This window comes from Pan troglodytes, chromosome 1, assembly GCF_028858775.2.
Source record: "Pan troglodytes isolate AG18354 chromosome 1, NHGRI_mPanTro3-v2.0_pri, whole genome shotgun sequence".
Classification (NCBI taxonomy): Eukaryota; Metazoa; Chordata; class Mammalia; order Primates; family Hominidae; genus Pan; species Pan troglodytes.
Genome location: NC_072398.2, coordinates 58340074 through 58628431, shown reverse-complemented (window position 1 = coordinate 58628431; position 288358 = coordinate 58340074). Strand labels below are relative to the sequence as shown.

Below are 288358 nucleotides of genomic sequence, written 5' to 3'. Positions count from 1 at the left end.
AAGATAATGGGGGATCCTCTGTGGAAGTGATGCATATCCCTGTTGTCTGCATTTCCTTTAGTAAGAAACCAGTGACATGGCCTGATCAATGCAAAGGAAACTGAGAAATATAGTTATGTGCAGAATAGGAGGAGGAATTAAGTTTAGTGAGCAAATATATTATTTATACATATATTTAGAGAAGTTTGTCAGAATCTATCAAAATTTAATTTGTTTTCACACATTTACCCTAATATCCCATTTCTACAAATAAGTCTTACAGACACAAAATGAAACTCCATCTGAACACAATAAGTGATATCAAGAAAGTGACTTAACATAGTTAACATTCATAGCTATCAGGTTAGTTTTGGTGATCCAGATGCCCAATCCAAATCTCTCTAAATTCAACCTGTGATATGTTTTATGCGATCTGGTAAAAGTTGTGAATTCTGGATTAAGTATTGATGAGAACATTTCTGGGACCTGTGGTTGGCTGCTTCCAAAAGGTGGCAGTAATTGCAACAATCTCCTAAGTAGTTAATACACTTCTTACCAATCTATGCCACACAAGATATTTGAACCAGAGGAATTTTGGGAATGTATCCCAGTTCCAGATAAAATAATGATTGAAATCAATTTCCCAATCCCATTATATCCAAATTCACATTGTTCAGAAGAGCCTATTACAATAATTGTTGTCTACTCAAACATATGCGTCATATCATTGGTACAATAAATTTGTTACACTAATTACAATAAATATGGAAACAATGTGTATTTGCTTGCAAAATATTGCTACCATTCAGTATGTTGCTTATATAACATGGAATAAATATAGCAGTTAAAAAGAACAAACATGGATCTATAGGTGATGTTTTTAGAAAGGTGTCAATAGTATATGATTACATAAAAAGGTGCTGAATGAGTACCAGTGCATATGAAATATTAAATATTATTTGGAAAAAATATATATGTAGTCTTTCTTTTTTGTAGTTTTCCCTTTTGTTAATTTAACAAGATAATGTCATATAAACATCCCATATTTTCCCCTCATTATAAATCATTTTTTGTTGATGTTAATGTGCTTAGTGCTTTGAAAAAGTTAACTGTTTTATTTCCTTGGTATGTTATTTCTGACTCCCATTACACCTTTTCCCATGCATTCAATATGATCATTCTCTCATTAGGGGAAAGAGCATATGGCAGAATATAGAGAAAAAAGCTACCTGTATGTATGTGCTTATGATTTTCAAAATCCTAGTCTATTTTGGCAATAGAAAGAAATCTGGCCCAGATAAAATATCTAAGAAACTACATCAAGGGAACTGTAAAAACTTTTCATGCTCCTCTCCCAAAACTATCGATTCATAAACAGTGTCTCTGTGAAAAGAAGCTGTCTGCCCCTACCTAATCCCCAAACTGAAAATCCCAGGAATAAACAGCAGAATACCAAGAAGATTTTGAAAGCTGAGAATAGAGTTTTAAAACTTGCTGTGTATTTTATACTTATGACAAAGTTCAACTCTAATTAGGTATATTTCAAGTGCTCCACAGCCATATGCAGTGAATGGCTCCTTTACTGGACAATACAGTGCCAGGATGTTGCACAGCATTCCCACGGTCCAGCGTGGCAAGGGGCAACTGTGTGGCACCCATGTGTCCAGTGGGGTCATCAAACTGAAGGCAGAGAAATAGGTGGCCTAATGGGCCCAGTGGGAATTAGGAGTAGAGAATGTATCTTGCCAGAACTTTGACAGTGGGTAAAGAGACTCAGCCCAGAATATGGAACCGATTAAAAGTAAGGATTCACTAGCCTGGCAGAATTAGAATGTTACTCAGTTGTGGAAAAATAGCACACTTTATATTTTGTGGATTGAGATTTATACAGTACATAATTTAATTAAACGAAGAAAATAGAAAAGGGTAATGGTAACTATTGAATTAACTGGAGAAGTAGGTTGGACCAGGAGAGAACTTTTACCCTTTACTTTTGCTTTGTATTGTGTAAATGTGAAGAATTAAGAGAAAGTTGTGGTAAAATGCATCATTTTACATTATGCTGAGGAGAAAATAAAATTGTCATGTTTCTAATGGAAAAAGACTGAAATAATTCCACTTTTCTGCTTAGGACTCACTTGATGACTTTAAGAACAGTGCTGGCTAAGCAGAAATTTCACTTTTATATGAATTTAAAGTCAATTTCTACATTTTTAATATTCTATCAGCAATTGATCTTAAGCAGAATATTGACTATGTAGAGCACATCATCCTATTCAGAATGATTTTGTTACTTTTGGGTTTTTAAAATTAGTTTTTCTAGTAGCACATAAAGTAATAGAGTATTTATAACTTAGTTATTTGTAAGTCCTTTGAGCTATTGATTGTAGTAATTATAACTATTCATCCAGACTTCAAGTTACTTCTCAATAAGATAAAACTAGAGAAATTCAAAGTACTGACAAATTCAGATTCCATAGTTATGTTATGAACTATCATGTAAAAAGTTCTAGTAAAACAATCATGTGGAAGTTCACCCATCCCAATACGCAAATCAAAAGTAGGTCACTTAGCCTTTCTTTAAATAAATAGCCCCGGATATAAAAATGTATAATTTATTTTCTATCCTCATATTGGTAAAATAAACAATTGGTCTGACTGTTCACTTATAATTATCTGCTTAGTTGAACCTCTATGGACAAGTTATTTTGTTCTGCAGTTAGCACAAAGAATGTTTTGTAAAGGTAGAAAAACAGATGTAAAACTGTGAAAGAGTTTCAGAATGAGAATTATAATTGAACCCCATAAGATAATCTTGCCTATAGTGTATAAGTCTATAGCACCTAACCGTAAGTGGCTATTTAAATTTAATTAAATTTAAATAAAAGATGAAGGTTCTCAATTGCACTATCCAAATTTCTGGTGCTTAATATTCACATGCGGGTAACAGCTCCATATTGGACAGTGCAGATATAGAACACTGCCATCATCACAGAGAGTTTTATTGGACACCACTGATAGATCTGTAAGTTGACATTGCATTAAAATGTTTATCATTTTACAGGGCAAATACTAACTCTTTAATAAGTGGCTAGCAATTAATCATTTTATTTTCATAGATAATACTCAAATATGATATTTCATTAAATATATACAATATATTACCAATAATAAATGTAGGAGCATAGAATGTTTTTATATTAGTGAAACGGTAGAAACAATGAGAAGGAATCCCTGCCTGCCCCAACATTGCTCTAGGCATACCAATTTTGTTATAGTATTGCATAATTTTAATGCTATTTTAGTATAATTCTATGCCATTCAACTATATAGATGGATCATTATAATTTCTGGGGTCATTTATCTGGAAAAAGATGAGGGCTTTCATGTGAAAATGAGAAGTGGGTTACAATTGTAAATTGATGGGATAAAATTATATTTTCTCATCATTTAAACAATGGACAGATCAAGGGGTAAAGAAAGACACTCTGGAATAGAGCTGGTATTCATTACCAAGAGCTAAGCTGAAAATTAGAAAGTGAAGGACCATTACAGGGCTATCTACATGCTTGTTTTCCCCTGGGATGTCATGGGGAATGGACCAGAAAGCCTTAGAAACATTCTTCCCTGATTCAATCTGAACTCCGTTCTTTTACAAAGAACTTATGTTCTTTGTATTCTACTTTCATTCCAGTTATCCTGAAAAGATTTTTGAGATTCCTATCTGCCCCTGCTGTACTAAGAATATTAAAATTTGAACTTCATTTAGACTTGAGCAAGATTTGTAATGAAGTTTACCAATATTCAAGAATGGAAATAATCTGACCACACACTCATGAGTGTTACTAGTACACACGTGGAAATAATCTGACCACACACTCATGAGTGTTACTAGTACACACACACACACACACACATACACACACACACACACAATATTCCTTCTACTGATAAATTTTTTAGGTTTTATGTGCTTTACTATATAAAGAAAATTCATTTTAGAAATATAGCCTTAGAAATTAGGTGATTTACTTTTCTAATGGCTTTTTTGTATGCAACCATTATTCTATTAGACACAAATTCTATAAGAAAATGATTATGTAAATATAATTGAAGGAAAACTTCTATGATGATATCTTAGAAATAAAAAAAATTAATTCTATACACAAGTAGATTCCTGTTATTGCTCATATTAATTTCACTTAATGTCATCTTTCTTATTTCCAACAACCATAAACATGTAAGGGAGCCAATATGCTCTATATAATGTACTTTCTCATTTTAAGTCATGTTATTCCTTGAAATATCAGTTACCTCACAAAAAACTCAAGTCATGAATTTGTTTATAAGTTACTACTGCTATAGTCACCTTTGAAAGAGCTTCATATAGAAATACTGCATAGTGGTGGAAGTTATTAAAGCAGCACTCATTTAAGAATAGCTAATCATGAAACAAGTATTTTGCATCTTGAAAAGCTATTGTTTGTTACGCTACTGTTTCATTTTTTCTAAAAGGTTAATCATTAAATGTACAATTTTGTTTTATGTTGACAAATAAGTACCATTTACCATATTTATTCCATTAGCTGCATGATAATTTATTGTATTTCCTATTATTTTAATAAAAAGTCTAATTAATTAAGATGTAATCTAAAGTTAGCTGATAAAAACATTTCTAAAAACCCATTTCAGTAGCAGTAGCAATTACTGAAAGGCATTTACTAAGTTTCTTGATTTTCCTCTAATAGTTTTAATAAGAAAAGAAGAGTAGTGTCATTAAATGAAATGTTTAATACATAATTGGCCTTGTGGAGTTTTTACTTTACTTAAATAATTTAATTCTCAAATGATTTTACAACATAAGCATTATGCTTTCTGCTTAGATATCAATAAAACTGGATTTACAAACATTAAATAACATTCCTCAGTTAATAATGATGATTGAGCAAGATTTCAATTTGTCTATACTCTTTCTCCTCCTCCTGACAACAATGTGTAGGGGACTATCTGAAACGGTTGACTTCAAAATCCAAATATATATCGGTTGTGAATGTTGAAACATACAGAAGTCCCAGGAGCCTATTCTTCTTCCACAGCAATAATCCTAAAAATCAAATTAGATAGAGCAAAAGCCTCATCACCTATTTTAATTTTAAAACAACATATGATTTACTTATCAGGTTAATTAACTTTGTTTCTTAAAATCTTAAATTTTTATGAAACAATTGTTATGTAAAATGAGACATTGGTAATTTTCAATACAATCAAAGGATAATTGCACTGACAATAATAGGAAAGGAAGGCTTTATTCAAGACTATTGCAATGGGGGACAGTACAAACCCCCTGAAATAAAAGGCAGCACAGTTTTTGTTTGTTTGTTTATGTTACATATTATTTATTTATTTAATTTTAAGTTCAGGGGTACAAGTGCAGGTTTGTTACACAGGTAAACGTCTCATATGATTTTGTTGTACAGATTATTTCATCACTCGGTTATTAAGTCTAGTATCTAATTATTTATTTTGTCTGATCTTTTCCCTCCTCTCACCCTCCACCCTTAGAAAGTCCCCAGTGTGTGTTGTTCCCCTCCATGTGTCCGTGTGTTCTCATCATTTAACTCCCAGTTATGGAACAGAAAGCCAGCTGAGTTTTAAAGCACTGATGTGAGCTAGATGAAGAGTGCTGAAGTACTTTAGGGAAAAGCTAGTCAATGTGATTAGGCCATCTGTGTTTGTTAATTGTCCCTTTTGGAAGTTAGGCTTCTATCCTCCCACAGAGACTGAGAAACAGAGGCACTATTTCCTTTTATAATTATATTTCAAAGACATGGCTACCAGGTCCTTGAGAAAGACATTCTCAAGTTGTTAAACTGTTGTAAAACTGGCAGGAGGCTGGGAGATTTACATCTCAAAGAAGAAGAGCAAGAATTTACAATGAAAAGTTTTCTAAATTAAATGCACTAAGATTAGAGAGGCTAGGATCCTAAAGCTAAGAAGAATTCTTACTGAAGTTTAGTCAATCCGAGGAAATGTTGAGGCTGTTTTAATGAATACTTGACATGCACAGTTACAGTCTTTCTTTTATTTTTTCACTTTTTAGTTTGAAATAATTTTAGGTTTACCCCACATCCCACAATTTAATAAATAGTAGCATTCTCATAACCATTTACTCATCTCCTATTTTTATCACATTACGTATCATAGTATAGTTACAGAAATTATGAAAGTAACAATATAATGCTATTAACTACTTTACAAACTTTTTTTTTTGGCTCGGGTTTCCATTTAGTTATCACATATCTTTCAGTCTTTTTCACTCTGTGACAGCTTGTCAGTCTTTGTGTGTCTTTGATGACAGACTATTTTGAAGGGTACTAATCAGTTCTTTTGGCAAACTGTCTCTCAATTTGGGTTTTGTCTGATTTCACATGATTAGACTGAGGTTGTGCAGTTTGGGCAAGAATGTCAATAAAATTAGGTTATTCCCTTCTTAGTGCATTATATCTGGATGTGCATGATGTCAGTATACTTTATTACCGATGTTGATGAGTTTATCACTTGATAAAGGTGGTGCCTGCCAGGTTTCTTCACGTAATTACTATTTTTCCCTTAATACAAATTAGTATCTTGTGAGAAGATACTTTGAAACTATACAAATATCATTTTTCTCATCATGTTTTACCCACTAATTTTAGCAATCATTGATTGTTCTTGCTTGCAATAATTATTGCTGTGGTGTTAGTTAATAGTGATTTTCTATTTCAGTCATTCCTTCTACATTTTTAAATTAAAATTCTACCTAAAGGAAGGCTGGCTTCTTCTCCCAATTTCTTCTGTTTTCCTTCCTTATTTATTTATATCAGATAGGCTTTGATGTATAGTTATTATATATGTATACTCATGAATACTTATTTTATTTGTGAGTTAGAACCTAACACTATCATCATATATTTTATTGTTCACAATGCTCATTCTCTTGTAGTTATTCCAATTTGAAGACTTAGACCTTGGGGATTTGGGAGCAACAAAGTAAACTTTCTCCCTTGTGTTCATCTGGTATTAATTGAATGGCTTTACTGCTCTAACAGAGACTCCCTAAATATAGTGGCAAAAATATAGGTTTATTTCTGATGTTACTATTAGATTTAGGTATTCCATGGCGGATCAGTGTCTCTTCTTTAACATACGGCGCCTGTTTGAGGGTTCATAAAAGCATCTGCGATTTTTGCCATCTCATCTCTCAACCAGTAGAAAGAGGAAAAACACAAGAGCACATGTCAAATTACTTCAAGGCCTATTTCCTCTCAAATTTCATTGACTAGAACTAGTAATACATTTGCATCGATCTGTGAAGAAGGCTGGGAAAATGAGTCTAGCTAGGAAAGGAAACTCTAGCATATGTAGAGCTAAACCTCTGTTATGTTGAAAGAGACAAAAAATATATATATAAGGGAAGAACAGATTGTCTGACTTCAGACAGACATGAAACACAATAATATTCACCAGTGTAGTTTCTCCTGAACATAAATTTGAGGTGGCTTTTTGGGGTATATTGGTTTAATAGATTGTGGGATATTTTAATAAAGCATTTATTCCAAAATTTCTGAAATTTGAAAGAGAAAGATAAGCTATTCTAAATTTGAATAAAATTTGGTTCAATTTTGAGTAGATATTTATCCCAGTAAATTACATATTCCTACTTTATTACTATGCAAATTCCATCATATATTATGACAGGAACTCTTTCATTCTTTACTACTACTACTTTTTCAGATATGAAACAATTGTATAAGACACAAATTAGATGCTCAATAAATATTTGTTGCACAAATGATCAAATAATATGTGTGTAAGATTTCTATATAACTGTTAATCTGAGTGTATGTTCCATCAAATAATTAAATATATAATACATGACCCAAATAAGTAGAGAATAAATATGACTTAATATATAATATTTATAAACATTAATTATGTCGAATTTATAATTTCTGTTACGTAGTAAAATATCCAAAAATAGTTATAACCTATTAACTGCTTATACATGCCAGTTCTCAAGAAAACCCTACGGAGTTGAAATGTTATTATCATAATCTTTTGTATAAGAAAATAAAGATGCAAATTTTAAATTCCTTTTCAAGTCCAGGTATTTTAAAAGAGGAAAGGCCATGTCACTAAGATGTGGCAAACTACATATTGCACAATGGCAACAACAGCATATAACATCACACATGCTTTTCTCAGAGTGGGACTTTCAGATTCCTCACATTAAGAATATGGGTCTACCTTCACTCCTCTTAAACCTAGATAAGTTTGTGTCCATGGGAAAAGAGACTCTATATGATTTCCAAGATAAGGTAACAAAAGACTTTGTGGCATCTACTTCTCTCTTGGAATACTTGCCCTAGAGGCTTGACCCTCCATGTGGGCCATTGTGAGACTGCCATGCTCTAAATATCTCCAAATAGCAGATGCAGAAATCACATAGAAAAGCCTGTGACGACGTGAAGTGAGATGACATGTTCCTACCTAGCCACCATCTGATTGCAACTGTGTAAGAGACTTGAAGTCAAAACTGCCCAGCCGAGCCCTTCCCTAATTCCTTACTTACAGAAATTGAACTTAATACAATAATTGTTGCTTTAAGTCGTTAAGTTTTGTAGTGATAATCAACTTGTACCTTCTAACTGAGGCCTTCACTGATTACAATGGGTAAAACTGAAGCTTTTCTGCCCACCCCAATACTCCCTATTCTCCTTGACTTGCTTCTTACACCTCTAACACAATCTAACTTACTACATATTTTCATATTTTTTTCTTGTTTATCCTCACTAAAATGTAAACTCCTTTTTTATGTAAGCAATGATATTTGGCCATTCTATTTACTGTTGTAGCCCCAGTTTTTGGGAGCTGATCTGACACTCAGTCATCACTGATTAAGGATTTACTGAATGAATATCTGAATGTGACGAATAAGAGAGGGTTAAGAGAGGGAGAAAAATGGCCTTACTTCCCAAAGTAATTTATAGATTCAATGCTATCTCCATCAAGCTACCAATGAATTTCTTCACAGAATTGGAAAAAACTACTTTAACCTTCTTATGGAACCAAAAAAGAGCCCACAAAGCCAAGACAATCCTGGGCAAGAAGAACAAAGCTGGAGGCATCATGCTACCTGACTTCAAACTACACTATAAGGCTACAGTAACCAAAACAGCATGGTACTGGTACCAAAACAGATATATAAACCAATGGAGCAGAACAGAGGTCTCAGAAATAATGCCACACATCTACAACCATCTGATCTTTGACAAACCTGACACAAGCAATGAGGAAAAGATTCCCTATTTAATAAACAGTGTTGGGAAAACTGGCAAGCCATGTGCAGAAAACTGAAACTGGACCCCTTCCTTACATCTTATACAAAAATCAACTCAAGATGGATCAAAGACTTCAATGTGAGACCTAGGACCATAAAAATCCTAGAAGAAAACCTGGGCAATATCATTCCAGATGTAGGCATGGGCAAAGACTTCATGTCTAAAACACCAAAAGCAATGGCAACAAAAGCCAAAATTGACAAAAGGGATCTAATTAAACTAAAGAGCTTCTGCACAGCAAAATAAACTATCGTCACAGTGAACAGGCAACCTACAGAATGGGAGAAAATTTTTGCAATCTATCCATTTGACAAAGGGCTAATATCCAGAATTTACAAAGCGCTTTAACAAATTTACAAGAAAAAAACAAACCACCACATCAAAAAGTGGGCAAAGGATATGAACAGACACTTCTCAAAGGAAGATATTTATGCAACCAACAGACATATAAAAAATGCCCATCATCACTGGTCATTAGAGAAATGCAAATCAGAACCACAATGAGATACCATCTCACGCCTGTTAGAATGGTGATCATTAAAAAGTCAGGACACAAAAGATGCTGCACAGGATGTGGAGAAATAGGAAAGCTTTTACACTGTTGGTGGGAGTGTCAATTAGTTCAACCATTGTGGAAGGCAGTGTGGTGATTGCTCAAGGATCTAGAACTAGAAATACCATTTGATCCAGCAATCCCATTACTGAGTATATACCCAAAGGTTTATAAATCATACTACTATAAAGACCCAGACACACGTATGTTTATTGCGGCACTATTCCCAATAGCAAAGACTTGGAACCGACCCAAATGTCCATCAATAATAGACTGGATAAAGAAAATGTGGCACATATACTCCATGGAATACTATGCAGCCATAAAAAGATGAGTTTGTGTCCTTTGCAGGGACATGGATGAAGCTGGAAACCATCATTCTCAGCAAACTATCACAAGAACAGAAAACTGAACACCACATGTTCTCACTCGTAAGTGAGAGTTGAACAATGAGAACACATGGACATAGGGAGGGGAACATCACACACTGGGGCCTTTCTGGGGGTGGGGGTCTAAGGGAGGGATAACATTAGGAGAAATACCTGATGTAGGTGAGGGGTTGATGGGTGCAGCAAACCACCATGGCACGTGTATACCTATGTAACAAAACTGCAGGTTCTGCACATGTACACCAGAGCTTAAAGTATAATAACAAAAGAAAAAACAGATAGCTTTATATAAATAGATTAAATAAATAATGATGACGTTGAGGAATACATGGTATAGCTATTCACATCTGTCTGAAAATGCCTGATGTGATTTCTCTGAGCACATCCAAATCAGTCATATATTTTTAGAGCTTTTATTTTAGTTCATTTTATTTGTTATCAAAGAGATTCTAGGGAAGTTCTTGAGTGTATAAAATACCCTTTCCATGAGAACTAAAACAAAAACAGAGTAAGAAGACCCATGATGGTAAACAGAAAAATGATCATTGTATTTGATTTGCTTTCCTGGTTTCAGAATGGTGTGGTTTTTATTGTTGTTATGTTCCTCCAAACTACACAGGTATGACTTCTTTGCTTCTTTTTTTTGGTTTCAGTAATGTAGACAAGTGAAATGCTGGTGAATTTCCCCATGCTTAACAAAAGCAGAGTTATTGCTAGACATGGAGACTCTCCAAGATTTTAGCATGCTGTAGTACACTTTTTTTTCTCCATGAAGGTGTAAATCTTTAAACCGGCCACAGAGTGCATCTGTATTTGTATTATTTATTTCAAACCTATCAAACAATTTTTCTCTTTTTTTCTAAAACTTATGATCTTCTTATAAATGGTTGTCAGTCAATTGTATGCTTTCATCAGTAGAAACTGCCTTTATTTCTTTCTTCATAAATGTTACACACTGCCCAAAACAATTAAGAGTACAGGATAATTGCCAAAAGAAAGATCTGTTAAAGAGAATATCAAACATGATTTTTTAATTTTATCCTGTAATATTCTTACTTTATTCCTCCATAACTTGTTGAATTAGAAATCCTGAAGATATTTTAAAAAGTATTATTTTGTACGTAAGTGAAATGAAGTTCATAAAGACTGTACATTTTTGTCCATTTTAACATTAAATGAATAAATTAATAGTAGTATTTATTAGTCCCAGACTACTAATATCATGTGCATTTAGAATAAATTTAGATATAATCATATCGGTATCCACCCAATTTTCCACAATTTTAAAAATTTTTATTCCATGGGCTCAATCTTTTTAATTTGTTTATTTAACTGCATTTCATTTGTTGCTTTATGCTCCAGATGGCATTCCTGCCAAAATTGAATATATTCCAATCCCATTTATATTTTGTCCTTTGGATGACCATAGGGTAACCTTGTGTACAATGCAGACCAGTAACTAACTGCTTTGCTTAGGATTTAAAGGAACTTGTGAAACACCTTCCGTGTTAAATCTTTGTTATTAATCTTAGAATTTTGTATGATTAATCTATATTTGGACCGGTTCTAAAATTTTGTAGGTCATCTGTCCAATCTGTTTATATTTCTTGCATATGTTTGAAAAAAACTGTCCAATAAAGGAGTCCAACTTTTTATTAATGCAGACATAATTGAGTTAGTGATAAATCGAGTCTACTTCTGTGAATAAAAAGATTTTGTGCTAAAACATTTTTTTGTAAAATTTTTCCAAAATCTAAACTGCTAAATTAAAATAATAAAAGATACATTTTCACTCTTATCTCATTATAATATAAATATATAGACTTCTTTAATATCACTTCCTATGTACGATACAAAAGGTCAGATATGCAACTCAAGAACGGGATTAAGTTTGAAACAAAAAGAATCTTCTCAGAAAAGGAAAAGTATCAATTTATGGGAAAACCTACTCACCGAACATACTAAAAACTGACTGCATTTTCCCTATAAAATATGTTGAATAAATGTAGGTTTTGTGAGTCTTAATTTTTAAAGGGCTAACATGCTTTTGTTCCAAAATTATGATTTTTAAATTAATACACATGTGATCTAAGAAGTTAGTTCTCTGGATTTGGAGAAGAATTTATTAGTAAGATGCTATGGTATTAACATTACTTACCATTTTTAGTATGTCTGTGCTGTAGTTTGGATATTTGTCCTGCAAATCGCATGTTGAAATTTGATCCCCACTTTTGGAGTTAGAGCCTAGTGAGAGGTGTTTGGGTCATGGAGACTTGGCGCTGTCCTTGTGGCAATGAGTGAGTTCTCCCTCTATTATTACAGTTCTCAGGAGACAGCTAGGTGTTAAAAATGGCCTGGCACCTACCTCCTTCCCTCTCTCTCTTACTTCCTCACTAGCCATGTGATCTCTGCATGTTGGCCCCCTTAGGTATTTGCCATGAGTGAAAGCAGCTTGAGCCCCTCACCAGAAGCTAAGCAGATGCCCATGCCATGCTTCCTGAACAGTCTGGTGAACCATAAACCAAATAAAATTCTTTTCTTCATAAGTTATCCAAACTTAAGTATTCCTTTATGACAAAAATGGACTAAGACAGGCTGTATAAAAATTGGTGTTAATTTATGGTTGGATTCATGACATATTAAGACTATTCATTGCTTCTCACCCACAGAATGTGTACTACCCCTTTAGGATATATCTAATGAGGTACTGCTTTATTAATTTTGTTTGTATATCTTACCAATATCAAAGAAATATCAAAGTCATCCCCTTAAAATTATTCACCACGTATTTCCATGTATGTATGAGTTTCTTATTGCTGCTGTAAAAAATAACCCCCACTTGAGGCTTAAAATAATGGAATTTTTTAAATTTTATGTTTCTGGAGGGGTCAGAAATCATAAATGGGCCTCACTGGACTAAAATCAAGGTGTTAGCAGGGTTGCATTATTTTCTGGAATCCACTCTCTTGCCTTTTCCAGTTGGTAGCATCCTTTAGTTCCTAGCCATCTTCCTTCTCCAAAACCAACAATGGCAAGTAGAGTCTTTCCAAAGGCTGGTGGAGTCTTTCTGATAACATAGGCATCACTCTGACATCATGCTTCTGCTCCATCTTCCACATGTAAGGACCCCTGTGGTTAGATTGGAATGACCAGATAATCCAGGGTAATCTCCCTGTTTTAAAGTCACCTAATTAGCAATGTAATTCCATCTATTACCTTAATTCCTCTTGCCATAGAATTTAACTATTTCACAAGTTTCAGATATCAGGACATGAACACATTTGGTAGACCATTGTTTTGCCTTCAATAATATATTTTAATCAAAGTAGTAGATTAAAGCGTATATTTGTAGTAATTAGTTTGTTATTAAATGAAACTTTCAAACGTTCCAATTTAAAAAATTAGAATAGGCCAGGCACATTGGCTCATGCCTTTAATCCCAGCACTTTGAGAGGCCAAGGGGGCAGATCACAGGAATTTGAGATCAGCCTGGCCAACATGGTGGAACCCTGTCTCTACTAAAAATAAAAAAGAATTAGCTGGGCGTGGTGGGGCACACACCTGTAATTTCAACTACTCGGGTGGCTGAGGCAAGCAACTGAATCGCTTGAACCTGGGAGGCAGAGGTTGCAGTGAGCTGAGATCGCACCACTGCACTCCAGCCTGGGTGACAGAGAGACCCTCTCTAAAATTAAAAATAAATTAATTAATTAAATTTATACAAAGCCTCCTAAGGTGTCAGATTCTTTTCTGAGAATATTTTATTTTCTGAAATATATACAGTATAGTGGCTACTATATACTACCTAGAAAATACTGTATATATTACCTATAAAATAGTGAGATAACTTGTGGAATTTAACTTACATATATGTTTAATTTACTCGGTAAAACACAGAGAATAATTCAAAAGCTTTTCATTTACAACATATACAAATGACTTTAGATAATTTGAAAGCAGTATAAGAATGGAGCAAAATTGCTATTATTAAGCAATAAATTCTACATGTTTGTATACACAGTTTTAGTTTTAGTGAATACTCAGCAAAATTTGATGCTACATTACTGCCCACATACTTTTCTCTGTACAATATTTCTCCCAAGTCAGCAATCAATCTATTCTTTCAAATTAATGTTACTTCTAACAAGAGACCAAATCAAACTATGGCCAAGTTCCAGGGATCTTATTTCCTGTTCCTATATACTCTGTTGAAATTTATTTGCAGCACTAGCATGCTGATGGCAGTAAATCTGCTTATTTGGAGAGAATATAATGGATGTCATGTAAATAAAAAACACTTATGGGAAAGTGTTATGTGAATACAATTTCTGTTTTGATCTTCAAGATGAAATATTAATGGAAATACTTTTCTAATAATGTTGCTCATTGAAAAAGTAATTAGAATAAAATTCTAACACTCTGTCAAGTGTTTATAGTTGAGGGTTATGTTAGTGATGTCTAAGTTTCCAGTGTGCTAATTTTATATTGCTATTTATACAGCAGGAAAGATTAAAGACAACTCTTCTTTTTTTGATTGTACTCCATATATATCAAAAGAATCATCTGATTACTTACTTCAAAGAGACCCTATTGCCTGAATGTCCTCCTTATGAGTATGTTCATGGCAATATTTAATTCATCTCTTTAGATTTATTTGCCTATGACAAAATAGATGAGCTAAGCCAGATATTGTATTTAAATGTATCAAAAAGAAGGTCAAGTGATTATAATATGTTTTAAATTTACAATTTATTCTCTGAAAATGATTTTGTTTACTGTTCTGTCTATAGAAAACTTTATTCTATTGAAGATATACTTAGTTTTGTTTCAGTTTTTCTGAAACCAAACATTCAAATAAATGTGCAAAAATACAATACAAAAATAGAAAGGATTTTTATGCAAATATTAATAATAACAAAAGGAGAAGTGATCGATATTTTAACTTCAAAAAACAGAGGCCCTGTGACCTAAGACTTATATAAATCTATCCTGAAGAAACATCACATTATTTGCACAAATACATATGTACATGGCTGTTCAGTGCACCATCATTTACAGAGTTAAATAATAAAAAAGCTACTTGGAAGTTTCTAAATGCCCAGGACTATAGCTACCCTTCTTCCCTCTATTCTGGCCCTCCTACCATTCACACTGCACACAGAAACAGAATGATTTTAAAAATATGTAAATCAAATAATCTCTATGTCACTGATTTTGAGTTTTCCACTGAATTTAGCATAAAATCAAGTTCTGTAACATTGTTTGCAAAGCTCTGCAAGAGTGGACCCTTAACCAACTCTCTAGTACCTTCTGTTATAATTCATGCCTCCAATAACTTCTTTTTTAACTCTCAAAATAACATATCTCTTAAAGTCCTTTCACCTTTTGTTCGCTTTAATTTTTTCTCTTTCCCTAATTCTTTTGCTGACTGGCTTCTCTCATTTTACATGTCTGAACTCAAATATCAACTTCCTGGGGAGGCTTTCCTTAATCAAATATCCTAAAGTAATTGTTTCACCCCTTATTACTCATTATCATGTAAATATGCTTATTTCTTTTGTAGCACTTTTTCATTCGGAGTTTTTCTATTTGTTTATTTCTTTACTATTTTACCTGCCAGAATATGAGTGTTATGATGAAACAGATTGTGTCTGTGTTGCACCTGAGTTTCTAATGCCCATAGGATTAGAATCAGGATAATGGTATGGCACTTAATAAATAATTGTTTAAAGACTAATATAAATTATGGCTTGTAATCATGGAATCCCAAAGCAGTCTATAAAATATTATGTACATTTGTAGATGCTGGAATTTGAAGATCTCTGAAATATCTTATCAAGTATATAAAAATCTAATTCAATAGTATAAATTTATGCAGCAAATTTTATTGAATACTTCATGCAAGACTTGTAGTAAAACTTCCATTCTAAGATTATTAAAAAGAACAAAAATAAGCACAATATACACAAACCAGAAAAAGCAAACTTATCTTCTATTACGGGGTAAATTGATTTGTATGACAACTATAAACAATAGTTACATATAGATGAACACATTTATATTGCTCATATATGTGTGTTGCTGTAATGAGTAGAATGGCATATTCCAAATGACTAAGGTTATATTTTGGGAAATAAGCAGGTCTTTAGTGAGAGGTGAATTTAATACAGACTCCAGGTATTATTCTGTGCTTTGAAACACTGCTTACGTCATTTTTCTGTGAAATTATAACTATGAGTTAGTTGTGTCACAAAGTGAATAAAGAGAGGAAAAACATGGCAACTGTCCCACTATTAATGATAGAGGCAGGAGGCAGAGAAATTCTAGGCAGACAAGAGCAGGTTCCTCGTGGAATCCCCACCTTCAAGCCAAAAGCAGCCTGAAATCTGCAGCCCAATGTAAGAACTTTTGTTACTGTTTGCTTTCTCTCGATTAGTTCTTTCTGCATAATGTCTTTATATCAATCAAATGTTGCCTTTCCCAAAACTACCTACAGCAAGCCCCATCCCCCCATCTTGTGCCTGTAAAGACCCCAGACTTATCTGGTAGAGAGAAGTGGCTGGACATCAAGGAGAGGTGACTTGAATTCAGAGATGATGTCTGGACATTAGAGAGAGGCAACGTGACTTTGGAGGAGAGCCACCTGCCCTTCCTATCCCCTTTCTAGCTCCCCTCTCCACTGAGAGCCACTTTCATGGCTCAATATAATTCTCCACATTCATCATCCTTCAATTTGTCTATGTGACCTCATTCTTCTTGGGCACCAGACAAGAATTCAGGAACCACAAAGTGTGGGTACCCAAGAAGGTTGTCACATTGGCCCTTTGCCCTCGCTGGTGGAGGGCAGCCACCCATGAGATGAGGCAAAGGGCCCACTGACCTGATTAACACACTGCTATCCCCTGATGGTGGAACTAAGACGGCATTGTAACATGTCCTCTGGGGCCTTGGGGGCACAGGCACCCCCGGATGGATGCTGCCGCTGGTCCTGAATGGAGTTTCCGGTTTCTGCACTCTCTCATTGCTTTATCCCGGGAGGGGTGGAGCTCAGTAGACCTGAGTAAAGTGAGTTTGCTCCTGCCAGTGCTGAGGCAGCCAGCCTGCACTGGTTTGCTCACGTGCTCTCTCCCGCAAAGGGTTTAGTGCAGCAGGCTGAGTAAACAGGGCATCCCTGTTGTAAATCTTGCCAGGGGGTCAAGAAAATATCCTGCATCATCGATATCATAGTGAAAGTAGCTAAGATATGGAAACCTGTTGGTCCTGTTGTGAAAAAGTGCTCTATGCTCAGTCTCCTTGGCGTTTCAATATCTTATTTGTTTAACTTGTCTTCATTTGAATCAATAATAATCTCTTCCTTCACTTGTCAATGACTTTCTTAATATAGTATTCAAAATATGAAGTGATTACATTAATTTTTAATTTTGAAAAGTATTAATAAAGTGTGAATGGAAAAACTTTGTCCAAAGAAGTCTATTTCAAGCAATATTTATGAAGGTCTAATTATTATAAGCAAACTCAGTTTAAGTATCTATAAACAATTTTCTATGAAAGAGAAATATAAGATTTTTCCTAAAAGAAAATAAAGTGAGTCTCCGAAAATTTTACTGCAAAGATAACTTTGCAGATAACATTGTAAAATTGACCCTTGAACAATGTGATGGTTAGGGCCACCAATCCCCCGTGCAGTTAAAAGTTCAGAAATAAATTTTGAGTCCCTGAAAACTTAACTACCAATAGACTACTGTTGGCTGAAGCCTTCCAATAACATAAACAAGTAGATTAACACACGTTTGGTATGTTATATATATAATATATTGTGTTCTTATAATGAAATAAGGCACTAAGTTTTGGAGTGATTTGTTATTTAGAAATAAACAGAACATTCCTCTAAAACTGGTGAGTTATTAAGAAAATCATAAGAGAAAATACATTTACAGTACTATACTATATTTGACAATGATATTGTAAGTTTACATCCTGTGTTTACAAGATGAATCATCTGTTTGAAACAGTGGGCAATCACAGCAGCAGACCTCAAGTTATGGTACGGATCAAGCAATTCAACTTTTTCTTATAATGTCATTACTTTTCTCTACTTCTTTGGAGCACTTCTAGCATCACTGGCGGCATTTCATATGGGTTCCCAGGGTTTATTAGAGATTTACAATGTTGCACTAAACAGGCAGAAGAAGACTCGAGAATTGGGAGAGACCCTTTTTTTGCTGCAATACACAATTTACTGGAACTGCTCATGCCTAGATGATTAGTATGACATGGCATTTTAAGTAGCTACTCCAAACACTTGAACTCACCTCAATAGCAACAGGAGGGGCTATGAAATTATTACAGTAGCATAATATATAATACAGTTAATTTTATGCAGTTATGATTTATGATTTAATACTGCATTTTTACATGTGTTTACTTTCTGTCCACTGTGAATGGCACCATGTACGGTCTGTGTTTCTGTGCCTATGTTTTGATAAATTTTAACTTTTAATAATAGATTTGTGTATATATTATAGTAGCAAAGGATAAAATAGACTAGCATCTACATATATTTTATGCATTCATGACATACCAATTTTTTTTCTGGTTTTTATCTTTTTAAATATTTCCAGGCTATGTGGTTTGTCTGCAAGTTTTCATTTTAATTTCCAAAAAATTTTCTAATGTATTTATTGAGAAAATCTATAAATAAGTGGACCCATGCAGTTCAAACCCGTGTTGTTCAAGTATCAACGGTAGTACAGTTTCTAGGTCTGTGGATAATACTAAAGTGCAATAATCTCCCTGGGTTTTCAATTCCTAAATTCAAATGAACTTAACAATCTTGCAATAAGATTGGATAATGATTATAGGATATAAGAAGGATAATGATTCCTAAGTATCAATTCATGGTGAGTTTTAAAAAAGATACACAGCCCATGTATCACTTGGCAAATTAATTGCTCATTATCACTCAGTGGGAAAGAATTCAACTGTTTTGGGAGAATCACCTTTAAATTATGTCCACTTGTAAATTATCTTCAGTAGAATGTTATTTAATGATGATCAGTTTGTTTTTAATGACTGTTATCTCTCTGAATATGTATAGATATAATCTGGATTTTTTATTAAAATGCCATAATGAAGGAACCACAACTTCAAAAGAAATTATTGGGTACTGGGCTCAATTCCTAAGAGATGAAATAATCTATACAACAAACCCTCATGACGAGTTTACCTAGGTAATAAACCTTCACATATACCCCTGAACCTAAAATAAAAGTAAAAAAAAAAAGTAGGGACTATACCCCAATTCTATGCAAAATATCTACTCAGAAAGTATTTACTGAGTATTTATTTTACTGTTAAGATGTCAAAACAAATCAAAGTAACATTGGCACTTTTAACCTTTGGGAACGCCATGAATTGTGAGTATTAAAGTGCTGTAGTTCTGTTACGCATTTGGTTTTATAAAAGTATAAATCATTTAAATCTCTCAATCTGAACGACCTGGGGAGAGGTGGTAAAGCATTTAGAAGCAGAGACTAAGCGAGAATTATCAAAAAAGTTAGTATAACAAAGTTTTATGGTAAACTTGAAACACAATTTATAAAAAGGAAATTCTTGATTGGGGGCAAAACATGCACAGAAAGCATGTGTTTTTTTTTTTTTAATTACTTTGAATCTCTAGTATTACCCTCTTTTATATTTCCGGTGCAGCAAGCAACCTTCCAATATATGGTTATGTCCAATGAATACAGGTTAAAGAACTCCAACACAGTGAAACAATAGATAGATACAGTAAAATATATAGCTCTAGTATGAGGTAGAAGAAAAGACATTAGGCCTCTAGTGTGGATACTACCTCTGCGGTTTTTAATAAGATATGTCTACCAAGAAGTGCAGGGTGGCACCATTGATGGGACATCAGCTTGGCAAAACATGAATTGTAATAATTAAATGGAAGCTGGGCATGGCGATGCAAGCGTGCCTGTAGGCTGTAGGCCCGTCTACTCTGGAGGGTGAGCCTGGAGGATCACTTTGAGCCCAGGAGTTGAAGTCTGCAGTGAGCTCTGACACGCCACTGCAGTTCAGCATGGGCAACAGAGTAAGACTTCATCTCTCAAAAAAAAAGAAAATGGAATGGAGACTATCTCTGAGATTTCAAATTCTTGAATTCAATTTGTTAGTACTTTTCAAACTGAGAAAGTATTCAGGGAAAACTCACTTTAAAAAAATTATTATTTAAAATGATGGACTGGATAATTTAAAGATACCTGTGAAATAAAATCCAGCAGTTTGTTTCATAAATTGGTATTTAGAGCAAATAAATATAGATCTACAGATAGTATTAGACATTTCGTCAATACTATGGAAATACTTTTGAATTACCCTGTCATACAACAGTCTGTATTTTAGTGATCAGATTATACAGATGGACTCATTCAGTATCTTTTATTCTTACTTCAATTATGAAAAAAAAATCAAATTTTTAGGATGTGGCATGTTTTCATTTTTCTAGCCTACCAGTAGCTTCTGTTAAAATTGTCTTTCTGCAGACATAAATTGATACAATCAACTACTTAAAAATGTTTCCCCTCATATTCAATATGAACGGGAGAAATTTTGCCAACTTGGATACTTTCCAAGTTTTCTGGCGACTTTAACCATCTTCCACGTGGATTTCTTCTACAGATAGCTCAACCTTTGAAAGTACATGCGAGAAATTTGCTATAACCCTCTTTTTGCTGCCACATCATAGTTTTTCCCCCCAACTACCTCGGAATATTTCCATGGGCACAAAATAAGGTAATGCTTGTGAAAAAGTTTTAAAACTAAGCCAAACCTATAAATATAAGGCATATTCCAAACATGGCAAAAGTGGGAATTTTCTAGAAAAAATATATCCCCCCAAACCCAATTGTCTAGCATCTCTATTATGGAAGCACCTAAATATTGGGATAACTATATCCTTACATCCTACATGTGCTGATGCCAAGGAAGAACATTAATACAATCAGCCTCTGCTAAGGCGTAATAATTAATAATCACGGATCATTTTGATTCTACAAATCAATCTATGTTGAATCCTGCACCTCATCCTTCTAAGTTGGTTTTCAGTTTAGAAAATGCTTTCTTGTGACTTATTTTATTAGATTACACAAAATATCATGTGGAATATTTAAGATCATATTAACAAAACTACTACTAATAATAATGGTGCTCCTATAATTTTAATTTATCTTAAATTTACAGATATTTTAATGACAGCCAATATTGCAAAATTGATAAACAAAAAATAATTTTATTTCCTCAATCTGTATATTTTCACCACATAACGAATCTTTAACTTTGTATTAAAAAATCTCAAAATATATTATTTAAATAATGCAAATAATGTAGTAGTAATTTTAATTGGGGCTTATTAGTTGAAAAAGCACATAAGATAATTGTGTCTTCTATTTTGATTTTATTAATATCTATGTATCATCAATTGGTCATTCAATAAGTGTCACAAATCAAGACGACAGATTCAAAAAATACGTTCTGAAATAAAATGTGGGAAAAAACTAACTTGTAATTCCCGCTAGCCATTAAACTTTCAATGATAGTGTTGCAAGCATTTTTTCTTTCATTCTTTAGGAAATATTAAATGAAAAAATATTATACAAAGTGCTCCTTTTTCCTAGATAAAGGGGTGTGTGTGTGTGTGTGTGTGTTTGTGTACTTGGAGAGTTTTCTTCTGTCTATAATAAATAAATAAGACAAAATAGAAAATCAAAATGTAAGCATTTACTAAAAAGAGTATTGTCTCTAAGAAAACTTACTACTGTTTGAATATATTAAATATATACATATAAGGAAGTAATCTGTGTGTGAATTTGCTTTAGTGTTTCATTGGGTTTTTAAATTTGACTTTAATACCATTTTGTATTATATTAAATTCTGAGGAATAGTCAATACATTTGACTATGCTTGTGTGTAGTGGAAACAATATACAATAGAATCATTGCTAAATTAAATTTTGAAAAAGTCATCAATAATCATTTAATTCAAATGAATAAACTTTTTAAAAAACTGAGGAAAAGTAATATTACAGAGAGTTGGAAGATTCTAAATTACAACCTCTTTATTAACTAGTGATATATAGTTATTGTTAAGTCAAAATTTATAAACCCACATATTTCAAACAAGGGAGTTCTCATAATTGTTTTGTGTTCCAGAATGTGCTATGTTCCTAAGTTAATAATTTTGTTCTATCTGAATTCTGTTAACTTTTTTCCATTTATATTGCAATGATACAAACTGAAATGGTTGTTTACAATGCTGTAGTTCTGTTTTTAAAAAGGTGATTTTCACCTTTTTGCTTAATGCTATGGAAAAAGCATTTAATCACACCCACAGTGGGAAAATATCTGTTTTAAGTCAAAATAGTGACTTAAAATATTAACCTTCGGGATTAGATATTTACTATTTTTTTGTCTTTCAATGTGTTTTTTATATAAATCGTATTGTGTATATTAAAGGGATCAATATGATGTTATGTAATACATATATAGTAAAAGGACCACTATAGTGAAGCAAATTAACTTATCCATCATCTCACATAGTTACCAATTTTTTGTGTTTGGGTTGAGCAGCTAAAATCTACTCATTCAGCAGGAATCCCAAATAAAGAATGATTTTTTTAACTATAGGTTTCATTTACATTAGATCCTTAGACTTACTCATATTATGTATCTGCTGCTTTATAAACTGACTTACATCTCCCCATTCCAGCTCACCCCCAGCTCCTGGTTACCATTCTTTTCTTCTCCATCTCTGTGTATTTGATTTTTTTTGTTTTGTTTCATTTTATTTTATTTTATTATTTTCTGTTCAAGATTCTACATACGTGAGATCATGCAATATGTTTCTGCGTCTGGCTTATTTCACTCAGTATCATGTCCTCCAGTTTTATCTCTGTTGTGTAAATGGCAGAACCTTTTTTTTTAAGGCTGAATAATATTCCCATATATATATATATATATAGAGAGAGAGAGAGAGAGAGAGACTACTATGGTTTCTTTATTCATTTATTCGTTGAAGGAAATTTAGGGGTTTTTAAAATTTCCATATCTTGGCTAATGTGAATAAGGCTGCAATGAACATAGAAATGCAGTCATCTTTATGAGGAGGTGATTTCATTTCCTTTGGTACATATTCAGAAGAGGGATTGCTGGATCAAATGATAGCTTTATTTTTGGATTCTTTAGAAAATTACATACTGTTTTCTATGTTTACATCAATCTACATTCCAACCAATTGTGTACAACAATTTCCTTTTCACCACATTTTTACTAACATTTATTTCTTGACTCTTTGATAATAGCCATGTTAACAAGTGTGAGGCAATATGTCATTATTATTATACTTTATTGAGATGAGGTTCTCGTTTTGTTACCCGTGCCACTCAGTGTCATCATCACAGCTCACTGCAACCTTGACCTCCAAAGCATAAGTGATCCTCCCATGTCAGCCTCACAAGTAGCTCGGATCACAGGTGCATGCCACCACACCTAGCTAATTTTAAAATATTTTTGTAGAGATGGGGTCTCTCTTTGTTGCCCAGTCTAGTCTTGAACTCCTGGGATCAAGCAATTTGCCCACCTCGGCCTCCCAAAGTTTTGGGATTCCAGGGATGAGCCACCGAAACCATTCTGTTACCATGGTTTTAATGTACATTTCCTTGATACTTAATGATGTTGAGTTTCTGTCTTTTCATATACATGTTGGCCATGTTTCTGTCTTCTTTTTAAAAATGTCTATTCAGGATTTTTGGCCATTTTTTAATTATGTTACTTCCTTGTATACTATTGAATTGTATGTGTTCTTTATAAATTTGGCTTATTAACCCCTTATCAGATACAGGGTTTACAAATATCATTCCCAATTTATAGGTTGCCTTTTCATTTTATTGATGGTTTCCTGTGCTGTGCAGAGATACTTTAGTTTGATATAGTCCCTTTCTTTAGTTTGCTTTTGTAGCCTAAGCTTTCAACGTGATATATAAACAAACATCAAGGAGCTTTTCTCCTATATCTCTTCTAGAACTTTTATGGTTGAAGGTCTTAAGTTTAGTTTTTTGTCTATTTTTAGTTAATTTTTGTGAAAGTGCTGGCATTACAGGTGTGAGCCACTGCTCCCGGCCTGTAACGTAATTTTCAATTAGGAAGTATGATGCCTTCAACTTTCTCTTTCCCAGAATTACATTGGCTATTCGGAGTCTTTTGTGGTTTTGTGCAAATTTTAGGATAATTTTTTCTATTCCTGTGAAGAATGCCACTCAGATTTTAATAGGTATTGCATTGAACTTGTATATAGCTATGAATAGTATGGAAATTTTTAACACTTTTGATTCTTCTAATTCGTGAGCAAAAAATATATTTTTTTCATTATTGGTGTGTCTTCTTCAGTTTATTTCCATCAACATGTTGTAGTGTTAGTACAAATATTTTACCTCTTTCACTACATTTATTTTAAAGTATTTTATTGGTTTTGTTGGCATCATAAATGGGATTTAGTCCTTGATCTCATTTTTAGCTATGTTGTTGTTTGCGAATAAAGATACTGCTGACTGTTATATGTTGATTTTGTAACCTGCACTTTATTAAATTCATTTATTGGTTCTAACAGGGTTTTTTTGGTGGAAATTTTGAATCTTTCTCTAGGATCATGTCATCTGAAAATAGAGACAATTTTAATTATGTCAATCTGGTTCAGACATATTTTATTCTTCACTCTTTATTTGCTGATCTGTTCAGGCTTTCCATTTCTTCCTGATTTAATCAGGACAGGTTGTATTTTTATAGAAATCTATTCATTTCCTCTAGGTTATACAATTTGTTGACATGTAATTATTCACAGTATTCCTGCATAAACTTTTTTTATTTCTGAGATGCATGTTGTAGTGTCTCTGCTTTCTTATTTTTCTTATCTTTTTTTTTCAGTTAATCTAGATAAGAGTTTATCGATTTTATTTATTCTTGAAATGTGCTTTTTTCCCTAATAATTACACAATTTCAATAGGTTAGATGGAAAATAATAGTTGACAATATCCCAGTTATTCTTAATGCATTGATATTAAAACAAACTTTATCCACATTCCAGAAAAGTTGAAAAATTTGTACTGTAAACTCACAGGTATATGTTTAAAAACTTATGGACATTTACCAGATGGATATAAAACAATTAACTATTATGTTTACCCCTTTATTATCCATGATTATCTATGAGTAGTGAGATTATGTTTATTATTATACTTTACAGTATTTTGTATTCTATACTATACTTTCCATGGTGGTGATGTTTCTTTTATGCTTCAAAATAAAATTTTATTTTTAAATGTATACAAAACAAGTCAAAATGAGAGAATTTTTATTTTAAAAATATTTATTTTTGTGGTAAGAACACTTAACATGAGATCCACCCTCTTAAATTCTTTTAAAATGCGCAATACAGTATTTTAACTGTAGGGACAATGTTGCAGTGTATCTCCAGAATTTATTCATGTTGCGTAATTAAGATTTTATGTCCAATCTGCCTCATTCCACTTATCATAATGTCCTCAAAGTTCAGCCATATTGTCACATATCGCATGGTTTCTTTTTGTATTTAAGGCTGAATAATATTCCATAGTATGTTTATATCACTGTTTCTTTATCCATTTATCTGTTGGTGGATATTTACATTGTTTTCACAACTTGACTATTGTGAATAGTGCTGCAATGAACATGGGAATTCTAATACGTCTTCAAGACTCTGAATTCAATTATTTGGATAAGTACGCCAAAGTGGGATGACTGGATCATGTATAGCTCTTATATTAATTTGTTGAGGAACTCCCATATTGTTTCCAGTTACAGCTGCACCATTGGAATGTCCCACCAATAGTGCACAAATGTTCCAATATCTCCACACCTTAACCAACAATTGTCTTTTAAAAATAATAGACATTCTAATAGGTGTAAGGTGATAGCTCATTGCAGTTTTGATTTGCACTTCCTGCTGTTTAGTAATATGAGCACCTTTTCCTATACCTGTCGGCCATTTATATATCTTCTTTGGAGAAATGTCCATTCAAGTTTTAACACAATTTAAATTAATTTATTAGTTTTTTGCCACTGGTTTTCTTGAGTTGTTTTATATGCACTCATTTAAGCACTTGTCTCTTCCAAAAGTCACATAGATTCAATACTTGATTTGGTGATATTGAGAGATGAAAACTTTAAGATATATTTGAGTCGTAAGGTCTCTGTCTTCATGAATAATCTATTCATGGGTTAAGCTTAATTGGTTAATGGGTTAACACATTAATAAGTTATCATGAGTGGGACTGGTGGCTCCATAAGAAGAGGAAGGGAGACCTGAGCATGTTAGCATGGTCACCCCATTGCTATGTGATGTTCTGTACCTGCTCGATGTTCTGCACCTGCTCAGTGTTCTGCAGAGAGTTCTCACCAGTGATAATACTCTTACCAGCTGCAACCACTCGACCATGGACTTTGCAGGCTCCATAACTGTAACAAACAGATTTCTTTTTAAATTATCTAGTTTCAAAAATTCTATTTTAAACAACAGAAAATGGACTAATACATTATATATATGGGAAATTAACCCATTATCTGATTTATGGTTTGCAAATATTTTCTCTCATTCTGAAGGCTCATTTTTCAATTAAAGGCCGATTGTTTTCATTGCTGTGCAGAAGCTTTTCAGTTTTATGTCATCTTACTTGCCTGTTTTTTTTTTTTTTACTTTGGTTGCCTATGGTTTTGGTGTCCTATCCATGTAGTCCAACGATACAGAATAGAAAGTCCAAAAATGAATTCATGCATATGTAGTTAACTTATCTTCAAAAAGGGGTTTGAGAATACAAAATGAACAAAGAATAGTCTTTCAAAAAAATTGTGTTGAGAAAACTGGGTATCCTTATCTTACTTATACCATGCACAAAAGAAACCTCAAAATGAATTAAAAAGTTACACTTAAAACCTGAAACTGTAAAACTCAGAAAAGAAAACATAGGGATAAAGCTTCGTGACATTGGTCTTTGCAAAGAATAATTGTCTTAATGGTTCTCATGACCTTTGAACAATATAGCAAATATGCCTGTAGGGAATTCAAAATATAACATATATTTATTTTACAGCATTCTATAGCTCTGAAAAAACACCAATTTCAAATCTTTTTCTTTTCTGAAAGGAAACCACTTTCTGTCCTGCCCTTCAAAAATGTACTTCTTCAATATGGAGGTTGAGGACTGCTCCTACTGTGTAATGCCTTTGAGGGCAAAACATACATTTATTTAAAGGACAGAGGGAAAATGATCTATGAGTTTCCTCTTGAAAATTTCTAACGTAAGCTTATTAAGAATTGAAATGTTTTATATTTTATTAGGTATGTTTATTCTTTTCTCCAACTTTTTATTTTGCTCCCTTTATAATATTCCCAAGGAGTGCCACTGGAAAAACAGTCATGATGGAATTAAAATAAATACAGAGATCATTATTGTGTATCAATTTTAGTAGCAGTTTGCTAGGGCTGCTATAACAAAGTATCTTGAACTGAGTGGCTTAAGTAGAGTAAATGTATTTCCTCCAGTTGTCTTGGCTAAAAGTCCAAGAAGATAATCTTCAGGCTTGGTTCCTTCTGAAGGCTGTAAAGATGAATTCGTTCCACATTTCTCTTCTGGCTTTGGCCAGCTTATTGGCCATATTTAGCATTTCTTGCCTTTCAGAAGCATCGTCCCAATCTCTGCTTTCATCTTCACATTTTGCTTGTGTGTTTCTTTGTATGTGTTCTAATTTCTCCTTTTTATAAGGACACCAGTTATATTGGACTAGGAACCCAGCCCACCCTACTCTAATATAACCTCATCTTAACTAATTACATCTGCAAGACACTATTTCGAAATAAGGTCACCTTCTGAGATACTGGGTGTTAGGACTTCAACATGTGAATTTTTGGTGAACACGATTCAGCCATAACACATGCTTAACCATCAAATCTCAGTACACAATGGGAAGCATGACCATTTTTGGCGTGAGATGAACTTGAAGAACAGCCTGATGGGTGGCAGGTGAGGAGAGGCAGATGCAGGGAAATCAGAAAGTAACCTATTTTTGGCAGTCCAGGAAAAACCTGATAATAGGCCAGAATTAGCAGAGGGTTGGCAGTGGATATGATGAGAAATAGAATTGAGACAGATAATTACAATTATATACTGATGGATTAGATGCTGAGTATATGAGAGAGTTATGAGTCAATGATGTTTCCTGGTTTGAGGCCTAAGCAACTAGGTGGAGAATTGTACCAATTTCAGAGATAGAAAATCCTGAGGAAGAAGCAGACTTGTAGAGTAAACCTAGAGTTCCCTGTGCTCCTGTAATGAGAAAAGCATAAAATGTCTATTAGGCATGTAAGTAATAATGCCAAATGGTATGGGTATATATACTTCCAAATTTAATGACAGAGCCTTTACTGGTTAAATGAACCGATACTGAGCTCTGGGAGTGAACTGGGAAATGGAGATTGGCTTTAGAAACATTTCAATTTGCAACTTTTAAAAAACTTTTTTTTTTAATTTATGTATTTATTTATTTTATTATTATACTTTAAGTTTTAGGGTACATGTGCACATTGTGCATGTTAGTTACATACGTATACATGTGCCATGCTGGTGTGCTGCACCCACTAACTCGTCATCTAGCATTAGGTATATCTCCCAATGCTATCCCTTCCCCCTCCCCCCACCCCACAACAGTCCCCAGAGTGTGATGTTCCCCTTCCTGTGTCCATGTGATCTCATTGTTCAATTCCCACCTATGAGTGAGAATATGCGGTGTTTGGTTTTTTGTTCTTGCGATAGTTTACTGAGAATGATGGTTTCCAATTTCATCCATGTCCCTACAAAGCATCCCCATCAAGCTACCAATGCCTTTCTTCACAGAACTGGAAAAAACTACTTTAAAGTTCATATGGAACCAAAAAAGAGCCTGCATCACCAACTCAATCCTAAGCCAAAAGAACAAAGCTGGAGGCATCACACTAACTGACTTCAAACTATACTACAAGGCTACAGTAACCAAAACAGCATGGTACTGGTACCAAAACAGAGATATAGATCAATGGAACAGAACAGAGCCCTCAGAAATAACGCCGCATATCTACAAAAAACTTTAAATAGTATAATTTTGAAAATGTTTCTCATTAAATGGCCAAAGTCAGTTGATATGTGAACGTAATTGCAAATTCTCATGGGAAATTGAGTGTCAGCATTGAATAATTCTGTCTAGTCTTTTTATCTTAAATTCTATCAGTGAGGTTATAGTCTTCTATAATTCAATTCTCATCGCCCATTCCACTACTACCATGACAGCTCTCACTGGTCCACGTTCTCTGTCCTCCTTGTGGTTCTCTGAACATGTCAAGCATATTCTTTTGGCAGAGGCTGTGCACTTGATGGTACCTCTACCTGGAATTTCCTCTCCTGCCTTCAGTAGGTCTTTGTTTAAGTGTTGCCTCTTCTGAGATCCCTTCTTTGACTATCCTACATAGAAGAGCATGGTTTCCCTCTCACTTTCTCTCTCTTCCTCTGCTTTATTTTTCTTTATAGCATTTTTCCCATTGATATGTTACACATTTATTTAACTACTACTTGCCTCCCTAGAATATCAACTCCATCCTTACATATTTTTAAACCACGGTATCAGCAGAGCCTAAAAGAGCATTTGGCAGATACTAGATATCCTATTTTATGAGTATTGTTGAATATGTGTCACTTATTCATGGTGAGGTCATTGATAAACTTAACCATGCTTTGCAAATATAATTAAATTACAGCATGTTCATACTACACCCATCTTGATGAAACATTGCTATTAAAATAACATTTATTATCTCAAAATTGTGAGATAATCAACTTTGGAATTATCAAAATCAATCTTTCAATATTATGGGGATAGATTTAGCAAACAGAAAAACAAAAATCCTCCTTTGTGATAATAAGAGACACAGATGGTTTATATTCACATATAACTATGACTTCTATATAAATATTTGCTAATATTCTTTATAATCTAAACAAGTTTGATTTTAATTTAGGGTCTTGTATTTTCAAATACATATTTATAATTTCTCACTACTGAAGCTTATAGCCAGCTCTTTTATAGATTAAATTTTAATTAAAGTTGAGTTGAAATAGTTAATAGTTTGTTTATATACCACTGTTATAAAATCACATTGTATATACTCTGATACATGCAAAAATAAATGTTATTAAAGAAACTTCTCAAAAATAACATATAAGATTCTGTATCTATTTTATGATATATTATTATTGTCAAATTGTCTTTCTCTTTTCGCCTGTTTGAAATTAGATCCTTGCCTGCTAAGCAAATTAATCATTATTAAACTGTTCTTTCTATAGAAATAAAGCTTTCTATTTCCTTGTCAACCATCTCTCATTACAACATGTGTTAGAAGTAGCAATTTTATATTTATATTAAATTAAATTGATTTTTACTTCCTAATATTAGTTTCAGAAAAGGGAATTATAATATTGTCATGAAATGGCAAAATGCACATTATATAAATAATCACTCTCTTGTTAAAGTCTCTAGTGAGTTCATTGTTTTTCTCACATCTATGTAAAAACTTGCTTTTGTCTCAGTTACATGTTTACAAGATTATAAATGCTATGAGAATGCACTTTACCTTTATTAAGCTGAATGGGGGATGATATAAGCTAAATTAAATTATTGAAGTTATTGTTGCTCTTCATTGTGGAACCAGCTTAATTAAATTATTTCCAGCATTCATATAAATGTCTTGAACTTTTCAACTTTGTAAAAATGTTGGCAACCCCTTTTTTGGATTCAGAATCTAACATGGTGATTTCTGTGTTAAAGAATGACAAATGCATCTCAATTGTTACATTTCCTCTACATTGCCTACAATACATAAAAGGACAAAGAAACAAAATTGATTATTGCCTTAGTAGGGCACACTCACTCCTGCACAGTGAATTTCAGAAGAAATTTAAATATGTGGGTTCATTTTAAAGCTTGCATTATTGAAGTAGTAAAGAGATTCAAAATATGAAGCACACAAAGTGGAATATAATTTTTTTGTCTTTTATTTATTTTAAAGAAAGTGACCTATTTTGGAAATAAAGATATAAAAGAGTCCCACAAAGTTACATATGCAGTGCACTCCTGACTTTTAAAGAAAGTGGGACTATTGCATTGAAAGTGTCAAGTTCTTTAAGAAGCCACTATCATAACTTGATAAGCATCTTGAAAAGACATTTCATTTTTGCCGCCAATGCATGTCAAATCTCTCATCCACTAGTGACTCATTTGACACAATTTTTTTTCCTTAAAATACATGGGATAGGTATATTTTAGATAACTTTTCTGCTGCTGTATTAAATACCGTATATCTTAGAATCAGCTAAAACACTTTAGATTTTTGTGTTTTTTTTTTCTGGTGTTTTAAATTTCTATCAGCTACAATCTTTGAGTTTAAGTTTGTATACTTATAAAGTTATTTCCCTAAAATTGCATGTAAGACACTGTCAATCACATAAATATTTTCCTTGTTAATATTTTCATATAAAAATTGAAATGCAATTTCTTTCTAATTCTTCTCTAAATTTCTTGATAAACCTCAGTGAGATCATTTGTAGCCTAGCAGTTGCAAATCCCTTCATCTTTAGGGCATTTATAGACCTGCCGACTGGATTTGTGTGCTATTAAAATGCTTAAAACAAACCCTTTCCTTTAAAACATAAATTTTACCTGCTATCTGTATCTACATTTATATTTTCTATCACTTATCTAAGAATCATCTATCTATCTATCCATCTATCCGTCTATCTATCTATCATCTACTGGCTGAGAGAGACAGAGAGAACACACAGTGTTTGATCTTTAGTTTCTCATAATAAAGACAAAGTTTTCTAGTAATCTTCTGCAGAAAGAGTCTCTGAGAGGTCCTAATTGTCTTTATCTCTTACCCCTACAATGCTTTTTGATTGCCTTAGAATCACTTACAATTTTTGTAGATCAATGTTTGAGTTTTTCTGGTAGTTAATTCATTATAATTAAATAAGTTTTTATTAATGTCTCCATAGAATGATAAATTGATACATATTTTCAGTCTTATTATGTTTCCTTTAAATTTACTTACATATATTTACTAAATACATAATTATCCATAAATATCCATAATTACATCTCTTGGATAAAAGTGATAAACCCTCTTTTTCAGTATTTTACAAAATATTATTAGAAATAGGGTTTATAATCACATAATTAAGTGATATAGAAAGAAAATTTTCTGTCTATTCTGACAAATCTTCCCTCATGGCACTCATTTCCTGTGAGTGCTCATGGCATTGCGTGACTGCCTGTCACCTGAATACCCTCATTACAGGACCCTCACTGCTCAGTCCATCTGTTATTCATTAGAGTCCATAAAGTAATCACCACAACACACTGTACATTGACTACCCCTCTGTTGTTTGTGTGAAAAATTGGGCAGTTTTCGGGGTGGGCGATGGAGAGAGAAGTTACCACTTTTACCTTCTTTCCCTTAGTGCTTTGATTAACCCTTACCAAAATATAACTACTATAGAAATGCCTTTGTATGTTACACAATGTTCAAAATAGGAACAACTTGCTCTTTATGTCAGCAATTAATCTGGGGTCAGTTTCAAGATTTAAGATTTACATAAGGAATCTGACATTAAGATACACTGAGGAAAGATTTTTTAAAAACATTTCTTCAATGCATTCAAGAAACATTTCCTGATCTCCTGAAATGTGCCATGTACTATTTAAGATCACTGTGATCATCAGAGAATTCATATGACTTGATAAAGAGGGAAAAGAAAGAGACAAACAGGACTCGGATGCTTGAAATGTACTGGCAGACACAATGTTGGCACCCTTGAGGAAAACAGCTTGCTGCGGGGAGGGAGCCGAAGAAAACATGTTCAGCTTTGAGGTTTATTTTGAAATGGCAGAAAGACACAAATATAAAACTAGACCTCAAGTAAATCATCAGTGGTAGTTATATGTATTTGTCATTCATCACAGTAGCTTAGTGGAATTACTAATATTTACGGAATAATTTTCATATCCCAACTGCCATTCACAGATTCTTATCTCTGTTAACCATTTATATGTTCACCGCAATCATAAAGAATAGATGTAATTATAATCTCAATTTTTCATCTGCAATAATTGAGACAAATTGTGTCAGTTTCTCAAATCCTCATAGCTAATAAGTATTTGATGGATTTTAACTTAGAAATCTCAGCTTCATATCCTATTATTTTACCTAAACCTACACATCAACTGTTTTTATCATGAGCAAGTTGGCTTTACAATTCTATTCTTAACAGTTTAATCTTCCTAAAATAAACTACTGGAGTAGATGTTTTAAAAAATATATTTTATTAATGGAATTATTTTTTATTAAATATTTTTAAAGCCACCAAAAATTATACCTATGTCAGGAAAAAATACCTGGATTGCAAAATAATTTGGCTATATTGTTTGATTTTTAAAGGAAAGAATGCCTAGGTTACTTGCTCAGATGTGGCTGTTTTCTTTTAATTTCTGAATTCTGGTGAAATAGCCACCTAACTGCTGGACTTTTTACTGTACCAAGAATTCATGCTGATTACAGCAACCAAGCTATAGATGTGTGGAGTGAGAGAGAAAAGATCTGCTAAACTCAATCAGAATTGATTTGTGAAAAATACTCAACAGTAAGTGATAAAATTATTGAAACTACTTAGTTATAAGGTGTAGTGCCTAACTAGTGGATGGTTTACCCAGATACGTTTTTCCTTGCCCATTTCTTAGGGTGACCATCCCCTATTTCTAGATGTAATGCTACAGCAGTAGTTCTGGGAAGCCTAGATAGCAAAATACAGATCCAAGGGAGGCATAACAGGTCCAGAGACCAGGTTCTCATGTAAACTGTGCCAATTTGTGTCCTCTGCTTGGAATTTGTATGTTGGAATGTGAACATTTAGCCTCAGAATAGCTAGTTTCTTGAGTGGAAGAAATGTAAATTTGCAAGATGTTGGAGGCTACTTTTCAACATGTATTCTTGGAAACAGAGTTACCAGTTTGCAGCAAAACAAGGAATTATTGTTTTCAGTTTCATTTTCTATTGTTATCACAGTATCCACTGTGGTCTCTCTATGTCCTTGCCCTTGTATTATGCTTAAACACTTGTATAATTATAAAGCATTCCTTTTTTTGATCAAGCTGGAGTTGGTTTCTGTTAATTTAATCTATGATGCCAAACTCTTATATTAATACTGCAGCTTTCAGGGAACAACAAGCTGTTCATGATCAACTATATCAGAAATAAAATTGGAATGTGAATTTTAAAACTTTCAGAAAGATCAAACCCCTGTATTCTTTGGGATGTAAGGAATTAAGAAGAATTGTAATGATTAATGCTTATGCAAGGCATTTATAGGAACTGAAATTGTAAAAAAAATTAAAGTCTGTTCTGATAATAGGAAACACTGGTTTATCAAAATTACATTGTTCTTCCATGTGTGGAAAAGCCCCTGAAATTACATTCATACTCTGTATTAGGCAAATGAATAAGTAATGGATCCCATGAGAGAAGTCATGTTCTATCAAATATTAGGAAGAGTCGTACAAAGTGTAATGTACAGATTTTGAGAGATGTATCTTTATGTTATTTTGGATTCACCACTGAGATAAGCCTAAAAAGTCTTTGAAACTGAAAAGTAAAGAGGTTGATGGAAAACATCTGAAATTATGACCTTTATCTGATCACATCTGACACAATGGCATAATGTGAGATTGTCCTCAAATTGTCAAATGGACTAGTATCTGTGATTGATTTCACAGTAACATTGATTTTTAATTTTTGTGGGTACATAGTAAGTGGATATATTAATTGGTTACATGAGACATTTTGATACAGATATGCAATGCATGATAATCACAGAATAAATGGGGTATCCATCACTTCAAGCATTTATCTTTTGTGTTATGAAAAAATCCAATTATACTCTTATAGTTATTTAAAAATGTACAATTAAATCATTTTTGACTATAGTCATCCTGTTTTGCTGGCAAATACTAGGTCTTACTCATTCTTTATATTTTTTGTACACATTAACCAGTTCGATGAGTGAAACAATTTTGTAAAATTCTTGACCTTGTATTGAAAGGGAAAATATTGTTGCAAATATAACATCAAAAGTTATAATTAACTATAGAAAAGTAAAGGAAGTTTGAATGGATATATATATATATATATAGAGAGAGAGAGAGAGAGAGAGAGAGTCTATGTTAAGTGTGCATGCACATGTGTGTGTATGTCTGTGTGTCCGTGTGTGCTTAAGTATATATATACACACACACATATATATATGTGTGTGTTTGTGTGTGTGTGTGTGTCGCTTTGAACAATGGCTTGCAACAGTGTTCCAAAAGTAGTTGAAAGATCTACCAATTGAAAAGGGAACACTGTTGATTTGCAGGTGGAAGGTAATTGTGAGCAGAGTCCTGATATTTAGTAAAACAAAACTGATGATAAAATGCCAATTTTCTGGGCATGATGAGAAGCTGGATTTAATTAGTTCCAGATATGCCTGGTAGGATTGAGGAAAGGATTGGTGGTTGAATAATGAAATTCTTGTTCCCGTGACTAGGGTAATTTGGGGTGAGCACTCTCTCATCTTAAAATGAGCAGGTAGAACTGGAAAATCTGTGGAATATTAGCTTGGCCAAGCTCTAAAACTCCATCTGAATCAGGTTAAGAATTGGTGAAAGTCTAATACTCATACCCTGTAAGTCACAGAATAACTATGATAGGCAAAAAAGATTCACCAGAGAGTAAAAGAACCATATACATTTGCAGCCAGTCTGAGATTTGAATTTGGATTAAGACATTTGAATTAAAAGCCTATGTAAAAGATGTAAACATGATCACTTAATCTTACCTGAAACTAATTTTTGAAGTTGTTACTGTGAATTAAAAAAGGAATCTCATTTCTTAGTAACCAAAGAGTTTGTGAAGATTTTTCTTAACTCAATTGGACCTCATATTTCTCACACTGAACACTTCAGAGGTGAAATAAGACACTATGAGAGGGACTATTACCCAGAATGCAAGGGTGAGGACATTGCCCTCATAAACAGACCTATACACATTACTCTTGGCTTTCCAGAGAGAGCATAATTCATGTGTATTAATGTTGATTCCATTGTAGAAACCACTGTCTATAAGGGATCATCAGTGTGACAGACATAGCCAGATATTACAAGTAGATACTGTTTTGGAAACCATTTTTCTAACACTCATTTCAGAAAAATAATTTGTACATCATAATCTTTGCTAAGCCTGTAAAAATTTCACTAGGAGAAGAGAAAAGCAATATAGGAGAAAAAAATGCTTTTCCTAAACAGGAAAAGAAAACCTGCTATTGCATCTGTATCTGTACTGTTGTTGATTGGCAGATTTTTATCATAGGAGTATAACTACACTTTTGCTAGAATAATGTACATTAGGCAGTTAGATAAGAAAGTAAAAGTCCGGGAATAATTTGTGTATTAGTCAGGGCTTTCTAATGGGCAGGACCAATAGGATAGAGGTATATACGAAAGGGAGTTTATTAAGGAGTATTGATTCACATGATCATGCGGTGAAGTCCCACAATAGGCTGTATGCAAGCTGAGGAGCAAGGAAACCAGCTCCAGCCCCAAAACCTCAAAAGTAGAGAAGTCGGTGGTACAGCCTTCAGTCTATGGCTGAAGGCCTGAGAGCCCTGGCAAACCACTGGTAGAAGTCCAAGAGTCCAAAAGTTGAAGAACTTGGAGTCCGTTGTTCCAGGGTAGGAAGCATCCAGCACAGGAGAAAGATGAAGGCTGGAAAACTCAGCCAATCTAGTTTTTCCATGTTCTTCTGCCTGCTTTTATTCTAGCTGTGCTGGCAGCTAGATGCCCACCTAGATTGAGGGTGGATCTGCCTTTCCCAGTCTGGCAGCATCCTCACAGACACATCCAGAAACAATACTTTGCATCCTGCAATCCAATCAAATTGACATTCAATATTAACCATCACAGTTGGTATGTAATAAATACAAGGATAAAGAATTGTTCTATTAGAAATATAAAATGATAGTAATTGTAATTAGTTCAACCTTGGGATCCTACTGAAAAGACAGAGGAGGTTGAAAGCCAAGATCTTGGGGAAGAAAAGAGTTGCCTGGATGACACTCAAGAAGATAGCGTTGCAAAGGGCCTATGGTGAGAGAGCCAAAAGTATGAGTCTCAGGGCCTTGTATTGTATTAATATTCAGTACTACGCTTAATCATATTGACTAATCTTACCCTTAAGGGTGGAGCCTAATTATACATAGTTAATGAAACATATTCTGCTTTATATGCCACAGTGACCATTGTGAAGTTCTTTCAGTGATGCTGAAATAACTTGATCATCTATTAGTGTACACCAAAATGTCATGCTTGGATATTCTTTGATAATATAGAAAAAACTCTGAATGATAACATAAATGATGAATTAAGAAAGAATTTTATAATTTCTAATACTTAACTCATTTATGCATTTTGTCAACCAGTAAATAAATCAGTGATAAAAATAAACTTTATTTTCAATGTTAATCAACCTGATTTTAAATTCATAAGGACATAGATTATTCCATTAGTGTATATTATTTAATCAAAGATTTACAGTTTCACAAAAGTATCTAAGAATATTTAAAGATTATATAATAAGTGTCTGAGTAATCAAAATTCAGAAACTAATATGAGTTATATGGAAACTAATGTAAATGAAAAATGTAATATGAACTTGAGTCTACAAATGAATAAAATATGAAGAAAACAATTAACTATAACTTTTTAAAATGTGAGAGTCAAAAATCAAAATTAAAATATACTCAATAGAAATGTTGAGAAAGGGAAGTAATTTACATTGGGGAAGGAAGTTGAAAGCAGAATCATACACAATAGAATACTATTCAGCCATAAAAATGAAGAAAATTCTATCACTTTTCACAATGTGGATGAACCTGGAGGACATTATGGCAAGTGAAATAAGTCAGGCATGAAAGATAAATGTCACGTAATCTCACCTGTATGTGGAATCTTAAAAAGTTAAATATAAAGAAGTAGCAAATAGAATAGTGGTTACCATCGTCTAGGGGAATGCAGGATGGGAAGTTTTTGGTCAAAGGGTACAGAATTTCAGTTAGACGGAAGTAATAAGTTTTGAGATCTATTGCACAACATGGTGACTATATTTAAAAAGAAAGTATTATATATCTAAAAATAAAATAGTTATGCCTTACTACAAAAAATGATAATGAGGTAGTGAATATATTAATTTGCTTTAATCATTCCACATTGTATACATATATCAAATCATACATTGTACCCAATAAATATAATTATAATTTTTCAATTAAAATAATATTAATACATTTTTAAAAAGAAAAAGGAGAGATGGTAAAATGTATAAAACTAAAGATTATCATCTTATGTCTTCAAAACACTTTATTATTTAAAAAAAATTTTTGAGTTTCTTTAATAAATTTTTTTTTTTTTTTTTTTTTTTTTTTGAGACGGAGTCTCGCTCTGTCGCCCAGGCTGGAGTGCAGTGGCGCGATCTCGGCTCACTGCAAGCTCCGCCTCCCGGGTTCACGCCATTCTCCTGCCTCAGCCTCCCGAGTAGCTGGGACGACAGGCGCCCGCCACAGCGCCCGGCTAATATTTTTTTGTATTTTTTAGTAGAGACGGGGTTTCATCCTGTTAGCCATGATGGTCTCGATCTCCTGACCTCGTGATCCGCCCGCCTCGGCCTCCCAAAGTGTTGGGAGTACAATTCACATATTCATGGGGTATGTGTGATATTTTGTTACATGTCTAGAGTGTGTAATGATCAAGTCAGGGTATTTGGGAAATTAATCACCTCGAATATTATGTTCCATGTGTTAGAAACAATTCAAGTCCTCTCTTCTAGCAATTTGAAAACGTATAGTACATTGTTGTTAACTATAGTCACCCTACTCTGCTTTCAGACAGTACAGCGTATATCTTCTATCTAACTGTACATTTGTAATAATTAACAGTCTCTCTTTATCCCTCACTCCTACTCACACAGACTTCCCAGCCTTAAGTATCTATCCTTCTTTAACTTCACGAGATCAACTTTTTTAGTTCCTTCATATGAGTGAGAACATGCGGTATTTGTCATTCTGTGCCTGGTTTATTTCACTTAACATTATGACCTTCAGTTCTATCCATGTTGCTGCACATAACATAATTTCATTCATTTTATGGCTGAATATTATTCTATTGTGTATATGTAACACATTTTCTTCATTCATCTGTTGACGTATACTTAGGCTGATTCTATGTCTTTGCTATTGTGAACAGTGCTGCAATAAACATGTGAGTGCAGGTATCCTTTTGATATACTTATTGTTTTTTCCTTTGGGTAAATATCTAGTAGTGGGATTGCTGGGTCATAAGGTAGTTGTATTTTTAGTTTTTTGAGAAATACCATAGTGTTTTCTAGAATGGCTATACTAATTAGCATTCTCATCAACAGTATATAATAGTATTCTTTTCTCCTCATCCTTGCCAGCATCTGTTATGTATTTTTGTCTTTTTAACACAATCGGAAAAGAAACCAGAGTATTGTCTTTTTAATGTCATTATTATTATTATGGCTATTAGGTTGTGAATTGTTTAATTCATCCATACATATTTACCATATACTTTAATTGCAAGTTTTGAATAATAATTACAAAATGCAAAAAACCTGGGAATATAATCATCCTTCCTATTGTATTAAAGAAAAAAATATGAATACAGCACTAGAATGTCTTATCTTAGATTGACTTCTGCTTCTAAATAAAAATCTTATTCATAAGTGTTCCTTAATAAAATATGATTAAACTTCACATAATATTTGTTTGTATTAATCCTATTTGTGATTTCTTTCGAATTTGATTCTGAAATGCTCAACTTTTAATTCTAACACTGAGATTTGTCTTCTAGCCATCTAACATTTTCATATTTATGTGTGTTTTATTAAGGTAATTATAGTTGAAAAACAAAAGAGAGTAAAAAGGGGAAGACTTTCCATTCAGAAATTACTTTACATGTGGTTTGTGATAACTCTTTGTATAAAAAGATGAATAATAATAATAATAAACACATCAAATTCAGCTATGTGGGAGCAATTAAAAGACATAACCACTATAAAAATTTGTGCCTCTCTCTTCGGTATTATCTTCAGAAATGTTCTTATGAAAACTTACATATAATAGCTGAAGATAGACAATAACAGCATTATTTAAGTTAATTTAACTTTGAACTGAAATCTATAATTTCAGCAAACTTTAGTATATTCCAGGTGCTTTTCTGTACGCATATAGGATACAAATATGTAAATGAAAGTTTTGCCTTCTAAAAGCTCACTTTAAAAACTAGTAAACTGACGTAGAAATACTCATTAATACATTTAATTAAAAATAATATTAATACTAATACATATATTTGTGATACATTTGAACTAAAGCATTGAAAACAATATAGTTGAACATTTTCTTCTTGTTCCCATGCCCTATGTACATACAAGTGTCAGCTGTTATTGTAGAGATCACTCATTTTTTAAAGGGTATATTATTTTTGTGTAATAATTTATTTTAGAAAATTATCAGTTTGATTAACTTAATACAATTCATTTTCAGACATGAATAATTTATAATGATTTCACTGACTGGAGAGAGTTCATTAAATTATATTGATCCTGTGGCATAATTGTATATGGAATGATTAATGCATGAAGTTAAATTATCAGTTATTAAACAAAGGCTACTGACATCATGTCTTTCATAATTAAGAGAGTGCTCCAATACATAATGTGGGGGTAAATGATGACAATAACTAGATAATTGAAAGCTAACTATTATTAGGAACTGTACAGTAATTGGGAGATAATAATTCAATACACAATGGTTTCCAATTATGTTCTTATTTCTATTTTATTCATTCTCTTGGCCAGCTGATCTAAGTTAGTGTTAATTAATTGGAAAGAATCCTTTATTTTGAAATCGGTTTCATAAGGCATTGAAAGAAAAGAAACAAACCCTTAGTGGTTATTTATATGAATGAAAACAATATGATCACATATAACATCTAACATATGATAGCATTTAATGAGAAATACTTTTTTTCTTTGTTTCTGTTTCATTGTTATGGATTTGTGCTGCATGACATGAAAGAATAAGGAATTTGAAAATAAAGTATTTCCTATTACAAAAAATATATTGTTTATTACCATGAGGAAAATTTGATCAAGTAAAGCATTGCTAATATCTTTATGTTGCTCTTTCTGTAGTTGCACATTCTAACTATAAATTATTTGATATAAAACTACAAAGTCATATTTATCTTTGTAACTTCATAGCCTAAGAAAACGTGCTTTTAACAAAAGTAAGCAATAAATAAAAATTTGAATAAAATAATAAAATAGCAAGAGGAAGAATGTATAAATAAATGAATGACCTATGAAATATGTATTTTGGCTTAAGTGAATAAATTGTAATCATTTTAAATACACAAAATGATTTATTTCAAAAAGTAGTTTACTTTCAAATATAGATTGAATGTGAGAAAATTTAAGGATAAATTTATTTCAAACCTGGAGTAAAAATGGCATCAATAATAGCTCACGTTTTTTGAATGCTTGCCATGAACCAGTTACTCTTTTAAGAGCCTAATGCATAATCAGGTTTAATTCTGGATATGAATCTATAAGGAAAATGCAAATTTAATTTAGCTTTATGCTAATATTAAAATTTACAGATTCTTCATACACACATCTAAGCTTTGCTTACCTCCTTCATTCCTAGGATTATTTAGTTACTACGCCAATAAATTTCACTTTAGCTATCTAATACTCTACTTTTAGTTATTTTAGTAGATATTACAAAGATTTTAAAACAGATGGAACGGCAACAATCTACCAAATAAGTACACCAAATAAACATCTAATTTAAGTTGAGTGATTTGGGCATAGCAAATGTTTTGCTTTGTATATAAAATACCAGTAAGCTCTTTTATTATATTTATTATATTCATTCTTTTTTTTCTGTAAAGTCAGTACTTAAATGAAACCAAGATATAAATTTCAAGGTTTTGTACTCGAAAGACTTCCTAAATATTCTTGCATCTATTGGAACATTTGTATATTTGACCTGAAATCATTCACAGCAATTTATTTTATTTTATGGACATTTCATTAAGTTTGAGTAGAACATTCTGGTCTTTGCTTAGCAGATTGCTCTCCCAAGCCCTTCTTTGCCAAAGTATTCACATTGATTAATTCTGTTTTGTAAATGACATGCTAAAGTTCTTTTGTGATTATATAACCTGGGTTCAGCTTAAGAAAGGTAAAAACTAGTTTATTAGTCTGTGTTTTAGAAATTTCCTTTACAGAAAATTGCTTCATCTCTTCTCGACCTGCATTGAAAAGAAACTATATACCATGTCAGCTTTTACTGTTTAGAAAGTAAATATGTAATGGTGTAAAATTACAATGAAAAAGTTACGAGTTTGTACCAGACAGAATGATCTTTCATAGAAATACTGTATTTTCTGGTATTGCCAATCTTCCTTCCTAGGTAAGAAAATAGTTTAGCTAAAGAAAAATAAGCAATTCCATCTGCTTCAGATGAAATGGCTTAGGGGAATAATGCTGGAGAGAATGAAGCTTGCATGTGTTTGTGTATATAAGGAACAGGAGCTGAGGGAGACACTCTTAAGAATACTGATTACAATGCAATATATGGGGGTCACCATGTAATTTTGCTTGTTTAGTTGATGTTTTGAGACCCAACATAAAGTCCCACTGCACATCTCCAGTAATAATAAGCGGAAAAATGGACACCTGGAAAGAATAAATTCTAAGTACAAAAGGAGTCATGATTAATTTCTCCTTAGCTACACTCATGCTGATGAAGTTTTCATAGATTTTGAGACTCTTTTGCCTTGAAATAAGGGAATGGGTTTTGTTTCCATTTGTAAGTATCTTAAAAAAATGCTTTCTTCAATTGAACTATATTAATGGAAGAGTTAAAATTGAAATTGGCTGACATTATTTAAGTTAACCCAGAAACTACTCACAACTTCTATGTATGTATGCATCCATATGTATGTCCGCACGTGCATCTACAACCACTCCTATGCCTATATGTATACTGTTGTATGTATGTATTTATGTACACATGTATCTGTATTAGGCTATTCTCACATCGCTATAAAGGAATACCTGAGACTGGGTACTTTATTAAAAAAAGATGTTTAATTGGCTCACAGTTCAGAAAGCTTTACAGAAAACACCGTATCAATGTCTACTTGGCTTCTGGGTAGGCTTCAGGAAACTTACAGTCATGGCAAAAAGCAAAGCGGAGGGGGGCAGGCACATCACATGGCAAAATCAGGAGCAAGGAAGGGACATGGGGAGGTGTTACACACATTGAAATGACCAGATCTCAGGAGAACTCATTTTCATAATAATACCAAGAGGAACAGTGCTAAACATTCATGAGAAATCCATGATCCAGTCACCTCCCATCAGGCCCCACCTCCAACACTGGGGATTACATTTCAACATGAGACTTGGGTGAGAGATCCAAATCATATCATTATCTATCTCTCTGCTTATATATCTATCTAGCATCGTATTTTTTTTTGTATTGGGAAATGCAGTGTAAAATTTTTCAACTTTTCATTACTGTAATTAAACTAAGACTTTAGTTGCTCCGAAAGAGACTGAAAAACATGCATATACAAACAAATAAAATTTAAGCAGAGTGGAACTCATAATGCTTGGTTAGTCTGCTGAAATCATCAAATATCTCTTATATGACAATAGTGTGTTTTAATACTTTAGTGTTTTGATTATTTAATGTATTGCATGGGTCAACTAATCTACCAAAATGGCAGCTTACTGAGCTTGAGGAAGAAATATATCATCCTTCTGTTGATCCTTTGTCCCCTAGACAAATTGTCTTCTATTATGGTTTTGAGTACATCAAAGAGTGTTTTAAATATTATTCTTGGGATAAAATAAAGAAACAAAGCACTGGGTACAACATTGATCTTTCAGTATTCTCCAGCCTTTTTGGTCCTGGAATAAGACCATGTGGAAATGCAAGCCCAGTTTAATGCCTATGTGACATAGTTGAATTTCTACTGGGCTCTAACTTTGCTTATCTTTAAAAAACAGGAAGGCATGCAGACAGAACTTCCTCCTCAGGAGAACCAGGTAAAAACTGGTTAGAACCAAGATGGATGACTGAATGGCATCAAATTGACCTCAGATTTCATTATGTCCTAAATTTCATGCTAAATGACACTTCCTTTAATATCATCACAATTGATAATCACCATGATAAGGACTGGAGGAAACCATAAACGGGCAAAAGGAAGGCAGTACTCTGGTTCTGAGAAGTTTGCTGCCCATTCCCAGAAAGGACATGAATATTTCCCTTGTTTTTAATGCACAACCCTTTCATTAGAAGAAAAAAAAAAACTATGTTTTTTTAAACAGGCAATGACTAATGTGGAAATTCTGTTCTTACAATAAATAAAATGGAAGGGTAAAGAGAAGTGGAACAGTACCCTTTGGAGGAGGACAAAAACCAACTCCTGGATGCTATATGCTTTGGATTCTCAGCAGCCATTCCTATTTCCCCAGGGTGAGGGAACCTAAGGCAGGCAGTAAGTGGTGCACACAGCCCCCTCACCCTCAGGATGTCTATAGCCCTGAGGAGGGAATAAGAGTTTGAGTTCTCAGGAATGACCACCTGAGGCCAAGGAATCCTTTGTGAGGGCAAAACCAGCTGGTGACAGGCTCCAGTGGGCTTCAAGACAGATCAAGGGTTTGCAGATGTAATTTCTGAGCTCTACTTTTACCTCTGGTCCCACACACCTGCCAAATACAAGTCTCTGCACCTGGGACATTTTCCAGAAGCCTCTTTATTTGAGGACTTCTACTCTCAGTACCCTTCATCTTTGGCTTCCCCAGATAATCTCTTCCTGAAGACTCTACTGCTGACTCCTAATTCTTCTGAAGCTACCACATCTAGGTTGGTGATGGGCTCTAAACTTCCTTCCTCTTTTATGGAATCATAAATGGGCTTGGAGCCAGACCCCAACCCACCCCAGCCCCAGAAATCTCCCTCTCCAAGCTTGCATCTTCATGGAGATGGATAAGGGCATGACCAGGTTGCCAGGACTGCCCAGCTTGGGCAGGCCCTGGGTTCTGCATGCTTCCAGTGGGTTTTGCAAATTTCCTCGAACCAGAAGCCAGAGTCACTTGGGCCATGGGGCTCGGGGCCAGGTAGAGCCTAAGTGCCGTTACCAAGTGCCTGAGTTGGCACTAAATGGCACACGGTGGCCTAGAGGGGTCTCATAGGGAGACAGAGCTGCCTCACATCCACCAACACAGTTTCTTGGAATGTTGAAATTTGGGTTTTCCCATGCACATTCAAAAAGGCTCTACAAGTTCCTCCTGTTGCTCAAAAGACACTGCTCCCTCCTCCCAGGTCCTGCTGAAGCTGCATCTTTGTCTGGGGTAAATACCCAAGGTTCGTCGTCTCATGTCAAGGAAACCGAGTACATGGACACACAAGAAGTGGGTTTGGGAACAGATGTTTGATAGGCAAAAGAAAGAGAAAGGAGAATAGCTCTCTCTCTTTTGAGGGAGAGGGGTGCCCAAGTGGGACTTCTGGGTTCCGGGGGAATGCATCAGGTTTCATAGACTGGCTTGAGGAAGCGGCATCTAATTTACATAGCACCCAAACATTGGTTGGACCAGGTGTGATGTTTATATAGCATGCAAAGAAGCTGGTCATCCCACCCTAATCTTATTATTATGCAAATGGGTTTTCTACTTGGACGGTAACCATGTCCTGTGCTCCTTACTGTACACGTGGTTGGCAAGGAAAAGAGAAAATGGAGCCACCATGTTGAACATGCCTTGCCCCAGGTAGCCTTTTCCTATTGACTCAGCTGCGATCATTCACCCGTGCAAGCTTCTAGCTTGCCTTTATATGTCTGCAGTTCAATATAGGCTGCTCTTTGTTAGAAAAGAAAATGATTTGGGGGCTGTTTTTCATTGAAAGGAAAACCTTACTGAGGACTTCCTTACCCTGACTATCTGCCTAAATAATTTCTTTTAAACTCCCATATCACTACAAGTAAAAATCTTATATTTGAACCGCCTCACCTCTCACAGAACAAAAAGTTGGTTTGCGAACCACACTTCTATTCCTCCATCCTCTGGTCATTGAATAAAGCCGCAGTTCTTGCCCCTCATTTTCAGTTTTATGTGTTGGCTTCATGATACTGGACTGAAAAGAATCCCATCTTTGGGGAGAAAAACGACTCAGTCAGTAACATAACTGGCACCCTAGATGGGACTCTGCACTACATAGTCCACCTCCTTGTGTGGAAAGCCTCCTTACCTCTGTGGAGACTTGGCAGCTGGCATGTGACAGCATTAGCAAGCAAAGGACGCACATTCCTTTTTATTCTCAGTGTCAGCGATCAACTTTGTGAAAGGTAATCTCTTGTTCTTGTCAGAGCATAAGTACGCAGGCAAAGGATTGTGCTGGAAAGGACCCCTTGTGCTACGGATGGTGGGGATGCTTGCCAAAAATGACGATTTTGATGAGGATGCTTGGAAGGATCACAGTCTCTTCCTCAGTAAAGGACACCTACCTACAAGAGTGCTTGAAAGTGTGAGAGAGGGGACCAGCAGTTCTGTGCTGGGTAGAGCATCCATTGGAAGTCTTTGAAAGAGGGAGAAAGGAACCAAATGACTTACAGTCTGGACTGCAGGATCAGGAGACTCCCTACTGATAAATGTGTGCATGTATCCTTCCCTGTTTACTCCTCATAGTGTTTGTCTTCTTATGCCAGTAAAAAACTCCTCTGTGCCAATTTTCTGGCACCAGAGGAGCTTGAGTTTCTCTCTTCTCAAAAATAACCCCTCCTGCTTCTACCTCTGTTCCCTGCCAAAGATCAAAATGGCCTTGGCTGCTCTTCCAAGAAGATGATAATCCAGAGGCTGTGGGGATTAAGGAACCGCTTTTGTTTTGGGGGATTGGATGAAATCTCCATCATGAAGTTAAGGCATGTAGAGGAGACTGTCAGAGACAGGGTTCCAGGGACTCCTGGCTGGCTTTCAGGAAGGCATTGGGACATCTGGGTGTGACAATCAGTATTGGTTTTATGCACAGTAAGGACAATGCACAGTCCAAATGGTTAATTTGCTACTATAGAATTAAGTAGAGTTGTCTAAAGCTCTCTATTTTCCTCTTTTCTTCTCTGCCTGGTTTGAATCTGTTGTTACTAAGCTGCTGGTGCTGAGGTAAGACTGATTAGAATTATTATTTATGGTTTACCTGAAATGTAAACATTGGAAACCTGTTTGAAACTGAAGAAAAAGTAAAGAAACACTTTTAAAAATTGAACTATCATACTGACTGCTGTACCCAAACTTTGGTGAAAAGCCTTCCTTGGATTACCTGTTGGGGCAAAGTTTAACCATGTGAATAGGTTCCAGTTTTGTCAGAAAAATAATTTAGATCTACATATATTTTATAAAATGGTGAGTTTTATTGCTATATCATGTCTAAAATCAAAGATCAAAGTTACTGGATTATAGCTTGTGTGTGTATACATGTTTAGATGTATTTATGTGCATGTATTTGCATCATGCTATGTTGTGTCTAGCATGCTACCAAATTGGAGTATAAGTAAATGAGCACTCATAAGTTAAGCCCAAATGCTTTTCAAATTCATGTGAATTTAGTAACCTTTGGTAAATAAAATAGCTTTACAGTTATTGGTAAAATAAAACTAAAAATGTCTTCACAATTGTTAGCATACTTTTTTCTGGGCTTACTGATTATTTTATATTTGCCTTTGCTGGATATTTTAAGGTGTGAGGATTTGGCATGAAGATTATAAGATTCTAAACCAAGCCAAAAACAAAATAATCTTTAGGCTTTTTTTTTTTTGACAAATAAGACTAGTAATATTGCTGGTTCAATAAAAAACAACTTAGTCTTCTGGGTTAGTGGTAAAGATACCTAACTATTTAACTTTAAGGTCTTACTTAGGTTAACACTTGAGGTTCACAGGCTATAAGGAATAGTAAATAGAAAAATAACTTGAAATGATGACTAGCTTTGTGTAATATTTCAGTTTTCAGAAGTCATGTAGATAAACTGTTGAAAATAGAAGAATTGTATAAAGATAAATGGGAAAAATTCTTGCAGGTAATTTTTTGTGTAATTTAAAATCTTAAAATTATTTTGAATTAATTAATAGATCCTAGTTAGATTTCCAACTAAAAAGCAAATGTGGTATGGAAAACCATGTTTCTAAAAACTATAGAAGGATTTCATCTATAAAATGCTAATATGCAATAAATGGTTCAAGAATTTTTACTTCTGAGGTTTTCACTAAAATTTAAGGTTACTAAGAATAATAATTCTAGTGAATATATAATTCAGTAAGTTATGTTTTAATTAAAAAATTAAAAAATTATATGTAGTTTGCAGGTTATTTTAAAGTTATTTATAAAACAATGTAGAATAAACACTAAGTAGGAAAGAGAGAGAGAGAGACAAAGTTATGGATATAAAGATATACTTTGGGCGAGAAAAGTTATGAAGAAAAGAGACTAATTTTGCATGAGAAAGGATCTCATATGGTAAACTGTTGTTCTGAACCCAAATGACTAGTATTAAGAAAATAGGTAGTATAAGACCAGTTAAAAAGTTCAAATATGTTGTAAATAGTCTGTGTAAATTGTGATAAGTTTCAAGATAAATTTTGAGCCGGGCATGGTGGCTTATGCCTATAATCCCAGCACTTTGGGAGGCTGAGGTGGGTGGATCTCTTGAGGCCAGGAGTGTGAGACCAGCCTTGCCAGCACTGTGAAACCCCATCGCTACCAAAAAATACAAAAATTAGTTGGGTGTGGTGGCATGCTCCTGTAGACCCAGCTGCTCAGCAGGCTGCGGCAGAAGAATTGCTTGAACCTGGGAGGTGGAAGTTGCAGTGAATCGAGATCATGCCACTACATTGCAGCCTGGGTGACAGAGTGAGATCCTATTTCAAAAAAAAAAAAAGAAAGAAATTTTGTACATAATCAGGTTGGCCTGAAAGAAAATTATTTATAATAGTCTTTCTAAATTTTGTTCCTCTATGTTAGAACAATGTTTACATCAGATATTGATTTGCTCTTAACAAAATTATAAGAGGATTTCACCAATTTTTAAATTCTATAACCTTTTACATACAACTCCCTTATCTCCAATAGCCTCTGCCATCAACACACTCTCTCCCTGCCAATCACTCTCAGACTCCTCAGAGGAAATCAGTCTGGACAATACCTAGGGCACAATATCTTACCAGCCTTCCTCTATGATGCTCCACCAGTAGGTTCCCAATGGGGAAAGAGGAATGGTTACTGTACATGTTCCCTCTGCAACTTCAGATCTTTATAACTGGAAACCTCATTCTAAAGAACAGAAAGAGAACCTGAGGAGTTTCAAAACCTCATTCAGACCCAAGACCCCCACTGGGAAGACGTTCATTTCCATTTGAATATTTGAACATTCTCCTCCCTAGAACAGAAAGAAATCTCTGTTATGAGAAGGAATAGGGAAGAAGCAAACCAAGCCCATAGGTACAAGGGAAACAATCCTGCTAAGAGTGCAGGGAATGAGGCTGTGACAGACCTTGACTTCCTCTGGGACTCTAACATAGGGATGGGGAAGGCAAGACGCAGGCACTATCAACCGCTATTGTTAAAGAGAATAGAGGCCACAGGGAAAAGACCCACTAACTGGCATAAACTAAAAGAGACTAATTGAGGACCCCAGGAAAGACCATCTATTTTCCTAGTAAGATTGAGGAAAAATATGAGGATATATACTCCTCTTAGTCCTGATTCAGAAGACGAAGAGGCAATTCTAAAATCTGACTTTGTCTTTCAGAGCATATCAGATAACCCTGGATTTCTTCAGAATCATTCACTCTCCACCTCTTATTATTCTGGCTTATTCTAGACTCAATTTTCCATCTGCAGGATTAACACAAAACAATGCCTCTTCCTTCCTCTAGAAAACTCACCTGAAGTAAATCTCAAACAATACTTTCTGGAAACTGTTTAAGAGGCAAGATTTTATAAACAAAGGTTGATTTAAAGAAAATATAATTTTACAAATGTAAGCTAAAGCCTATCAAGATGAAAACCAAGCTCAGAGAAAGAGTCATTTTATAAGTTTACAATTGATAAAATTATCAGAAAAAAATTGAGGGGAGAAACTCAGACCTGAAATTATAATATGGTAGTAATCTGCAACTGCTTTGTCCTGGAGAAGATACAATGAAAACAAGAAGATTATTGACTTCTTAATGAGAAGGTTTAAATTCAAGTTTATGATTCCATATGAAGGAAATACACATGTTCTTTAAAACAGAGAGCTTTATATCTTCCCTGCTCCCTACCCACCAGCCAACAAGGAACCATCCATATGGATCCGTTATTGTTCTTTCTACTCCAAGAAGCAAATCTCCAGGAACTTCATCATACAGGATGTCCTGGCTTCTGGCTTTCAGTTTTCTTTGACTGATGTGAGGCACTGGCAATAGATGTGGATGTAGGAGATAGAAGTATGGCTTTGCATTTACCCTTCTTCCTTGATTGGTTGTGGGTCTGGCACGGCCTGTGTTCTACAGTCAAAACTCCTCTTGGGTAGTTCCTTGTCTACATTTTCAGCCTTCACTGGGTGCAGGTAGCAGCTAACTTGGGGCCCTCTACTTTCTCCTTTGGAACTGCGGTGATAACTGCTTTGCACTGTTGCTCATCCTCAGGTGCCTTTCCATCTTTCTTCATCAACCTTGCCTACATCTCTGAAAATAAGCATTTCTTTATAATCTTTTCAGTTAAACCCTTCGGAGCATACTTTCTGATTTTTTCTGGGAACTGAGCTGAAACAGCCATCAAGTGTCAGAGCCTGAATTCAAACCCAAGTTGTGTGGCTAGAGAGCTTGTTCTCTTAAGGATAGCTGTGTAAGCACAGGAGATGCCATTTTACTTTAACTTGAGGCCCAATAGACTCAGTCTCTAATGTGTGTGTTTGAATTTTTTTCTTCTCTTTAGTGTGTTTATCACTTGATTTCTCAGAGAACACTTTCTGCTTACAATATTTCTTAATGTAAGTGCCACTTGATGCTGCAATTCTCTATCTTTTTATCTCACCCATCTTACCCAAGAACTCTGGATATACGTTATCGCCAGAGCCAGCTTACTCTGGTGATGGGAATGTCATTTAAAATCTTTTGATTGTAAGAATAAATTTTCTTCCTGGAGTGTAAATAAGAATGGATTTCCCATTGTACACTGGATAATGTGCTTTCATATCCCCTGGAAGCAGCAGTTCTCAGTTTTTAACCAACAGGCTACAGGATCAGGAGAAGCGTTTACAGTCAGCTTTAAACAACATTTGTTCTTGATCTAACAGGTATATTTTTAGCTCTCTGCTCATAACTCAGGAAGAGGAGTTAAATTTCTGCTTTAAAATTGCTGGTAGTAAATTTAAGCACACTAAACTTTCCATGACACCTCTTATTTTTATGTCACCATTATCTTTATAGCCTGGCCTTTGAAGGGACTGATAACTCTAAGAGACTGCCCTCTTTTGCCAGAGCATATGCTTAAGGAGATATGAGGTGAGGTGTTTTAAAATAAAAATATAAACTCTATTACAATGTATATAGATATTTATGGTATAAACTATACTATAACTTAAAATTGTTAAATTCATCTTTTATAAACATACACATATGTATAAACAGGACTCTCTTCAAAATTGGGAAAATAATCAGCCAATATAATAAGGTTAAAGGATACACTTAGTATTTTGAAACTACTGTAAATGGGTTAAGTTTGAAGTTTGGGTGCTAGAGAATGCTGTTACTTCTATGCGACTGTGAATGCATGGATCATGTCTTAATGCTGACACCTACTACTGACACACAATTTAGATAATAATAGCAAAAAGAAGATAACTTTCAAATTCATTATGCCTGCTCAAATATTCTTGTCAGCTTTAGGTTTCAAGACTAATGATGGCCAGGCACGGTGGCTCACGCCTGTAATCCTAGCACTTTGGGAGGCCTAGGCGGGTGGATCGCCTGAGGTCAAGAGTTCAAGAACAGCGGCCAGCATGGTGAAACCCCCTCTGTTCTAAAAATAGAAAAATTAGCCGGGTTGTGGCAGGCACCTGTAATCCCAGCTACTTGGGAAGCTGAGGCAGGAGAATTGCTTGAACCCAGGAGGCGGAGGTTGCAGTGAGCAGAGAACGGGCCATTGCACTCCAGCCTGGGCAACAGAGCGAGACTCCAACTCCACCTCAAAAAAAAAAAAAATTAAAAAGACTAAGGATGGCCTTTTACTCTGTCCTCAGTGCTGCCCCAGACTGTTCATGTTTCCCTGCATTTTATAGATTGCCAATGTTGAGAGGGACGGTATGGCCTTGAGGAGGCCATACAACATAGCATTATAATTTTTCTTTTAGAACAAGTAATATCACTCAATTATAAATGCCACCCAATCAAAACGTAAGCTCTGACAATTCAGATTCTAACCTCTCCACCACTGGTGTAGATTTACTGAGTGGAAGGGAATATGCTAACAAAGAATTAGTTCCAGGTCTTCAAACAGAGAGAAACTGTTCTCTTAATACATTCATTTCGACTAGTTAACAACATAAAGAGCTGAATGTTCCACCACAAAACTTGGGTTGTTTTATGGGACTTCAATAGAAATGTTTCAGGAAGCATTTCTCTAGGGGGGAAAAAAAAGCAGTCTGGTTATTGTAGGGCTAGATTAAGAAACATGTAGTTTGTTATTTTATGTTTTTTGTAGTTTATATGTAAAATTTGTTTTCTTGACAATAAATTTGGAAAGCATCATGAATTATATAAATATATTACATAATATTACTGTCTGAAATTTGAAAATCAAAATCACTTCTAATTTTTATTTTAAAGTTAGACATATTAATCATAGCAACTATTTGTGTTTGCAGAATAATCCTTAACTATTATTGAATTGTGAGATGTATTTATAAGTTATGCCATTAAGCTGAATCTAAGCTGAAAGTTTTTTTCTGACACAGAGCAAGTAGTATGATAATATGTTTAAAATTGTGACTTGAGAAGGTGTGTGTGTGTGTGTAGTAGGGGGGAGAGAGAGAAGAAAGATAATTTTTACTAAAAAAATGATAAAAAATACTGTCAGATAGTAGAACAAACATGATTTGACAATGATATCAGAAGCTACAAGGGATATCAATAAAGAAAAAGAGAATGTCCATGATGAAGATACTATGAGTTGCCACTCTCCCCACTACTTCAATTTAGCACTTTTGAATAAAACTCATCTCCTTACCTGAGATTCATAAGAAATATTTTACCCAAACAAAAATTATATTTAATGGAAAATGTTTATGAGCATTAAAATACAAACTATTTATAGTATCAGAGATTATATTAAAATAATTACAATTATCAACCTTTATTATTTTAAGTAATTATGGATATGTTTTTTATTTTATATATACAATATTCAGTGTATTATTATTGTAATTTTAAAGATAGTCTGTTTATGTAATTACAAACTAGCATGCTATGCCAAATACTGTGAAATTAATTACTGAATGAAATATTTATAAACATCCCCAAATTATTAGTATATTTCAATAATTTACACTTCATGAAATTTTCCATATATTGCTTTGTACTTACCATAACAACTTTGTTAGCTATTCAAAACAGAAAGACAGTCTTTGGAAGGTTCATTGAGTTGTCCAATGTCTCACAGCTTGAGGAAGATTTGGCTAATATCCCAACCTCTGCCACCTACTTTAATGGCACATGATATTGCATCACACCATATGACAAAACATATATATTTGGTGATAGTATCACTAAGCACACATCGTTTAGGACACAAGAAAAGTGATGGTGCTTAATGATGCAATGCAAATTCAACAAATCCACATGAAAAAATAGCATCATTTCAGCCATCATTTTATTACCAGGATTTATTCATTCAGAAAATACTTATGAAGGAACTTACTACATGTTGGCCCCATTGCAGGTATTAGAAATGCCATAAAACAAATCAAATACACAAGTATCTGCCTTATAGAATGCATATTTTATTAGAAGAAAAAGGCACCAGAGGAAAGATAAGTCAATGTATTATACTGGATAGTTGTACGTGATAAGAATAAATCATAATAAAGCAGGGAACAGGAAGCTTAAATATAACAGAGTGACCAGGACCTTACTAAAAGGTTTGAGTGAACACTCGAAGGGATAACACCTGATGAGCTAATCAGTATTCAATTGGAGAAAAATAACCAGTAGGTGAAAAATATTGAGATACTTACTGCAAGATATTGGGTTATGAACTGTGAGGGCTGGCTAAGAAAACCTGGAATAAATAGAGCAGGCCATCAGGAAGAGCATTGCAGAACTCTTGGATATGAGAGCTAAACTTGTTATCCAAAGACCAAATTTATTTTTCTGGGAAGCCTCCATTCTGTTCTTAAAATGTTTCAACTTGTTAAATCAGACCACTTAGATTATTGAGGATAATCTCTCTTATTTGAAGTCAGCATGTTATGGGCTTTAATCACATTTAGAAAATATATTCACAGCAACTTTAGATTAGTGTTTGATTGGGTAACTGGGAACTGCAGTCTCACCACGTTGATGGACAATATTGACCATCGCACTGGGGGAAAAATTCTAGGCAGAGGAATGGGTTAGTGACAAAATTCTGAAGGAAGACGTCTAGCTTATTCCTGGAACAAGAGGGCCATGTGTTTTGGATGATGTTTTAGTAAGCCCATGCTGCTACAACAAAATATTATAGATTAGGTTCTTTATAAACGTTGTGAAAAATGAAATTTACTCCTCACAGTTCTGGAGGCTGGTTGGAGTCTGGTGAGAACCTATTTCCAAGTTGCAGACGGATGATTTCTTGTTGTACCCTCATGTGGCACAAAGAGAATGAGAGAGCTTTCTGGGGCCCCTTTTATAGGGGCACTAATCCCATTCTTGAGAGATCCACTCTCATGACCTAATCACCTCCCAAAGTTTCTACCTCCTAATACCATCACACTGTGGCTTGGATTTCAACATATGAATTTTGTGGAGACACAAACCTTCAGTACATTGCAGATCAAATGAGTGACATGGAGAATGGTGGGAAATTAAGTAAGAGGGAAAACTAAATGGCTCGATGAATGTAGGGTCTTGCGGGTTATAGTAAGAAGTTGGGTTTACACTCCCAGGTTAGACATTGCGGGGTGCTGAGAAGAACTGATATGATCTGAATTATACTTTATGTTATCACGCTGGCTTCGCTGTTCAGATTAGACAAGGACAAATGCATTGCGAGGCTAGAAAATAACTCATGATAGCAGTGGGAGTGATGTGGAGTTCAAATATTCAAATTGTATTTTGAAAGCAGAGCCATAAATATTTGCTGATGGGCTGCATAAGAAATATGAGAAAAGTGTAAAAATAAAAGTCATTCCAATATTTTGGCTACAGCAACCATTAGCAAAGAAGGGCAAGACTTTATGAACTTTATTTAGCAAAAGTCAGAAGCTCAGTTTTGCATTTGTAGCATGTCAGATGCCTATTAACTATCTAAATTAAGATGCTAGATTGGTGGTTGTATATATAGGTCTGGAGTTCAAAGACTGTATCCCAGTTGAGATTCATCAGCTTATAAATAGGGTTTAAAGTTGTCAGTGTGAATCAGAAAACGGTAAGAAAAGTAAGACATTAATGTATATATTTTAGATTTTTAACTTGTCCTATTTTTTAAATCTTTTATGGCTTCTGATTGATTTTCAAGGTATCATACATACATAGTAATTTGAAATGTTCTATATTGTATAAAATGACATAAAAATCACTCATCTCACCACTCAGGTCATGAATAATATTAAATTTTGACATGGTTTCTTACAAATTCTCTCTATACATTTTATTTCTTCAATGCCTTGAAATCATAGAACATGAATTTTTCTAATAATTATTTTGCTTAAAATTACATTTAAATATTACTTTAATAGCTGTATAATATTCTATTGTATGCAATAGTTAACTCTTCAATGTTTTTATTTACTTTTTTATTTCTTCTGTGAAATGAATATAATTGCAATGATTCATTCAGAGCTATAAAAGTTTAATTATAGTTATATAGTATAATGGATTGTTATATAAATTTAGTCACAATTTTCACCTACTCAGTAATTGACAGAAGAGTTTGATAGTATGTTTTACGGTCTTGTTAATCTGAAATTCTAGTTAATAAATGAAGATCAATATTTTAAAGGTGTGTTAAGTAGCAAAAGCACACACAAACCAGAAATGTGTGTGTTGTAAATGAAAAGAAATAATCTCTTTTCAGCAAAACTAGGCAATCGAAAGTGATTAGAATAGCCTGTTCACTGCAGCAGAATGATGGAAACTCTGTGTAATTTAGATGGCCTACTTCCTAGAAATAAATGAGAAAAGCTGCTTAAATATGTGTGTCACCTAAGATAGGGGAAATGATGTTTAGACACTTTTTTATCTTCCTATTTCATGAGTAGAAAAGTTCTCAAACATCCTCAAGCTTATTCTCACTAGACATGCATCTAAGGCCTAATTCTCAAAACACCAATTTCTGAGCTTTAACCTACCAAGGAATCTTCCATCCCTAGTGAGCAATTTCTACTTTTGCAAAATGGCAGAAAATGTCACATTTGACAACTACTTACAAAACTTAGTTTCACTCAAAAGAGGGCTATTTGTGAAAGAAATTCAAACACATACTGAGACCTGTTAAAGTCTAAAATGAGATTGAAACAAGTCTTTTTGAGCTGCTTGAGATCTTTTTACTCTATTGCCCTTTGGTTTCCTACATCATTATTGTTTTGGTTTTGCTGAATACCATTTCTTTCCTCATCTAACTTCTGGTTCCTGCCACTTTGATCCTTGCATAAAAGCATCCAGTCTATGATGAGTCAGTTTAATTTGGTACTTTATCCAGGAAATCTTTTTTTTCAAATTTCAAATTGTATTTTAGATTCTTACTTATATGATGGCATTGGTATTTTCTCATCAACTTGTGGGATTGTTTTAATGGGGCTGTTGCTGAATAAGTGGCAGGTGTGCAAATAATTGCTTCCAAAATAATTAATTTCCTATAATCTACCTATATGTAAGGGGTATGATATTTCCTTGATGATACCAACAGTTCTGAAAAACAACAAATGCAAAAAAATGTGAATATTATTAATATCTAATTGCAAATAATACACATCAAAACTAAAGCCTGGGAAGTCATTTTAATGTAAATATCAGTAAAGTCAAAAAATCAAGACTCATGGATTTAAATAAGAAATCAGTTTAAAGAGATATATATTCTCTAGCAAAATTTTCTTCAGGAGAAAATGAAATACTTATGTTAGATACCATACATGTTAGCTCTCTTATTAGTTTATCTACACTGTTAGCAATACAATCTGGTTTAAAATGAGAAAACTTCCAAATCTGTCATTTGGTAAAACCACCTCAATTTCAACTGAAATACTCTCAAAAAGCAAAAGTGAAAACCAGAAAAGACCAAAATAAGGCCAATTATCCCAGCAAACAAGGTAGGCACGCAGACTAATTTAAATTTTCATGGGCTTGGATGATAGTTGATTCATAATATTAGTATAATTTAATTCATCTAGTATAGTACAGTGCTACATAAGACTCATATTTTATGGGGAAAATGCTATGTTTTTTAAGAAAAATCTTTTTGTTTCAAAAATGAAAACTTTTTTTTTTTTATTAAAATAGGCTTGTCCCCTTTGAAGAGGCAAATCTTAACAGGAGAACCTACAGTTTATTGATAATATTATTAAAAGCAGAACAAGGAATGGTTCATGAAAGAGAAAGAGAGAAGCTAGCTGTAAGTAAAGAAATAGCACATTCAAGGGTCTGAATTTAGTTTATAAATTTGAATGAATTTCTTACATCAGCCGGTCAAATTTGTATTACTTTTAAATGAGGGAATTAGATTTGATAACTCCTAAGTCTTTACAGTTCTCAGGTTTAGTAATTCCATGAAAACTGGTAAATGTTTGATATGATTTGGATCTGTGTGCCTGCCCAAATCTCACTTCAAATTGCAATTCCCAGTGTTGGAGCTGGGGCATGGTAGGAGGTGATTGGATCATGGAGCCAGTTTCTCATGAATAGTTTAACACCACTCCCCTTTGTACCATTCTCCTGGTGGTGAATTAGTTCTCATAAGATCTGGTTGCTGAAAAGTATGTAGCCCACCCCCCACTCTATTCCTCTTGATCTGGCCCTGTGAAGTCCCTGCTTCCCCTTTGGCTTCTGCCATCATTATAAGTTCCTGAGGCCTCCCAGAAGCAGAAGCCCATATGCTTCCTATACAGCCTGCAGAACCATGAGCCAATTACACCTTTTTTCTCTTTAAATTACCCAGTCTCAGGTATGTCTTTATAGCAGTATGAGAACAGACCAATACAATCCTGTGTTATTCAAATATCCAATGAAGAGGGGGTGAGATAGAGATGATGATGGTGGGTATTAAAGAGCTGGGATGTAGGTCAAGGAGCAGTGTTCCTTTCATGGGATCTGCCTTACATATTCACAAGCCAATCTATTGCCAGTGTTCTGAATATTGTAACCCACTATGTAAATGGCAGTTATTAGCAGAGCATTTAGTCATCTTTGGAGTCTAAAATTATATATATGTATATATGTGTATATATATATGTGCATATATATGTGCATGTGTATATATATATATTTTTTTTTTGAGACGGAGTTTTGCTCTTGTTCCCCAACCTGGAGTGCAATGGTGCGATCTCAGCTCACTGCAACTGCTGCCTCCTGGGTTCAAGTGATTCTCCTGCCTCAGCCTCCCAAGTAGCTGGGATTACAGGTGCCCGCCACCTCGCTTAGCTATTTTTTTTGTCTTTTTAGTAGAGATGGGGTTTCACCATGTTGGCTAGGCTGGTTGCGAACTCCTGACCTCAGGTGATCCACCTGCCTCGGCCTCCCTAAGTGCTGGCATTACACATGTGAGCCACTGCGCCATGCTTAAAATTATATTTTTATTGCTTAAAAGTGCTTTGAAATTATTATTTCTGTGGTATTTAAACATCAAGGATTATAGCCATTGAGAAAGAAAGTTCAAACTAGAACCAAGCTAAGTACAGATAAACAAAAGAATTGAAGTTCAAATACTGGTTCTGACAATTAGTAAACATAAAATCTTCAGCAAATTACTTTCTCTTTGTAGACCTCATTATCCTCACCTATAAAACAGGAATAATAAGATTTGTATTAGAGAAGTACTGTGAAACTCACATGAGATATTTATGAAAACATTTTCACAAGTGCATATAGATGCATGCTTCTTAAATTCTCTTAAATTCTCAACTTTCCTCTGACCTTCACCATCTTATCCATTTGTCATAGATATGTTAAATCTACTTCACAAATATCTCTCACATCTCATCTTTTTCTTCGCCATAGTTTAGTTTGAGCCTTCATTACTTATTTTAAACTGAGAATGTAAACTAACAACATTATATACCCACTTCTGGGTATATATCCAAGAGAAATAAAATTACTATCTTGAGGAGATATTTGTACTTCCATATTCACTGCAGCATTATTTACAGTAGCCAAGATATGGAAACAACCAATGTTTCCATTGATGGATATATTTGTGTGTGTGTGGGTGGGTGGGTGTGTGTATTTATGCACATATGCATACATACATACATATAGATGCACATGCATACGACATAATTTCTTTATCCATTTTACATATTGTGGTACATATGTAATGGAATACTATTCAGTCTATAAGAAGAAAGAGATTCTGCTGTTTGCAACAACATAGAAGAACTGGTAGTACACTGTGCTAAGTGAAATAAGCCAGAATCAGAAAGGCAAACACTGTATGATTTTACTTATATGTAGAGTTTTTCAAAAAAGACTGGGTGTATTGGCTCATGCCTATAATCTCAACACTTTTGGAGAGTGAAACAGGAGGATCGCTTGAGTACAGGAGTTTGAGACCAGCCTAAACAACATCAGGAGACCTCCCCCCGACATTGAGACATACTTGTAGAATCTCTATGAAGTGAGTATCATTCTCACAGAAATTTGTGAAAAATTAAAGACATAAAAGTTATGTAAGTTGTCCATAGTCCTTTAGGTTAGAGAAAACAATGAAATTTAGAGCATGCATTTTGTTTTGCCTTTGAAAATATCTATCATCTTGTTTATCAATTTCAGTAGAACTTCAGTAAAGTTCACCATTAGTATGTGAGATCAAAATCTTACATGAAAAACAGCTTACTATTAAAATACTTTGGTTGTATTTAACATTAGAGATGGGGAAAAATCGAAGAAGCTACTGTATGCTTTTTTGCTTCCACTGGTTGCTCTTGAGTATTTGCCAGATTTTCAAAATGATCATCAAAAGTTAGCATTATTTTTTTTTAGAGTAAAACTTTTATTTAACTACTGACTACTGATTTTCAAGTTTCTGTTAGTTTCCATATAACTACATGCACAGTTGTCAGATGTTTAAAGCAATCGAACGTTAATTGATGAGACTTTAAAAGGATTTGAATATGCTGACTAGTGTGGTTATTTCATGTCAAAAAAAATAAGAAATAAATCTGCCCAATCTAGTTAAAGGAGAGAGAAAAGCAAATAGCAAGAAGATATTTTGATATTTCTCCAAAATAATGAGGGTGAAAATGAACACTTACTTCAAAACAAGAAGTATATTTTTAAATTAAACCTTATTGCTTCAGCACAACCATATTGGCTACTGACTTTAGAGCAAACAGTTTATTTATATATTAGAGCTGTAATGTAAAAAAGATAAGAATAAAAATCTGAAGACATAATAATCCTAGCTTCTGCATGCTCTAAAGAATTAGCCAGCCGGGCGTGGTGGCTCACGCCTGTAATCCCAGCACTTTGGGAGGCCGAGGCAGGTGGATCACAAGGTCAGGAGATCGAGACCATCCTGGTTAACACGGTGAAACCCCGTCTCTACAAAAAAATACAAAAAATTAGCTGGGCGTGGTGGCGGGCGCCTGTAGTCCCAGCTACTCGGGAGGCTGAGGCAGGAGAATGGCGTGATCGCCAAGATGGCACCACTGCACTCCAGCCTGGGTGACAGAGGGAGACTCAGTCTGAAAAAAAAAAAAAAAAGAATTAGCCAGTACCTAGTAGGACATGGAGATACTCACAAATATATTCTTTATTGTTAAATCATGAGAAAACTAAAACAAAATATTACCAAAAAGATTAAATTAAAATAAGCTTCTAGAAAATTCCTTAGATTATACATCTAATACAGTTTTACTTTACATAAACAAAGCTGAACTTATTTTTACATGTAAATATTATATTACTGTAACTCAGAAGATAAGTCATTAAACAAAGTTGTAATTTCTGATGAAATTCCAGTTGCAAACTCATCACTCAGGAAACTCTGAAGCATAAATTAGACCCCAGAGTGTCCTACCTAGAAGAAAAGGACCTGGGTTTTATAATCCCAAATCTGTCAGTAATTGTCTATAATCACTCTTGGAGAAATAAATACGGGTACAAGATTTTCTAAGCATTTTTGGGTTTTCATACATAGGCAGCTCCAGTGCTCAAAGGCATTCATGTAAAGAAATGTATAAGTGCAAGCCCTTAGCTTAAAGCACACAGAAGCTTGCAGAGGGGCCCTGAGCTGAGAAAGTGATCCAAGGGGAATGGGGGTGGAGGAAGAGGGCACAAAAAATGGTCACTGTAGAAAAGCTCCATTAAAACACTTTTTTCTGTAACAACCCTATTACTAATCATAGGTGACTAAAAGAGCATTTTTAAATATTGCATTGGAAGAAAACAGATATTTAAGCTACATAAGATATTTAACCTACATAAGATATTTAACCTACAGTTAAAATATCCTCCATAATCAAGGATTGAAATATACATTATTTACATACTTTAACTGCAAATTCTCTCAATGAAGTTCCTGGATACCGCATATAGATTGGCCTGAACAACTACTGGAAAATCATTGAAGACACAGTTAATGTGGACGGGAATCTATGTGGCACTTCGAACAAAGGCATTTAGAGTGTTCTTGAAGGCACTCTATGGAAAGTTGGCCATGATAAATTTGTGTTGTTATGGTTTTCAGAAATTAATCTAGTCAGCCAGGCACTGTGACTCACGCCTGTAATTCTAGCACTTTGGGAGGCCGAGGTGGGTGGATTACTTGAGGTCAGAAGTTTAAGACAAGCCTGGCCAACATGGTGAAACCTCATCTCTACTAAAAATATAAAACAATTAGGCAGATCTGGTGATGCATGCCTGTAATCCCAGCTACTTGGGAGGCTGCGGTGAAAGGATTACTTGAACCTGGGAGGAGGATGTTGGAGATCCAAGATCGTGCCAGTGCACTCCAGCCTGGGTGACAGAGTGAGACTCTGTTTAAAAAAAAAACAAATTTTTTTCTGGTCATCAGAAACATGGGCCTTGCTTGATTAGAAGGAAAAAAAAAATACATGATTTTAGTAACTTCATACAAACTGTTCTAATTATGGCTTTTCTGATAATGTAACATGAAAGCAATTTGAAGTACCAGTCCATGATTTTCATTACTAGCAGATGAACCATGATTATATTTTTCTTAGAGAAAGTATGAAATCATTTATTTATTCATCAAATAATTCATAAATGCAAAACATGTATTAAGCAATTTGCTAGGTCTGCAATTTCATGCTACTTTTTAGTTTTGCTAATTTTTTTGCTATGTGTAAGATTTTTAGTTTGATGTAGTTTACATTTATTTTAGATTCTGTTGCTTGTGCTTTTGCTATCAGATCCCAAGAAGTTATTGTCTGGACTTAGGGACTAATGTCAAAGAGATTTTCCCTATATTTTCTTTTATTTGAAGACTGGGCAGCAAACAGACACATGAAAAAATGCACATCATCACTGGCCATCACAGAAATGCAAATCAAAACCACAATGAGATGCCATCTCACACCAGTTAGAATGGCGATCATTAAAAAGTCAGGAAACAGGTGCTGGAGAGGATGTGGAGAAACAGGAACACTATTACACTGTTGGTGGGACTGTGAACTAGTTCAACCATTGTGGAAGACAGTGTGTCGATTCCTCAAGGATCTAGAACTAGAAATACCATTTGACCCAGTCATCCCATTACTGAGTATATACCCAAAGGTTTATAAATCATGCTGGTATAAAGACACATGCACATGTATGTTTATTGTGGCACTATTCACAATAGCAAAGACCTGGAACCAACCCAAATGTCCATCAATGATAGACTGGATTCAGAAAATGTGGCACATATATACCACGGAATACTATGCAGCCATAAAAAAGGATGATTTCATGTCCTTTATAGGGACATGGATGAAGCTGGAAACCATCATTCTGAGCAAACTATCGTGAAGACAGAAAACCAAACACCGCATGTCCTCACTCATAGGTGGGAATTGAACAATGAGAACACTTGGACACAGGGTGGGGAACATCACACACTGGGACCTGCCTTGGAGTGGGGGGAGCGGGGACGGATAGCATTAGGAGATATACCTAGCGTAAATGACGAGTTAATGGGTGCAGCACACCAACATGGCACATGTATACATATATAACAAACCTGCATGTTGTGCACAGGTACCCTAGAACTTAAAGTAGAATAATAATAATAATAATAATAATAATAATCATAACAAAACCAAAGTGTTTTTGTTTTTTTAAAGATGAAATTGAAAAGTCTTTGGTGAGGCTAACCATGAGACAAAAAAGAGAACTCCAATAAATAAAATGATAAATAAATAAAACAGGAGCCATTGTAAGAGATGCCACAGAAATATAAAGGATCATAAGAAACTATTATAAACAACTAAATGTCAACATATTGGACAACTTAGAAGAAATGAATAGATTCATTGAAATGTACAACCTACCAAGACTGACTGATGAAGAATCAGCACATTTTAACCAATGATGAGTAAAGTGATTGAATCTTAAATCAAATACCTCCCAACAATAAAAAGCCCAGCACCAGATGCCTTCATTGGTGAATTCTACCAACTGTTTAAAGAAGAATTAATGCCAATCCTTCTCAAAAACTTTCACAATCCTGAAGAGGAAAAAATGCTTCCAAACTCACCTCATGAAAGGTATTTACATCATGAAGCCTCCTCTCTCATGAATGGATTAATGCCCACTATTAAAAGGCTGGAGGCTTGCTCTCTCTCATGAGCTCTCTCATCAAGGAATGGCTTCTGCCACATTATGATGCAGCAAGAGGGTCCTCACCAGATGTGGCCCCTCAATCTTGGATGTCCCAGCCTCTGAAACTGTGAATCAAGTGAACTTCTACTGTTTTTATATTACACAATCTCTAGTTTTCTGGTACAGCCACAAAAAAAATGAATTAAGACACACATGTCTGTCAAAAACCCATGTCTCTGCTGCTGTCACTGCCACAGAAAGAAACTCATTTTACTTCTGCTTTCTAAAATCATCTAAGTACCTTTCATTGGCAGAATTTGAATAACACATAGAATCACAAAAGGTAACATGGAATGGAGTAAAATCAGATCACAAATAAACACTATACAGCAAAGGGGAAAGAAACTTTAGAGGAGTCAAGAAGTCGGAGGATTTGTCTAGGGATTTAGGATCTAAGCCACTGGTGACACTAGCCACAACAATTTCAGTGGATGGATGAGTGAAGAAATCAAATTTCAATGGTGAATTGAAGGTAATAACAGACTCACAGAGAATAGATGCTTATGTCAGGAGACTTTACCTTAATGAGAAATAGAAGAGATATTTAATAATTAGTATTACAAATGGGACATGAAATTGAGTGACGTGTGTTCCCCCACTTTATTCATTATTTCTCTCTCCCTTCCTTTCCCTCTTCTCTCTTTCTCTCTGTCACCCTCTCATAAGTTAGCAAGAACGTACAAAAATATTTATTAAGTAAAATAAATCATATCTAGTGGGAAAATGGGGAAGTTCAAGAGACTCTGGAAGAAAGGGATAAATGATAGAGCAATATCCCTGAACAATTTAGAAGATAAAAATTAACGGTGAAATTGGCCAGTAGAGAAAACTACCCTTGGCTTTTTTTTTTTCTTCCTTAGCAATGCTACTAATCTCTCCTACCTCACTCTACCTGTAAGCATTGTTTACTTTGTTGAATTCTGTTAGTGGAAAGAGTTCTGGCTCATTTTACATTTTAATACAGAAGTATTTTCAGATTGATTTTCTTCTGAAAAAAATCCTCACTATTCCGTAGAATTTAGTGTATTATATGGGAGTCCCGTGTTTAATTATTGATCATCCCACTTTTCCCCCATTTTAAAAATCACATGACTCTCTCTGATACTGAAAATGGTCTCTTTTTATGTTTGTTAATTGTTTTTCTATTTTGTTTCTACTATTTTGTAGACTAAAATAGTATACTAGTTCTATGCAACTGCTCTTATGAAGACTATATTTCAGAAATATAACTATTTATTTCAATCAATACCTAAATCCTAATCCCTTTAAAAAGGAATTTTCTGGTAGATTCCTGTCACCTACCAAAAATTTAGAAGTTTGGTTTTACAATTACATTAAAAAGAGTATTAATCCAGTCTTTCTCTTCACCTTATAGAAATACACTAGATAAATAGTAATGGTTATTGGCATGTATCTTCTTTTGTAATATGTATTCTTATGAACTTTATATTTTATTTCTACATAGGCTTTTTCAGTGTCATGATTCCAGAAATATTTATGTAGCTTTAATTTCTTAATGAAAATATAGTTTGGAGTATGAAAAGCCATCTGACTTAGTATGAGGAATCATAGTCCTTGATGCACCTATGACTACATCTATGACTTCAAACATATCGCTTTATTTCTATGGAATTCAGTTTTTCACTATTTAAATGATAATAATACTTACTTGATTTTTTCTTAAAAGTTGGTTATTTCTATGGACAGTAAATGAAATTTGTGATTGAGGACCCTAGCAAAACTCTCTGTTAATTCCACCCATGTAGAAGAAAATTAAACCAGCATCAGGTCATGGGCTGAATGAAACGTCTTTCTGGGTTACTGAAGAGATAGAGAAAGACATATTGTCTTGTGACCCAGGGACAGGCTTTACTTTCTCTCTGAATGAGAATGTAGCCTTGCTGATATTACATTGGTTTCAGAGAAAGGAAAGCCGGATATTTGAAAGTGCTTAAATGAAAATAACATATTTTCCCAACATTTCTTCTGATAAAGTGTTGTAAGCCCATATTTACATGAAATGACAGCGTGTAAAAAATATTATGTTGTTTTATCAACTCTGATAATTTCTCTCCATGGAGAAATCATCACATAGTTAGGGAAAATGGCTACCAGGAAGAAGGAACTTCAGTTATATCTTCTCCTCTATGTCATCACCATACTAGCTTTATTTATTTTTTAATCTGTGGCTTAGTAAGTTGGCTGTAACTGTATTTGTTTTCTTTCTGCCAAAGCTTAAATTGCTTGAAATGCTGCAGCCAGAAGTGATATAATAGAAATAGACTTTGAAAAATATAAAGTGTCTGGTACACATTCAAAGCAAAGCATATACTCTTAGGACTGGAAGATATTCAAGAAGATTCAAGAGTGAGGCGGGGGCATTGGGGAGATGTTGGTCAATGAACACACAATTTCAGTTGGGCAGGAGTAATAAGTTCAAGGTATCTGTTGTGCATCATGATGACCACAGTTAATAACAATACATTGTACACTTTAAAAATTGCTAAGTGGGTAGATTTGAAGTGTTCTCACCATGAAAAAATGATAAGTATGTAAGGTCATTTATATGTCAAGCAACTTAATTTAGCCATTTCACAATATCCGTATACCAAAACATCATGTTGTTCACCATGAATACATATAATATTTGTCAATTAAAAAAAATAAAAATAAAAAATTTGAGATATCAGTTTTTTAGTATTTTTGCATGGCATTGATATTTGGAAATTCATCTAGATACGTCATATTTTGAAAAACAGTACTTACTGTATCAGTAATGAAAACATAATATTGTAAAGAAAAATGTTTTTAGTTGAGATTTACATTCCAATTAAAAAATTCCCTTTATATAGAAAGGCAAATCAAGATGTGCATTTTAAACTGTTTTCTGGTAAGCCTCTGTTTCTCCTCTACAGATTAAACTCAATAAACACAATTGAGAATGTCACTCGTGGGTGTACATCTTGAGAATTAATGATGCAATGATGGGGCAGTGGATTGGATTTGCTCATATGCATTAAGAAAATCTAAGATTCAATCCTCAGCGGCCATTGGGATGGATCCATAGGGATGCAATGAATTACCGCCTGGTCTGAATATTTTTATTTTCTAATTCTCACTGGTGCTCTGGATTCCCAAAGATTTCACAGTCCTAGAAAAATCAGCATGTTCTACTAGCACCTCAAACTAGAGTCTCTGTAGAAAATCTAGGCATTGACACGCCATTCTGTAAATAGAAGGTACAGGTCCATTTGAAGAAGTTGCCAAAGCACTCATGTCAGGGATAAGAATAGGATTTGTCAGCAGAGATAAATTTGAAGCAGAACTTTTATTGCAGCTTTGGAGTATACTCTAGGAGAGTTAAGAATTTTGTGACAGATTTGAGAATATGGGAACTTCTAAATTCAAAATAGAATGTCGAACTGAAATTAGCTCCATATACTATTGAGTGTTAAAAATGCTTGTCACAGGAAATTGTTCAAGTTAATGTGATGATAGTTTAGACATGTCCATTAGCCTACCCACACCACTGGTTCAGCTATGATTTGAATTAAAATGCTCCTGTGTGAATACATACACAGAACATTTGAAAGCAATATTTCTCTACTTTTTCTTTACTTCTGCAAAAATTCTGAATATGATTTTAGAATGGCTGTGTTCCCTAAGGGTGTCAAAATGCAACAGAGTACTTTATGGCTTATGTTTATTTTTTTCTTTCCTTATGATAAATTATAGAATTACATTATTGAATTCATTAGCAAATTTGTCTAGATATAGAATATAAAGTGTGCTTTTGTCAACATTAAACCAATATATTATTGGCAGTAATATGCATTAATATTGCTGTGAACTTATGCAATTAGAATGAGTCATGTTACCCTACACATATTAACTATGTAGTATAAAGGTTCTATGCTACATCTGTTTTATTTTAATAGAGGCTGAACTCAATAAAAAAGATATTACATTAATTTCTAAGGGAAGAGCAAATTAATTCTTCTTCTTATTTTTTTTTTCACAGACAGAGTCTCACTCTCATGTAGGCTGGAGTGCAGTGTCCCCATCATAGTTAACCACAGCCTCAAACTCCTGGGCTCAAGTGGTCCTCCCGCCTTCGCTTCTAAAGTAGATAGGACTACAAGCCCATGCCACCACACTTGGCTAAGTTTAGGAATTATTTGCAGAGATGAAGTATCACTATGTTGCTCAGGCTGATCTTGAACACTTGGCCTCAAGTGGTCCTCCTGTCTCAGCCTCCCAAAGCACTAGGAATACAGGTGTGAGTCATGGCTCCTGGCCTGATTTTTGATTTGGAAATTAAACTGTTCTAGAACTTTTAGGAGTAGTCATTCTTGCTTTTTGAAAATACATATTTTTGAATTTTCTAAACACATTGTTATGTTAAATCAATTTTTATATTTGGCTTTATTTTAGAAGTACTTAAAAAATCAGACCATATTTACACACAAATTAATATTTACAAGAATGTATGCTCCATGAATGTGGAGTGTATAAGTTTAAATCAAATCTTTGACCCTGGACTTAAACTGTCACAGTTTTCTCCTCCTTAAAATGGGATTAATCACATATACACATAATATTTTTGTGAAGATTAATTTATATATTGGTCTGTTTTCATGCTGCTAATAAAGACATACCCAAGATGTGCCAATTTACAAAGAAAGAGGCTTAATTAGTCTTAAAGTTCCATGTGGCTGGGGAGGCCTCACAATCATGGCAGAAGGCAAGGAGGAGCAAGTCACATCTTATGTGGAAGGTGCCAGGGCCAAAAAAGAGAGCTTTTTCAGGGAAACTTCTTATAAAACCATCAGATCTCATAAGACTTATTCACTATTAGGATAACAGCATGGGAAAAACCTGCCCCCATGATTCAATTACTTCCCACTAGGTCCCTCCTACAACATGTGGGAATTCAAGATGATATTAGGGTGGGGACACAGACAAACTGTATCATTCCATCCCTGGCCCCTCCCAAATCCCATGTCCTTAACATTTTAAAACCAATCATGCCTTCCCAGAAGTCCCCCAAAAGTCTTAACTCATTTCAGCATTAACTCAAAAGTCCACAGTCCAAAGTCTTATCTGAGACAAAGGCAAGTCTCTTTTGCCTATGAGCCTGTAAAACCAAAACCAAGCTAGTTGCTTCTGAAATACAATGAGGGTACAGACATTGGGTAAATAGAGCCATTCCAAACTGGAGAAATTGACCAAAACAAAGGGAACGTAGGCCCCATGCAAGTCCGAATTCCAGCAGGGCAGTCGAATCTTACAGTTCCGAAATCATCCCCATTGACTCCACATCACACATCCATGTCATTCTGATACAAGAGGTAGGTTCCCATGGTCTTGGGCAGCTCTGCTTCTGTGGCTTTGCGGGGTACAGCCTCCCTCCTGACTGCCTTCACACGCTGCCCTTTAGTGTCTGCAGCGTTTCCAGGTGCATGGTGCAAGCTGTCAGTGCATCTACAATTCTGGGGTCTAGAGGGCAATGGCGCTCTTCTCACAGTGCCACTAGGTGGTGTCCAAGTTGCGACTCTGTGTGGGGGCTCCAGCCCCACATTTCCCTTCTGCACTGCCCTAGCAGAGATTGTCCATGAGGGCCCCACCCCTGCAACAAACTTTTGCCTTGGCATCTAGGCATTTCCATACATCTTCTGAAATCTAGGCAGATGGTCCCAAACCTCAATTCTTGACTTCTGTGCACCTGCAGGCTCAACAACACGTGGAAGCTGCCAAGGCTTTGGACTTCCACCATCTGAAGCAACAGCCTGAACTGTACCATTGTCACTTTTAGTCACAGCTGGAATGGCTGGGAGACAGAGCACCAAGTTCTTAGAATGCACACAGCACAGGGACCCAGGGCTTGGTTAATGAAACCATTTTCTCCTAGGCTTCTGGACCTGTGATGGGAGGGGCTGCCATGAAGACCTCTGACATGCCCATTTTCCCCATTGTCATGGGAAGTAACATTTGGCTCCTTCTTACTTATGCAAATTTCTGCAGCTGGCTTCAATTTCTTCTCAGAAAATGTTTTTTTTTTTTTTTTTTTTTTTCTCTACCACATTGTCAGGTTGCAAATATTCTGAACTTGTATGCTCTTCTTCCCTTATAAAACTGAATGCCTTTAACAGCTCTCAAGTCACCTCTTGAATGCCTTGTTGCTTAGAAATTTCTTCCTCCAGATATCCTAAATCATCTGTCCCAAGTTCAAAGTTCCACAGTTCTCTAGGGCAGGGGCAAAATGCTGCCAGTCTCTTTGCTAAAACATAGCAAGAGCCATCTTTGGTCCAGTTCCCAACAAGTTCCTCATTTCCATCCGAGACTACCTCAGCCTGGACCTTTGTTTTCAGGATGCTTATAAAGACATACCCAAGACTTGGCAATTTATAAAATAAAGAGGTTTAATTGGACTTACACTTCCACATGGCTGGGGAAGCCTCATAATCATGTCAGAAGGCAAGCAGGATTAAGTCACATCTTACATGGAAGGTGGCAGGCAAAAAAAAAAAGAGAGAGAGAGCTTGTGCAAGGAAACTCCTCTTTACAGAACCATCAGATCTCATGAGACTTATTCACGATCACAATAACAGCGCAGGAAAGACTTGCGTCCATGATTCAATTACCTCTTACCAGGTACCTCTCACCACATGTGGGATTCAAGATGAGATTTGGGTGGGGACGCAGAAAAACTATATCAATTTAGTTTCGAAAAAAAAAATGTTTACCCAGTACTTAGTATATAGTATGTGTTTTAAAAAGCTATTAATCTTAAAAACAGGAAGAGTGTATGGCATGTAATTTTTATTTAGTATTTATTTGTTGAGAAATATTTAGGTTGGTGCAAAAGTAATTGCAGATTTGGTTCCTGAATTTTACATCATTATCACTAGGCTGAGGCAAATCTTTATTAATCAAAATAGGAAATATTATAATCAACATATTTTTTGCCAGTGAGAAATAAATTTGTTTAATCCTTTAGCGTAAAATTCATGCTTTGGGATTCAACAAACCTTTGGAAAGCATTTTCTGCATCTTGCTGGTTGTGGAAGTGTTTTCCATGCAAAAAGTTGAGATGTTTGAAAAAGTGGTAGTTGGTTGGTGAACAGTCAGGTGAATATGGCAGATAAGGCGAAACTTCTTAGCTCAGTTCGTTCAACTTTTGAAGCACTGGTTGTGCAACGTGCAGTCAGGCGTTGTTGTGGAGAAGACTTAGGCCCTTTCTGTTGACCCGGCCTTGCAGTTTGCGGTGCATACCATCAATTTGCTGAGTGTACTTCTCAGATGGTTTCACCAGGATTCAGAAAACTGTAGTGGACCAGATCGGCAACAGACCACCAAACAGTGACCATGACCTTTTTTTTTTTAGTGCAAGTTTGTCTTTGGGAGGTGCTTTGCAGCTTCTTCTCAGTCCAACTATTAACCTGGTCATTGCTGGTTGTCATATAAAGTCCACTTTTTGTCATGTGTCGCAATTCGATCAAGCAATGGTTCATTGTTGTATAGAATAAGAGAAGATAACACTACAAAATGACATTTTTTCTTTTCTTTTTTCTTTTTTTTTTTTTTTTTACTCAGCTCACGAGGCATCCATTTATCAAGCTTTTTTACCTTTCCAATTTGCTTCAAATGCCAAATGACCGTAGAATGGCCTACATTTATTTCTTAGGCAACTTCGTGTAGTTGTAAGAGGATCAGCGTCAATTGGTCCTTGTCAACTTCCAATTGCCGGCCACTGCATTCCTCATCTTCAAGGCTCTTGTCTCCTTTGCAAAACTTCCTGAAGCACCACTGCACTGTAGGTTCCTTAGTAGTTCTTGGGCCAAATGTGATGTTGATGTTGTGAGGTGTCTCTGCTGCTTTACAACCCATTTTAAACTTGAATAAGAAAATCACTCAAATTTGCTTTTTGTCTAACGTTATTTCCTTAGTCTAAAATAAACATGAAGTAAACAGCAAGTTTTAGTAATGTCATTAGCAAAAAAACCACGAAGCAAGAAATGCACATTAAAATGATGTATAACATAATCACATTTATTTAAGAATGTATTCCAATATCAAATGGCAAATTCCAACAGAAAAACCGCAATTACTTTTGTACCAACCTAATAATAAACAAAATACCATTATATTAGATTTTTATCTATTTCAGAAATATCAAATCATAAATATTCTGTAGCACAAATGGTTAATAGAGTCTAATTATATCTGTTGAACTTACACTTCCTGATGAATTAAACTTTATTATTCTGTTTTAATGTTTTTATTAGGAATATATATATGCGTAATCAAACATTTTTCTTATAGATTGAATGACTGGCCCTGACTGCTCACCTGTCCTTGCATCTGTGTCTTTGCTATGGCCTCATAATGGATGTGTTTTCACCGCCCCTCTGACGTAGGGCTTGGTCATATGGCTTGCTTCGGCGATGGCATATGGGCAAAGTGAGAGGAGGCGTCAACTCTTAGGTGTTTCAGCTTTCCATGAAAAAACACAGCCTGTGCAGCCTGATGATTTAAGGATTAAGACAGGCATGTGAAGCAGAGCTGCCCCAGCCGCCCACTAATCTAGAAGATACAGTAGAAGACACAAGTCTGCATAGCCCAAATGTCCCCTGGGTCAGGCCTGCCCTAACTGAGCCCTGCTGCCTGCTGACCCGTACATTGATTAGAAGAAACTTTTTTTTTTTTAATATATCAAGCCTTGGGGAGGTTTTTTACTTGGTGAGGTGTCTTACTTGGTATTGATAAAAATGTTTTCTAAATCTTATGTTCATAGGATAAGCATGATTAAATTGTAGTCAATAAAACACATTTTGTTTTATTGGTATGAAAATACCTTCAAATGTCTGGCAAAATTTTTAAAGATGAAATAAACTGATTACACAAAATGATGTGTCATAAAAATCAATGCACACTTAGAAAATGAAGTACTTTGTAGTTTAAAATAGATTTATTTATCACAAATGCGTTATATTTTTTTCTAACCAACATTTAACAGATAAGAACCTTTAGGCCATCTTTATACATTAAATATCTAGATAGAATTAATATATTCATTGGAACATGAGCTCCTTTAAAATATACTGAAAGCTTAGGAACTCACAGAGACGCCTGTCAGAGTATCAAGTAGAAAATGCAGAACTTGAATAAGTTGAATAGAGATAAGCTTCACCAGGGAAAATACTGCATGTATTTGATGCTCAGATGCTGCTTCTTTATAAAGAGGATGAAAACAAATTATCTACCTTATCTTCTTTTTTAAATCTGAGAAGTTGGAAAGGATCTACCCTGTAGTCCATTTCTCTTCTGAACCTGAAAGAAGAAAGAAGTTTTCTTAATAACTGAAATAGATAAGGGTTTATACAAAAGCTAAATCTTGAATGTTACAAGTGTGTAGGATTCTTACAGTCATTTTTTAGCATCTGCATTTACATTCTTACATTCTTGGGTGGTAAAAAGGAAGCATGAAAGGCCACTGTCAGTTCATAAACTTGGCTTGAATGTTTACCCTGTCAATCTCAAAGGATTTTTGTGAGAATCAAAGATCATGTATGTAATTTTTAAAAAATATATTTAACTGAAGGAAGAAGAAATCTTCAATTGGACATTTATCATATTTTCATCAAAACACAAAAGTCGTGTTATTTTGAAAATAATTTCAGGTCTAAAATACCAATGTAATGTTTAGAGCCACCTTCATCAAAACCATTTATTGAACTATTTTAACTTAATGCATAACATGAAACACATATGCCTGATAAGATTGTGATTGTTAGGAAGATCTTTATATTTTCTCAATGCTCTAGAATATCTTAAATTATGTCAAAGCACTTACTAAAATTCAAAGAATGAAATAAACACGTTTATTTACCTAAAACGTAAAAGTTGTCTATAAAATGTCTCAGTAGGTAATGTGTGGAGGGCAGTGTGCAACAGAGAGAGGAGGCCTTGAGGTGAGCCTTGGGGCAGGGCACAGCTGGGATCCTGTTGCTGGTCTAGTGCTTGCTATCTCTGTGATACTGGCACAGTAGCTAAAGACTCATCTTTAATGAGAATAAAAATGTCATTACCTCACACAGATGTGAGGTCTAGGCGAGGTAATTGAATTTAAGCCTAGCATTGCTTAACAAGTGTTATTTGCATTTCTCAATAAAACAGTAAACGCCAATACAGTATTAAAATACTTGAAAATATCTGGAAATATAGGTAGTAGAAGCTCCTCAGGGCTTTTGCGCTTGGTGTTCTCCCGTCTACTGTAAAACCTTTTCCCCAGGTGGTCATATGGCTTCCTACTTTTCATCAGTGAAGTTTGTGTTTAAATATGACTGTTGATTAATAGAGTCCTTTCCTGAGCAACCTTCAAGATAACTGTTGGCTGGGCTCAGTGGCTCATGCCTGTAATCCCAACATTTTGGGAGGCTGAGGGAGGAGGATTCCCTGATACCAGCAAATGGAGATCAGCATTGCAACATGGTGAAACCATGGTGCAATTTAATGATGAAATCCAGTGTCTATCAAAAATTAAAAAAAAAAAAAACAAATTTAGCCAGGCATGGTGATCCGTGCCTGTGGCTCCAGCTATTCAGGAGGCTGAGGTTGGAGAATCTCTTGAACTTGAGGTCGAGGCTGCAGTAAGCCTTGTTCACTCCAGCCTAGGTGACACAGTGAGAACCTGTCACAAAAAACAAACAAAACAAAACAAAACAATGCAAAACAAAAAATCGTCCTCTTCTTAGAACCATTCTCTAGTTAACTATCACCTCTCACATTCCTCTTAGAATTAATCACCATGTGAATCAATTTCCTTGGTTAGCATTTATTGCAGTAAATATACTTAGCTGTATATATGTAATATATATATTATATATATAGCTACATTCTCGCTAAAATATCTTTTTAAGAAATTGTTTATGGATCACATTTGATAAAGAGGATCAAAATATTACATTAAATTGCTATTTTAACTTAAGGCAAAATATTTTCACGACCTTTTTTGTAAGATTGTCTTAGCTAGGGCTGCCATCACAAAATACCATAGACTGGGTGACTTAAACAGCAGAGATTTATTTCTCACAATTTTGGAGGCTGGAAGTCTAGTCAATGTGCCACCGGATTCAGCGCCTGGTGAAGGCTCTTCCTGGCTTGCAGATGTCCAACTTCTTGCTATGTCCTCACATTTCCTTTTCTCACTAGGTGCCCTGAGCAAGGGAAGGTCTTGGGGGAGAGGGGGCAGGGGAGAGAGAGAGAAAGAGAAAGAGAGATCTCTTCCACTTAGTAAACCACCAGTCCCATTATGCGGGTCCCACCCCCATGACCTCATCTAACTCTAACCACCTCCTAAAGCCCCCATCTCCAAACACCATCAAACTGGGGGTTAGGGGTTCAACATATGAATTTGAAGAAGACACAATCATTCAGTCCATAACAAAGATGAAAATATTTTCACAAGTTTATTGTGTGTGTGTGTGTGTGTGTATGTATAAAAGCAATATACCTTCAGAAGGTTTTTGTGTAAAACCTCAGTCACTAGTGCATTAAATACTACTTTAATTTCTACTGTTATATACTGCAATTTTCAATGCCTATGATTTTGCCAACTATTAATTCTACAGTTTTAATTGAAAGGACATTTAAAACATTAAAATAATTTAAATTTTATTTTTATTGCATTGGCATTTCCTGGATGGTAATAATTTTATGTTTTAAAAATTGGGAGAAACTATTTATTACAGAGCTGACAGTCCACAGGTGGACAATTCATAGGAATTATAAAAGACTCAACTATACACTTGATTTATTTTATTCTTAAACACTTAATCAGACTTTCGTAACTAGAATAAAGCGCTAAGGAAAATTAAACTCCATTAATTATTTCAAGGCCAATTTAGTGATCACTTCTACTAAAGAATTATCTCAAGAGCATACAAAAAATTCAGATCAGTGTAATTCAAATTTTTATAAAACTGATCTAGAGATCATCTTTCAAAATAAAAATAAACATGATTTATAATTTTGAATGCATAAAGTAAAATTCAATATATTAGCAATACTAATGTCATTTATTTGATGAAAAATTAAGACACTGGTTTTCACAATATTCTGTTTAATTGAAATTCTGTTTGTTCTTATAATCCCATATTTTCGCAAATTCTCATAAAACTTAAATTTCAATTTTACAAAATCAGACAATTGTAACGACAAAATTGTACAATAGAAAATATACGAAAATAATAGATTCTATGGGCCAGGCGCGGTGGCTAACACTTGCAATCCCAACATTTTGGGAGGCCAAGGTGGACAGATCACATGAGGCCATGAGTTCGAGACCAGCCTGGACAACATGGTGAAAACTCGTCTGTACTAAAAATACATGAAAATAGCCCGATGTGGTGGCAGGCGCCTGTAATCCCAGCTACTTGGGAGGCTGAGGCAGGAGAATCACTTGAGCCCATTAGGCAGATGTGTCAGTGAGCTGAGATCATGCCACTGCACTCCAGCCTGGGTTACAAGAGTGAAACTCTGTCTCAACATGCCCCAGTGTGTGATGTTCCCCTTCCTGTGTCCATGTGTTCTCCTTGTTGTGGGGGGTGAGGGAGGTGGGAGGGATAGCATTTGGAGATATACCTAATGTTAAATGACAAGTTGCTGGGTGCAGCCCACCAACATGGCACATGTATACATATGTAACTAACCTGCACGTTGTGCACATGTACCCTAAAACTTAAAGTATAATAAAAAATAAAAAAAACTCTGTCTCAAAATAAAATAAAATAATAGAGTCTATGACACATTCTATGTTAGACAAGTGACATCCATTACCATTTGTAAAAAATCTAAAAAAGGAATTTCAGCTTTTTAAAGATATAATTGAACAGAAAGTAAATTCTTAATATAACATCATTAGAGGCACAAAATCGTCACATATACAGAATTGTTGAATGAATGAGAGAAAAAGAGAATCCTGGTTTTATTTTCTCTTAGAAAGACTTGAGGTGTAATTAAAACACAGCAAAATTCAGATAAGGTATCTGAATTAATTAACAACATAGAGAATCAAGTAGGAAATAGATTGAATATAAGGTCAGGAGGGATCCAAAATCCTTATTTTTAAAATTCTTGAATAGTATAAATGAATTAAAATGTGGCTCTGGATCTATTTTCTCTTTTAGGATCACAGAGAAGAGCGTATTTCCTCATAATCCTATGTGTCTAAGAAAGCTTTTTTGCTTTTTTTTTTTTTTTTTTTTTTTTTTTTTTAGGCCGAATCTCACTCTGTCTCCCAGGCTGAAGTTCAACAGTGCAATCTCAGCTCACTGCAACCTCTGCCTCCCAGGTGCAAGTGATTCTCTTGCCTCAGCCTCCTTAATAGCTGGGATTTCAGGCACCTGCCACCATGCTTGGTTAATTTTGTACTTTTAGTAGAGATGGGTTTTCACCATGTTGGCCAGGCTGGTCTCAAACTTCTGGCCTCAAGTGATCCGCCTGCCTCGGCCTCCCAAAGTGCCGGGATTACAGACGTGAGCCACCACGCCTGACCTAAAGCATATTTTAAAAGGTTATTTGAAAATAATGTTTAATATACAAAAAATAGCAAAAATAAACAATGCAAAGAGCCCCTGTGTCCTCTTATTCAGATTTACCCAATGTTAACATTTGGACCAGTTGCTAAGTTAACATTTATGCTCTCTCACTCTTCTTTTCTATCCTAGTATGTGTCTCTTATTTCTCTTTATCCAAAATGAACCTTTAAGAATGAGTCGCAGGTAACATGTTTCTCTAAATATTTTCGTATGTATTTCCTAAGAATAAACACATTCAGCTGCATAATTACAGAATAGTTATCAACTTCAGTATGTTTACTATTGGTATAGTACTGTAATCTGCCATTACATTCTAATTTTGTTAGCTTGTCCATTAATAGCTTTTTCTCTCCTCCAGTGCAATGTCCAGTCTAGATTACATATGACATTAAGTTGTCATGTATCTCTAGTGTATTTTAACCTGAAGTATTTCCAAGGCCATTTTATAGACAATGACATTTTCAATTATAGTTCTCCCAATCCACCCCCCCCTTATTTAATAATAAAAACAAATCTTCAATTTGATTTTGTTTGATACAATCTCATGATTTAAACAAGTTTATATATTTTCAGCCAGAATACTATAAAAGATATGTTGTGTGATTTTCAGAACATCACTTCATGAGGCATGTGATGTCTGTCTGTTGCTCATCAGTGATATTAATTTCAGTTGCTTGTTTTTCTTTTGTAGTTACTGTTCCTTTCCTTGTAGTCTGTGGAAACACACTTTAAGTTCATGCAAATATCTCCCTCTCTCTCTTTTTCTTTTTGCTCAGAACTTCCCTCCTCAAGTTTTCATCCGTTGGTGACTATACTTCTCTCTTTCACCAGTCTTTAATTTGCAAAAAGGATTATTAATATCAAAACCTGCAATTACGTTTGCACCAACCTAATATTTAAACATCACTTAATCTGCATTTATCAAGAAGTACTCAGCATTTCAAGGTAAGAAATAGTATTCCTGTCTCATTTATGCATGTATGTATTTAGGATTGCTGAAGATTTAAGAATTCTTTTTTACTCAAATGTTTACAATTGATTGCTGTCTTTATTTTCTTGCTCAAATTGTCGCATATCTGTACTTTAGGACTAGCTATTATCCTTATGACAGGTAATATCATTTCTTTTAGTATTTTCTTACTTTTGGACATATTTCAAGTTTATTTTGTCTCTACTCTACTCTGACTGGAATCTACCATTCTTTGTGGAGCCCTGGTTTCTTTTTAAAAAATGATACTAAGGCTGGGCACAGTGGCTCATACCTGTAATCCCAGCACTTTGGGAGGCCGAGGCGGGCGATCGCCTGAGGTCAGGACTTCGAGGCCATCCTGGCCAACATGGTGAAACCCCGTCTCTACTAAAAATATAGAAATTAGGCTGTTGTGGTGCCACAAGCCTGTAGTCCCAGCCACTCAAGAGGCTTAAGCAGGAGAATTGCTTGAACACGGGAGCAGAGGTTTCAGTGAGCCGAGATTGCACCATTGCACTCTAGTCTGGGTAACAAGAGTAAGACTTCCTCTCAAAAAAAGAAAAAATAAAAAGAGATTAGAAAATAAGACCTGAGCATATGTTCCCATTGTTACTGGAGTGTCTTAGCACCTAGGCTTTTTACCAGATAGTGGAAGAAAATGTGTGCATATACTTTTATATATATGTACATAAACATACATACATATGTGCATAGAGACTCATAAATAACTATAAATGCATGTACACATATATATGAATATTTTAGAATCATGAGTTCACGCCTATCCCACCAATTTCAGTCTATCTCCATGGAGTTCTTGTTGCCTTTCTCTATTTCATGTGTATATATCTCTTCTTTCTCAGTGAAAACCCAACTTTAGACAAAATCAACACATTTACTTGTTAGATCAATTTGATAAGACATCTGAAATGTTTTCAGAGCTGTTTCATTCATATGAATACAAATATATATATATACACACACACACACACACACACACAAATTAGAGATTTGTCATCTCCTGATTACCTAAGACTGAAGGCATATAGTTAAATATTTTATTCATAAAGTACTTTTTCTTCTTTCCTTTTTCTTTTTTTTCGTTCTGTCTCTTACTTTTTTCAATGTAGCTATTTTTTTGAAATATAATTACAGTGCTTTGTTCCAGCTTATTTTTTCCCTTCTCATTCTAGCTGATTTAATTTTCCTTTAAAAATACATATGACATAATTTAAAAGTCAAAACATTGGAAAAGTTTAACCTCAAAAAATTGTTACTCTTTCTCATATATCGTTCACCCTTATTTTCAACCTTTGTAGGTATTCGACTTCATTGTTTTCTGGTTTTTCCTTCCTCTGTTTCCTTTTGTAATGGTCATAAAGGTATGTATGGATGGGTGTATGCACGTGTGTGTATATTTATGTAAGTGTGTGTGTATATGTGTGGATGTTTATCTTCATACATAACTGTATATTTCCCCCATTTTCTGACATAATATTTAGTACACTGTGCATGTCCTTTGCATTTTGGACTTAACAATATCTCCTAAAACTCACTCCAAATCATTCACGGAGATCTTCTTTCTTCTTTTTCATAGCCAGGCTGAACTCCACACTTAATACACTACAATAGATTCTAGTGATCTTCTATACCTGGACATTTAGATAGTTTCACATATTTTGTGATTACTTGTAAATGATGCTTCAGTGACTATCTTGTCCATATCTAATTTTCATTATTAAAGATGTTTTTCAGGGTAAATTATTGGAAGTGGCATAGTTGGGATGAAAAGTAGCTGTCTACCTCTTATGGGCTAAATTGTGACTCCCCAAAGTTTATATGCTGGAGCACAACCCCAAGCACCTCAGAATATGACTATATTAGGGCTTTCAAAGAGGTGATAAAGTTAACATGGGGCCCTTAGAGTAGAGCACAGAGTGACACAAAAAGTATACACACAGAGAGAAATGACCACTTGGGACACAGTGAGAAGATGCCCACCTTCTAGCCAAAAAAGAGAGGACTCAGAAAAACTAAATCGCTGACACCTGTATCTTGGACTTGTAGCTTACAGAACAGTAATAGAAGAATTTTTTGTTGATTAAGCTATCCACTCTGCGATATTTTGTTATGGTGTCCCAGCAGACTAATACATTACCTATGCAGATATATTAAGTAATATTAAATTGCCTTCCACAGGAGTTATACTATTTTGCATTTCCACAAAGTTTAAATGAGATTATTTCTTTTCCTTTGACTTCACTAAACAGTGGATTGTCAAGATTTTGACTTTTGCCAATCTAATGAGTAGGAAATAGTACTCTAGGCAGTGTTAATTTGCATTTATCTCATTAATAAAGTTGAAAGTCTTTTTATATGTTTGAGTCAGTCTTATATTATTTGTTAGAATTGTTTGTAACTTTTGTTGATATTGCCACATATTTATTCTTTTTACCCTTTGATGTTTAAAAATTCTTTTAATATTAATATTATGGATATTAGCCCTTACCTGTGCAAAAAGTCACAAATATTTTCTCGTAGTTTGTCATTTGCTTTGAAATCATTGTTGCTGTTTTTGCTTTGCAAAAGTTTTCTATTTATATAATCAAATATATCAATAGTTTATTTTATTACATCTGAATTTACCATCATAGTTAGAAGGTCTTTTCCAAGATTGTAGAAGAATTAGCCAATAATTATTTTTAGTATTTTTATAAACTTATTTTTCTTTTAAGATCTCTGATAAACACATTTGGAGTTTACTCCTTCATTTTTTTATGACATGTGGGATGAATCATATTTCATCTTTTTCCAGACATTTATGCACTTATCCAAATATCATTTATTAAGAAGACTATCTCTACTTTAGTAATTTGATATATCAGCTTTATAATGCACATAGATTTTTATATGTTGTTCTAGAATTTCTATTATATATATTTTTTATTTTACTTTTAATTTTTGTTAGTACATAGTAGGTATATATTTTATAGGGTACATGGGATATTTTGATACAGGCATACAATGTGTAATAATCATATTAGGGTAAACAGGGTACCGAATACCTCAAGCAATTATTCTTTATATTACTAACAATCTTATTGTACTTTTAGTTACTTAAAAGTATATGATAGTATTATTGACTATGTTCACTTTATTGTGCTATCAAATAGTAGATCTTATTCATTCTTTCGGTTTTTTTAGTACTCCTTACCCATGTCCACATCCCCTGACCCCATACTACACTTCCCAGCCATTGTAAACCACCATATTCCTCTCGTTGTCTGAGTTCAATTGTTTTCATTTTAGGTCCCTCAAATAAATGAGAACATGCATAGTTTGTGTTTCTGTGTCTGCTTTATTTTACCTAACATAATGACTTCCATTCCATCCATGTTGTTGCAAATGACAGGATTTCATTCTTTTTTATGGTGAGTAGTACTCCATTTTGTATATTTATCACATTTTCTTTATCCATTCATCTGTTGATGGAAACTTAGGTCACTTCTAAATTTTAGCTATTGTGAAGAGTGTTACCAGCATTTGTTACTGTCTGTTTTCTTGGATAAAAGACATTTTAACTGGAGTGAGATGCTATCTCATGGTAGTTTTGATTGGCGTTTCTCTGATGATAAACGATGATAAGCACCTTTTCATAAACCTGTTTGTCATTTGTATGTCATTTGAGAAGTGTCTATTCAGATATTTTGCCCAGTTTAAAAATCAGATTATTAGATTTTTTTCTAATAGAGTTGTTTGAGCTCTTCATATATTCTGGTTATTAATCTCTTGTCATATGGGTAGTTTGGAAATACTCCCATTCTGTGGGTTGTCTCTTCACTTCGTTGACTGTATCCTTTGCTGTGTAGAAGCTTTTTTAACTTGATGTGATTCAATTTGTCCATTTTTGCTTTGGCTGCCTGTGCATGTGGGATATTACTCAAGAAGTCCTTGCCCACTCCAATGTAATGAAGAATTTACTCAATGTTTTATTTCACATTCATAGTTTGAGATCTTAGATTAAGTCTTTAAACTATTTTAATTAGACTTTTGGATATGGTGAGAAACAGGAATTTAGTTTCATTCTTCTGCATATATATATCAATTTTTTTCCAGGGGCATTTATTGAAGACATCGTCGTTTTCCCATTGTATATTCCTGACACCATTGTCTAAAATGAGTTCACTGTAGATGTATGGATTTGTTTCTGGGTATTGTTTCCTGTTGCATTGCTCTATGTGTCTGTTTTTATGCCAGTACCATGGTGTTTTGGTTACTATAGCTCCGTAGTGTAATTTGAAGTCAGATAATGTGATTTCTCCAGTTCTGTTGCTTTTGCCCAGTATAACTTCGGTTATTCTGGGTCTTTTATGCTTCCACATAAATTTTACAATGTTATTTCTACTTTATTGAAGAATGTCATTGGTATTCTGATAGGGATTAAAGTGAATCTGTAGATTGCTTGGGTGGTATGGACATTTTTAACAATATTGATTCTTTCAATCCATGAACATAGAATACCTCTCCATTTTTTGTGTGTGTGTGTTCACTTTAACTTCTCTCGCCAATGTTTCAGTTTTCACTGTAGGAATCTTTAAGTTGTTTGATTAAGTTAATCTCTAGGTATTTAATTGTATTTTCAGATATTATAAATGCTATTACTTTCTTGATTTCCTTCTCAGATTGTTTTCTGTTGGCATATAGAAATGCTACTGACTTTACATGTTAATTTTGTATCCTTCAACCTTACTGAATTTGCTTATCAGTTCTAATAGTTTTTTCGTGGATTATTTAGGTTTTTCCAAGTATAAAATCATGTAATCTGAAAACAAGGATACTTTGATTTTTCCTTTTCAATTGGGATGCCCTTTATCTCTTTCTTTTATGTGATTGCTCTGTCTAGAACTTTCAGTGCTATGTTGAATAACAGTGATGAAAGTGGACATCGTTGTCATGTTTCAAATCTTAGAAGAAAGCCTTTCAGTTTTTCCTCATTCAGTATGATACTAGCTTTGGGTCTGTCAGGTATGGCTTTTATTATGCTGATGTATGTTCATTCTCTACCCAGGTTTTTTTACAGTTTTTTAAAATATATATTCTTATTATACTTTAAGTTCTAGAGTTTTTATCATGACAGGGTGTTGAATTTTATCAAATAATTTTTCAACATCAATTAAAATGATCATATTGTTTTCTGTCCTTTATTCTGTTGATATAATATATCACACTGATTGATACGCCTATGTCGAACCATCTTTGCATCCTTGGGATAATTCCAACTTGGTCATGATGAAGAATCTTTTAATATATTTTTGAATTTCCTTTGCTAGTATTTTGTTAAGGATTTTTGCATAAATGTTCAACAGAGATATTGGCCTGTAGTTTTTTGTTTTATGTGTCTTTGTCTAGTTTTGATATCAGGGTAATACTGGCCTCATAGAATGGGTTTGAAAGTATTCCTTCTGCCTCTATTTTTTGGAATAGTTTGTGTAGGATTGGCATATGTTATTTAAATATTTGATAAAATTCAGCAGTGAAACCACTCGGTCCTTGACTTTTATTTGCTGGAGTCATTTTATTATGGATTTGATCTCATTACTTGTCATTGGTTTGTTCAGGTTTGAATTTCTTCACAGTTCACTTGTATGTGTCGAGGAATTTATCCATTTCCTCTTTAGAGACTAATATGAGCAATGGTATGCTAATTTATTGGCATATAGTGTAGCCTCTAATGATCACTTGAAATGTTGCACTAACAGCACTAATGTCTCTGTTTTCATCTCTTATGTTATTTATTTGGGTCTTCTCTCTCTCTCTCTCTCTCATTTATTTTCTTTTTAAAAAAACGAGTTTTCAATTAGCCGACCTTTTGTATTTTTCTTTGTTTCAATGTTATTTATGTCCACTTTGTTCTTTATTATTTCTTTTCTTCAACTAGCTTGGCATTTCGTTTGCTCTTGCTTTTCTGGTTCTTTCAGATGAACATTAGGTTGGCTATTAGGTTTTTTCTTTTTTCTTTTTTTTTTTTTGATGTGGGCACTTATAAACTTCCCTCTTTCTACTGCTTTTGTGGTATCCCATGTATTTTGGTACATAGTGTTTTCATTATAATATTTTTTCAACATTTAAAAAAATTTTCTTCTTAATCTGTTCATTGACCCACTGGTCATTTAGGTTTATATCATTTAATTTTCTTGTGTTTTATAGTTTCCAAAATTTTTCTTGTTGTTAATTTCTAGTTTTATTCCATTGTGGTCAAAGAAAATACTTGATGTTATTTCAATATTTTTGAATATTTTAAGACTTGCTTTATGGTTGAACATATCACCTATCATTGAAAATTAGCCATGTGATGAGGAGAAGAATGTTTATTCTGTAGCCATTTGATGAAATATTCTGTAAATATCTACTAAGTCCATTTGGCCTACAGTGCACGTTAAGTCTGATGATTTTCTGTCCAGATGATCTGTCCGATACTGAAAGTGGGATGTTGAAGTCTCCAAATATTATTGTATTTGGGTCTTTCTCTCTCTTTAGCTCTAATGATATTTGCTTTGTATGCCTAGGTGTTCCAAGTGTTGGTTGCACATACATTTACAATTGTTATATCATCTTGTTGTATTGATCCCTTTATCATTATATAATAGCCTTCATAGTTTTTATCTTGAAATCTATATTGTTCATTATAAGCATAGCTATTCCTGCTCCTTTTGGGTTTCTAATTGCATAGAATATCTTTTTTTCCATCCCATTATTTTCAGTCTGTGTGTCCTTACAGGTGAAGTGTGTTTCTTGAGGCAACAGAAAAATGGTTCTTTTTTCGTTGTTGTGGTTCATTTTGCCACCCACTCTATGTCTTTTGATTGGAGGATTCAATCAATTTAAATTCAATGTTACTTTGGATAAGTAAGGACTTACTCCTTTTATTTTCTTCTTTGCTTTCTGGTTGTTTTCTGGTCTTCTTTCTCTCCCTTATTTTCTTCCTTCCTGTCTTCCTTTTAGTAAAGGTAATTTTTTTTCAGGTGTTATGTTTTAATTTATTTATATTATATTTTTGTATCCGTTGTATGTTTTTTTCTTTATTTGAGGTCACCATGAGGCTTGCAAATACTATTTTATAACCCATTATTCAAACTGATGACAAGTCAACACTGATTGCATAAATAAACAAACAAGCAAAATGAAAGCAAATAAAAACTCCATATTTTAAACTCATCTCCCCGCATTTTAGCATTTTGTTGTTTCTTTTTATGTCTTACTGTGCTGTCTTAAAAAGTTGTTGTATTAATAGTTAATGTTTTTGATTGGTTTATCTTTCATCTTCCTACTCAAGATATGAGTGATTTAAACACCACAATTACTGTATTATAATTTTCTGTATTTTTATCTGCACTTACTATTACCCATGACTTTTATACCTTTAAATAATTTCTTATTGCTCCATCTTGTCTTTCAGACTGAAGAACTCCCTTTAGCATTGTTTTGTAGGACAGGCCTGGTGTTTATGAAATCCCTCAGCTTTTGTTTGTCTGTGAAAGTCTTCATTTCTCCTTCATGTTTGAAGAATTTTTTTGCCAGATATTCTATTGTAAGGTAAATGGATTATTTTTTCCTTCAGCACTTTAAATGTGTCATGTCACTCTCTTCTGGCCTGTAAAGTTTCCACTGAAAAGTTTCCTGCCAGAAGTACTGGAGCTCCATTCTATGTTATTTGTTTTGTTTTGTTTTGTTTCCTTTTGTTGCTTTTAGGATCCTTTCTTTATCTTTGATTTTTGGGAGTTTGATTATTAAATGCCTTGACATAGTCTTCTTTGGGTTAAATCTGCTTGGTGTTCTATAATCTTCTCGTACTTCAATATTGATATTTTTCTCTAGTTTTGGGAAGTTTTATGTTATTATTCCTTTGACTAATCTTTCTACCACTGTTTCTTTCTCTACCTCCACTTTAAGGTCAATAACTACTACATTTGCCCTTTTAAGGCTAAGTTTTTAAATCCTGTCGGTGTACTTCATTGTTTCTTGTTCTTTTTTTTTTTTGTCTCCTTTGATTGTGTATGTTCATAGAGATTGTCTTTAAATTTACTAATTCTTTCTCCTGCTTGATCAATTCTCCTATTAAGAGACCCTGTATGTTCATCACATTTCTCAACTCCAGAATTTCCACTTGACTCTTTCTAATTATTTAAATCCCTTTGTTAAATTTATCAGATAAAATTCTCAATTCCTCCTCTGCGTTTTCTTGAATTTCTTTGCATTTCCTCAAAACAGCTATTTGAATTATCTGTCTGAAAGGTAACATATCTCTGCTTTCTGGGATTGGTCCGTTGTGCCTTATTTAATTCATTTGGTAAGATTATCTTTTTCTGGATGGTGTTCATGGTTGTGGATTTTTGCTGGTGGCTGGGTATTGAAGAGTTAGGCATTTACTGTAGTCTTCACAGTCTTGGCTTGTTTGTGCCCTTCCTTCTTAGGAAGGCTTTGCAGGTATTTGAAGGGACTTGGGTGTTGTGATCTAAGTTTTTGGTCACTGCAGCTGTATAGAGGTGTAGAGGGCACCTCAAGCCCATTAATTTTGTAGTTCTTACAGACTTGTAGAGGTACTACCTTGGTGGTCTTGGATACAATCTGGCAGAATTCTCTGGATAACCAGGCAGAGGCTCTTGTTCTATTTCCTTACTTTCTCCCCCAAAATGGAAACTCTCTCTGTGTGTGCCAACCTGCCTGGAGCTGGGTGTGGGGTGACAAAATTACCCCTGTGACCACCACCACTAGGACAGTGCTGGGTCAGACCTGAGGTCAGTAAAGCACTGAGTCTCGCCCAAAGCCCATTGTAACCACTGTTTGGCTACTAGCTGTGTTTGCTGAAGACCCTAGGGCTGTATGATCAGCTGGTAGTAAAAGCTATTCAGAAGTCTTTATGTCCTTCCCTCATGGCAGAAAGTGCTATGGACTTGGGGTCCTGGGCAAATCCAGAGATGCTCTCTGAGAGCCAGTACCTGAAGTCAGAAACCCCAAAAAAACACATGATGTGTTATTTCACTGCAGCTAAGCTGACATCAAAATCACAAGACAAAGTTCTTCCAACTCTTCTCTCCAATTTCCTCAGGCAGTGAAGTCTCCGCTTGTGTCTATCAGCACTTCAGGCCCATGTGGACTACTGCCAAGGTACTGCTGATGTTTGCTTAAGGCCCAAGGTCTCTTCAGTCAGGTTGTGGTGAATGTTGCTAGGCCTGCTATCACTGGGCAGAACTCAACCTGTGTTCACAGAGGAAGCATTTATGCCAGCCCTAACCAGCGAGGACTCACCTATCCCAGTGGTTGGAACTTAAGTTTTAGCAAACCTCATTTCCATGAGCTACAGTGCTCTGGGGTTCTAAATAAACTTGAAAGGCTATCTAGGCCACAAGGACTGCAACTCCTAGGCAAGTTCTAGTGCCGTATTGGGCTTGGAGCCAGTAAACTTGTGGGGCATGTGACCCAGTGACACATTCACTCTTCGGGGCAGTAGGCTAGTCTCTGGCCCAGAGTAGGTTCAGAAATGCTGTCCAAGAGCCAAGGCCTGGAATTGGAGGCCCCAGGAGCCCACTTAGTATTATTTCTCACTGTGGCCAAGCTGGCACCTAAACTGTAAGACAAAGTTCCCTTTATTCTTCCCTCTTATTTTCTCAAGAAGAAGGGGTCTTTCCTAACAGCCACCACAGCTGTGAATATGCTGGGTCACACTTGAAGCCTACACACCTCCGAGTCTCACCCAAGACCCGTGGTTTGTACTAACTAATTACAACTGCTGATTATTCAAGACCCAAGAGCTCTTCAGTCAGGTGATAAATCCCACCAAGACTGAGTCCTTCCTTTCAAGGCAGTTATGTCCCTTCTGGCTCAGAATGTATCTAGAAACATCATTTGGGAGCTAGAACATGAAATGGGGTCCTAACAACTCTTCCCAGTGCCCTATACTACTGTGGCTGAAGTAATATCCAAGTTGCAAAACAAAGTCCTCTTTACTCTACCTTCTCCTCTCCTCAAGCAGAAGGAAGGGCTGTATTTCAGAGCTGTGTTCTGATTTGCCGGGGTTGGGGGAGTAGTGGTGCAAGCCCTTTTTTAACTGTCACTGCTCACGTCTCACTGGGTCACATGCCCCACAAGTTCACCGGCTCCACGCCCAGTATGACACTATGACTTGTCTAGGAGTTGCAGTCCTTGTGGCCTAGACAGCCTTTCAAGCTTATTTAGAATCCCAGAGCACTGTAGCTCATGGCAACGAGGTTTGCCAAAACTTACGTTCCAGTTTCTTGGATAGGTTGATCCTCTCTGGTTAGAGCTGGCATAAATGCTCCCTCTGTGGGCTCCCTCCAAATTTTGCCCCATGATAATAGTACTGAGTTCCCGCAATTGCTGAACTCTTTGTTGCCTAAGTGCACAGATTCTGTCTGCATGCTACTGGGCCACTGCTAGAGGATGAGGAAGTTGTGATGTAAGTGCTTCAAGACTGTTTTTCCTACCCTCTTCAGTGCCATGTCCAGCAGTGTGAAGTTAAAACCAGGTATTCTGATTGCTCACCTGATTTTTGGTTCTTATGAAGGTGCTATTTTGTGTAGATAGCTGTCAAATTTGATGTTCCTATGGGGAAGACAATTGGTGGAGGCCTCTATTTGGCCACCTTTCTCCCTCCCCTCCGTCTCTATCATATTCTTTCAGTATCCGAAATGAAAATACTTGCTGATGTATAGTTAGAAGACACATTCTGTTTCTCTGCCAGTGTAAATGGTCTGCTTTATTTTCTAGTCCATCATTTGTAATTTTCTGAGACAGGAATTAGAATAATTTCCTTTGCATACACAGTCATAAATTAGAAATTATACAAATGATTTTCATTTATTTTACTTTTAAATATTCGTTTTACATGTGTTTAACAAGAGGAGAAAATGTTCTTATACACAGATGCATGGCAAGGCATATGTCAGAAGATCTAAAAATATTTTATTTTTATGGTTTAATACAAATATTTTAAAATGTCTTTGTTAGACATTTCATGTTTGAAAGAAATCCACTAGTTTTGCAGATCCCTTTTACTAACTATAAAATAATCAGAACAGAAAAGTAAACTTTTTTCTCAATATTTTATTTGAAATTTATAATAAATATGAAACTGCTCTTAGTAATTCTAATTAATGTATCTTTCTATTGGTTATATCATAAACCATATATTTGCAAACAATACCACTTCAAACTCAATTTAATCACAGTCCGTAATAATTACCACAGACAATAGTCATTTTAATATTCTACTAGAACTGTATTATCATTTGCACAACCTACTCACATAATAATTATTTGAAAGTAAATAACTATGAAATTCTAAAACATCTTCAATGACCTTAATTATTTTATTACAAGTTATAATCTTATGATACAAAGATCTAATGGTTTACCTTTGCCTTACTCATGAAAATAATGAAACAAACTATTTTTATTATACATATGAAAGTATTAATTTGATATTTAAAATAAAATCTAATGGTTTACCTTTGCCTTACTCATGAAAATAATGAAACAAACTATTTTGATTATACATATGAAAGTATTAATTTGATATTTAAAATACATCTAATATTAATATATTATGCAGTATGTCCATTTTTTTTAAATGCTACTATATGTGATATTTGCCTCAGAGGTAAAGAATAGAACATATTAAATTAATGTCTTGACCCATAATTTATCACAAACTCCATATGTCAAGTATATAGTGTACCTTATTTTTATTAAGTCAAAATTGATTTAATTGAATTATGTCTTTTTATTTGTAGCCAATTATCATTCAGTCAAATAATTTTGCTTAAAAATTACTAGTATAACTACTCGGGTATATAAGAATTAATTTTCTTTACATCAATAGTAAGGCTTGTCAATATGAGTTGGAAGCACGGATAGGCATCTTAATAATTTTTAACACAGATTCGAGTCAATTGACCAGTATAACACTTTCCTGTATTCAAACCTTTAGTTTACCTGTGGCATTTCTATACAAAAAAAGGTCTTACCAGGATTCTTAATGGCAAAACTTCATCCATTGTCTTATCAATTCATATGATCAAATTTGACCTTGCTTCTTTGTTTATTTCAGAATAGTATTTGTTCTTTACTTAAAATGACTTAATCTAAATTATATGTTAAGTGATTATAAAGGAAGAAATCTGATTCCATTTTGGGTTTCTTTCTTGTCCTGTCATCTACAGGCATAGTGAAAGTCTTACAAGCTTAATAACTTAAATATTCTCCACTAAATACCTTATTTCTCTCCAAATCATTAGTTCTCCTTTCTGTGGATGTGTAGTTCTCTTTTCAAGAAGAAAGCGTGAAATCTTCCTGAAGATAAACTTGTTTTGTAGTGTTTATAAAATTCTGGTCTAAGTGCCAGTACATTATGAAATCCAGATTTCTGATCTGTGTTTTTTTTTCAAAACAAATAATTGTTTTACTAAAATTCAGTCTGGTCTGAATATCAACTTCTACCTCATACATTTTTCAAATCTTTGCTAAATATGTTTTTATCTAGCAGTATTTTTTCATGTTGATATCTACTAAGCCAGTCAGTTGTTTTTTTCTTACCCTTTTATATCAAACCTCTCTTAAAAATTTAACTAGCAACCTGCTTGAAAATGGACTTACTAGAAAGCAGTTTCATGTAACATATCAATTCATATGACTAAAGTGTAAACTATAGTTCACTTCTGAATCAGTGGACTTTAATCATCATTCGTATTTGTTAGTCGATAGCAAAATATGTTAGAAGTTAGCGTTTTCATTTGAAAAATCAGGTTAATATAAACTATTATTATTGATTAAACTTAATGAATAAAAGTAAACAAAAAACTTTAACAACCATGTTTAATCGTATATCATGTTTGTTAATATTTATAATTTCATGATAAAATAATCCCATTATATACCCTAGTCATATTAACAGCATAGATTTTATAAATGTTATTTTTAAAAAGAGCTATTTTATGAATACAGGAATTTAAGATATTATGCTCATCTTTTTTTTCATAAAAAACAAATGTTCATATTTTCTAAGGGTCCTAAACAAAGAGTTATAGCATAGAAATACTTACTGCCCTAAAACTATCCTATTGTGAATTACATATGTAACAACAACAAAAAACATTTTAAAAGTTTTGATATAAACCTCTGGTCTCTTGCATTATTTATATTTATCCAAAGATGATTTCTAGAAACAATTTTAGTCAGCTTTATAAAATGTAATATATTGGTGTAAAGAGAGGCAAAGATATGAAGTAATGGACTATTAATACTCTCATGGTTGACTTTAACCAATACATTTCAAATAAGATATTTTATTTAGGTTTTACAAAAAAAATCATAATTTCAAATGACAATCTTACTATGACACATTATTTTAAAAATTCAGATAAGAGTAGGTTGACCAAGTAGAAAGAGAATAGGGCTATGGTGGCCTTTAAAAGAGCTTCACAGAATTCCAAGGACTACCAGGAGCACAGCTTGGAAACCAGCACTGAAGGCAATTATTACTTTGGATAAAATAGTTTCAAAGCTAAGCTTTTGTTAAACTAATTGGTTGTGCCAACTTTTTGCATAGCTAGGAAATAGTTTAAATTGTCATTTTCTTTATTGAAATGAGGTTTTTCATTTTGAAATAAAGTATTTATGGAAATAGAATAAATATAGCATATTTACCACATATATCATATTGCATATTTTCCATATAGCAATGCACTAGATAATGTCTTTTAATAAGAACTTTATACTAATATATGAATAAGAACTTTAAATTGAGCTTCAAAACCATGATATATTTACCAGATTCAACATGTCAAATAGTTGAGTAATAACTGTCATAGTCCAGTCTTACTGCAACGCAGTGTGGTGATTCCTCAAAAAACTTAAAACAGATTTGCTATTCCACGTATTAATCCCATTTTTTGGCTATATATCCAAAGGAATATAAATCATTCTACCATAAAGACACTTGCATGCATATGTTCATCACAGCACTATTCACAATAGTAAAGACATGGAGTCAACCTAAATACCCATCAATGGTAGGCTGGATAGAAAAAAAAAAATGTAGTATATATACACCATGGAATATTATATAGCCACAAAAAAGAACAAGATCTTGTTCTTTGCAGCCACATGGGTAGAGCTGAAGGCCATTATCCCAAGCAAAATAGTGCGGAAACAGAAAACCAAATACTACATGTTCTCACTTATAATTGGGAGTTAAATATTGAGTACACATTGACACATGTGCACTTGGAGGCTGAAGGGTGAGAGGAGGGAGAGGATCAAAAAACTACCTATCAGGTACTATGCTTATTACCTGGGAAAATAAATGACGTGTACACTGAACACCTGTGACACACAATCTACCCATCTAAAAAACCTGCACATGTACCACTGAACCTAAAGTAAAAGTTAAAAAAAGGAAAGATAACTGTAAAGTTTGTTTGCCACTCTTCCTTTTGGGGCGAGGAGGTGTAGGGAATAAATAAATGGACACAGATAAATGAGAGTTTATTCTTACTCTTCAGAATGATTCAGTGGTAAAAACCATTTCTTATGAGACTCTAGAAGGTTTTCTTTGAGGCTGTGGGATTCAATTTGCCTTTGAGTTTTAGAAGAATTTTAATAAATATATATGGCTAAGTAAATGTGCTACAGGGTAAAGGAAAGGTGGAATGAATAAAGGGACATAGGAAGAGTAAAGAAGAGGTTGAGGACAAATAAGTAGATAAATATAACTGGAATTAAAGGTCTGCTGGGGTAGTAGAACCTGTTGGCTAACATTTGAGAAAGGTAGGTGTCAGATGTGTATGAATTAAATGCCAGGTTGACTTTGAAATGTTGGAAATTAATGAAGAAAAAATCTAAATAATTTAGTTTAAGTCAGGAAATGATCAATGCTAAATTGTGTTTACATTATTTCTACAGCAGCTCATATAGGGGGTAGGAAAGAAAAGATATCAAGCTATGAAAATACAGTAAAAGTGTTACTGGAAGCAAACAAATACTATGTTGGAAATTCAGCTTCCATGAATTACACATTTCCTCTCTGACACCCAATAGAGCATTCCTGTGATACACTACTTAAAATTCTACTTTAAAATAGATCTGGTTTTAAATATGGGACAATATGGGAAAATTTGTAAATGACAAGACATTTGTATTCCACTGGTTATTTTTCATTTGATGTGTATTATTGATTTCCTTCCAGAATGTAAAAATTATACACCTTCGTTTCTGACTAAATATGTTCTCTGTCTTTGGTTTGTTTTCCTCATTAGTATTCTTAATACTAGTTATTATAAAAAATTCCTGCCACATGAAATAAATATTTAGAAGTAATTCAACTACCTTTATTTTGCTATTCCATATAGTTTTTCTTCTAAACCCGAGGCAAGAGTTTTTAATTTGAATTAGAAGCTATCACTGAAGACTCACTTATTAATATAAAGCCTAGAAATGTCTGAGGAATTAGCAATTGTTTTGATTAATCTATATTCTTGCAGATGAATGAATAAATAATTTTAGAGTCAATCAACCTACACAAAATACTGTTATAATAATACTTTAAAGTCACACATACCACCAATGATTTCTAGGAAAAAGTTTCATTCTCCACAAGAAAATTTCTTATTTTTTCTTACAATATCAATGAAATCTACTTTGAAACACTTTGTCATATTATATAATTCCTATCCTGAGATCACATAGTTTGACAATGTGTAATTAAATAAAAGGAATACATTGTGGTATTTTCCTTCAAAAATGAAGCAAGATACTTGCTGGAAATCTTTTTAGCAAGGCATTCACTAAATTAAAGCACTATGCAATAAAATGGTATTCATTATTTCAGAAATACCTGATTAAAATTTGATCTGTTATTCTTTTTACTATAAAGAAATGTATGTACTTGATAACACACCACTAAAGCCAATTAAAAATAACTAAGAATAAAAGTATGTGTTGATTATCAATTATTAGTATGAGTCAAATAGTGGAACAATAGCAAAAAAAACCACACTATGAATTAACATTTTGATTGAATTTAATTATGAGTCTTCTCAGTGTTTACTTCACTCTCTCAGCTATAAGTCTGACTGCGTGGTCAACTTTACCACTTAATTGTGCACAAAGGTTCTTACTCTATATTACTCATCATTCGTGCATAGTCTCATTTAATCCACGTGACACCATTCTGATGTAGTTATTAATATATCTGTTTTAAGGTTGAAAAGACTGAAGATTTTGATAGAATAACATTTTCTCCATGAACACAAGACTAGTAAATAGTAAAATTAATTCAAATTCGATCTATCTGACCCTAGGGACCATATCGTAGATCAATATTGGAGTATATGGGAGGTGCTTAAAATTTTATTTTAATGTAATTTCAGATAATGAAAGAAAAGAAAATGAATACATTTTATTTTATTTTATTATGGAGACTATTAACATGATTACAAAAAGCAATTTAAGTAAAATAAATTAATGTAGTTGAGGTTGTAGTTTTATTGAAATATTAATAACTAAAATAGTAAAAAACAAATTGGGAAACAGTATAGTCATACATTACCTAACAATGGAGATAGCCTCTGAGAAATGTGTTGTTAGGTAATTTTGTTGTTGTGTGAACATCGGAGAGGGCACTTACAGAATCCTAGATGCTATAGCCTGCTACACACGTATGCTATACGGTCTAGCCTATGGCTCTTAGGCTACAAACCTACACAGAATGTTACTGTACTGATGCTGTGGCCAAATAGAACACAATGGTAAGTATTTGTGTATCTTCTATATTTTTACTATAGAAAAGGCATAGTAGAAACATAGAATAAAAGATAAGAAATAGTACACATACATAAGACACTTACCAATTAATAGAGCTTGTGGAACTAGAACTTGCTCTGGGTGAGTCAGTGAGTAAGTAAGTGGTGAGGGAATATGAAGGCCTAGGACATTAGGCTTCATAAACACTGTACACTTAGGCTACACTACATTTATATAAAAATGTTCTTTCTTCAACAGTAAATTAACCTTAGTTTACTGAAAGATTTTTACTTTATATGCTCTTTAATTTTTAAAAATTGTTGGGCTCTTGTAATAACTTTTGGCTTAAAATACAAACACATTTTATAGCTGTACAAAAATGTTTTCTTTCTTTATACCTTTATTCTATAAGCTTTTTTCTACTATTAATTTTAATTTTTTTATTTTTTAAGCTTTTTGTTAAAAGTGAAGACACAAACACTCACATTAGGCTAGGCTTACAGAGGGTCAAGATAATCAGTATTACCACGGGAAGGTATCTTGTCCCACTGGAAGGTATTCAGGGGCAATAAGACACATAGAGCTGTCATTTCCCATGATAATAATGACTCCTTTGAGAATACCTCCTGAAGAACCTACCTGAGTCTGTTTTACAGTTGTATTTTTTTTTGTAAGTAGGAGTACACTCTAAGATAATGACAAAAAGTGTAGTTCAATATGTACATAAACCTGTACCATAGCCATTTATTATTATTATCAGTACTATGTAGTGTATATATTGTATGTACTACACTTCTATACAACTGACAGTGAGTGGGTTTGTTCACATGAGTATCACTACAAATGTGTGCATTGCACTAGGACATTATGACAGCTACAATGACACTAGGTGATGGAATATATTTAGCTTCATTGTAATCTTATATGCAGTATATCCTTGACCGAAATGTTATTATGGGTTGGATGATTGTATATTGTTTTATTGTAAGAAGCAGGAGTTTTTCAGTAGTAGATTTTATGTTTAGTTTATTTTTAATATAGAAATATAATTGTTAGGATTCCATCTGTTGAATCTCCCAAGTTTATGGAATTGGAAAAAAATTAAATGCAAATATCTGGTTTCTACTGAAATATCTCTCATGTCTGTGATGTTGTCTTGCTGAATCAAAAGTTTGCCGAGATTTCGTGAGCTCTGAGGCTGTAAAATCTACTCTACAAATCAGCACTTGAATCTTTCTGCAACATTCCAGATTTTTACTGCATAAACAACTTCATAGTTTTTTTTTAAAGGATTTTTCTCATAAGTCGTGTGCAATGTCTCAAGCTTGTAATTTCAGCAACTCAGGGAGGCTGAAGCATGAGGATTTCTTGAGCCCAGGATTCTGAGACTGCTGTGAGCTATGATTGTACCACTGTACTCCAGCCCAGGCAACAGAGCAGAACTTCAACTCTAAAATAAAATAAAATAAAATATTGTTCTCCTTTCGAAAATCTTTGTAGCCAAATTTTTGTGTGTAGTGCTTTGAAATAATCATGTAGTTTTTTTGTGTATTGTTCTTCATTTTGACCCCTGTGTCTTTGAAGTCTAGTCTTCCCTTTATATGATTTAATTTAATGTATCTGAAAGGTTTTATCATGTCTCTATAATATCTCATATTTACAGACCAATGCCTAAAGTTCCACTCCTTTTTTCATATAACACAGTCTATTCTCACCCATCAGTTACTTTCTTTCGATAGGCTATTTAATGTCATGCAAGATCCAACTATTATTTTTTATGGACTTACAAAATGTCAACAGAAATTCTGGTTCATTTCATATTCTAGGTCTTTTTTTTTTGTATCCAATCTCAATGGGAAAAACATTTTAGAATTTTTAACCAAGTCGCCCTTAAATATAACATCAAGAAAATTTGTGCTTATATTGGTAGTATCAAAATTTTTAAGAATTCCTTCATAACTTTATTTTTGGAAACTGGGAAATATGCTTTAAAACTTAGAAAACTAAACAACTAACACATGAATAAATTATCTACATTAAGATTTAGGTTTATTAAAATATCAATATATAATTTATTCATGTTATTAGAGACTGTCAGAAAAATTAATGTGTCATTTGGCTGCATAAAAAGGTGCGTCTTCTGAATGACAAGGGTGATTCCATCTCCTCGTTTTATACATTTCACAATAAACTCAACGTATTATGTACTTTTCTTGATATCATGTCTTAAGGAGTTCAGAGAAAGTCTGAGAGATAAATTTCAAGAGACTGCATGTCAGGAAGAATAAAATCTCCATTTAACTTCATAAAGTAAAAAATAAGTTGAAACACAAAATACATTTTTAATGATGTATATATTTGAAAAGTGTGTACATTTTACATTGTGCGTATGTGTGTGGATGGATCTATACACGTGCATTTGTGTGTGTCAAACCTAAAATATAAACAATAGTATCAGTGAAAGGTATTCTATAACTTAGCATCTGTGAAAGACAAACTCTTAAAAAGCCTGATAAATCTGTTATCATATGTCACAACACCAGAATAATATTTCCTTTAACAAGACTTAAAATTATTTAGGATTCCATTATTCTCAGACAATCTTCAACCTGATCTGTTCAATCAGAAAAACAAGTTATTTTGTCCAAAAGTCAATATTATTGCTTCAAAAAGCAACCGATAGAAATCTAGAATCTGCAATTTAGGATCATATTACTTAGTATAATGTACCTAAAGTCAATCAGACAGGAAATGTATTAGCCCAGTGATAGGGTTTGGCTGTGTCCTCACCCAAATCTCATCTTGAATGGTAGCTCCCATAATTCCCATGTGTCATGGGAGGGAAACTAATGGGACGTAACTGCATCTTGGGGGCAGATCTTTCCCTTGATATTCTGATAGTGAATAAGTCTCATGGTATCTGATGGTTTTATAAAAGGGAGTTTCCCTGCACAAGGTCTCTTCTCTTGTCTGCCACCACAGGATACGTGCCTTTCACCTTCCACCATGATTGTGAGGGCTACCCAACCACGTGGAACTGTGAGTCCATTAAATCTCTTTCTTTTGTAAATTTCCCAGTCTTGAGTATGTCTTTAACAGCAACATGAAAACAGACTAATAAACCCAGTTATTTTGTACATTACTGAAATTCTTTCTGTTCAAGGTCATAAAATTTGTTCTTACTAGTAGTCCCTACTGCTTTCCCTGAATGACAAGAATCTGGGAACTAATTATATCATTAACAGAAAGCTAGGTTCTTATTAAATTCATCAGCATTTTTAATTAAAAAAAGGTATTGGTAACTAAGAGTAATCAAATGTCACAAGTCAATGTTTGCCTCCATTTTTTACAGTTTCTAGTGAAATGTTTTAAAATAGTTTTAAAACAAGTTACTGTAATGCATTACATTGCCAGTTACCTTATGAAGCAAGAGGTCTCAGAAGTCAATTTAAATATGTTCGCAGTTGGCCACATGGTGACAAACCCTCTTTTAATGTCTAGTTTAATCAATTTTTTTCCCAAACTAGTAAAACGTTCTTTCTCAAAACAAGTATTTTCTATATGGTTAAGTGCTATATAGCCTGACATAAACGTTTTTCCAAATTGTATATGTCATATGACTTTTTTGAAAGGTGAGGAAAAAATTTCTGTGATCAAAGATATCTAAAAGAACCATATATATTTTCTTGGAAATTCACCTTTCTTATAAATATATAAATTAGCACAGAAATCATGAAACAAAAAATGTTTAACTTCATTTAATCTATTTATTCCAATTTTGTGTAATAATATGATTTTTTAAAAAAATTATGGTGCAAAAGCAGCATCCAGACAAGTCATATTTCAAAATATTAAAGTTAAAAAATACTTGCATAGTCAATAAAATGTTGAGATTATATTTTAAAATCAGACAAATCATATTTCAAAACATTCAGTTTTGAATGCTTACATAGTCAATATAAATTTGATATTATATTGAAAAACTATCATGGAAGTAAGTAGTTTTACCCTATTTACAGAAATTTTAAAAATAATTTATTAAAAAAGATTATTACTGGTGTCATAAAGAATACAAAATGCACTAAATTTTAGAGTTCTCAATTATTAAAATTTATTATTTGCTAATATTCCCAATTTAAGATATTTCATTTAGTGTTCTATTAATGTTGCCCATCTACTGTATACATTTAAAATCTTTGCATAAGTTCTCCAAAGTGAAAAAATTATAGCTTTCAAAATATACCAATAGTGTAAAATATCAATGTGAAAATAAAATGGAACAGAAATTTATAATTCTAAAGAAAACATAAGGATTTTCTCAAATATGTTTTTAAACTACCATTCTATATTGAGAATTACAACACAACTGTCAATTAATTTAAATAACTCAGTATGCAAACAGAAAATGTGTGTTCATAAAAAAAAACTGTAAAGTGTAATAAATTTGGATAGGTTTCCTCAAAATTCCCCTCCCTCCCTTCCTTCCTTTCTTCATTCCTTCCTTCTTTCTTTCCTTCCTTCCCTCCTCCCTTCTTTCTCTTTACTTCCTTCCCCTTTTCCTCTTGCCTTTCTTTTCTTTTTTTCTTTTCTTTCTCTTTTCTTTTTCTTTTTTCTTTCTCTCTCTCTTTCTTATTTCATCCTTTCCTTCTTTCCTCTGTCTCATCCTCTTTGTCTCTTCTCTCTCCCTTCCTTTTTTCTTCCTTCCTTTCTCCTTTCTTCTTTCCTTCATTTTTTCCTTCCTTACTTCTTTCCTCCCTTCTTTTTATTTTCTTGTTTCCTTTCTTTCTGTTTTTTAAATCAATGATGTACAGACAATTCTAAAACAGTGTTAACACACAACCATTGGGAAACTAATAAACTACTAAATTGACATCATTTCTGATATCTGATAAATTGTTATACATTGGAAAATGAGGTAGAAGCAGAAGTTTAAATGCTATTTAAATTCAGTAGTTTAGAAAAGACAAAAAAAATTGGATAATCACTTAACATACTGCTTAACCCTCTTACCAAAATATTAAAATTTTCTCCATTCAAAGAATTATCTATTATCAAGGCTCCTTTAAAAATTACTTTTATTTAGGCTATACAGATTAACAGCTTTAGTAACATTTCTAAATATAATAATTCTGGTTATACGATCTTTAAAAACAGTCTTTAAAATCCAATTTTTTAAACATTTCTAAAAAGAACAAAGCTGGAGTACTCACACTTCCTGATTTCAAGATTTACTTCAAAACTATAGTTTCAAGACAGTGTGGCACTGGTAAGAAAAATAGTTGCAAACTATATCTTTTTTTTTTTGAGACGGAGTCTCACTCTGTCACCCAGGCTGCAGTGCAGTGGCACGATTTCAGCTCACTGCAAGCTCTGCCTCTTGGGTTCACACCATTCTCCTGCCTCAGCCTCCCGAATAGCTGGGACTACAGGCGCCCACCACCATGCCCGGCTAATGTTTGTATTTTTAGTAGAAACAGGGTTTCACCGTGTTAGCCAGGATGGTCTCAATCTCCTGACCTCGTGATCCGCCCACCTCGGCCTCCCAAAGTACTGGGATTACAGGCGTGAGCCACCGCAAACTAAATCTTAATTTCCTCTCTCTTCCTCCTAAAATTCCTAAGAAACAAGAATACTACTTGATGCAAACAATCTTTGGAAAAACAGAGCTATAGAACAACTTCTCAAATGCAAAATAACTTCTAACGCTGTGGAAATAGAAGGTAGCTTCTTCAACTTGGTAGAGACCATCAACAAATACCCCTCAGCTAAGATCATACATAATGGCAAAATACTGAAAGCTTTCCCTCTAAGATCAGAAAGCAAACATGATGAATATTCTTGCCACTCCTGTTTAACATTGTACTGGAGGTCCTAGCCAGGGTAATTTGGAAATAAAAATAAACAAAATTAAAATGCACCTGTAATGGAACAGATGAAGTAAACTATCACTTTTTATGAATGACACAAACTTATATAGAGAAAATACTGGTGTCCACCAAAAAAAAAAAAAAAAAAAAGGAAAAGAAAAAGCAAAAGAAAAAGAAACTACAGAACTATGAGAGCTAATAAATAAGTTTAGAGAGGTTACAGGATACAAGATAGATAGACAAAAATCAACTATATTATACATGAACAATAAAAAGTTTAATAAAGAATTTAAGAAAACAATTCCACTCACAATAGTATAAAAAATTAAATACATAGGAGTAAAGTTAAATAAATTTCACAAACTATAACCTGTAAAATACAAAATATTTTTGAAATAAATGAAAGACTTAAATAAATAGACAAGTAATGCTTATGAATTGCAAGACTTAATGTTAAGATGGTGATTTCTCCAAATTTAACTACACGTTTAACACAATCTCTGTCAAAATTGGTGATAGCTTCTTTGCTCATATTGACAAGTTGATCCTAAAATTCATGTGGATATCAAAAGATCCAGAAAAAAATATATAGAATAAAAGAAACAAAGCATATTTATACTTCCTGCCATATAATATTACTTCAGAGCTACAGTGTCCACACAGTGTGATATTGGCAAAATGATAGGCATATAGATCAACAGAGTAAGTTTCTGATTCCGGAAATAAACCCATACATCAATGGTCAATTTATTTTCAACAGGGGTGCCATGACCATTCAATGAGGACAGAATTGTCTGTTCAACAAATGGTGCCAGGTCAAATGTATATCAACATGCAAACAAATTGGACCTCTACCTGATATCACATACAAAAGTTAACACGAAATAAATGTCATAAGCAAAAAGCTAAAGCTATAAAACTTTTAAAATATAACTTATGTATATATCCTTGTTACATTAAATTAGACAGTGGTTTATTTCCTATGGCACTTAAAGCATAAGAAGTCGAAGAAAACATAAATTGGAAAATTGGACCTCATCAAAATTAACTTTTGTGTTTCAAAGGATGTTGTCAAGAAAGTGAAAAGACAACCCATATCTTTGGTTGAACATTTGGAAAATATTTTCAGATTATCTAAAACCTCTTTGTACTGGCATAAAAACAGACATATGGACCAATGGAACAGAATGGAGAGCTCAGAAATAAATCTGCACATTTACGGTCAATTAATCTTCTACAGTGGGGCCAAAAACACACAATAGAGAAAGGACAGTCTCTTCAATAAATAGTGCTGAAAAGCTGATATCCACATGGAGAAGAACAAAATTGGACACATCTCTTACAATATGCAAAAATCAACTCAACATGGATTAAAGACTTAAATATAAGGCCCAAAACTTCAAAAATTCTAGAAGAAAACATTTTCAAAAAGCTTTTTGACATTGGTCTGGACAATGACTTTTTGGATATGACAAAAAAAGCAGAGGCAAAAAATAAATAAATAAACAGGATTACATCCGACTAAAACGATTTTACACAGCAGAGGAAACAATCAACAGACTGAAGAAGGAAGACACAGATTGAGAGGAAATATTTGCAAACCATATGTCTAATAAGGGATTACTATTCAAAATACAAAAGAAACTTCAAAAACTCAAAGGGAGAAAACAAATAACCCAATTAAAACAATGGGTAAAGGACTTCAATAGATATTTCTCAAAAGAAGATATACAAATGTCCAACCAGTGTATGAAAAATTGCTCAACACTACTAATCCTTAGAGAAATGCAAATCAAAATCACAATGAGACATTATCTCAAATGTTTGTTATCAAAAAGACAAAAGATAACCAGTATTAAAGAGAATGTAGAGAAAGGGAACCTTTTTATATGGTTGGGGGTAATGTAGTTTTGTACAGCATTTATGAAAAACAGTGTGAAAGTTTGTCAAAAAACTAAAAATAGAACTACCTAATTAGCAATTTCACTTCTGGGTAAATATACAAAGGAATCAAAATCAGTATGCTGAAGAAATATCTGCACTCCCATATTCATTGCTACATTATTCATATTTGCCTAGATGTGGAATCAACCTAAGTGTATATTGACTGGTGAATGAATAAAGAAAAAAAATTATATATACATCACAGTGGAATACTATTCAGCCTTATGAAAGAAAGAAATCCTGTCAGCTGTAACATCAGTGATCAGTGAACCTAGAAGGTATTAAACTAAGTAAAATAAACCAGGCACAGAACAACAAATACTGCGTGATCCCACTTGTATGTGGAATCTAAAAAAGTTGAACTCACAGAATCAGAGTATAGAACAGATTGTTAGAGGCTGGTGGAGGTAGGGGGTGATGGGAAAACGTTGGTCAAAGGGTAAAAGTTTTTACAAGATGAGTAGTGTCAGGATGTGTTTCATATTACGTGACTGTAGCTAATAATAATGCAACGACCAATGTAGTGTATACTTGAAAATCTCTGAGGGTATACCTTAAATACTCTCACTACAAAAAATGGTATGTGAGTTAGTGGATTTATTAATTAGGTTGAGTTAATCATTTCACAATTTATACCTCTATCAAAATATCACATTGTATACTATAAATACATATGATTTTTGTCAATTATACCTTTGAAAAGCCAGAAAGGTATACTAAATATAATTAATTATAATTAAAAAATCCTAAAACTTCACATTTTTTTCACCCAAAATTGGGTCATTAATATTTACTGTCCTGCAGTAATACAAACTTGTCAGTATTCCTCCAACATAGTGAAAACAGTATTTCTTAAAATTGTTTCTGGAAAACAAATGGGTTAAACATTATATGGTTTTAAAAATATTAATTGCTACACAAATGTTAAGTATTATCAATGTACTTTCATATCTATTAAAATGTTGGTAACATTGCTTCTATAAAGACAAACACTGAAATTATAAGTGAGAATGGACATTGTACACCATATCAAGTAGGAAAAATAAATGTATTTCTTTGTATTAAAAAAGTTTTCCATGACTAACTTCTCTCCTCATGATAACGTGTGTTAGAGGAAGACTCAAGACTCATTGATAGCATTTCTGAGTCCTCATATCATTTTTAATTCGTCTACTAAATTTTACAGTTTTCTTTTTACATTAACAAAACACAAAGATAATCTGAATTTTAAAAAGTTAATGTTGAAAGATTAAACACAGAAATAGGTAATGGGTCACAACAGGATTTTGAAGAATATTGTTTGTCAAGATAAGCATCTTCAATTATAAAGTTCCAGTATGGACAATGATACAATTTAACTCCATAGTTGTGAGGTCCGCTGGTTTGCAGCAGCATTTCTAGTTAAGTAATTTTACAGCAGGTGGCACGGTATTCATATTTGTTGGGCATCCAGAACAAACTAAGATTGCAATAGTCTAAATAGAAAGACCCACAAGGCTTCAACAACAAGATAGAAAAAAGGGTTCGCTTGGGTGAAAAATATCTCCACTGTCACAGCTGGAAAACTTGAAGTGAATAGAGATATTATTTCAGGATCTATCTTAAACTCCTCTGCATTACTCCACAGTGAGTCAAAAATAATAAACTGGTGAAAAGCGAAGAGTAGGGTAATTGAAGTCATTATTTTGAACATATCTTAAGTAGATATCATTATTCCTCCATTAAGTTATAAGAAAGTTTAATGAAGAAAAAAACCTAAGAGGAAAAAATAAACTTGGCAAAGCAGAGAGAAAAAGACTCAGGTGAGGAGGCATGATTTTGCAAATGTGCCATTATTACATTCTGTGAGCATATCACAAATTATTCAATGATTGCTCATGAAGATTAAAATAATCTTACATATTTTCCCTCTGAGACATACATCACTGATGAACACCTGGGATCTGAGTGGATTTAATGCAAATCTTTCTGAAATCCAAAGGAGAAATCTATTTTAAAAAGACATACACTAAATACGAAAGTGCCATGTAGCATTTTAATACACTCAAAAATTCATATAGTAGCCAATAAATTAATAACTTCACTGGGACATTGGAGAGAATCTAAGTGGTAAGAGTCTCATATACCTTCTGCGTAACCAAACTGTGACTTAACTGAAATGTTGATGACCATATACTGCTGTGAGAAAGAGTTACAGTAAGATAGCTGATTGTTTAAATAGACTTAAATGTGATTTTGCATAAATAAGTATACTGCAAGTATTATATACTTAAATATTAAGAATACTAAGAATGACAGAGGAAAATAAAGTACTCCATTATGGAATATTTGGCATGTTTGATCACCATTTTTGTGATGTTATTGGCAAACTTTTTCTCTAAAATATTAGAAGAAGACAGGGAAATATAATTATTTAAAAATCGAATAAATAGAAATGTACTTTATATGAAACATTAAATACAAGATTTATTATTTAATAAACTAAAAGTGTTTATGGTAAGTGCAAGTCAAACCAAGATCAGTTTATTCCTAACAAGCAATCTGGACTCCATTAGTTAAATATCCACTACCCATATCCAGTATAAACACAAAACAAAAAGCGATATCCTGAATCCTCAAGAATGCCTGACCTTGGGATTTGACAAGTCTGGCCTTGTGTATAGACAGGTTGTTGAATAATTAATGAATTTTATTTTAAGAACTTGCTTTTCCTGAATCATAAAATATTTTATGGGGCCTCAGGAAAAATTACAGCCATAACTTATATGATTGGCTTCACATTACTTTCTCGTGTGTTTTGTTCTTTATGTGTATCTTATTCATATATTCCATATTTTACAGAAAATCTGGCAGAAACTAGCTTTAATTTCTATTAATATTGTTAAAATAATTAAAACATTATTTTAATGATATAAAAGTATAAAATATCTATTGTTTCTCTTTCTGAAAGGGTAAAAGTACACCTATCACTTTTCAAAATACTGTTACCACACTCATTTCCAAATTATACTGGCATACTATGGAAGTCTAAAAGAATATGAAATTACCCTTCAAATATTTTAGGATTAATGAAAATATTAATTAAATTTAACTCTTCATATACTGTTTGCTATAATGGTCAAATATTAACTGAGAAGTCACTCACTAAAACAAGGTCACTCTAAAAACAAATGTATTCCCATAAACAAGGGATTATGCACTATCCCATATATGATCCGAATTAAATGTCATCAAAAATATTAACTGTATTTATTACTTTTAAAAAATGTATTTTAAATGATTAATAGCATATATAAATAGGGTAAAATTTTATGATACATGTACACATGCAAAATGATTAATTCAGACTAATTAACATATATGTCACCTCCCATACTTATAATTTCTTTGTGATGAGAACATTTAAAATCCACTGTTTTAGCAATTTTGAAATATGCAATACGTTACTATTAACTATAGTCACTATGCCATGCAATAAATTAATAGCATTTATTTATCTGTTCTAACTGAGACTTTGTACCTTTTGACTCAAATCTCTACTTCTGTCATCCACCCCTTTCCCCAGCCACTGTTAACTACTATTCCGTACTCTTACTTCTACAAGTTCAACTGTTTCCAATTCTGTGTATAGGTGAGATCATGAAGTATTTGTCTTCCTGTGACTGTGTGACTGGCTTATTTCACTTATCATAATATCCTCTATGTTCATCCATGTTGTTGCAAATGACTTGATTTCCTTTTTTTTAAAGGCTGAATAGTACTTTTTTTTTTTTTTTTTTTTTTTTTTTGAGACAGTCTTACTCTGTCTTCCAGGCTGGAGTGCACCTCCCCGGCTTAAGGGAAACTCCCACCTCAGCCTCCCAAGTAGCTTGTGTCACCACACCTGGCTAATTGTTTCGCCGTGTTGCCCAGGCTGGTCTTGAACTTATGGGCTCAAGTGATCTACCTGCCAAAGTGCTGAATAGTCTTTTTGGTGTGCTGTTGAATTCAGTTTGCAAGTATTTGTTGAGAATTTTTGAATTTATGTTTATCAGGAATACTGGCTTGTAATCTATGTTTTTTGTTGTGTTCTCATCTAGTTTTAGTATCAGGGTAATAGTGGCCTCATAGAATAAGTTAAGGAGGATTCTCCCCCCTTCAATATTAATAGACTTAAAGGAGAGATAGACTCCAAAACAGTAATAGTAGGGGACTTTCACATCCCATTTTCAGCAATGGTTAGATCATTGAGACAAAATTTCAACAAAGAAACAGTGAAGATAAAATACACCCTAGACCAAACGCACCTAACAGATATCTACAGAACATTTCGCCCAACAGCTAGAGAATACGCATTCTTTTCAACAGTACAAGGAATATTTCCAGGATAGATAATAATGGCAGGCCACAAAACAAGTCTTAACAAATTTTTAAAAATTTAAATCATATCAGGTATCCATTCTAATCACAGTGTAAGAAAACTAGGAATCAATAACAAGAAAAATTTAGAAAACTCTACAAACACACAGAAATAAACAACATGCTCCTGAACAATCAATGGATCAAGAAAGAAATTAAGAAGGAAATTTAAACATTTCTTGCAATAAGTAATAGTAAAAACATACAAAAACAGTAACCAGCAAAATCAGTGTTAAGAGGAACGTTTATAGAAATTAACATCTACATAAAAGTATAAATATTTCAAACAAACAACTTGCAATGCAAGAATTTAGAGGAACAAGATAAACCAAACTCAAGAAGAAAAGAAATAATGAGGATTATAGCAGAAAGAAATAAAATAAAGGTTTGAAAAACAGTACAAAAATCAACAAAAAAGAGTAGGTTTTTAAAAAGATAAACTTTACAAAACTTTCGTAGGCTAAAACAAGAGTAGAGTAAAATAAATATAATCAGAGACAAAAAAGTCATTACAAATAATATTTGTACCTCACTATAACTATATGCTACCTCTCTATAACTATATTTTTATATAAATTAAAGGAACTTTATATATATAACGTTCCTTAAACTCTAGATTATTTTGTAGAAAAAGATTGATAATGAGAATTAAATCACAATATGGTTGTTTACATTATAATATAAATGACTTCGGCTTTTAGAATTAATAAACAGCTAAGTTTCTGATTATATGAGATTAATATAAGTAATAATTGTATCTATATATAGTAGCAGCTTTTTCAACCTCTTAAATTTATTTAAGTTTAAAAATACTCTTTAAAATGAAAATATTCCTTTATAGGTTATATTTATTTTGTCCTGGATACAAAGTCTTTGCTTAACATATGTTCATAATGACATAGCCCTGTGTTATTCTTCTAGAACATTAATTATGGTATAGTTTATTATCCATCTAGAATTGTTATGGTATAGTTTATTATCCATCTAGAATTGTTATGGTATAGTGTATCATCCATCTAGAATTGTTTTGTGTATATGACACGATAGGAGTCAAGATTCTTTTTATGTTTCATATCAATGGTCAACTCATCTAGTACTATATTTTTTGAAAATATAATTCTTTTCTCAACACATTTTATTGTCAACTTGGTCATAAAACAAGTGGCCATGCATGAGTAAGTCTCTTGGACTCTTTATTTTAATAAAAAGTGAGCAAGTTTTGAAAGACTATACACACACACACATATATATATATATGCAAAGATACATATATGTATATACACTATTTTCCCTTTTGAATACCCAGGTGGCCTATAAATCATAGAAATATGTTTAATCTCAATTACTAATTATCTAATTTATTGTCTAATTAGTGAATGCAAATTAAAACTAGAAAGAGATGCCTTGAATAACCACGGTGGGAGAAAATGACAATAAAAAGTATTGGTTGGGAATATGGAGCAATAGAAACTCTTATGTAAAGCTAAGGATAATATGAATGCACACAACCTCTTTGGCAAACTCTTCGTCAGTTATCACAAAATTTAAAAATACAGTTATTCTTCCTTATTTGCAGGGGATACATTCCAAGACCCTCAGTGGGTGCCTGAAACCATGGATAGTACCAAGTCCTATATATTCCTTTTTTTTTTTCCATCTTATAAGCCTAATGGCAATTAAGTGACCAAAAAGTCCTAGCACGTACAGTGTGGATATGCTTTACAAAGGGATGACTCACATCCTGAGAGGGACGGATAAAGACGGTATGAGATTTAATCATGTTACTTGGAATACATGCAACTTACAATTGATAAATTGTTTATTTCTGGAATTTTCCATTTAATTTTTCCAGACTGTGGTTGATCACTGATAATTGAAACCATGGAAGGCAAAAAATCATAAATAAGGGGGTCTTCTGTATCTAACCTCCATTATTCAACATTTTACTTCTACAGATATACTCAACAGAAATACATATACATATATATATTTAAAAACAGATGTACACAAAATGATTATAACAGCATTTTATTTAATATAACAAAACTAAACCAAGCGAAATATCATTAGTATTCAAAAGATAATTGTTATGATATACTTATTCAGTAAAAATGCATACAATAACATGGGTAGATTCTCCAAATACAAGAGTGAGCGAACACTCCAAACAAAAGAAAACATATAGTATTTTAATTCAATTTATTAACATTGTAAAATAGAAATAATAGGACCGGGGGCGGTGGCTCACAACTGTAATCTCAGCACTTTGGGAGGCCGAGGAGGGCGGACCATGAGGTCAGGAGTTGAAGACCAGCCTGGCCAATGTGGTAAAACACCGTCGCTACTAAAAACAAAAACTAGCCGGGCGTGGTGGCTTACGCCTGTAGTCCCAGGTATTCTGGAGGCAGCAGAAGAATCGCTTGAACCTGGGAGGCGGAGGTTGCAGTGAGCCAAGATCGCGCCACTACACTCCAGCATGGGCAACATAGCGAGACTCCGTCTCAAAAATAATAATAATAATAATCAGTGATAATTCCATTTAGTTTTCCTCTGTGATTTTTAAGGACTGGATTGTTGATATAAGGAGTTACTGTTGTGGTTTTAACATTCTATTTCTTAATCAGGCTATTAGTTATTTGAGGTTACTTCATCTTAAGAAATTCATCGATTTGTGCATCTTTATCAATGTTACATTAAATAAAATGTTTACTTTTGAATTTCCATTTGATTATTTGGTGGACAATCATCCTGAGCCCAAAACAGAACCTTCTGTGCAACTGAAACACAAGACCCTGCTTTCCACTTTTTGTCTTGATGATGGTTTATTGCCCAGAATGTATATCACAATCTATCACATTCAACCATGTGTCTAAAAGGTTTTAATAAGCATTTCTGGTCTTTTGTTGCATCTGGGTCCTTAGGTTATTCAGCTGGCTATGTTTCAAGTAACAGAAGTGCCCAGAATGTGTCTGGTTCTGTTTTCTTTGTTTTTATTTTTTTATTTTTTCCAAATTTCACTTAAATGTACACATTTTGTGCTATTTTCAGCTCGGTAAAATTTCCCTCAATTTTGAGTTTGATTTTAGTTTTTATAGCAATCACTCCTTTGAAACACCTGTAATTTGCAGATGGATCTTTGTTTCTTCAGCTCTTCTCTCCTGGTTTTCAGCTCTTCAGCTTTTTCAGTACGCTCATACTCTCTCAGGTGTGCTCTTAACATCAGCATTAAAATTCCCACAGGCTCCTGGTACTCTTTACTGCCTCCCATTTTATTTTACTTTTACGTCTTTGCTGTGATTTGAATCCTTCAATCTCATGTAGATTTCTCTTTTTCATGGGCTGCCTTTTTCATGTGACATTTTTCCTATGTCATTTTAAATTTTTCTGTCAAGTTGAAAAATTTTTATTTAAAATCTTAAATTCCTAGCCTGTATTATCACTAGGATTATTTTTAAATCTCTCTCCACAACTACATCACCTACTTTAAAGGACCTAAACCTACCAGGAGCTAATGTAATATAGTCTCGCCAGTCAAGCCTAACTTTCTGCTTCTAACATGTGAGACTTTTCTCTGAACATGGAAATATGGTGAGTAATACAAAACTTGGTCTCTAGCATTAGGCAAATAGTGGCAGAGTGATTGTTTCCAAACTTCTTACTGATCAGCAGGAATACTGCTGTTTTCATAAATCAAAGCATTATTTTCTCGTTTAAAATCAATTCAGCTCTTTTCTTTTCTTAACTATGTGTAAACATCAGATTTTGGCAATTAGGTTTGATTTTTTAAAATTATTTTTCAACTGATGTAAGTTTTTATCTTTTAGGTATATTGTTTAAAAGATATCCAGTAGGAATTTAAATTTAGAAGGTTACTAGTAAAACGTAAGACAAATTTTTCTGACCACAATTTACATTTTCATTTAAAGTAATTATACTTACTGGATTGAATTTATTTTAGACATCATTAGGCAAGTAAGAATGATTTACTCCATAGCTCACAGCATAACTCCTTTATGTTGTTTCATACTATAAAATACATTTTCCTTAAATTCTTAATATTTCTCTCAATATTTAGAAATATGCATATAGTTTGTTATTTAATAAAATTCATTTTCAAGACTATCAGTTCTTGAATGGCTTAGTGTTTCATTAATTATAAAAGTTGCATGTACCTAGAAAAAATAATATAGGATAGAAATTAATGAAATAAGAATTAGAAGTATTGTAAGAAGTTTTATAAATTTAGCTGACCATCAGAAATGGAGAGTCTAGAACATTTAATGCATGCGTTGACTAGAAAAAAAAGAAAAATAATAATAAAACAAAAAAACTTTAAATTTTAGCATTTGGCAATGTCAAAATTGACTTCTATCTAATTGAGGCTTTGTACTAACATCAGTTTTACTCCATAAATATAAACAACTATAATTTGTCACCATAAATATTTTTAAAAAATTAAAAGTGAACTTATTAAATTGCCTTTTATAGTGCCATTTCTGTATAAATGTTATGATTGATTTTTTCCTAAAAATAACTCATTATTAGAATGATCAGACTTATTATTCATGAAGCAATAAATCTGAAAATAAAAGAAGCTGAATATACTTATGACCTGTAACAAAAGGGTAACACTTAAGAAGTAGTATAGATGCACGGAATCCTGAGAGTCTTCCTTAGAATAAAAAAGACTTAGGCTCAAGGCATCAGTCATGATCTGTGTAGCCTCAATAAGTTACTGAAAGTCTTTAGGTCACAGTTTTCCTCTGTTAAATGGGGTTAGTGATATCTGTATTGTGATGGTAGTATAATTCTTGTAAAGCGCAATGAACAGCGTCTATCACATAAGGCAATACTAAATGGTAGATATGCTTTTGAAATCACTAAATGGATTTAAGCCTGATGAATAGTATGGTACAGAGGTGTATTTCCCTACATGCAGTTACAAAGCCTTTTGATATAAGTTTCATAGAATATATAAACAAGAAAATACTGGGCTTAAATAATTTTAAACTGCTATTCATAATTTAAAACAAATTCTCTTTTATATATTATTTGTGTTTAATTTTTAAAAGAGAAAGTATGTACAGTTTTTTTCACCAACTTTTATTATGAGACACTTCTATTAATGTCAACCAGAACAGTGTCTATATAATTTTGAGAAATTCTGTTGTGCAGGAATGGATAGGAAGCCAATCTTGTGCAAAATTAGGCTGGTAATTTCAGCTCAGTGACATTTTACAAATCACTGATCATTGTAAAGTCTGATTTGTTTTGTTATCTAAAAATGAATATAATGCAACTATCTAAAGAGTTAAATAATACTTTATAGCATACAGAACCCAAAAGGTATTTAGTAAAAGTTAGTTCCAGTCACCATTTTTTTCTTTTATGTAACAAAGCTTCTTTTATTTTGTCTCTTTGTCACGTAGAACAAAAAAAAAAAAAGGGAATTGAAGAGCAAACTAATATCAAATGGGGGCAGTTGGTCTGTATTTTAAAAAATATTGCTTTGGACTCTCTGGAAGATGATAAAAATATGCTCACAACTTACTTAAACATATTATTTTTATATTTTGACAAAAAGAAGTATGCTATACACTATAATTTTAATGGAGCATTTAAAAGAGAAATGTTACTAAGTTTATATCTAAAATGCACATGTTCACATTTCTATTTTTGTTTGCTTTTCTTCCAAGAAGCTACATCCATTTGAGTAGCCGTCACCCCACATCTGTTAATCTTAGCACAAATTGCTATCTCTTATATGTGAGATTGCATTGCCAACATTTTAATAATTAAACTTGTCTTTCCCTCAGATAAACACCAGAAAAACCATAAGGTAGAATGGCACATTTCATAAGAAGTTTTAAAACTGTAAAGATAATCAGTCCCCCAACCTTAATTAAATAGAATTAACCGAACTGTAGGCTGTCTGGCTTTGTTTGGGCTTTTCTTTATGTATGGGGACTTAGCTATCATTCCCCCTTCAAGGAAGACCTTCATCTATAATCATTTGGGATACAAGAATTTCTATCTGCTCCAAAGTCAATTCCCCTGCTGTCAACCCCCTGGCTTCAAAGCATTACTCATAGGCCCACCTCAGGCATCTCTTTACTCTCTTGAAAATCCAAGAAATCTGTCCTCCTAGGATAAATTGCAAAGATTGTCTCACTGGCCTCTGGCTTCAAAGTGGACGGGGGTGAGAAATAAAGATTTCTCTCTTAAATGTTCAATTCTAAACTTATCAGTGTCTACTTCTTATTTCCTTCAGATTACCACTAATGTAAATATATGTGTAAAGTTGTCTAAAATTTTGAAAGAAATAGAAGGTTATTATATATTATATTATGAGAAAAAATACATTTGAGTATTTTACAGATATTTTTCTTGGCATTCCATGCTCAGATATACATTCTCATTATGTTTCTGGAGTCAGTTTTCTTTGTCCAGGCCCTTCTCCAAATTTCAAGATAATCTCTCCTTAGATTTCTGGTAGGAAATGTTCTCATTGTGTCTTATGCTGGAGATACCAGAAACCTTGTTTCACTTCTTTGCCTCACTGAACCAGTTTAGAGAGATTGAGTTTTCATCATAAGAAGCTTATAAAGATGTTTTCCTAAGTAACAGATGATCAAATTCATATTATATGTCATAAAGGACAAGTTATTTAAATTCTCTAAGCTTCAATTTCTCAGATACAAAATAGGAATAATTACTCATCTCAAAAGTGGTGTTGAAAATTGAGTGAACTGATGCGTGTAAGGTCTTAGAATAGTCCACGCTGTATAGTAAGCTGTTTATCTTAGTCACTGTTGTTATTGGTGTTCACTCTGACATTCATTCATTTGACAAATATATATTGAGTGCCAGCTCTGTGTCAGGTGCTCCTAAGAAAACTGGAGAATAAGAGGAAAAAGATTGAGGCCCTGACCCACAGGAGTCTAAAGCCTGGTGGGACAGAAATAAAAATAAAATAATATCAGGTAGTGGTATTACTTTGAAAGGATATGAAGGCAGATGCAGAGCTAAAATATGCCAAACAGCAGAGTCATTATGATAGTCAGGGAGAACCCATTGAAGAAGATGTCACTTGGGTAGAGATCTGAATGATGAGGCAAAGTAGTTCCAGTGTAAAGGTCGATGTGAAAAGTGTTTCAGGCATAAGGGACTGTAGGGATGAACATTCTGAAGCTTGAACAAACTTGGCTTGTCTCAGGAACAACAAAAAAGGTTCACGTGCCTAGAGCAGAATAAGCAATGGATGATCAGAGATGAGGTCATAGAGCAGCTATCAAAAGTGGTAGTGATAAATATTCATTTTTTTCAATGTCATGGAATGACTGGAGGGTTTTTAATATGGAGTTATTGAACTCAGATTTTCAGAATATCTCTGGCAGTTATGAACAGAATAGACTTTGGGGTATTGTGGTATAGAAGTAGGTTTGTGAATTGGGTTAATTCTAGTTTCTCTGGGAAATAAGATGGTAGGTAATCCATTGAAAGTGAGAAGAATTAGTTGAATATTTAAGTACAGAATAAAAATGTTGAAATAATTATCTTAAATACAACTCACTGGAGATACATGTTAAGTATTCTGTATATCTTTAAGGGCCTGGTCAGAATGGTTATGAAGATTTCTCCAGCCATGCTTACCTACACCATGGGTTTCAGAACAATGTAGGCTCAGAGGAAGTAAAGAGTGAGGTTTTTTTCCAGGTGTCTGTAAGTGAGAGAGGTAAGGTAAATTAACTTAAGGGTGAATGCAATCAAATTATAATAATGTTGGGCTTTGGTAATGAGAAAAGAGGCCTCATGAGAAAGAAGCAACAATAATTTGATGAGGTCAGTGGATTTAAAAGTGCTGATTGAAGTAAAATAATTATTGGAGACACATTATTAGATTATGTCTGCTGAAAAGTTTGGAGGTGGTGGTCAACAAATGAGATGCTGAAACTGGGATTTTAAAAAAATGTGTCACAATTATTAGAAATAACAAAACTTAGGAAATGAAAAAGTTAATGGAAATCCATGGAGGAGTGTTATCCACAGAAGTGCAGAAAGCAGTACTAAAGCAAATGGCTTCAATTGCAGTCATTTAAAATTACATCTCCTCACTTCTCTTCTTCACTATTATCTCAAAGATAAATGTTATACTAAAGACACAAGTTTAGAAGATGCACTTTTAGAGATGAGTGAAATTTTAGATGTTTTCTAGTTCAATCCTTTACTATACACACAAAAAATCTGAAATTTAGAAGTTGTGGGTAGAGTGGTGCCCAGTTATTGTTCTCCACATTTTCCCTTAACAGAACCGTACAGTAGTCTTTAGTAACAATATCTGTGGGCTGAAGCGCTCAGGTTTCCAGCTGCCCTACTAAGTAGGGTAGCAATGTGAGGCATTTCTAGCCTGTAATATACAAGTAGAAATAGCAGAATGAGAAATCTGTTAAAAAGCATAGACCCAGCAGGCATGTATCCTTTGGCTTTTTTCATTTATTTCTTTTCTCTGCCTAGAATTCAGAATAAAATATTTAATTTTTTAACTAATAGGATTAAATCCATATACTAAGGAGATCAGAGCATAAAGATGGAAGGCATCTGAATTCCTGATGGGTTTTAAAGAATATGTGCACCAACTCTTCCTCTGGATTTCTTATTATAAATGGAAAGTATAACCTGTGAGGTGGTTAGCAAGGGAGAGGAAATATACATTCTCCCCACAAAGGTTAAATTATTCTCTTAGTATAGTTGTGTTCTTTTCTATCTTTTGGTTATGAACTAGTCAGCTCTACTGTCAGTTAATTCATCTTCTATGGGAGTTTTTTTTTTTTTAAAGCTCACACAAAAAAGAAACAGCTTACAACTTTCTAAATGTTAAATGTTTTCTCCCATTTGCTCTGAGTCACAAAACAGCAAGCAGTAGCGTAACCAAATCTTGTGCCGTAGCGTAAAATGAGATTCCACCTTTTTGACTTATAGTAAGTAGGTCTTTCCTGCCTAAATTTTCTTTCTCTACATAGATCATTTTAAATTTTAAGTTGTTAACTACATGCAGCACACCACTAACAGGCTCTGAATTCATTAACAGGAATAAAATAAGCTGCCTCTTACAAAATCACTCGAGTTACTTAAATAAGTAGATTAGTTTTTCTTATGTATCAAGAAGTCTTGGTACAGATTAAAGCAAAATAAATCTGATTTTACTTACTCATTCACAGCAAATAATAATAGGAATTACATGAGGAAATCATTCAAGGCAGTTCATAAAGTAAGTTTGCTTCTTTAAGGCTAACAGGATAACCTGTTGCTCTGGTCTACCAAAATGAAGTTTTTTTTTCTTTTTCTTTTTCTTTTTTTTTTTTTTGAAACGGAGTCTCGCTCTGTCGCCCAGGCTGGAGTGCAGTGCTGCGATCTCGGCTCACTGAAGCTCGGCCTCCCAGGTTCATGCCATTCTCCTGCCTCAGCCTCCAGAGTAGCTGGGACTACAGGGGCCTGCCACCATGCCCGGCTAATTGTTTTGTATTTTTAGTAGAGATTGGTTTCACCGTGTTAGCCAGGATGTTCTCGATCTCCTGACCTCGTGATCCACCCGCCTCGGCCTCCCAAAGCGCTGGGATTACAGGCGTGAGCCACCATGCCTGGCCTAAGATGAAGTTTTAAGTGAGGTAGTATAATCACGGGAGTGACAAGAGTTAAATAAACTCTCCTGTATAACATACAGTAAAGTAGTTATATATTAGGTTATATATAACATAGCCTAATCAAGGGAATGACATTCCACCATCTTCATTTTATTGGCCAGAAGCGAGTTGCTGGTTCCATTGACAGCCAAGGGCATGGCTTACTGCCCTTGACTCAGGTCACTTTGCTGTGTGTCTGTCACACCATATATGCTATTTTAAGAATCAAAAATTATACTGGATTTCAATCACTCTCAGAAGACCGGATTGAAACAACAGAATCTGCATTTGTAATTTATATTTCTTTAAATATTTAATTCCTAAAGCAATTAACTTGTGATTTCTGTGCTGAGGTGTGTTCAATGTTACTCTTAGATATATTTTTAAAACTTTAATTTTGTATTAGTTCATTTAAAAATATATATCTACATTCTACTTATAAGAATGTAGCATATTATGTTTTTAATATTAAAAATGAATTTTTGTGCAGCAAACCACCATGGCACGTGTCTACCTATGTAACAAACCTGCATGTTCAGCACATGTATCCCGGAACTTAAAGTAAAATAAAATAAAATAAAATAAACAGGAATTTTATGTAATTTGGTAACCAAAGCAAAACACTGTACATGGATCTACTTCCTTTCCCATATGAAATCACTTGAAATGGAAGTAAAAATTTGCAGAAAAAAACTTATGATGATACTGGCTAATAATAAAGAAATTCCCTGAAGATAATAAAACAAATTGATTTAAATTAACAGAGAAACCAGAACAAACAAAACTATAGTGCTGTACACAAGTGGAAAGTATATTACCTTTGTTAAAATTATCTTCCTGACATGCAATGAGGAAATTGTGTTTCCAAAGAAGCTTCCAAACTCACATGAAATATGTGTAACATCAACTAATACAAAGAATACTGTGTAAGTGCAACCCCTTTTGGTAGGCCATCTCACACATACTAAGACTTAGCAGCAGGTTCCTCTTCCCAATCCCCTCCCATTTCCAATCCACAGGCTAACTCTTCATATTTGCTTTGCAAATAGAACTGGAAGATTTATCAGGAAATTTGAATGACAGCCCTAGAGAGAGACAGAGCAGAGCCTGATGCAATACTGGACCTCAAGGACACCAAGAAAAACAAATAAACACACAAAAGAAAAAAACTTCAGTATTTCCATAGTGAGAATAAATGTGCTTTAAGACATTTCTCTGAGGGCTGGGAAGGAGGAGAGAGCTCCTGGTAACTAATGGTTGCTGGAAAGAGTTGGCAGCTTCCCTCAATGGAACAACTAACCTGGCTTCACTTCTAGAACATTACCTGCAATCTTAAGAGTGGACTACTGTATTCGGAAATTTCCTCCTTTGGAAATTATCACTTGAGTTGCACGTTTTACTCTCAGGGATTTACACAGATTCTGACTCATAAGAGAGATCCCAAAATATTCGCCAACATTTAAATATTTAAGGAAAATCAGTAACCATAAAATGAAAAAAAACCCATAAATTTTAAAAAAGAACAATTACCACTAAAGAAACAATGCAGAATCAGAACACTATTTTTTTAAAAAAAACAGTTTATAAAATAATAATTTTGCTAAAAGAAAATAATAAAAATTTCTGATGTCTATAATCAAAAACTTTCAAACTCAAAACTAAAACTTTTAAGGAATGAAGGGTCATATCTAAATAGAACAAGTAACAAGATAGAAAAATAAAAATGTATAACATGAAATTGGTAGCAAAAAGAAGGGGGGTCATAATTATGATACTTATAATAAACATTGAAGATGAATATATTAAGTGAGTGCAACACATACCTTTTATATTTACAAAAGTGAAGTCCACCATGAACACAACAGTTAAGCATACTGAGGCATTAAAAACTTTCACTTAAATATTTAAGTCAGAACTTACAGAAATATATTAAAAATGAATTTACTTCATAAAACTTTCATAAATCAACAGAAAATAACTAAGATATAAGCAAGAATACAGATAATTAGGATAACATAATCAATACTTAGTATACCAGAAATAGATATAATATTGGTTAAAATCAAGTTTAATTATTTTCAAATATGTGTTGTATTTGTTAGGGTTCTCTAGAGATACAGAACTAATAAAATATATATATCAGAGTCTATTAAAGAGTATTAATCCACATGATCACAAAGTCCCATAATAGGCCATCTACAAGCTATGGAGCAAGGGAGCCAGTCTGAATCCCAAAGCTGAAGAACTTAAAGTCCAATGTTCGAGGGCAGGAAGCATCCAGTATTGGAGAAAGATGTAGGCTGGGAGGCTAGGCCAATCTATTCTTTTAACGTTCTTCTGCCTGCTTTTTATTCTGGCCACACTGGCAGCTGATTAGATTATGCCCATTCAGATTAAAGATGGGTCTGCCTTTCTCAGCCCATTGACTCAAATGTTAATCTCCTTTGGTAACACCTTCACAGACACACCCAGGATCAATACTTTGCACCCTTCAATCTAATCAAGTTGACACTCGGTATTAACCATCAGGAGTCCACCCCATGTCACCTTGACCCATACACATCTCCTGAGATCATACATAATCTTCAGATAAAGACAATAATAAGGTGATCATTATGCCTGACACAATACAACAATTCTTCATACAACCGGAAATGCACCAATCCCCCATCCAAATGCTATTACATAAAGTTAACAGCACTTAAATGCTGAGATGAAGTCAACAAATCTTATGTCACATAGTGAAGGAAAAAGGAAATAAAATGAGGGTATTGTCTTAGTACAAGTGTATACATGCACAAACATGTTTTTAACAAAAGAAAACTACCTTTTTCTACTACCCATTCTGTATTCCCTTTGCCTTCAGCAAGCACCTCAGCAGGTTGTGGTTTTCTTCCTGGTGGAGTGACACAAACCTTCCTTCACGAAGGGTCTAGGACCTTTGTTGTCTTGCCTGGATAGAGCTGTTGTTGAGTTTCCCACTGACCTTAATCACAGGGCATGGTTATACTAAGAGATGTGCCAAGGGATCTCCTGTATTCCATGCATAATCTTCCTTACCTCTGTTGTGGAGTAGTAGGGTGATTTCATCTTGATAGTCCAGGTCAGTCACCTCAGCCAACACTGTAATTCCCTTCATAGCCCGTTGGCCTAAAGGTAGGAGGAGCCCAAAGTGTCCAGGTGGCAATCTTAACTTCCAGTTTAAAGGAATCGTTGTTGCATCTCCTGGGGGCAGCGTTTCTCCCTCTAAGACTAAGACCTCTAGGCTAGCAGAACATGATATCGCGGGATAGGAAGCAACAATTTTGCTAGAGGGTCATTACTGGTGATGGTAAATGGTGCCATTTATATTTCCACCCCTTGATTCCTGGACCTGTGAATCCTGGCTATGGGAGAAACTGTACCATATATTGGATGCTGATTCAGTGCATACACAGCCTTCTGGAGAACTTTGCCCTAGTCATGCAAAGTATTGTCACCTAGCTGGCATTGTAATTGTGACTTCAAAAGGCCATTCCACCATTCAATATATCCAGCTGCTTCAGGATGATGAAGAACATGCTAAGACCAGTGAATGCCATGAGCATGAGCCCACTGCTTCAGTTCTTTAGCCATAAAGTGAGTGCCTTGATCAGAGGCAATGCTTTGTGGAATACTGTGATGGTAGATAAGGCATTGCGTGGGCCCATGGATGGCAGTCTTGGCAGAAGCATTGCATGCAGGATAGGCAAACCCATATCCAGAGTAAGGTTATATTCCAGTGAGAACAAATCTCTGCCCTTTCCATGACGGAAGAAATCCAATATAATCAACCTGCCACCAACTAGCTAGCTGATCATCCCGAGGAATGGTGCCATATCGAGGGCTCAGTGTTGGTAGCTGCTGCTGGCCAATTGGGCACTCAGCAGTGGCTGTAGCCAGGTTAGCCTTGGTGAGTGGAAGTCCATTTCGTTGAGCCTATGCGTAACCTTCATCCCTGACATCATGTCTGCTTTGTTCATGGGCCCATTGGATGATGACAGAGGTTGGGGAAAGAGCCTAAGTGGTGTCCACAAAACAAGTCATCCTATCCATTGATTATTATAATTATCCTCTGCTGAGGTCACCCTTTGGTGAGCACTCACATGGGATACAAATATCTTCAGTTTTGACCACTCAGAGAAGTCCATCCACACACCTCTTCCCCAAACTTCTTTGTCACCAATTTTCTGATCATGCCTCTTCCAAGTCCCTGACCATCCAGCCAAACCATTGGCTACAGCCCATGAATCAGTATATAATCACATATCTGGTCATTTCTCCTTCCATGCAAAGTGCACAACCAGTGCACTCCTCAAGGTTCTGCTCACTGGGAAGATTACCCTTCACTGTTGTCACTCAGGGGTGTCCTAGAAAGGGGCTATAGTGCTGCAGCTGTCCACTTTTGGGTGGTGCCAGAATATCGTCCAGAACCAACTGTGAACCAGGACCTAGTCTTCTCTTCCTCTGTCAACTAATCATAGGGATCTACCCATGAGCCCATAGATACAGGCTGGGAAAGAGGAGGCAGGGTGGCAGGAGTGGAGACCATGGGCATTTGAGCCACTTCCTCATGTAACTCACTTGTGCCTTCAGGACCCGCTCAAGCCTGATCACGTATATGCCACTTCCATTTGATGATGGAATGCTGCTGTGCATGACACACTGTATGGCTAGATGGGTTAGAAAGTGCCCAGTTCATGATAAGCAGTTCAGGTCACATGGTGATTTGATGACCCATAGTCAAATGTTCATTTTCCACCAAACCCCATTAACAGGCCAAGAGCTGTCTCTCAGAAGGAGAATAGTTATCTGCAGAAGATGGCAGGGCCTTCCTCCAAAATCCTAGAGGCCTCCACTGTGATTCACCTATGAGGTCCTGCTAGAGGCTCCAAACAACACCTTATCTGCCACTGACACATCAAGCACCATTAGATCTGCTGGATCATATGGCCCAAGTGGCAGAGCACTTTGCACAGCAACCTGGACCTGTTGCGGAGCCTTCTGCTGTCTGGAACCCAGTCAAAACTGAAAGCCTTTTGGGTCACTCAATAAATGGGCCATAGTAACACACCCAAATAAGGAATGTGTTGCCTTCAAAATCTAAATAGTCCCACTAGGCTCTGTGTTTCTTTCTTGGTTGTAGCAGGGGCCACACACAGCAACTTATCCTTCACCTTGGAAGAAATGTCTCGACAGGCCTCACACCACTGGACCCCTAAAAATTCTACTGTGGTAAAATGTCCCTGAATTTTATTTGAATTTATTTCCCATTCTCTGACATGCAAATGTCTCACCAATAAGTCCAGTGTGTTTGTTACTTCTTCCTCACTGGATCCAATCAGCATAATGTGATCAATGTAATGGACCAGTGTGATACCTTGTTGAAGCAAAAAGGGATCAAGGCCTCTTGGAACAAGATTATGGCACAAATCATAAGTTGATATACCCCTGAGGTAGGACAGTAAAGGTATATTGCTGGCCTTGCCAGCTGAAGGCAAATTGCTTCTGGTGGGCCTTATGAACAGAAATGAAGAAAAAGGAATTTGCCAAATCAATGGCTGCATACCAGGTACCAGGTGATGTGTTAATTTTCTCAAGCAATGAAACCAGATCTGGTACAGATCTGTCATTCTCCAAGATCCATCTGTCTTCTGCACAGGTCAAATAGGAAAGTTTAATGGGTATGTGGTGGCAGTCACCACCCCTGCATCTTTCAAGTCTTTATGGTGGCACTAATCTCCACAATCCCTCCAGCGATGCGATATTGTTTTTGATTTACTATTTTTCTAGATAGAGGCAGCTCTAATGGTTTCCATTTGTTCTTTCCCACCACAATAGCCCTCACCCTACCAATCAGGGAGCCAGTGTGGGGATTCTGCCAGCTGCTAAATGTGCCTATGCCAATCATGTATTCTGGCACTGGGGGAATAACCACAGGATGAGTCCGGGGACCTATTGGACTCACTGTAAGTCAGACCTGAGCTGAAACTCCATAAATTACCTGATCTCCATAAGCCCCTACTGTAACTGGAGAACCACAATGATGTTTTAGATCCCCTTGAATCAATGTCAGCTCAGAGCCAATGTCCAGTAGTCCCCAAAATATCTGATCATTTCCCTTGTCCCAATATACCATTACCCTGGTAAAAGGCTGGAGGTCTCCTTGAGGAAGAATGGGAAAAACAGTAACAGCATAAAGTGTCTATAGTGTAGTGGGGTCCATTCTCAAGGGAATCCAGCCTCCCCTTTATTCAAGGAGTTGTGTGTCTGTAAACTGGCTCAAGTCTGGAAATTGATTGAGGGGCTGTAATTCTCTGTTTTTAGAATTCAGATTAGTCTCTTTTCCACTTGACCTGGCAGGTTTCTGCTTATATAGACTAAGTAGGAATGCAGTAGGCTTCCTCTTGATTTCACTTCTAGGAAGACTGTGATTAATTAGCCAGTGCAAGAGCTCTGCATGAGTTGGATTATTCTGATTGCTACTTTGCCATTGCTGTCCATTACAGTAGCTACACCCACCTTGCCTTTGATGGTTGAGTGCTGCCACTTGGACTCTGCCACCTTGGGATACAATTATTCCCATGGCATTTAAATTCTGTAGTTGACTGACTGCAGCTCCCACTATTAAATCTGACATACAGAGAAGAGCAATTACAGGGCTCTTCAAAGATGCAGTTGCTGCCCTCAGAAATCTATTTCATAACACATTGGTCAAGGGTATATCTTCTGGACCCTCCCAGCTTGTATGAGCAGGTCTAAAGTGATTAATCCACTCCACTATCCCAATCTCCCTAAGCCTTTAGATCCCTCCCTCTACATTAAACCAAGAGAGATCAGGCATTTCCAGCTCACTCACAGTGGGCCATCTTTTAACTAATATTTCAGCTAACCAAGCAAATAAACAATTAGCACCTTTTTTAACTCCCTGAGCTGCAACATTAAATGCAGAATCCCTACTTAGTGGGTCCAAATCAATTAATTCAGCCTGATCTGACTCTATGTTTCTTCCACCATCTTCCCACACCATTAATATCCATTCCCAGGCTTGTTCTCCCGATTTCTGCTTATATAAATTAGAAAATTCAAGCAGTTCTTTTCAAGTGTAGCACACCTCATCATGGGTCACACTCTCAACCTCATCTCTATGGGCCCACTGGGATTTTAGTTATAGCTCTAGACGTGAACAGGGATGTTGGGGATGGCTTCTGAGGAGAATCAACATTATCTTGCCTGGCAATTGCCTCAGGGGAGGACATCACTGTTGCCTCAGGCAGCATAGGGTTTATCTTCTCAGACAAGTGTGGAAAGGCTGACAGCAGCATGGGTCAAGGAGGGAATGTTGCCACTATTGGAGATGGGAAAGCTATTTTTTCTGGCAAAAATGTTCATCAGAGTTTACAAGTCCAGCTTCATCAGGTTCCTCCCAAATGTCCCCATTCTAAGTTTCGGGGTTCCATCCTTTTCCAATCAATGCCCTCACTTTAACAGTAGACACCTGGTGAGGCTGTGCATGCACCTTTCATTTCAGGTCAGCCACTTGAATGATAAGAGCTTGTGTCTCATTGTCCACATTTTCAGCTCTTTCTCTACAGGCAATAAGACTCTCACTCAGGGCAATCTTAGCAGATTTGATGCTTAGTATCTTCTTCCAAGGCTGGGAGTTGGAATCCCTGAGTTCATAATTTTCTTTCATTACTTTGTCCAGAGAACTTAGAAGGAACAAACCAACTTCATTATTTTCCTTTGTTCTCCACATATAGTCAAAGGCATTATGTATAGTGTCACTAAACTCCTTACCTCTCAGGAATAGTGAATCAGAAGTGTCACATGCACTTATTTTGCATAACTCTCTAAACAGGTTATGCCAAGGACTATCAGTGTTCTCCATTCTATTAGAAGTAGAGTCCTTAGCATTTGAGGTCTAATCATAATAAGCAGCCTACTCCAGAAATTCCCAAATCAACGAAGAACTCCATCCTTAATATTCTGTTCCTCTAGAACCACTCTTGGTACCAAAATATGTATTAGGGTTCTCTACAAATACAGAACTAGTAGGATAGATATATAAAGCAGAGTTTATTAAGGAGTATTAACTCACATGATCACAAGGTTCCACAATAGGCCATCTGCAAGTTGTGGAGCAAGGAAGCCAGTCCCAGTCCCAAAGGTAAAGAACTTGAAATCCAATGTTTGAAGGTAAGAATCATTCAGCACAGGAGAAAGACGTAGGCTGGGAGGCTAAGCCAGTTTAGTCTTTTCACATTCTTTTCCCTGAGTTTTATTCTGGTGGCAGTGGCAGCTAATTAGATTGTGCCCTCCTAGATTAAGGGTGGGTCTGCCTTTACCAGCCCTCTGACTCAAATGTTAACCTCTTTGGCAACACCCTCACAGACACACCAAGGATCAATACTTTGCATCGTTCAATCCAATCAAGTTGACACTCAGTATTAAGCATCACCCTTGTGAAAAAGTTACTAACAAAATGGTCAAATACTAAGTTCCAAAGGCGAATAGGAGGACAGACTGCTAACAGTCTGTCAGGATGAGTATTGTTTTTATATATTTTATATCACCGTGTGATTTTCTTTTATTCTCATGCTTTTTTCTGGAAGCTTGCATTCCTTTATTGTTTATGCAATTTATGTTTGCATTATAATAAGAAGAATGAGACTCTGGGGAATAGGGTTAAAAAGAAAAGAAAAGTTGTTCCCAGGAGGATATTGAGGATATTGCCTTTTTCAATTTGATTGCTTTCCTTTGAGGCATAACAGGTATTACCTCAGGCTTTATTAAGAGATTATTATTTAGATATGTCAATTTAGCTCTGTTAATTTGACAATAAAAATACATTTTTGGACTTTTCCTCAATAGAATTAATACTGAACTAAATGAAGATTACTAAGAATATTAAATACTTAAATTTGAATGATACTTTCACAATTGAATTCATGGTCTCTAAAGCAATAGCCTGGCATAAACCCTGCTTCTTAGAAGCTAGTTGCCCCATAAGTTTGGTGCAGAACCATATTTGAATACAAAATTGTTTTTCACATATTTTTTAACATCATGATTAACAATTTGATTTCAATGAGTTCTTCTTAATGTAGATAAAAAGAACTCTAAATATCAAAATAAATAAAAATAGAAACTAATTACAACGAAAACCTAAATTTGCTCAGCAAAATCACTGGGCTCTCAGCATAGAAAATTTGGTTTTCTTAGACATGACAAAGGTGCTTTTTGTTTGTATCTTGTTTTCTTTTACCCTAATTTCTAATAAGATGCTTATTTTTACAGAGTTTTGAGTATATAAACACAATTAATTTAGCCTCATTCCTTAATAAAAATGTGAGCATGTGGAAATGTTTAGGCTTATTTCTAGAAGAAACACTGAAGGTATATGGAACTCTTAGTAAAATTAAAATGCACATTCAAAGTTGATAAAAATGTTATGCTTATAAAGTTCACGTTCAGAGAAGACTAGTAACTTTTTATGTGATGTAAACATTAACTAAAAGTAACATTGGGGCACTTTATATGTTACACAAAATACAGAGAAGTTAAGGTCTTGGAAATTGATATGGTTTGGCTCTGTGTCTCCACCCAAATCTCATCTCTAATTGTAATCCCCACATGTGGAGGGAGAGGCCTGGTGGGAGGCGATTGGTTTAAGGTGGCAGTTTCTTCCATGCTGTTCTAGTGATAATGAGTTCTCACGAAATCTGATGGTTTAAAAATGAGAGAGCCTTTCTTGTCTTGCTTCCCCTTCACCTTCTGCCATGATTGTAAGTCTTCTGAGGCCTCCTCAGTTATGCAGAACCGTGAGTCAAATAAACCTGCTTCCATTATAAATTATCCAGTCTCAGGTATTGTTTATAGCAGGGTAAAAGCATTTTAATACAGAAATTAAAAATGAAAACTTAAAAACTTGGAAGCAACTAAGAACTTGTATGTGTAGCTTCTTTAAAAAACACTATGAAGTTTATGTTAATAGCTTTTTTTTTTTTTTTTTTTTAACGACGGAGTCTTGCTGTGTCACCCAGGCTGGAGTGCAGTGGCACAATCTCGGCTCACTGCAACCACCTCCTCCCTGGTTCAAGTGATTCTCCTTCTTCAGCTTCCTTAGTAGCTGGGACTACAGGCGCATGCTACCATGCCCAGCTAATTTTTGTATTTTTAGTAGAGACAGGGTTTTACCATATTGGGCAGGCTGGTTTCAGACTCCTGGCCTCAGGTGATCTGCCCACCTTGGCCTCACAAAATGCTGGAATTACAGGCATGAGCCACCCAAACCTGTCAGTTTTTACAAGTTTTAACTCAATAAGGAACTGGAAAGAAAAAAAGTGGAATAAAAATGTTGTTAAACAACTTTATAGTTTATTACTTTACCTTAATACAGGCACATTTCTTAGTATGGCATGATTTTATCAACATTAAAATTCACTTCTTTTTGCTTTTTAACTTTGGTTCCCTCATTACATTGCTACTCTAAAGCAGGGAAAATACTGTGCCTTCAGCACATATAGCACTGACTATATGTTGATTGAATACAGAAGTAGATTAACCAATTGCCTAAATTTCTAATGAGGCCTTAAATCCTCATTTGAACATGAGAAATCAGCATCAAAATATAATATAATTATTGGAGTACATATTATTCATTAAGCATTGTGATATGTAATATCTGTTAATCTTCAAAAATACATTGAAATAATTATTGTTATCTCCAGTTTGTTGGCACAGAGGGTTAAGTGTCTTGCCACTTGACACATCTAGTATATATTCTAAGCAACATGATTTAGAGTGCATGCTCTTACCACCGTACCGTTGACTCTTTCTCTTTCTACTAAACTTTCTAGGAGGGTTTAAAACTTTTTTGATAGTGGAAGGTCAACACGGGAGTAATTTATGATTTTTGTGATCCAAAGCCTATTTATGTGGCTACTGTGAAAATTGTTTCTGCCATTTGATAATAAAATATTTTTTCCAGGTGGAAATGTTAGCAGGTAGAACAGGTAACGCAAGTTGATATGCAACTACTTGAGTTAGCGTACTTTACAAATTATAATAGCATTAATTATAAGACACATCTCAATTTCAGAGGTGTTAAAAACGCAGAAAAATGTACATTTATAGTTGACTAAATGCAGTATTATCTATATTCATTTTGACTGGATTAAGTAAAAAGACCTTTAGGTTTTGTATCTAACTACCTTATAAGACACATTTATACATTATTTTTTATATTCATCCTTGTCTAAGATTTATTTATTTATTTATGTGTCAAGATAAATAAGTAGTTATTCAAACTTCTTTCCATTTTCTCTATAAAATGCTTCTTATCAGGGCACTGCATTACTACTCAAGATTAGAAATTATGGTAGCTAAGAATATGGTGGTGGTGAAGATACAAAGGGTGGAAAGAGTTTGAAATGCATTTATGAAGTGGGATTGATAGAAGCTGAGTGTGGATAAAATATGGGTTTTATTATTTGAGTGATGAAGGTGATTGCGTCTTTACATGTTATCTTAATGGAGAGCAAAGTACCAGTAGTCATTTGTTTCCATATATTTTATATGGAAGCACACAACTGCTATTTATATTCATTTGTTTCTCTTCAATTGTCTTATCCTAATTAGGTCATAGACATTGACTTTTGCAAGAGTCTCTTTGCTTATGTTTTGCTTTATTTGCCTTTTCTCATGTAAGTGTGTCTAATAATGAAAAGTAAGACGTTAATTTAATCCCCTAGTACTGTTCTCCCTCTACTAGTTGAGACGAATGGTATTTCTTCATTTTAAAATTGTGTAAAAATTTCTGATAACCATATATTGAATACTTTTCATTATGTTCTTAAAATAATATTTTTGACAGATACAAAATAGAAGAAAAATCAGATTTCTTATTATTAATAGCTATTATCTACATGTTTTTAGGGAATAAAAATAAATTGCAGAAGGAATTTAGAACCACATTGTATAAATGAAGGAATGTTTGGCTTTTTTAAAAGTAAGGAAGCCATTAGAAAGAAGCTCCAAGCAATTTAAAACAAAAACAAAAACAATAATAAAGATGAGGTCTCACCACCTTCCTCAGGCTGGTTTCGAATCCAGGCTCAAGCAATCTGCCCTCCTCAGCCTCCCAAAGTGCTGGAATTTCAGGCATGAGTCACCAGGCCAAGCCAGTGAGTAATGTTTTATTTTATGATACTTAATAAATGATACTTATTCTTCAAGAGGAAAACAAATATTAAAAATGATATTATGTGAGAATTTATTAGGTAACTGTTTGGTTTCTCTGCCTGTTTTCCTTACTAAGCATTATATTTTCCTTACTATTGATTGTTTCAAAAAATTATTTGTATCACATTTCACATTTTACGTTTTAGAGAAAAATATCAATAATTTATGTAAAAGTACATCTTTTTACACAATGAACAATTCTTACACTTATAACCAAAAGTTTTCAGTTTTCAGTATTTCACAAATATTTACTCGTTAAACCGAGCTATCTACTTTATTTGTTTGTCTCCTAGAGACACTGTCTTCTTTGAACAAAGAAAAATATCCCAAAGCTATGAATCACCTTTCCATAATTACACTAATGACGTTGAATTTCCTAATGCCTTCAATTATAAAATCAGTTCCTGACTACGAGCTGCCTTCAAATGAGAAACCAGTTTTCATAGCTACAAGGCAATTCACACAACAATAATAAATATTATAGGAGCTGGTCAAAATTTAAATTCAGCATGAAACTTTATAATTTTATATATTTCCCACTGCTCTCTAGGAAATCTCTGTTCACTTGCAATATTGGAAAAGCAGAAAAAGAAAAGTTAGGAATTCTGTTCACCAGAACAAATTAAAAAAATATTTTTTTTCTTTTCCCATTTAGTTTGACAAATGTTAATTTTGTGTTTATGCTTAAGCATTGTTTCAAGCCATGCTATTAATTTTCAATTATACAAGTTAAATTCAGGTCATATTGCCATAGTCAGAAACACAGTGTTAGTAATCAGTGTCCTGCTAAGTAACCAGTACTTATACATAATATTGCTCTTTAGTCAGGAAGTTCACAAGATAGTTCATCGAAGGCATGCAGGAGCAAGATTTCAACATGCATTCTTTTTACAACTTTTACTGGACACCTTATTCAAGCACTGAGCTAGATTCAGAGAAGAATACAAATTGATTAACATCTTGTCTTTCCCTGCAGGCATTTATAATTTATCGAGTACTTTTAACTCCTCTAAGTCCAGGTAAACAAGCAGGCTCCAGAGCTCTGGAAAAAATGGGAGCTAGTGAAGCAGCACTGATGAGAAATAATTGTGACTTCTTATCCCAGAGCAAAAGTATTTTGGTTTCTGCACCTGCTTTCTTATCTGTTGCTGTGGGCATCCTACGAATCACAGAAATTCATTGAAATGGAGGAGGTGAGAAGTCCATAGTGAATCCTGAGGCTCACTGAAATAGGAACAGAGATGTTGAAGGTACCTCTTGAATACAGTTGTAGTTCTACAAGATGATATTTGAGTATCTGTAAAAAATGAAAAAGAAAATAAATGTATAATAATTTTAATCAAAGTCATATCATCACACAATAACAACATTATAGTTTTTCACATTAGTGCTACACACAAGTGTATGGCTATTTGATAACAAACATGAAGAAAGTACAAGAGAGTAAAAATGTCAGCTTTTTAATTTCTTTCTTTTTTAACTGTTTTGCACAAGGTGAAACTTTATTTTGCAAAGTAGGGCAATGGATGCAATAGGTACTTGGACTTGGAATTAGAAGACCTGAGTTGAAATTCTGCATCTAGGCTTTGCTGAATGTTGAAATTTTGGCAAGAAATTTTGAGCTTTAGTGTATACATTCATAATATATGAAAAATGATACATAACTAATTGAAAGTCTTATATGAATTTAGAGAAATAATGGGTGCTAGGAAATTGCAATCGGCCGATGCCTACAATTGAAAATGGAAGCGCTGCACCTAGGGAGATAGGACAGGTACTGAGAAGGGAACAGCGTTTCAGACAGAATCTAAACCATGCTACATCTAATATAATAGTTTTATCTTGCTATTGTAACAAATTAACGTAAACTTCGTGGTTAAAACAATACAAGCCTATTATCTTATATTTCTGGAGATCATAAATCTGAAAATGGGTCTCATTGACCTAAAACCAAGATGTATTCCTTTCTGGAAGTTCTAGGAAAGGAACTTATTTTTCCCCCCCTTTTTGGCTTTCAAAGATGCCAAATTCTGTTGTTCATGCCACCATTTCTTCATTTTCAAAGCCAGCAAAATTGGCTGAGTCCTCACACTGTCATCTCTCTGGTTCTCTCTTCTGCCACTCTCTTCTACTCATAATAGCCTTGTGATATTAAGCTCATCAGATAACCCAGGATGATCTCCTTCTGCTTAGGTCAATTTACTACCAATGTTAATTTCATCTGCAAAATCATCTTTTGTCATGTAAAATGAGAGGTTGCAGAGATTAGGATGTGGGTATCATTTGGGAGCCATTATTCTGCCTACCACACCACTTGTGGAGTCAGTGATTGACTCTGTAATGTCCTTGGGAACAAGCTGAGAAGGAGCTCTGGAACTCCTTGTGAACTTCGACTTAGATCCAGGTACTACGAGGCAGAAAATTACATAGTTACACATAATAAACAATGCATAATTTAAAATGAAATTATAACCAAGCAAATATATCTAAACTCCAAAACAAATTTATTTCTAAGACAATCGACAAAATTAATTATTAGTACATTAAATCATATTAATTTTAAATAGCACTCAGATAAAGATTTAAAATAAAGTATATTTAGGATGTTCAGATAGGGGCATGGGACATAATAAATATTCACTAAAATAGACATTATATTAACAAAAAATTGCAACAGGCAGAGCTGTAAGAAGAATAAGTCAGTACAAAAATAATCTAAGAAATTTTGAAAATACAAATGGCAGAAATTGACATTTAAAAAGAAAAAATAAAAGCACTCAAGAGACCAAATAATTTTAAAGGCTAGACGTTGTTAAAGAAAGGAGTATTGACTAGGAAGGCAATATTGATAAATTCTCCCAGAATATAACACAGAGAGAAAAATAAATAAAATATATGAAAATCATCACTAATTAATACACATAGAATGGTACTGAAAATAAAGCTGATAATGTGATACTTGAGAAGAAACCTGAAAGAAGCAATAGAGGCGAAGACAACAATCACAGATGCCTTGATACAACAGAACTTCAAATACACACAGAGTGAGATAATCATATGGCTGAGGAGAGACCAAGGGGGAGAACAGTTGGCAGATATTACTAGAGAGATAAGAAGGCCAAGATTATGTAGATTTCAGTACACATTATAAGGACATTGGGTTATCAATAGAGAAAGAACTTAATTGTGCAATGTGTTTGAAGTTTTCACTGAGAAGTTATAGTTTTTTTTTACATTTCATTGTTCAAATCAAGACATATATCCCAAAATTAATTCCAAGTATAGAGTTCATTTTTATCATTTACAGATAGGAGAATGAAAATTGTTAAAGAATAGCATTCATTATTACCACAATTACCAAGCAATAAATTTAATATGACTGGTCTATACATTTTAATATCAGAAGTCAGTCAATATGTACATGAGTTACCTGAGTTACATGAGGAAATTAGAAGAAAAACAAACATAAATGAGTAAATACAAACATATACATAAGTAAGCAGATTAATTATGAATATATTAAAATAAGATATATGAAATGAATGTTGACATTATTTTGGAAAATTTTGCTACAAATAGTGGTTTGTTTTCTTAGTTTTTCTTTATTATGTTTCTGCAATAAGACTGCAGTGACTTTTTTAATAGCGCCCATCTCAAAAGTATTTTCTTTCATAGCTTATGTGTTTGATTTAGATTAAAAATAAAGATAACCAAACACAAGGTTACATGGAGTTTCCCCTATATTTTCTTCTAGGAGTTTTATAGTTTTTCATTTTACACTTAAGTCTCATTCATTTTGACAATCATGTTATATAAACATGAAGACTGTTGTATTTCTTCCTTGTCAGCCTGTATATTTTTCACTTCTTTTAGCTTTTCTATTTCACTAGCTAAAACATTTATTGCAATTTTAAATAAGGAGGAGTGTCAGAAAGAACATCCTTGCCTTTTTTGCAAACTTAGAGTGAAAGTATTTAACTCATCATTAGGTATGATATTAACTGTAGCATTTTCTATTTTCCTTTATTGGGTTAAAGGAGTTCCCAATATATTCCTAGTTTATTGGGAGTTTTTATCATTAATGCATCTTAAATTTTGCCCAGTACTTTTTCTCCATCTATTGATATGGCATATCATTTATTTTAGTTTAATGTGATTAATCTTATATTTATCAATTTTTGAATAAGTAGTATTGCATTTCTGAAATGACTCCACTTGGCACACTATTTAATCCTTTTGATGTACTGCAAGATTCTGTTTATTAATACTGGATTAAGGAACTTTATATTCATGAGAAATATTGATTTTTAGTTTCTTTTCTTGTAATGTACTTATCTGGTTTTGGTATTTGGGTAATGTCAGCTTATAAAAAGGTTTAGGAATTGTTCCCTCTGTATTTTCTGAAAGATATTATAAAAATTGCTATTAGTTTTTCTTCAATGTTTGAGAAAATTCACCAATATTTAAGCATTATGTTTTTTGGGGGGAAGATTGTTTGTTCTTAATTTCTTTAATATATATAAAGCTATTCAGATTATCTCTTTTTTTCTTGAGTAAGGTTTGGTACTTTTTTATCATTGAACCAGTGATTTTTATCTATGTTATCAAACGTTCAGGCATAGAATTATTTATAGTATTACCATACAACCCTTGTAATTTCTATGGATCAGAAGTCCCCGCCTCTTTTTCTGATATGGGTAATTGTGTGTGTGTGTGTGTGTGTATTCGTTCTTATTATTATTTTAGTTTATCAATGTAATTTAACTTATCAAAGTATTAGCTTTTGTTTTGTTGATTTTCTCTATTGTTTTGCTGTTACAATATCATCACTTCCTCCTTTTTAAAAACATTTTCTTTCTTCTACATAGTTTGGGATATATTTGCTACTCTTTCTGTAGTTTTCTCAGGTGGAGGCTTAGGTAGTTGATTTTAGGTCTTTCTTTTTCTACAGATTTTGACTGTGAATTTCAGGATTCACTTGTCTCTCCAGAGTTTGTAGTGAGGTTTGCACTGCAACATCAGTTCTGTAATGGATTCAGGAAAACCCACTAATTTCCAATGATATTCAAGTTATGTGAGGATATTCAAGTTCTGTGTATATCACAGGTGAAAGCAGAGGTCTCTTATTTAAAAAAAAAATGAAGTCAAGCTTATGTCCAAACTGATAATAGCACCTTCAAAATGTCTAACCAAGTACAGTAGTAGAGAGCATATGGGAAGCTGATACTGAAGGCAAATTATATTCAATATTTTGAAGTAAAAACGTAATGTCTTCAGAAAATTAGAAAGGGACATCTATATTACTGGATGGTAAATACTGGAGTAAAAGAATGAAGGATATTTGAGTATGAAGCCTATTCTTAATGTTCATGTCAAAGGCATTCATTTATTATCTGTTCATAACCAAAGGCTTCTAACATGAAAGAAATGAATTAGCTACCTGTAAGACAACTGTTATCTGTTGAAAGACTGCAGAAAGGATAGCAATCTATTCCCCATGCTAGCTGTCATGCCACTTTAATACCATAATATTAAATATTTTTTATTATTTTTATAAATCAAATAATTAGGTATCAAAGTTCTGCTGTCTAGAATCTTCAGATAACTTTATTTCAGATTTTATAAATTACTTAAGTGAACTTCCTTTAACAACTACTATTGCTTCCTAATACAGAGTTCACTGACTTCCATTTCAGCACTTCTTGAAACATGTAAGCATTTTAAATATTTATTTGCATATAATATTTTGATGAATTCAAGGTATAAAAGCATATATTGCTATTTTCTGGACATTTATTACTTTCAGATCATTTCTTGTGGCTTTCTCTGCTTTAATTTTAAAATTTACATCACAATTATTTACCAAGAAGTGTTTATAAAATACTTGCTTATACTTAATGTATTTCAGGTAATTAATACTGGGTACTAGAAAGACAAATTAAATGTGGCCTCAACTTTTATCTTTGTATGTATCCATCTTGTTATATGATCTATCAAGCTTCTTACTACCATAAATATATCCCATGGTTGTGATCTTATAATTAACAGTTATTAATAATATAAGGGCTGTAAAATAAGAAAAAACAAGCCTGCTAGTATTTAATGTAATAAGTAGTCTAAAAGTATGGGCCTGAGCTCTTCTTTCCCGATTAAATTCTGTGGCGCTTTAGAGTGTAACTATAAGGGTAATTGTTCTTGGTTAACTATTCTCTATTTTATTTATCCAAATGCAGTTTTTCTTAGTCGTTTGCTCTTGATTCCTTTTTGGTCTAGTCAGGAGACCAGAAGTTTGACTTTTAAAAAGCGGAATAATACTACCATTTTACAGAATGTGATCGTATTTGTGCAGGTTATTGGTTGGCATGTTTAGAGGAAGTGATTCATTTTGAGAAATCCCAAGACTGACAATTACTACATTTTTAGTAAAACATGTATTTAATTAAATTACAATGTATATTTATTTTAAAATAAAAAAATGTGAAACACCTCTAGATAATTATGTTAAAGATCAACTCTACAGAAGCTTGATAATAAAAATAAACATGTATTGAGCAATTCATTAAAGTGCCTTCAGAAGCACTGAGAATTTTCTGTCTTATCTCATGGAAACCCTTTAATAATCCTACGACTTAGAGACTATACTAACTTCATTTTATTGCTCAGGAATTTAAGGCTCGATGATATAATTAACTTTCCCCAAATCAGAAAACAAACAAGTGTTTGAACCATGATTCACAATCAAGCACTGTGATTCGAAAACCCTCATTTTAACCATCACTTTCTACTGCCTCCCAATACCTTTTTTATAATGTCCCATCGGAAACATATAAGAAGGTAACTTACAGCATGATATTTTGCTGGTCAGTTTTATGGCAAGTTTTGTGCCATGTTTTAGTACAGTGACACCCTCAGGAGCTATTATGTCTTCTAGGACCATTTCTTCCTATATTAAATGGCTCCTATTCTCTGTAGAATATGCTACTAATCTTGCCTATATTTTTAGAACTTCATAAGACTTTACTGGAATAAGTTACTTACTTAGAGTTTTCCAAAATATGACCTATGTAATAGTTATCCCAAAGAAATATTCTGCCATAAAATGATAAATAAACCACTATCAAATGGAAAATAAATACAGCTTTTAACTTATATTTTATGATAACATATATTCTCTAACTTTCTCCTTTACAGTTGGTTAAATTATTTATTTGTATTTTTTAAAGAGTATTTAAAATGTATCTGACAAACATTAAGCAGAGAAGTACTCACTTTCCAATATCATTACAGCCTTCTGTATAAATTTCCTTGATTTCATTCCTTCTTTTGCATCATAAGCAACCACTATTCTGAATTTGGTTTAGATTACTCTGATGCATTTCTCATATTGTATATACGTATTCTTAAACGATCTATACTTTTATTTTTCTCCTTTATATATTATGTAAATTAAATAATGGCAATTATATTCTGCAATTTATTTATATCACTCTATAACATTTATGAGATACATTCAATTTACATACAACTTATTTATTCACATATATCCAAAGGTGGATAGTATTCCTTTGTGTAGATATGCTAAGTATATTTATCTATTCTCAAGTTAATATATATATTTTATATGAAAGACAATGCTGCTCTAAATATTCTTTCACAATTTTTGGTACATATATGCAAAGTTTTCTCTGTTTTATAATTAGAAAGTGTCTCAGCAAAAATGTTTGTACCAATTATGGGGAGTCTCATTTCACCCTCCCAGTCACTCTTTAACCATTTTTTTTTTTGCGGGAGCGGGGAGGATGGAGATTTTTGTCAGTTCACAACATATTCACTGGTCTAGTTACAGCCATGGAATAACTCAGTATTAGAGAGTTGCAATGAATGCTTGAGTAAGTCTTCTTACTTAGTCCATTATTGATCTACACATAAACCACTTGTTTCAATTTGATCTTTATTACACTAATGATGATATCTCGATCCTCTCTTAAATGCCCCTTTAACTTAAATATTTAAATTACTTAGGTAGGGAAAGAAATTTAGCTGTAAAACATGCATATATAGATAAAAAAGAATGACCAATATTTCAAGGGCAATTATATCTTATTGACAACATATCACATTACTTTAAGGTCCCTGTTTTTTTGGTTGCTAGGGATTATGTAATTATTTTCTGGTGTAGCATCAATCTGGCTGCTTTGCATTACCTGACTGGGGAATTTCCTTAGAGGAAAAAAACATAAATGTATTGGGATTACCTTCTTTTGAGGCAATTTCTTTCTTTTCTGGGTTACTTTACATTGCCTTTAAATAGCTGTGTTTTATAAAAAATGTGGAGGATTAATCAAAAGAATATTTTGTACATTATATACTTTAGCTAAAGTTCTTGCCTATTTTTACTGGTTTGACTGTTTTGCTGGATGAAATTATATAAAGAGCATTACTGTCTTGCATTATTTCTTCTATCATTTGGTCAAAACAGCAGGCTTTGTTATCTCTGTGGTGGGTATGAGCACTTACATAGAAAAATATTTATGTGTTCCATATTTAGCACAACTAAAATAGTTTTTCACTTGAAGTCACCTTTATTTAACTATGTTTCAATTATTAACGTATTTATATTTAGGTCTCTGTGTTGATAATAAATGTCAGACAAAAGACAGAGCATTTATGATAGCTAATGCATTCAAATTTAGCAGTTTTCTCTGTTTTGGCAAACTTTTGTTCTTTAAACACATATTTTCACTAGTTTATAATACTGGTGTCAGCAATAGATAATCTTCAAAGTAACCACCATACATGGATTACTTGAGTGGTTGTCATTTAAGTAATTTTTTTGTTGTTTTGTCTGAGGACTAGAGCTTTATGTCTCCCTTGCTCTATCTTTCACAGTTTTTAACATTACTCATAAGATGAGTCTGGCTAATTGTCAAGAAAAAAAAGCATGATGTACCCCAATGCAAAGAACACCCACAAAGTTGCCTTGAAGAACTGACACTGTCTAAAGTAGACATTTTCTTACTTTGTGAAGAATGTACCTGGGAGTGGAGGTCTTCATAACTTTTTTTGTAGTTGTTATGGGTAAAGCCTGGCTTGTTCTTTTACTTAGATTGATTTTATTTGTAGCCCAACTATTGTCAGTTTACTCCATAACTTAACCAGTAGAAACTCTAGCTTATGTGACTGTATAGAGAGTATGGGTAAATTATATTATAGCAACAAATATAATTATCTTTGTTTTATTTAACTCACAATGTACACATATCTGTCATCCCTAGAGGGATCTGTCCCATGCTGTTCCAATTAGGGAGGTTCTGTTCCCATGTTCCGAGCATTATTGACTCAATAATAAAAGCAAAGGCACCAAATTGCATACTAGATCTTAAAGCCTTCTTCCAGAAGAGACACACATCATTGGCTATGGAAAGTTATGTGGAAGGAAGTGGAAAAGGATATCCACCACAAGCCCAGAGGAAAATAAATGGAATAACTATGAACTACCCTAATCACTGCAGCATTGAATGAAATCTCTTAACATATCTCATTAATGCATTCTTCTTTATTTTTTCATTTGTAAAGAGATGCTTGAGAATCCTTCCTACACCTATCATTTGTACAAGTTGGAGTGGATAGCATAAGCCTTTTTTGTAATTGGTGGACAAAACCATTTGGAGTCTGAAGCACTATTAAGTTTGTTTCTGAGGGTAAACATGTATGATTATTTTTATAAGCTGGTAAAGATAAATACTAATAAACATGAACAAATTTTATATTCCTCATAAAATCAATCTGAGTATAGTACTATGAAAGTAGAGTAATGCTTTTTTTTTTTTTGAGGGTTAACATGGCCACATAGCTTTCATTTTGATTGGTTTATGGCCAGTGTAACTGATTTCCAATTGAATATATGTGATATTCTTAAAGTGAAATTTATCAGAAACCCACCAATGGAAGATGAAGTAGTTGTGTTCTTTAAATAACAAAAGCTTTCATAAAACTTACATAATCTTGCTTTATTGCAATAAGGTATTCGGATAAGCTCAGGTTCATTTTAGAAGAAAACATTAGCAATAAAAAGTTGAGTTTTAGAGATAAATATCTGTACAAGTTGTGGAAATGTTTCCAAGCCACTGTAATGAATAGAGCTAGAATGATGAAATAATAAGATACATTAATATTTTATTGGTTTTCTCCCACATTAGATTTTAGCAATTATTTAATTTATAATCCATTATAAAGCAGCTAACCTAACTGAAAACTCTGAATTCTAACAAAGCTAACATGGTAACCTATAAGTCTAATAAGCACAAGTGGATAAATCTACTTGATATATAACAGGATGTAACATTGTATATAACTCATGGTTATAGGGGAGAACATTTATTGATGTTTAATTGAGAACCACTATGCTGGAAGAGCTCTTAAATATAACTTTACTATGCCCAGAAATAAACTTATTACCATCTTTTGTTTTCCTTTGTTAAACAATCAGATCTCACATCTCCTTCATGCCCACCTAATTACCAAAAATATAACTGGATATACTGATACATAAAAAAATAATGTGCTTAAATCACAATATTTTTAAAACTTTGTTTTATGTTTCTTTTTCAATATATTTTAAGTTCTGGAGTACATGTGCAAAAAGTGCAGCTTTTTACATAGGTATACACATACCATGGTGGTTTGCTGCACCCATCAACCTGTCATGTACATTAGGTATTTCTCCTAATGCTATCTCTCCCCTAGTCCCTCACCCTCTGACAGGCCCTGGTGTGTGATGTTCCCCTCCCTGTGTCCATGTGTTCTCATTGTTCAACTCCCATTTATGAGTGAGAACATGTGGTGTTTGGTTTTCTGTTCTTGTGTTAGTTTGTTGAGAATGATGATTTCCAGCTTCATACATGTCCTTGCAAAGGACAGGAACACATCATTTTTTATGGCTGCATAGTATTCCATGGTATATATGTGCCACATTTTCTTTATCCAGTCTATCATTGATGGACATTTGAGTTGGTTCCAACTCTTTGCTATTGTGAATAGTGCTGCAATAAACATTAATGTGTATGTGTCTTTATAGTACAATGATTTATAATCTTTTCAGTATATACCCAGTAATGGGATTACTGAGTCAAATGGTATTTCTAGTTCTAGTTCCTTGAGGAATTACCACACTGTCTTGCACAATGGTTGAACTAATTTACACTCCTAGCAGCAGTGTAAAAGTGTTCCTATTTCTCCACATCCTTTCCAGCATCTGCTGTTTCCTGACTTTTTAATGATCGCCATTCAGAGCTGGTTTTTTGAAAAGATCAGATCAACAAAATAGACCTCTAGCCAGACTAATAAAGAAGAAAAGAGAGAAGAATCAAATAGACACAATAAAAAATGATATAGGGGATATCACCACTGATCCCACAGAAATACAAACTACCATCAGAGAATACTATAAACAACTCTACACAAACAAACTAGAAAATCTAGAAGAAAGGGATAAATTCCTGGACACATAACACCCTCCCAAGTCTAAACCAGGAAGAAGTCAAATTCCTGAATAGACCAACAACAAGTCGTGAAATTGAGGCAGTAATTAATAGCCTACCAACCAAAAAATGTCCAGGACCAGACAGATTCACAGCCGAATTCTACCAGAGGTACAAAGAGGAGCTGGTACCATTCCTTCTGAAACTATTCCAATCAATAGAAGAAGAGGGAATCATCTCTAACTCATTTTATGAGGCCAGCATCTTCCTAATACCAAAACCTGGCAGAGACACAGCAAAAAAAGAAAATTTCAGGTCAATATCCCTGATGAACATTGATAAGAAAATCCTCAATAAAATTCTGCCAAACAGAATCCAGCAGCACATCAAAAAGCTTATCCACCATGATCAAGTTGGCTTCATTCCTGGGAAGCAAGGATAGTTCAACATATGCAAATCAATAAACGTAATCCATCACATAAATAGAACCAATGACAAAAACTACGTGATTATCTAAATAGATGCAGAAAAAGCCTTCGACAAAATTCAACACCCCTTCATGCTAAAAACTCTCAATAAACTAGGTGTCGATGGAATGTATCTCAAAATAGTAAGAGCTTTTTATGACAAACCTACAGCCAATATCATACTGAATGGGCAAATATTGGAAGCGTTCCCTTTGAAAACCGGCATAAGACAAGGATGCCCTCTCTCGCCACTCCTGTTCAACATAGCATTGGAAGTTCTGGCCAGGGCAATCAGGCAAGAGAAAGAAATAAACCGAATTCAAATAGGAAGAGTGGAAGTCAAATTGTCTCTGTTTGCAGATGACATGATTGTATATTTAGAAAACACCATCTTCTCAGTCCCACATCTCCTTAATCTGATAAGCAACTTCAGCAAAGTCTCAGGATACAAAATCAATGTGCAAAAATCACAAGCATTCCTATACACCAATAATAGACAAACAGAGAGCCAAATCATGAGTGAACTCCCATTCACAATTGCTACTAAGAGAATAAAATACCTAGGAATACAACTTACAAGGGATGTGAAGGACCTCTTCAAGGAGAACTACAAACCACCGCTCAAGTAAATAAGAGAGGAAGCAAACAAATGGAAAAACATTCCATACTCATGGATAGGAAGAATCAACATTGTGAAAATGGCCATACTACCCAAAGTAATTTATGGATTCAATACTATCCCCATCAAGCTAACATTGACTTTCTTCACAGAATTGGAAAAAACTTTTAAAACTGTAGTTTTAAATCTTGTAAAATCAATTATGTATGCCATAAGAAACTATAAGAATAACCATGGTACTGGTACCAAAACAGAGATATAGACCAATGGAACAGAACAGAGTCCTCAGAAATAGTGCCACACAACTACAACCATTTGATCTTTGACAAACCTAACAGAAAAAAGCAACGGGGAAATAACTCCCTATTTAATAAATGGTGTTTGGAAAACCTAGGCAATACAATTCAGGACATAGGAATAGGCAAAGACTTCATGTCTAAAACACCAAAAGAAATGGCAACAAAAGCCAAAATTGTCAAATGGGATCTAACTAAACTGAAGAGCTTCTGCACAGTAAAAGAAACTATCATCTGAGTGAACAGACAACCTACAGAAAGGGAGAAAATGTTTGCAATCTATCCAAAAAAGGGCTAATATCCAGAACCTACAAAGAACTTAAACAAATTTACAAGGAAAAAAAAAAAACAAAAAACCCATCAAAAATTGGGCTAAGGATATGAACAAACACTTCTCAAAAGAAGACACTTATACAGCCAACAAACACATCAAAACAAGCTCATCATCACTGGTCATTAGAGAAACGCAAATCAAAGCCACAATGAGATACCAACTCATGCCAGTTAGAATGGTGATCACAAAAAAGTCAGAAAACAACATTTGCTGGAGAGGATGTGGAGAAATAGGAATGTTTTTACACTGTTGGTGGGAGGGTAAATTAGTTCAACCATTGTGGGAGACAGTGTGGCGATTCCTCAAGGATCTAGAACCAGAAATACCATTTGACCCAGCAATCCCATTACTGGGTATATACCCAAAGGATTATAAGTCATTCTACTATAAAGACACATGCACATGTATGTTTATTGCAGCACTGTTCACAATAGCAAAGACTTGGAACCAACCGAAATGCCCATCAATGATAGACTGGATAAAGAAAACGTGGCACATATATACCATGGAATACTATGCAGCCATAAAAAGGTTGAGTTTATGTCCTTTGCAGGGACATGGATGAAGCTGGAAATCATTACTCTTAGCAAACTAATACAGGAACAGAAAACCAAACACAGCATGTTTTCACTCATAAGTGGGAGTTAATCAATGAGAACACATGGACACAGGGAGGGGAACATCACACACCAGGGCCTGTCAGGGGATGGGAGGCTAGGGGAGGGATAGCATTAGGAGAAATGCCTAACGTAGATAACAGGTTGATGGGTGCAGCAAACCAGCATGGCATGTGTATACCTATGCAACAAACCTGCACATTCTGCACATGGATCCCAGAACTTAAAGTATAATTAAAAAAAAGAATTAAATACATTGCTAACTTTTTTGCTGTTATGGAATCAAAATGTTTGCAAATAGAAGATACCTGATTGGAACTTTCATACTGAGACAATGTAGCTTTATTTTTTTTTTCCCTTGGCTCCAAATTTTTAAATTTGTCTCAGAATGTGTCGGTTTAGGACATTTTCACACAATGACACTGTAATGGCTGCTAGGTGTCATTATACATTTGTCAAACCCCATAGAGTGTACAACACAAAAATAAATACTAATGTCAACTTTGGACTTTAGTTAATAATAATGTAGCAATATTGGATCATTAATTATAAGAAATGTACCATACAAATGCAAAATATTAATAAAGGAGAAACTGGAGGGTAGTATAAGGGAACTCTGTACTTTTTGCTCACTTTTTCTATAACCCTGAAACTTCCCCTCAAAATCTACCAGTTATTTTTTTTAAATGTGACAAAAATTTTACATTAGAAGTTCTTCATTAATCACTTGTGATCTACAGGTGATTAACTACAATTTAATAGAAGGCAAAATACTTGTACCTTACTTTGAGGATATTGAAAATCCAAAAGTTTTTTCTACTTTCACACTCAAGAATCAACACTGTTACTTTGATCACCAAAATATCTGTGCGGATTTTTCTCCATCAGCAACCAATCAGTTCTGCAGGGGACACCATCTAGGTATCCTCTTATACTATTCAATTATAACTCTGTCACTTCAGATGCCAGTCACAAGCACAGATGATAACCTGTGCATTTGGCTGACTTACTATAAATCGGGGTTCTCACAATTATCTCCTCAGGTTTGATTAACTTGCTAGAGCAGTTCACAAGACTCAGTGAAACACTTACATTGACTGGTTTATCATAAAGGATATTACATAGGATACCAATAAACAACAGATGAATACATGAATAGGGTGAGGTGTGGGAGAAGGGGCAGGGTGGGGGCTTCCATGCCCTCCCTGGAGCACCATCCTTTAGGAACCTCCACATGTTCAGCTGTTTAGAAGCCTTGAAATACTGTCCTTTTGGGTTTTTGTAAAAGCTTAGTTAAATAAGCATGATTGGTTAAGTTATTGGCTATGAATGGAATGGTCAACTTTAACTTCAGATCCTCTCTCTTACTTGAAGGTTAGAAGGTATGGCTGACCCAACATTCTAATCATACCATAGCATTTCATGTGAACAGCCCTCATCCTGAAGCTATCAAAGGGCTGTCAGTGACCATTCATCTTATTAGCATACAAAAGACACTCTTATCACTCTGAAGATTACACGTATTCTCAGAGCTATATGTTAAGAAAAGGGGAAGAAGACTAGATATATTTATATATAAATATCTGAGTTGATTAATCAGGTTCATATATACATATATATATATACATATATATATATATATATATGAAGCACGATGATCACACTTTCTTTCCAATATTTCTATTGGTTTCCATCTTATTATCTTCATATTTAGAATTTAACAGTTGTAATTCTGAAGCTGAAAATCATTGAAGAATATCTAGCTATCTGTAAATGAAATCATTTTCTAGGTACGAGTCAATCACAACCTGGTGAGATTACAAGTGATAGATATGTTTTTTCAGCATTTGATAAATTTAAGTAAAACTGTTTGCTTTGTCTCTTTACCAAAATAAAATCTCTGTCTTAAGACACAGGGAAAAATAAACTTATAAATAAAAATAGTATTTTGAAAAAATAATTATTCATTTATATAAATTTATTTTAAAAGACATAGTTTTAAATATTGAAACTATAAAATAAAAACTAAAGCATATTCATAATTTAAGCTTCGATAGTTAATATTGAATTTTATAATGTATAGATTCTTATAAAATACTATCTTTTGAATGTGAGTTCTTGCAAATATATATCCAAATTTCATATTTAAAAAAATATAATCAAATATGAGGTTTTCTGGAAGTTATGAAAAATTGTATAATTCATCAGCATAAGCACAAGCACTTTTTATCATATTTTCTTCAGTTTATATGATTGAGAGTGAAATGTTTCAGATAACTCAATTTTTACTTATTTATCTTAAGCTTTAGAAACAATAGCAATACAGCTTCCTAAAATGTGTTATTTGAGACAGAGAGGACAATAGAATTAACATATTTTGAATAAAGACATGGATGATTACATATATACATATATATGATTAAACTAGAATCATAAAGGTAAAAAGATTTTCGCAAAGTGACTAAATAATTTTTTCTTATGGCCTATTTAACTAAGTAAAATTGGAAAAAAATGTAGTTTAATGGAATTCATCCATTATAGTTCATTCTTTAAGGTAATAAAGGTCAAAATTAGAGCAATCTCATCCAAGCTGACTAATTTAAAAAATTACTTTCAATTGTCTACATTTAAGAAAATGGTGATATTTGAAGAATAGGGATAAGTGAAGCTGGTCTGATATAAAATTTAATCACCCTTTGATAGATTGCAAATTTTATTTTCTATGCCTAGTTACAAGTTGTCTTTTGTCATAATGGCTTGAAAGCTGAATAAGACCTAATTGAATGAAGATTGCTTCACCATAAGTGCTTTTCAAAAGTGAACAGGCCGTAATAATATTTTAGTGTTCATGATTCAAACTACATTGGTTAAAGTCTTACTACAATGTTTTCAAATGAAATATTTTAATTTTTGTAATTTTGGGTTTTCTCCATAAATTTACATCCACTCCCACATGAACAAGCTTAAAAACTATGTAAGGTATGTCTGTATGTTTATCTATTCATATGTAGGATATTTAGTACTGCCGGAGCAAACAAAGTTATAAATCAGTCTGTGGTATATACTAACTTTATAAACTAAAAGTGCAGTACAAACTATGATGGATGCTAACATCCAATAAAAAAATTTTGCAGACTACATTTCAGTATCTGACTTACAGATAAAAAAAGCATAGTTCACTGATATCTTTGTACTATCATTTAGAAGCACCTGTACACTAACATTTTCAGCTTTATTCTTTTGGTTTTTAATTATTTTATAAAACCTAATGGTAGTTAATTGTATAATAAACATTTCTGTAACAGGTAACTCTTTTAATCTAATGTTTCAAAATACATAAATCTAAAATTTTATATGAAATAACTACATCTTTTCTTACTAATTTATATAACTAATTCATTATAGAAGTAACACTTTTACTATTAATCTACATGTTTATTTATCTGCATCCTAATTGATGAATGGTTTATTGATCAGTAGCTTTTGATTACATAGGCCAAATTGTTTTACACTGATGTTATTTAAGTTAAAGTCTTATAAAAATATTATTTGTATGGCCCTTGTTAACATTGAAGTTTGTTGATATTCTCATATAAAACAAAACAATTTTTTTAAGAGTTAAATACAACTGCAACACAGCATTACTATTATAATAGTACCATTTGTGCACATATTGTTAATAATGATATTGATATTGGAGGTGAGATGATATCAATACCAGTGATGGTTATTTAAACATTACTTGAATTATTGAACATTTTTCTCAGTGGTTATTGTATGTTCTCTCATATAGGTACTATTATTGTTCATATTTTATAAGTGAGAAAACTATAGCTTATGGATATTAAGTAACTAATATGATTTGGCTTTGTGTCCCCACCCACATCTCATGGGTTAATAATCTCCACATGTCAAAGGTGGGACCAAGTGGAGATATTTGGATCATGGGAGCAGTTTCCCTCATGCTGTTCTCATGATAGTTGAGTTCTCACAATATCTGATGGTTTTATATAAGGCTTCCCCCTTCACTCAATAATAATTCTCTCTCCTGCTGCCCTGAGAAAACGTGCCTTCCACCATGATTGTAAGTTTCCTGAGGCCTCCTCAGCCACAAGGAACTGTGAGACAATTACATCTCTTTTCTTTATAAATGACCGAGTCTTGGGCAGTTCTTCATAACACTGTGAGAACAGACTACTACAGTAAACTGGTACTGTAGAGAGTGGGTGCTGCTATAAAGATACCCCAAAATGGGAAAACAACTTTGGAACTGGGTAACAGGCAGAGGTTGCAACAGTTTAGAAGGTTCAGAAGACAGGGAAATGTGTGGAAGTTTGGAACTTCCTAGAGAATTGGAGGGCTTAGAAGAAGGGAAGATGTGGGAAAGTTTGGAACTTCCTAGTGCCTTATTGAATGGCTTTGACCAAAATGCTGATAGTAATATGGACAATGAAGTCCAGGCTGAGATGGTCCTAGATGAAGATAAGAAACTTGTTGGGAACTGGAGTAAAGCTCACTCTTGCTATGTTTTAGCAAAGAGACTGGTGGCATTTTGCCCCTACCCTTGAGATCTGTGGAACTTTTAACTTCAGAGAGATGATTTAGGGTATTTGGCAGAAGAAATTTCTAAGTGGCAAAGCATTCAAGAGGAAGCAGATCATAAAAGTTCAGAAAATTTGCAGAAAACCCATTTTCTGAGGAGAAATTCAAGCCAGCTGCAGAAATCTGCATAAGTAACAAGGAGCCAAATGTTAATCACCAAGACAATGAAATAAGTGTCTCCAGGGCATGTCAGAGACTTTTGTGGCAGCCCCTCCCATCACAGGCCTGGTGGCCTTGGGAGAAAATAGGGTTTTGTGAACCAAATCTAGGTCCTCCCTGCTATGTGCAGCCTAGGGACTTGGTGCCCTGCATCCCAGCCGCTCCAGCCATGGCTAAAAGGGGTCAAGGTACAGCTTGGTCTGTGGCTTCAGAGAGTGCAAGCCCCAAGCCTTTGCAGCTTCCATGTGTTGTTGGTCCTGCAGGTGCACAGAAGACAAGAATTGAGGTTTGGGAACCTCCATCTAGAATTCAGAGGATGTATGGAAATGCCTGGATGTCCAGGCAGAAATTTGCTGCAGGGACAGAGCCCTCATGGAGAATCTCTGCTAGGGCAGTGCAGAAGGGAAATGTGGTGTTGGAGCCCCCACACAGGGTCCCCACTGGGGCACAGCCTAGTAAATCTGTGAGAAGAGGGCCACCGTCCTCCAGACCCCAGAATGGTAGATCCACTGACAGCTTGCACCGTGAGCCTGGAAAAGCTGCAGACACTCAATGCCAGCCTGTGAATACAGCTGGGAGGGGTGCTGTGCCCTGCAAAGCCACAAGGACGGAGCTGTCCAAGGCCATGGGAACCCACCTCTTGCAACAGCATGACCTCGATGTGAGACATGGTGTCAAAGGGGATTGTTTTGGAACTTTTAGGGTTTAATGACTTTCCTATTGGATTTTGGACTTGCATGGAGCCTGTAGCCCCTTTGTATTGTGCAATTTCTCACATTTGGAACAGATATATTTACCCAATGCCTGTACCCTCGTTGTATCTAAGAAGTAAGTAACTTGCTTTTGATTTTACAGGCTCAGAGGCAGAAGAGACTTGAATTGTCTCAGATGAGACGTTGTACTTGGACTTTTGGGTTAATGCTGGAATGAATTAAGGATTTGAGGGACTGGTGGGAAGGAATGATTGTGTTTTGAAATGTGAGGATGTGAGATTTTGGAGGGGCAGGGGCAGAATGATATGGTTTGGCTCTGTGTCTCTACCCAAATTTCACCTTGAATTGTAATAATCTCCACATGTCAAGGGTGGGACAAGATAGAGATAAGGGAATCATGGGTCAGTTTCTCCCATGCTGTTCTCATGATAGTGAGGGAGTTCCCATGAGATCTGATAAGTTTATTGGTTTTATATGGGGCTTCCCCCTTCACTCAGCAGTCATTCTCTCTCCTGCCACTTTGTGAAGTGGTGCTTTCTGCCATGATTGTAAGTTTCCTCACGCCTCCCCAGCCATGCAGAACTCTGAGTCAATTAAACCTCTTTCCTTTATAAATTTACCCAGTTTAGGGGATTTCTTCATAGCAGTGTGAGAACGAACTGAAACAGAAACTTTTCCATGCAGGCCATCGTCTCTAGCACAACCTTTTAAACACATCATCACACAATCTCTTTAAAAATTGGGAAATATGATACTTTTTTATTTAATATTTTATAATACCAAACTCTTGCTGTTGTTTCATATTATCTTTATTTATTGGAAAGAATTCTGTGCTAAATTCTTTGAAATATCCTTTATGATATTTTTGCTGGGTCACTTATTTTAAAATATCCTTATTATTTCCATTTGACACTTTATTAGATACCTTCGGATATACGGGAAATAGACAAAGTATTGTAATACTCATGTGGTATCACATAGATTCAGCAATAATTATGTCATGATAAATTAATTCATTTATATTTCTCTCCACCCTCATATTATTTTACAGCTAATTTCAGATATGTTATTTTATCCATATATATTCTATTTATGTATCATCTATCAATTTATCTTTTATTTGTAATATTACCACAATACCACCATCACACAAAAAAGCATTTATTTGTTAAAAACTTCAAATATATAATTTTGAAAATTCTAATTAAATAAATCATATATACATATGTATGTAGGTATATAAATCTTAACACAGTTTTCATTTTGATTGCAATTTTTAAAAATATTCACATGTTGTGATTGGTTGACATTTCTTGTGGCTCTTTTGATCTATAGGTTCTCTTGCCATGTCATTGTTTTGTTTTGCTTTTAGTAATTTATTTTGGAAGAAATTGCGTTATTTTTACTATGGAATTTCCCACAGTCTGAATTTTGTGATTCCCATCTATGCTGTGCAGTATCGGTTTTGTTTCTGAAAATGTTTAATTGTAGTTAAAGGATTGATCAAATTCAATTTCAGAGGTTGGTGTTATGTTCTTTCATCAGGCGACATGTAACATGTACATACCTCTCTTTTCTGATGTGAGTGGCCATTGATATTCAATGCTTGGATTTATTGATTCATTGAAAACTTCCAAATAAAGTCATAATATCTTAATTCCCTTATTCATTTTCAATTTAATAGATGGAATTCTTCAATAGAGCAATTATGCCTCATCAAATTTTTAATTACACTGATAGTTTATGTCGAAAGCAAAGATAAATGCTTGATTCTTTAACTCAATTTTATAGGTTTAAAATAATGAGCTGGTTTACTAGACATTTGAAAAGAAAAGAACATAAAACATGAATATATATACACACACATGTGTATACTCACATGTTTATGAGCTGTGGTTTAGATTTGCAGTGTAAGTGCAGTATAAGTTAAACTTATATATACATATGTTCATTTTTAGCTTTCACATATGAGTGATAACACACAGCATTTGTCTTTTTGTGAAAGAATAAATTTATTGTGAGCAGATGTGCACTGTAAGGCATGTTGAAGGAGTTCCTAAAACAAAAGAAACATGTATCTGATCGTCATTTGTATTTATCCAAAAATGAAAAAGCATTAGAAATTTAAAAATAATTAAGAATAAAAGTAAGAACTTTTTTCTTATTTTTAATTTACTTAGAAGCACACCCATTGTAATAATGTATTCTGGGTTTTAAATAATGCATGAAGAAACAAAATGTAGGTCACAATATAAAAAATAGTGGAAAATATGAAGTATATTTTCATGAGATTCTTACACCAGACATGGAAAGTAGACTGGTATTATTAAAGATGTACATTACAAATCTAAAGTAACAACTTAGAAAAATAAAGATTAGCTACTACTGTATACCAATATTTAAAATAAAATAGTATAATTAAGGATACTCACTTAATTTTAATGCCAGGAAAAGAGCAACACAAAATAATAAAGAAAACATACATCTAATAGAAAATAATTTTCAGAATGGTAGATTTCATTCCAACTACATTACAATTACATTAAATGTAAAGAGTCTCAAGACCACAGTAAAAAATCAGGGATCTTTAGATTTGATTTAACAATAGCAGAATCCTACTATAAAATGTCTACAGGAACTTTACTTTAGATATAAAGACAGATTGTTACCAGTAAAAGGTTGAAAACAGAAGGTGTATCTTATCAATAGTAACCAAAAGAGAGCTGTACTGCCTAGGTTAATTACACAATATAGACTAAAGTCTATATAAAGAAAACTTCCAATGATAAAAGAAGACATTGCCTAGTGATAAGTGGAGGGAATTCTTAGCCTGTGTTGCAAGCTAGGAAAGCTTTCTTATCTTTTCTTCCTTCTTGTTTTCCCCAAAGAAATAAGAGTAAACTGATTAACAAGGTTTATGATTACTACATTTTCCATATTTATTCTATGAATGAGATATATTAAAAATCATAATAATGCATAAATTTCCTTCCTAAGCCTCTCTGGAAATAATCCATTGTCAATTCAACATTAATATTGTTTAGAACATATTTCTTAAATGGGAAATGTGATAGATACGAAGGGAAAGAAATAAGTCAGAGAAGTATGACTGTGGCTTACTATGTATGTTGCAAATTTCTACATTACAAATTATGACATATACTTAAATATTACTCCAAAATATGAGACAGTATATATAACTGGATCTTCCCAATACATGTAGAAAATACAATATCACATTATTTTTCTTATGGGAGATGTTTTTCACTTTTTTCAGAGAATCAGGCTCACTAGGACACTAAGGAAACTTAAACCAAGATTTTTCTTTTCTCTTTCCTTTTTTAAACATGTATACCATTTTTTGTATCACCAACCTCCAACCAACTTCAGAGACAATTGGTTTTCTACTGCCACTCAAAATATTGTACTTTGTGCTAAATTTTGTTGTTATATAAAATATGTGTTATAGACTTTGGAATAGTTTTGAAAAGTCAAGTTTCATCTGTTTGTGGTGTTACCATCCCCAATATACACTTGAGTGAGATCCTGTCTTGCTGATATTGAACAGAATAAAAATATGAGAGACGGGCAGTTTTAGGAGGAGGAAGATAGGTCGCATTTATTTTCCTTGGGTCTCTCCCTTTTTTTCCCCTCAAAATTTGGCTATTTCAATTTTTCACAAACTCAATAATGGAACAAAGTTTCTTAATTTGTGGAATATTTATATGCTTAACATTGTTTAACGTGATCTCTGCTGCCATGTGTAGCAGCATTGAATATAGATTTTAGAAACCACCAGACTTCAAATCTTAGATTTGTCACTGTGTCACTTTGGAAAATTATATTTTTGGTTCTCTGTTTCTTCATCTATAAAATGAGAAGATGATAGTATGATTTAAAAAGGATGTTGTGGGAACTCAATGAGTACACATATATAAAATACCACGTAGAATGGAATTAAGCTTAGAGTCCCACATAAGCACTCTGTAAATGTGAACTATTGCTATTGTGGTTAACACTGGTGAGCTCGACTGGGAAAATAGCTAGGAAAAACTTGATAGGTAGTAAATTTCTGGTGAGTACCTTAATTAAAAATGGAAGTAGGGATTCCATATGGCTTCCTTCAGCAGGCTGCACAAACATACCTATGGATAAATAAATTTTGATTTTAAGCACGGTAGTTTAATCAAGATCTTATAATAGCATCGTTCTCTTTGAGAGGCAGGGTGGTAGGAGTGTTTTGGGGGAAAATGATGTCTCCAATTTTCATTAAAAGAAGTTTCCCTCCCTGTACTATTTACTCATTTATATAGATTAAAAAGATTTATCTCATAAAGACAGGGACTATTTCTCAGATACAGGGATGGTGAAAAAAAAAGAGGCAAAACAATCATTATTTACAGATAATGCAATTGTTAAACTAGAATACTTCAAAAATGAAACCATTTGATTATAAAACAGTTTAGTTATATGTCAAGATGTAAGTTAAACATATTAAAAAGCAAAGCATTAGCTTCATACGCATCACTAAATTCCAAGGAATAATATAATGGAAATTACCTCATCTACCATAGGACTAAAATACAGCATTGTATTTCTAAAACAAAAGGATGCTACTTAACTAAAGAAAAATAAACAAATAATTTTTCAAAGCAAAAAATACTTTGAATAAGGGTTTGAATAACTGGAAAGATGTATCCTTTAGGAAAGGAAAAAGAGGGAGGGAAAGGAAAAGGAGGAAGTGGAGGAAGAGAAGAAGAAGGTGAGAAGGAGAAAATATCTTTTGTATAAATCAGTATTTAGTTAGGAGACAAAAAGTACACAGTAATTTGAAAACAGGAAGTTTTATATAATGAAATATTAACCATATTCCTGAGACTGGTTATTAAGACTGAATAAAAGAAAAAAAAAGGATTCTAAAAATTTCTCCAAGGCTTAAGAAAGGAAAACAGTTGGAAGGAAGCTCTCTTCCTCAAAACTGTAATTCAGCCATCATTGGAGGGTGTGTTACTGCAGCCTACTAAATGGCAGAGAAGTTGCAGGATTGCCTTGGTGGTCTGAATGTATACACAGTGTTGGACTGAGCCCGGTGAGCAGGGAGCTGTGGCCAGGGACTGAACCTAGAAGCTCCTCATTAGTGTGACACCCGACTGAGGCTGGAGCATGGGTAACTGTGGTTGGGTCTGCCAATCAAAACATCACCCACTGGAATGCTATCTGACTAAAGGTAATGGATAAGGAGCTGGAGACTGGCCAGCAAACATAAAGCCCTTATGAGGATGCTGGCAGGTCAAAGCTGGCAGTCAGAAATCCTCAATCAGCTCCTTGTAAATAGTTGAGTTTGGTCAACGGGGAACTGTAGACCAGGACTGGCAAGGAGGTAACCGTCTGTTAGGTGTCACTTGATCAAAACAGGCAAAAGGAGATCTGCAAGCCAGGAAACCCCATCTGGGAAGCTGGGTGGCAAAGGCTGATGAGGCAGAGAATCCAGAGGGTAAGTGGCAAGCTACAAACTGAGCACAGCTGGGGTCTCTGTTAATTGGTGGGTGCTTTACAACACAGGAACAAGCCAACAAAGCATACACAAAAGGGAAAGAAAACTTCTCTTCTTATCTTTTCCAGGGTCCTTCTATCAGTCTTTACTGACAAAGCTTAACATTGTGATGATTGACAAAGGAGAAACGCTGTAGTATCACAAGCAGGAGAAGGAAAGGTCAGCTTGGAGCTGGGAGGCAATAAGTTAATTAATAGGCACAATTTTGAATGTCAATTATGTTCAAATTGATTTGCAGATTTAAAGCAATTGCAACTAAATCCAAATTTGATTTTGAGAGAATTTGTCAAAAATATATTCATGTAAATCTGAAATGACAGATTTAAATAAGAGTTCAAGGAGCCCCAAAACTCTGCAAATGGGATGCGGTGCAATCCTGGTAATCAGGGCTCCAGGCTTCTTCAACCAGAGCAGCTCCGCTTTCATCTGCTCTATACTTTTGAGTGCTGCAAAGGCTTAGTTTGAAGGACCCTGCTATCAAATGAAAGCATTTTAAAAACATATTCTGCAAAGTCTAAGCAGTGGAAAAATAAGATAAAAAAGAAAAATAAGGTATTAGACTTAGCAATCATTAACATTTACAATTACCCTAGGCTAAATATTCAAATATTTATTCAAATATAAATAGATTGCCATGGAAAACTGATTGCTTATTACAGACACAATTATAATAAACAATTTGATGTATGTTACAAGTGGCAACTCAAATCAAAAGAAAAATGTTTATTTTTCAACAAAGGGTGTTGGTATGCTTGAAAAAGCTATTCTAAAAACAAAGTGTCAATTTATATTCTTACATCACTTATAAAAATAAATTCCAGATGGAGTAAAGAGTAAAAAACAAATTTAAAAACCCTATGAAAGTTTAAAAAACAGATAGTTATCAAACCTAGAATGTGGGTAGAATTTATAACATCAGAAGAAATAGATGCACATACGAGGCAAATATGTACCTATGTCCCCAAATATTAAACATTTTTAATGTCAAAATGTAAGTAAATAAGCAAACTATTTTTGCAACTCCAAAAAAGAAAAGGTCTATATATTTCAAGTGATTTCCATAAAAACAAAGGTGGCAAATCACGGATAATTCTAAAACCAAAATAAATAAGTGATTATTACTAGACTCCTCACAAATAACTGTTAGAAGTGACTAACAGAGATGCTAATAAAACTTTATAATTATAATCAAAATAATTATAATTAAATCAGTATTTCTAAGCATATAAAATATCCTAACTTAATTACCTAGGAAAATCTACTGTTCAAAATGCTCGCTACATTAGGTGCAGTAATTAATTTCTGTCAAAATCTAGCTGAGATGAATATGCAAGCATGTAACTATTAAAATTATTTCAGAAAGTTGAATGGGAAATGCTTGTCCTCAACTATAAAAAATATAGTACTCTAAAGTTATCAAATGTGGAGGGACATTTTGCTACATTTCTATTAAGAATTTCACAAGCATGCAAGATTTATAGGCCAATGTCAAGGAAACTTTCACTAGAGTTAGATGAAACTGAACCTGGAATAAAACATGGGTTTGTAGCTGTAGAGGAGTAACCAAGATATACCAAGAGGAATAAATAGCACTAGCAAAGGTTATAAGACAGGAGAGTAAAGATATAATTCGGCTATGGTAAAAAGAAGACAGAAAATATGAATTCTGGAGCAGATTACAGAGTGCCTTGTAAAGTCAGTCTAGAGCATGTAGATTTTACTATAGTAAGCCTAATGCAACATCAGTATGTCTGATGAATCTCATGGGAAAGAGACTAGAAATAGATTACAAATGAGAAGGTTGCCATAGTTTAAGTTAGAGTTAATATATGCCTGTAAAAATACAGTGAAATTTTATATGTGAATAAATAAACTTATGAGTAAAACCTTTTCTAATTGACTAGAATCAGGGGGAAAGGGAGAGTAGATGTTAACAAAAATTCCAATCATTTTTCAATCTTTTGTGGCAAAAAAAAAAAAAAAGCCACTAACTATGGCAAGGAATACTCAAGGAGCGTTGATATTAAGGACAAATAATGGGTTTGATTTTAGACTTGCAGTGGAATGGGGAAACAAAATAATTAAGTAAAACGTTTTATAAGTAATGGTCTGATCAAGGAGCCAGGAGGGAGGTTAAGAATATGTAGGCTTAGTATGGAGGGGTTAAAATTAGGTACTAAACTGAAATTTATTATTTATTCATCTTCCTACAAAGAATCATTGTTAAAAAGGAATTTCTTTTCTTTCTTTCTTTCTTTCTTTCTTTCATTCTTTTTTTCTTTCTTCTTTCTCTCTCTCTCTCTCTCTCTCTCTCTGTTTCTTTCTTTTCTTTGAGACGGAGTCTCACTCTGTCACCAGGCTGGAGTTCAGTGGCATGATCTCGGCTCACTGCAACCTCCGCCTCCCGGGTTCAAGCGATTCTCCTGCCTCAGCTTCCTGAGTATCTGGGACTACAGGCATGCTCCACCACACCCAACTAATTTTTGTACTTTTAGTAGAGAGGGGATTTCACCATGCTGGCCAGGATTGTCTCGATCTCTTGACCTCATGATCCGCCAGCCTCAGCCTCCCAAAGTGCTGGGATTACAGGCATGAACCACTGCGCCCAGTCTAAAAAAGGAATTTCATGTAGTGTCCATTTAGACCTCTGAAATTAGAGAAAACAAAATGATTTTAAGAGTATTTTGTGTATTAAGGTTGGTGGGAAATGCTGGCGGGGAATTCCTACAATTGTTTTTCTCATAAAACCCATTCTCTCTCTCTCTCTCTTCTTTCTCTCTCCAATTCAGCCTTAGCTTAACCCTGGGAAATTAATTCCTCATTTATCCAAATTTTTCCCTGGCTCACTGCTATGGGCTAAATGTTTGTGTTTCCCAAAAATTAAGTAGTGGTATCAGCTAAAATATATCTAGGTATTATTCTAGCCTTGGAAACCAGTTAAGATATTATTAGTGGTCTAAACTAAAATTTTTCATAAGAAATCTATTGGTGACAGATACTATTCGAGGTCATGGATCTTACTATACCTGCCACATAATCGTATTCTAAATTGTTTATTGGAGAAAGTCATTTCCTAGAAAGACAAGATGTGCAACGTAGAAATTCTACTCCCTTGCCAGGATTATCTCTCCTGTGGTGATTCCCACTCTATACCCTAATGGCATGAAGTCTTTCCTGCTCTCCCTCATCTGTGATTGACATATCCAAGTATCTTATCTCCCCATTTCCTTTCAAATCTCAACCAGAGGAATGCAGGACTAAATTATTGTTCATTAGATGACGTTGTTATAACACTATTGGGGCCAGGGTGATTCAGAGGTCAGAAAGTTCAAAGGTAATAGATGGACTTGGAGAGTAGAAGCCATTTATAGGCAGAAATTTGTAGAAATGTCAAGAGAATTGGGGAAGATGGGTGACATTGTATTGGTCACAGAAAGCAAACTGTTTAAGAATGGAGTTAGACCCTGAGGAGAAACTCAAGACTGTTCTCAACACTCCAGCAGCACATTACTCCACCTATCAATCAGAAGCAGTGTGATGATGATTGGTCTCATTTAACAACATTCTAAAAATCAATGTGCTGGTTTTTAAGGTGTCTATCAAGCTAATAAAGTAAGGAGCAATGCTTTCAGCTCTTTTGATTTGTTTTCATCACCTTTGCTTGCATTGCCTTGTCCTGAATTGCCTTTTTCTTCTTCTTTTCTTTTCCATTCATTTTCTTTTCTTAGCGCTTGAGTGGGTACAGATATATCTGTGCATATGTGTTTGTGTCTTTCAAGATGTCCCTGTTATTTCCTCTGTAGGACTTTTTAGGACAGGCATTAAGGTTGATACTTGCCTTTGAGAGCAGCCTACTCCTCCTTCTGTTGGTATAACCCTATTGTTTACTATTCTGCTCTGTCACTGAAATTCATAATGGATTTTAAGTACAAATATTGCTTTGTAGCTTTGGGGATAGAAGTAGATTGATTGGAATTAATCATTGCTAATAAATAGCAACTGAAACAATTTTAAGTGTTCCTAACTACTTCTGGAATAAACTACCAAGCAACGCAGATACTCAATATATATTTGATTAAATAGATATGAGCTGTTTTCTCTATAGAGAATAGTTTACAAAAACTTTTGTAGAAAATAATACATAGATCGTTTTATCATTTAATGTCAAGAAACGCTGTTGTTCTGTTGAAATAATATATGATTTTAATGGATTTCTTTCCTTCTTTATTTTTCTTTCTCTTTATTCCATCCCTCCCTCCCTTCCTTCTTTCCTTCCTTCCTTCCCTCCCTCCCTTCTTCCCTACCTCCCCTCCTCCCTCTTTCTTTCACATTTACTTCCTTCCTTTTTCCCTCCCTCCCTCCTTCTGTGCCTTCCTTTCTTTCTTTAACTGTCTTTCTCTTTCTCTCTACATCCACCAATCCTTTTCATACTTCTGTTTTACTTGTGCTGGGTGTGTGTATATTTTATGCAATTTTATTACATGTGTTCATATATTCATCACCACACTTAAGATACAGAAAATCACCCTCACTATTTGAGTTTGTTTGGCATCCTATAACAAAATACCATAACTGAGTAGCTTATACACAGCGTAAGCTTATTACTTACAGTTCTGGAGGCTGAGCAGTCCAAGATCAGGGTGTCTGCATGGTTGAGTTCTGGTGAGGGCCCTCTGCTGGGTTGCAGACTGCTGATTGTTTTCTCTGCCCTCACAGCTCTCTTGGGCCTCTTTTATAAGGGGAACAATCTCATTCATGAGTGCAGAGCCTTCATAGCCTAACTAATCAACTCTCAAAGTCCCCACTTTCTACTACTGTCACCTTGGTGATCAGGACTAACATATGAATTTGTGGGGACCTAAACTCTCAGACCGTGGCAATCCCCATAAAAATTCCTCTTATTTATTTTTTATAACATCTGCCTCCTTTCTGTATACCTACTCCAACACTAATCTTTTCTAAATGTTATCTAAATGAAATCATACAGTAGGTAATAGTATGTAACTTTTAGGAATTGGCTTTAAAAATTCAGCATAATTTTCTTGAGATTAAGTAAAATTGTTGTGCAGATCACTAATTCATTCATTTTATTGCTGGGTAGTATTCCGTGGTATGGATGTACCACAGTTTATCGATTTACCTGTTGAAAGACATCTGGGTAATTTACTTTAAATGCCGCTATGAAGAAAGCTATTAAGAACATTGGTATGCAGGCTTTTGTGTGAATGAATAGAAGGTTTCCTTTCTCTTGGATAAATGCCCAAGAGTTCAATAGGTAAGCCTTATGGAAGTTGGATGTTTAGTTTTATAAGACATGACTACAATATTTTACAGAATGCTTATGCCCTTTTTACATACCCATCAGAAATGTATGAGTAATCAAGCGTCTTCACATCCTTGCTTCATTTAGTGTTGTTACCAATTTTATTTTAGCAATTCAGGTAAGTTTGTGGAATTACATCACATGGTGGGTCTAAAGTGCATTTCACTAATGGCTAATAACATCGAATGGGTTTTCCAGCTGCTCATTTACCATCTGTATATTCTGTTTGGTGTAATGTCTCTTTATAAATTTTTCCCAGATTCTACTTGATTTGTTTTATAATATGGAGTTTTCACAATTCTTTATATTTTCTAGGAATTCGTACATTATTAGATATAGTGTTTGCAAATATTTTATCCCTGCGTATAGTTTTTCTTTTTATCTTCTTACTGGGATCTTTTACAAAGCAAAAGTTTTTAATTTTGATGAAGTTCAATTTTTTCTTGTATGGATTGTGTTTTTGTGTCAAGTCTAAGGACTTTTTGCTTAGCTATAGATCCCAAAGGTGTTCTCCTATGATTTTTTTTTCTCTGAGAGTTTTAGAGCTTAACATTTTAAATTAGGTTCATAATCAATTTTGAGTTATGCATTTTTTCTTCTCTGATTGCAGTACTCAGAAATTTCAATATATATTGAATGAGATTGATGGGACAGGACATCTCTGCCTTGTTTCCAAACTTATGGGGAAAGCACTTAGTCTCTTACTATTTAGTACGATGTTATGATGTTAGCTATAGTTTTGTTTTATTTACTTTTTTTTTTTTTTGTAGATACTCTTTACCAAGGGGAGATACTTCCCCTCTATTTCTAACTTATTGAGAGTTTTTACCATAATGTGTGTTGGATTTTGTCAAATGTCTTTTCTGCCTCAATCAATATAATCTTGTAATTTTTCTTCTTTAGCCTTTTTTGAGTATTTTTTCAAATGTTGAGTCAGTTTTGCAAATCTGCAATAAATCTTACTTAAGTCATTTATATATTGATGTATAGTCATTTGATATCTTGAAGTATTTAATTTGCTAATATTTTGTTGAGAATGTTTTATATCTAGATTAATAAAATATATTGACTTGTAGCTATTACTGCTGTTTGATTTTGGTACTGACATTGTTTTTGGTTGTATAAAATTAATTGAGAGGAGTTTCTTTCTATTCTATTTTCTTGAGGAGACTGTACAAAATTCATCTAAATTCTTCAAATGTTTGGTAGAATTATGCACTGAAACAATCTGGACCTCAATATTTATTTTTCAGGAGTATTTGGATTTTGAATTTGATTTCTTTAAAAGTTACAGGACTACTCGCGTTGTTTTAATTTGGTTGTGTTTTGATTGCTTATAAATTTTAAGGAATTGATCTTCCATTTTATAACTGTAGGATTTGTAATAAAATAACCTCTTTCATTTAAAATTTTGATGATTTGTGTCTTCTTTCTTTTTATGTTTTGCCCTAAAGATTTTTGTTTTTAAATCATTCTTATCAGTATTGTTATAAGTTTGTCAATTATATTTTATTTTATTGAAGAGTCAGCTTTTTCTTTCCTTGATTTTTTTCATATTTTCAATTTATGGATTTTTTTGCTTATTGGTTTTATTTTTATCCGCCTTCTTTGGGATTATTATACACTTCCTGTTTCTTGAGTTAGAAACTTAGATTATTGAGTTTTTTTTTTCTTTTGTCACATGTACGTTTAGCACTGTAATATCATTCTTAGTACTGATTTAGCTGTGTGCCACCAATTATGATATTATGTATTTTCTTCTTTTTTTAAAATTTTACTTTAAGTTCTGGGATACATGTGCTGGACATGCAGGTTTGTTACACAGGTATACCTGTGCCATGGTGGTTTGCTACACCTATCGATCCATCATATAGGTTTTAAGCCCCGTATGCATTAGGTATTTGTTCTAATGCTCTCCCTCCCTTTTCCCCCCACCCCCCTGACAGACCCCAATGTGTAATGTTCCCCTCCTTGTGTCTATGTGTTCTCATTGTTCAACTTCCACATATGCTTGAGAATGTGTGGTGTTTGGTTTTCTGTTCCTGTGTTAGTTTGTGAAGATGATGGTTTCCAGCTCCATCCATGTCCCTGCAAAGGACATAAACTCATTCTTTTTTATGGCTTCATAGTATATGTACCACATTTTCTTTATCCACTCTATTATTGATGGGCATTTGGGTTGGTTCCAAGTTTTTGCTATTATAAATAGAGCTGCAATAAACATACATGAGCATGTGTCTTTATAGTAGAATGATTTATAATCTTTGTGTATATACCCACTAATGGGATTTCTGGGTCAAATAGTATTTCTGGTTCTAGATCCTTGAGGAATCACCACACTTTCTTCCACAATAGTTGAACTAATTTACACTCCTACCAACAGTGTAGAAGTGTTCCTATTTCTCCACATCCTCACCACCATCTGTTGTTTCCAGACTTTTTAATGATCACCATTCTAACTGGCGTGAGATTGTATCTCATTGTGGTTTTGATTTGCATTTCTCTAATGACCAGTGATGATGAGCTTTTTTATTCATATGTTTGTTGGCTGTATAAATGTCTTCTTTTGAGAAGTGTCTGCTAATATCCTTTGCCTACTTTTTGATGGGGTTGTTTGTTTTTTTTTCTTGTAAATTTTTTTGAGTTCCTGGTAGATTCTGGATTTATACCTTTGTCAGATGGATAGATTGGTATTTTCATTTTAATTCAGTTCTCTGTGTTATTTTATATTTCCTTTGAGACTTTCTCTTTGGCAGCTAGATTATTTAAAAATGTGTTGTTTAATTTTCAAACATTTACGATTTTTTAAGAATCTTTCTGTTATCGGTTTCCAGTTTGATTCCATTGTGTTCACCTAATAAATTCTGTATAATTTCAATTATTTTCAATTTGTTCACTGGTTTTATAGTCTAGGATAGTCCATCTTGGTGAATGCCAGACACGCTTGAAAAGAAAAAGAGTGTTTGCTATTGTTTGGTGAGGTGGTTTATATACATTGATTATATCTTATTCGATTGTGTTGTTTAGCTCTTCTCTATTAAAGTAGGAGACTTTGCATCTTTTGTTTTGCTGGCAGTCGCCCTGTTTGGTTTAACACACAGGTTCCTGTTCTACTTTTTGGGCTGTGACTTCAAATAAAATTTAGTTCTCTGCAGTTTTGCATTGTTAGTTTTATCTGCTAGGCTTATTGGTGCAGCTGGAATGACCAATGCTCCTTGATCCTGATTCCTGAGAGGTCACAAGGATTTTCTCCAGGAGAAGCAACCTGGTGGTACAAAATGAGCGAAGAGGTTCTCAGTCATTTAGAACTCCTGGGAGTGTCCCTCTTGAAAGTGCTACCTGGCTATTTGGTGACACTAGGTGAAGGAGGGGAGTCTTGGGCTCCTGGGGATAAATATATTTTCTGCTTCTTGTGGCAGAATCTCCCTGTCCAGTACCACTAGTTTCACGCTGCCTCTTGGTAGAGATGTAGTGCCTTAGGCCCCCAGGTAAGAAATGGGTTTCTCCTATCATCTGATTGTCTGTGATTCCTGATCAATTCTCTTTGCCTTGCATTGTCAGTGGAATACCCACTTCATTTAGCAAGGGTTGTGTTTAACTCAATCACCATCTGTTGCTAGGTTAGGGTTCAGGAAACATCAGGCCTGGATCATCTTCTGTTGAGTGGGAAATGAAAGGCCTCTGACACTTTGCTATTCATCCAGTTCTGGAGAAAACGAAACCAATTGGTTTTCCTACTTCCACCTTTCAGAATTCTCCTCTGGTTGCATTATTTCTTGGGTTTATAGTTTTAATTAATGAGGTAGGGCAGAAAGCAATGATTCTATATCATTTTACCTGGACCATAAGTGCAATATCTGGTTTCTTTTTTGTTGTTGTTGTTGATGTGCTAGTTTTTAAGTTTGCCTCCTTAGATTTATTTATTGGCATTGTAATCTGGAATAGTTTGATTTAAAAAATACATCTAATTCCAGAAATATAATATTCTCAATTCCATGAAAGCAAACCATATTAACAGTAAAATTATCTTGCAATGAGATATTTTCACTACTTCTATAGTTAATGCTTTCTGGATAGAGTCCAAAGTGCCATGGACCAAGGGGTCCATTTTTGTGTACTTACAAATACAATTGCATATGCATATTTTTGATGTCCTGCATATTACCTTTTTTCTACATAAGAAATCATTTTGTTAGGGTTCTGTTCAGAATTTAAGTGTTATTAATTATCCTTACTCTTGAAATTGTGATTTGAAATAGTAAGCAGGCCTTTGGGTGTTGTGAACAGTATGAACCATGAAAATGACTGTAAGAGATGAATTGCTAATTTTAAAATTAAAAGCCTTGCCTGAAGAAGGTGATATGAAGCAAGAATTGGCAATATGAAATGACTGCTACAAGAACTAAGAAAAATCTTAACAGAATACAGTCTTGGTGGAACTGGAAAGTGGAAGAAAAACTCATAAACTTTTAGAATAGTTTTTGGCAAAGCATCAACTGATGAAATGCTTCATGTTATACATGGCGCGGCAAATGAGGTAGATATAGCTGTCATAAATATGCTTTGAACTATGAGACATAAATCAAAGTCTGTAATTACATGGAATAAACATACATTTTTCATTTCTTTAAGAATAAATTCAGAAATCATGTTTCAGGTTCTTTGCAGACTTTTTAAATAATTCAGTTTTAGTGCATATGAAATTTAAAAATTCAGCAAAGTTTAATGCTACATTTTATGTCTAAATGTGTGCAAAAATTTTGCATTTTGAGATGTTCTTTTATTCAGATTAAAGTATTTACATATAGGTTGCTTGTTTGTCAAGTTAAACATTGGACTAGAATTGTCTGTTTGAAAATACCTGAGGGTCTTCACTAAGCCATGTGGTTTCACCACAGTATATGATTAGTCTCAGAATTATCAAAAGTTTAGTAAAATATTATTTCTACTTCAAAACCCCTGAGGAAACATGACTACATTTGCTATATTTTCAAATTAGATTGAAACTACAAAGGCTGTCAGTGAATGCTTATTAAATAGTTACTAAAATATTGATGTGTTTACATTATATTGAATACTTAAAAGCATAATATGACTGCCTAAGTTCACATAAAAACTAATACAGGTAAACATAAAACAATAAGAAAAATAAATTTAAGCATAAAATTTTATGTATACACATATACATATATACACATACATGTTTTTCCATTTTGGTGTACTTACAAATGCAATTGCATATGCATATTTATGATGCCAACATTTATAACATTAATGCTAAAACAGCAGTATTTGTGTGTATACAGATATTGAGGAAGTGTAATCTTGTGGAAAGAGCACAGATTTACAGTCAGATACATTTATATTTGAATTTATGAGTGTTATTAAAGATTAAATAAGATGAAAAGTGTAAAATACCTAATATATTACCTGACATATAGTAAGTACTCATATACACTCTATGTCTGTTTACAAGCATGCAACTTTCCCAATCACAAAACTAACCAAATAAAACATGAGTTATTCAATAATCTAGAGTGCTAAAGATTATAAAAACTTGGCTATTTTGGAGAGCTATTTAGAATAGTTATACCCTTGTACTAAATTATTCCACTTAAAAGAATTTTTCTTAAAAACAGAAACAGATTTCATACACAGATTTATATGCATAAATGTTTATCATAGCATAGTAATTTGAATAAAAATGAAAATAGCCAAAATGCAGAGAAGCAGATACTTAAATATGTATGACAGTTTTATATCCTGCTATATTATACAATCATTAACATTGCACTTATGCAGAATTTTATATAGCATGGTAAATCAATAAAGCAAAAAATATAGAAATGTACTTTCCCAATCCTAACAAAAATATTCTTAAAAAATAAATGGAAAGGATCATTTTGTTATTTAAGGTTACGAAATTATACTATTTGTGTGATACTGCCTTAGTCATTGACGCAGTTTGGCTGTGTCCCCACCCAAATCTCATCTAGAATTCCTACATTTGTGGAAAGGACTTGGTGGAGGGTAATCAAATCAAGGGGACAGGTCTTTCCCGAGCTGTTCTTGTGACAGTGAATAAGTCTCAGGAGATCTGATGGTTGTATAAGAAGGAGTTTCCCTGCATCAACTCTCTTTTTGCCTGCTGCCATCCATGTAAGATGTGACTTGGTCCTCCTTGCCTTCTACCATGATTGTGAAGCCTCCCCAGCCATGTGGAATTGTATGTCCATTAAACCTCTTTCTTTTGTAAATTGCCTGATCTTGGGTTTGTCTTTATCAGCAGCATAAAAATGGACTAATACAATCATCAAGAACAAACTATAGTCACTTGGTAGAATTCTTTAGATTTTGGTGGTTCGTATTTTCTCTAAACTTTGTTAGTGGCATGATAAGAAATAAGGCATTTAACAGATTAGATTTTTTATTGAAAATTTTTGTTTAAAAAATGTATAATATACAAGAAATATACAAGCCTCTCTAAAAAGAGAGTTTCAGGCACATGAACTACAGTTGAAGGGATATTTTTACTGTCATTTTGTCATGCAATCAAATTACATCACAAAAACTGCTCTTTACTTTTAAAGACTGACCTTAATTACAGAAAATACAAAATAAATTACTCATATATACAATATAATGGATGATATGAAAATTAAAACATTAAATCCCCTCTTCGTCTGCTTCTCCCACTTCCTAAGAATGCTTACGTGTTTTAGCTTTACGTGGTCTTGCTATTTTTTTAATCTTTCTATTTAGTTAAAGGAGAAAGAGAAAAGAGCAGAAGTGAGCCTAAGACCAGTGTGGTTTGGCGCGGTGGCTCAAGCCCATAATCCCAGCCCTTTGGGGGGCCGAGGCAGGTGTAATGTGTGAGCTCAGGAGTTCAAGACAGTGGGCAACATGGGGAAAACTCGTCTCTACAAAAAATTAGCCAGGCATGGTGGCATGTACCTGTAGTCCTCAGTACTCAGGTACTCAGGAGGCTGAGGTGGGAGGATCGCTTGAGCCCAGGGAGTTCAAGGCTACAGTGAGCAAAGATAGTGCCACTGTACTCCAGCCTGGGTGATAGAGAGAGACCCTGTCTCTAAATAAACAAATAAATAAATATACAGTGTGACAGTGCGAATAATTCTAAAATATGTTGAACTAGGCATTGAAATAGGCATGAGGTTGTAAAACAAAGTGGGATGAATAAGTCTTAGAGAACTAGTGTATAATAAAAATACTGCATTGTATAGTTAAAAATTTGCTAAAAGGGTAGATTTTATGTTAAGTGTTATTGCAAAATAATAATAACTAACAGGGTAAAGGAAACTTTTAGAGATGATGGATAGGTTTACGGCAAAGATTGTAGTGATGGTTGCTTAATTGCATATTTATCACCAAAATCACTAAATTATATGTATTAATTATGTACAGATTTTGTATGTAAAAAAATTAAATATCAAATGAGAAATCGGTGAACTCATATTTTATAGGGTTAAATTGCCATGAAATATTTGAATCATAAATGCTTACACAGCAAAAAATTAATTAATATTCAGCTATCCTGGAGAAAATCATTGAGAAATTTATTATGTCATGCATGAGGCCACATTTGAGTATATTATGATAATCAAATAGCAAACTATCTTTTTTATAGTGTTTACACTATATTGAGAAAGAGAAACTTTAAACAACCAATCATAAATATGTCTTAAGCCTATTCGAATATAGCATCCTTAAGATTACATAGTCAGGACAAGTTAACTCATTTCCCATCTAAATAAACAGCTTTAGTGTTTCATTCGGAGTATGACTGTTGGTGATAGATGCTCTCAGTTTCTGTTTTTTCTAAAAAATATATGTATTCTGTCTATACCTTTCCCTTCAAGAGTTGACTATTGGCAATGACAATCCCAAATCATGTTAATCCAAGCACAAATTGAGATTTGCTGCTAGTCTTCAGTTCCTGTGTGGTCTGACATATCAGATTTATACGGATATTTGGGTGGAGCCCCTTAGGTCCCAGTCCAAAACCTATGTTTTAGCAGAGCCCAGTTTTTATTTTTTATTTAATTATTTTTTTTCAGTCCTTTGGTTTCCTCGTTTTTCTATATCTTGACCCAAAAGTGCTTTGTTCCTTTTTAACTCCATAATGCTTACAAGCAGATGTGTTTGAACTCTTTGCCCAGTTTTAATAGATATTTTCAGTGGGAGGATTTGTCCAAACTAACTAGTCTGCCAGTACAGATAAATCATAAAATTTTCAAACTTAACATAAAACTCCTAAATCTATCCATTAGGTATACCAAAACAACCTGCATTTTAGATGTTGCTCCTTCAGTATAATTTCCAGCTATAAGCATAGCAAGTAGTATAAAAACAACAACAAAAAACAATGCAATGCTTTGATGAAACCATAATTTTGATGTCTATTCCTTCATGATAACTAGGATTTCCAAAGATAAATACTGTGAAGCATCTTCCTCTGAGTGATCATGTTCTGCTCTTTATTACATTTTGTGTTTTATAATACACATAGAATTAAATACAAAACAATAGCACAAAGGGAAGGAGAATAAAGTTATCCTAATTTAATGCCATATTTTACATTGCAACATACTAATTATTTCCAAACAGATTGTGATAACTTCAGGAACTATATTTCAGTAATACAAAGAGATGTAGCAAAAAGCCAAAAGAGGAAATGAAATAGATATTAAACAAAATACCAGTTAAACTAAAGGAAGTCTGGAAATAAAAGTAAATGAGGAAAAATATAAAAGATATTTTAAAATACATTGAAGAGACACTGCTAATGTAAAGGCACAGTTTTAAAACAAAAAGATGGGGAAAGGTCAAGCGTAGTAATATTAAGGATGAGAGCTGTTGTGGTTTTGTTAATATCAGACAAAATTTATTTTAAGACAAGAAATATTATAAGAGATAAACAGGGGTTTTTCATGTAGATGTAAGTAAGAAATAAGCTTCCTCATAAATGAGTTGTTCACACAAGCATGGATCTTTCTCTGCTGTCTATATTCTGTTCTACTGCGAATCTATTTCTCTTTTGTTTCTATGTTACATTGAATTATCTCTTTCTATACGTGTATAATGAGTGCTGATTACACAGAGGTACAATCTTCCATAATTGTTTTTCTTCAAAGCTTTTGGCTATTCTTGGTATTTTTCAATTTTAGTAAATTCTTGAATCGATTTGTATAGCTCCCACCAAAAAGGTGCTAAAATTTTGAATTGCATTACACATAATATAAATATTAAATATAAGTAATATCGCATAAGTAACATTTTTATAATATTGAGTTTTCCAATACATTAAGGTGACATTCTACTTCATTGTTTTGGTCTTCTGTAATTTCTTTTGATATTTATTCTACTTTCAGAGTACAGGACAGTCACATATTTCATTGGATTCATTCTTGCATATTTGGTGTTTCCAAATATTCATTTTTAAAATGGTTTTTATGTGTACATTGATGAATAATTAATTTTTGTATATAAAATTTTTATCCAGTGAGATTGCCATATTTCCTTACCAATTTAAATGGCTTATCAGATTTTTAGCTTTTCTAACTATTCTTGGCTGATTTTGCTATGACGTCCAGTAAAACATTGAATAACAGTGAGAATAATCAGTTTTCTCATATGTCTTCATTTCAGGAGGAAGACTTATATGACTTTATTATTAGGCATGTAAGTATTTTAATATATATGTTTTACTAGATTAAGAATAATTCCATTTCATTCCTAGCAAACTAGAATATATTTTGATGAATAGCTGTCCAATTTTATCCATCATTTTGCCTCTATTGGGATAATCAAATATTATTTTCTATTATGAATTAATGTGATACATAGGTAAATTGATTTGTAAAAGTTATACCAATATCACTTTTCTAAAATAAACACAATTTATTCATATTACATTCCTTTTACTTTTCATTGAATATAGCTGGTAATATTTTGTTTAATTTTATTTTTTCATCAATTACGAGAGAGAAATTATTCTATGATAAAATGTTCTGCAATGACATGGTCTGCTTTTGTTATTAAGGAGTCAGGTTTGTGAATTTAGTTTTGGGTCTGTTGAATTTGGAGATCCTGTAGGGTTTCCATGTGTCTAGTGAACAGATAGAAATAGATGGTTCTAGAGCTCAGGAGAGTGATTTGCACTAGAGCTGTACGTTTTGAAGTTGTTGGCATCTAGGTGCTACTTACAGCCAAGGGAACAAATAAGACCACACAGGAAAATCAGATTGAGTGGGAAGAAAGTGAGGACAAAGCCTGGGGAGCTGCAATATTTTTAATGTGGGGGAGCAAAGGAGCCTGAGAGCAATTGGAGAATAGAGAAGTCGGAGGCATAAGAGCTGCTCTAGGGGAAATGGTTACATGGGATCCAAGTTAGCTTGAGTTTCAAGAAAAAAAAGGTGACCAACAAAACCAAATATCATGGAGGAAAATGTCTAGTGGGAGGAAGGGTCCTTGGTGAACATGGTACGAGCAGTGTTCAGGAAACAGAAGTGCCTGAGTCCTAGTAGGGATGCGAAGGAGTGCAGGAGGCTGTGGCCATGCTTTATGAGTTCTTCAGTATTTTCCTTATCATGTGTATATGTTATTTTTATTTAAAACATATATGTGTGTGTGTATACGTGTGTATATATATATATCACCTCTTTGAAAACGTTTAAATAATACCTTATCTTCATCTCCATTTCTGCTAAATCAGGCTCCTCAAAGTTATAAACTAGCCCATCTCTGCTTCCTTAGCTCCTGTTTATCTATCTTACTACCTATCCTTTCATTTTTTTTTTGTTTCCATTAGAAAAACTGGAGCACTTTTTTTTCTTTTAAATTCAACTTTTATTTTAGATACAGGGGAGTACATGTGTAGGTTTGTTACATGGGTATATTGCACACAGGTGGTAAGCACAGTATCCAATACGTAGTTTTCCAACCCATGTCCCGCTCCCTCCTTACCCCCTCTAGTAGTCTGCAGTGTCTATTGTTTCCATGTCAGGTACATGTGTGCCCAGTTATATATGTGTGCCCCCACTTATAAGTGAGAATATGCACTATTTCGTTTTCCATTACTGTGTTAATTCGTTTAGCAAGAATTTATTTTTTAGAGTCCTTTTAGTTTCACAGCAAAACTGGATGAAAAGTACAGAGTTTCCATATACTCTCTACCCCTTCACCAACCTTCCATACTGTCTACACCCTGCACCAGAGTGGCACATTTGTTACAATCTGTGCACTTACATTAACACATTGTCACTCAAATTTCATAGTTTACATTAAAGTTCACTCAGAGTATTGTACTTTCTAAGGCTTTTGACAGATGTATTATGACATGAATCCACATAGATATAGTATCACATAGAATAGTTACACTGCCCTAAACATCTCCTGAAATCTGTCTACTTCTCTCTCCCTTCCCCTTAACTCCTAGCAACCACTAATCTCTTTACTGTATCGTTTTGCCTTTTCCAGAAGGTTACGTAGTTGAAATTATAGAGTACGCAAACTTTTCAGGCTTGCTTCTTTCACTTTATAATACATATTTTCATTTCCTCCATGCCTTTTCATGGTTTAATAGAATGCTTCCTTTGGTGCTGAATAATATTTTATTTTTTGGATATACTACAGTTTATTTGCCCACTGGAGAGCATCTTAATTGCTTCCAAGTTTTGGAAACTATAAATAAATCTATAAACATCCAAATGCAGAATTTTGTGTCGACATAAATTTTCAACTTCTTTGGTAAATGCCAAGGAATATGATGGCTGGATCATAATGTAAAGAGTATGTTTAGTTTTATAAATCACTGCCAAGTTGTCTTCCAAACTGATTCTACTATTCTACATTCCCAATAGCAATGAATGAGAGTTCCTGTTGCTCCACTTCCTCACTAGTATTAGGTCTTAGCGCTCTGGACTGTGGCCATTCAAATAGGCATTTCTCTGATTATATATAATGTGGAGCATCTTTTTATATGATTACGTGCCTTCTGTATATCTTCTTTGATGAGGTGTTTGTTAAGGTCTTTGGCCCATTTTTAATTGGCTTATGTGATTTCTTATTGTTTTGAGTATTTTTGGTATATTTTGGATAACAGTCCTTTCTCAGCTATGCCCTTAGTGAATATATTTTTCCAGTGTGTGGCTTATCTTTTCATTCTGTTACCATTGTCTTTCACAAAATAAAGACTTCTAGTGTTACTGAAGTCCAGCTTATCAATTGTTTCTTTCATAGGTTGTTCTTTGCTGTCATATCTAAAAAGATATCACTAAACCTGGGTCAACTTGATTTTCTTCTGTTATTTTTAGGAGCTTTATAGCTTTGCATTTTACATTTTGGTTTGTGATCCGTTATGACTGATTTTCTTGAAGGATTTAAGAATAGAATCTAGATTTATTGCTTATTTTAGATATGGATCTCCAGTTGTTCTAGCACTATTTGTTGAATATACTGTCTTTTCTCCATTGTATTGCCTTTGTTGCTTTCTCAAAGATCGATTGACCCTATGTGTATGCATGTATTCCTGGGATGTTTATTCTAGTACACTGATTTATTAGTTTCCTCTTTTACCAATACCACACTGTCTTAATTATTGTAGCTTTATAGTAAGTCTTAAAGTTAGGTAGTGTTCATCCTTCAACTTTGTTCTTCAACAATAGAGTGTTGGCTATTCAAGGTCTTTTGTCTCTTCCTATAAAATTAAGAATCAGTTTGTTGATACGCACAAAATAATTGTCATGGATTTTCATTGGGATTGCATTGAGCCTAAAGATAATATTGGGAAGAACTGACATCTTGGCCATATTGGGTCTTCATATTAATTAAATTGGAATATCTCTCCACTTAATTCTTTCTGGATTTCTTTCATCAGAGACGTGTTGTGTTCCTTCTATAAATCTTGCACGTATTATGTTAGATTTGTATCTAAATATTATGGTATAATAACTATGTTTTTAATTTCAAATTCTACTTGCTCATTGCTGGTATATAAGAAAACAACTGACTTTTTATACTAACCTCGTATCCTTCAACCTGGCTATAATGGTATATTAATTCCAGGAGCCTTTTGGTTGATTCATTCAGATTTTCTACAAAGACAATCATATCATCTGTGAACCAAGACAGTTTTATTTCTTCCTTCCCAATCAGTATGCCTTTTATTTTCTTTTTCTACTCTACTACACTAACAAGGGCTTCCAGGACAATGTTGATTAGGAATGGGGAGAGGGGACATCTTGCCTTGCCTAGTCTCACTATCAAGTGAGACAACTAATAAGACAAGTTCTAATTTCTTATAGCTAAGTATGATCACAACTGAAGGTTTTTTTTAAATTTTTTTATTAAGTTGAGAAAGTTCTCATATATCCCTACTGTACTGATTTTTTTTTTTTATCATTAATGGATGTTGGATTTTGTCAAAAGCATTTTCTGTATCTATTGATATGATTTTGTGATTTTTCTTCTTTGGCCTGTTGATGTGATGGATTACATTGATTATTTTTAAATGTTGAAACAGCCATGTGTATTTGGAATAAATCAGATCTGGTATTGGTATATGATTTTTAAAAATACATTGTTGGATTTAATTTGCTAATATTTCATTGAGGATTTTTGCATCTATGTTCATGACAGATCTTGGTGTCTTGTTTTCTTTTTGTGTAATATCTTAGCTTTTCTGGTATCTGTCTAATGGTAGTACACAGAATAAATTAGGAAGTATTTTCTCTGCTTTTATTTTCTGAAAGCAATTGTAGGAACAGAATTTTTTCCTTAAAAGTTTGGTAGTATAAGCCAGTGAAGCCAGTTACTTTCTATTTTGGAAGGTTATCAATTACCAACTCGATTTCTTTCATAAATATAGGCCTATTTGGATTTGTTGATTTCTTCTTGTGTGAATTCTGGCAGATCGTATCAAACCAGATGAAACTGGTTCATTTCATCTAGATTATCACATTTGTTGGCATAGAACTGTTCACAGTATTTTTAATTGTTTTTAAATTTTTTATGGTATCTGTAGTGATATCCCTTCTTTCATTTCTGATATTATCAGTTTGTGTTATCTCTTTTTTTCTTAGCCAGGCTGGAGGTTTTTTAATTTTATCAATCTTTTCCAAGAACCAGAGTTTGTTTTCATTAATGTTATCAATTTTTTGTTTTCAATTTTATTGATTTCCTCTTAATAGTTTTAAATTTCTTCAGCTAACTTTGGATTTCCTTTTTTTTTTTTTTTTTTTTTTTTTGAGACAAAGTCTCACTCTGTGGCCCAGGCTGGAGTGCAGTGGTGCGATTTTGGCTCACTGCACCCTCTGTTGCCCAGGTTCAAGCAATTCTCTGCCTCAGACTACCAAGTAGCTGGGATTACAGGTGTCCGCCACCAAGCCCGGCTAATTTTTTATAGTAGAGATGGGATTTCACCATCTTGGCCAGGCTGGTCCTGAACTCCTGACCTCGAGATCCACCCGCCTCACCCTCCCAAAGTGCTGGGACCACAAGTGTGAGCCACCGAGCCCAGCCTGGATTGATTTTTTGTTGTGATGGTGTTAGTTTTAGTTTCCTAAGGTGAAGAATTTGATTATTGATTTTTACATTTTTTTCCTGTCTAATATATACATTTGATGCTGCAAATTTCCCTCTAAGCATATATTTGGCTGCATTCCAAAAGTTTGGGGAAAATATGTTTTCATTTTCATTTAGTTCAAAATATTTTATATTTCTCTTGAGAGTTCATCTTTGACTTATGTGTTGCTTAAACATGTGTTTAGTGTCCACATGTTTTGGGATTGTCTAGTTATCTTTAGGTTATTAATTTCTAGCCTAATTCTCTCATGGTCTGAGAACAGATATTAGATGGTTTCTATTCTTTTTAAAATGTTTTAAGATGTGTTTTAGGGCCCAAAATGTAGTCTATCTTGGTGAATGTTTTATGTGAGCTTGAAAACAATGCGTACTCTGCTGTTGGATGAAGTAGCCTATAGATGCCAATGGTGGGATGGTGCTATTTTCAGCTATGTCCTCACAAATTTTCTGCATGCTCACTTTGTCCGCTTTTGGTAAAGGGGTGACGAAGTATCCAATTATTACAATAGATTCTTCTATTTGTCCTTGCAGTTCTTTCAGTTTTTGCTCAACATATTTTTATGCAATCTTATAGTATTAGGTGCATACATGATAAGAAGTTCTACGTCTTGTTAGAGAACTGACCTGCTTTAGTCCAAAGTATCATAAATTGAATAGTTTCTATTAATTAGGACTTTATTTATTAAAATACTGGAGGCTTAGAAGTCCTAAATCAAAGTACCAGAAGATTCAGTATCTAATGAGGGCAAAATTTTGGTTTATAGACAATGCCTTCTCACTGTGTCCTCAGAAGGTGGAAGGTTGCAAGTCAGTTTTTTGGGACCACATTTGTAAGGCACTAATCCCATTTTTAAGGGCTGTGACCACATGATGTAATCATCTCCCAAAAGCTCCACTTCCCAATGCAATTACATTGGTAATTGAGTTTTGAAATCTTCTCCAATTAATATAGCTATTCTTACTTAAAAAATTAGTGTTAGTATGATTTATCTGTCTCCATACATTTACCTTTAATCTATATGTATCCTTATTATTTAAAGTGGGTTTCTTATAAATGACATATAGTTGGGTCTTTTCCATTGTTGTTTCAGTTGACAGCCTCTGTCTTTGGTGCACTAAAACTACTGATATTCAAAATGATTACTGATATAGCTGAATGCATATCTTACATAGTTGTTCCTATTTTTTATTTGTTGTCCTTGTTTTCATTTAAGTTTTTATTTTTCACTTTTTCTGCCTTTGGTGCTTTTAATGGATCATATTATATGATATTATTTGCTCTCCTTTTTTTCTTAGTATATCAATTAGACTTTGTGCTTTTTTCTTTAGTTGATTAGTGATTGCCCTAGAGTTTACAGTATACATTTACAAATAATTCAAACTCACTTCCAAATAACACTATACCATTTACTGCTTCAAGGGTAGTATGAGTACCTTAAAACAACAAAATAATCCTAACTTCTCTTTCTTGCCTGTTGCATAATTGCTACCATTCATTTTACAAATATATATAAACACATATAAACATATGTATTATATGTACATATGTAGTTAAATACATTGCTGCTATTATTTTGAATAAACTATTATATGTTAGATCTGTTGGCTATAAGAATAAAAGTTTCTATTTTATCATTACTTATTTCTTCTTTAACACTTTCTCTGTTCATGTAGACATGAATTTCTGGCCTAAGTTATTTTCCTTCTTTTTAAATAACTTATTTTAACATTTCTTGCAAGGCAGGTCTGCTGGCAACAAATCCCCTCATTTTTTACTTGTTTGAGAAAATATTTCTTTACTTTGAAGGATAATTTCACAATGTACAGAATTATAGTGTTTTTATTTTCTCAAGACTTTAAATATTTCAATTTACTCTCTTGCATGTTTCTGAGAAATCAGATGTAATTATTACCTTTGCTCCTCCATTAAGTAAGGCATTTCCCTCCATCCTCCCTGGCTTCTTTCAGGATGTTTTTCTACATCTTTGACTTTCTATAGTTCAAAAATAATATTCCTAGATGTAGTTTTGGGGGCATATATCCTGTTTGGAGTTCTGTGGGCCTCCTAAAGCTGTGGTTTTGTGCCTGATATTAATTTGAGGAACTTCTTTTTAATTTTGTTTCTGGTATTTCCATTAGATGCATCATACATATTTGAAGTTGTCCTGTAGTTTTCAGATATTCTAGTTTATGTTTTTTTATTCTTTGTTTTCTTTCTTTTACAGCTTGGGAGGTTTCTATTGATGCCTCTTAAGCACAGGGATTCTTTACTTACCTGTATCCAGTCTATTAATAAGCCCATAAAAGGGATTCTTAATTTTTGTTACAGTGTTTTTGATCCCTAACACTTTGTCGTTGTTGCTGTTGTTGTTCTAGGATTTCCATCTCTCTGCTCACATTACCCATATGTTATTACTATCTGTTATTAGGAGCTATCTACTTTATCCATTAAAGCCTTTTTCATTTTAATCATAGTAGTTATTCTAAATTCTAGGCCTGGTAATTCAAACAACCTTGCTTGTCTTCTTCTGTTGGTTTCTCTGTCTCTGCAAATGGTATTTATTTTTATTTATTTATTTTTTGCCTTTCAATATACCTCATAATTTTTTTCTTGATGGCCAAACATGATATACTGGGTACTGAGCTATTGTACATTGGTCTTTAGTAATGTGGTGGTAAGGTGTGGGGTGAGAAGAGGCATCCTATGACTAAGTCTCAGGCTTTTAGTAAGACTTTGCCTCTGGATTGTGATCTTTATATGTTTCTAATGTTTTTCTTCCCCCTCAGTTGGTACAGAGTGGCTAAAGCTGTCTATAATTTGGTATTTCACTTCCTCCAGGCCTGGTAGGCTTTAATAAGACTCCAGCAGGTTAGGCTTTGGTAAACTACTTTCTCCTAGACAGACCTGGGTAAGAACATAGTGCTTTGGCATATTTCAAAATAAGCTCTTTTTCCCCTGTCTGTGTTGGAAGCGCAAGAACATTTTTCTCCAAAATTTACTTTGAGAACCTAGTTAATTTCCTGGAGGTAAAACTCAGAAAAGAGTGATGGTCAACCAGTGATGAGGTCCTCCTGGAGTTTTTAACTCTCAGACTTGTTTACTCTGAGCCTCTAGAAGTTCATAAATTATAGTTCAGGTTTTTCTACGCCACCACTGGTTCCCACAGAGGTTTCTGCTCCCACCTGTGCTTCTCTATATTCGCCTGTCTCTTCAGTTTTGGGAATAGCAGTTTGCCCCATGAACTTATTTCTCTTATGAATTTAAGAAAACTTGTGGATTTTTCAGCTTTTATCTCATTGGTAGTACAGAAAGGCAACTGCCAAGCTCCTTACATTTGGAACTGGGAATTGGAAGTTGTTCATGTCTTTTTAACACTGACTATACCAGTGTTTGGATGCATCACATTTCATTCAACCATTCACCTACTTAAGGACATCTTATTTGCTTCCAAGTTTTGGCAATTATAAATAGAGCTTCTGTAAACATCCATGGGCAGGTATTTGTGTGGGCTTAAGTTTTCAACTTATATGGGTGATACTGACAAATATGGCCATAGATTGTATGGTAAGAGTATATTTAGTTTAGTGTGAAACTGCCACCCTGTTTCCAAAGAGGCTACTTTATCAGTGTTCTTGATTTTGGCCAATCTAATACGTGAATAGTGGTATCTTGTTGTTTTAAATTTAATTGAAATTTAAACAAGTTTCAACACAAATATTATCAATTTAGCTATTTGTCAACTATTTTAATATTAAAATATTATTCAGATTTATTTTATAAACAATTCTCATCAATTTCAATCAGATAAACATCTCATCTCAACATTTCATGCAGGTGAAAATAATTTAACCATATATTATTATTTGATTTTGATTTCAGTCCATATCCTTGTTATTGCCTTACCACAGAATAAGATAATATAAAATATAAAGTTTGATTCCTAATACTGTGAGTTTTCAGATAAATTTAGTTTTCATTGTCAATTGATGATGTATTCTTTCCACAAACTATAGGTATGTTAATATATTAGCAAGATTTTTACCAAATGTAACATTTAAACCTTATACAAGGACTAGACTTCTATGACCTTAATATGTCATTTTATGCTTACTAGCATTATATATGTCACTTATTGCTTAAGATTTGACTAGCAACGATGTTGTTATGTACAAGAACCCACTACTTTGCTAAGTTGTTTTCCAATCATTTATTACAAATGAATTTTAATTTCAAAAAATATTGAAATTCTAAGACAGAATGTAAATTCCACATTTGCTGGAATATGACTCTTTTTACAAAATATTGTGATTTAATAAAAATGAAACTAACAGCTTTAACTTAATGGTATCAAGCCAACATGAAAATATTACTTTATTTACACAACTATTCTCAGTTTGTAATGGTAAAAGTTAAAATATGATCAATGACATTATTAAAACTTATTTTGTTGTATGAGCTTTTATGAGAAAAAGAAGAGACAAATCATGTTATAAATAACATTTGAAAAGCTATTCATCAGAGGAGTAAAACAAATGTTTAAATTCTAATAAGCTGTACATATTTGTTTTCATGTTAAAGGCAGAATGTTTGAAAGAATAAACTAAATACATTGAAAGCTTTTCCAGATGTGAAACTTTTGCTTTTACTCTTAAGATAACTCACTTTCATTTACAAGATTTGCCATCCTTCCAATTTTACCCAAAGCAGCTCTTCAGAATGTTTGTCAATTTGGCTGTATATTCTGGGAAATATCCTTTTAATATTATGTAGTTTTTTCCTCTAACTCATTCATAATATGTTCAGGCTCAAACTTTACACAAATTTTTTTGGCATGTATAGTATGTATATATTTTATAGATGAATAAATATTGTTACTATATTAAATTATAGAAATAATATATTTACATAACTATATAAATCTGTATTTTGTCTCTGTATATAAATATATATATTATTTATATCTATAAATCATATTTATATCTACATATTTAAATACTAATATAAAATATATCTATTTAAATATTTACCTATAGTATTACTATACTACATATAGTATTTCTATATATAATGTAGAAATTTATATATAAATTTCTATACATATAGAAATATGATATATAAAATATGGAAATCTATAGATAAATAATATTTATAAAATTAAATATTGTATTTATATTATAAATATAAATATTGTAAACATTGTAAATATTATATTTATAAAATGTTAAATATAATATTTAAATTTATGTATTATATTTATAAATATAGAAATACTATATATGTACTATTCTTTATTTTTTCTACATATAGTATTCTATATTCTATATAGTATTCCTATAAAAATAAATACTACATATAAAAAAGATACTATATAGAATATAGACTACTATATACTATAAAAATATAGAATACTATATATAAAGATGGTATTTCTACACTTTAATATAAAAATTATATTAAATAAAATATAATTTATTATCTGGTAACAAATCACTTCCTTTCTTCCTCTCCCATTTACCCTTCTCAGGCTCTAATAACCATAATTCTTCTGTATAATTCTTTGACCTTAATTTTTAGCTCCTACATATTAGTAAGAACATGCAATATTTGTCTTTAAGTGGCTGCCTTATTTGACTTAACATGATGTTCTCCAGTTTTATACCTGTCACTGTGAATGGCATGATTTTATTCTTTTTCATGGCAGAATAGAACTCTATTGTATACATTTCTGTATTCATTAATCTGTTGATGGACATTTAGGTTGATCCCATATATTCACTATACTGAATGGTGCTGCAATAAACAGGAGGGTGCGGATATCTCTTTGATATACTTATTTTCTTTCCTTTGGATAAATACCCAATAGTAGAATTGTGGGATCATATGGTAGTTCTAATTTAATTTTTTTACTAATCTCCACACTGTTTTCCATAATAGCAGTACTTATTTACACACCAACAGTACATAAGTTCCTCTTCCTCTTCATTCTTAGCAGCATTTATTTATTGTCTTTTAGATAATAGCCATTCTATCTATGATGAGATTATATCTCAATGAGGTTTTGATTTGCATTTCCCTGATGATTAGTGATACTGATCTTTTTTCATAATATATTCATTTTTAAGTATTTAATATATAGAAAAATTCTATTTGAAATTTTGTATTATCATGACAGTGCTTTATAGGTCAGTAGCCAGAAAGAATTTCTTTATATCATATTTTCTCCCTAATCATTTTATAATTCAGCTGCTTCATATGATTATTTATTTACAAGAATTTAGTTTGGGTATATAATTATTATATAATAAATATGTCTCTGTAATTATTTGAATAATTAATTTTTGAAAATCCTAAGTAAACTTTAAGATGCAGTCTATTAATATCACTTTTTTGTTAATGGATTTGTTTCCTGTCTCATTTTCAATGATTAGTGAATCATTCATAATATGACATAAATTGATCTCAAATACATAAACTATTTTTTTCTTTGAGATAAACACTATTAAACTAGCACAAATATATTTGTTTTAAATATAAATAGACAGATTATTTTTATAAAAGTAAAACAAATAAATAATCAGTACCTCTACAGAAATTTTTTAAACTCTATTTATCTTAACCTCATATTTTTATCCAAAATAAATATACTTCTTTAATATTATACTTTAAGGGTCAAGATTTCTGACTTAATCTTACATCTTTTTTCCTAAGTTGTTTGGCTCAGAACTAAGCAAACAGGTGCCTTTTAATGTTAGTTGAATTAAATTAAATTAATTTATACAATATCTATTTCAAAATATTCAAAATGTATTTTAAGTTTAAAGAATATTCCATAAAATGTATTCTATATTATTATAAAAATTTCTAAAGGGAAATAAATAAGCTAAAAATGAATATTTGGTAATTTACTCCATATGAATTAATGATCTTTGCTGTAATGAAATTGAGCAAAATATTTATTTGGGAATTTTATAGCTTAAAAATCATATAAAGCAAATAAACTATAATCATGAGAGTTTAAAAATGGACTTTATCTCTAAGTAGATTTGGACATACTTCTGATAGTTTTACATCACTGGAAAAGTGCTGCAGGCCGAAAATTTAAAGCATGATGATAAAATTAGTTAATTTGCCCCTTTGCGTTTTCAATTTGGGCATTTTGTATACTTATTTAATGATATGCTAATTTTCTTACATATTTGATTTCTATTGGCTTGATACCACCTTGTTAATCACCTATAGATTTTCTCATAAAATGTTTCCTTTCATGGTGTGCAAACATCTACTTATGAAATTTATTTTAAAACCTATTAAAAGAAATATTATCTAAAGAACACCTGCATCTCCAAGATTCATTTTAAATAGTAATTCTTACTAATCTCCTTAATAACATGAAACGTCTTCCTTATTTGAACAACCTCATTATGCTTCTATTTTAGTGGTTGTCAGTTACATAATGATATACAACATAATTCAGATGGGAAACAATTTGGTGGCAGAAACAGCTTAGTTTTAAACTCACTGTGTATCAAAACTTTTTGTACATATTAGGTATTACAAGTATTTATTAGATAACAATGCTTAAAAATAACCTAAACATAATTTTTATAGATAAATATTGACCTCCTTTTAAATATTTTATTGTTAATTTCCCAGGTAATAAAACTAAGCAAAAAATGTCAAACAAATCAGATGGAGCAGAAATAATATACATAATTTTTTACAAATTTGTGAAAACTATCACTTGCTTTCTACCAATTTCATATTTTTCTTTGACTTATTTGACCCATTTTAGTTTATAATTGTCACAATTTATGATGGTCTATCCAAAATAGATCATTTTTTCCCCTCAAAATAAATTTTACCACAAGAGGAAATATCCTTGACTTTAAAAGTTTTCAGATTTTTTTTCTCTTATGAACATTTTCTCTCATGAAAACGAAACTGAATTTTTGATGTTTGCAGTTCTCGGAAAATAAGATGTTTCTGCTACCACTAGCAATCTTCTAACGGGTCCAATATTCAGAATGAGTGCCCACATTATGCATTCAAATCACTTATTTGCATACTCAAAGAGATACTTATACATGAAAACGGATAATTGCAAATCTAAATATCCACTGGCATGTGAAAATATGCCATTTGCATATGCAGCTTAAATGTCTGTTTCTGAACATGATGTTAATGTGCAGTTATCTGTTACTTTGTTGACGTGTTGCTCTTCACTCTGAATCTTCCTTTGTTCTTTGTTCTAACAGAAGTTTTTATTTTTGGAATATAGTATTCTGCTCTAGCATTTTTGCTGACACTTATTATTTTTCTATTATATGAACCATACTTTTTAATCCCATCAATGTATTTTGTGCTATTGCAGAATAAATGCCTCTACGTGAATCACTGCCCAAATCTTGTTAATCTTTACCTCGTCTTCCTCTTAAAATTCATTGTTTTGTTTTTCTTTGTTCATTTTTCCTCAAATTAAAATTTGCTTATCGACTGAAAAAATATATTCCAAATAGAAAAACATTACTTCATGAATTGAACCTCTCACCTCTGCATTACTCTTTTGCGATACCCTTCATTCTGCAAGTCTTCAAGAAGAGAAATTATAATATAGCTTCCCCACAGATTTACCTATCCACTCTTCTATGAATCCCCAAACAAATGCCATTTTTATCATTCTGTAATTAAATACTATATTTTCTTTGTCTCTTCAAAACCATTATTTTTCACCTTGATTCCTTTTATTCAATCTGCAAATGTATTTTGAGTACCTCCTGTATCAGACGCTCTTCTAGTTGCTTGTAATACATCAGTGAACAAAACCAAGATTCCTGCGACGTTCTAGTGGAGAAGACAGACAATAAAGAATAAACATCATACATGAATTAATTTTGTAGTATATTAGAAGAGAGTAAATGCTCAGAAAATAAAAAAAAATGAAGCAAAGTGAGTGGGATTAGAAGAATTAGGGCTGGGGGAGAGAAATAGATGAATTTTTAAAACAACGGACACAGAAAGCCAAAGTGAGATGGTGATACATAAGCAAAGTTGAAGAAAGTTAGGAAAAAGGATATATAGAAGAAAACATTCCAAGCACAGAGAAGACACAGGCAAAAACCAATATTGGAGAGAATGATTGGCATGACAGAAACAGCAGAAGACCAGTGTGATCGGTGAAAAGTGAGAAGAGGAGTAGGATATGAATTCTGGAATAAGTTGTTGCCTCCTTTTTATTTATTTATTTTTAACCTTTTTGCTTCCCTTAGTCAAAATATCCTACAAAAAGTTACATCATTATACTCACTATGCCTCATTCTTCTTCCTCTCATTTTCACTTAAAATTATTTCTTTCAGGCCTTCTCCTCGACAATGCCGCAGAAACTACTCATCAAATTAAGCAATGAATTCCACATAGATATAGCCAAAGGTCAGTTCTGACTCAGTTCTCATCTTAGGTAAATTATCAGCCCTCTTCCTTCTTGAATCTCTTGCCTCATTTGGCTGGCATTCTTCTTATGTTACTGGTCTCTCTCCTTCACAGTACATTTGCAGTGGTATTGCTTTAAAATGGAATCTTGATGGAAAGCAGATTAGCGGGTTCAGGGAAATAGATGGGTTGAAAAGAACATTTCAAGTTCTTGAAGCTTTCAAGAAGCTTTCCAATGGAAAGGTAGAAAAGAACCTTCTAGGGATGATGGAAAAATTTTGTATTTTGGTTGTGGTTGTGGTAACATGTCATGTATTTGCAAAAAGTAATCAAAAAACCTACGTGAAGTGGGAGTATTTTACTGCATTAAAATATCCCCTTCATAAAGTAAATCACTAAAAAATACTAAAGAATCATAATAAGCCACAGAAAGAGATCTACATTTGTATAGTTTAACTGATTATAAAAAACATACCATGCAAAGCAGCAAAGAAATTTAAAAAATATATAATATAGTTATTGATTTTATGTAATTACAAACACATGAATAATATAATTTTAATATTTAATGTAATTTTAGATGAAAAATTTATTGAATGAATTTATAAATTTGGTTATATATGATTTATCTCTCTAGACTTTATAAAGAACTCATAATAGTTCAAAAACATATCAATGGATGTTCAGCATTATTAGTTCTCAATTAAATAATGCAAATTAAAATCTCAATTACCTACAACTAATGGGATGGCCAAATTTTCAAATAAGAAAATCTGATTATATGTGTTGGTAAGAATATGGAGGGTGGGACTTATACATTATTAGTAGGAATATAAATATTTCATCACCTTTGTAAAATAATCTGGTGGTGTTCATGCTGCTAAAAGTAGTAAGGGTAGGGGTTTCTAAGGGTGAAATAGCAACTGGACAGTTTTATTCATTTATTTCTTTTTTACCATTCAGTGATGGTTATATAGGTATCTTTTGTTTATGAATGTTCATCTAGCTGGATAGTCATAGTTTGTGTAGTTTGTTGTACATTCTACTTTAGTAAAAAAAAAATATGACAGGTACAATTTTGAAAAAATGCTCCTTATCCATATTGTCAAACTGCTTTATAAAAAGGAATAAAGACATACTAGTTCTAATAGCAATATATAATTCTATTATGTCACTGCATATATTAGCACAAGTTTTAACATTTTTAAAAGTTACCAATTAAAAAATTAAAAAGTAACATTTTAGATTGCATTTATGATTATTAAAGAAATAAAAAATGATTATATATGTTGCTTAAATGCAACCTAGTATACTTTGATAAAAATGTAAGTGGAAGTTTTATACATAAATTCTTCCCTTTTTTGGTGGCAATGAAATATCATTTATTCCATATGAACTGACTAAATTCTTTTTCTAAGATATTCACAGACGTTTATTTGTTTCTGATGGAAATAAATAGTCCTTCAATTGCTGTAAAGTGCATGCAGATTGTTTCTTTTGCTCAGACAGATACAATTTTTTTTCAATTATTTCCAGCATTTTGCACACCACTGCAAGAAAACGATTAAGGGAATGTTTCAAGAGTGTTTGCTGATATTTCTGTGACATCTTAAATGGGATTAGTTAAGAGGCAGTTTTTAAACGTAATGACATAAGTGTATGAGATATCTTGGCTGCTACAGAGGTCTTTTTTAAACAAATGTTCACAGTCACCTCATTTGTGTTGATTTTTGAAAAAGTATTGGACATGGAAAGTAGAGTTTAGATTGAAGTGGGAAAAAAATGAAGGCTATAAATTTTGTTTAAAAACAGAATTTTCCATTTAAAATAGATATTCTTGTTTTCTTAATCTGTAGAGAGATTAGAAACAAAAGTAATGATTTTATTGCATGTATTATTTTATACAGCATGATCTAAAACACATGGATCACAAAAATAAAAAAATGCTTAATTTTCGTGGCATGCAGTTTTTAAAAGCAAAGATTAGTTTACAATGGAAATTAAAAAAATGAAACAAATAATGTTTTAGAGAGATGTTTTATTAGGTCAATATAAGAAAGATTTAATGCATTCTTCTTTGAAGGCTATAGTTTTCTTGAGATAGATAAGAGTAAAATAACAACAGCATTATTGTTCTTGCTATCTCTAACCATTTTCAAATAGATTAATTTTATCTATTTGATATGGAACATGATTGCATGAATTTTGAAGATGTTTACTGAAATCTTTTCTATAGAAATGCATAGTCTCATGCTTGTACTTGGTTAGAGCAACTATATACATAGTAAACTGTGTTTATTTCCTTTCATTGTTCAATTCAGATTATTTAAAATAAATAAATATTAGGAACTACTGTTACTATTAGGCACACAGGTGTGTAATTAATGCTTGCTTTATGCTTAATATCCCAAATGTCCTCTGCCATACTGAAATACTAATGTAAATTTATATGCCACAGATAAGATATGGATCAACAGGTTTATAATCCCATCTGTGTATCTCACCGGCTACATAATCTTAAAAAACATAATTATGCTCTCTATACATCCTTGTCTCACCTGTAAGATAGACATACTAGTACCAGTCTCAGAGAGTTGTGATGAGGATAGAATTAAATAGTATAAAGCAATAGCATGCTTCCTGGTAAGACTTAGCTAAGAGTCCTAGATAATTTTATTACTATTTTTATTATTATGATTTTTAGAGATGAAGTTTCGCTCTTGTTGCCCAGGCTGCAGTACAGTGGCGCAATCTCAGCTCACTGCAACATCTGCCTCCCAGGTTCAAGTGATTCTCCTGCTTCAGCCTCCCAAGTAGTTGGGACTACAGGCATTCTCCACCACACCTGGCTAATTTTTGTATTTTTAGTAGAGACGGGGTTTCATCATGTTGGCCAGGCTGGTCTTGAGCTCCTGACCTCAGGTGATCCATCCACCTTGGCCTCCCAAAGTGCTGGGATTACAGGCATGAGCCACCATTCCTGGCTTGATATTTTTATTATTAATCTATCATATTTATTGTAGATTATTTAAATTATATATACGTATTTATTTTATATTGTTCATCTATGCACCTACATAAACATCACTTATCATACAGGTATGTAAATATAAATTTGTACCAATATCTTCTATCAGTAAGATATCTTGCCATTAAGGCCTTTCCTCTTAATTCAGAATCCCTTTGTATGACAGTGGAAAGGATAACTTAGTTTGCAAAGAATATATATAAAAAAGATATATTTTTTTACCAGAAATATTTGTTTGTTAACTATCATGGAAGAACTTATTGCACTGCTAATGAAGAAATAATTATGATATAGTTGTCAAAAAGTTTCAGGCCTGCTTGGTTACTTTATAGTCTTAATTGTTGTTCCTTCATACGTATTGACAACCCTAGTTAATATTTGTCTTTCACTTGGCTCCTAGCAAATTTTGATCCTGCTAGAAATGAGTAAGGGTTCTAGGTGACAATTTTCTTTATAGCTTTTGTTGTTCACTCACCATTTTTTTAAACCGAGTTTCTCTAAGAAAATATTAATATTCTCCATGAAAAATAAAAAATATTTTTGTTATCTTCAGATGAACTCATAAAAGGTGCACAATTTAAGAATTCAACTATGAACTGTACTTACTAATTTGGAAATATCTTCTAAAGTTCCCAACTAAATAAAAATTTAATTGGTTTACTTTAAATTAGTGCATTGGTTTTGTAATAATTATTCGGTGTTTTGCTCTAAATATTCCACAATTCAAACTTTTTATGATTTTTTTCCACTCAGTTTATTTTTGTAAATAAATCTATAAAAGATATTCTCACTCCTGAGCTTCATAAGAAAGGTTTAGAATATTGTGTTAAGGGTATGATACTGTAAATTATATTAAATAATCAAACAGATTCAATGTATTTTCTGTTTTAAACCTGACTTTACTTCATGATAAATCCATTTTCATTAAAATTTCAAGGGAATAAAAATGTAAAAACAAAATATAACAACAAAAAAAGAAAATATAACAATACAATTTGTAATATGACCAAACGAGTCACCATGTTTGAATGTATATATGACTTATAGGTCTATTAAAAGTTATATATTTTATAGTGTAAATATAAGTTTTTATTTTTCTTTATTTTTTATAGATGAGTTATTATACATATATGTTTGATTATTTTTGTTATTAGCCTGTTTAATAAATATGTGAAATAATATTGTTTAAAAGCTAACAATGAATCTATTTTTATGAGTTGACCTAATTCAACAGCAATCAAAATGAGCAAAGATTAGTAAATCCAGATATAATAGACATGACTGAAAGTATTAAACATGACCGTAACTTACATCCCCAAAATGTTGGTTTGTTGTTTGATCCTTTAAAGGAGTTATCTAGAGCAGTAGCTTTCAAACTTTCTTTGTGGTTTTTGACTCAAAATGCAAAAAGATCTGACATATTCTTATAACTATATGCACTCAACTAGACACAAAACTTATCAAGCAATACTCATGTGGACTAAGTTGAGATCACTTTATAAATAATTAGAATGGTTTCTTTTTATACCTCATAATTTGTTAAAGGGAAATCAAAGAAAGGAATTGACATACTCATCTAAAAAGTAAAGGTCTTATATGTGCCTTATTCTTTTTTTCATTCCTATCTTTCTTCCTTCCTCCCTTCCTCCCTTCCTCCCTTCCGTCCTTCCTTCCTTCTTTCCTTCACTCCCTCAAACATATTCTTTCTTCCCGAAAGAATTTAAGAATTTGCTGATACTGCAAGGTATTTTTCTTTATATTAAGCATATAGAGAGGATATATTCATACATATGAACATTTCATATATATATGTATATATGTATATGTATATAGGTATATATGCATATATGTATATACATATATGTATATATATAGAGAGAGATTATTTCTGCCTAAAAAGATTCATAGTGAAAAAGATACTTGTAAATGATGTTATGATATAGATCATATAATAATTAACATATTCCAAGATATGGAAGGGGTAGAAAATTAGGGAAAAGTGGAAAGGAGGTACACATTATGAGTTGAAAATAATTAGGCAAGTGAAAAGCATAGGTGAAGGAGTATCTATGAATAGGAGGTGAGGAGTAATACACACATAATTTTGTAATTGTGAAACAGAGCAGAGAAGTTACCAAGCAATTAAAGGTAAGTGATACAAAGAGGTCAATAAAAAGAATAAAATATCCCATAAGTGAGGACCATATTAAAGACTTCTGACTTTGTAGGTATAGAAAATCATGAAAAGTATTTTTTAATTGTTATATTCTCAAATAAATATAGGTGAGCAACTGAAATTACTAAAAACGTATTAAAGAGGGTTATTGTATAATTCCACAATATGGAAAGAACATTTTAATATTTTAGAGTGTTAATAATCAGTGTTTTTCAAGATAGATTGATATACTAAATAGATAAGATGAATAAATGGACACATTTAGAAATACACTTTCAAAATTAAGAACATATATATACACACAAACACACATATATATTTTTGTAAACCTCTTTTGAAAGAGTAATATATTAGTTGCTAAAAGTAGTATTTTGTTAGATGTGTGGCCTACCTACAGGAAAGTGCACAGATTATTGGTGTGTAGATTAATGAATGTCCCAAGGAAATACACACCCAAATATCTATCACAGATAAAACTTATGAGATACCACCACTACTCTAGAAACCCCCTTCCAACTCATTTATATTCATTTCCTCCTGCAATCCCACTGAACATAATCACCTGAACATGAGCAAGACTGTAACTGCTCTGCCCACCATCTCCCTCCTCCACTGCTACTTTCTTGACAATATTGGGGATGTCGGAAGACAATTGCTTGATCTAGTGATCTTTTCTTTTGTTTCTGGTTCTTCAAGATTAGAATATGCCTAGACAACTCACCGTGTTTTCAAGACCTGACTGATTTCTTTTCATTTTCAGAGTCTCTTTGTCTATGTCAGACTTACTTATACACAGATCGGGCATCTGCCCTCAGCTTTGGAAGGTGCAGCAACTCCCGCCACACCTACTCATCTATGAACGACTCAGTTCTCTGTGGAATTCAGTTCTTTTAAATCTTTCTTTTGTATGATGCCCTAGGTTATTGTATTACTTTGCTAGGGCTGCAATAACACAGTAACACAGACTGTGTGGCTTGACCAATAAAAAATTATTTTTTCACCATTCTGGAGACTGGATGTCCACGATAAAGGTGTTGGTGGAGAAGTATTTTTTTTTTTCTTTCAAGTCTCTCTCCTTGGCTTGTAGATGGCCATCTTCTCCCTGTGTCTTCACATGGTCTTTCTCTGTTTGTATCTGTGCCCTAATTGCCTCTTCCTTTAAGCACACCAGCAATATTGAATTAGGACCAATCCAATGACCTCATTTCAACTTAATTACTTCTTTAAAGACCCTGTCTCCACATAGAGACACACTTTGTGGTAGTGGGGGTTAGGACTTCAGCATATGAATTTCGGGGATACTCAATTCAGCCCATAACCGTTATATATTTTTAAAGTATTTTTATTTTCCATGGGTGTTTTTTTTGTGTGTGTTGTTTGTTTATTGTTTTTATTACTGTGAGAACAAAGAACTTTTGTATCCCCTTAACTGGAAGTGGAAGTGAGAATCAAAAACCCAGTTCTCCTTTATGGAATCCAGTTTTTGCTGCAATTTTCTCTTCTTGTTCTCCATTTTCTTCATCATGTTAATCATATATGAATTGTTTTGGGGTTATGTCTACTGTGTGTTATTTGGGGTTATTTCTACTCATTCATTGGTGTTTGGTTTTATCTCCTGATGTGCAAGGTTTAAATTAAGTCTGAATGCTCTATATGGAAAATTACAGAGTTAATTCAAGGTTCTGGATTTTCAGCTTCTGGTCTCAGTAAGAGAGGCAAACTTCTTCAATTGAATCATCACTGGAGTTATATTAAGACTCAGTTTTAATCTCCCTAAGGGCTTGTTTTTTGATCATTTTCCTTCATCATAGAATTAGGTATTTAATGTTATCAGCGGAATGACCAGACTTTCCTCAGGAATTCCTGACTTTCCGATATCTTTGTTGCTAACAGACCTTCAAATAGATTTTTATCTTTTCTCATATTTTTTAGTTGTTCTCAGGGATGTGATAAAAACTATTACTCCATACCCTTGGCTAGAAGTAAAAGTCTGCTAGAAATTTAGTTGTACACATAACCTTCTATAAATTAATGCTAATTCTTGTTTTATGTTTAAAAATGAATGCTTGATGATAACTTTTGTATCTTAAACAGAGTTAAGTTTAAATAATTTTTTACAACACAAACCAGTGAATTTTATCCAGATAAAAAAGCGTTAAGTATAAAGAATGTGTAAAAATATGAAAGTCCTTAAATAATTAAGTAGGCACAATCACATCATTGATTACATAGTATGCTTGTTATTGGAAAAAATAGTTTTAAAACTGTCTTGACAAAAGAAAACCAAATATCACATATTCTCGCTTATAAGTGGGAGTTAAATAATGAAAGCACATGGACATATAAAGAGGAACAACGCACACTAGTGCTCATTGAAGGCTGGAGGGTGGGAGGAGGGAGAGGATCAGGAAAAATAATACGTACTAGGCTGGATACCTGGGTGACGAAATAATCTGTATGACGAACCCCCATGACACAAGTTTACCTATGTAACAAACCTGCACATGTACCTCTGAACTTAAAAATGAATTTTAAAAAAACTGTCTTGACTGTACTGGGAAGTATACAATTCTGTTTTTGACAAGAACAGGTGTATATATTATTGACAACTGAGACGTCTTTTATTTTAAAAGTTTTAATTTAAAATAAACAGACTTTATTTCCATATCTTTGGAAAAATGTTGCCACACTATATTATCAAAAAATATTCACAGGTAGAAAATTAATATAAAACAGCACAATGATAGCCTTATTTTATAGCAATGCTTTCTAATTTTAATTAACCTGTTATAAACTTCTCAAACTCTTCTCTGTGTGTATGCACACATACACACATACACACACACGCTTCTTATGGACACTGTTGAAATGTCTTCTGTCTAATGAGTATTTTCATTGCGCCTATAGATAATTGGGTAATGTTTATGCATATTTGTTGTTTTGTCATTTACAGTAGAAGATGACCCATATGTTTTAGGGTTTTTAGAATTATCTTCCATCCTTTAAGTTCTCAGCTGTATCTTCACCCAGCTAACCCCAATTATTTCCAGCTAGATTACTTTTGAAAATGTTTGCTTTGGCTCAGAACATTTAATTTATATTTTATTCAATAGATTTGTATTTTAAATATACCACCAGTAAAATGATTTGGCTCTAAACAATTATTATACCTTATATATCCCTGTATTTCACAATGCTATGAGTCCATTAATTCACATTTTAGAAAACACTAAAAGGTATCCCTTTTTTCAGTTTATTATGCTTTCCACCATTTCTTGTTTCCATAAATTTGTTGTGGTCCCTATTATGGTACTGCAGCATTGCATATTAACTAACTAGTGATGGCAAGAAACTCACATGCAAAAATGTATGTGCACATTGCTGGATCAAGTTTCCTATTTAATAAAAATACAAAAAATAATATCTGGTAAGGAATGCAAGCAAAGAAGGAATACTGTGCAGCTCACCTGAGACTTCCTGAGCCCCACAAGCCACCCAGTGGGAATACTTTCAGGGATAAATTATGAACATGGGTCTTGTCAGATACAAGAAACTTCATTTTATACCGAGAAAAATCCCTGAGGCTTACACACATATTAAGGAGAAAGTTAAACCAACAGTTTGGTTTCATTTCTTTCATTAAAACAGTGTTTACAGAAATATGCATCTTGTACATATTGACCTTAAATCAGTGGCAGTAAGACCATAATATCAGCATCGAGGCAGGTGGGAGCAGAATCAGAGTGCAAGCATTCCTGAGCAGTGCCCTGCCTCCAGCAGTCCAGTGTTCCCAAAAGCATATTTCTCTACAGTTGTGGGTTATATTGGGGTCTCAGGCAGATACATTTTTCCCTCATAGTTACTTTTTTCTTTCATTAAACACATGGGAATAACTGTATGTCTACAGGAAAAGATGTCCTCTCACTTTTAGTGAAAAAATCAAGTCTATCTAAATTTTGCATTTCCATTTTTAAAAAAGATATAGTATACTGTAGGAAAATATTTGTCTGATATAAAGGAAACAAGAGCAAGTCCCATGACAAATGGAAAATGTATCTAAGTCTAGTCACTAGAGAGAGACCACACAGTAATTTGAACAGGGGAAGTTTAATACAAAGAATTACTAACTGTAGCATGGGATTGCAGTAACAACAAATCACATTCAAACAGTGTGCTGGCCAAAGAAAACATATTTGTGAGCCAAATCTTGCTGATTTTGAAATCTCTGCTTGGAATACTGTTATAATATCTTAACAGAATATCTGAGCATAGTTCAGATTCTAATGCTACCCTACTAAAGCACTTACATTTGATTTAAACAGCATTCTGAATGATGTGTGTAAGCCTCCATAACTTGGAATGTGGACTATTATATTCTATGCCTCACCATCCTTTCTTCAGCTCTTCCTTTATAAGTATCTTAACTCTGTTTTATGAGGAATGTAACTATTTCTTTATGAAGACCCTGCCAGTACTTTGTGAAGACATGGTTTGAGTTACTGAATTTAATTAATAGCATTCTTCAGTCATAGGTTTCCTTGCAGTCCAAACATTTGAGTTGCTAATAGTAACTATATTTTTAAAAATATTAAGAGCATAATGTCAGTAATGGTCTCTTTTGAAAATATCATTGAAATCACTTTTTGAAACATTTTTTATTATTTATTAGATGTATAGTTTTAATTATTGAAGGTCAAAATATTATTGAAAGTGTATTGCTTGTGTATAAAGCAAAAAAAATTGAGATTGTAAAAAAATGCAATTAGAAAATATAATTATTAAACATATGCATAGTAATACTACTTAGTTTGTCACACAGAAGCTGTCATGACTGATTTAGATGTCCCTCTTCAGTCCTCTCTGAGATCACAATATATTATACAATCTTAGTACTTCTTACACTACACTGTAATTTTTGGTTTATTTCTCTGTCTTCTGATCAAGATGACACACTTCTTAGGAGCAGGGAACACATAAGGTTTGTTTTTGTTTTAAAATATCTAGCTACTGTAGCCAAAATTACAAATCAATTGATTAATACATGCATGGTTGAATTGTGAAAAAATTCCTTTCTATTTATGACTGCTCCTGTACACCCATTTATAATAATTATATTTAACAAAGATAATTAGAAGAAATATATAAACATATTAAAATAACTTAAAAATCTTAATTTTAATGTTATTTATATTATAAGAACCCACCCAGATTATTTGTGGAATATTTTACATGTATATATACAGATTCAATTTTTAAAGTTTTTAAAAATCAAATAATTCAACATTTCAAACAGTGTAGATGTCTTCAAAATGGCAGAAGCTTGAAATACTATTTTAAGGCACAATTTGAAATACTTTAACTTAACAGGTATTGCCATTTTGTGGGAAGGAATGCTACATAAAATAATTCCTATATTAAAATTATTAATATTGTTAATGTAATTCACTCTTGACATTGAAGTATAAATTAGTAACTCAGTGTTGTATTTTTAAAAGCCTTTCTGGGTCTCCCAGTTCCCATCCTACATTGGCAAACACAGAAATAACTACTATTAACATATTAGGTACTTATTTTTATGTTTATCTTCATATTCATAAGTACACATTTCTTGATTTATAAATTTGAGTACCTATTAATTTTTCTCTAATAAAATTTGAGAACCTGTCTCTTATTCCCTGTTCCCTAATACAGTAAGGTAAAACTATATACTAAATAAAATTAGATTATTGTCAAGTTATCTTCAAAGGCTGCGTGTCAGTATTTTATCTGAGCTCCATTTTATTCTGTAGTTTCTAACCCATGGTTTTAAAACCTACAATTTTGAGAGTTATTAGAACTTCAGGTGATTCCTGGGATTTGTGTATGGCTCAAATAGTTCTATCAATGTGCTATTAGAAGTGCTTTTCACCTTTTCTTCTTCTTTTTATTTTTTATTTTTTCTCAACCATTCAGCTGCTGATTGTTAAATTGTATTTTGGTTATTTTTCTTAACTGTTGGTAACTTCAGTATGCCACAGCAACAGAAATTCCATTTGTTCTGCTTAGACCATTACAGCTGATTATAGAATGCCTTCAGTTGAAATCCACATCAGCCGAAGAAATGTATCTTATGGCCCTAAGAATTCTGCATCCTCTTTCATACATGATAAAAGGAATAAAAATTGAGAAGAATTAAAAACCTTTGTTATGGTTTCTAAAAAAATAAATGTGAGTAATATTATAATTTAATTATAAACAAGGCAAATACGCAAATACATATAAAAGATGACACCATTGATTATCCTATTAACTATGTAATTATAAAGGACTGTCAAGTTTTTCTAACAATAACTGAAACTCAGCTCTAAATTTAGTAAAGGTTATTTAAAAAGAGAACTTTAGAAATTGTTTTAAAAAAACTCATCCAGAAAATAATTATAATAATTTAGGCTTATACCATATTTCAAATAACATCCTGGAATGTATTTTAGTATTGCTATGGACTGAATTGTGTTTCCCCAAAATTCATATGTTGAAGTCCCAACCCCAATACAATGGTATTTAGCCCTGGGAAGGTAATTAGATTTAGATGAGGTTATTCTGCCTGCATGACGGGATTAATGCCTTTATAAGAAGAGACGCTAGGGAGTTGCTCTCTCTCTCTCTCTCTTTCTCTGCTATCGAAGCAAACACACAGAAAAGCAGCCATCTGTAAGCCAGGAAGACAACCCTTGGCTGATCTTGAGTATAGAATTTCCAGTATCATAATTGTGAGAAATAAATTCCTGTTGTTTACACCACCATGACAATGGTTATTTTGCTATGGCAGCCTGAGCTGAATTATACAAGCTTATGTGGCATACATGTATAACATGTATCTATTTATATTATGTTTAATAATTTTTGTTGTTAACATTTGCTTACCCTATATTCTTTTTTAAAATTTTCCATTAATGCTTAACATTTTGTTTTAGTAAAAATACAAAGATTATGTTCCATCATTAATCATTCTGATATCGTCTAAGTGTCTACACCTTATTTATTAAAATTAGATCTTGATGATCTTTTCAAGAAATAATTTACTGTACAATGTGTAAACAGTTTGTAACATTCTACAATACTTATTTCTCTACCAAAAATATTCCCAGTGTACTGATGTTACATACAAATTAATACAAATATCCACATTTTTAAAAAATTTAAGCCATATAATAAATATAATAGCAAGTGCATTGGATAGCCTAGTGAAAAAACTGGAGAAGGAAAGGAGTTCCAAAAGTGAAACTCATAATTCATATTAATAAGAAAATTTGATATATTTGTTTTATTAGTTTTAGAAAAACTGACAAAACAATAACATGCAACTGCCTTATTCTATGAGTTTATAGGATAATTTGATATAACTTAGTTGTACACATTTCTTTTTTTTTTTTTTGAGATGGAGTCTCTCTCTGTCACCAGGCTGGAGCGCAGTGGTGAAATCTCGGCTCACTGCAACTTCCGCCTTCTGGGTTCAAGCGATTCTCCTGCCTCAGCCTCCCGAGTAGCTGGGACTACAGGTGCGCACCACCGCACCCAGCTAATTTTTGTATTTTTAGTAAAGACGGGGTTTCACCATATTGGCCAGGATGGTCTCAAACTCTTGACCTCATGATCCGCACACCTTGGCCTCCCAAAGTGCTGGGATTACAGGCATGAGCCACCGCTTCGGGTCAGTTGTACACATTTCTTATTCCTAATAAGTGATTTCTTTCATAAGAAAATTCCCATCTAGTATTCTAGATCTTATCATTCTAAAACCTTGATTTAGGGTTCATTAATATTCATTCAATATAGGTTAACTTTGTAAATTGTGCCACCACTAACATAAACAGTAGTTCATGTTTATATAAAATTAGCTGAACATAACCCTCACTAGTAAAATTTAAAGGAAGTTCTCTAAGCCCCTCTAAATTATTAACTCACCTTTGGAAAAAATGATGAATGTCATTAGTTAATGGATATTCTATTTGGCTTGTGCATTACATTTGATATACCCATTTTATTTTCGCTGGATTTTCATGCAAGGCTGCTGCCAAACCACTTACATAAATCCATAGATAAGTTGTTTTCTAGTAATTCCCAAAGCTACTAATGGTGTGTCAATTCTAGGGATAGGACAGTAAGTGTCAGGGTTGGTTGCAACATATAATTATGTATTATTCATCCAGAAGCTAATTGTGCCATCCAGTTGGAAAATAAGAACACTGAGAATCCCCAGAGCCTATAGAGACTAATAATCCTTGTTTTTACAGCAGTTCAATCTAATTTCTAATGTCACCTAACAATTCTGGCTAGGTTTTCAATATGGCAATTTTTTCTTACATTTGCTTCTAAACTCCATGACAGATAAATCAGTTTTATCTGTCATGGAGTTTAGAAGCAAATGTAAGAAAAAATTGCCATATCGATACCTGGTTTTCCTTTGAGTATGTCTTCAGTGATCTAGATATGGACAATTTGCTCCTCTTTACTAACATTCTAAGACTTGGTAGTTCAGTGGAGCAATAGTCAAGCAAAGTTAGAAAGGCTCATATTGCATGCTAGCAGGGTGAATATTCACTAGACAGAAGAGCAATCTGTGGATTTAGTAAGGAGGATCATTCTCTGTGAATAGTAATGTCTAGATCTGAGACAACATTTTATATAGTCAGCAGATTCTTTGGAAAAATTGAAGTGTTTTATTTTAAAATCTGAATCGAGATGATAAAGAAAAACATATATACATCTTTTTACAACCATAATCTTAGTATTTTCCCCAAATTAGGAATGTGTGCATTACCCTTCTGCCACATTTTTTTAAAAAAATTTCCCATCTGTTCATCTTGGAAAACTCAAATATCTCAGCCATACCTAACATGCCACAGGCTCACATTTCGTGATTGCAGGTGAAATACTTCCTATGGTGATATCAACACTTTTCTCCTGCCCAGTGCCAATTCTTATTCTCACCACATTTCAAGAAATATTGTGCTCCTCCCTTTAATCAGTTTGAAATTCCTAAGGTGGAACCAACTGGTAGGAAATTTAAGACCAGTGGAAATGTATGTCTATATTTGGACAGTATCAAGAAATACTGTGCCATGTTGTGTCAATATTTTTTCTAGCACTTCATTCTAAATCGTAATAGCTACCTATAAAATATTTGATGAGTTTAAAACTATATAAAAATAAAAGCTTTATCTTGAAAATTTTGTAATTATATATGCAAACAGAATATATAGATTGAATGTTCATCAGAAAAGTTATTTTAAGGACTATTTCCTAGGCCTCTAGGAATATATCAGTTTCCTCCTCTACATATTTAGCCACTCTTATTTGTTGCAGATAGTATGACTATTGCATTTATCTTTAGATATATTCATCATTAGATAGCATGCTACATATGATTGTAGATTTTTATCAGAAAATATGTGTAATTATCTTAGAAATAATGGTTATAGTAGTTAAACATTTATTATTTTAATTGTTAACTTTATTCAGACTTACTCAGGGACTGAAACTGAGCTCTACCAATGTAAACACCAAAAAGTGTGGAACAGGGGGAATGCAGGAATCTAAAATAGGGAGAAGGGAAATATAGGTGTTAGAGACAAAAGAGAGAGGCATGTTTGGATACTTATTCAAAGGGGTCTCAGGCTTGTTCTAAATGTGATCTCAATGAAAAAGAAAAATTTTTCTGCTTCTTTTGAGCACCAAATCTATGATTAAGAATTTGCTCCTTTGGATTCTAGCCTAAACCTGTAATATTTTTCAGCTGTTTGAAGGCACAACTGGAACAGGGGTTAAAACACAAAGTTAAAAATACCATCCGATTTTGGTGTTCTGAATTCTAAATTTACTAATGCCTCCCTAGACTGTAGCTAGGTTGATCATAGTTGACCTTCCATTCAAAATATATATGGTGCATTTCATATTTGCTCTTTCACATATATAAATATATCATAGTTTCTGGGAATTGCATTAAATGTATGTAAAGATATCTACAATGTTCCTTATGTTCTGGGAGATTTATGAAACTACATGAAATATAATTTAAATGTTTATTTTTGTATGTACTTTTACTGTATTTGATTGTATGTTTAGTCTTTATTACATAATTAATAAACAATATAGATCAAAATTGGAATAATTGCTCTCTGAAACATGTTTCCATTTTCATAAGAGACTATACATTTTTAGGGACATCATTCATATCTAGAACTCTCTCATTTTCCAAAGAGAATTGCCATGAAATTCTCCTTTAATGATAGTTTATTTCTTCTCTACAAAACACCATGACAACATTTTCATTTCTATGTTTATTCAAAATTATGATGATTAAATGATCCTGAATATAGTAGAATATAGTGAAAATCAATAGGGTGAAATTCTTCATAATCATCAGGAAATGAGCAAAACATGTGATAACCACATAATCATCAAAAATAGATCAAAATATATTATCAAAAATCAAAATAGAAAATAATATATAATCTCATGATACACAATTTCCTTGTTATTTTTAAGTTCATGCATAAGTGTAAATGATTGTTCTTTGCTTGTTTTGTTTTTATTTCAGTGCACTTATATGATACTCATATAATTAAAATTATAAAAATAGATCTATAAATGTAGATTAATATAAGTAATCACTTTTTAGTGAGTTTTTGCACACACAATTTTTCCAATTACAGTTGTCACAATTCCGATTTTTATATGCTCATTCTAAATTGTTACTCTGGCAATTGGTTCCTAAATATGTTAAATTAGAAGCATTATTTTCTGTCAAATTCTATCAGTTATTATTCTTCAGTCTTTAAGATATTGTAAGATATTAAGACGACTGGCCTTTCTAGCTCAGTAGCTCAAATAAAAGGGAAGAGTGCTTTTTTTTTTCAAGTTGAAAGCATTTGAGAGTGGGAATAATTCCAACAAATGCAGCTGAAGTGCTTATCCAGTTGTCAGTTTGATTCTATATCATTTTGTTTGTTTTTTATAACTATGTTTGTAGATTGTTAGCATTTGAAAGCACACTACTTGCTAGGAATTTGATAAGTGATTAAAAATTTGGCAAATGTTTTCTCCAAGAGCTTCTAAATAGATTCTATAAACAAAGCCAAACAAAGTGAGGTGCAGTGTGAATGATGATTTACCCTAATCGTTTCACACTATTTAATGAGTACAGTAAGAGATATGTTTAGGATATTTTTTCCTTTCCATGAGGCATTGGGAAATATATGAGTATATAGCTGTCTTTCCACAAGAGGGCTTCATCTTTCAAATCAGCATTATCATACTTACTTGGAACTATGCCCAGAAAAGTCTATTGCTTGTTAGTTTATTGAATCAAGAAGAGTTTCTACTGTAATATTTGATAACTCTTCTGGTGAAGAATTTGTGGAAACATAGATTTGTATATATGTGTATATTTGGGGAAAATATAGGCCTACATGTTCAAATATTATTTACCTACATATGTTTGAATTATTGACACATACATGATTATAATTTTATAATCCTATTATTCTACAAGAGATTCTTCTTTCTGAAGAAAATTTTTAGACAACTGTACTAGTTAGTGTTCTCAAGAGAAACAAAGCCAACAGGATCTATATATCTTATAAATTTCATTCTCTCCCTCTGTGTGTACGTATTTGTTTATGTACATATATGTGTATAGATATACAAGCACATATGTGTATGTATGTCTATTTATCTACAAAGAGATTCATTATAATGAATTTGCTAATGCATTTATAGAGACTGAGAAGTACAATAATCTGTTGTCTGTGGGCTGAAGACTCAGGAAAGCTGATGGTGCAGTTCCAGTCTGAGTATAAAGTCCTAATTACTATGAGTGCTGATGGTGGTGTAAGTCCCAATCCAAGGGTGGAAGAAGACCAATGACTAAGCTCAAACAGGCAGAGACAACACATTATACCTTCTTTTGCCTTTTTGATCTATTCAGATTAGATGATTTCCACCCACATTGAGAAGGATAATCTACTATACTCCTATACTCGGTCTACTGATTCAAATGCTAATCTTATCAGAAACACCCTCACAGACACACCCAGAAATCATGTTTGATCAAATATGTAAACATCCTGTTCTTAAACCAATCTGGATGACACAAAATTTAATCATCACAGAAGTTCATTTGCAGTTTTTATATACCAGAATTTTTAAGGTAAATTGTTGACTCTAAGATGTTTCTCTCCATATCCCTCAACAATCATTTTTTATTTTACATTATATTCACTAGTATATTATTTTTTAAAATTATCCATATCACTTGCTAGTCAGTTATGCATTATTAACTTGATGGTTATATAATTATCATTAAAACAGTATGTTCCAAGCCTTTTCTAAAAAAATTCTTTATCTCATATACTCCATGATTACGTTAGATGTTTATTATAACAGGGATAAGTACTATGTGTTAAAACTAGGATTCAAATTCTTGTTTTGTGGGCCAATTTATTTAAAATTATTTACAGAAAGAAGCAAGCATTTGAATAATGTTTGTGCAGGAAAATAAGAAAAATGATTTAGATTTTTGCCCAGTTTACAGGGTTAATTAGAGAATCAGAAACAAATTGAACATATATGTTGATGTTATAAATTGCATTAATATAATTTAGCACTGCTTGTACACCATGTATACGGGTTTGGAAAAATATTAAAAATTTTAATAAGTGCTTTTCATAAGATAAATATGGCTACAATTTTATTTTAGTAACATCTATCTATATATTTCATAGAAGTTGTCTATAAAATGTTATAATTTGGCCTTGTATATGGATTTTCCAAAGCTTCTATACAATGAGATTGAAAGAAAATTTAATTTTTATAAGAAGTGTTATTAAGTTTTTGAAATAGAAGAATATGTAATATTGATGGTTAATATTGAATGTCAACTTGATTGGATCAAAGAATGGAAAGTATTGTTCCTGGGCGTGTTTGTAAGGGTGTTGTTAAGGAGATTAACATTTGAGTCAGTGGACTGGGAGAGACAGACCCATTCTCAGTCAGGGTGGGCACCATCTAATCAGCTGCCAGGGTGGCTAGAATAAAGCAGACAGGAGAAGATGGAAGAGAAGACTTGCTGGGTCTTCCAGCCTTCATCTTTCTCCGATGCTGGATGCTTCCTGCCCTCAAACATCAGACTCCTAGTTCTTCGGTTTTTGGATTTTTGAATTTACACCAGTGGTTTACCAGGATCTCTTGGGCCTTGGCCACAGACAGAAGGCTGCACTGTAGGCTTCTCTACTTTTGAGGTTTGAATCACCACTGGCTTCCTTGCTCCTCAAATTGCAGATGGCCTATCGAGGGACTTTACCTTGTGATCGTTTGAGTCAATTCTCCTTAATAAACTCTCTTTCATATTACACATATATCCTATTAGTTCTGTCCCTTTAGAGAATCCTAACTAATACAGTAATACTTGTAAGGATACATGAAACTATATTTTTACTTGTGAACAACCAAGCTAGGAATCCTAATTTACAAACTGTAGCTTGATTCTTGAGATGCCATATCATTTTGAAGCCACAGTGATGACTCTTTGTGTTATAGATAGCATTAACTCACTGATTTCTTTGCCATCGCATTTAACAATCTTCTACTCCAGTCAAACAGGCACATGGCAGTCAGACTAATCAAGTCATCATATCAGTCTTCTCTTCTTTACCTGCTAACTTTTTCTTGTCATGCTCAGAATAAAATCCAAACACCTTATGTGATCCATGGAACTCTGCACGATCTAGCCTCTGCCTGTCATGTTCATTTCTTTCGCTGCCAATTTCTTTCTTGTTAACTCTGGTCCAACCATGGCTGCTTTTGTCCAAGAAAGCATATTGACCACTTGAAGTGAAATGTGCCTAATCAAGATTAAGATGGAAGTGTAAATGCACAATTTCAAAGACTTTATACAAAAAAAAGTAAAATAGCGCAGTAATAATCTTTGTATTGAGTGCATGTTAAAATGGTAATATTTCATGTTCAACAAAAATATATAATTAAGATTAATTTTACCTGTTTTAAAACATGTATCTTTAAAGTGGCTACTAAAACATATACAATTACATATGTGATTCATATATGTGGTTTATATTATGTGTCTCTTCTAGAGTGTTATAGTAGAGGATTGAAAAGTAATTGCCAAATTAATTAACAAGCTATATTTTCCAAGCAAATTGTGAAGAAAAAAAGGCTTTGGTTGTTTTCAATTGGGAAAAAACTTAGCAAATGTTATTAGGAAATACTCTTTTCCATGTTCATAACTCTTTGCTGTGTTACTTCTCCATTTTAGGATGTCTACTTTTAACTGTTTTATGTGAAGTGAAATTTTGACACTAGAGAATGGTACACACTACTAATTTCAGCTCTGGGAAAGAATAAAGACATAAGATAAATGCTCATTGTAGAGAAATAAAGTGCTCATTGCATGGAATATATCCATAAGGAGCCAGTTTAAGCAAACTGGGGGAAATATCAAAGAAAAAATACACTAGGGAAGTCTTTGCCTCATTTATGTATGAGATTTTTTAAAAATTATACTCAGACATTGTCAGATTTAATTTCTGTGCCACAAAGTCTCTCTGTAATCTAGATTAGGATTTAGGACAAATTGACAAAAATATTGAGAGAACATACAATACCTGTTCTCGATGAGTAGAGAGGCTTTGCTAGAGAACAGATATGATATGTTCTTGTTTCACAACATTGCCAATATCAGAATGTTATTTCCATTGCAAATATACATCAGATTTCACAGCCAATGTTATTTTCTATATAGTGTCAGACTATAATTTGTGTATGTCTTTTTCTGAGATACAAAAACCTCTGTCAATCTGTACCTTATAGATTTAAGGAACACGTGATGTTTATTGAATACCTCATCTTGAAAAAATTCCTTTGAAAAGTCTATCAATTGCTTATTTTAAAGTTGTTTTTATTTATTCATTTTTATAAGTTTGTATTGATAATAAATGTACATATTTTGGGGGTACATGTGATTAGGTGACACATTCTTATGTAAAGATGGAATCAGAATCATTGGGATATCCATCAACTTCAATATTTACCTTTTCTTAAAGCTAGGAAAACTTAAATTCTCTTCTAACTATTTTGAAATGTACAATAGATTAATGTTAACTCTAGTCCCCCTACTGATCTATCTAATCATTTTTTTAATGACAACTATTAAGGCAGAAGTATTCAACGTAACTTTGTTTACTTTCCTTGGTTCTATACTGAATATTTAGTATATACTGAATGAATATTTTAAGTTCCATTAAGAATTTATGTAGTGTACACTTAAGAATTTACTTAGTGTAGGCTTATGCATACTTTTATTGTTTTTAATCCAAATGACAAAGCTATGAAATTAGGACCAGTACAAAAAAATTATATTTTATATTATAGTTTTAGTGACAGTATTTAAGGCACAATTATTAACAGTGTAAATTCATAATTTCCCAATAATTTATGGGCAATTTATACCAATAGTCATAATTTTCACGAGACATCTTTGAATTTTTAAAATGGAAAATTGATTAATTGATAAATAATAATTTAAGTATTCTATTACCTTTTATACCAATTAAACATTTATTTCATTTCAAAAATATTTTAACTTGTTAATGTTAAGTGATATTTATTGACAATATAGTGCTTGTTCCACTTTGAAATTATTACTACTATTATTATTATTATTATTATTATTTTATGTTTTGCAAACTTATCAGGACTTATAGTCCTGGGGAGGGAAGTATAAGATTCATTGAATATCTAAATATTCCGTGCCAGGCAACCAGAAAACATCTCACTGAAGTTTCACAACAGCACTATTAGGTGGAAATTATAACCATCATTAAAATATATATAAAGAAAACTCATGCTAAGAGGGGCTAAGTAACTTAGCCAAATATAAACCTCTCACTGGCAAGTAACAACAGCAATTTGCATAACTAACACTTACTGAGTATTGAATTATGTGCCAGACAAACACCTAAGTGGTTTACAACTGTGATTCTCATAACAAACTTTACAATTGTATTCCGTTATCATTACCTCTTTAAAAATAAGAAATCAAGAGGCAAAGAGGGTAAAGCAACTTGCTGCAGGACACACAGCAAAGCTAGGGTTACTACAAAGTTAGCAAGATCAAAGCCTGTGCTTTGACTTGAACATTATGACTTGTAATAGCTAGCGTAAAATGGTCCATGACTTTCAGTTCATGTTTTGTAAGGCTCTGTTCCTATTTTGAATCTGGTCTTGCCCTCTTATTCACTTTAACCAGTAGAATGTGGTGGAAGTGATACCATACAAGATCAAGATCTGAGCCTGAGTCTTAAGATAAGTCTGGCAGTTTCCACTTTTGTGCTTTAGTGAGTCTTGAGATGCCATATAGGTCTAGCTATCTTTCAGGAGGGATCATGTGGAAAGACAATCTAGACAGGTCACATGGGGAAGGAGAATGCCAGAGAGTAGACAGAGAGAGAGAAAGACCCAGCTGATCAAGTTATTACTTATTGGGAAGGTGCTATTTCTCAGACACTTTAAAAAGTAGTTTCGTAAGATATCTCATTTTATTCTTTACTCCAGTACTATAGAATATATTTTATCTTGCTTTTACATGAGGACTCTGGGAAGACAGGAGACTTGCCTAATTTCTTTTAGTGAGTAAGTGGCAGGACATGGATTTGAACTTGGGTATTAATATAGACCTAAGACAGTGTTACATCAAAAGTCAGGAATGATAATTTTTGTATGTGGCAAACTATAAAATTCAAAGTTAGGAAAACTAACAGGAGGACTTCATTACACATGAGGAAATGTGAAAATAACATTAATTCAAATAAGTTAGAAAGAGGTGTGAGAGTTGGGGTTCGGCTAGTAACTTAAAGGATAGATAACAGAAATATACAAAGAAAAAGAGTTAAAAAGAACTTCTTATTTCAATAATATGGAAAGGCCTATCAACAAGGAAGAAGGCTTTCAATAAAAATTGCAACGATTATAAAATGTATCATCTTTGAATAGGAACAATTAAAATTATATAACACCAGCAGAGTTAGTGTGTGCTTGTGTGTGAAAATTTATTACCTTTGTCTTACTTGTAGTCTTATGTCATTGTATTTATTTAGTAACCATTTATTGATTCAATAAGTAATTGTTGAGCATTTACTACCCATAATCCATGACGCTAGCTGATTGGGGAAAAAAGGTAGGTAGAATAGTAATGCTTCTTGTCATCAGTGAGTTTATGGTTAGAAGGGGAACAGAAGTAAAAATTATAAATGTACTAAAAATTAAAATTAATTGCTAGTTGTATAAATTGAAGGAAAAATCATGAATAATATGAAGAATAGTACAAAAAAACACTTTAAATTTAACATCTTCAGAAGGCATCCCTTGGTAGATGATTAATCTAACATCTGGAAGCAGAAGGCTGAGAAGCTACCTATACCAGGCTTCAAGAAAGTGCATGTATAAAGCTTCTGAGGCAGACAAGAACATGGTGTGTTTGAGAACCTCAAAAGAACAGAGCAAGTGCAGCAAATGTAAAACACAGCAAGAAAAGCTTCAGTGAGATTATAGAAATGTTAAGGATTATTTATGTTAAAAGTAGAAACCCCAACTTTGTAAGCATAATGGAAGTTTTTCAAAGGTTTTAAGGAAGGAGTGATCCAATTCACATAAAATAATTTAAAATACTCAAGCTACTCATCAGAGAGTGGACTGAGGTGGAAAGATTAGAAAGGGAGTTTAGTTAAAAGGATATAATGGTAGTGAAGGTGAGGGAGGATGGAGACTTTATTAGAACAGTAGCAACTGATAGAAAAAAGGAGGCACAAGCATTGCCTAAATAAGGTCCAAATAAAATATAGTATTATATTTAATCAAGTCATCCAAATATTCACAGAATAAAATAAGCTAAGCAGCTCAAGAATTATTCCAATTAGAAGGCCTGAGGTCATTCAAATTTAAAAATAAATTCATAGATATTTGTGGGATAGTTTTTCTCTTCTTTCATGCTAGTACACAGGAAATTAAATGAAGAACAATATTATTTATTATGTTTTATTTATTTTCACAGTCTTTACCATGAGTCAGTGTTATACATAATAACAGAGTCATCGCATTAGAAATCTGAAACTAATGCTCATTAAAAGTTAGAATTTAAGCTGAGCATGGTGGAGCATGCCTGTAATCACAGCTAATCAGGAGGCTGAGGCAGGAGGATCATTTCAGTTCAGGAATTTGAGGTTGCAGTGAGCTGTGATCACATCACTGCACTCCAGCTTAGACAGCAGAATGAGACTGTGTCACTAGGAAAAAAAAGAAAGTTTAAAATACAAAGTTTTAGTTTTTTTAAAAAAATTTGCTTAGCTTGTTTTACAAGGTATGTAATGACCTCATCTGGGGGTTAAATCATTCTATGTGATTGTAGCATTTGATACTTGCTTAAAATTCTAAAACTATGGAGTATTACTCTTTCCTCATTTTGAAAATATTACATTTAATATGTTTTGCTCAACTATATCTATGATTCTTATTTACCTTAAAGTTTATGATTGTTCATGATCAATTTTCCTCCTTAATAAAATTCATCTGATTCTAAGAAAGAGGCTTTAAAAGCTGAGTAGCACACTCTTTTTATTATTCTCATCACAATGGAGGTGGTGAAATGCCACTCTATTATCATTATAGGACCAGGTGAGTCTATTGAACTTGCATGGTAGGGACAGTATGTGCCTGATGAAATGTTTCAACTTCCAGTTAGTGAAATTTTGTTCAATCAATACAAAGTGCTGAGGTGACACATCCTGCTTTATATTGTGCAGGGTATTTTTAAGTAGTCAACTATGATATTCAATGTCGAGGTACTATAGTGATGTATTTAAGTTTAAAAATGCCTTACTGACTTTAAGTGCTATAAATTTACCTTTTGTGAGTGATAAATTTGACTTCACAGAAGTTTGGCAGAGTCTCACCATTCTTCCAGCAAATATTAAGAGTTAGTTCTTTTTAACAGTCTATTTCAGTTAAATCTTTTCAAAGACCTTTCAAGCATGATAACAGTATAATTCAGGTAATGCTGTTTTATATGTGTAAACACATCACAGGTCAATTACAATTATATTATCAAAATTCTCCATATTTTCAGCAAAAAAAAGCCAAGGCAGAGAAGTTAAGATGATATTAAATGTGAAAATATTATAAGCAAGGAAAGATGGGACAATTAGATACTTCTGTTAAATAAATCCAAAATTAGGAGAAATATAACTAAAATGTATAAACAAAATAGCATATACTTAAACTTGTTGGTTATACAAACAATATGTTAATTCTATGCCAAAATACACATGAAAAGAGAGGAAAGGAAGAAGAAAAAAGAAAAAAGAGAGAAAAAATAATGTTTAATCAAGTATCTTCAAAAAGAACTCGATATGAATCTTTTACTCTATTACAGGGGAGGTCAGTCTAAAACCTAAAGCAATTTCATAGAAGGCATATCTCTTAAACAAGTGTAACTCTTAAATTCTGTCAACAGCATCTCTAGAATAAAGCTGCTATTAAATTTATGTTTTATGCACTGACATTCCCTTTACCTCAACAATGTCAGCCTTGGGATAGAAACAAAAGAAAAAAAACATTAGACTATTGATACCAAAAAAGAGAATGAACTTAAAGTAATATTAAAATATATATGTGTGTATATATATATTTTTTTCTTTTTTTTTTTTTCTTGAGATGGAGTTTTGCTCTTGTTGCTAAAGTGCAATGGCACGGTCCTGGCTCACTGCATCCTCTACCTCCCAGGTTCCAGTGATTCTCCTGCCTCAGCCTCCCGTGTAACTGGAATTACCACCATGCCCAGCTAATTTTGTATTTTTAGTAGAGACGGGGTTTTACCATGTGTGCCAGGCTGGTCTCGAACTCCTGACCTCAAGTGATCCACCTGCCTCGGCCTCCCAAAGTTCTGGGATTAGAGGCGTGAGCCACCGCACCCAGCCAAAAATATATTTTTTAATGAGAGTACTTTTGATTGATATTGAAGAAATTATTGTCTGCATTTTCTTGAACTACCAATGCATATATTGACTGCATTGAAAGAAAAAAAAACAACCTTTGTATTATTATTATTACTTTTTGAGATGGAGTCTCGCTCAGACGTCCAGGCTGGAGTGCAGTGGTGTGATCTCGGCTCACTGCGAGCTCCACCTCCCGGTTTCACGCCATTCTTCTGCCTCAGCCTCCCGAGTAGCTGGGACTACAGGCGCCCGCCACCACGCCCGGCTAATTTTTTTTGTATTTTTAGTAGAGACAGAGTTTCACCGTGTTAGCCAGGATGGTCTCAATCTCCTGACCTCGTGATCCGCCCGTCTCAGCCTCCCATAGTGCTGGGATTACAGGCATGAGCCACCACGCCTGGCCAAACTTTGTATGACTTAAAATTTTTAAACTTTGTATTTTTAATGATTTAAAACTATATTAAAACAATATATAATTTTAATTAAATTTTAAAAGTCAAGATGAACGCAAGATAAGGCCACGCCCTATTGATAATGAGAAGTGATAGCTTCAAATAAATGTAGGCTTCTATTTAGAAATATTAACTAAACATCTCTTTACATGCAGGTTCTATGAAGTATTGACTTTCATTCTGTACACAAGAGATTAAGCAATTACTGTGTTAGGTATCAGAACAAGAGCATTGTTTTGTCATTTCTTTAATCTTCTCAATGAGCTTATTAAATGGATTTTATCAGGAATATTTATAAATAGAGAAAATAAGGCTTAGAGAGGTTAAATAAATTGCCCAAGTTCAGTCAGTTAAAAAGCGACAAAAACAGTTTCCCTCCCAAATTCTGCTCTGAGCCTCTAGCAGATACATTACGAGATAAAAGGATATTTTTCCTTTATAAAATAAATTTTTTAATGCAGAATTTTTTAATTGCAGAGAAACACAGCAACACTAATGTAGTTTTTCAGTTCATTATATCCTGTAATAATGAGGGCAGTTCAGCAAGGTAATTGATGTTATTTCCTGTAGATCATTACTACAGAGTTAACCACATATCATGGAACTTTTATTAATGATTGCAAATATCTCAATCACATATTTCTGAATACAAAAGCATCTAATAGCATCTTTACCCTTTTGGAAAATGGTACATGAAGAAGAACATCTAAGTAAAGAGTCCAAAATATTTCAAAGGTAACCTTATAGGTTTCCCATAAACATCTAGCGAGTACTCTTTCTTGTGCAATCATTACACTAAAAGGACCTTCTCAATTTTTTGAATGACTGACAGCAATGCCTATTATGTCTTACAGCTTTGAAATGTGAGGTAAATGCCTGAGTAAACATCATAATGCAATACAAGATGCATTACATTTTCTTCCTGCAAATGTGATGTCTTCTTTTATCTTGCCATAACTTCTTTCAGACAAGACAGCCAACAGGTAATTCTATTCCTATTTTGCTACTGAAAAGAGACAGCAAACTGGAACTGAAAAGTGAAGTTTAACTTCTTTTACTAAAATCACCAATTTATTTTCATTGCCTGTGTTTGGATGAACAAGATACTTAGAGAAATCAATGAGACATCTTTAGTCATTGTTATGTCTCTCATTGTTTTCATCTCAAGGTATCATCAAGTGTGTGTCTATGCCTCAACATAACAAAATTATATCCACATCTCATATGAAATTACACATTTACTTTGCTCATCACTAAATACTTCAGTGCCCAGTATCTAAAATTGCATTTCAAGTACTGATGTGAATTGACTCATTCCAAAATCTAATTAATTTTGAGAGTTTCACCTTTTTATTTTCTGGCATCTCCCTAGGTTTTGAGGCCCTTTTCACTTACCTGCTCTTTGAACACTTAAATATAATCTTATTTTTTTCCATTTTCAAATATCATACAATTATTTCCATGTGCCACTGTTTTAGTACATTTTATGTGGCTATAAAGGAATACCTGAGGCTGTGTAACTTATAAATAAATCAGTTTATTTGGCTTACGGTTTTGCAAGCTGTACAAGAAGCTTGTGTTGCTTCCAGTGAGGGCCTTGATCTACACTTTCATGGCAAGAGGTGAAGGGGGAGTGGGCACATCACATGGTGAGAGAGGGAGCAAGAAAGATGCCATGCTGTTTTTAACCTATTATCTCTCACATAAACTAATAAAGTTAGAATTCACTCACTCCCATGGCGTAGGCATCAAGCCATTCATGAGGGATCCACCCACTTCAGCCAAACACCTCCCAGTAGGCCTGATCTCAACACTGAAGATCACGTTTCAACAAGAGATTTGGAGGAAACAAATATCCAAACCCTATCAGTCACTCTCCTGCTATTTAGCATTCATGATTCCATTTTCTAAAACAAGAATCCTAATCTTACTGGAAACATGCTTTTAAAGCAAATTGGGAAACAGCTGTTTCTTGCTATCATAATTTTAAATTGATGACTCTCCTCACCAATGAGACTTGACTTCCTCAGCTATAATTTAAAAGGTCCTAGAGAAAGACTGTTACTGAACTCAATTGCATCAGAAAATCACTATCTCTAACTCAACTAGCAATGTATATAAAGAAGAGGTGCAGTCTCCTAAAGATTGAAAGAATGGCTGGACAGGTGATTTAACTTTTTTTTTTTAATCAATTAAGACTTTTTAAAGCTCCAAAGGACAAAAAGATCAACAAAAACTTGCTTAAAAGATGGCAGGAAGTGTACACGGGAGGAAAACAGATATTGACATATAAAACTTCAAAGTTCATGAGTACATAGTGCAGGCTTCAGTACCACCTAATTCAGGGTTTAAAATGATGTCACCTTCACCTTATCTGTCTTTATCAGTATATCTCCCTTCAAGTTAGTTTAATTTTAAGACCTCATGTTGTATTTAAGGGGGTGGTAGAAGACCCAGATTTTTCATGTGGTCAGCATCAAGTTCAGTGGGGAGATCGATGACTCTCTGAAGTAGTATTCCCAAGTAAAGTCCCAGAAATTATTTTCCTCTGCTTGGGCTATGTGTCTGTCCCTAAAGAAATCCACTTGGCTTAGGAAAATGTGACGCACTGCCTGGCTTTGGTCTTTGTCACCTCTAATACCTGGAATCACTGAGTAGTTCCTTGCACAGGCCACTGGAATAAGAATAAGAAAGTGAGTTGCCCCGGACTGCTATTTTTAGATGAGTGGCAGTAGATCCCCAAGTTCAAACATATTTTCTTCTTATGTAAACATGTTGAAAATATGTCCATTTTTATAATTCAGTGGTACCACATACATGTCTAAACTTACTTGCCTTTTTCACCAAAACATGCAACAAAAGATCTCATCCACCTATTAAGTCCAGATCCAAATCCTGGATCCCAGAGTTTTTAAAATGTCTTTCTATTGAGTCTAGATGTGCTTCATAAGGCTCAATAATGAGTTTACTTACAACACATTAAGTAAGAATGATGAATAGAGAACTGAATATGTGCAGTAGAGGAAAAAAAAACAGAGATTTGTATTTAGGAAGAGAAAGTAGAGACAACACAGAGTAATACATTACATAATTAAATTTAATAGAGCTTTGCTTGAATTTCTTGAATGAAATAATTAATTTTAATATTGTAGTGCATTATTGCACCCTTGAGCTTTATAGAAACCCTTATTTGTAAGTACTTTGCTACTGAAGAAATTAGTCCCTTGTATATCTCTTCTGGGTGAAATATTAGTGATTTTTCATTAAATCCCTAAAGTTTTTGTTCCTATTCATTTAATTTGGGGTGGGAAATTTTAGTCATTATTTCATGTATATTTAAGAAAAAAATCAGAATTATTTTTACTCATTTAAATACATTGTTATTTATATTTTATGTCATTTTTAATTTATAATAATTATGTACAGAAAAATGGCCTTTTACCCATTGTTGTTTTGTGATGATTTCACATTTATACTCTAAAATGAAGCCCAACTTCGTAGTGCAGAATAAATTGAACTCACACAAAGAAGTTCAACTTACTCTGCCTGGAGGAAGTTCTGAGGCTCTAAAATGCACTTCAGCTCAGTTTACGCTTCTGGGGTTACTGACTAATACATCATTATATACAACATTTTAGTGCCTTAAGAGAACAACATGCTGTTTTTGCAAGATAAACCAGACTAGTATAAGAAAGCTCTTGTTAGATTACACAGTGAAGTTCAGAAAACAAAATGATTACAAGTTAACTTGAAAACTTCCCACCAACTGTTTTCTACAAAGAGACTCCGTTGTGTTTTAATCTTCATTTTTTATTTTTTATTTTTATTTTTTAACAGTCACACTTTGTCACCCAGGCTAGAGTGCAGCGGTGCGGTCCCGGCTTAATGCAACCTCCACCTCTCAGGTTTGAGCCATTCTCGTGCCTCAGCAATCCAGTAGCTGGGATTACAGGCACGCACCACCTACTTGGCTAATTTTTGTGGTTTAGTAGAGAGAGGGTTTTGCTATGTTGGCCAGGCTGATCCTGAACTCCCGGTCTCAAGTGAGCCACCTGCCTCAGCCTCCCAAAGTGCTTGAGCCACCGCGCCCAGTTAAGTGTTTATCATTTTTGATTTTGTTGTTTTGGAGTTTTAGAAAAGGCTAAGAATGACAAGGTAGATTAGAATAACTTGTAATGTATTCTTATTTATTAACCTCAACAAATTCCACCAATGTTGTGAGGCATATATTTTTATTTTGAAAGTATGTGCAGAGAATTAGATTTAGTCTTAGCAACTCTGACTCATGTTTATATAAAATGTGAAACACTGTGCACTGATTTCTGCCAGTACTAATGCACACACACTATATATCAGAAATATTAAGAAAAAGCATGGGATCTATTTGATTTCAAAGAAAAACAAAGATAGTGTTTTCAAAATTTGTCTACTAATATTTGGAAGAAAGACATAGCAAGACTGATTTTAGTGGGGTTGAAATTCAAGAAGGGTAAGAATGAAAAATTTTGATGGAAGAAATCAAGATGTTCTAATATTCACAGGATTCCCAAGTGCACTATACAGGTAGAAGAATTGGGACTTTTGTGACATTACACTATTGGCATTGCCTATAGATGAATCTCACTGTACTTGAACAATTTAATCTTGATCTGGGAGAGATTTTTATGGCTTAAATTATGAAAGATTCTACACAATCACTTTTCTTCTGTTTGAATAAACAAAAAGTCTGCAAAAGACATGAGTTATACAAAAACTATTTAAGTCCCTTACAAGTATATTTGATTAACCTTAATTAGATTTTCTACTAATAAGATATGAGATACATATTTTAATTATTTTAGGAACAATTTTCATGTCCTAGCTTTTATTTCAGAAGAATGAAGCAATATTATAATTGGATATTTAAGCTATCATATATATGATCATTTTCATTTGCATGATGCTAAAAAGGACAGTTTACATATTTGTGTTTTGCCATCTTTTCTCTTTCTTTTTTTTTTTGCGTGTTGTTTTCTACAATAACTTAAAGATAAGAAATAACACATATGTAGATTTTGACAACTGTCCCAATATGGGGAACTGCATATTGCAGAAGATACTTAGCCATTCTTTACTTCAATATCTTGTTAGGCAAGAATTTAGTCCCTATGTAAAGTATACTGATGAACAACTACAGCAAAATAAATGCCTGTGTCTAGTAGTCTTCATTTTAGAAATCCTGTATAGTCCTATTTTTACAATTTGAGATGTACATTTATAAGTTTGAGACATAATTAATTCCCTGTATCTCTATGCCAGTTTTATTTTAACACAATTCCATGATAAGTACATGAATGAAATGTAAATGTGAAGAGTAATATCAATAGATATTAATTTGAATAATTTGGAAAAATATTTTTAATGTCAAGGCACTAAAAATTACCTGCTTGAAATTGTGCTTTGTTAATCAACTTTAAGAAAAAGATAAATAATTATAAAAATTGATAGGATATTAAGTCATTTACTATGGATTCTAAAAGTTGACCTGTATTCATTTTTTAATTGTCCTAATCTGTTCTTTTTTCTTCTCTTCAGTTCTAGTTGTTTTTCTCCATTGAGAACTAATGGAATTTCACTAGCTGTCTTAGAATTTGTGGGCACTTTTGTCTTCTAATGAAAGAAAACAAACTGTTTTATATTCCTTTTTTCTTTCGGATGGATCTTTAGAACTAGATTTATATATGATATATATGTATAATGTATACATATATTATAAATACATTTAATTGAAGAGGTAGAGTAGGAAGACAGATAAGTTGGTTTTGATTTCAGAGAAAATATCAGGGCATATGACATATATAATAGAACACACTGTAAGCCATTGGTCTCTATGAGATTATCCAGAGAATGAGAATATAAAGAGAAGGGAAAGGAATATTAAACTGTCAGTGGCCACTGATAAGGAATAATAGAAGAAACTACCAAAAAAAAATTTAATAACACTTCTTCAATATGGAAAGAAAGCTGTAGTCAGAATGTTACAAGTGTCTAGAAAAGCTAATGTGGCTTCTATTAGGGTCTGCCATTTCTAAATAAAGAGCACATCCAGAAAGATGCACTGTACTTGATGCCACTAAGAGGTTAGTAAGATAAGGGCTAAGAGTTGGCCGTCCGATTTAGCAATATAGATTTCATTAATGACTTTGATGAGAGTGATTTCACTGGAGTTTGGGAAATCAAGAGAATAAATTCAAAAGATAACAAAGGAGAATATTTTGAGAGCGCTTAGAGATAGTAAAATTACTTTCAAGAAGCTTTGCCAGTGGTGTAAAGTAAAAAAGCAGTAGCTAGATAGGAATATACACTCAATGAAAGGTATTCTTAAAAAGAACAATATGCCCCGCACTTGGGAGGCCGAGGCAGGAGGATCACGAGGTCAGGAAATCGAGACCATCCTGGCTAACACGGTGAAACCCCGTCTCTACTAAAAAAAAAAAAAAAAAAAAAAAAATATATATATATATATATATATATATATATATATATAAAATTAGCCGGGCGTGGTGGCGGGTGCCTGTAGTCCTAGCTACTACGGAGGCTGAGGCAGGAGAATGGCGTGAACCCGGGAGGCAGAGCTTGCAGTGAGCAGAGCTCGCGCCACTGCACTCCAGCCTGGGTGACACAGGGAGACTCCGTCTCAAAAAAAAAAAAAAAAAAAGATCAATATGGTGGTTTGTTATGTTGTGGTGGTTTGTTAACAATTTTTTGTTAGTTTTTTTTTTTTTTGGAAGTATAATTTCTGTCACAAACATAAACACAGGTTTTCTTTGTTTTGTTTTTAATTTCTCAAGTGTATGCAGTGTTGTATTTGGTTTCTAAGTTTTCATAATTTTTTAGGATGAAAATTTGCATTTCTTGCCTATTGGTAGTAAAAGACACATTTAAATATTTATTGGTGGAACATAAATTTGTTTTAAAAACAGTGTTGTCTAATTTTTTAATATACTTATTTAAACAAAATTAGATAACATTCACAGATATACCTAATATTACTATAAGGTCAGTTTCTTGCAGAATTTGAAGAGAAATGTGACATATTTTGATTTATTTTGTAAATTAAATTTAATTTGAGAAAAAATCTTTTGGATGCAACTCTATACTACGCACAAAAATGCTACCAATTAAAATATAATGTCTATCCTTGTAAATTGTGTTATATAAACAGAAATTGTGCTAAGTGACATCAGAATTTTAAAAATATCTAAGACATTAAATTTCTTGTTTGTAAATTGTACTCATTATTTTTTTTCCCAATTAATCCTTTCTTTTTCTCAGAAGTAAACCAAAACAACATTTTTTTCATAGTCTGTCTGTTGTAAGACACATACACAAAGGCAAGGGTTCAATGTTTATAAACAGCATATTAAAATGTGGAGGTTTTTTCTGTAAACCTCCTTAAAGAGTTAAGTATCCATGCCTGGTAGTTTGCATATTTTCACCATTTATCCCCTGCAAAAATTACTTTAATCTTTTGCTTTTAAAAAGTGGATTGAAGATTTTAGGAATTAATTGCAATAACTCTTTTGTCTTTCCTAGGTTTTGTTTATATTGTTCATAATATAGAATCCTAAAAAATTGCATTTCCGAAGCCGGGCGCGGTGCCTCACACCTGTAATCCCAGCACTTTGGGAGGCCGAAGCCGGCGGACCACGAGGCCAGGAGATCAAGACCATCCTGGCTAACACTGTGAGACCTCGTCTCTACCAAAAATACAAAAAAAAAATTAGCCAGGTGTGGTGGCAGGCGCCTGTAGTCCCAGCTACTCGGGAGGCTGAGGCAGGAGAATGGTGTGAACCCAGGAGTCGGAGTTTGCAGTGAGCTGAGATAGTGCCACTGCACTCTAGCCTGGGCAACAGAGTGAGACTCCGTCTCAAAAAATTAATAATAATAATAATTGCATTTCCACTTGTGGATTAAGAAAGGGAACAATTTGTCGTTGAGAATAGCTGTATCTTTTGTTCTTTTGAACCTTGAGTTCTCAAATGACCCCTGTCTCTATATTCTCTCTTCTAATGCTTATGGAGGCTAAGACTTAAAGTCAAGCATATAACTGGTAACATTCTGCTTATCAGCTCTAACCCAAGCACTCCTGTAGTGATTCACTTCCCTACCTAAAGCACTTGAAATTTTAAAAATAACGTTTGGCTCTTGGAGAAGAAACCCCAGGCAAAAGCTTCACCTGGGAAAAAGAATTTATTCTTTATTATTCCTTTATGAAGGCATATCGAACACTTAAAATATATTGTTCCAGGAGTATTTCTATATTGTTTTGTTTTTATTTTTTTCTATGCCTTTTTGAAACAAAGACACATGGAAGAAAGAGAAAACTACAATTTGAAAAATAAAACGTTATTCAAATCACAACAGAAAGTAAAACCATCAGAATAAACTCCTCTTAGTCATAGTGTTTTTCTTATCAATCACTTGGATTCCCATTAATCCAGTGAACTGTGAGCTTTGTTACAGATTCCTGTCAATTCAAGTTGATTATTTTAAACCTGGTTATTTTAAGTGAGTCTTGTTGTTAGTGGTGTTTTAATTTTGTTTACAATTTCAATATTATTCATAGACAGGGCTGATCATCACTTATGACTCTGAGGCAGCAGGAATCTGTCTGTCTTTCGCATCTCCATAGTGGAAGTTTTAAAGACTTGAGAGTAAAATTTCCTTCTTATGCGTCTATTTCACTTAGGCTTCTGGAAAACTATTAAATTGAAAATATTAATAGAAGGCAATAAACTCAAAGTAAATTTCATCTAGCATTTTAAGGGAATTAATAGACGATTAAATGCAAATGATGAGCTAAATTTCTAACCAAAAGGGAAGTCAGGTCTTGCTTCTGGAATGGCAGAATGGAGCACTAACAAGAAATTTTGTAAAATGTGGAGGACATACATGTAACTGGAAAGAGTCCACCATTTGGTCAGCATCCACCCTAATTGTAAATTTAGAAAATAGATAGAAATAGGAATAATTGTATTCTCTTGAGGTATGTGTAATTTCTTTACATATATTATTTTGTTTTTTGAATATGCAAGTGGTAAGAGATAAAAACATTTTTAAATGTATTTTTTATAATTCAGGAATAAAATAAACATTCCAACAACAATTTAATTTAACACTTATTTTCTTAGAAATTAAATAGAGATAAATTTTACTAGTCACATTTTATGGTTGTTAGTCATGTAGAATTTAAAAGATTCTACTTAAGAGCAAAATAACATTAAAAAGTACAATGAATGGATTAAACAAAATATAATAATACTTATTCACTTTTGTAAAAGTACTCTTGATACATATTGAAAATAAACTTTCACAGTAGATTCAGTTGCATCACTTTCTATTCATTACTAATTTTTCATTATTGCGGTATAAGAAGCTTCCACAAAAGGTCATTGGTGAATATTAACCTGACTCTGATATTAGATAAACTTATTTGCAGCATTTTATACCTAAATTTTATAATTAATGTTTCTGTCGAATTATTTCTAATTGAAAGCTGACAGCTACATGGAGCAAAATCAAATTTATTTTGACTTACATAATATCACTTACTGAATGAGTACAGTGGGTTTGGGCCATAATCTGAAAAGACACAATTCCAAATGTTATAATCCCTAAAGTTGAAATCCTGAAAGATCAAAATTTGTTGTCTAAAATCCTCAAAAATCACAATTGCAAAATATCAAAATCTCAAAAGTATAATTCTGGAAAAAAATAAAATTAAATTAAGGATATTTATCCATTTATTTAAAAAGGATTAATTTCAGAAATGAAAAACATGTCAGAACACATTATAGTCCAGTTTACACAATAAAATAGGCAATAACAGCATCCATATTTTACAAGAATAGTTGGGTTTATTAATTACAATAATACTGCTATATCAGTTATAAGCGATGAACTGTATTTATAAAAACACAAGTCAAAAATTTAAATGTATAAACACATATCACAATGGTTGGTATTTGAGTGCACTCAGCTTTATAACTGTGGTCACCTGAAATACTGCTATGGACAACATAAGTATTTGACAAAATCAATGAAAAACTGCGATAGGTCACCATTGTATATGCAGTTGTCCAAAAAATGATATCTCTTCATTTACTGAGGAGATTTCAAAATTTTTAGTTATACTCACAATGCTTACATTCAGGGTCAACATTGTGATAATGCACTTTGGTGAACTCAAATTTATGATGTCCAAGGCAGCAGAAGAAAAATCTGCCCCAGCTCTCAGTAAGACCAATTTGCCTTGTGTATTTGTTCTCTCTGGGTCCATGCTGCAATCAGCACCCTCACAGACACAAGCAAAATAATGCTTTACCAGGTTTCTAGGTATTCTTTAATTCAGTCACCATTTTAGTGGAACATAATAATTCCAATTATCTTACTTAAAAATTTTGCATAGACCAACAGAAATCACACTATGGAAATGTTTATATCGAGTTTTCAGAGATAGCTCAATTGCATGCTATATTCCAGTGCCAATCATAATTCTGAAAATACAATTCTGAATGCCATAATCCCAAATATCAAAATCATAAAATACCAAAATCTCTTAAGTCTAAATCCTACAGTCTAAATTCCACATCACTAATGCCTAAAATCTTGAAAATCCCAATTCTGAAAGATAGAATCCTGAGAGTTGGAATCTTAATAGTTGAATTCTGGCAGAGATTAGTGCATTTTCAGGTGTATGCAGGATAGTTGCATCATGTTAGGCAGAACTATTACCTTGGTTTTTTCTTCATTTTGCAATTAAGTATGACTTAAGGAGATGTGTATGGGTGCAAATTTGACAAGGGGTGAAATTGTAAACTTAATTTTAGGTGTCAACTTGACTGAATAGTAGTCTATTTAAAATGGCTGCTAATAAATAATTCATCTAAAATATATAGCATATTATATGACAAAAATAAATATTAGGTAACAAAGATACAGCATAAAGTTTTAGACAGTCTATTTGCCCTCACTTGTCTCCCAGACCACTTGAAGAAATAACTATAGATATATGACAATGGTGATGATGAAGAGGAAGAGGTAGAGGAAGAGGAGGAAAATAGACAATGATAGATGAGTGTGTGCGGGAACATTAAAGAATGAATATAACCAAAAAGACAAAATCATGTATCTTAGTATTGATTTGAGTCTTGCATTCACAGGCTGTAGTTGAGAAGACTTAATGTGTTAGGTCTTGCAAAATATTAGGATTCAGATAGAAAACAAAGATACTAGAGAGGAAGTAGAGTACAGTGATTATGAGCTCAAATTTTGGGGCAGACTGCTCAAGTTTTAATATAGATTTTGGTAACTCTAAGTTCTGTGGCCTTAAGTAAGTTATTTAACTCCTCATGTTTAAAATATGGGCTCTATTAACTGTGCCTACCTCATAGGTGGTTATAGCATGAACCAAGTAGATACATGAAAAGCACTTAGAACAACACCTATCTAAGTGTTTACACTTGTTCTAGGTTTCAGGGAAGGATGATATAGAATTATGTTATGGCACAGTACTACCATGTTCTAGAAAGTTCGTTCACTGTGTCTTAAAAACTTATTTTTCCCCAGCTTATGAAAATTACCATTTTGTTGTATTATCTTAAAACACTTTATTATTTTCATTCACTCCATCATTTTTCATTGTGTTGCAATAAGCATTGCTTTATTCTCATTTTCACATTTACACTCAATCCTCACTTATTTCCACACATTTATTGGATAATTAAATATAGGCACTAGTGTTAATAGCTTTGCTACCACATACACTGAAGTGAATTGTGTTAGAGGAATCTTCTCTTGCTTGTTGTTGCAAAGGTCACCTAATATAGTAAATATGATATCTGTGAAATGTCCACGATTCATTAAAGTGAGAAAATTTCAGCACTTTGAAGAAATTAAATGTCTGCTGCAATTATCTTAAAGCAATGCCATTCTGTTTTTACTGACATATTGTTTTAAAGGTGACAGAATTTATTGACACTTTTAGTTGTTTACTTTAAAAAAGCTAAACTAAATTTAGTTAAACAGGTTGATAAATACATTTGGCTTTTAACATATAATCTGTTATTTTTCAAGTCTGGAGGACTAATAAATGCATTCACATAGTAAAGGACTTGGAAAACTAAACATTCTATTCATTATCACATTCCACATTATCAGACTTAATAATTATACTAGATTATATAATTGTTTGCTATATGCATGGCATTGAGCTAAATTGCTTTTGTGTATTAGTTATCTAAGTACTCACAGCAAACTTTGAGGTAGACTCTACTGTTGACTAAATTTAAAAATATAAAATTCCATTTCTTTATTGTATATAATTATTTTTTCTGCATATATCCTGGCCACAATGTAAAGCAGTTTAAAATTGAGATCCTGACTTAAATTGAGATCCTGTTCTGTAATCTACCTTTGCCTCATGTTGTGCTAAAAACCAGCAAATGGTCACCAATTATTAGATACCAGGTACAAATTTTAAGCTTAGAAATGAGATTTAAATAAACTTGTCAAATATTTAAAGAAATAGTTTACAACTTGAAGTTTAGGGCAAAATATTAAATGATATATTGTCAAAAATAATAATGATGATTTGCTCTGCTAAAAGTTAAAACCAAATATTGCTAATTCTCCAAGTTTATTTGAAAGTATGCATTACTCTAAGTAAATAGCAGATATTAAAATCTGTTTTTAATGTAATCTCATAAAATTTGACCTCAGGGTTTGGGATATGGAGGGGAGAATTATAGGTAACATATAAACAATTTTATAGCAAAGGTATTATGATTATTTATTTCAATGTGAGATAACAGTTGCGTCTCCTTTGAAATTAGGGCCTGCCTTTCTAAATCTCACTAGGAAATAACCTACAAAGTTTAAATTTTTGACCAAAAAAAGAAACCCACCACTGACATGTTTAGATTAAAAATGTATTTTAAAAATAATGCTTGTCAACCTTCATAGAAAGTAATCATAGAGCCAGTGCTTCATGAAATTTAACTATTTGCCATAAAAAAGTGTTGCACTTCATTTCCAGGAACCTGTGTTTTTTCGAAGTCTCTACTTGTTCCCTAGCAAAGTAGGGGTTTTAAATTAGATTATTTTATTGATTTGGTAATTTCTATAACAAATCACTTTGTTGATTTAGATGTAAGTTCACCTCATAATTTAAATGAAAGTGTGATTCCAAATGATTTCTGATGTTCCTTTTTAGCTTTAAAATTCTAATTTGTAGTTTCCAAATGTACTTTATTATCTGATGACTTGTTATTATCTGAGGACTCTTTACTAAATAATGTTTAATAATGTGATAAATAATATTTGGGATAAAGGTGTCTGAAAGCATTTCACTTAGAATATGATAAAAAAGAACCAATTAAAATGAAACTCCTTCATTTTGGGAAAAAATATACTAAAAGATTCTATCATAACTATTATGTAGAAGATATTTTATCATTTAAACATATTAAAATTATTTTAATATTTATACAAAACATTATTTACCAAGCCTTCAGATAATACATACTTTGGAAACTACCAATAGTTAAATAGAATTTTGGAGGTAGGAGAAACCTCAGAAATCATCTAGAATCATACTTCCATTTAAATTATGACCTTAATTAGCATTATTAAAATTATTTTATTGTATGCATTTGTTTAATGAAAAGATATATACATCTTTATATTAGCAAGAAAATAATATAAATATGTTTTGGTTTCATTGCTATCATAGCTCTCTTACAGTATTTAAAGGGTTAATTGAGAGACTACATTAATAAAATAATTTTTCTGTTAACACTTTTATTTAGACTCGTCTGGGACACATAAGCTAAGACATGCAATATTCTACCATCTCATTAAGCTTGTGTTATAGAAATGAGAGAACCTAGTGATTATTTGCCCTTGTAACACTAAAAGGAAAATCCGAATCTTAAGTAGTAATTAAGAAAACCAAAACTACATTTTAAACAAAGCATCTCTTATTTAGGCATGCCATTTTCTCTTTTCTTTTGGGAAAAAATAGCCTTGAATTTAATTGTATGTTATAATTTTACATCATTCTTTTAGGAACTGTTTAAACTATTCCTCTAATTCTCTTTGTATTTCTCTTCACTTTTATGCATACTAGTTTTTAGCAATACATTATTACTGATTATGTAATTAAGATATTTTTGTTTTTCCTTGAAAATGGCTAAATAGCTTAGCCTCATTCTGAACTGTTGGGGAGTGGGAATGGAGGTTTTCTGGGAGTGTTTTGTGTTTTTTTAAAATCTTTTCAGTTTTTGCTTTGGAACAGAAAATAAGCCCTAAATCCATTCAGTAGTCTTTTCCTTCTGCAAGCAAGCACAGACTTTCATAGAGAAAGAGCATTGCAAAGACAATGTACCTTATGCAGAAACCAGTGCTTCAAATGAAGGTTAATGGTTTGAATTGCAAGAATACCAGTCTACAGACTGTAATTAGGAGTCTCTGATGAAAGCCTGAATTATGATATGAAAAAAAAATCTGCTTGTTCATATTAATGTTTATCTTTCACTCTTTATATCTACCTTTTCTGTTTTAATGGCATATTTATCAAAATCTCATATGCTCATTAATCTTAGGTTACAGGAAAAATATAAGTTCATATTGCATTTCAATAAAGGCATTTTATCCCCTTCTTAGATTCTTTCAGACAAAAGAAGGAACCAATGTTACATTATGTCCTAAATGTTGCTTATGTTTTTTTGTCAGTGGAAATTATACAAAGATCAACTTTTTCTCTGATTTCTAAGAAGTACCTATTTTACTCAATTTCACAACTAAATGTATTTATGGAGTATTGGTTAATACCACTGGAAATATTACAGAAAGATTGAATCAAATAAATAAATATACCATGACCTATATACTTGTGTGTTATATTGTTGTTCTAAGTAGCATTATTCTAAATTCTCATGAGTAAGATGATACATTTGGGGGTAGATGTGGTAAGCAAGACTTTTAGATGGTCCCCAAGGTTACAGGTCCCATGTAAATGTCCTGAGTGATCACCTCCCCTGGAGTGGGGAAAAAACCTGTGAATATACGAGATATCATTTTTGTGATTAGGTAACTAACTAGTTGACTTTGAGTTAATGAAAAATGAAGGTTGGCTTGGATCTGGCTTAATCAAAGACAGCTTTAAAAGATGAAGCATCAGTTATATGCATTGTAGCCTAAAGAGAGCAACATTGATTTTAGAAATTTCCTATGGGAGGAGTGATTAGACATGGTGTGAAAATGTGAGCAGCATCTGGGAAGTGAAAGTGGTTTCCAGCTGACTGCTAGACAAAAAACAGGGACTTCAGTCATTTCAGACATACTATCACAAGGAAATGAATTTTGTTAATAATTTGAATGAGGTTGGAAGTGGATCTTTCCCAAGTCGAGCCTCTTAGAACCACAGCATGTCTAACACCACAGTATGGTCAAGACTTCATTACAGTCTTGTGAGATGCTGAGCAGTTAACACATACCTAAAATCTTGACCCATGAAAATTGTTAGATTATTAATGGGTATTGTTTTAAGCCTCCATGATTATGGTAAGTTGGTATGCAATAATAGTAAATTAAAATAATGTGGGTATTTCACTATCTAAATATTCAGCAAATTATATTTATATAATTAGGTGAAAGAAAAAATCTATATGTTAGAAAACGATAACCTTTGATATAAGCTAAATTAAATAATTTAAGACAGCCCTAAAATTAAATTTCTGAAAACATTTAGCTGTTTAGAAATAATTTGGGACTTAATTGTATTCATTATTATTAAGATCACTAAAATATTATTCATAAAATATAATATATTTAAAAATCACAATTCTGGGATTTACTTTTTTCCTGCTTCACCAAACCTGTTTCTCCTACAATTGTTTCTTTCTTAGTTAATAAAAAATAGTATTCTACTGGTAGTTCATGCCAGAAACTTTGACATTTTATACTTCTCTTATTATTTTACCCCAGCTGAAATCATCAGCAAACTCTGTTAGCTGTTTCTTCAAATTTCCTTGAATCTGACCCCTCCTAACCCTGACCCATGCCAGGCACTCTGATGGAAACCTTAAGAATTACCCCATTTTTCACCTGTGTTATGCCTCTAACAGGTTACTGTCACCTATTTATGTGAAAGATACATCTTGTACTTCCTCCTTTCAAAGTGTTCCAATGACACCTGATTTCCCCATAATGACAGCCAAATAAAGCCCTTCCAATAGAACCTATTTTATCTGGCCTTCCTTTACCTCTCTGGCATCACCTTTGACTAATTTTTCCTGCTCTAAGCTTCTTGGTTCTGTTGCTTTTTTTCAATTTTCCTAACATACCCCTCAGTTCTTTACCCATGTTCTTTTTTCCCCTCCATCTGAAGCACTATATTTCAATCTTCACCAAAGAGGACCTTCTCAGCGAAGGCTTTCTTTTTCTTCTCTGTAACACCCTTGTCAATCTTCTTTCCTTGCTTAATTTATTTCCATAGCAGTTATTGTTTTCTAATATATTCCATCTTAATCTAAAATTATAATAGTAGGTATTTTGGTTTTGCTTTGGAATTAAAGATTTCTAATTTTTAGTAGATTAATTATTGATAATCATGCCTTCCAGTGTTTAATTAGACCTGCCATATATTATGTTTAGTGTGCCTACTAAAGCAAAAGAACATGCTTTATGGTGGTACAATTCTTCTCACTTTCTCCTGAGTACTGCTTTGCTCACTAATAATTTTTTCCTGTATTTTTCTTTTATTATATCAGTAACACTGGTTTTCTATTTTCATATATTTAAGATAAATCTTATCTTATTCATTCTGTCCATCAAAGACCAAATTCCTAAACTGCTCCCTTTTATTGAATTGTATATGAAACAACTTGTATGAGTTTAGGTATGTATGTAACTAAGGTATTTTAGAATGAGTAAATTATATTGCATTAATTCTGTAAGTTGTAATATCTAAACACGCATTTCAAAGCAAGAACTGTTTGGGGGGGTTTCTTTCCTATGAAAGAAATGTTCCAGATAGTAAAAAACATTGAGAAAAAAATCACTGTGCTTAACGTTCAAAAATCTTTTATCTTATTTTATTTTTATGATACTCTTATAGTAAAGAGGGCTTGGCACCTTTAATAAGAATATATAATATAAAAAAACACAGTGGACATTTTAGTGTATTTGATAACCAGAAATTTTAGTAACTACTTCAAGTATCAGGATATTTGTGTAATGTGACAAGGATGAAAAGACTATATGAAAAAAACAATTTGAAATTCAATTTTATTTTGGTATATATTTTATCACTCATACATCATTAAAACTTGAGATTGGTTCTTCTGCTGAATATATATCTTCTGTAATATTGAATTACTTAGTATATCATTTTTTAAACAAAGAAATGTTCAAAAATGTGCTAAGAGATTAAAATATTCTTTTCTAAGAAGCCTCAGGATTTGGAGGTGTCTTGGGGCTTCTCAACAAATAATTCTGTGGCTGTAGGGACAGCTCAGACACCTCAGCCTCACACATGAGGTGAATGGTATAACAGCACGTTTTAGACAAATAGTGAAAAACGACAAGTGCTATGATGACATCCAGGTTTCTTATGTGACCTGGGATAGTTCATTTTGTGCTGCCAATCCCAGATATGTTGCCGTATGCATAGAAGTGAGTGGGAGAGGAGAGTTGTGCTCCATTGCCCAAGAATTTGAATGAGATTCTTCATTCAAAACAGTAGGAAAATGTCTGCTTGCCTGGATTAGCAGCCTGAGCCACCCCACCATTGACATGCAGAGACTATGGTGAAGCGGGGCCTTTCCCACTCCATGCCCAGGCAGATCTCCAGGCATTCAGAGCACCTGCTTTCTCCTGTGCAGAGATCATGGTGCAGTAGGGCCCCCTCTGCTTCATGCCCCCGCAGATCTACATGCATTCCAAGCAGCTGCTAGCCTGAATCAGCAGTCTGAACAACTCCACCCTTCCTGTGCAAAGATTGTGATGCAGCAGGGCCCTCACCATTCCACACTCAGGCACATCCCCAGGAAGTTGGAATACCCATTCCCCTGGATCAACAGGCTAAGCCTCCACACCCTTCATGTGCAGAGATTGTGGTGCAGCAGGGCTATCAACACCTGACCCCTTGCCATATCTCCAGGTATCTTGAACACCCATTATCCTGGAATAAAAGTTTAGGCTGCCCCTCCTCCCTATGCAGAGAACTTGAGGCTGAGGAGGATTCTCAGCTCCACACTTAGTCACACCTCTGGGTGCTTGGTGGCCACTCACTGGATTCTCCCTCAGTACTGGTGTTTGTGCCTGCCATTGTAGGACCTGTAGGTGGGCCTGCATGGTCCTTCCTCATCCATCTTCTCCCCACTCAGTGTCTGAGCACACAGCTCAGGTCACTTTGCACTTCATGGCTTAACCCATTGTCTGAGGCAACAGAGAGCTTCTCCTGGTAAACAAGGATCAGGTATATACCCAGCCCCATTATCCATAGTTGGCTCTTACTTATAAGCACAATCTACTGGCTTGTAGGTCAAACTACGCAACCCAGTAAAAAACTGGTGACAGAAGTGCATAGGGCCATAGAAGCAAAGCCAAAAGGCCCTACTCAGCATTCTCTACAGTCACTCCCTGAAGGAAGGGGAGGAACTGAAATGAAATACAGTAATATCATAGAGAAAAAGGCAAGGACACAATTTGCTATCCACATGAAAATAATTGCAAAAATTGGAAGTGCCAGTGTCTTCAGATGAGGAGCCAATGCAAGACTTCTAGCACTGTGAAAAATATGAATGTAGTGACATCACCAAAGGATCACACTAACTCTCTCCACCAACAGTTCCTACCAAACTGTAAAGTCAGAAGTGACAGAGAAAGAATTCAAAGCAGGGATTTCAAAGAAGCTCTACAAGATCCATGACAATGCTGAAAAACCACACAAAGAAAACTTCCAAATCACCCAAGGAAATGAAGGAAGAGATAAACATCTTAAAAATAAATTAATCAGAGCTTCTGAAATTGAAAACCTCACTTAAGGAAGTTCAAAATACAATTGAAATCTATATCAATAGACCAGACCAAGAAAAAGAAGTAATTTCCCAACTTAAAAGCCAGTCTTCCAAACTAACCCAGTCACACAAAAATAGCAAAAAGGAATTTAAGAATATGAACAGTCGTTGAGAAATATGAGATGATGTAAAGTGACCAAATCTACAAATTACTGGCATTACTGAGAGAGAAGGAGAAAAAGCAAACAACCTGGAAAACATATTTGAGGAAATGATTCAAGAAAACTCTTCTAATCTTGGTGGAGGTAGACATATCGATACAAAAAATTCAGAGAACACATGCAAGATACTATACAAAACATATCTCACCAGGGAATATAGTCACCAAACTCTCCAAAGTCAGCACTAAAGAAAAAAAAATCTTAAAGACTCAGAGAAAATGGGCAGATTATGTACAAAGGGAACCCAATCATACTAACAGCAGACGTTTCAGTAGAAACCTTACTAGCAAGGAGAGATTGGAGGCCTATTTTTGGCATTCTTAAAGAGAAAAAAAATCAATTGTCCCACCAAACTAAGTTTATCCCAGGAAACTAAGTTGCATAAGAGAAGGAAAAATCAAATATTTTCTAGGCAACTAAGAGCTAGGGAATTTCTTACCACTAGATCAACCTTACAAGAAAACTTTAAGGGAGTTCTACATATGGAAATGAAAGAATGATCCTTGCTACCACAAAAACACACTTTATTACATAGCCCACAGACCCTGTAAAGCAACCACATAATAGAAACTGCAAAGCAACCAGCCAACAACTTCACAATAGCATCAAAACCTCACATATCAATATTAACTTTCAATATACATAGTATAAACGCCCCCACTTAAAAGACACAGAGTGGCAAGTGGGGTTAAAAAAATACCTCATCAACCTGCTTTCTTCCAGAGACACATCTCATGGCTACGCAACACTCATAGGCTAAAATTAAAAGATAGAGAAAGATCTATCATTCAAATGGAAAACAAAAATTAGCAGGAGTTGCTATTCTTTTATCAGATAAACCAGACTTTAAACAAACAACAGTAAAAAAGTGCAACAAAGAGCATTACATAATGATAAAAGGTTCAATTCAACAAGAAGACTTTACTATCTGAAATATATATTTACCCAACAGTAAAGCACACAGATTCATAAAACAAGTACTTGTAGACCTAAGAAAATACTTAGTGACACAATAATAGAGGGGGGTCCTCAACACTGCATTAACAGTGCTAGATCAACCATTGAGGAAGAAAACTGCAAAGATATTCTGGACTTTAAATTCAGCATTTGACTAATTGAACCTAATAGACATCTACAGAATGCTCTACCCATCAACCATAAAATATACGCTCTTCTCATCTCAAAGAAAATATACTCTAAGATTGACTACGTGCTTGTCCATAAAGCAGGTCTCAATAAATTCAAAAAATTGAAACAATACCAATCATACTTTCAGACCACAGTGGAAAAAAATTAAAACAAAGAAGATTTCTTAAAAGTGCACAATTACATGGAAATAAAACAATTTGCTGCCAAGTGATAGGTAAATAATTATATTAAGACAGAAATCAAAAAAATTATTTGATATAAATGAAAACAGAGACACAACATACCAAAATCTATCATATGCCAGGAAAGTGGTGCTGACCGTAATGTTTATGGTGCTAAATGCCTACATTGAAATGCTAGAGGGATGTCAAAATACTGATCTAACATAATACTTAGAAAAACAATTTATTGAGAACTACAAAACCCTGCTGAAAGAAATCATAGACAACACAGACAAATGGAAAAATATTCCATCATCATGGAGTGGAAGAATCAATATCATCAAAATGACCATAATGCCCAAAGCAATGTACAGATTCAATGCTGTTTCTATCAAACTACCCATGTCATTTTTTACAGAATTAAAAAAAAAAGCTATTATAAAATTTATATGGAACCAAAAATTAGCCTAAGTAGACAATGCAGCCATAAGCAAAAAGAACAATGCTGGAGGAATCACATGGCCCAACTTCAAACTATGCTATGAAGCTACAGTAATTAAAACAGCTTGGTACTAGTACACATATAGACATATAGACCAATGAAACAGAATAGAGAACCCCAAAATAAGGTTGCATACCTATAGCCACCTGATCTTTGACAAAGTCAACAAAAAATAAGCAACGGGGAAAGAATTCCCTGTTAATAAATGCTGCTGGAATAGCTGGCTAACCATATGAAGAAGAATGAATCTGGACTCTTACATTTCACCACATACAAAAATTAACTCAAGATGGATTAAAGACTTAAATGTAAGACCTTAAACTATAATAATCCTAGAAAAAAACCGGGAAATATCATTCTAGACATCAGCTTTTACAAAAAATTTTTGACTAAGTCCTCAAAAGCAATTGCAACAAAAGAAAGCATTGAAAAATGGGACCTAATTAAGCTAAAGAGCTTCTGCACGGCAAAAGATACTATCAACAGAGTAAACAGACAACCTATAGAATGGGAGAAAATATCCACAAAGTATGTATCTGACAAAGGTCTATATTCAGAATCTATAAGGAACTTAAACAATTCAACAAACAAAAGCCAAATAACCCCATTAAGAAGTGGACAAATGAGACGTGAACAGACACTGCTCATCAAAATACATATAAGTCAACAACTAACATATGAAAAAAAAATGCCCCACATCACTAATTGTCAGAGAAATGCAATGCAAATCAAAACTACAGTGAGATACCACCTCACACCAGTCAGAATGGTTCTTATTAAAAAGTCAAGAAACAACAGATGCTGATAAGACTGCTAATAAAAGGAAACCCTTACACACTTTTGGTGTGATTATAAATTTGTTCAGCCACTTTTCTCAGAAGTTTGTGGATTTCCTCAAGAGTTTAAAACAGAGCTACCATTTGACCAATTGGATGTAAACCCAGTGATCTTATTACTGGGTTTAAACCCAAAAGAAAGTAAATTGTTCTAATAAAAAGACACATGTGCTCATATATTCATCACGGAACTATTCACAATAGCAAAGACGTAGGATGAACTTTGGTGTCATCAAGGGTGGATTGGATTTAAGAAAAGGTGGTATATATACATCATGGAATACTATGCAGCCACAACAAAGAATGAAATCATGTTTTTGCAGCAACATGGATGCAACTGGAGGCCATTATTCTAAGCAAATTAATGCAGGGTCAGAAAACCAAATACTGCATATAGTCACTTGTAAATAGAAGCTAAACACTGGCTACATATGAACATACAGATGGGAACAATAGACACCAGGGACTATTGGAGTGGGTAGAGAGGGAGGAGAGCAAGGGCTGAAAAGCTACCTATTGGGTGCTGTTCTCACTACCTGAGTGATGGGATCATGCATACTCCAAACTGCGTCATCATGCAAAATACAGATGTTAGAAATCTGCAATGTACTCTTCAAATCTACAATAAAATTTGAAATATTTTTAAAAACACAAAAAGCAAGCAAGAAAAATCAGTGGAAAAGGAAAAATAACAAAGAAGGCTAAGTGATCATTGTAGAGCCATTTTCAGACTTAGATAATAGCAGTTTACCTTAAAACATGTTTATTAAATTAATAATGAACTATTATGCAATTGCACACTTCTTTAATTTGCAGAAGAAAAGAAAGATGTGGATACATCTCTGAGATAAAGCTGCCCTACATTTCCTTACCCTGAAAATAGACCCAGCCTGCTAATACCAATCAATGTCTTTGGGTTCACCAGAGTCAATTTGATTATGCCCTTTGCTCTGTTTATTATTGTTGTCATAAGAAGCTATAGTCATCTTGGTTATCCATCATCTTCTCCATCGTCTACACCCCATATAGTTCATCTCCTTTCCATCCCTTCTCTTGCCTTTCCATGAATCTGGAAGCCCTTCAACATTCCACCAATATGGAAACACTTCGTATCCTCAACTTTGGCTCTAAAAGCCTTCTTCACATTATCTCTTGGCTTTTGTCATAGGATACTGATAATCCTGCCCCTTCTTAAGAAGAGTTATTTTTCTCTTTCCTACAGCCGCCAGGTCAGGGTGGCTGTAAGAGGGTGGGTGACTTCTTAGTACCTCATTGCAACTTCATATTTTTTTCACTTTCCTTTCAAACTTCCCATGTTGAAGTCTATGTCATCATGTTGTATCACACTTTACACCTCATTGTTTCTGTGTCATGTACTAACAGCAAAAGGCCTTTATTTTTGCTTCTGTCTTCATATTACTCTTATTATTCTTATTTAGTCTTAATTATTGACAATTTCTATAGAACTATAGAAATCCTCACACACCACAAACTCTAATTTTCATGAATTTATCTCCACCCGTGATCTTGTTATCTCCTCTGTCTCAATGATTCATCTATTCTCAGGGTTATACCCTCTATATATGTATTATAATATCCTCATTTTTTGCACTCATTTTTCTAATTACTTTCAACTTCTTTCCAGGTGACTTATTTTGGCATTACAGAATCCTTCAAAACTATCAGTACCCATAATATGTGTATTCATCAATGTTTTCACTAACTTCTATGCTTTCTCTTTCTTGCTTATGCATTTTCAATTTCACGGTCATTCATTTTAACCACACTCATATACCCTCAAACATTCTTGCATTTTTTCATGTAGCTGTGCTTTCTTGCCCAAATCATAACACTGACCAAACTAAGCATTTATTTACTCTTGCACTAATGTAGGTGAAAGTAACTGGACAAAAACTCCAAATCATAATGACTCGTCTCACTTCAAATGATGAATATAACCTCAATAGATCTGTAGCACTGCCTAAGGGCAATAATTTGTTTCTCTCAAGCATATTTCTTTCTCTTAGAAAACCAACTCATCTTTTTCTTTATCTGTTTTAAACCTTCCACACTTTCTTTCCCAACCTTATTCTCAGATGATGACCTTGCTTACTAAAAGCCTTGAAGTGATCATAATAAAAATTTCTATAGATTTTCATCACCACATTTACCCACAACTTCTAAAATCTACACTTGTATCTTTTTTTACTTACTTTTTCCAGTCACCTTACAAAGGATCAACTAACATCCTTTTATATAAAATGTATTTCTGCACATTCCTGCTTTCCAAATTAAGGATACAAATACAATAGTTTCTTCTTCTTCTAATCTGCATCATTAATTTTTCCTCCTTCAGTGTATAAATAATTCTTTTCCTTTTTGTTATCTTTCTTCTTTTTTAAAAAATGTATTATTTCATTTGTTATTCATGCTATGTCCCCATATCTCTCTTTCATTTGTAGCAAAGACCCTTGAAATAGTTTATTTTGATTGTTTCCAGTTGTTCTCCCCATTCCCCATTCTTTCTTAAATGCAATATAATCAATCTTCATCTCCAACTCTATTAGAACCACTCCTTTAAGTTCACCAATTATCTCCAGCCTGTCTTCTAGGACTCAATATTTGTCCCTCTTTTACATCTACACTAGTTATCATATCTAATTTTATAATTTTGATATCATTTGTTCTAAAGACTGACAACTTTATTCCTAGGAATTTTAAACTCATATCCAGCCGCTTACAGATATCTCAGTTTTAACATGTTCCAAATATAATTTTTTTCCTCCAAACCCATCTCATTCATGGTCCATTTTAGGTAATATCAACTCCATCTTGCAAGTCCTCAGGCCAAACAAGCAGAAGATATTGTTGACTTCTCTTATTAAATTGTTAATTGGCTTACACAAATTCTTACAGGGTGACCAGATATCTTAGTTTTCCTGAGATTGGGGGGTTTCCTGAGAGAAAGGGATTTCATTGCTTAAACAAGTGCAGTAGCAGGCAAATTGTCACAGTTGTTCACACTAGAGGATCTGTTTCCTATGACCTCTCTGATATCATTTCCCACTAATCTCTATTTCACATGCTGTACCCCAGCAATGATGAACTCTTTGCATTCTCTCAAATGTGCCAAATAGTTTTACACCTTAAGAACTTTGTGCTAGCTCTTCTGTTGCAGTCAATGCTATTTTCAGTGGCTAACTCCTTTAATTTCCTTCAAGCTTGCTCAAATTCCCACTTCTCAATGGTCCCCTCTGACCATCCAATTGAATGATTTCCGCTCTTCTTCCATCTTTCTAATTCTAACTCACTGCCTTGGACCTTGAGCATAAGTGACAGGCATGATCAAAAGTTGTTTGGAGGAAAAAAGTGGTAACAAATTTTGTTATATAATTTGCAATGTGGAAAGTAAAGTTGTGTCTATTTTTCTTGCTTAACTATATGAGTTTAATCAAAACTAGCTTAGATATTTTATGGACTATAAAAGTGACCTCTGCATTAATTATATTTAATCTAAGAAGTTTTTATATTTCACATATATCAATTTACTGTAACATTTCGGTGTTGATTCCACCTGTGTTTAAGGAAAGAGAGAATTCAATTTTAATAACAACCGTAGTCATATATTAAAACTTCTTAAATTTTATATAGGTTTAATTCCAGTGATTGAACATTTCTTAAAATAGTATTGTGTTATTGTTTTCCAAATCTTCTTTCAAGCTAATGATAGTTATTCCACAGGTCCTTACGAGGGACCTCTTGATCTAACTAGATGGTTTCCATGGATATTTAGAAAGCAACTGAAACATTTTAAGTGGCAATTAAAGTTAACAAATGTGGTGACAATAATTCACAACCAAACTGAAGTGACAGCAGCATGAAAAGCCATGAAAAAATTTAAACATATAGAAGCAATGATGAAAATATCTGCATTGCAACCTGAACAAAGGTGAGAACAAGATTTTAACAAATTTCTATGCTTCCCAATTCTAAAGATATTAAACATTAAAAAACTATATCCTAGGATCACTGAAGTGTTATATGCTGAAAACAACTTCTGGGATCAATTTTTTTAAATAAAATGTGAATTAATCAATATTGTCCAGCTAATTTGCTGCAAAATTCCTCATATCCTTTGATATGTTAATTCACATTGCGAAGCTGCAAGAGAGGAATTAATTTTGTTAAGTTTCACAAATTTGCCTGTCTAGGGATTTCTGTTTTCTTTCTCTTATACCTTTTCATTTATTTATTTTTTGAGCAATCAAATAACTAGTATTTAAGGAATATACTAGTTTTTATTCTCTGTTGTTCTAATGTTAAGGAAGAAAAATTACCATTTATTCATTTCCTGTGTATTCTCAAGCAAAATAAACTCTTAAGATAACTAGTAGTGGTAAATAATAAGAGCAAAGGATTGAATAGGAACCCCTTTCTAAGTATTTTATTTTTTCTCCTGGAGAATGCTCACCGATTCTTAGAGATACCCCTCCTCTAATTTTAAAATCATTTAAAAAATCTCCTGAGAGGAGCTTTAAATTGTGATCATGCAAAGATAATGAAACATACCGTTTATTTAGTAATGGGTGTGCCAGAAATGCTTTTCAATCTACTGGAAGAGTAATAGAGTTTGAATACTTGTGGTTGAAGGAGATAAATTAAAGAGAAGTAAATGTATCTTTGTGTGCAGGACATTAGTATGTATTTCCTGTTCTGACAGAGAATATTGGTTTAATTGATGTAACTTTATTTTACTGAAGAAATAGAGCATACTAAATGTCATTACAAAAAAAACATATGGAACATTTTAATTATTGTCACAAAAAGATGGAAAGCTCTTTCCTAAAGCACCAAAGCTGAATAAAATGGGAGTGGAGTATCACCAAAATATTACTGGAGACAGCCAAGAGCCACCAGATATACACCTCAGAGGGGATATGATATGCTCAAGTATCCCAGAGAAGCAGAAGACTTAGGAATTACAGAAGACATAGAAGAAATAGTGGTACAGTGACCTTAGTAAGAGATTATGCCTTTATCGTTCCTTACTGGTTAACAGTGAGGTTTTTCCCTGTAATATAAAGTTTTGTTTTTGTTTTTTAATTGTGCTGTTTTGACCCAGTATTGAGGTCAGTTTGTTCCCATTCTACAACAGCCTCTCCCCTTACTGGGCTCTCAACTCCAGGCTACTATGCCCTTGCCCTATTTGCCCCAAGGCCAGGTTCCAGGCAAGTTAAATTATTAAATTATCAAATTAGCCAGTTCATAGGGAGCCCAGAAAACCTAGCTGATGTCCATGCATGAGCTTCCCCAACAGCTCCAACTTGTTGTTACTCTGTCCCTAGGTTGCAATCCTTGTGTGGCCCTGCCTGGAAGCCTTCTCTCATTCAGAGCTGTAAGTAACAATAAAAATCCTGTCTTTCATCTATTGAGTGTTGATGTTTGTAATATGCCATCAAAAGACTCTTAAAATCTTATAAAGCATTCCCCACTGCCCAGTCAAAGAGGTGGGCTCCAAAACAAATATTTTTGAAGATAATGTGACTGATGGAAAGCCAGGCCATTCACTTTCAATGTATTATTATTATTCAATGGATTTGCTGATCAGTCTTCTCTAGGAATTTGAGCAAGTGGAAAAAAAATCTAAAAAATATGACAAGGCAGAAAGAAGACAAAACAACAAATCAGCTGATAGTTTCCTGCTTTGGTCAGGCGATAGGTGTGTTTCCTATAGTTTAAGTGGAAAATTAGCTAAATATAATTAACTTTATGGTTCCCTACCAGAATTTGAGAGGTCAGTCTCTGAATGGGAAACTCCAACAGGAAAAGGCTTGCATAGACCACAGAGACAGGTGCTGAGTATGAAATTGGTCAGTTCCTGAATTTTTCATGTCAAGGAATCAGGCCACAGAAAGGAGACTGCATTCTGCCCCACAGAATCATATATATTTTTTACCAGAAAGCCAAGAGAGCACTAAAGCATCATCAATTGAGAAAATCATTGTTTGTATATTTCTTTGGTATGGGTTAAATTGTGTATTCAGGAAAATATATGTTGCAGTTCTAATACCTGGTACTTCTGGATGTGTGTGACTTTATTTGTAAATGCGGTCACTGTAGGTGTAATTAGTTAAGGTGAGACCATACGGGAGGAGGATGAGTCTTTAATCCAACATAACTAATGTACTTATAAGGAGACACTGAGACCCCCGGGAGAATACCACATGATGGTGTAACCAGAGAGTGAATTGGTGCCTCTAAAAGTTAAGAAAATAACAATGAATGCTGGTTGTCACCCAAAACTAGAAGCGAGGCAAGGAACAGATCCTCTTTCACAGCCCTCAGAAGGAATCAATTCCACCAACACCTTTGCCTCAGACATCAAACTTCCACAATAGTTTGCAAGAGTGAATTTGAGACGGGAGGAGTTCCCTCACCCCCTTGCAGGGCATGTGACAGAGGTGTGGCTCCCCTCTTAGGTGGCCCACTGCTCAAACCCCTGGGGGGAGCATGCAGACTGGCAGGTCTAGGGAGTGTTTTGGGGCTCAGGCCCCATGGTAGTGTTTAGGGTTGACTGTTTACAGCTCCTGAAGCCCCAGTAGGCCTGTGTTACAGTGTGCGCTCTCAGTTTTGCCATCTGCGGGCAGCTTGTGTTAATCAGCTCAATTATACCCTCTGCCTTACTGCAAGGACAAAGGCCTTTCTGTATCTTGGGTTCTTGCCCTAGTGTGCCGGAAAAAATCAGATCATATGTGAGCTTGGAGGATGGGTACAAGGTTTTACTGAGTGATGGAAGTAGCTCTCAGTGAGATGGATGAGGAGGCCAGCATGGGAATGGAGTGGAAAGATGGTCTTCCCCTGGAGTCGGGCCTCCCAGTGGCCAGCTCTCCCCTGACTGCCTGCAACAGAATTCCATGTCGTCCCGCCATCTGATGGCCTGCCAGCGTCTGCTGGTGTCTATCAGTGAGCTCTTTTGCTCTTCTGCTCCTCTAGACATCCAGTTGCTTGTGTCTGCCCACTAGGGTTTCAGAGTTTTTATGGGCACAGGATGAGGGGCGTGGTGGGCCAGAGTGATCTTTGAAAGTGCAACATTTGGGCATGAAAAGAGGAGTGCTTCTCCTCACTTAGTTTCTTGGGCACAAGCCCGAGGGTGGAGCCCCCGCCAGGGACCCCGCTCTTCTCTACCCAGCACTTCCCTGCCATGCTCCCGTATCAAATTTCAGTTGTTTTAAGCTACACTGCTTGTGGTACACTGCTTAACAAAGTTGCTTTGTTAAGGCAACTTTAGGAAATTAATACATTCTCCAATTTTTTCATTCCCCACTCTTAACTCTAGAGTAGATACAGGAAGAAGAGTGAAGGAAGAGGAGGAGTGAAAATAGGCATGGAAGCCTCTAAGCCTCCAGGTACTGGAAGCAGAGAGAGAGGTAAGGTTTGATTGCATAGGTAGTGGAGGTTTTAAATTGGGATGATTGATCTAGAAATTGCATACTCTATAGTTTAGACCCTTATGCCAATTTTCATTGCAAATTGTCTGTTTTAATGAGATAAACTTCAAATAGTATTAATGGGTTTAAAAAGAAATTAAGCAGATATTTGTTGGAAGCTATTGAAGAGAAATAAATGTCATTCACATAGGCACCCCAACAAGTTCTGAGTGCTCAATAAACCTGTCACACAGACTAGACCGAGAGTAAATGGATCTAAGTGGGCATCCTGTTCAGCCTAAGTTCAGCCACCTTGAGACTACCCTTAGCACTTGCCCCAATTATCACTAAAGAACAAAAAATAATTTCAAGCTTAATTAATAATTCATAAGATTTACATTATACATCTTGGAGCTTTATGTCCTATAACATTCAGGAAAATAAAATAAAATTATTTCATCACTGGCTTATAGTCATGTCACCTCTCTTTTCCCCTTCCCTTTTAAGACAAATTTCTTCACCTTTCTGTATTGTCCTAAGCAAATATACCATGCATATTCTATTCAGCAAAACTGAAATTCTGTTAGTTGAACTTAAAATCCTTTAAAAGCAGCTCAGCAACCATGCTTACTGATAAGTAACTATGCTTCTCAAGTGAGTTATCAAATTTTTCAACCAAATACATAGGTCTCTTGGAAGATTTTAGTCTTTGCATAAGCAAAACACAATGTGGTTTTCTGTCCAATTATGTAAGCCGTAGTTAGAAAATTCTCATACATACCTGCTGAAAGAATATTCTCATATATATGCTAATATATGTATACTCATATATATAATGTATTAAGAACATTCTCATATGCTGAAAGAATATAGAATATAAATATGTAAATATGTTTTTTATGTTTAACATGAAACATATATAATACATTATTATATATTTTACATATGTAATGTATTATAATATTATATGTTACATATATAATTTATTACATATCATATAGTATATTACATATACGACATAGTAATGCATTATATATGGAACATATATAACACATTATTATACTATATATGATGTGTATGTATAGTATTATATATTTTATTGTATATACTACATGCACAAATTACAGGACAGTATGTTAGTTGTTATTGGAGATAAATGCAAATAAGACAGCATAAAGCATTGTAACTATAGGAAAAAACATATAATTCCCATAATTATAAATGTAACTGAAGACAGAATGTTATGCTAGGTTTGTGAGTGCTAATTAATAGCATTATTTTCAACTCCAAGTATTTAACCAACTGAGAAATACACGCTGGAGTCAGTTAGAAAATAAAATATCAGTTGTTTCTTTTTCTTGTTTTCCTGACAAGGCTAAATTAGAGGATGGGATAAAAATGGGCCTGCTGCTTTTTTCTACCAACTCACCTCACTTCCTTTCAAGATCTTAAGATCTTTTGGACTGCCAAGCGGAAATTCCCTGGGAAAAATATTTCCCACCACATCCAATTCAGAAGAAACCAATAAATAAAATCTACCTATGAGCAAATGGGACTTCAAGTCTATGAAATGGAAAATTATAAAACAGTGAACAGATCTCCATTCCTTATTGCAATCATGTAGTCTTCTAGTCTAGGGCCATGCACCAAAACTGTTTTAGATTTAACCCCTGACTTGTTGTCTTCGAGCTGATATATTCAGGTGGCAAGAATTATTAGTTCCACTAAGAATGGCTACGATGTAATAAATATTCAATAAATAGTAACTGGGGGTTGTGCACCAAGGATAAAGACTTATTTATATAGACTCAATTGAAAAGTCTAGAATTTGAATTTGCTCTTCGAAATTCCCAGAAGGCCTCTCAAGAGCCACAGAATCAGCAAGTGAACAAGATTCTCACCATCCTCAGGACAGTCAAGAACAATAAAATGTAGAACTTTGAAATTCAGAGATTAAGCTGTAAGGCTAATCTACACAGAGGACTAACATGAGCAAACATATGAACAGGGCAATTCTGGTACTGGCACTTAAGTTTAGGATATAAATGGAGATAAGTGTAAGAAAGTAGGACAACTAGCTTTTTATTATAATTTGAATATTATCAGATGACAAATTTTAATTTAAGATAATTTCATTTGTGTATTAAAATGTTTAAAATAGTTTAATAATCTATTTTACTACCATTATTAACCATTGAAATATTCTGTTAATAATGTTTTTAATATTTACTTATAGTATTACTTAATTATTTTTCTAGGCAGGTTAACTTAGTTCAATTATCCATTAATTAGAAGCAGAAATAAAAGTTAATATTTAAATCTTCCATTTTCAACCAATACCACATTCTTTTACCCACACCTTTTTAAGATCTCTTCTTCATCAGCAAGACGAGGGCATGAACTACATATCCATATCCTTCCCAACATGGTTCAGGTCAGAGTTTGCCAGTGAAAGGCACTAATGCAGGATTCGGAAGGTAGAAAAAAATGAATAAGCCATTATTTTTCAGAGGTAGTTGTGATCAGACACAAGCTTCCTGGCGAGCTGTGGAGATACACCCATGTTGTCATTGCCTAATTTCTCCCTGAACATTTAGAAAGCTTCTTCATAGAACCTACGGAATGGGAAAGAACATTTGCAAGCTATGCAGATGACAAAGTTCTAATATCTAGACTCTATAAGGAACTTAACAAGCAAAAAACAAACAACCCCATTAAAAAGTGGGCAAAGGACATAGACAGAGATTTTTCAAAAGAAGACATAGACACGCCTAACAAGTAAACAAAAAAAAAAATGCTCAACATCACTGATAATTAGAGACATAAAAGCAAAACCACAATGAGATACCATCTTACACCAGTCAGAATGGCTATTATTAAAAGGTCAAAAAATAAATGCTGGCAAGGTTGTGGAGAAAAGAGACCGCTTCTACACAGCTGGTGGAAATGTAAATTAGTTCAGCCTTTGTGGAAAGCAGTTTAGTGATTTCTCAAAGAACCCAAATGCAGAAATACTCAACCCAGCAATCTGATTATTGGGTATAAACCCAAAGAAATATAAATCAGTATACCATAAAGATACATGGATATGTATGTTCATTGCAACACTGTTCACAATAGCAAAGATATGGGAACAGCCTAAATGGCTGTCAACGATAGACTGAATAAAGAAAATGTGGTACATATATATCATAGAAGACTATGCAGCCATAAAAAATAATGAGATCTTATCTTTTGCAGCAACATGGATGAAGCTGGAGGCCATTATTCTAAGCAAACTAAAACCGGATCAGAAAATCAAATACCAAATGTTTTTATTTGTAAATGGCAGCTAAACTTTGAATGCATATGGACACAATGAAGGGAAAAACAGACACCAAGGCCTACTTGAAGGTCGGGGTTGGGAGGAGGGGGAGAATCAAAATACTACCTATCGAATACTATGTTTATTACTTGGGTGACAAAACTATCTGTACACCAAACCCCTGTGACACACAATTTATTTATATGACAAACCTACACATTTACCCCTGAACGTAAAATAAAAGTTGTTGTTGTTTTTTTGTTTTGTTTTGTTTTGTTTTGTTTTTTAATGAAGAAATGTAGCAGTTTCTCAGGGTGTTGTTGGTAACAACATGCTTCTAAACTCTTGGTTGAGATAGTAATGGTGAACTTTCTGAACTTTGATTTCTCAGTTCTTCTAATATTTTTCTAAATCTCAAAGTCCCATTAAATTCCATTCCTGCTCAAAACTGACAGATCATATTATAATTAGATAATGGACAAGAACCATGATCTGGTTCACTCCAGCCTGGGGCCCTCCTGACCTGGGGCTGCCCAGGCACTGAACAACTACCCTTGGCACCCAGGCGAACCAGACACTGGTAGTAGCTGGAACCCTGTGGGACTGTCCTGCCCACTTTGGCCCCGTCCTGCCCACTGTGGCCCTGGAGGCTGAGGTAAGTGATTTCTGGACTATGTACATGGCCTGGCTCAGCTCTCAGTATATAAATTTGCAGACCAATGTGAATAGGTAACAACTGAAAATGGTATTGGAACAGTTGGAGTTGGAAGGTTTACACAGGAAACTTTGGGAGATGTTTATTACAGTCTGCCTGAAATTGAGACGAAATTAAACAAATAAAATGGATTTTGGACATTGGAAAGGGTGAAAGCTGCTACTGAACTTTGTTCTCTTCTATCAGGAGAAGCAACCAAAATTAAAGAAGCTCTTGCAGAAAATCCAGCACTTGTCAACAAATCTTGTTATGAATAGGGTTGGCTGATCAAGGTGACACTGAGTAACCGTTAAAAACTAGATGGATTAATGAATGAATATATATATATAAGAAATATGTGAAATCAACCAAGGAGTAAAAATGAAACCCCTATAAAAACTATTCTGAGGAAAAGTAATGAAAAAAGGAAAATGAACAAGAAGTAAGATAAGTAATAAAGTGATGTTTTAGGGTTACATATCATTCTGAACAAAATAACAAAAAAAATTTAATATGGTATAATTTACACTTATTTTCTTTTCAGATATATTCTTTAATTAATATGCCATTTCAAATCCTTACAAGTATGAATTTTTAAAACTATATTCTTTCTTTTTTAAATAACAGTGAGCTATTGAAAACTCAAAATCTACCAAGTTGACCTTTCTGTTAAATCTGTTGAATTCACTTGATATAATTAAAAAACATACATTGTAAAAGAAAATATAGAATCAAACTTAGTGTGATTAGCATATGATAAAATGATAATTTATGTAATAAGTCTTCAAAGCTTTCCCTAAAACTTTTGATAGATCAAATAATATTTTAACTCTTATCCTTGCTTGATGAGCACACATCCTAATTCATGATAATCAACTTATACTGTGTAAAACATCTTCAGAATGTTCTACAACAATTAGTGATTTTATATTTGAACAGTACCATATTCCGTCTACTTATCTATCTAACTAAAATTAAATAATTAGTCCTCTTTTGCAAGTATGCAAATGATTCTCAGAAAGTAAATTGGGAATATGTCTTAAGTTACATTTTTTTTCACTTGGTTTTCCCATTAGAGTTAAGGAAAACTCTTCATCCTCCTACTTTTTATTTTTGTTCTTTCATTATTTCTCTCTTTCTTTCCCTCTCTCTTACTCTTATTATTTTTGTCAAAACATTGATTAACATCAGAGATAGGTTTGTAATTATCCACTATGGAAATTTGGAATGATGTTGTCTGCATTTAGCAATATTATTGTTTACTCTCTGGCTCTGATTCCAAATAGTATGCTTATACAAATACCAAATGTTTGCTGTGAGTGTTTACTTACTCACATGCATATATAGTATAAGGCCTATATTTAGCAGTTCATTCTTTATTAAAGTAAAATTTTACCAATAATGAACACATAAGTGGTTAACTGTTACTTTCTCTAGTAAAGCAATCTTCATTTATCCTCTTCAGCTCTACCACCTAGAAGACACAGGACTTGAGCACATGAGCTAAGTTACTGAGTATTTAGCATAGTAACAAGACAATGATTAATGCTCAGAATAAGAGGATACATTTATAACCATCAGTTCTTCAACTGCTCTTTGAATGCTTTTATATTTCTTTGTTGTGTTTATGGGACAAATAAATGGTTAGTACTATAAATGAGATAGCAGCAAGCCATATGTATTGTTCCTGCTCACTGAAGCTAGAGTATATTTTAAAGTATAAATATAACCATGTATCTTCTTGTCCTAAAATTCTTCATTGGCTCCCTTTCTTCAGGATGAAGTTAAACCATCTTATTAAAGGCTTCTGACTTGGATGCTTTGTCTTCCTCCCCTGCTTCATCTCTTTACACTTTACAGTAAAACATATCTATTAGGCTGACTTCCTAGTTGAAGGCAGTAGAATCCATTCAAACTAGTTTAAACAGAAAAGGAAGCTGCTTTATTTTTGCAAAAAGGCCCCCTAATATGCACAAATGGTAGTAGAAAAACAGTAGGAAAAAAAGTAAACCATAATTTTTTTCCTCTTAACATTCACAAAAAAATAACTAAAAATGGATCAAAGATGTAAATAAAAAAACTAAAACTCCAAAACTTCATGAAGAAAATATGAGAAAATATTTGCAAATGCTTCAGATACGACACAAAAGTACAAACAATGAAAGAGTAATATTGATGCTTGACATCTACAAATGCTAAAATGAACAAATTTCTTTTTTAGGTCAATTATACAAAAACGGAAAGACCAGAAACAGACTGGAAGAAAATATTTGCAAAACATGTGTCAGGAAAAGGTTGTGTATCCTATATATATAACTAATTTTTGAACTCATTTGTAAGATAATAAACCTGATTAAAAAGAAATGTGCAAAAATGTGAGCAGCATTTCACCAAATATGGTGTGTGTGTGTGTATGTGTGTGTGATGCATACGCATGTGGAAGTATACCCAACATTGTTAATCATTTGAGAAATACAAACTAAACCATAAGAATACACCATCACATAGTTGTTAAGATGGCTAAAATTACAAAGTTTGTTAATACTAGGGTTGTTAAAAGTGTGGATCAACTGGACCTCTCATTCATTGTTGGTGGGAATATAAAATGCTACAATCAACTGGGAAATAAATAGTTCAGCAGTTTCCTATTAAGTTAAAGATACACTTATAAAGAGTCAGTGATTCAACTCCCAGATATTTACCCAGCAGATATGAAAAATATCCATACAAAGCTTATATCCACACAAAACTTACATTCCCCACAATGGAAAAAAAAGGATCTCTGCTTTAGATCTAGTTGTTAGAGAAAGTGTGTATAAGAATGCTTTAACTTAAAGCTTGATTGGCAGGAAGAAGCAAGCCATGCCAAATCTAGGAAAAATATTAAACACTAAACAAGTAGCTGGCACAAAAGCTCTAAGATAGTAACAAAAGTGGCTAGAAAGAAAGCTAATATTTCTTTAGAATAATGAGCTGATATAGTTATGGCAGGCAGTGAAATTTTCAAGAAATATGGAAGCCATACCAAAGAAAATTCTGAAGCCCAGTTGTAGAATTAAAAATCAACCATCAGTATTTTCCAACAACAGTGTAACTAAAAATATTATAAGCAACAAACAACAGTATTCTTACTTCATAAATATCCAGATTGTGTGTTTATATTATAATTCCTTCTCTATGTATACCATGTAAAACCTCCATGTATCTTAAAAGACAGTGATGTTAATATCAATACTGGCAGAAATAACTTGACTGGTATATAATTAATTGTCCAATCTACCTGGGCCTGGTGGCTCACACCTGTAATCCCAGCACTTTGGGAGGCTGAGGCAGGTAGATTACTTGAGCCCAGGAATTCAAGACCAGTCTGGGCAACATGACTAAACCCCGTTTCTACAAAAATTACAAAAATTAGCCTAGCTCGGCATGGTGGCGCATGCTTGTAGTTCCAGCTACTCAGGAGATTGAGGTGGAAAATTCAACTGAGCCCAGGAAGTTGAAGCTATAATGAGTCATGATTGCTCTACTGTACTTCACCTTGAACAACAGAGTGAGAACCTGTCTCAAAAAAAAGAATTGCTCAATCTAATGCCACATTATATTTTGCTTTATATTTGGGGTATATTTTATTTCATAGTTTATTATTTTTCCCTTCATGAGTTCTAATAGTTTTCTCCTCGACCTAAGGTTAATCCACTTTTACCATATGCTTATCATCTAGTGCATAGAACCTCCCTTTTTGTCAAAGCACTCTAATTGTTGCTTTTTATTCATTTCAGAATGAATGTTTTCTATATGCCTGCTGCAATGCATATCTTTTCCTGTTACTTATTTTCCTTGAACTCATGGATTAGAGTTTCTCTTCTATATTTTTTGTTTGCAATTTTCTTCCTTATTTGTTATAATTCACCTTCAATTAACTTGTTTGGCTAAAGTTTATGAAAACAAAACCTTTGGAATTCTTGCACATGCAAAAATGTTACTATGATGCTCTCACATATGTTTGTATAATGTGTATAATTGCTTACTATACGTATTAATTAAAGATTCAAAATTGCTTTCTATAAGAAGCTTGATTCACTGTCCCCTAGCCTCCTATTTGGCTTATGAAAATTCATGCTGTTGATGCTAATATAGTTTTGGCAGATTACATCACATTTCTAGTTAAATTTAAGTCAAAGACAGTTATTAATAAAGAATCTTAAAATGTGAATAATGAAGAAATTTTCTCTAATCAGAAACAACTATCTCTATTATCTCATTCTAAAAGTTATTGGCTGTTGTTTAACCTGACTCAACTTTTCAAAATAAACCCTAATAAATAAACATTATTGTGTGTTCAAACTAAAGCAATTCATATAGTTTTTCCCTAAAATAATAAAAAGTGAGACAAAGCCTTCTGTAAAATATACTTCTGAACAAGTCAGTACAAAATAAACATATCCTGAATTTCCATCTTCTTAAAACTGGATACTTCATATTCTCATGTCATCATTAACCTTAGTGACAAGGCTAAGGATATATGTTTGCAAATTCGGTTAGGGGTTGTTACTTCTAAATCTCAAGCAGTCAAGCATGAACACATGTTAACTTTGGGAAACTTAACCAAATGATTCAAACTCCACTGGTAATGAATGATGTAAAGGCAAAGTGGCTCTTCACAAAAAGGAGGGAAGCATCCAGCTCTCCACATACTGACTGTGTGTTCTACTCCTAGGCATTCTGCTGTGTCTGCTCTGGATGAAGCCTATTCCCCAAATAATAGGAGTAGCCAAATAATAGGAGATGCCTTTTAGATTGGTTAATAGGTAACACATACAGTTAAATAGACGGAGTAAGTGCTAAGGTTTACCAGCAGAGTAGGACGACTACAGTTAACAGTAATGTACTAAATCTTTCAAAATACCCAGAAAAGAGGACTTGCAATGTTCCCACCGTATAGAAATGATACTCTAAATCATTTCTTAGATAGTCTAAATCATTAGAGAAAGGATACTCTAAATGTCTTGACTTCATCATTACACAGTCTATGCATGTAACAAAATATCACATGTATCCCATAAATATGTGCAAATATTAGATATCAATAAAAATAAATAAAACATAAAATAGTAGAATTTTCAAGAATAACTTTTTTAAGAAAATAGGGACAAGATAACATATTGACTTTGAGTTATAATTTTTGTGAAGAGTTGTTTTTATTAAAAAGTATTTCAGGTTATTTAACTAAATAATTTTTATTCATTTCTGGCTGTATTCACAAATGTTACAAGTCTGCATGAAAGTTATTAATAATTACATGTCTCTTATTCCAGAATTACAAACAGCTAATGAAATTTTGCTGGGAATCTCACAAGCTCAAATGTAAGAATTTTTTTATTTTTACTTCCAGAGAACCTACTAAATAGACTAAATAGAAACCTTCAGTTTATAAAATTTTAAAGTGCTCTCTCCAAATCCTGCAGAGGTATATTACAAATGACGGTGGAAGCTAATATTACAATGAAAAGCAAATTCAGTTGTTATAATTATTAATTTTCTCTTTATTGGGAAAGTAAAAACGCATGCATTATACCCCTACACACATATATTTACAATTTCAAAAATATTTAAGATAATGATAGAAATTACAGAATTCACTTACTAAGGATAATTAAATAAAACCAAAACCAAAAAAAGATAACAAATACAGTAATATCCGTGATAGGATAAAGTTATGTATGTCTAGCCCATGAGCAACACATTTTGCATTTTAAAAATATGCTACCTTAGAAAAACAAAATATGAACAGAGCCAGATTTTACTTATATATCTTGATCAAACTAATTGCTTTCATATGGATAAAGCAAGTTTTAAAGTAATGAAAGAGAAAAATAATTTCCTAGCTATAATTTGTGTAAGTACATGTGAACTTCAATTGATCAAACAATATTTCTACTTAAGCCTTTCTATGCTGAGCAAAACTTCATTTATATCTATTGCTACATTATTCTTTCCAATAAAAATTTTAAGTAAATTTGGTAGTTCTCTTAAAATAATTTTTGTAGGATATTTCCCATAGTGTAATGCTTCAAATGGTGATAAAAATCATGATTTTTTATGGAAGGTTGAGATAAAGAAGGAAAATGATGTATTTAGGTGCAAAAGAGGGCAACAAATCTAATGGACAAAAAAGCATAAGTGACATCTCAAATCTACAGATGGTGTTCCCCTAGAATCTTCATAAATCACTCATTATTTTGAAGTTTTAATATAGGAAGGTGGCTATCACACACTCAAATGACTCCATTATAGATTTTCTCTTTCTAGCTGCAATAGCTCATTCAAAAATTACACATGCCAACCAATTTAGAAAACGTATACATATTATTCCTCTTAAAATTACTATAAATAGATATAGTCTTTACTATAACTATATATCTGTACATCTTATACGGACAACTTAGGGAACTGCTAGGCTCAGGTAAATTCATCACGTGCATGTTTAGATGTTTATTCGGCCTCTCAAAGTGCTGAGATTACAGGTGTGAGGCCATTTTCATTTCTAAGAGCAACACTAAATAGTTTGGACCTCTCCTTTGAGTAGTTCATAAAAAGTAAAATCGTTCTTTATTTTTTATCTTTAATGTAACTGTGATCAATTTTTATGAGACTGTCCTCAATGACCCTGCCACACTTTGAGCAGCCTATGTTTTTTTTTTACTACTTATGATGCAAACCTCATTTTCTTTTTGTTTTTCTATTTTCCCACCAATCCTTGCCAGTTTGCTGTTTATCTGTTCCTGACAGCATTTTGTTTCTGAGTCCTTTGATCTTTTGACATTAGCAGTATATCATAAAAGCCAGATTTCATTTGAGTATTTTTTAAATTTTATGGAAAACGCTGTATTGCACTGTGATGTATTCATTATTTTTATGTTCTTCTTTTGCCTTTTCTTAGTCTAATTATTTTCCCTTTATTTTTATTCTTCATGCATTTTTGGATTTGCCCAGTATCTGTTGTGATTCTTAACCACATTATAAGTTATTTATGTGCAAGTTATTTGTGAAATATTGTGAATTCATTATCTGTTTATATTGGGCATGCATTAGGGTTGAGCTGTAATCTATAGGATACTTTCTCATCAAATGCCATATCTGCAGATCTAACTCACAGGCAATCTTGCAAGGTATTTTTTAGGCTCAGTAAACTCCATATCATGTAGAATTTGTGTTCTTAATTTAGTCTTTCCTTTTTCTGTTTTCTGGCAGAAAACAATTATTGAGCTTTTTGTGACATATTTTGCCTGGCACTGTATATTTATCTTTTTTTTATTTTCAAAGATGGTTTTGTCACTACATAATCAAGATTCAAGCACATTCTCTCTCCCACTAATGTGTCAAATATTGATCTTCTTCCAAAATAAGGGCTTATTGGTTTTACACCTAAGAGTTAACCATCTGCTTTGATAACTTTTGCCCTTTCTCTTTCCAAAGTCTGAATGCTTTTGGCTCTTTCCAAAGCCTAATGAACTTGTAAGTATATACCTTATCCCAATCCGATTTTACCCAAACTATAAGCCAAGCTTTACATTTTGTATTCAAAGAGTATAGATGTTCCTTAATTACATATAAAATATTTTGTCAATCACCTTGTTATTTAGGTTGGCTTCAGAAAGAAAGACAAAGAGAATGCTCCACATACTGTATTATCTTAATTCAGTGATGTCAAACATTTTTTAAATAAATAATTTGCCATTCATTTAAAGTTAAAAGAAATGGGGCAGGGCATAAGCAAGAGGGCAGGATAGGAGTCCCCAGGCTTCACTCCCTCTTAGATCCAATGGCAAGAGAAATGGATTTCTTTGATTGCACAGCCCCTCTCACAAATTGGCATTGAACCACACACAGAAAATTAGCCTGGATCCATGGTTTGTACAGTGGGAAAAGTGTGTTGGAAATGGACATCAGCTTCCCCACCATTCTGGGACCCTTCACAGAACACTTCACTCCTGTCTCATCCCACAGGAAACATTGGGATACTGACAGGGTTAGATTAACTGTGGTCAGTTAGAACCAAAAATGAAGGTGCAGTTCACAGTGACCAGTGTGCAGATCATGGCAATTTCTCTGCACTTGAGCCAGCAGAGGTTCCACACCAGAGAAACTAGCCAACATCATACTGCAGGAAGCATAGTCCACAGGTCTTTCAGGCATCAATCTGTAACCATCTTCCAGCTATTCCCCAGGTTGAGCAGCAACTGCAGGTCAGTGATTACCTGCAGAGTGAGCATTTACCCTGCCCAAACCCAGACAGAAATAAGTAAACCAACTAAGTCTCCCTTTAAATCTTCCCCAGACTGGCTGGCAACTGCAGGTCAACAATTACCCATGGAGGGAGAATTTTGTCCCACCCAACCCTAGCTGCTGAGTGGTGACTCTGACAAACTTTGCTGCTCTGCTTAGGTCTACCTCAGGCTAGGAAGCAAGCCCAACACCATGCATAGCAAGGAGCATAGCCATTGATTTTTACTCACCCCCGTGTGGCTGAGAAGCAACCCCAGAGACTTCACCCACCCTGATGCCCAGCACATAGCTCTGCTCAAATACAGATTTTAAATAAAAATATTATCTAGCTAGAGGAAATAACTTACAGCTCTGCTGAATTAAAGACAATTACAGAGCCTAGCCAGCAGCACCACATGATGGCAGAGTGCAGCTACTGGTCTCACTAGAGTGTGAAGCACAGTCAATAGCACCATTTGACCTCAGAGCACACAAGCAACCCAGTCTAACTAGAGGACTCAGTAGTAGGGTCTTCTGTCCAGACTTGCTACCAGCCAGCCCATCCATGATCCCAGGCTAGACTAAATAGTAAAGGTTTATCGCCTCCAAAAGACACTTGCAAAAAATGGAAGAAGTGGCTACCTCCTCAATATAAATAAACAAGGATTATTTTTCAAAATTAGGGAAATATGACAACAACAAAATAAACTAATGAATGTCCAACAAAGTACCTAGATGAAATGGAGATCTATAAGATTACTGACAAAGGATCCATAATGGTCATCTTAAAGAATTTCAGTGAATGCTAAGAAAATACAGATCAAAAGTTAATTCCAATGTAAAGAAAAGGGAAGAGCAAAAGGTTGGAAGGGCACAGCCAAGTGATAAAAATGAGTATCAGTAAAACTCCTACAGGTACGGTCAGGGGTTCTGTTCCTCTGCTTTGTTGAGTTGTAACTCTTTTGAGTTCTTTTTAAGAAAAATTGAGATCATACATTCTATTGAACATTTGTGTCAGAATACTGTGATTAAGAGTAAAGTTTCAGTTATCATGGTATAACTGGATTGGATTTAGAGAAACCAAGAAAATGAAGTGAGAAATAGCCGAGTAATGTTTGCTGCTTGCCAAGAAATTGAATGATAAAGAGAGAGGCACTGGATTTCCTCACATGCTCAGGATGAAGTTGTGAGCCAATTTTATGGGACTATTAAATACATGGTAAATGATGGGTTATATTTAGCTGAAGTATTACTAGTTGAATAAAAATTAATAACTAACAACCTCCATCATTACCATATGTTTTCTTCTGTGGTTAATTGAGATCGTTGTAAAAAATACAGTACCCATTTATGGCATTTTTTCCAAATGACCTTCAATATGTACTTACAAATATTTTAGTTTTTGTGTTTAAACATCTACTCTTATCTAAATGCTCATTCACATGCTCACACAATTCTGTTAATTTTTGAATACATAGAGCATTCTTCTGTTTCAAATAGAACTCAAGGTTCTCCTTAATCATAAAGCAGTAATTTCACTAGAAATCTAGCCATTTGGGAGAAATATTTAACTATCTGTTTTGATTTTTAAAGATGATATTATGACCGATGACCTAACAGTATAGCATGGGTGAGGAAATACTAATTGCTTTTTTTTTCTTTCAAATTTTTTTCTCCTGTATTGTGCCAAATATATATCATGATAAGTTTGCTTTTCTGTAAAATTTTATCTTTCATAATAAGCAGTTGACAGTATTATTTCATCATCCTCTCTTACCCTCCACACAAAATTGAATTTTTTTTTATTGGATACACACACATCTGCAACTAGAGACATTTCAATCAATCAAATTAAAATCGACTTCTTCTTAGACAAAACGTTATTGTAATATTTTCCAAAATCATGTTCTCCACAACAAATTTAATTTGTCCAACCACCCTTATTTTTCTTCAGGGTATCTATAATGTTTCCCCAAATGTGCTACTGATTAGTTTTTTTTTTTTTTTCTTTATTTCTAGAGCATGGAAATGTGTCTCTTTTCAAGAAGGTGTTTACATTTTCAATAATCACTTAATTTTTTAACACTTTCTTTCCTCTTGGGCATTATTTTACTCACTATTTTTTAAATCACAAATGTGCCCTTCTATATAGAATTAGATGCCTTACACTTTTGTTTCCTTGAGTATTACATTTTTTTAAGAAAATTAAATGATAAACATAAGCCAAAGTCCTATTGCACACTGGTACAAAAGAATAAACTTCTGAATAAGCTAGTTCAAAAAACCCAATATTCTGAGGTCATTATATGGACAGAGAAAGTATTTAAATATTTTTATTACATTAGCTATAAGACAAAATATATATGGTTAAAGATCATAAGATTCCTGACAGCTTGGTGGCATATAACTAGGTTTCTTAGAAAACAAGAAATTTTGCTTAAAAATTTTAGTAGGAATCTGCAATCCAGGCCCCAGTTGTGCCCAAACCTCACTTGCTGGTAAGGGACTGAGATGACTGGGGCACTCATAACAGAACTTCAGAAGGATGGTACTGAGGGGAAGACACAGAAGCTGGGCTGAAGGAGGAGGAAGCTGGGAACCCTTCATGGGGCTGCCTGGCACCAGAACTCATTCCTTACTCCTGACTACGGGGGAATAGGTGAGTTGAACTGGCAAGAGCAACCTGCTCTCATCATGGGCTTCTAGAATCGCAGAAGGAGGAAACCCCTTGACCACCACAGACACTCAAGTTGACAGGGAGAGCTGCTTAAAGTGGTATGGGCAGTACACTAGCTGATGATGAGCCTACATGATTTGGTGAGAGAGCTTCTATAGTGGAGCATGGGCAGGGATACTCATACCCCTGGGCTCAATTTGCTCTTGAAGGATATTTTAGCCCTAGGGGAACTGGTGGACCTGAACTCTGAAAAGTGGTCTTGCCCATCAGACTGGCTGGTCTGACCTGAGAACCCTGTGGGCTGCTGATGTCTCCTGGCCCCGCCTAATTGCAGGACAGCCTTGGTTACCCTGGGGGCCTGCATCATAGCTACTGCTCTGGAAGACCATGCCTGACCAGCAGACAGCTCCAGCGGGGTGGCTCCGACCATCCACTAGCCCACTGGCTCCTTCATAACACTGCAGCTTCCTCCAGTCCCACAGCCACCCCCAACATCACTTTTCCAGTACATGTGTGTATGGCAGGTTTTGCCTTTCTTGCCCCATCAGTGCACATGTGTGCTAGCACCCTGCCCTGCCACTGCTGTGGTGGGAATGCACTCCGCTCCTCTTTCCGCTGCCAGACCACCATTGCAATCAAAGTCCTGACAGATACAGAGCCAGCAAGCCCCACTTCTGCCAGCACCCAGTCTTTGCGCCAAAAATACAGGGAATGAAACTAGGCACAGAGAACAGCGGACCCTTCCTCATCATGACCCACCTCACCTGCCTATGGCACACTGAGAGTGTACAGAGTCTTGAACCCATCAGCACCCCATCTCTGTCCTAATATCACCATCACTAGTGCAACCATGCAGGCTCTCTTCTCCTTACCCCCCAACCTGTGCTACCTCCACCACTGTGGTGAACACCAGCACAGAGGCAGGCATGCTGACACCTACTAGCACCCTGCTGCAGCCAACATGTACACCCTATTGTGTTGCCACTGCCACTGCCACTGCATCAGGCATGTGCAAAAGAGAATGGATCCTCCTGCCATCTCACTATGAAATGCACTACTCTGATTGGCTGATAGCAACCTTCAGAGTGTAGTTACTACTGGTCCCAAAACTCCTCTGCACCCAAGTTCCTTGGATTCTTAACTTAGAGGAGTCAGAGGAAAAAGCCGTGGCCTGATACAAGTTTCTCAGAGTTAGAGAATGGAGTCCAGGAGTTGGGGGCTGAGCATTGGCCCCCTAAAATCTTCAAGATACAAAGCTCTTCAGGTCAACCTACCATTTACCACAATCAAACAGTCAAGATCATGAAATAGGATAAAATAAAAATCCAAAGGTCAGCAACTTCAAATAATGAAGAAACATCAGCTTACCAAGATGAAAAAGAACCCACACAACAACTGACAATTCAAAAAGCCAGCGTGCCTCCTTTCCTCCAAATGCCTGCGCTACCTCTCCAGAAATGGTTCTGAACTTGGCTGAGATAGCAGAAATGAAAGAAATATAATTCACAATATAGATAGGCTGAAGATCATTGAGATGCAGGAGTGCCTTGAAAAATAAAATGACACAGGAGCTGACAGACAAAATAGACCGTATAGAAAAGCATGTAGCCAACCTGATAGAGCTGAAAAATACATGACAATACACTACAAGAATTTCATAATACAATCACAAGTATTAACAGCAGAATAGAGCAACCAGAGGAAAGAATTTCGAAGCTTGAAGACTGGCTTTCTCAAATAAGACAGATGAGAATGGAGAAAAAAGAATAAAAAGGAACAAACAAAACCTCCAAGAAATATGTGATTATGTTAAGAGACCAAATTTATGACCCACTGGTGTCCCTGAAAGAGATTGGGAGAGTTTAAGCAACTTGGAGAACATATTTCAGGACATTATCCATGAGAACTTCTCCAACCTAGCTACAGAGGCCAACATTCAAATTCAGGAAATGCAGAGAACCCCAGTAAGATGATTCACAAGCAGATCACCCTAAGACACATAATCACCAGATTCTCCAAGGTTGAAACGAAAAAAAAAAAAAAAAAGTTAAAGGCAGCTAGAGAGAAGGGTCAGGCCACCTTCACAGGGAAGCCCATTAGACCAATAGCAGACCTCTCAGCAGAAGCCTTACAAGCCAGAAGAGATTTGGGGTCAATATTAAACATTCTAAAAGAAAACCAATTCCAACCAAGAACTCATTTCTGGCTAAACTAAGCTTCATAAGCAAAAGAGAATGCGTTCCTTTTCAGACAAGCAAATGCTAAGGAAATATAAGAGCTTCTAAAAGAAGCTCTAAGTATGAAAAGAAAAGACTGTTACCAGCCACTAAAAAAAAACACTGAAATACACAGATACTATAAAGGAACCACACAAACAAGGCTGCATAATAACCAGCTAACATCATGATGTCAGGATCAAATCTACACATGTCAATACTAACTGTGAATGTAAATAGGCTAAATGCCCCAGCTAAAAGGCACAAAGTGGCAAGATGGATACAGAAATAAGACCCATTGGTATAATGTCTTCAAGAGACCCATCAAACATGCAGTGACAACAATAGGCTCAAAATAAAGAGATGGAAAAAATCTGTTAAGCAAATGGAAAACAGAAAAAAAAAAGGGCTGCAATTCTAAATTTCAGATGAAATAGACTTTAAACCAACAAAGATAAAAAAAGACAAAGAAGGGCATTACATAATGACAAACAGTTCAATTCATTGAGAAGACTGAATTATCCAAGATATACATGCACCCAGCACAGTAGCACCCAAATTAATAAAGGTCTTAGAGACTTTTAAAGAGACTTACACTCTCACACAATAATAGTGAGAGATTTCAACACCCCAGTGACAATATGAGACAGATCATTGAGGCAGAAAAATAACAAAGATATTCAGCACCTTTACTCAGCACTGGATCAAATGGACCTAACAGACATCTACAGAACTTTCTAAACAAAAACAACAAACATTCTTCTCATCACTACGTGGCACATATTCTAAAACTGATCACATAATTAGATGCAAAACACTGTTTAGCAAATGCAAAAGAACTGAAATCTTAAGAACCACTCTCTCAAACCACAGCAGTAAAATTAGAAATTAAGACTAAATAGTTTATTCAAAATTATATAATTACATGGAAAGTAAATAACCAGCTCCTGAATGACTTTTGGGTAAATAATAAAATGAAGGCAGAAAACAAGAAATTCTTTGAAACAAATGAGAACAAAGATACAACATACCAGAATCTCTGGAACACAGCTAAGGCAGTGTTAAAAGGAAAATTAATGGTACTAAATATCCACATCAAAAAGTTAGAAAGATCCCAATTTGGCAACAAGACATCACAACTAAAAGAACTAGGGAACCAAGAGGAAACCAATCCCAAAGCTAGCAGATGATGAGAAATAGCCAAATAAGAGCTGAACTGAAGGAGATAGAGACACAAGAAACCATTCAAAAAATTAACAATTACAGGAGTTGATTTATTTAAAAAAATAATATAATAGATAGACCTCTAGGTCTATAGAGAAAATCCATATGAACACAATTACAAACAACGAAAAAGATATTAGCACTGACCCCAGAAACACAAAAATAAGTATCAGAAAATATTATGAACACCTCTATGCACACAAGCTAGAAAATCTAGAAGAAATCGATAAATTCCTGGACAAATACATCCTCCCAAGACTGAGCCAGAAAGTAATTGAATCCCTGAACAGACCAATAATGAACTCTAAAATTCAATCAGTAGTAAATAGCCTACCAATCAGAAATTCTTACAACCAGATGAATTTACAGCTGAATTCTACCACATGTACAAGAAAGAGCTATTATTTTTCCTACTGAAACTATTCCAGAAAATTGAAGAGGAGGAACTCCTTTCTACCTCATTCCATGAGCCAGCATCATTCTGAAATCAAAATCTGGCAGAGAGACACAATAAAACAACAACAAAAAACAACTTGAAGCTAATATCCTTGATGAACGTTGATGCAAAAATCCTCAATAAAATACTAGTGAACTGAATCTAACAACACATCAAACACTCTATTCATCATAATCAAGTAGGCTTTATCCCTGGGATGCCAAGTTGTTTCAACATATGCAAATCAATAAAGATGATCCAACGCATAAGTAGAACTGAAAACAAAAACCACATAATCTTCTCAATAGATGCAGAAAATGCTTTCAATAAAAGTCAACACCTCTTCATATTAGAAACTCTCAATAAATTAGTTATTGAAGGAACATACCTCAAAATAGTAAGAGCTATCTATGACAAACCCACAACCAACATCATAATAAATGGGAAAAAGCTGGAAGTGTTCCTTTTGAAAACTGGCACAAAGATGCCTCTCTCCACTTCCTAGTATTGGAAGCCCTAACCAGTGCAATCAGGCAAGAGAAATATATAAAAGGCATTCAAATAGGAAGAGAAAGCCAAACTATCACTGTTTGCAGACAACATAATCCTATATCTAGAAAACCCGATAGTCTCAGCCCAAAAACTCCTTCAACTGATAAGCAACTTTAGCAAAATCTCCAGACACAAAATTTATGTACGAAAATCACTAACATTCCTGTACAACAACAGCAGTCAAGCCAAGAGCCAAATCAGGAGCAAAATCCCATTCACAATGGCCACAATAAGAATAAAACACCTAGGAATACAGCTAACCATGGAGGTGAAAGATCTCTAAAGCGAGAACTACAAAACACTGCTCAGGGATGATACAAACAAATGGAAAAACATTCCATGCTCCTGAATAGAAAGACATTCCATGCTCGTGAATAGAAAGATTCAATATTGTTAAAATTGCCATACTGACCAAAACAATTTATAGATTCAACTCTATTCCTATCGAACTACAAAGGACATTTTTCACAGAACTAAAAAGGAAAAACTATTTTAAAACTCATATGACTTTTTAATGAAAAGTCAGGAAACAACAGAGGCTGGAGAGGATGTGGAGAAATAGGAACACTTTTACACTGTTGGTGGGACTGTAAACTAGTTCAACCATTGTGGAAGTCAGTGTGGCGATTCCTCAGGAAGCTAGAACTAGAAATACCATTTGACCCAGCCATCCCATTACTGGGTATATACCCAAAGGACTATAAATCATGCTGCTATAAAGACACATGCACACGTATGTTTACTGCAGCATTATTCACAATAGCAAAGACTTGGAACCAACCCAAATGTCCAACAATGATAGACTGGATTAAGAAAATGTGGCACGTATACACCATGGCATACTATGCAGTCATAAAAAATGATGAGTTCATGTCCTTTATAGGGACATGGATGAAATTGGAAATCATCATTCTCAGTAAACTATCGCAAGAACAAAAAACCAAACACCGCATATTCTCACTCATAGGTGGGAATTGAACAATGAGAACACATGGACACAGGAAGAGGAACATCCCACTCTGGGGACTGTTGTGGATGGGAGGGATAGCACTGGGAGATATACCTAATGCTAGATGACGAGTTAGTGGGTGCAGCGCACCAGCATGGCACATCTATACATATGTAACTAACTTGCATGTTGTGCACAGGTACCCTAAAACTTAAAGTATAATAAAAAAAAAAACTCATATGGAAAATAAAAGAGTCTGAATAATCAAAGCAATACTAAGAAAAAAAATGCTGAAAGCATCATGCTACCCAACTTCAAACTATACTACATGGCCAGAGTAACCAAAACAGCATGGTACTGGTACAAAAACAAACACATAGACCAATGTAACAGAATAGAATGGCTAGAAATAAGGCTGCACACTTATAACCATCTGATCTTTGACAAAGCTGACAAAAGCAAACAATGGGGAAAGACTCCTTATTCAATAAATGCTGCTGGAATAACTGGCTAGCATATGCAGAAGACTGAAACTGTCCCACTTCCGTGTAACATATACAAAAATCAACTCAATATGAATTAAAGACTTGAATGTAAAACCTACAGCTTAAAAACCTGGAGGACAACATAAGCAATACCATTCTGGATGTATGAATAGGCAAAGCTTTCATGATGAAGATGCCAAAAGCAAGTTCAACAAAAAGAAAATTGGCAAATGGGATCTGTTTAAACTAAAGAGCTTTTGCACAGCAGAAGAAACTATCAATAGTGTAAACTGACAGCACAAAGAATGGGAGGAAATTTTTGCAACTGTTCATCTGACAAAGGTCTAATATCCAGAATCTATAAGAAACTTAAACACATTTACAAGAAAAAACAAACAACCCTGTTAAAAAGTGGGCAAAGGACGTGAACAGACACTTTTAAAAAGAAGACATACATGCAGCCAACAAGCGTATGAAAAAAGTTCAATATCATTGATCATTAGAGAAATGCAAAACAAATCCACGTGAGATACCCTTTACACCAGGCAGAATAGCTATTATTAAAAAGCCAAAAACTAACAGGTGCTGGCAAAGTTGCAAAGAAAATGGAACACTTATACACTGTTGGTGGGAGTTTAATTCAACTATTCTGAAAAACAGTGTGGCAATTCTTCAAAAACCTGAAAATACAACTACCATTTGACTCAGCAATACCATTACTGGGTATATACCCAAAGAAATAAAAATTGTGTATGTTTATTGCAGCACTATTCACAATAGCAAATACATTGGATCAACCTAAATGCCCATCAATGGTAGACTGGATAAAGAAAATGTGGTACATATATATCATGGAATACTATGCAGCCATAAAAAAAGAATGAGATTATGTCCTTTGCAGGAATATGGATGGAACTGGGGGCCATCATTCTTAGCAAACTAACAGAGGAACAGAAAACCAGATACCACATATTCTTCTTTAAAAGTAGGAGCTAAACTGTGAGAACACATGGCCACATAGAGAGGAACAATAGACACTGGGGTCCATCAGAGTGTGGAGGGTGGGAGGAGGGAAAGGATCAGGAAAAAAATAATGGATAATAGGCTTAATACGAGGGTGACAAAAAATCTGTTCACCAAACTCCCATGACACAAATTTACCTATATAACAAACCAGCACATGTACCCCAAACTTAAAATAAAAGTAAAAAAAACAAAAACAAATAAACAAAAAACAGTAGGAATCAATTTCTCTCCAAAACTAAGTTTTAAGTGACATTACCAAAATATGTCTATCTCAGATCAGGCTTGTGTTAATTTTTCTTTTATAATTTTATTTTATTAAAAACATCTTAAAAGCTTTCATCTTTTCTGAAATGTTCTTTCTTAGAGTAATTTTTTTTTAGTAAGCACACAACTGGAACTGGTTCGTGCGCTATAACAAAAGGCTACACTACAGGCAACAATAACCATAGACTCAGCTAATATACTATCAAGTGAAGATGTTCAAGTTTACTATTGTCTTTTCTATTCTTTCTTCCCTTAGGTTCAAATCACTTGCTTTGTCTGCTCAAAGATTCGCTGTAAGAGGCTATTACATTGGATTCTTCTACTTAACTTTTCTAATTTTTTTAATAGGCCAATTTATACAGGTGAGGGTAGTTAGTAATTGCCAGTCTCCAATCAGCAATTAGCTCCAATTAAGCCTTCCCAGCTGCTCATTCAGGCCTGTGCTGACTTCCCTTAGCCAATTTAAACAACCAAACATCGGTCACAATTTAGGCTAAAAATGTAAGAATCATTCATATCTCATCATTCTGATGTACAAACTATTTGATGACATCCAATTATCAATGCAAATTACTTATCTTTTGAGGTCTCTAATATATCCAGCTGTAGGTACATCAGTATCCATGTGGCAAAACAAGACCATAAAATATACTGGAGGTTGGTGTTACTATCCTTCAAATAACTAATAATATTTCTAAAAATCTATCCTAAGGAGAAAAATAATCTCAACACTTTTATACAAATGTATTAATTCCAGATTTTCTAATAATTGTGAAGCTTTAAAATAAAACACAAGTTTGAAGTGGGAGTATTTAAAAACAGTAAACATTGTCTGTTTAATACACTATAAAACTTCTGGGATAATATTTTACAAATATTTAGTAATCCTAAAATTATCCTTAAATAATAAATATTGAATTAACTTTTAGGTATTTTACAGTTTTACATTTTACATTAGGCCTGTGATCCATTTTGAGTTAGTTTTTTATGAAGGGCATAAGGTCTGTGCCTAGATTCCTGTGTTTTGCAACAAATGAATCTAGGCACAGAAATGGATGGTTAGTTGTTAACAGCACCATTGAAAAGACCATCTATTTTTCATTGTATTGCCTTTATCCCTTTGTCAAAAATCAATCGACTATATTTATGTGGATCTATTTTTTGGCTGCATGCTCTATTATTTAAAATATTTAATTATATGTCATAAACCTTAAAGTATTTAAATATTATAAATAAAAGTTTATTTAGTATATTCTGTCTACCTACCTACATAGTACATAGGTATTTACTAGTTAGAGAGAGTGTAATGAAATACAGTAATATATGTGTTGTTGTTCCTGCTAGATAGCTAAATTATGGATGACTTAAATACCCACACCATATTTCTTTTCTTTTTAAAAGTATTTACTTTTAAAACAATAATTTAAAAAGATCAAAGAATTTCAGTACTCTAGACAATGAGCTTGGATGTACTTCGAGCTAGGAATAGACAGGGCTTGTCACATCTGGGTCTTTATTTAGACAAGCCAAATGAGATCCAAGGTCCTGCTTCTCTCACTGAAGCTATATATCTTTTATTTAATCTTAGTAATTATTGTATTACAATTATATAATGTGCACAAATGAAAGCAAAATTGTTTGAAAGTGTTTACATTTAAGAAAATATTTCACTCAATCTGGTCTCCCTACCCATAATTTCCATTAGCTAATGTTAAACAAATTCCATTATATTAACTGTTTCTTCTGCTAAATACATTTATAGCTCTAAATATTTTAACTCTACTTATATGCATTGGTTTTCTTTTTTAGTTTTAATGGGAAATGGTGTAAAATCAATAAAAATTGTAAATGAGAAGTTTGAAAAACTCTAGGCTGTTAAAAACCCAGTTGAACCTCCTAGTCAAACTGGGACAGCCTAACTGATGACCTCTTTGTATGTAAGCAATAGATAAGTCACAGTTGAAGAAATATTATTCATTTTTGTTATTACATGCTGATGAAATTATTCTTGATACAATACATCTCTACCAATGTGGTTAGAAATTGTGATTTCCGAAATCACAGGTGACAAGTCTAAAACATTCAAAAAATTGAAATATCAAGCATCTACTCTTACTATAATGGAATAAAACTAAAAATCAATAACAAGATAAATTTTGGGAAACTATACAAACACATACTCCTGAATGACTAGTGAGTGAATGTAAAAATTAAGAAGAAAATTTAACATTTTTCAAACAGATGATAATGGAAACAGAACATAGCAAAATCTATGGAATACACCAGAAGTAGTACTAAGAGGAAAGTTTATAGCTATAAGCATGTATATCAAAAAGAAGAAAAACTTCAAATAAACCACCTAATAATACATCTTAAGAACTAGAAAAGCAAGAGAAAACCATACCTAAATTTAGCAGAAGAAAAGAAATAACAAAGATCAGAGCAAATGTAAATGAAACTGAACAAAGAAAACAATACAAAATATGAATGAAATAAAAAGTTGGCTTTTTGAAACGAAACACAACTGACAAATCTTTAGCCACACTAAGAAAGAGCGAAGACCAAAATAAATAAAATCAGAGATGAAAAAGGAGATATTACAACCAATACTGCAGAAATTTAAAGGATCATTAGTGGTTACTATGAGCAACTATATGCTAATAAATTTGAAAACCTAGAAGACATAGATAAATTTTTAAACATGTACAACCTACAAAGATTGAACCATAAAGAAATCCAAAACCTGAACAGACCAATAACAAGTAATGAGATTGAAACCATAATAAAAAATTCTTCCATCAAAGAAAAGCCTGGGATCCAATGGCTTCACTACTGAGTTTTACTAAACATTTAAAGATGAACTAATGCCAGTCCTACTCAAACAATGCTGGAAAATAGAAGAAGAAGTAGTACTTCCAACCTCATTCTCCAGGACAGTATTATTCTGATACCAAAACTAAAGATACAGAAAAAAAAAAAAGGAGAGAAAACTGTAGGCCAATAATCCTAATGAGCATTGATGCAACAATCCTTAACAAAATACTAGCTTCAATAACACATTAAAAATATATTCATCATGACCAAGTGGGATTTATCCCTGAGATGCAAATATGATTCAACATATACAAGTCAATCAATGTGATACATCATGTCAACAGAATGAAAGATAAAAGCCATGTAATCATTTCAACTGATGCTGAAAGCATTTGATAAAGTGTAATATCCCTTCATGATAAAAACTCTCAAAAAAGTACATATAAAATGAACATACTTAATAAAAGGTATATATGATAGACCCACAGCTAGTATCATGCTAAATGGCTAAAATCTCACAACCTTTCCTCTTAGACATGGAACATGACAAGAATGCCCACTTTCACTACTGCTATTCATCATAGTACTGGAAGTCCTAGCAAGAGCCATGAAACAAGAGAAAGATATAAAGATCATCCAAATTGGAATGGAAGAAGTCAAATTATCTTTTTTGCAAATGGTATAATTTTGTATTTGGAAAAACCTAAAAACTCCACCAAAAGACTATTAGAACTGATAAACGAATTAAGTAAAGTTGCAAGATATAATATCACTATACAAAAATCAGTAGCATTTCAATATGCCAACAGCAAAATTCTGAAAAAGAAATCAAGAAAGTCATCACATTTACAATAGTTATAAACAAAATAAAATATCTGAAAATAAACTTAATCAAGGAAGTGAAATATCTCTACAGTGAAAACTATAAAACATTGATGCAAATAATTTAAGAACAAACACAAAAAATTGCAACATATTCCATGTTCATGAATTGGAATAATTAATATTGTTACAATATTCATACTACCTAAAACAATGTATAGATTAAATGCAATTCCTATCAAAATTCCAATGACAGTCTTCACAGAAATAGAAAAAGCAATCTTAAAATGTGTATGGAACCACAAAAGACCAAGAATATCCAAAGCCATCCTGAGCAAAAAGAACAAAACTGGAGGATTCACATTTTCTAATTTCAAATTATACTACAGAGCTGTAGTAACCAGCATGATACTGGCATAAAAACAGACACACAGACCAATGGAACAGAAAAGAGGACACGGAAATAAATTCACACATCTACAGTGAACTCATTTTTTCACAAGGATGCCAAGAACATATATTGGGGAAATGATAGTTTCTTTAATAAATTGTGCTACGAAACTGGATATCTATATGCAGAAGAATAAAACTACACCCCTCATTATATACAACTGTCAAACCAAAATAGACTGAAGATTTAAATCGAAGACCTCAAATTATAGAACTTCTAAAAGAAAACATTGGAGAAACTCTCCAGGACATTGGTCTAAGCACAGGCAACCACAACAAAAATGGGCAAATAGGATCACATGAAGTTAAAAATCTTCTGCAGGGTGAGGAAAACAATCAAAAACCCACAGAATAGGAAAAAAATATTTTCAATCTATTCATTTGACAAGAGATTAATAACCAGGATATATAATGTTCTCAAACAATTCTATAGGAAAAAATCTAATAATCTTATTTAAAAATTGGCAAAATATCTGAATAGACATTTCTCAAAAGAAGACATATGAATGGCAACAGGTATATGAAAAAATGCTTGATATCATTGTTCATCACAGAAATGAGAATCAAAACTACAATCATCTTACCCGAGTTAAAATGACATTTTTTTTTCCAAAGGACAGGCAATAATGAATACTGGTGAGGTTTTTGAGAAAGGGAACTCTCATACACTGTTGGTGAGAATGTAAATTACATGTGCAATCATGTAAATGTAATGTAATGTACAATGTAAAAACAATGTACAACCACTGTGGAGAACAGTTTGAAGTTTCCTCAAAAAATGAAAATAGAACCAACATATGATCCAGCAATTCCACTTCTGGGTATATACCCAAAATAAAGAAAATAAGTATATCAAAAATAGATCTACATTCCCATGTTTATTGTAGCACTATTCACAATATCCAATATTTGGAAGCAAGCTAAGTGTCCATCAGCAGAGAAATGGATAAAGAAAATATGGTACGTATACACAGCAGATACTATTCAGCTCTAAAAATGAATGAGATCCTGTCATTTGGAACATGGATGGAACTGGAGGACGTTATGTTAAGTACAATAAGCCAGGCACAGAAAGACAAACCTCACGTGTCCTCACTTATTTGTGGAAGCTAAAAAAAGAAAAGTGAAACAATTGAACTTATGGATATAGAGTAGAATGATACTTTCCAGAGGCTGGGAAGGTTAGCTGGAGGGTGGAAGGGGATATAGGGATGGTTAATTGGTACAAAAATCTAGTTAGATAGAACAAATAGTATCTAGTATTTGATAGCACAAGAGGGTGACTACAGCCAATAATAATTTATCATATATTTTAAAATAACCTAAAAGAGTATTATTTGATTGTTTTTAGGACCTAGAAAGAATAAAGGCTTTGTTGATGGATACCCCATTTACCCTGATGTGATTAATGTGCATTGCATTTCTGTATAAAATATCTTATGTATCTCATAAATATATATACCTACCATGTACCCATAAACATTAAAAATAAAAATTAATTTTAAAAATGCAAAAAAGAAATATTACTGAAATGCATGGTTACACATATTTTGAAATTAAAAAACAAAGTTCTGAATAGCAAATGAGTCAAAAGGTAAGTCACAAAAAATATTTTCAAACAGTTTGAATTTACCAAAAAATAAAAATTTAACTTACCTAAATTTGAGAGTTGCAACAAAAGCACTTAGTTAGAAATTTATAGCGTCGAATGCATAAACTCCATTAGAAAAGAAAAAATATCTCCAATCAATAATACAAGCTTTGCTTTAGGAATTTAGAGAAAATGGAGAAAAGTAACCTTCAATTAAGCAGCAGAAAATAAATATAAATAATATTAGAGGTAAACAAAAATTGTATTTAATTTTTTATTAAATAACAAAACAGAAATATAACAAATAAATTTTTGAAGCTATTATATGTTTATTAAGATTAAGAAAAGCAACTGCTAGCAAAAGTAACCAAATTAAAAACAAAAATAAAACAGAAAACACACATCAATTTCATAAATGAAAGGTAGGTTATCACTATTGATGTATTAAAGGAATTGTCATATTAAGAGAATTACCACACACAACTTAGTCCACTCGAATCTGATTATTTTAATAAAAGGTACACCTTTCTTGGAAGAAAAAAATCACAAAAATTCACACAAGAAAAAATAGGTAATCTGAATTGATTTATTAATATTATAGAAAATTATTCCATAATTAATAACATTTTAAGAAAGGAAGCACCTGATTCAGATTATTTGACTGTTGAATTTTACCTACACTAAATGAAGAAGTGATAACAATTCTTCACAATCTCTTCCAGAAAAAGAAAATAGAGGAAATGCTTACTAACTGATTCTTAAAGTCAATATTATTATAATATCCAAATCAGGTAAAGATATCATTAAAAAAACAATTGGCCCGTATTTCTCATTAATACTGATGCAAGGATGCTTAATAATGTATTAGCAAGTTGAATTCAACAGTATATAAAAAGAGTTATACAAAAAAAACTGAGTGTGATTTCTTTCTGATATGCAGTATTAGTTCCATATTTAAAAATCAGTGTAATCCACCACTGATGAACATAACAAAGAAGAATAATCATATGACAATACCAATTGACAGAGGAAAAAAATGTCAAATCCAACACCCAATCACGCAAAACAAACAAGCAAAGAAGCAAAACTCTCAGTAAACTGAGTAGAGAGAAGATTTCTCAGCTTTATAAAGATCATGAGCCCAGACATGGTGACTCATGCCTCTAACCCCAGCATGGGATTGGGAGGACAAGGTGGGTGGATCACCTGAGGTCAGGAGTTTGAGACCAGCCTGGCCAACATGGTGAAATCCTGTGGCTGCTAAAAATACAAAAATTAGCTGGGTGTGGTGGCACACACCTGTAATCCCAGCTACTCAGGATGCTGAGGCACAACAATAATTTGAACCTGGGAGGTGGAGGTGGCAGTGAGCCGAGATCACACCACTTTAGCCTAGACAACAGTGTGAGACTCTGAAGAAAAAGAAAGAAAAGAAAGAGAGAAGGAAGGAAGGAAGGAAGGAAGGAAGGAAGGAAGGAAGGAAGGAAGGAAGGAAGGAAGGAAGGAAGCTCAATAATATTCTGGAAGTCCTACATAGTACAATATAAGAAAAAAATAAAGGTTACATATTAGAAAGCAAGAAAAAAATACTTGCATTGTTTGCGGACAACATGAACGTCAATGAGGAAAGCCCCAAAGAAATGACAATAAGAAATTCTGGAATGAGTAACTGAGTATAGCAAGATCATAGGGTACAGGATTTAAATATAAAAGTCAATTGCTTTTGTATATGCCAGTAATGAATAATTATAATTTGATATTTAAAAATACAATAGCACACGCAAAAAAGGAAATGGGTATAAGTCTTTCAAAATATGTACAGCATATACATGTAGAAAACTATAAAACTCTAATAAAAGCAATACACAAAAATCTAAATAAACAGAGAGATAATAATTTATTCATGGATCAGAATACCCAATGTTGTTAAGATATCAACTCTTACCAATTATACATATGTTCAACAAAATCTCTCTCTAAATCCCATCAAATTGTACTTTTCTTGGTATAGACATACTGATTCTAAAGGTTATAAGACAAGTCAAAAAACCTAGAATAATCAATACTACTTCGCTTAAGAAGAACAAAGTTAGAAGACACACTCTACCCAATCTCAAGGCATACCACAAAGCTAAGGCAAACAAGACAGCATGGTTCTGGTGAAAAGACAGATACCTAAAGCATTAAGACAGGAAAAAATGTTGAGATACAGCCCCACAGAAATACAGTCACCTGACAAAAAGGAAAGGCATTTCAATAAAAGAAGACTGATCATTTCACCAAATGGCATTGGAATAATTGGGTGTCCTTATGCAAAACAAAACAGAGAAACAAAAAACTAGAAAAAGACCTTATACTTTTCACTAAAATTAACTCATAATAGATTGTCAGATTAAATGTAAAACATAAAATTTAAAAAAAATTGTAGAAGAAAATGTTGGTGATCTTAGATTTGTATGAGCTTTTAAGTATATTTCTAGATGAATAACCCATGGCAGAAAAAACAAAGTGATAAACTAGATATTATAAGTTAAAAACTACTGCTCATAACAGCATCTTAGTAGCAAAGGATACTGTTTAAAAAATTTAAAGTACAGACTCATAAGCTTTTTTCAAAACGAATATCCCATAAAGGACTTGAATAAAAAATATACAAAAAATATTGTAAAACTCAACAATTAGAAAACAAGCAACCCAATTTAAAAATGGGCAAAAGATCTAAATAGACACTTCAGCTTACATAAACAAATAGAAAATAAACATACAAAGTCATACTCAATGTCACTTGTCATTAGGGAATTGCACATTAAAACTCTAGTGAAAGTTCAGTATATGCCTGTTAGAATGGTTTAAATAATAAAATAACACACTGACAATACCAATCTTTGGCAAGAATGTAGAACTACAGGGACTCTCATTCATTGCTGGTGGAGATGCAAAATGGTACCATAACCTTGGACAACAGTTTAGCACTGTCTTCTAAAGCAAAACATGTTCTTACCACACAATTCAATATTCATGTTCCTAGGTATGTATCCAACTGATTTTTTAAAATTTATGTCTATGTAAAACCTGCATGCAAATGTGTATAGATGCTTTATTAATGGTATCCAAAAACTGGAAGTAACAAAGATAGCCTTCAATATGTTAATGGACAAACAAACTGTGGCACAGCCATAAAATAAAATGTTATTCTGCAGTAAAAAAAAATAATGAGTCTCAAGCCACAAAAAGACATGGATGAACCTTAAATGCATATTGCTAAATGAAAGACTCCAGTTTAAAAGGGATGTTAATTGTACAATTCCAATGATATAACATTCTAGAATAGGCAGGCTGTGGCAATGGTAAAAATATCAGTGGTAACCAGGAATGAAGCAGAAAAGAGAAGGTTGAGAAGCACAGGGAAACTTTTAAGAAAGCAAAACTATTCTTTATGGTACTCTAATGGTGGATACAATATATTATGCGTTTGTTAAAACCCATAGTACATTACAGGTTAAAGATTGAGCTTTAATTATGCAAATTTTAAAGTCAGGAAGTTGAATATCCCAGAAAGGAATGTAGACTGTGACAAGAAAATATATGTGTATTATAAATTTATGAAACTACTGATCTCTAAGTAACTGGAAATAACTGGAGTCCGTAAAACTTTAGGATAAAAGGAAACCTGAACAGAAGTATGATACTCTAGGTATTCAAGTTGCTTCCCAGGAGATTTCAGCCTAACAATTCTGAGGCTGCCAAAGCTGCATACTGGAATGGAACAATGAAGTAAATGAATGTCAAGTGAAACAGCTAAAATAATTCACATAGTAATGGATTACTTGGAGACCACAGAATAAACTTATGTTTAGCTTAATATGAATAGAGATGCTTACATATAAAACTATTTGTTGATATATGCATATGCACAAGTTCATCTACCCACATAGAGTTCCTTTTTCTTTAGACTGAGAAGATATAAGAATACTCCAAAAACAATGAACACAATAGCACCCAGTTCTTGGTTTCTAATACCATTTTCTAATAAAAGGAAATAGGGCTCCTTAGAGAAATGGCTGATTATAAGACAGCACTGGAAATATATAAGATGAAACTAGAGCACCTTGTAGTACCAGAATGTAAGAAAATGATAAATAAAATACCCATATTAATAAGGTTATGTCACAAAGACACAGGAACCAATTGAAAACTCACCCAATGGTTAACAATAGAACAATCTGAGCAATGACAACAACAAATTAAAATTGTGGAGAAAAGAGAACTCTCATACACTGTTGGTGAGAATGTAAATTAGTATAACCTTTACGGTAAACAGCATGAAGATTTCTCAAAGGACTAAAAATAGAATTACCATTTGATCTAGCCATCACACTACTGGGTATCTACTCAAAGGAAAAGAAACTGCTATATAAAAACGGTATTTGCACGCATATGTTTATCACAGCACTATTCACAATAGTGGAGATATAAAATCACCCTAAATTGCCATCAACAAACGGTTGGCTGAAGAAATGTGATACATATGCACAAGGGAATAGTATTTGGCCATAAAAAAGGATGAAATCATGTGTTTTGCAGCAACATGGATAGAACTGGAGGTTATCTTATGTGACAAAAGTCAGAAAGATTACTGCATGTTCTCACTTATAAGAGAAAGCTAAATAATGTGTACGCTTGGATATAGAGTGTGGAACAATAGACTATGGAGATTCAGAAGGGTGAGGGAGTGAGAGTGGTGTGGATGAAGAGAAATTACTAATGGGTATGAAGTACATTATTTGGGCAATGGATAGCCTAGAAACCCTGACTTCACCACCATTCAAAGTACATATGTAACAAAATTGCACTTGTGCCCCTAAAATTATACAAATTAAGATATAATTTTAAAATAGTATTAGATTTGTATCCCAAAGAGTAAAATAAATAATCATGAATTCATACTTATATAAATAAATGATTGAGTAAATACATAAATGCAGAAGACACAAGTCTTCTGTGTAGAGGAATTCCAAACAAGAGGAAATTTCACCCTCAAGGAGCTGGTGCATAATTGCATGCTCCTTCGTGTGGGCTGCAATTCGTGTCTTTCTTCCAGAAAGTACAATTTGTAAATGTGGACAGAAAGAATAACTCTACAGTGGAGAAACCTGACAAACCCAGCCTCCACAAGGCAATCAAAACACCAACAGTGAAAAGTCACTGATATGTCTACAAAATACCGGTCTTGTACTCAAAATTGTCAAAGCTATCAAAGTGAAAGAAAACCTGGAGAACCTGTCACAGCCAAACAGAGCCTGAGGAGTTATGATGACTAAATTTAATGTGGTATCTACGATAGGACCCTGAAACAGGAAATGAACATTAGCTTTAAACTATGGAATAAAACTGAAAAAATCTGAATAATGTATGAACTTTAGTTGAGAAAAATTCATTGATGTTTCACTAATTGTTTCAAATCAACCATACTAAAGTAAGATGTAATGTAAGATAATATTGCAGAGACTGGATGCAGTGTGTATGATAACTCTGTATTATCTTCATAAAAATATAAAATTGTTCTTTTTTATTTTTGTAAATTATTTTAATTGACAAGTTATACATGTTTATGGGGTACAGTGTGATATTTTGGTACATATTAATATATTCAGTGTGAAATGATCATATCAGGTAATTAGCATATCACCTAAAGCATTTATCATTTCTTTGTATTGGGAACATTCAAAATCCTCTCTTCTAGCTACTTGAAAATGCATAATGAATTATTGTTAAGTATACTCATCCTACAGTACTATAAAACACTAGAACTTATTCCTCCTATCTAGCTGTAGTTCGTGTATGTTAACCAATCTGTTCCTATCCCTCCTCCTACTACTACTCTTCCCAGCCTCTAGTAGCTGCTTCTATGAGATTAACTTTTTAAACTTCCACATGAATGAGAAAATTTGGTATCTATTTTTCCATGGCTGACTTATTTTTCCTAACATAGTGTCCTCCAGTTCATTGACATTGCCTCAAATGACAGAATTTCATTCTTTTTGTGGCTGAGTAATATTCCATTGTGCATATATATTACATTTCCTTTATTCATCTCTTGATAGATATGTAGATTGAGTCCATATCTTGCCTATCATGCATACTGCTGCAATAAACATGGGGGTGCAGATATCTCTTTGACATAATAATTTAATTCCTTTTGAATATGTACCCAGTACTGGGTAATGGGATTGCTGGATAATATGGTGGTTCTACTTTAAAATTTTGAAGGAAACTTCATACTGTATTCTATAATGACTGTATTAGTTTACATTTCAAGCACAGTATATAAAAGTTCCCTTTTCTCTTTTTCTCATTCTTATCACTTTTTTTTTTGTCTTTTTGATTATTGACATTCAAATGGGGTGAGATGCTGTCTTGGGATTTAGATTTGGATTTCCTTGACAAGGAGTGATGTTGAGCATATATGTCTATTTTTATGCCAGTGCCATGCCAATTTGGTTACTATAGCTTTGTAGTATATTTTGGAGTCAGATAGTGTGATGATTCCAGTTTTATTCATTTTGCCCAGAATTGCTTTGGCATTTAAGAATCTTTTGTGTTCCATGCAATTTTAGAACTCTTTCTTTTTTCTATTTCTGTGAAGAATAGTATTAGTAATTTCATAGGGATTGCATTGAATCTGTAAATAAAATTGCTCTAAATTTTTAATGCCTATTTTTATAAACAGCTATCCTCAAGAAAGAAATGAAAAAATACTAAAAACATATCCTGAATCTTACAGTTGTAAGTAGTATCGCATCAAAACAAAAACATTTCTTCTCATTATCATTTCATTTAGTTTTTGAAAAAATATTGAGAAGAACAAATACTAATGGCTAACTTAAAAACGTAGCAATGGATAATAAGTAATAAATCCTTATTCTGGCCTCTTCTACACTGTATTGTTCCAAATAGACTAGAGCATCATAAAAAAATCTTATTTGAACCTTATTATAATACAATTTTGCACACTTTTAAAAAAATTAATGCTTATTCAAATATACAATGAGATAAAACACCAACACATAGCATTAGGTGAATTAATATATTTTACACATAATATTGATTAATACTGTTAGCATTGTTGCCAGAATTGTTCACTGATTTGGGGTTATTAGTCTCTTTTTGGCTGTAGTGCAAAATTTTTTCTCTAATTCTTTCTCTGCTTTTTTCTCACGTAAGACACACGTATTGAACTTTGTGTTTCCTGTCATTTTTCACAATGAAGAACACCATTCAAAATCATGCTTGATGGGATAAAACTTATGCCTATAACAATACAGATTATTATCTATGTAAATAAAAGTAGATATATTCTTTTCTGAGTGGATGTTTAGCTGAGGTCCTGACATTTGTGGGTATGTGTGTTTTATTTGCATTGATGTTGAAAGAATGCACAGACATAAAGTTTTATATTCTAACATATTAATGGAAATTACAATTACATTTCTACACTATAAATTTAAATACTAAATGTGTTGCTTAAAAATAATTTTTAAAGTTCAACAATTCCATAATTATTGTGGCCAGGGTACAGTAACAGTAGATAATGCATATTTTAATCTGGTAATAGTTACATTGTCTTTTTTCCTAAAAATCTAAGTTTTACATTTGCATTTTTAAGGACTTTACAACCACTTACAGACACATTTTGCTTGTCATGACTAATAAGACAATATACATGTAATTATGCTGTACATGGTAAATTCTTGTCAGTGTTTTATTATGTTCATCACCATATTTCCAGTGCCTACCATAATGCCTAAGCATGTAGGAATAAATGAATAATAATTTAACAAAGGCATAAAAAAGTATTATTTTTTTAAAAGTTATGTTAGTGAACGAATAAATTTGTGTTTATTTTTGAAACTTCAGTGTATTCATCTTAAAGAATATATAGTTTCAAATCTTGTTGGACATTTTGTTTTTTTCAATATCTTATGAGGACTCCTGAGCTTATTGTGACTGTATGAAGTTTGCAAAGTCAAATGAGAATTTCAAATATTCATTTAGGAGTGTTGTTGCTTCCAAGAGACTTTATAAATAATTATTCTTCCTACATTTGGCAACCCAATTACAGAGAATAGTTTTCTGAGGCAGTAATATAACGTTTTGGGGAGATTCCTAACACATTTGAAATTTCGGTAGAAAATTTAAATCATGTGACTACTAACAACTTGGGGTTCAAACAATTAACAGGTTATGATATTCCAGGAATCAAAAATGGCTTCTAAATCTGTAAATTAATGGTACCTATGCAGGAAAGTAATGAATCTCTCCCAATCTCAAATCATATAACAGGGTCCACATACCTTGGGCTGGTTTTCTCCAGCAAACTAAACTTTCCTCCACATGAGTCTTTACAAAACATTATTTCTTTTCCTTAGCACACTCTTCTGCCAGCTCATTTTTTGCTGAACTTTTGCTCTCACTTCTGGAGTACTTCATCAATTTTCACAATAATGTCATAGTACAAACCACCTAAAACCTAGTGCTTTACAACAACAAAAGTTATTTTTACACATGAGCCCTGGTGGACTCTGAGGGTACAGTGGCATGGGTTGGACTCAGCTAATCTTTGCTAGACTCATTCAGTTATTTGCAGAAGTTGACTCTTTGGTGTAGGCTGGTTGCTCTAGGATGACCTAGCTGGGATGAATCCACTTGTTGCTCACACTGCTCCATTAGTCTGCTCTCAGTAGGTACTCATAGTGTTGTGAGGAACCCAAAAAGAAAAAAAATGTAAAAGCAAAAGTGCTTTCTCAAGCTTCCGGCTGGCCAAAATAATTCAATAATGAAGCCCAGAATTAGTGTGGGTAGATAGTGTCAAGGGGTATAGATACTAGGTGGAATGAAAAATAGACTATTCATGCAATGAATCTCTTACAATATCTATTTCCTATGTGCATTTCTGTCTGTATCAATGTCTGCATATTTATATGGATACACTTTAATTTGATTTCAAGTCCAAATAACAAAATGGCAAAAGCAGGTGTTTCTTTGCTTATATCAAAAAATTTTTAAAAGTTGACCTGTGCTTTGATTCTATGACAATAAAAATGTTATATGTCACACAGTATAAAATATTTGTAACAATATTTTATATTTTCAATTCAAATTTAATAGCTTATTGGACTTCTCTTTTCTATTTTCTATGCACCATTAAACATCGGACATCTCTTGTCTCATTCTCACCTAATTTTTTATCTTGTTGAAATCCCTAGAAAATTTGTTATATCCTTTTTATTGTCCATATGAATTAAACTGTCTTCTATTGCTATATTTCAGAAAATGTATCTTATCTCTACCTCCCACTAGAATGAAATCTTAAATGCAAGACAATATCTAATTATTTCTCCAAAATTACTCTTATGTGTCACATTTTTATCAATATTGGATATCATTATAAAGGCTAGTATTATTAGTTATGTACTGATGCTTATTAGTATTAATCAACTAGCATTGTGAAGGACCATTGTGAATTACTATTAATATAAATATACATATGTCTTAAGTATGGCTTGACATGAGGATAAACTTTATGATATCTAGGACAGTGGCTCTCTATCCTAGGTGTATACTGGAATCTACCACAGCGCTTTATAAATGTAAATTTCCAGTCCTCAATCTGGTAGATTCTGAGATATGTTTGTATTAGTTGTTAATATTTTTCAGAAGTTGATTTCAGAGGCCAGGGAATTATATTATCAAAATGTAGAAAAATGAATAGTTAAGTTCCTTAGCATAGGACATATATAACCAAAAGACAATCTGAATTATTAATCCAAGCTTATGCAAAGGAGAAAGACAAAGAAAAAATATTAAGAGCTGCAAACAGCAGTAGGTTGTTCTCAACAGAATTATTCATAAAGTGATAAAGAATCTACAGAAGAAAAGTTATTTCTAAGGCTAGGCCTAAAAGAGTAACCCAGCTTAGTTTATTCAGAAGGCCAATAGTGTACATCTTAGAAAGACTGAAGTAAAAACCAGTGGGTTTATACTTTTTTATTTAAATAGAGGCTTATCTTTTAAAAGTAGAAAATACTATATGGCTACATGCCAAATCATTTCAGGTGGAACTATAACTGAAGAATTACAAAAAAATATTGAAAAAGAGGTCCCTCTTTATTACAGCAGCCTTACAAATTTATTGACATGAGAAATTTTATTCTTCAGTTCTCTTACTTAGTTTGACCTTTATAATCATAAGAATTGTATGAGTTACTGTTATCAGCACTTCATCAGAATATTTTGATTACCTATTCCTGTACAGCACAGTATCCCAAAACACAGTGGGTTAGCATAACCGTTTCATTTGTTTCCTATTCAATGGATTAGGAACATCGATAGGACATTGCAGGTGTAGTTTATCTTTGCTCCAGTTGATGCCTGATGGGGATGAAATGCTCAAGATTACTTCTTATTTGACATATGTACTCAGCTAAGATTGCTTCTGTGTTTGAGGAATAGTTAGAATGTATCAGCTGGGATAGGATGATTCGGTTCCAAGATGTCTCATGCACATGACTATCAAGATGGTTCTGGCTGTTTGCTGGAAGCTCAACAGAGACTTACGACTGAAAAAAGTATGCTTATTGTCAACTGGGCTTCTCAGTTCTCTGGTGCATGGTGATATTAGTTTTTTTCACAGCATGATGGGTTCAGGATATTTGTACTTCTTATGTGGTTGCTTGCTTCTAAAAGTGCAAAAGCAGAAGCTGCCAAAGTTTCCTCTGGTTTAGGTCCAGAAATGACACATAATTTAACTAAAGCAGATCACCAGCTCAACTTGGACAGGAGGGGGGGCAGTGGAAGTTCTACACTAATGTAAATACCAGGAAGCATTATTCACTGGGACCACCAATATAAACATTTACAATAGGTTGATCTTTGGCCCCCCACTAATGTTTGACTTAACCTATGCAAAACACATTCAACTACCCACCAAAGGAATTCAAAATCTCATGTCATTACAGCATGAAGCTCAGGTTTGAAGTCCCAGATCTCATCTTGTAAGTCAGGTCCAGGTTTGGGTAAGACCACTCAAGTATGGTAATTTTTAAAGTGATAATCTATAAATTTAGCAGACAAGTTACTTTCTTTCCACATATCCAACATATTTGAGATAAGAACTACATAACTTTAACATTTTTATTCATGATGAAGGTTGGTTGATGAAAGGCACATAGCAGCTGTTAGTCTGTAATAATTCTTAAATCCAGCTGAACCAACATGTACTATTAGGGCCCAATTATTAGGGCTGAACACAGTTATTAATAGGGCCCTATTTTATTCCTATGAATAGTTCTATATGATCACTGGATGTATTTGGATATACTTGGATTCTGTATGATTCTATGGTTATTGACTCTTCCTTCTGAATCATATTTTCCACCTGACCCTCCCTTAAAAAATTTGCCCTAGGCTTGCAGCTGAGTAGTTTTCTCAAACTGCTTTCTGTTCAGATAGAGTTGCAGGCCTAAAACCTCGTTTCATTTGGAAATTTCTCAAACCCTTTTTGTCCAAGCAAATGTGTTTTTCTTTACCAATATGTGTGTTTCCTATGTACTAAGTTGTAATCTTCTCCAGTAGACAAAATACGCACACGCGCATGCACACACACTCACACCTCCCTGAGATAGATTCTCCTCTACCTTAGGCTCAAAGTCAGGCAGCTTAAGATTTTGAAAGGTTTTATTATACAGTTTAGAGGGTCTTGATGCTGATGCCCCTCCTTAGATCTTTCTAAGGTTTTGATTAAAGGTTACATAGGAATCTCATTGTGAAGATGACTTTTACTGGCAGTTCCCTGATTTTACTTTGTGCTAAGACATTTCTCATTTTGAGAACCTCAAGCTGGCTCAATAAATTAGAACTGAAAAACAGTTTTATTTTCCAACAATAAAAAGTGGTTTGAAAATATTTTATTTAAATTCTGCTTGAAAGTGATCAGTTCTTTCATTAATTCATTCACTTTAATATATACCTTATCCCATTTAGGTAATTTAAAAAAAATACACACTGCTATGGTTTCAATGTGTCCTCCAAAGTTCATGTGTTGCAAACCTAATCCCTAACACAACAGTGTTGAGAGCTAAGACCTTTAAGAGGTGATTATGTCATGAAGGATCTAGCCTCCTGAATGGATTGATGCTATTATGGTGGGAATGGTTTCTTTATCACAAGGAGGGGTTACCCTCTTCCTGTCTTTCTTGCATGCTTATGCTCATGTGCCCTTCCACCCTCTACCATGGGATGACACAGCAAGAAGAACCTCACTGGGCTAGGCCCGTCGATTTTGAACTTTCCAGCTTCCAGAACTGTGAGCCAAATAAACTTCTATTGTTTACAAATTACCCATGTGTGATACTGTGATATTCTTTTTTTTTTTTTTTTTTTTTGACAGGGTCTTGCTCTGTCACCCAGGCTGGAGTACAGTGGTGCAATCTCGGCTCACTACACCTCCTGGGTTCAAGCAACTCTCCTGCCTTAGCCTTCTGAGTAGCTGGGATTATAGGTGCACACCATCACTCCTGGCTAATTTTTGTATTTTTAGTAGAGATGGGGTTTCACCATGTTGGCTAGGCTGGTCTCAAACTCTTGACCTCGTGATCCACCCACCTTGGCCTCCCAAAGTGCTGGGATTACAGGCGTGAGCCACCGTGCCTGGCCCACTCTGTGATATTCTGTTACAAGAAAATGTACTGAGAAACACATGAATAAAACTAAAAAACTAATTGGCACTTTTAATGTCTACATTGAAATTATTTTAGCCAACTCTATAAGTTCACAAGTTTGTTAAATGTATATTTTATCTTCCATACTACTACAAGTGATAGTCTCACCAGTGAAAACATTTTCTTCTGCCTCAATAGCAATTTCCTCCCTACCTTTTTTTTTTTTTTTTTTTTTTTTTTTTTTTTTTGAGAGAAAGGGTCTTTTGTTTGCCCAGGCTGGAGTGCAGTGGGACATTCATAGCTTACTGTAACCTGAAACATTTGGCTTAAGCAATCCTCTAGCTAGGACCACAGGTGTGTGCCATCACACCTGGCCATTTTTTAAATTATTATTCCTTTTAGAGACTGCTCATGCTGGTCTCTAACTACTGACCTCAATCAGTCTCCTGCCTTAGCTATCCAAAGCTCTGAGATTACAGGTTTGACCCAAAATGCCCAGCCTCTAGGTATTAAATTTTTGAATTATCTGTATCTGTTGTTATAGACTGAACTATGTTCCCCCATCTCCAAATTTGCATGTTGAAATGCTCACTCCCAATGTCGCTGCACTGGGGATATAGAACCTTTAGAGAGATAATTAAGATTAAATAATGTCAAAAGGGTGGGGTCCTAATCCAATATGGCTGAAGCCCTTATAAGAAAAGGAAGAGCAACTAGCAATCCAAGAATGCAGTGAGAAGGCAGATGTCTGCAAGTCCAATAAAAAGGCCTCAGGGGAAACCAAATATGCCCACACCTTGATCTGGAACTTCCAGCATCTGTAACTTCAAAAAAATAAATTTCTGTGTTTAAGGCCTCAAAATGATGATTTTTGTTTGTTTGTTTGTTTGTTTATGTCAGCCCCAGAAAATTAATATATCTGCTTAAGAAAACATTCACAGTATAGTGAACTCAAACAACTGTCATATTTGCTCATTATTCTTTGGTTAGGGATTTGGATAGGGCATTGTAAACATAAATACTTTCCACATCACATCATGAAAGTTCAAGATTATTCCCACACATTTGGTGCATCAATTAGAGTGAGTGGTTTGAATGTCTGCAGCTAGTCAGGATCCATTTCCAAGATGACACAATCACAGTGCTGGTAATCTGTTGCTGGGTATCGATTGGGAGCTCTCACAGCACTCTCAGCTGGGGCAAGAGTTCTCTCTGGTCCAGAAGAGATCTTCAGTTCTCCTCCCTGCGGTATCTACGTGTGGCTGTCTCAGCTACCTAAGACTTCCTTTATCTGTCTAAGTATAATAGTCTCAGAGTTGTTGACTTAAAATGGCTACTAACTTCCTAATAAATTGTCAGATAATCTTAAATTTTCTGCCCTAAACTGGCACAGCATCACTTTTTGCCGCACTTCATTGGTTAAAGCAGATAGCAGAGCCCGCCCAGATTCAAAACTGGGAAGAAATATTTCATGCAGAAGTGCCTATGTAATATTATATATGTTTATATGTGTGTGTGTGTATATATATATACACACACACACATATAAACATACAGATACATGTTAATATATATGTATATATAACTACATAAAATTCTTATCTGATTTATCTGACAATCTTTGTTGCATATTGTGTGACTTAATGACACAATCTCACATATGAAGAAACGTTCATACAAATGATGCCTTGCAGTAATATCTGAAAAGACAAAACTACTTGAATGTTCTAAAACCTGCATATTTTACACAGAAATACTGCAGTCTTACAATAATATTTTTTAAATAAAATTTAGATTCATTTTTTATGTTTGGAAATTTACTTGGTGATTTTTTGAGGAATAAAATTACTTCTGTAAGGATAGACATTTTTATAGTATTTGCATCCTAATTATGAATGTGCTACACCTATTCATCCAGAGATTTTCATAGGTTATCTTTTCAGATATTATATATTGAATAAACTTTAATATTTTAACTGGTTCTTTTTACTTTTCTTGTTTCTAGTGATAATAGAATTATGCTTTACTTTAATGGGCACTTCCCCTAGTTTCAAACAGACATGTTTATCACAATAAAGCATTAATCTCTATCTGTGGTTTATTAACACCAATAATTAAGAGATGTTATCAGACTACACGTCTGTGACATAAGTACTACCTGTATAATTGACCATATTTAAGAGAGTCCAGGTAGTCAATAGCTATGCAGATGTAACAGGTGTACTCTAAAAATATTTTTAGGAAAAGTTGAAGGCATAATTTAAAATATATGCGGGTCTGGCATAGTTATTCATATATACAGAAATTCTTGATGTAGTGAGCTCCTAGGTTCTTTATTGCAAATATTTAGTTAGAAACGGCCTCCTGAAAGCAGCGACACCATGACAATGCAAGCAACTTCTGAACAGTTCTACAACAGTAACGTCCTCTACGGCATTATTTTGCTGGGGGTTCAGAAACACCAGGAAAACAACTCCAACCTTGAGTGACAGGGTCTACATTTTCTTTTAATTCAGTCCTGCTGTTCTCCTAAATTTTTATTATTTATTTAGTTATTATTTTTTACTTTTTTTTTTTTTTTTTTTTTTGAGACGGAGTCTCGCTCTGTCGTCCAGGCTGGAGTGCAGTGGCGCTTTCTAGGCTCCCTGCAAGCTCCGCCTCCCGGGTTCAAGCGATTCTCCTGCCTTAGCCACCCAAGTAGCTGGGACTACAGGCGCCCGCCACCGCGCCTGGCTAATTTTTTTGTATTTTTAGTACAGACGTGGTTTCACCATGTTAGCCAGGCTGGTCTCGATCTCCTGACCTCAGGTGATCCGCCCCCCTCGGACACCCAAAGTGCTGTGATTACAGGCGTGAGCCACCGCGACCGGCTCGTTCTCATAAATTTAAAACTTCATCACGATCTATCCATTCAATCAGATCATAAACTCAAGTCATAAGCAATCTAGAATGTCTTCCTTTCCCTCAGCATCACTCTGGCTGAATCCACCTTTTAAATATGTCTCTAAACCGTCGTTTTTCACTTAATACCAATTTCAGTCTGTTTTAGTTCAGATCTTTGGCTTATATTATTTACATAAGTTTCTAATTTGATTGTTACAATCAACACATCATGGAACTCTTCATCTTTATTTTTGCTTACCTCCTACTTATCCTCCATTTTTCTGACCTAAGTGATTTATGTATAAAATAAGTCTACACTTATCATTCTTTTAAAAATCCCTGGAAGACATGGCACAAGACTGTCAGCATGATATGAAAAGCCCTGTTCTATCACTCCATCATTTTTCTCACATATCTCACACACATTTTTACTCTGATGTTACCAAACTACTAAAGTTTTAAACACACACGTTTTTTTCCTTGCCTGTTTGTTTGTTCCTGTTGCTTTCTCTTTCTGGAGAGCTTTTAGTCTCTTCTGTGCTCTCTCATTCTTATCCTTCAACACTCAGTTCAACTGCTTCCAGTTCTAAGAAGTCTCCTTTGGCAACACCCCCTTTCTTACACAGTCCAGCCTGTAATAAGTGCCTTTTCTACATTGTCATAGTGCATTGGACATGCTTCCTTTTTATACAAAACACATACATACTTGAAATTTGTTGCATTGCCTATTCCATATTATATTAGTTAGTGAAAAAGTAACTGCAATTTTTTCCATTAAAAGTAATGGCAAAAACTGCAATTACTTTTGCACCAAACTAACACTGTGACCTCACTAGGGAATACCAGTGTGGTATATATACAGAAGAGACTGTAGCAAAGTAAGATGTCATAATTTCATATTTAATTTAAAAGAAGCTTTTTCTCTTATTCCTGTTTTACCTCTTCATCTTCCTCTCTTCATTTTAACACAAGATGTTAATAACCTCTCTAGGTCTTTCTCAGTTCATAATATTGCACCTGAAGAAAGTTTATTTATTTTCAAGGATGCACCTATATGTTCAACTAAATTGTGTGTATGAGAACAAGAAGACCATCTATAATTGTTTGATCCTTTGAAGAAAAGATAATGGCAAAAATTCAACTTACAAATACATATTAGGTATACATTTTTGTCTGAGATACAAGTAGATTATAAAATAAAATCTTAAAATTATGCCTAAAATGACACTTAACTGACAGTTTTTGGATAGAGTCAAAATCTATTAGCTGATAGGTATATTGAGAAATGATCTGGCACTGAACCAAGTTTTTGGTGTCAAATACAGTGTTATTTAATCAAATGGAAAAATAATTCACTTAAATTCAGACCTAACAATAAATGATATTTCTGGCATAAACAAACACATGCTTTATGTAACTGTTAGAAGATAAGTGAAAAGCCCTTGCAGCATATTCAATATGGGGAAAAGTAAGGACAATGCCAGTCACCGAAAAAGAAAAATTAACTTATTTTTTCTCAGAGAAAAATAATGAAAATACTATCTAGTTGCATTTAAAAAATTGCTTTTTGCTTTACAAAATTAGCCATTACACTCCCGGATATTTATTTAAGAGTAATGAAGAATTAAGTTCAAACAAAAATCTACACAAGAAGGTAATTTTATTTGTAATAGCCCCACATTGGAAACACTGAGTTGTTCCTTCATGAGTGAATGATTAAGCAGACTGTGCTGATGCATCCTTGCCATAGTATACTACTCAGCAGTATAAAGGAACTATTTCCTGCAGCAATCTGGATGAATCTCCAGAGAATTACACTGAGTGAAAAAGGTCAACCCCAAAAGGTTACATATCAGACAATTCCATTTATATAACCTTCTTGAAATTACAAAATTATAGAACTAGAGAACAGGGAGTGAGGTAGGAGGAAAGTAACTGGCTATAAAAGAGTAATGACAGGAATCCTTGTGATGATGGAAATGCCCTACATTTTCGATGTTGATATTCTCATTGTGGTATTGTACTATAATTAGGCCAAATATTAAAGGGTATATGGGTTCTCTCTGCATTGCTTCTTAAAACTGTAAGTGCATCCAGAATATTACACAGTAAAAAGAGTTTAATTTTAAAAAGCAATTCTGGCTGGACGCGTGGCTCAGTCTTGTAATCCCAGCACTTTGGGAGGTTGAGGCAGAAGGATAGCTTGAGCTCAAGAGTTCCAGACTAGCCTGGGCAACATGGCAAAATCCTATCTCAACAAAAAAATACAAAAAAGTACAAAAAAGTATCCAAGCATGGTGGTGTGCACCTGTGGTCCCAGCTACTTAGGAGGCTGAGAAGGGAGGATAACTGGAACCTGGGAGATGAAGGCTGCAGTGCACCTCCATGATTCCATCATGGCGCACTGCAGCCTGGGCAACAGAGCAAGATCCTGTCTCAAAAAAATATAATTTTTTGTTAATTTAAAAATGGTAAAGGGGAATTTTATTCCCCTCAAATGATGTCTTCCTTAAGGTCTTCCTTAAGGTATGTAGTAAAGGATTTGAATAAAGTATGTGCTTTTAACCACCAAGTACAGATACATATATATTAGAAGACCAGATTTAACCTCAGGCTAATTATTTTTTTAAAAAAATCTATTGATAATATAGATAATAAACTATTGTGTGTTACATAATTTTTTAAAATGACACAATCCTAACCATGTATTAAGCAACCTATCCCATTAGGTATTATTGAGAAAAGTAAAAATTGATGTGATTTTAATGTTTGTATCACTATTTTTTTCATCAATAACAATGTTAGCATTTCTTACTGTTCTTTACACTGTCTTGGAAATAAAGGCACAGAAAAACATGGCATCAAGTAAGTTATTGGTGTTCACTATAAAATTCTAACCAAATGAGGTGTCAACTCCTTACCAATGGTTTATTAAATGCAAAAAAATTACAACACAATGATAAATAATATGTTTCATGACATTGAGGATTCATGTCTGAAATAACAAGTGCCTAATCTGCTATATTAATGAGAAAGTGTAAAGTTATCTGATGCAAAAAACATGCTCTGGGAAATTGGGGTAGGTGGTGATGGTAATAATTATTGTTAATTCCAAACCAAATACCTATGTTAGGAATGTTTCTTTTAAATCACTCGTGTAGTATGAGTAAAATGAGTTGAGATATTGCTCAAATTCAATTACATAAGGTATTCTAATGTATAAATTGTACTTTAAACCCATATATGAAATTAAATTTGAAATTAGGTGTTACAATGTCTTTGTAATACATCAACTGAAATATCATATTGAAGTTTTTTAGAAGAAATTTTTTATGTTAAAACATTGTGAAGGAGTCAGAAACTTCAAATGTCTTCATTTAATTCAGTGTTATTTTTAGTTGAAATATGAATCACTTAAGCTATTCATACTTTTATTCATTTATTCCCATATATATTTATCCAATAGTACCATATTTATTAAAGACTGTCAGAATTCACTTACCAAAAGTTTTTCAAATGTTAAGCACTCTACCACAATGTATACTTGAGAATATGAACTATGCCATTAATATCTATTAAATATGCTTTTTTAGTCAATGGATATTTGTAATATGTAAGGAGAAAATAAAATCAGAATATTATGAAAATATATAACCACAGCATCTAATGTTATATTTATTAAAGATTTTTTTAAATTTCATCACTTTACCTATCATGACAGGTAAAATGTACAGTGACTAAATGAAACAAAGTCATGAGGAAACCTACCAATCTATCTGCAAGATTGTTAAAATTAAGGCTCTGATTTATTTTTCAGGGAACTTTGTTAACATTTTAATATAATGTACATTACTCTTGCATAATATACAAGAGTATAATATACAGTGTAATTTAAAGGTAAAATGGAAATGTTATAGTTGTGGCTATTAGTGTATTATTTTCTATTTTTATAGCTTGTATGTGAAAAACAAGAATGCACATTTACATAACATTTTTAAATTTCATCATGTATTTATTTATAAATTTCAATATGTATGTATTTATTTATCAATTTCAATATGTATGCATTTATTTTAATGTTAGGGTAACCTTTGTAGATGTATAACTTCTTTAAGAATATAGATGAAGAAGCCACATTACCTAGATTGAAATCTTGCCTTCATTATGCTATATATTAGAATCAAATTCAGTTGATTATGTCAGAAAGTCAAGAACATCATGAATCAAAAATTTTTTTCTATTCATATTTAAAAAATCAAAAGTATAAGGTGATATGTTCTCATCATGTACCCAGTGTCCTAGATTTTCACTCCACATTAAAGTATGACCTCATCTTTTGCTCTCAGATGCCTGCCAGAGCTCCTTTGAGCATCTCCAGGCAGCCAGAAAGGAGAAGAGCAAAGGGCAAAATGGGTTGCCATCTGAGTCTGCCTCCCCAAAATCTTACCCAGTGATTCTCTTTTTATATCTCACTGGCCAAACCTATGTCACTTGGCCATCTCTACCTGTGGGATGAGTTGCTACCCCCAAAAAAATAAGAACTTTATTAATAAGGAAAAAAGAAAAATGTGGATTTTGCAGGCTACTTGCTACTCACAGTCTCTGCGACAATCACCCTCCAAGTAACTTTGAATAATTAAAACAAGCAGAAATTGATTATGTAATACTCACATCAAGCCTGCTGTTTTGTCCAGATAACTTATGTTGACAAAACCAGCAACAGGCATTTGAGACTGTAACTACTCATTCACTCTAAGGAAGCCCAAAGGCTTATAGCAGGGCCTGATATCCAATACAGAGATCTTAAGCTGAATGATTAAGGATTCTGTGGTTAAGATACAAATATGATATAAGCAAAATCATTACTCTTGAATTATCCTGTCTTCTCAATATTTATTGTTTGGGTTTTTCCTAGACCGTCCCCTGGCATGATTAGCGAGCTGGTGGCTATGTCTTGCATATATCACATAACAAGCTAGTGGGAACATTCCCCAAAATAGTGTTTTGGTGGGAGAAGCACAAGCCATTCTCCTGCACTTTAGAGAATTTGTGATAGAGATCCTAAAGACGATCAAAATCAAAATTTATTCTCTTCAGTACTGGGCCATAGAAATTTTTCTTTGAACATTACAGAAGTCCAGGGACTTTTCTGGAAGATTACATTGCAAGGAATCAGTCTTAGACAAATTGACACTTCTCAGTTTACACACCTCATTCCCAAGTGTAACTAATAAACATCTGTTATGATTAGGTTTTGTGTCCCTATCCAAATCTCG

General features: G+C 33.7%; 1 long non-coding RNA gene across 1 annotated transcript; it reads left to right on the top strand.

The window, feature by feature from the left end:
* Positions 1–79320: 79320 nt before the first annotated feature.
* On the top strand, positions 79321–247773 carry LOC104004026 (uncharacterized). The gene is made up of 5 exons (XR_676843.2): positions 79321–79461; positions 184578–184650; positions 237630–237679; positions 239621–239711; positions 245931–247773. It is a non-coding gene; the product is annotated as an uncharacterized LOC104004026 (long non-coding RNA).
* The last annotated feature ends 40585 nt before the right edge of the window (positions 247774–288358 follow it).